Below are 256,282 nucleotides of genomic sequence, written 5' to 3'. Positions count from 1 at the left end.
TCTGCATCCTCAGCCTAAAAGGGAGTTGCGGTTTCAACAGCCAATAAAACAGGACACAGTTAAGTCTACAGGTCTTTAAATGCTTTTGGACAGAAAGGACTGTATAAGATAATATATATCTTCTATATCTTAAGAGCTGCAACAAAATGTTTCTGCTTTTGCTGTGTGAATATGACTGTGATTGGCACTGCAGTAGACAGAGTAACTGCCACCAGAATAGGATAGCAGAATAACAGTAACTATTTAGTGTAATAAATCACATTAATTAAATTATTGGTTGTCCTAAAGGGGATAGTACACCCATGTAGAAGGGTATACATTGGGTTGTATATTATTTAATATATAGTTTCCATTCCAGCTACTTCTTCCTCTGCCAAAAAGGGACATCCATGGTTTAGGGAAGCACAGCCTATGACCGAAAAGCCACATTTTTTTAGTTTCCTTCCTACACAGTATTGCAGGGAAGCAAAGTGCCCGGGGAGGACAGGCTGGCCCCTGGCATCCTTCCCGCCTTGCTGTGGCTTCGTGCCTGCCAATGTCCTCATAGAGGATTAGCCCAAATTCTCCTTTTAATTCCACAGCACACAGTACTCCTGGTCAAGAAACTCCAAATATTATGACTGGCCAGCTAAAGCTTTAGCTGCCTGGCAAGGACAGTACAGATGTAAGAGCAGGAACTCGAGAGGAAGGATTATATAGTCAGGAGACTGCAAGAGAAAAATACCTTTCACAGCCCTTAGAACAAGTCCTGGCACTGGATTAAAGTTAGGTATCAAGTGCCCTTGTAATCATATCCCTTGCAGGAATGGGAAGACTGCGTTAGCACAAGACAAATAGCCATTGCAGTCGACGCTGGGGGCTGCTCTGCGAGAGAGCTTTTTTTTCCAAGAAGATGAAAGATGGCTCAGCTGCGAAGGAGTATTCCTCAGAGGGCTCAGATCCTCGTTTCGGAGGAGCAGGCCATGCCACGCTGCTGAGAAAGTCTGTCGCCACATCTGCTCGAGCCTCTGCAGAAACCAGCTCTTTAGAGTTACTGCAATCCGCGCTCTGCAGCCAAGATTTCCACTCAAAGCGCTGGCTGGGCGCTCTCCCTTCCAGGCTATTTGAATTTATAGAACTGCATAGAAAAGGGATTTATTCCTAAAGAAATTTTATCTAGAGCTGGTGATGAGCACGGCTGGGACCTGCCGGTCACCTTGTGCAGGACAACGTTAACCCTTCGGCTAAGGCCAGGTATGCCGTGCCCCCGGGGAGCTCGGGAGCCTCGCGGAGTCGGGCAGCCAACGCTAACGCCCTAACTGCATTCAGAGCGCAAAGATTCAGTACAGTTTAAATGTTTCATGTCAACAGCTTTTCTGTTTATAATGTATAAAATTAAAATGATAAAGCCTGAACAAAGCCCAACAGTATTTTCTCCCCAAGAAGTCAATAAAACCGGTGCTTTCCCATGAAGCTTTTCAGTCCAGCCAGCTCAGCCTTTCCTGATGGGAAACCATCTTACCCCAGCTCCCATCCCCTTTTTACCAGCTAGCTGTGTTGATTCCCGGCTGCAGCTCTGTTTGCCCCCTTTTTCTTTTCTTTTCTTTTCTTAATTCCCAACGTACAGAGACGTTAGCACCCACATGCAATACCGTACGCCGTCCTTACAGGGATGATCGGGGGTAACTCAAGCCCTGAAGCCTGCAGCCAAGTTTTCCGGTTTGTTGTTTATGTAAAAATGAAGGCAACCGCTGAGTGAGAAGGTGGTGCACATTTATTGCATGTGTCACTCGGTGCCACGGGTCACTTACTGTGGGAGCAGAGGCGGGTCGCGACGTGCTCGGCAGATGCCCTGGTTGAGGCAGCCGGAGGCTGACTGCAAGTCAGACCCTTGGACCACTGCTGCACCGTCGGCAAAACTTCCACCCACTCACTCAGAAACAGGTGAGAAAATGGTTCAGAGGCATCAGTGCACTAAGCTGAGCTCAGGGGCAGTTTTTTCACTGATCCAATGGGTTTTGGAGCAGACGTTACCTCCTGAGCCGAAGCCGAAGTATTACCTGGTGTCTGGCACTTCTGCCGAAGCTGAGAGCAGCCCTCCGTCCCCGGGGATGCCAACCTCTATAGCTCTGCAGGGATCTGTTTTCCTCTCTGCATCCAGCCTGGATTAAATCCAGCAAGAAGAGCACTAATAACGGCTTGCAGAGCATCCTGTAAGGACGTGGGTTTCCTCTTTTGGAAGAAATACTGCCCTTTGACGTGCTCCACCTCAGGGAAGGAAAAACCGATTTTCGTCTCAGCTCTGAGAAAGATCAATTGCAGCGTGGAAATACAGTCACATTATTGTAAGAGACTCAGTACATACACGGCACCCGAAGAAGAGGTGGGACAATCTTTGATGGTTTTGCCACTGTGTGTTCACACTGTGCTGCTTCAAGTAGTTTGAGAGCCTTCAGAAAGTCCTGAATTGCTTCCTCTGACTAGGAGCATAAAAAGGGAACAAGAAGCCTAAACAGGGCAAATTCCAAATACCAAAAAGCACATAGCAGAGCATAAAATGTTTTCCTGCAAAAATACTGAAAGGAAATAAGGCAGAAATCAAAAAACCTCACTAAATGCAGACTACACACACACACACACACACACATGTACATTAAGCTCTTTATTTCATGGATAATAATTAGTGCTACCACTGTCTATTCTCTTTTGATCATCAAAGTGTTTTATGTCTCTGTCCAAAAGCATCTTTTTGATCTTTGGTCTTAAACTTTGATTGAAAGCTTTAGTGAGAGTTGTTCGCTACTTCAGCACTTGGCACGCTCAGCCCTGAAAAATGCACCTAATAAAAAGAATAATACCTCTTAGTGGAAGTGACAAAAATCCCATTAATCAGTAGATGTTAGCACTGGCCCATGTGCACCTTCGAGTACGCTTCACATTTGGTTTCAGGCACAGACCTGAAGCCGTAACTCAGATGCATATCATCATCTCCAGTGACGGGGGGACAAGAAGTCCCAGCTGCTTAGGGCCACGTGGTGGGACAGGGGCAGGTCCCTGCTGCCGTGCCCAGCATAGACCATTACACCAGTGTTACACTGCATTTCATAACAACTCAGAAGTCCTGGCTTTAACCCAAAGGCCCAGAATAATTCACACCCATTTAAATCTTAATCTTCCTAAAAGGTGATAGGTACTAGTGGGTGAGTGCTGACAGGCCTGATTTCCACGAGTGAAGAGGGAAAAGCAGGTCCTAAGGAGCGGTGTGCTGGTGGAAGGGGAGGTCTCTGGCATGTCCCACCGTTGCTGGCAGTGCCTCCGACTGCACTTAGCTCCGCGGGCCCCCAGCTTGGGCCGTGCAAGCAATGAAGCAGGCAGCTCTGGTCTCCATGAGCCAGGCACTAGGATGCAATCCCCCGTTTAATTGCATTGCAGGTAAGAAGAAAAAAGAAAAAAATCTTCCAAAACTGAGATTCCTTCCTCTTTCAAACACTTTCTGACACTGGAAGTGTTTGTATGATTCAAATTAATGCCAATGACTGGCCATATTTTGGAACTGAAGCTAACATAAAGCTGTTGGAAATGTAGCGGATACAAGATGATCCAACCAAGAAGGATTTATCAGCTTTGCCTGTAACATAGGTGTAGTGGCAAAAAGATTCTGATTACTAGTATTTTTGCAGAAAGTTATTATACAAAGGCAGAATTAGTAAGATATGCTAAATACCATCTTTGAAAAGATCAAGTATTTGTTTCACTTACTGTATGGTATTTCTTGGGCTTGTATTTAGTGCCTGTGAAGGACGGCAGAGTAATAGCTGCAGCCTGGTCCCTCCTTGCAACAGAACTGCAGGAACAGAAATGCGGCAGGACCACGCTGGTGAGCAATATGCTATTTTATAGGACTATAACGCAGATCAGACAAGCTGTGCTCAACCTGCTGCCAGAAGCAGTCATGAAAGTACATAAAATAATGTTGACGGGCTAAGCCTTAATGCTTGCCTTGGCCTGCACTAGCCTGACAACAGCTCACACGTGCCATCTAGTGAGTTAGTCCCTCACGTAGCGTGAGCTCCAGGAGCAGGACCAAAAGCCCTCCGAAACCTCTGAGAGGGCACGAGCAGAGGCTCTGGCCCATGGCCCGGCGCTGCAGAGCCGTGCGGGAGGCTCCCGGGGAGGCAGCGCGGGTCCTGCCGACACCCTGAACGCGAGAGGTGCTGAGAAAAAACGTTGGTTGGTCTCAGTTTTGCTAAGCGCCCTACAAGCACTCGAGGCAATGCCTCCGCCACAAGGACCGGCTGCCTGGCACAGCAGCTTCCAGCACTGGCAAACCCCTTAGCCAGCTCTTCCCTGTAAAGGAGGACTGTGAACGTACATGCAGGCTTCGTTATTGCATCTCTAGAGTCTGAAAGCTCTGCATGTGTCGGCAAGGTTACATCCCGATCCCATCCGAAACAGGAAAGTACTGTTATTCCTGAACTGGGTAGCAGCAAAGAAGAGAAGTGTCTACGCTTATGCTACACCAGAATCTCACCTGTCTTCTGTCTCTACCACTTTCTCATCCATATCTCTGATTCTTCACCTCCATCTTTCTTTTTTGTTCCTTCCTTTTCTCCCATTCTTAAGTATTGCAGATGTGCAGAGACGAAGTTAGTCCTCCCCCACTGTGAAGGATTTTGCTAGAGAAATTCATGGGGGTTAATATTTTTCCTAATATTTTCAACTCTGTGCAACCGTAGCCTGATCCAGAGCATAACGAGCTCTTCCCTCACTGTTCTCATTGACTCCGGAATAGATCTCAAACAGTTTGGTTCAGTTCACGTAACCAAGAAATAAAAATCAGAGTGAAGGGAGAGGTTCTGCTGGAATAACTGATGTTCTGCTGGACTGAACTAGCTCTACCTGTTTAAAAAACGAAATCAGAGTGAAACCTCTCAGAGCAGGGAAGGTGGGTGCTCCATCTCGAGCACTGAAATTAGGGACCCTCTGTGCCAGGATCACATTCCCTTTGGTGCCCTGGGATGTCTCCTGAAATGTCTCCCCTCGACAGATAAGTAAGCTCTCTCCAGTTTCTGCATGTCCACGCTCCCTCATCAAGGAAAACCAGCCCCAGTTGGGGTTCTTCCCCTTCACCTACGCAGCATTTCTAGTTTCATTTGTCCTTCAAACTGGAGTCCCTTCCCAGCTCTTCTCCTCTTTCTGTCTCTGAGAAGAACAGGCTCATTAGGAGCAGAAGCAGGGCCCAGCTTTTCATGCTATTTCAGCCCTTGATGTCACCCCGGATCAAAGCCTCCATCCGCTAGCGAGTCTTGCACACATATCCCGTACGTCCCTCCGGCCTGGTGCTGCTCGGACGCCCTTCGGGGAGGCTGCCCAAGGGCAGGTCCCACCTCGCACGGTGCTTTCCCTAAGCAACTGGCCCTATCCAACTGCCGAACGACCCCAAGCTGCACTTGGACATAGAAATGATACGAATCTAGACCAAGAAAGACAAAATTCAATTCACAAATATAGTACGAGGCTTGCGTTCAAACCCGTACACTTTTTCATGCACACGTATGAAAAATACGTCTGGGAAAACTAGAGAGAAATAGCACGGAGGGCACCATTTCTCAAATCTGAGGAAAAAACAATATTTAAAATACATGTTAATCAAATGCGTTCTGGGACCATCATCCAGGGTAGAGCATACGTGCAGATCAAAGCCTTGGGGTTGTACAGGACTTATAAGGGCAAAGTAACAAAGAATGCAGACTAATGACAGGCACTCTGATTACCATTTTAATTACTGGAAGTTGGTTCTAAGGGCACAGAATAGAGGCAATCCCCGGGCGCAGATTGAAGGAGGATGAGTTAATAATCATTAAAGAAAAATGGAAATGCCTTGTGCCAATATTATTATTGCTGTATTTGTCATTTAGATGTAGAACAAGTTAAGCAGAATTTCCCATCTGGGCTCTGCAGGGAGACGGGCAGGGAGACTGTACGGAGCCGGCGAGCTTTCCTATGCAGATGTTCTCAGGACAATTTTATGCCACTGTGGTGAGGGAAGGAGAACCACTGAACTCGTTGCTAGGCACTGGCAAAGAAGTGCTTCCTCAAGAGCTTATTAAAAATCAGTGGGGTGAGAAGCATGCTCCAGCCCAGCCAGCAACGTAAAAACCGAGCCAGGAAGGTCAGGGAGGAGAGAGACCGAACGACTCTGTCCCGCGAGGCTGCCGGGAGTTTTCCCGTGCAAGGCAACGGGAGCAGGCTCAAGCTCATTTCGGGGCAGATATCAGAGGGAAGCGAATCTGCACCATCGATGCAGCTGCCAGGAAACGCCGGCTCTCGGGAAGCTCGGACCGACCGGGATTCACAGCCAGGTTGCGGCCAGGGCGGTGAAGCTGAAGGGATGGAGACAAGGCTCCAGCCCAGGGCTCCTCTAATCCCTGACATTAATTAAAGGTGTGACACAATTGCTTTGTGTGTGTGTGTCCAATGTGTCTAAGCAAGTTTATGTATTTACTTATAACCGCTCTGTGTTTCATGCTCCCATTTACCTTCCTTTATTGCAGGATATTTTCAACCTTAGTCGAGGCAATTATGTGTCATGCTTAATTGCTGTAGCTGACCTATTATTCCAAGAAATACGTTTTTCAACGCACAAGGCAAGGGGAGAATAATGGATCAACATTTACCTTCCGAAATACATTTTCAAAGACTTTCATTACAAGCAGTACTCAATTTTTGCCTTTCAAGGAGGAAAGCTACTTTCTCACACATGTCTTCAGCCACCCTGACTCTTCACATGGGCTTATTCCATCCTCATTCACCATGTAATCAGTTCAGGAAAAAAAAGCTTCATTCATTATTTTCTATTGACACAGTTTCTCTCTGACACAAGGAGGAAGAAAACTCCATTTTTCTATCAGGAATGGGACACCCCATAGTTACCCTATAGCCTTATTGAAATTTGGTGGTTTCAGGAATCCCTCTGGACCCATCATGCATAAAAGAAATTCTCTTTGGCCAGTGCTTGGCTCCGGGGGCCTCTGTGTAGCAGGACATGTGCTGCCCCAGCCTCTCCCTAGACCTCCTCACTTTGGCATTAACCCTGTACTGTTCCCAGTATCTTCCTTTTACAAATAGAAGAGGAGGAGAAAACTGTTAACGTGGGATCTTTCATTTGGCTTGACCTTTATTTTTTGGTGTTTAAGACAAGCCTAGCTAAGTTTTTCAAGACTGGTAGTCATCTGAGGCCAGAACTAAATGCAAAGATTATCTAGTCCTTCTTTATTTTCTATTCCTTAATGATCTGGACCAGCCTTTCGCAGGCTCGTGTCATCTGCAGGACGGGAGAGGGGAGGGGAAGCTCTACATTCCTCGGAGCCCCACCAGAAGGAGTGCGGGTATCGGGGTGGGAGGTATGTCCCCTGCGGGAGAGGGAGCTAAGCCCTGCCTGGAACCTCCTAGTCCCGACCCTAGGAGGGTAGGAGAGGGGAACTGCTTCCCACAGGTGTTGGGGTCATGCTGCTGCATTGGGTGGAAGCCATGTCACCACCTGGGAATTATGAGCAGCTTCCAGACTCAGTGGGAAAGTGCATCCCAGCATCCACGCTTCCCACTGCATTCCTAAAGCGCTGGCTGGAGCCCATGCAGCAGCCTGCGAGAGCGAGGCAGCCCTGGGCCAGCACGGACACCAGACCCTACAAGTGGCAGGAGCAGGGCAGACCCTCCCCAGGCCAGCCCAGACTGCTCCTTCGTCCTCCTGCAGTAGTGGGTGTGGGCAATTGGTCACTCCTGTCCAACCCGGCCCCAAGGCCACCAGCTGCTCCGAACGATGCAGATCTGTTGTATTTTCTAGTGAAATACCTTCAGGAGCCAAGCACGGTCCAACTAGCAGTTGAACAAAGGCAAATGCAAGCTCTGTTTTAGAAAGAGCACTTGTCATCCTCCTGATGACCTGCACAACTGAGAGACTTTGGTCATATCCTGCAAAATTTCCTCTTATAAGCAGTGGAAAATATTCCCTTGCGTATAAGCCCCAAATTATTAAACATTTTAAAAGGGAAACAAGTCCCTGTTTTCCTCCCACACACACATATTCCACTTGTTCTTCTCACTCTGGGAGTCAGGAATTTGCCCGTTCAAGTGCTCTTTCAGGCTGCCTTAGCACCAGGACTAGGGCCTTCCTGAGAAGCACCTTGGGGATGTGGTCTGACTTCGCTCTTGGCTGGTTCAGATGCTGTAGTTTGTTGAGAACTTCCCCACAACATGGGAGACACCTCCAGATTCTTCCTCAACTGTTTAATCTCCTGCTTCTTCAGAAGTAAGATTAATAGTTTGACTCACTTTTAAACCCCAAATGATTGCCTTTTTCTCTGAAACTACTGAAGATTTTATCACTTATTTCCCCGTACCTCTACGCTCACATTTCTTTAAGTTTACCCCTGAAAGGCCTGAATTCTTCTTGCTTATTTCTCACAGCCTGAAGCTTTTCTTTTAACATTAAAGAGCATTGTTTCTGGCAAGACATTAAGGTGTTTGGCTGTTGCCAACCTAAAAGCCAAAAATATCCCAGTTGTTTTCATACTTTGATAGGCCATCCATCTCTGCTGCAGTGGTGTGTCTTCCTCTCTGAAAAACCTGGCTCTGCCGTCATCCTGTTGGTCTATGCTCTGTTGCTTTGCTGGAGGCCTGGACCATACCTTTTCCCTTTCCATCAGATATTGTTCTGACTGTGATAGTCACCCAGCCAGTGCAGCAACAGATGACATTGCTGCTTGACTTAGACTTTGGGACCTTGCTCTGTTCTGCCTCAGGTTTCTCCTCTGGCAGAAATCTTGTCTCTTAGTGGAGAGCTTTGGGTTCCCATAAAACTGCAAGTTTGGCCCTTCCATCACAGGCTAGTCACAAACTCAGAAAAAATTCCTCTTCCACTTTGTGCACTCTGAGGAAAAACATCCTGCTTGTTTTCTGATGGTAGCTGGTATTCCTCAAATATTGGTACTACAGGTTTACGTTCAACATCACTCTCTGAGTTCATTTTTAAACACATATAATGCATTTGAACCGGACATGGTGTGACTGGATTCATTTCCACAAACAGCCATCATTTGTGGAGTGAAGTATTGTTTAAACCTCTTCCAACTGCAGTCCACACTTCTAGAGATTTAGCTCCAGTGGAGCTGTTACCTGTTTTTTCATTTATTCAGAGACCAGTGCCCTCTGCAGCTCTAGCAATTCCCTTCCTGATTTTCAGCACCACATGTGCTGGAGCCTAAAATTTGTCACAGAATAGATTAAATCTGTTAGTCTAGGTTCCTACCTTCATTAGTGGGTTATAGAAAATGCTTCGAAGAGGGCAAAGCAAGACCTTCGTGGGAGTGCGAAGGGGTGTGAAGCAAGAATGACTCCCAGAACTTCTGACTTCCAGCCAATATTTTTATGTCACCAGATTTTATTAGGTCTTGTCCCCTTTTAAATCAATTTCAAGACTTCAGCAAGAAGATTTCTCTCTTGAACTATGAAATGCAAGAATGGGGTAAGACAAACTGTAAAAATGAGCCAGGCCTTGAAAACTGTGGCCAGAGCCATATATCCTGCCAGTTAACAACCACTCATGCTCTGGGGAAAAACACGTCACTTTGCTCTTAGCTTTCCTACTTCCCTTCGAGGGATTAACTCTCATAGCTCTCCTTCATTAAGTTCCGAATAGATGGAGACACAAGGGTAAAAAATGAATTCATTCCCATTTTAGGCCCAGACTAGGTTTTGCACTGCCAGCTCCCCACATTTGCTAGGTATCTCTGTGTCTGCTTTGAGTTTAAACAGAAGCCCTCATAATTCAGAGCTGTCAAGTTAGAAATTCCCCAAAGAGTAAAACTGACATTCGCCACTTGCAGAGCCGTGGATGGTATTTCCCAGGAGGTACAAACTCCTCCTTGTTTCAGTTTACAGTGTGCATGGGAGAAGAAAGACTAAACTAACTTGTCCCACCACCAAGATTACTGTGCAAAAGGCACCTTCTGAGACAAATTTCAGAGACGGACACCAACATCAGACTTCATGCCCCAGCCTTCCTGGAAGGTATCCTGTTTACAGGCTCTCACAGATCACCTGTAGTAGCAGCTCGGCAGTGAACACGTGCTCTGCATATAGGTTACTATTTCAACCCAAGAGTGGAAACAGCTTGTGAACTTTCCCAGCACAGATCACACACAAGGCGTTAGCATCTGGCTCTTCTTTGAAGGCAAGTTTGACCTAGTTTAGGTCTTCCTTTCTCTTTCTTTCTTTTTCTCTTTCTGTTGCTCCCATCCTACTGCCCTTTCCTTCCATCCCAAAGCCTCAAACCGTTGGGCTGGCTCTGCAGCATCTCCCTCTGTGCCAGCCTCCGCTCTAGATTTGACTCTTCGCACCTCTTCCTCAAACTCGGCTAGCACACAGCTATATCACCCGCCTTGCACAACGTGTTAACTTAGCTGTTCACCCAACTTCCCTCATGTCCACTTCATCTGCTGCTGATCTTTCACCCCGCTGCGCTGGACTTCCAAGCTAGAAGCTACGATGCGCACAGCCAGCAGTCAAAAGGCTTCCAAGAGCCACCCAAAAATGCCCCAGAAACTCTGCAAGCCGTAAAACTTGCGTAACATCAAAGTGAACCTGCAGAGCACTGCTCTAAACAGAGCCTCTAAAGCTCAAGTAGGTCACAAGAAAAAGAAGGCAAGGTTTTTCTCTTCTCGAAAGAAGAATTGTGCGCTCTTCATGTGGGCAAGGAACAAAGAGTGGCAGCAGCTCTTTCAGCATGGTACGTCATACGACAGGCTTGCGAGGCAAAACTTACGTTTGCAACCATTTTCAGAGGAAGTGCCATATTAAAAGGAAGAGGACAGAAGCTTTAGCTTTATAGTGAGAGGGTGGTTTTTTTAAAGTCAAACTAAGGAAAATCAATTCATTTTAATGATGGTTATTCAGTGGGTTTCCTCATTAAAAGAAATAAACAAACAAAGCAAAAGAACAGCAATGTCTGTGCAGAGTTCCCATATAAACAGCAGGTCTCTCCAGCCACTAAGTAAAATTATTCCGTTTGTGAAGCTTTCCATAGGCTGAGGTTGTCACCTCGTGGAGGCAAAGCTGAAGTCCTGCTTGCCAGTGCCCTTGCCATTAGAGCCGAGATGGGTTCTCCTGTGACCTCGACTCCGACTGTCCCACAAGGTTTAAAGGCATTTTGTTCAGCCTTTTAGAAAAAGGATTAAGGAGCAGATTTTGTCCAGCGTTCCAAGTATCCCCCATCACGCAGAGGCTTGCAAACCTCCTCTAATACCTCTGAAATTAGGGAAATCAGTCGTACAGTTTTACTCCTTCACAGTACTTGTAAGGAGGAGAAAGCAATTGTTCCTGCCAACTGCTGGTCTCAGCTATTGAAGCTTTTACAAGTAGGAACTACAATCTGTCAAGTCGGGTTGTGACCAAGACAGTCGAGAAGAACAACCGTGCTGGTGGCATATCCAGGGTTAGGTGTGTGACACCTTACGGAGTGGGGGACTTGCGTGAGGGTCGCTGGGCAGAAGAGGAGCTGTTTGCATCGAGGTTTTAAACGTGGGTCTGTTTCAGCTTGAGATGAATAGCAGCTACACTTGTTTCCATCTATGAGCTTTGTCCTGAGCTAGAGAAAGCCCTGCAGGGCTACGCTGCAAGATGTCCTCACCTGTGGGTTCTCCTGAACAGGGAGGCCAGCTGCAGCGAGAACTGAATAACCCTGCGCTGACTCGAGGTTTCTCGGTCTCAGGGCCGGGCTTGCTGGGCCTACACGCGATGTGCAATGTGTCCCAGAGGAATTGAGTTCATTATTTACTATTATTTATTATCCCCCCCCCCCCAATTTCCTCTAATGGGAGCAAAATTCCATAGAAACAGTTGAAGTGCATGAAGTTACTTTTGACATGAGTGGAGACCAACCTTGCAGTTGTTTGAACATTCACCTGGCATCTTCCTGAAGCATTTGACCTACATCTTCCTCCCACTCTTCCTCTTGCTTCTGAATATTCAAATTAAGTACTTAAAGGAGTGATCTGTTTTTCTGTGCTTAACAGTAATAGAGACTAGCTCTAGTGCTATGGAGAAAAGCACAGAGATCAATCTTGTTTTCAGTCTGAAATCTACCACGTGTCTTATGTAGCAAATCCAGCTTCTCCCTTTACACTAGCTAGTGAAGAACTGTCGAGACCCTTATATATATGCACTACCTTCGTGAGCAGGAGAAGTAATTGCAAGTTAAGTGGTACATGGTCTTTGCAGGCTTTTATGAGCTAATGAGTAGTTTCCATTCAATTTGGTCAAGAAAAAGGGCCTGTCTGTACGTCAGCAGGTCTGGGTGCAACTGTAGTCTTTGCGGAGGAGTGGCTGTGCATCAGGCTGCTTCACCTGACTCAAAACACATGTGCTAGTAGGAAGACAAGAGCTCTTTCTGGCTGCCTTTCACCCCCCTCATCTCTTGCCAGTCTGCATCAGTATCTTTTATTGGTCAGAGTATTCCTAGGTGCAGGTACTTGGATTTGAACCAAAACCAAGCCTTCCAACCCATAGCAAATAACAGGCTGTTACAAGAAGTTTCCACAGTGGTTGCTTGGAGGCCAGCACTGCCGATGTCTATCTGAGGTACTCAGCACACATTTACCAGTCACGACTTAGTCATTGGGTCACCTGGATCCAGGAGTAGTAGGTCGCACTGCCCTTCTCAGCTGTGTCGTGCCACTTAGTAATGAACGTCAGGAGCCATTAGCTTGTAGTGTGGCTTCTGGTAAGCCATTTATCTCTTCGTGCTTCCTTCCTGAACAACTGCTGCTATAAATGGACTTGCTTTGTTCTGGTCTTTGCAGCATCCATCTATCGGAGACGAATCCTACTGCATTAGGTCCTCTCCCTGGACAACAGCCAGGGCTCCACGGTACGTCTCCAAGCGAAGCGCAGGAAGCCACCAGCACTGCCTTCTGGGGCTGCCCCGTCGGGAGGGACCGTCCAGGAACAAGGCGTTTCAGACCCAAGTGACAGATGTAGGTGCCTGATGCCCCTCCAAGTGGCACGAGACTCCTGCTACGCTCTGTTACGCAGGATGTTGTCTGTTGTTATGACCTACCATTGCTCTTTTTGTCAACCACTGGACAGCAGTAAAATGTGCAGTTTCACCATTTCAAAATGTAATTACAACATGCACTGGACACAGTGACCAGTCTTTTAAAGTTCCTGGAATCAGCAGTCTCCTGGTATCAATACTGTGATCTATGCAATGGTGCTCACTTCGTTACAAGTAGTTTGTATTAACAGTACATATGTTAGGCCTTAAATATCCATGCATGTTAAAGAAGCATTTGAATTAATCAACAAAATCCACGTATAAAAAAGTGCAAGTTCCTGCCACCCCTCCCACTTTATTACGAAAATAAAGTTAAGAGGTTAGAGACCAGCCTTTCAAATGTGACCAGCACTTAAGCAACTTTGCAGCGTAGCCCTGAGCAGTGCACAGCATCTGTGTCAGAGCTGGGACCCTCCTCCGGGAGGACACAGTTTATGGTGTCTCTTCCTTGCCAGGCTTTGATAATCCTGGGTTTGTACCCTTCAAAATGCTCTTTGAAAGAAAGGTGGTATTAGACTTTGGGTGGGCTGGCTTGCTGTTCCCCCCAGGTAGAAGAACACCTATAGTCTCAGTAAAGATGTGGAGCTGCCTTCTTTACAGGAAAGCTCTTGGAAAGACCTCGGTCGCAACCACCGGTTATGCTCTTATAGACATAGCCCCCCTATGCCTTTGCCCTTGGCAGCCCTGTTTGCTGATACATGGAGAGGTAACCTTAGCAGGGAGCGAATCGAAGTCACAGAGTCTAAGAAACTCAGAAAGTCAAATCTGCTTTATATCCGCGAAGTACAACCCGTTTTCCACTGCTCTAGCAGTCTAACTTAAAGCTCCGCCAGTGCAAGACGAGGAGATCTGGAACAAGAAGGCTATGATCTTTGTAGAGGTTCCTAGCTAGGTACTGCCACGAGACCAAAGCAAGCGATACCACAAAAGCCAGAAAGTACCCTTATTTATGATGAAAGAACTATTTTCGTTAGGACACGGTAGGCATACATATTCCTCAGCCCTGGCACATCTTCCAGGTCAATCGTTGGGCATGGTTTCCTGCTCGTTATAGCTATCCTGCTTCTAAAGATAACCTGTATGTCTACTGGCCTTTGACCATGTGCTTTGCTATTCTACCTACCCCAACAGCTGACACTATCTACAAAGAAAAGGTGAAGCTTTATCAGGGCAGATCATGCACAGTGCATGCTACAGAGTAAAGAAAAATTGGTAAGGGGATAGAAGAAAAAGGATACTTTTAGACCCCACTTTCATATACAGAGCTGGCAGAGGAGAATTTGTGCAGCTCTGTATGCTGTAGCACATAAAACTGGGAGTCTTGATTTAGCAAGCAAGCACTTCATTACAGCAAGAATATTTCCACTTTATGTTGGTCATGCAAATTTAGATCAAAACACAGTGCAAGTGATGTGTTATGTTGGCATAACGATGATCAAGATCCTGAATACCAAACAATCTGGGAAGCAGATGGGAGAAAAACTATCCACTCTTTTCTGGAAAAAATAAAATAAAATAAAATAAAGGACTCATACTTAATGTAAAGGGGTCATATTCAATGTCCCTGATGCAATTTGGAGGTTTTAAAACATGCTCTTTTTTAAATTGCTAGCTTACTGACGAAACACACCCAAAATAATGAATGCACACAGCCAAAACATCTCTCAGTGCACCAGTTCCATTACTGAGTCCGGAGTTTTGCCTCATTAAATCAAATCAATGATTTCAGTAGAGGAAAGAACCTTTTCCCAACACCAGCAACAATCACGGGACCATCTGTGTGGAACAGACACTGCTGCAAAACCCAAAAACGTGACTTTTTCAGAAGAGGCAAGGTAGAAGCGACCGCCAAGGCAAACTGCTGCATCAGCTGGCCACGCATTCAGCCAGCTTTACCCTAAAAACGAGCAGCAGGGGCCAGACACCACGGTCACTGCCTGCCCACGAACCACCCGCAGAGCTGCCCTATGCATGGTGTGCACGTGGCTTCAGCGGAGATGCACTTGGAAATACAAACTCCTACAGTATTGCTTTTAAACTGCACAGCTTACTGCATCTGTGGAGGACTTCAGGGCTCGTTGCTCAGCAAGTGACAGATTAGCCCTTTTCTGTGTCTTGATCAGCTTGACGGAGCCTGGGAGCTTCTGCGGACACCAGTGCCAAAAGAGCATCCTCTGGTGAAGCCTTCCAGAGACCCTCACATTTCCGTGGTGACTATGTGCACAGCGGCCATGCAGCCAGTTTGATTCCCATCTCTATGTTCTTTAAAGCATAGAAGTACAGCTGAACACTGGATAAAACACAGGAGTAGAAATTACTGCAGTTTCAAGTCATTTTCCTTACGGAAGATTCTTTCACAGGTATCTTTAAAAGTCACATTTAGGTAATTCTTAATAAGACTTCTATAAATTCCCTGCTACTTGTTCTTTGCTGGCTTTCTCACTGCCGATAATTGTTGTGGTTTGCCTGTCTCCCAGCAGAACCTTCCTGACTTTCCTAATTAAAATTCCTTTGTGGCCATCATCTAAGAACTTGCAATCCAAAAAACTCAAGCCATTGCACAAACCAGATCCAGCTCATACCTAATGCAAGCCCATTGCAATGGAGTCAACAGTTATACCCAAAACAAGAGAACCAAAGCCTGTAAAGGGCTTATGGCTTTATCCAGCCTACCCTTCCACCGCTGTGGGACTGCTCTCTACCAAACCTCCCATGGACTTGCAGCAATGTAGTTTTCCAAGATCCGAATGACAGAGCTTTCCTCTAGCCCCCCTTGCTGCCGTGCCCAAGCTCAACCCCACCCCATCAGCAGAAGCCAGGCCACCCATCTGGGCTGGAGCCCTTCCAGCCGCCGTGCTCGGGCACCTGGGGCACCAGGACGCTTTCTCCATCTCCGTGTTCCCCACACTGGCTCCTGCTGCTGCCCTGAAGCCAACTTCCAGCCTGTAACACCGAAAAAAAATGTAGTCCATTGGACTAACCTGGGCCTTAAAGATCTCAGTTTCAAGTCCATGTCCTGCTATTTCACCTACGTTTTGCTTTTCCCAGCTTGGCACCTCCACCCGTAACTGCAGCTCTGCACACTGCCCTGAGGAACGGCAGCGTTTCTGATTCTTAGCTCCTTCAGCATCAGAGGCCGTGACCACCTTCGGTATCGCCTGGCTAAGCTTGTCATATTCTCCCGGTTTAACCTTTCCTCTCCAACACCCAAAATATTTTTTCCTTTCTCACAACTCTTAATTAGCTAACCCCAAACCCCGATGATGCCCACACCTGAACACAGCCACTGATGAGGAATATGTTACATCACATGGTAGTGGGTAATGCCATGAAAATGCCCATTTGTCTGGATAACTGAGATTCGTTCCAAAATCATGCCTAACATGGAAACTAACACACCACCCTAATACCAATTACTAGCTTCAAAGGCAGTAGCCCAGACTAATGCCATAGACAGATAATATCATACATCCCTACATTAAAGCAAACACAAGTGATTCAATTCCATTCCAGATTCACCTGGAAAATTCTGGCTCTGCCATTTATCCCCGGTCCCTGTGTGTCACGGGAATGGCATCAGCTGAGGTCACCCACGCTACCTCCCGCCTGGCTGTCCTGCTGCCTGTCCCTAACCACAGCCTGTTCTGGTGGGACCGTGCCTTGGCGAGCGGCCAAGGAAGTCCCCACAACACTTTCTAACAGAAGTTGCTAGTTACATTAAAGTGAAAATAAGACTCTTAGGGAAGCGTTAATGGTTAACTCCAGGTATTAAGAAAAAAAAAAATCCCTTGCTCAAGTTACGAAGGTATTCTCATACAGCTGGCGTTATTAAAATGAATATCAAAGAAGTTTTAAATGATTTGGGTTGCACAGTAAAATATCTCCGGTGCTAAAATGTATTCTCACAGCTTACTCATCAGTCTAGGCTAATTACAAGATATCTTCTGATTCAATCCATTTTTAACAAGGCATTTTATTTTTCAGTTTGGCAATGTTTCCGTAGCTCATATGAAGTTTTAACTAGCTTGTTTCATGGAATAACATATGTTTCAACATGTGCTGGTTTCATGGAGCATGACGTTCATATCTGCTAACTAACCCATGTAGGTGCTGTTGGAAGAACTACTCAGGTCAGTGGGAAGTGCTCAGATGGGCTGGCTGTGCAAACCTCTATATTGGCCCGTTTCATTCCAAAAATTAGCTGATATTTCTTCTTGCTAGTGTCTGAAGATCACTGCTTTCCACAGCTACCTCTATAGTGTCTGGGGTTTCTAGATCTTTCTGTTCCGTGACAAAAACCTCCTGGGGACTGTCCCACAGCCCTGTTTCTGGCTCATTTCCCACTCTGTTAAGCAGGATGAAAGCAGGACGATGAAGAACGGACAGACTGTGCTGGCATCCTACACCACGCACATTGCGTGCAAATGCAAGGAATGGGCACGGTGTAGTTAAGAGTATTTGCGTAATGAATATTTACCTTTAATTGCCAAGAACAAACTCCGTGAATGCTTTTATGTGCCTTTTCCAAGGTTTCTGGCTAGAGTTCTTTACAAAGTGACCATAGGTCTTTCAGCGCAATCTTGCGCATCTGACTCCATCCATTAAAAGTTTTTTTCCTCATATGATAAAAACAAACCTGGCAGTTGACAGATGTGTCTAGGACAAAAGTGGTACCAAGCCATAGTCAAAGCTAGTGCAGTTTTAAACTGGATCTGCACCTGCCAAAATATCCCACAAGCTTTTCTCTGCTTTCCGAGGTCAGACTTCATCACTCTGTGCAACAGCAGCCACGATGTGGCCTCCGGCATTTGCGATCCGAGAGGACAGTGAGGATGCATGGGTGGCTGGAGCAGGAGGCAGACTGAGTGGTGCTGCACCAGCTACTGCATCAGGCCCTTGGCTCCTCCCGGCCTGCACGCCGCTTATGAAAAATCCTTATGCAAGGAGAGTAAAAACAACGCAGAGCTACAAAACCACTATAAGGCTTTGTATCAAGTAGGGTAAAAACATAAGGGGCTATTTATATTCTCTCCTGAAGTGTCCTATAGAATTCTGTAGTAAAACTGATTAATCTTTATTCATTTTTACATGATAGTTAAAAGTCCTGCAGAAACTTTATGGTCTTCTATTAGATTCTACAATTCCCTCCAATATTTGCATCTCAGAGGGGCAATCTGGGGCTTTGAACTGTACATTAGCAGTGGCTGAAGTCCCTGGATGCCTCTCTTCGCACGATATAAATCTTTAACCGTAAGGGCTCTCTAGTAATTCCCTCTGCTCACTCAGAGTGAAATTCGCTGTTGTACGGAGTCAGTGCAAGGTCTGCATTTCACTTAAATCCCCCTTAAACTGTCAAAAGAAAAGGGTATTGCTCAGGACTTTGGCAAAGTGGCAAACTTCACTTTGACAAAATAATGCCAATTGCTAAGGCTGCTTAATCAATCTGTGGAGTAGCCGGTGGCTATTTCCCCTCACCCCCCACTCCCCAAGTTGTGAACTGCTATTTGCATCTCTAACCTGATTTCCTTCCGTCAGCTTTGCAGCCATCTCACACTTGCTTTACCCAAATATTCTAGCTGGAGTTTTTAAAGGACCCTGAAGGAATTAGTTGGCCATATCCATTGGACTTCTTAAAGGAGTCAGGGAACTCACTCCGTTACGTCCCCATGAAATGCCAGGCCTAAACGTACAAACCCACCATCAGAAATAGTCCCCAAGACAGGAAGTTTTGGTTGCATTTTTCAGGATAAGAGTGAAAAGCACATTTTCCTCCCATCAGAGCGAGCTTTATACCAGGCACTGAGTCCTGGTACTAGGGACTAGAAACGTGTCATGCAACATGTGCAGTGGGCAACGACTTGACTTTACACTCCAAACACACCCCTGCATAGCTTACAAGAGCACAGAAATAAATCATTCACAGAACTGATTTACCAAAGCAGCTGGAATAAGGAGTACCTTGCAGAAAATTGCTAGGACCCGGACTATGCTCCTGACCATGCCCCTCCTGGAGATAGGGATCAGAGCATACCGCAGGTCCGCGAGCCAAGGGCACGAGTCCTCCAAGCCGTGGTGCCACGCACAGAGCACACGTTGGCCCACGCGTAGCTGCAGCAGAGCTTACCCCGTTCTTGAAAAACAAGAAGCAGAGAGGAGGTGAAACTCCTCTCCCCTAGCTTTTGGGGGGCTACAGGACGATGGAGTCTTTTTACCTCCACATGGCACTACATGGTCCTCACCAAAGCTAAACGATGACCAAACTCACAGTCTGCATGTGGAAGAACGAGGAAGAGTAAAAGCAATCGAAATTCACTGCATAAATCATTCATGACAAATTATTAGCGCAGGTCTAATCAAAACCTTTGACCAGCTCTGATTTAATCAAGATTGCCTGAAGTACCGGTGGATACATCTTCACTTCAATGGTTTTCCTACTTCATAAATAATTCGTTTGTGCAGCAAGTGGTTTTGTGAGGGGCTGTGGGAAACGCTGAAGAACCGTTCAGGGAGGGATTCGCATGGTTTTGTCGCACCAGCAGACCTCTCCTGCTCTGTGCCATTCTCGGAAGAAAGGATTATAGAGAACCGCTGACCAGTATTTTTAGAATTTCAAGTGACCCATTTACAAGTGACTCACTAGGTGAGCCGTGTTGCAAGAAAGCTCTCTAAAATACAACAAGGTGGAAGTTCTGATGGATTTTCTTTAGCTTATGAGCAAAGATTAAGGGGTTTTGCAGGAGGGAGCTGTTTTCTTGCTCCATCGAGCTGATCTGTAGGACGTCCTTATGCACGTTGCTTTACATGATCCAAGACTTACGAGCTAGATTTCTGTCACTTAGTCACAGGAAGCAGCAGCTCATGCTCCAAACTGCCAGCTGAAAACAGGTCACGACAAAAACGTATCTCTTGGTGCATCTTCTGCTAGAAAGGTTTGTTACACAAACTCCAAAGCACATTAAAATGTTTTGTCTTCACAGATCTCAGCAGCAGTTGCCTGATTTTTTGTTCTCCCAATATTCAAATTCCGCCAATTATTTTCAAACGTGAAAACAAGCACAATTAGGAGGTGGAGAAAGGAGGCAACCCAAAGGCTGACGAATACGAGTTTGGCCTGCACTGTCAGAACTTGTGTTTAATAGGTGTGCATCCATTACACACACATGCAAGTTGTAACGGAGCGCGTTGTGCTTCAGCTTTCAGGGAAACGTACCACCGTTCTGCGGTAATAATATGTCAACTGAAACCCAGCCAAACCCCCAAACTTCCTTTCATAAAGGATATAAAAACAGATTCTGCAGAACACCTGTGTAAAGTCGTATTACACCCCCTACCCCCCACCCCACTTTGGTACATTTTACTGCTTTTACTTTCTCATGGGGAGAGGAGGGAAGGTGAAATTTAATTTGTTTCCTTATAGATGAATTCAAAACGCACCAGTGAGAAGGATCAGAAACTTGGAAGCAGGTATCAGAGTAGGTGTCCAATTAACCTTTTAGGAAAAGTCAGCAGAAAAGGTAAGTGGATTTTTCCCCTTGCATTAAATATGGTTTATTATACTAAGAAAAGGTAAGTGGATTTTTCCCCTTGCATTAAATATGGTTTATTATACTAGGCGTAAAAGATGGCTACAGAAGGAGATGAAAGCCTGGGCACATTATACAGAGACATTAACTGGAGGTTTACTATGTGTGCCATGAGATGTAAAACCAAGTTCCTGTGGTTAGTGAAGACCTCATGACCTCTCACAAGAGGTGACCACAGCATCCTGGTCAGATACCAATAAGTTAATCACATTTTGCCTTTCAGTGGCCTCTGCTGCGTTAAGAGAATAAGGCGGCTTCCGGGCCAGGGACGCACGTGTTGGTGGGAGCAGAGCCAGGTGCTGGGGGTTTTAGCTGATGGGGGGTTATTTTGGTGTTTCAGGGCAACCCGAGGGTAGAGCTGGACCCTACGGGAAAGGGGCTCCGGCCGCAGACGGACGCTGCCCGTGCTGCGGGGACACGAGCGCTCCTTCGCGCCCCGACACCACGGCTGCAGGCCCTCACGCGAGCCAGCTCCCCTGTGCTGCTGCTCCATCAGGACCGAGCTTGCTAAACATCTTAATTGCCGATACGCTGCATGTATCTTTGTTGAATACAGTCACTTTCTCTTTTTAAAGCACGTCAATAAAAGGAAAATGAAAGGTGAGTTCTTCCTTTGAAGCTGAGGCTTTGAGGGGAATAAATATGAACGCGCTATCGCTGTTGTTAAGGCACATATTCCTCTCGAACACCACGGCAACGTGATGAAAAGCCGCCCCAGTTCTCAAGGTCCACGTGCACTGCCCCACCGCCAGCAGCAGCCACCCCCCGGTCCTCCCCCTGTGCCCTGCAATGCCACGTAACGGGCGACAAAACCTCACTTAGCCCGTGCCACGCGAAGTTAACTGGGGCCAAAACTCTTACTCTATAGGCACACGTCCCACTGGTGCGGAAGAGAAACTCTGCATATCCGGGGGAAAGAGCTGCCTTTTAGTGCTTTGGGCCATTTTTAAGGCCAAGCCCTAAGTCCTTACCCAGTGCTGGCCCCAGGGAGGCACCAGTAAAGCTCCCCTCTGAGACACTTTTGTAGAATCATTTACCCTTCTTGGTAATATTTTTTTTTTCCCCATTTAAAGTATGCTAACACTAGAAATGCATAGCTACTCTATATAGGCATGTATGATACTATTATCAGTTATAAGAAAAAATCCACAGGTTCCAGCTCTCTGCCATAGGCATCTGCCCCATAAATCGTATTATGAATTTCATGCAAAACTGTCTCAGCCCTCATAGCTGAAGTCAAATTTTAAGCTAACACTCATGCAGTTCTACCTTTCAGTGACTTATATTGAAGTATCACAGAAGGAGCCCAGAAGGCTAGCAAATAATAATAATAATCATCTGATAGGCCTTGGGGGCCAGGGAATGGAGAAGAAAATTCTGGAGAACACAGGAATTACAGATTATCTTTATTTCAATTTCTAATAAAGCAAAAACAAGGTGAGAAAATAAAATATCCTCCCCTAAAAGCCATGAGAATTGTTAGGACTTGAAGATACGACTTAAAATAACCATGCATGTGTTTGTATAGATGTACACACTTTTAAGCTCATGCAGAAAGAGAAATACACTTTCAAAGACATTCATGAAGGCAGAAGACTGCATAAAAGATAACAAAATGAGTTCTTCTTGTCCAAAGGGAAAGTTAGAGAGAGAATTTGTCAGGTATGTCCCTAATTAATCAGCAGTGTGATCTACAGGAAAGACAAAATACCTGCTGACTCATTTCTCGCTCACTAAGCCTTCAGCACACATACCAAAAATCAGATTAGTTGGCGCACTGCTTGTCCCAACCCTATTTCTCTGGCGACCGTTCACCCAGTGCAGAATAAAGACTTGTCTCAAGGAAGCCGTTTGTTCTCCGTTTCACTAATCCTCATCAGTTCTGAGCTCCGGCCAGGATTAATAATCAAAAAAAAAAAAAAAAATCAATTAGCTTAATTGATATAAAAGCAGTCGTTTTCATTTTCTGTTCTTTGTAAGGGTTACGCTCTTGCTTTCTCAGATGTGGTTACCTGCGTTTTTCTTAGCATGGCTCCCCGTTTGCTCTCTCCCCCTGTTCGCAGAGCGCTCGCTTACTGCCGAGGCAGCGGGATGGGGTATGGCCATGGCATCTTGAAGCTTGAAAGTAGGAAACTGAGAAACCACACAAAATTTTCATGGCTGTGGATGAGACATGAGCAGTCTCGTCATGTGAGGTTGCCAGCTGGTTTTGGGCAGGACGGAGGAGCAGAGAGGCTCTTGCTAGCCGGATTGCACCCTACGGAGGTGACCTCTCGAGGACAAGGAGGCCGCGGGTGGCCCCACGGGAGCTGCCACCAGCAACCCGGTGCGGGGCAGAGCCCTCTTGGGAGCCAGGGCTGTCAGGACACACCAACTGCGTGCCAGAGAGTCCAACTTTGCCTTTCTTCTTACTAATTATGAGACTTCTTCCTCCCTTCTTGCCAGGGTGTCAGAGCACCTTGCAAGCTACTCAGCTACCTGCTCTGCACCCAGTGTTTGTGGGAAACACAGAAAGAGCTAAACTGAGCTGATGAGGTTGTGCATTTGCAAGATAAGTGATGTTCCTATTCCTTGGCGATGCACACGCTGTAGGTCACCAGTGACTCACAACCAAAGAAAATGCAAACCAAAGCTGCACATGGGGAAGAAATGCCTAAAAGTTACCTTATTATGCAAAACGAGTGGGACCCGTAGCAATGAGAATCATTTCTGAGAAACCCACAATGCCAGGCACACTGCCACGAACCTTGTCCTACCTGTTGTCCCTCCACAGCCTTGCCGAAGGGAACTCATTGCTTTCATTTACAAGCCCATTACTTGCTTTCCCGTGTGGAAATAAACCCTTTAAAGAACTGAGGCAGCAGCACATGGCAGGTGGTGTGTCACCTCCAGGTCCTGCCAGGAGCACGTGCGAATGCGTCAGGGGGGATCACGCAAAACCATTAGGGACTGTCAGGGGCACGGCAAGGGGGAAGAGATCTGGGATAAACACGCTGGATTTGCTCATCTCAAATTTTCAAGCATTAGACAGAAAAATGAGCGCTGGGCTTTGACCATGAGAGGTGAACGCTTCATGCCAGAGGGGATGGCAGAGAGACCTGAGCAGCAAGCAGGGGTGTCTTTGCTGTGTGTTTCCTCCATGAACTGAAACAAACCACTAAATAACATAATCATTAACACACACACCCATCCCCACTGTGTTATTGCCACAGATTATTTTGGTCGGTCACGACTCACTGCATTTCCACTTACATTAGCCCAAGCTCTTGAGAGCATAAAACTCTCCCACAAGCCTTTCCTCCCACGCCGAAACACCCAAAGCTGGAGGTTTAAACACAACCTTCTCATCTTCCAAAGAGAACCATCTTACCATGGAAATCGTCCTCTCTTGATCCAGCAGAGATGCTCCCCAACAGCAACAGCAGAAAAACGCGTTAGGCAAAGCTGCAGCCCCACTTGCAGACTTTTTAACTTGCAGCCTGGTAAAGCCGGTGCTGATAAGTGGGAGAAAGGAGGGTTCATGGGCCAAACCCCGCGGGAGCACAGGGCAACAGCTGCCCCTGCAAACCAACAGCGAGATGCCACTAGATGGGGACAGTGCCCACAGAAACGCAGCTGTCCAGGCGAGAGCCCTGTCTGCACCCCCGTGAACCTGAAGCATCCCTTGGAAAGAAATGTTTTAGCATTTCTTGTTTGTAAAGAATGAGCTTTCACTTAACCAGTGCCAAGGTCCTGAGCACCAGGAGGTGGTGGTTTAGCAATTAGTAAAGAGGTGAGTGAACCCACCTGCTTGGAGCACAGGGAGGCAGCTCCGTACGGCCCTCGCTGGGGGTGGATAAACTCCATTTACTCCTTTGCAAGGCCCTGCTCCATGGGGCAGGTTATGCTGCCTGCTCTTCCCCCGGCGCCCGGCACAAGCACGAGTCCGGGAGCTGCTGCTGCTGAGCTGCCTGAGGACCCCCCTTGCGACGCCTTCACGGCACACGGGCACGTGTCAAGCTCCTGGTTTGCAACGACTTCGTAGAAACACTTCAGCAGCCCTGACAGTCCATTAAGTAATGCTGAATTCAGTAATTCGGTAGAAAAGCATGGCTACAGATAATGCACAAACCCTGCAAGCACCCGTGCTGATAAGCAGCAACCGGACTGCAGCTGGCTACCGTGGTTTGTTGCCTGTGCAAATATTTGTAATAAATGGCAATTTCTGCCTGAGAAAGGCTCCCCAGCCCTGGCCCTGCACTTGGGGCTGTGTGAGAAGGAAAGGTATACCTCCCTACTCCATCTATAAAAGCGGTGAATCATAACAGTGGATTTGTCTGTCGTTTTATATTAATCACCTAAACGATGCATTTGAGAGAATGCAAGTTTTTCAGGAAATCGGTAGCAGAGGAGAAACTTTCTCTTGGCATTTAATCATCATCATGTCTGATCAAATAATGACAGATAAAAATAAGGGCTCATTTACATTTGCTGTCTTTGGTTGTCTTGTTACCCTAGTTCTCTCATCCAGAACACCAGCTAACACATGAGACAGAGCCTAACGTGAAAGAAAACTACAATATCCAGAGTCTCTAAAAATCCCTAGGCCTGTTGTGACCTGCTGTGACGGAGCAAAAAAGGAGGAAGGCAAGTGCTCCCATAGCAATGGAGTATTTCCGCAGTCCCATAAGGGGCTTGAATGCAAAGGAAAAAAAATTACAAAAATCCAGTTTAGAGTCTTTAGAAGGAAAAGTCTTTCTTCTCTGACTTTGAAAACAGCTGGGAAGCGTATTTGTGAAGCATCTTCACGATTCCTTTTTAGGTGATTTTGCAAATACCATTGCGTAGCTTTGGTTTTCTCCTTTCTCGAGCTCACAAAATGAAGTTTTCACTTAGAGACGTGTACAAACATGTCATTGCACAAACTGAGATATTCCCATTGCAAATCCCCTTTGCTTAATGATGGGACAAATTTTACTCATTTCTAAACAGAGCCTCATCTCTTTATTTGAGAATAACTCATTTCTGAATGGAAAAAAAATCAGTGAATTTTTCCAAAAAAAAAAAACCAAACAAGTTTCGGTTTTACAGTGAGTGTGAAATATCCAGTGCTGACAGTTGTCACTCTCATTATACACTGCATTTATTTGCACAGCTCTAGCCTTACCCAAGCAAATAAGACCTCTGACTGGAAAGTCAAGGTTTCATCTCTTCCAAGATCATATATCCCCGGAGAACAAAAGCTGCTAAAACCCCTGTTTAACACTTGCTCTCACTAGTGTTTCCCACCTGGCTTAAGCCAAGGGACACAGAAATCTTCATGGAAATCATGGGAATCTTCAACTTCGCTTCTCCTGGCATAGCTCAGTGGCAGGGGTGGGAAGCGATGGGGGACTTGCAAGAGAAATAAAGACGCAAAAAAACGTGCATTTTAGATGGACACAAGAATGTCATTCCCTGGTAGAAGTTTTGTTCTGCCTCTGGAGCTTTTCTGGTGTCAGATCTCCTGGAAAAGGCTTTGAAGTGGCCCCAGGGTCTTCACGGGTCGCCAGGACCACGGGGCTCCGGGGCGCGGGCAGGGTGCCAGGAGCACCCATGGGTGCTGCCCGGGGGCATCCTCGGCGGGGAGCTCCGGGCGCTCTTGGCTAGCGGAGACGTGGTGGTGGAAAAAGCCAGCACGGCTAGGAAAAAAGTGCCGCGCTAGACAGCCCAAATGAAAAACAACCCCTCTGCAACGATGCTCTGCCTGCTGCCTGGCTTCGTTTGTATGCAGTAAAAACGGGGGACCAAAGGCCACCTGTACATGCAACCACCCACTCTCGTCTTACAAACAAAAGCAGCAAAGAAATTCAGAAAGAGAAGAAAATCAGCCTAGGTGCTTTGTGTTTTAACCATGAGGGTTTGGGGTTTTTTTCTGTTATAATATTTCTTTGGTGTTCTCCACTCGGTTTCAACCAAAGGCACACCACAACGGTGTCAGTGTGAGGAGCCAGAGGCAACCTAAGAGCATGGATCCCCAAAACGTGGTTTTTCTGGGCAGATTTCTCTGAATTCCCCCCCACTCTGGCACTCGTGAAGCAATTCTGTAGTCGATAGGCCTCCAAAGAGTTGTCTCGCTGTTCAAAGAAACCCTGGAGCTTGTAACCATCTCCACTCCCTACTACCTGCAGCCTGAAAAACTCACGGCAGCTTTAAAATCGTGTTTTACCTACCCAAAAAAACTAAAGAGAAAATATAGCAATTTATAGATAGGTAAACTGAGGCACACGTGGCCACTGCACTGAATCCTCGCTGAAGCTGGTGGAGTGACTAGTCTCAGCACGACAAGCAGCATTAGACGAGGTGCTTAAGAGATGGAGAAGACGCGGGTGCAGGGGGGTGGCACCGCTCCAAGCTGGCAGCAACCCCGCGGCCATCACAGCCGCGTGCCGAGCCCTGGAAGTGCCACCTCCTCCCTCCGCTCGCTGCTCCAGGCCTCGCGCGAGGACGTGCTCCAGCAGGCTGGTGGACCTCCCCCGTCCACGTGCCACCAACGAAAAGGCGTCCTCAGCCACGGCAGCCAAGCAGGAGCCTTGCAGGAGGAGAGGCGACCAGAGACGCAGGGAAAGCACCTAAGGACTAAAGCCAGAGTCTCAGGAGGAGAAAACAGGCTGTCTTTGCATCTCACTGGGGACTTTGCACCACGGGGACAAAACGGGCCGCCAGCAAGGGCAGAGCTCCCAGCGTTGCAGCCTCTCGGCGTTTTGAGGTCTAAAACAGGGAAGCTGGTAGAAGAGGCACCCGGCTACGCAGCCTATTCCCTACCACAGAGCAGTAACTGAAGCGCTTGAAAACAAACGGCCTGTGGTTAGTTAGATGGAAAATATGCAAGACGGTGCTCTTCACCAGCGCGGCGCTCGCCCGGCCCTGGCGCTGGAAGGAAGCGAGCGCGGGCGCGTCGCGCACGCCGGGGCCCTCGGCAGGACGGGAGAGGGCTCCTCGGCCTTTCGCCGCGAATATCCCAGGCGGATGTACGGTTGAAGCCCTCTTGCACTTTTATTACTGGTCATAACCACCGTTTGCACTATGGTAGATTCCCAGATTCCATTGAGGACCACCTCGATGCTGAGCAGCCGTATCAAAAGGTCCCTATGTCACGGCAAACTGAGTGCAAAACGATCGCTGTTTTGGGGGAAACCATTTCCCATGGTGACCCAAGCTGGTCTGCAAGGAAAGGAGGGCTTTGCTGCTGTAACCGGGGCTACCAAGGTGATGATTACCTGTCCAGACATAAAGAAAACCAAAAATCATTTAAATATTGCATCATGTAAACAACCTGATTCTCCAACATGGCTCATTTATTCTGTCCCAAAACAGAAGTGGAAGGTGACAAAGCAAAGGAAAGGGACCACCAGACAAATGTTTCCCACAAGCTGGCATTTGTCTGGTTTCATTAAAATACTCTGCTGTAGCCCGGCAGCGACTGCTGCATGCCGTCAGTGCTTTCCATGCTTTCCCAACTTTCTGCCATGCATGTGAAAATATGTTGTTATAAAATATAAGCAAAAATTTCAGATTAAAGGGATTTTATCCGGTTAAAATCGTATTTCATTTTTTAAAAAACAGACATTTCCTTGCGTGTTTCCAATAGCACCTTCGATTATTAAAGCAGAAGCCTTAAAAAGCTCATCTGCATGACACTGCTTCTTGCCTGTTGTTTATTTTTGCGCGTCTCGCAGCGGAGTCTCGTCGCTGCGCCCTTGCTTTAGCAGCACTTTCTAAACCATGGCGTTTGCAGACTCTGCGCCTGCAAGCAAGAGCCGGGACGGTTGGGTGGCCGGGGCAGCAGGCAGACGCGCACCTCCCTGCTGCCAGCATCCCGCGGGATCCCCGGCAAGCCGCTTCCCGGCTCTTGGTCTCAGTTGCCCATCTGCAAAAGGCACCGTTGCCCTGATCTCCTCGTTTTGGCCTCGCCAACGCAACCCCCAACGGAGCAGAGCCAGAGCATCACCACCACCGCGCGGGACCACCACCACCGCGCGGGACCACCACCACGCGGCCGGGGGCCCATTTACACCTGGAATGACCCAGGAGAAAGCGTGACGCGTAGTTACAACCCAGGAGTGTCTCTAACACCTGTTCGGCTTCTCAGAGCTTTGCCCACCGCGGTGGGAAATTGAGTCTGGTGAAGGTCAACGTCTACAGTCACATCCATTGACGATCCCTGGGGTTGGCAAGCTGTCCCGCTCGACGGGGTGTGAGGGTGTCTCTTCCATAGGCCTGTGCGATCAGTTAAACACCTGCCATAAATCCAAATCCATATGCTCATCACAACCGCTATACATGCTGTGTAAGAGGAGCACGTGTCCCCAACGCGTGTGCTGATCTCCACCAAGGTGAACTCATTTGTTTTTTGAATATTACAGAGGAAGCCATACTTTTATTTATACAACTTAGAATCCATAAAAAAGCAAAAATGTATCTGTTGCCCCCTGAAATAAGGGTTAGTGGCAACAATATATAATTCAATTACTAGTAAGCCTTCATAACTAGAAAAATACATACCACTGCATGCAGTTATTACTACATACTGGAAACAATAATACCCACAATTACTGGGTGAAGCTCAGTTTGCCCTTAACAGTAGTTGTCTGTAGTTACTTATACATATCTAATTGCAGCTTAGCACATTCCTGAAGAGGATCAGTAGCACTTTCCCGAAGCACTTTACTAAAGATGCTGCCAAACGCGGTGGCATCCACGGAGCATCAGATGCCTTTTGAAAAGGGAACATCCAAGAAGTGACCCATTTAATTAGCATCCACATCATGCCAGCCAGTGCTCTGTCTCTTGCCAGACTGTGTAAAGTCACCCTGAAGTGAAGGAAAACAGACATATTTTCAGAAGTAGTATTGGCACTCCAGACTCCTCCAATTTAGCCCCAGGCCTAGGCGAATTGCGTTCAGTGGGTTCAGTTCCTAGGGATAATGTGGGTTATCAGCTGAGTGGAGGCATACAGATATGTTGTAAAGCAGGATGCAAACAATAAAAAGCTTATAAGTGCTTTAATAGTCATTTCTAATATTAAATAGTCACTCAAACCACAGGTACTTATTCAGCAGAACGTTAAAGCACGTGCTTGACTTTAGCCATGTACCCTGTGTGTTTAGGTGCTTCGCTGAACCAGGGTTATAAGTAACTGAGCCATATCTGGAATTATTTTTTTCACTGAGGACTCATGGAATATTAAGAGTTAGAAGGAAAATTAGAAAGATTTCTTTTACCAAATGCAAATAATTCCTTTGTACAGCCACTGATCCCCCTTTTCTTGCCACCTGTCTATGGGCTGAGCAGTGGGAGCACCGCAAATACTGTCACCAAGCCACGCAAACAGCACACCAGTGCAATTTTCTGGTAGCTTTTACGTGTCAGGTTTTAAACAAAGCATTTGGATCCTGAAATGGGTACTGGAAAAACTGCAATAGAATCAAACTAAACTAATCATTTGGGTAGAAACCCTACTGGAAACTTAAAAATAAAGAGCAAACGAGAGCATGTCACTGGGCTGTGTAATCTCTAGGGTGGCTGTGGGCTCATGAAGGCTGTTTTGCCCGAAGCTTTGCCGAGCAGCTCAGAGGTGCCTACGAGGGCACGCACTTCTGCACCAGCCAGCAAACAAGAAACTCTCTGACCCCTTTGTGAAACAGCCAAGCTGTGGGTCTTGCCAGCCTGTTACCATCATTTCAGCACGTCTCACTCACAGTAAGTATTGTTACTAGTCATAATATTATCCAGCTGTTTGCTATTGTTAAAAAAAAAAAAAGACAACTACAATATTTTACTTTACAGACCTTTTGCTGTAACAAGACTTCACCAGATGTTCTGCCCCTCGATTATGCATGCCACAGAAGCATGTTTTATAATGACATAAATACAGGCCGAGATGAAAGTCATGGAAACGCCTGTGTTTGCTTTTCACAATGCAGCTGCATGTCAGATATTTTTCGCATCTGTCAAGCATAAATCATACACAAAAAAAATCATCCTCAAACTTCATAGGTTTCTTGATAGAGTCAACATCCTCCGTCACAAGCGTTAGTTGATATGGGGAATTATTGGCTGTTCTCTATTTCTTCACTTCCCACGTTCATAGGGAGGTGAAGCTAAATGTCACTAAAGCATTTCAAGTCCTGGAATGAAAAGTGCTGAGAGTTTCAAATTTAGCTACATTTATTAATTAGCATTATGAAAGGTAACATGTACTGCTTAGCGGGGATATCTGTTAGCTACGATTCCTGACTTCTGTTCCCAACAGTGCCAAAAAATCCATGCGTGGCTATGGCCAAATCCCTGACCTGGATATCAGGCTACTGGCATGCTGTATGGGGACATATTGATTAATTCATAGCTGAGGTGCTCAGATGAAACGTCCTTACTGGTAAATGCAAATACTTATTCTATTTAAACTTTTCGTGTTACATCAATGAAGCGCTGGAAAGCAGGACAGCAGATAAATGACAAACACGCTGAAGTGATGAAAAGTGCTACCAAGTAAGCACACAAAAAACAGCACCGCCAAAAGAAAGAGCACTCACGTTTTTCTGACCTTTCCTAAGCGAAGCACTATCTGAAGCGAGTCCTTCGCTAAGCGGTACCTATATCCTGTATGAATGAATTCCTTTTTTGTGTGATTGTTCAAAGCCAGTATGTCCGTTTCTATAGAAGCACCCACAGGATCACCGAAAACCACATATTCAGCTCTTGTTAATGTCACCAATGACGTACCAGAGCAAGCTCTTGTTTGTCCTGAAGAAACACAGGACTTCCACCGCTCGAGCGTGCGCCTGCTGCCGAACGCCTGTTCAGAAAAAAGAGTTGTTGACATTAGAGGAAAAACCAGGTTTCCTGTTTGAACTCTGACAGGTACTGGAAGATATGAGTAACATCAAATCTTGGTCTGCTCTAAAGGCAGTCTGTGGTCAGGGGGTTCTCACATTTGTTTGTGTGGAACAGCTTTGAATTGTTTGCAGATACCGCGCAGAAGAAGCTCAGAGATCCTTATCGACGCGCGGGGCCTGTTATGAAATATATGCATTTGTGAACAGGTTACAGGAGATCAAAACGGCTCCAGATGATATGCCTCACATGCTGTAAAATGTGGTAGATGTTCCCAAGATACCTCTGAAAATATCACATGTCACAGCGTTGTCGAGTACAGGCAGTGGCCACCTTTATTTCCATTTCACGCTGCATGGCAGGCAAAAGGAGTTTGGGGGATTTTTTTCCAGATCATTCTTCTTTTGTCTGTTTGACTGTTCAGATTAAAACTTTCCCTCATTATGATTTTCACTATCAAAACTACCCAACGGATCAATTGTGAAAGAAACCAGACGCCGGAGAAAAGGCCTTAAACCGTACTGGTTTCGCTCAAGCCTCACGCCACGCTTTCCGATGCCGGCGGCGACGCTGGGCTGACGAGCGGGCGGCAGGCTGTAAATCCAGGGAAATGCAGTGCTGTTGGGTCACCGGTCCTTCGAAATAAGGATCAGAGCAGGCTGATCCCACCGGGACCCAGCGAGGAGGTGGGACTGACCCCGAAGAAAGCCTGGGAGAGGAGCACGACTCGAAGCCTTGCCTGCCGTCTCCTCCCAGGCTGGAAGCCAGGGCAGTGCCGGCGTCCTTGCTCGTCAGCCCCTCTGAGCTGAAAAGCCTGATAGGGAAAATTCCAGCTAGGAGAGCCAGGAGGGACCAGGAAAGAATTGGCTGTGGGAGGAAAATGCTGGACCTCCATCTATTTGTGGTGGTGGCAAGGAGGGAGAGCTGTGATCCACATTACTTGGGTGAGGAACGGCTTTTAAGGGCTATGTCCATGTTGGGACAAAAAGGATTCGGTGTGAGCATTTAAAGGTGTTTTGCAGTGAGGAAAATGAATAGATTTGGGTGGGAGTGCTACGGAAGCTGAGGGTAGGTCCTTACAGCAGCAGAGAGGACAGGAGCCCTGACGTTTAGCCCAGCCTCAAGACACTGGCAAGAATTGTACCTGTTTGTAACAGACTTTCCAAGCTGCTCTGCCAAAGCTTTTAGCCAAAATTTCTATGGAAATCCTGTCTCCCTTGCAACAGGGCCTCCCAGTCAATGGTGCCTTTTCCACCAGTCTCAGTGCTTGACTCTTACAAACTTATTTTCACTTGCGTCTTTGGACAAAGTCTGACCAGTTGACTGATCGACTGGCGCCGAGTCCAGTCATCTGTGGATCGGTGGCTCATTCTTCAGCCAAGGTTTCTGAAAGTGAAAGGAAGAGCTCATCAAAAGTCCCTGCTTGGCCCCTTCCCTGTGACAAGCAGATCTCAGGCTTCGTCGTGTACGTTTGGTCTCAAATACTTGCATCCCCTACTCCATTCAGCCACCTCTCCTGCCACATTATGGTACTTCTGTGTACACAAAACCCTAAGCCTCAGTTTTCTGTCCATTCTGATGCAAAGTAACTTCTTCCAAAGACTCCACCGAGAAAGAGGCCTTCCAGAGCTCTGCTAAATCAAAGTCCTGTCAGGAAACACAGCTGGCTCATACTTTCATTTTATAATTTAATAAGTGAATAATTTTTCTGCACATTAATAGAGGCAAAAACCTCCTCAAAACCATGGATCACTTATCCATGCCATCATCTCCCTCGTAGCCAAACTGGATCCACGCGGAGAGATCCCCCTGGAAGCAGTGGCGGTTCTGCGTACGTATCCAATGAACATGACCTAGTTCTGCAGGAGGAACGCTGCCCTTGGGCAGCACGAGTACCTCAGTCCCTTACCCCGAGAACGCCATGCCAAGCCGCCCCCAGGAGACCTGCTAAAATTCCTCCTTGGGGTCCGTCCTGCGAAGTGGTGGGTAACCCCAGGTGCTGGGCAGAAGCGCTCAGCACCACACAGGGTCAGACCTGCAAGACTGCGGATGGTAGAAAACCTGCCCGGACCTAACCCCAGCCCCGCGGCCGGTGAGGGAGCGGCGGTGACCTCCTTGCAAAAACCCAGGGCCCCTCGGAGCTAAACGTCTCACTCGGGTCAGGCTGCGACAGAGCTGAAGCCTTCCTGCCTTGCAGACAGGCCCTCAGCAAAGACGATGCCGTGCAAACCTCCTAATGCTTGATTCTGCCTAGTCCCATGGGGGTTTGGGATTTATTTTTTCGGTCGACATCTGTGTGAGCCACTTCCACTAGAGCGAATGCTTGCAGAAAGCAAATTTTCATCTCCCATGCTGTAATACACATGGGAGTAAATTTAAAATTACATTTGTGCAGTCAAGGAAAAGAACAATTCCCTAACACAGGGCTACCCAGTTCCAGGTAAATAACAACTGGGATTTCAGACCTGGACCAGCCATAAATTACCTTATGCTTGCAAAAGTCTTTCTTAAGCTCCTTCAGGTAAACAAAAAGTTGGAGACCAAAAAAAAAGCTCCAGGTCCCTTCAATACCTGATACCTGGGTCCACCCCTCCTGGAGCACAAGGGTAGAGGAACAGAAGCTCCTCAAATAATTATCCCTTTAAAAGACTGGGAATTGTGTTTATCTTCAGTTCTGAGCTGGAACCCTTTAAGATAAATTCATAATTTTCTATATTAACTTTTGTAAATTTAGTGAAGATTTTTTTTTCACAAAACTGGATGAATTTTGACAGCTGGATTCTACTTATTATTCTGGTGCCTCTGACAGAAATGAGTCAATAACAACACAGAAAAATATTGCCAATGGTCTGATCTTGAAATTCCTCTGAAGTCACTGGGACTGAAGTGGGTGGTTAACTTAATGTCTGTGCTTAAAAGTTTTCCTGAATCAGGGCTATAAATTACAAAAGAAAGCAGGAATGATCCTCCTTTCACTGAAACCACTGCCCCATCATTTATTCAAAGATACCAGGATTAAGCCATTAACTTTCTTGTAGCAATTCATACCAATATCATTAGTAATGGCCTTTTATAATTAAAATATGCATAAGATAAAACTTCGCCGTATCAAGAATAAGAAACTGCAGTGGATTCATAACTAGAAATAACATTGAATTATTGCAATATTACATGGCAGCAGTGAAAAAAATGGAACGGTGATCGCTCATACGCAGCACTGCAGCATCATAAAGTGAGGGATACGAAGGGCTGCTTTTAACCGAATACGAATTTGGGGACAGTTTTTGAACAGCTTTCAAAGTGAAATCATTTAAAACAACACATTGCAGGTCTTTGTTCCTTTGAATCGTCAAGTACTGATATGAGCCGCCCGTCGCATTCAGAACGCTACCCCTCGCGATTCGTGCTCATTGCCAGAGTGTTTTAGCAAATAGTCAGGCCAGGTGTGCTTGTGCTCTGCGCAGCTCCTCAATATTAATGGCCAATCCGCAAAAGAATCAAATTTAACCAGGGGATAACAAAGCCAAATTAATTTCAGGCTTTAAGCACTTTAAACCCATTCCTACACAGGACTCAGTTATTAAATATGATTTGTGCTTATTATGTTCATTGGGTATGATTTCATTAAGGACATTTCCCTTTTCTTTATTAATCTATTATGTTAAAGCGCTGCTTCGCAAAGTTTTGATTTTTATTTGAATTAAGAAAAAATGAGGAATAGCCCTCTTAAACCTAATAATGGTTTTCTTTTCATCTTTCCAATGGTTTTCTTTTCATCTTTCCCTCTCAGTTTGTTTTACATTTTGGATTTTGAGACAGTTGATAAGATGCAGGTCACTGTGTGCTCTGAGCAAAATCTTCATCTATCCTAGCCAGACTTTTGGGGAACACACACGCAGTCTGGCTCTGCTCCATAAAACCCACCACTCTGCTCTCAACTTCTAGCCGTTGAGTGCCACAAACTGAACATGGCTCCAACCCAGCCACGAACCCTTCAAAACCGGACTGAATCTTTGGCAGCAATTTTGCCTGATTTCACCGTAGCCAGTACAAGCAGAGGCTGAGAATCAAAATAATGTCCCGACTTATTAAAAAAGCATTTTTTTAGTCAACCAACTAATTTTCAAAGTGTCAAAATCTTCTCTCTTTTTGTCTCTTTTTTTTTTCTGTAATTCTCTGCTTTCAGAATATCTAACCACAAGCATTTGAGCAAACTAGAGAAAAGAAACTGTTGGTAATTTTCTGTAACTTTCAAAAGGCAGCAGGATATACAAGCCGTTTTATGTTGCTATGTATAGAGACCGGCTGGCAAACGTACAGTGGAACAAAGATAGACATCTCGATATATTTGTACCTGCCGTACAAGTGTCTATATGGAGATAGATTCTTAATTAGATAAGTAAACAATGGAAACTTTTAAAATTTGTAGCTTGAGTGTACTTACCTCTATATTTAGCTCTCTTATTTCTTTAGTAAGAAATTGGTATACACCTCTCATTAGTTACAGCTGATCGCAGTGCATCTAGCTAATCACTTTAAGAGTGCTCTTAGTATATGGCACAGCAGGCTGTGTGCCTTTGGACCTTGCTTTGGACCTGCACTGAAGTGTAATCAAACATATAAAAAGAAAAGTGAAATAAGTATCTTAGATTCAATTTTTTTTTTTTTTTTTTTTTTTGCATTGAGCACACGAACGTTTAGCAGAAAAATGATTTCTGCATTAGCAAGTGAGGCAACTGCAAAGCGGGAAATCTTAAGCAGAACTAAAACAGCAAGCTAAATTTTTCAAAATAGGGGTTTATAGTTGCAGTAGCGACAGGGGTGCCCCCCGAGCACGGGACCCCCGGGATCCCAGACGCACGGTCCCGAGCAGCACTGCTTCCCACCGCCCTTCCTCCCCGCTCAGCACTAACCGGCAATACTCAGCCCCGTCAAGATCATCCTAGACTGGACAAGTAGAGTCAAGTATCTTCCAAACTGAGGAAAATAGATGCCTACTAGATTACAAACCAAACACATCCAAGCATCTTTTATTTATTTTTTGCTTCCCTCTGTCTTTTATCAGCGTGCTGCTGCTGCAGTCTAGCCCCGGGCTCACTGCCAGCAAGGAACGGTCGTCGGTGCTGCTGCAAAACGCCCTGAGCCAGCACCCAGCTCCTGAGCCAGCACCACGGTCGCCTTAGACATTGCAACCCCTTGCTTCACCCGGAGGTTGCCCTGGACAGAGCTGGTGGAAGCAACCACGCGGCAGCAGCGGCGTCAAGCGAGGGCGGATGGCAGGGACGGAAGCACGAGCCGGCCAGAGCCCCAGCAGCCGGGACCCACCCCGGCCACCACCAGCCTCGGCCTCCGAGCCTTGCAGACTTGCCGCGCGGCTCACTTCAGCCCCAAAAGCCGGGTCAGCTCACTCGAGTCCCACAGCAAAGCCGCCCCGCGTTTCCCTGCCTTCGCCGTTCCTCCGCGCGGGTCTGGGGGCTGTGCCCCTTCCCGCACGGAGACAAGGCGGGATTTCTAGTCCTGGCTTATAACAAATGAACACCCATTTGAGGGGAAAGAAGATTAGATCATCAGCCCGTCTAAATACTGAAGCTATGGTGATTTCAGCTGGATTATGACAATTTGCACGAGATTGAATTTCAGACCATGGAGCCCAATTCGGAAACTCATGAAACCCGTGCCCTGGTTTCCCAGCCCTGCTGAAAGAGCCATTCAGCTGTCCAGAGAAATCAATCATTTCTTCTAGCAAACTGAAAAGCGATTTGCTTATTTGTATTAAGCTTTCTTTTCCCCTATACTGGCAAGGCTTTAAGGCAGCAAAGATATAAAACAGAAATATTTAAGAGAACATTCATTAATTTGTAACAGCTACAACATTGTGTTTCAAAACCCAGTCTCTCTGGGAATCATGTGTTAAATATTCATTCCAATAGTTACGCAGTTCCAAAGACGATATATATTTCTTTGCAACCAAACCTTAAAAATTAATGAAGTGAAATAAATAAATCCCAAAAAATCCAGATGATGACTCTGACCAACTTTGCTTTCTTAAAGAAATTTGATAGCTTAAAGGGCCTTCTGCTTCCCTCATGGTCAATGGTTCAATTTAACTATAGTTGATGGCTTCTTGTTCTTCGTAACAAATTACATAAAGCAAAGCTTTGAAAATAAAACTGTCTGTAAAAACAGAATGCAAATCAGACATCAATTCATAGACTGAAGACCTTTTCTAGACATATGCAACTGGAGCAAGTTCAGAGACCACTCCATCCCCCAGTAAACCTCTATCAAGCCATGTGGAGTATGTCAGGAGCCCAGGTAGAAGAGGCTGCATGACACTGGGTTTGGGAAAGAAGAAAAAGGGAGATTCCTGGAGGACAACACCAGGACAACATCAGAAAATGCACATGATCCAAAACATTAAAACCTTTAGGTAAAAATAAGTGATATTTTATATACATAGTGATAAGCAAGGTTGAAGGACAATGCTAAAATCCTCTGTATAAAGAGATTACTCTGCTACAGAGAGCAGAGATTTTATAACCTGTTTGCCCAGTGTTCCTGAAGGTCTGAAACACTGCTCTGAAACCTCAGTATTTCTTGAGCACCTTGAACATTTAAAGTATCCTCTCACTGTAGGCCCAAATCAAATATACGATCAGGTATACAAGTAACAAGATCAGATCTTTTAATCAAAAAACATTGCTGTGTTTCATCTTATGTAAAATATAAATCCTGTGTATTCATTAGAAATGAAATTCTCCCAGAGATGAGACCAGCTCAGGACCTGTTATCTGCGTTCTACTTCAAACTTCATGTGAGCTGTAAGTGCTGCACAAATTTTGTGATAATCTTTTGCTTCATTTTGTTCCAGACTGGAGTAGCAATATAAAGCAAAAAGCAGTGAAATAAAGCAAGAAGAATTAAGAAAAAATCCTTGCTCTTGTAAGCAAAAATTTCCTCCTAGGTTGCAAATGCCACTTCCAGTTCATGAATTTCTTATTCCTATCAAATATTTCTCTGATTTTTGCTTTCAAAGCCTGTATTGTGTAAATATTTTATTTTTGGCCACTGTAGAGACTGTTCACAACCTCTTGACATGTTTCTGGGGCTCCTGCTGATGCCATTTCAGAATTCTTGATAAATTATTGCTAATTTTAACACTTTATCCATTTTATCCAACCTATTGTATGGCTGGTAAACTGCAAAGCACCTCATGAAATCCCACACTGCAGCAAATGACCATGGAATTTCTCATCCAGATTTCAACACTAACTTTTCGGTAGCTGGAAATCCAGACTAAAAGCAATAATTCTGTCCCTGCAAAATGATCAAAAATATTTCGGTGGTTGTAACTACCAGCTATTTTTAGCCAGTATAGAGCTGCCACTTCCCCAAACTAAAAAAAGGCAGAGATGAATGAGAATCATCTAAAAAATGTGAATATCTAGAGTCCTGTGTGCTTGTTCCAGTGTTTTCTGAAAGTCAGGATGTTTCCAGTTCACCGGTTAAAATCCGGAACAGCTCCATACATCAGGGTGGCGCAACATCGCTTTGTGACTTCTTGGCCATGACCCAGCTCTCAGCCACCTTATTTTCGTGGGTCACCTGGTTCCTGGCTCACCTGGACTTTCTGGTTCCAGTCCCACCCAGCCGCGACCACTGGACCAAAATGCCCAAATCCAGATCATGCCTTACCCATAAGTCGCTACCTACAGTGCAGCATTTCCCAGACAATATTGTGCAAACACATCTGTGTATTGTAAAAAACTGCTCTGAACACAAACTTTCCTAAACCCTTTGATGACAGCAATAGAAAGTGGGACTGCAAGGGCTGATGTGATGCCTGCTTACTTGCATTTCTCATTATTGCAACAAGCAGTCAATCTACAATATTAGAAACCAAATAGGAGCCAAGGACTAATTCTCCTCCGACTGCTATCTTGCTGCCGATAAAAGGTGACATCACGGACAGATTCTGCCCTCAGACAGACTCTCATACGCGCACGCGAGGCCCCACAAAAGGTACTCAGCAGCCCTGTTTTTAATAGCAAGGAAGAATAAACGTCAGGACAAGACAGGAGGAACAGTATTTGTCTGCTGGAGGAAAACAGAGGAAATTGCACCAAACCAGCAGTGTTAGGGCGCCTTTATTTTCACGAGAGCAAATGCACAAGGAAAGGGCAGAACAGAGCCACAGATGCATCCACCCCACCCTCAGCGCTCTGCTGCGGACGGAGCTGCTGCTTCTGGGCTGGGGGCAGCTGTGCAGCCCCCCCGTGCCCACCACCCGGGCGGGAGAAAGCAAACTTGCAAAACAAAACCTTAAAACGTGGAAAGGCTGGCCCACACAGCCTGGAGTTTCAGAAAGCTAGCAGCTCGTTTGGTTTGATCTTTCTACATTTGTTGTATTTTCATTTGTTTTTATTGATCTTCTGTTCTACCTCCTCCCTCACTCTTTGGCCCTCTGTTATTGTTATTACTTTACAGGAAAAGGCTTGCTCTAAATAGCTCCAATTAGCCTTTGGAAGGATATTTTTCCACAGCCCTTGAGGTTTCTGCAGAAATATATTTTTCCCCTCCTATCTTACCAATCTTTTTTGCTTCAACAGTATGCGCTTTCTCTCTGCTCTGCTTTTTTAACAGGCCTCCACATGGCCACGAGCCACCAGGCAGAGAGTTTCCATTGACTTCAATGAGCTTTGCTTCACACTTCGGGTTCAAAAGTTTTCTGCCCCTTCTCATCTTCAGATCCCTTTACCGCAATGCTTCCTACCCACACAGAACTAGCTTGTACGAGCTGGAAATCTCATGAGACAGCGGCTCTCGGGTTGTTTCCAATTCCCAAAGAAGGCAGTGTTTTTGCCCTCAGGGGATTTCAGTAACTCCCATTCTGAACTGGCAGTAAACAATTTTTCAGGCATAAATGAGCCTCAGATTTGGTCAGATTTAGGTAGAACAGTCAGGGTACTTGGCCACTTTTAACTCCATAGACTAGAGAGGCTTTGACTAATTCTTCAGGGTAGGTGCCAAACAAAGTGGATACCTAGTCCCCGGTATCTGGGTGTCCAGCAGTACCCAGAGGACAAACATCAACTCATTATCAAGTGTATGAATGAAAAAGATCTGCAGGAACATTTTTAGACTTGCAGATGATGTGAATGTGGTAGCCAATGCAAATACATCAAAGATTGAAATTCAACATGATCTCTGCAACAGAAATAAGAATGGATGAAGTTCAGTATGGACGGGTGGTATGTTTTACAACACAAGAAGAACTAAGCACCAATACATGTCTGCAGATGCACCCCGTGAATTGGTTATAGTGATACAGGTCACTAATCCCGGGTTTTTCCAAGAACATCATACTGGAGTGTATACAGAGTTTTCCCTGTAGGACATATGATGATGCTTCAGTTCTATTCACCATCAGTATGGTCTCAGCTATGCTACCAAGGCCACTTCGGGGCCTGAACTTCAAGAAAAATATGGGTCAGTTGGAGAGAGTGCAAAGGCCAAAGATGGAAATGATCAGACAACTAGAACATGTGGCCTGTGGGAGAAGACTGAGAAAATCGGGTTGCTTAGCCCAGTGAATTGATGACCAGCAGGGAAAGAACCTGATCACAGTCCCTAAAAGGCATTCAAACAAGAAAATATTTTACTGGCCACATCCACCGTTGAGTCAATGAGGAGGACTCCCAGGAAAGACGCAATGAGGACTTAAACTTTGGCAAGAAATATTTAGGCTAGACTTCAAGAAAACTTTTAGTGATAGGTAAGCACTGGAATGGGTTGATTGGAGAAGCTGTGGAGCTTCCATCACTGAAACTGTTTAAGAACAGGATAAAAAACTTTCCATTAAAACGGCAAAGGTAGTCATTCCTGTAGTGGTTGAGGGGATGGGTCAGCAGACTTCTCAGACTCCTTTCCTTGCTCATTAAATAGCTGACTATGGTTAGGTTCTCTGGGAAGATCAAAGCAAACATCTAACCAAGCACAATGCAACTGTACATTCATGGATGTTGTAATGACAGAATTTTCTGGATTTATAAAACCCTCCGCAGCAGTTAGTGGCCAACCTTGCCTGGAAGCTCCACAGAGATGATGCAACTCCGCTCTGCTGACAGAGATCGATGGTGGGAGCAGGGAAGAGTCCACCTGCATTGCTTTTCACTTCCAGACCCACAGACTTCTCCAGAAACTGATTGTAAGCGAGAAGGACAAAGCTCCGGTGACCAAGGACTCTTGCACAGCATACTTGCGTGCCCATTTTCCTAGTCTTTGTCTGACCAAAGAAAAAAATACACTGACAAATCTCAGACAGCAGAACGGCTCCCTTCCACAGGGCACCCATTTCATCGAGAAGGTCATCGTTGAGAGCAGCCACATCTACCTTCAGAAGCAGTTGGAGAACAGAAGAAATTACGTAGCCAAAAGATTAATAACAGCAACTGGCAAACAGGCAGTAGAATCACACACCCTTTGGGCCATTTTCCACTAGCAACTCATCAGTTAAGTGAACAATATCCCAGGAGCTCTTCTCTTCCACACATGAGCATCTCTGATTCTTCTCAAATTTGGTCAAGGTAAGAGCAAACACCCAACAGCATATTCTGCACTTCGACCTGCAAGGAGCAAGACATTGTAATCATAAACCCCGGGCCAAACCCTCATTTATGGCAATGATTTACCCCAATGGAGAGCCTAGCCACCCATTTTAGTCACAGTCTGTCTTATTGTTCTTAAAACACTGCTCTGCATGTGAGGTTCATTCAAGTTTTGCTCCCTCCTTAACTAGCTTGGTATTTACTCACATAATTATTTCATGTAGACTTATTGTTCAAGCCTTTTCTTTTGTTCTTTTAAAGATTAACTTTTCAGAAACATGCTCAGTCTGCAAAACATTTTGAAATATAATTCTCTGGTGGTCTATTTTCAGAAACGAAATGCTTCGTGGTCACTATATTTTACTGCTAGTACTTAGTGGTTTTAAAAGTTGTTTTCTGTTCTATGTATTAACATAATTTGTTTGCTATAAAAAGACTCCTAAACATACATTTCTCCAGTCTTCCTTGCCCATTACAGAATGAAACCTGAATGTTATAGCAAAGAGACAACAGGCAAAGTTTTATGTATCAAAATGTTCTTACCCAAAAAGCATTTTACTAGCAGACTTTCTAACTATTTATCTTCCAGACAAGCTTACAAGTCCTTAAAACAACAACAACAGAGGCACAAACCATACCCCCTCAGGAATACATCACATTTCTTCACTGCCGTAAAAAACACTGTAAAAGCAAGAACCCCAGAGTGCACGAGACCAACATGTTGAAAGCACAGACCGTATCCTTCTAAACTAAGCAGACGGTATTGATGGAAAATAAACAGTGATTTAAAGAGTAAGTTACATGACTTATAGCTGTGTCTCAGCAACTGCAGCCCCTGTTACTGGCTGCAAAAGATCCAGATAAGCAAAGATCTCAGACATCAGAAGAGGATTTTCAAACGATGGGGGAAAACAGTGCTCTTCCCTCCTCTGTCATGCTTGCCCCTAACGTCTTACTGCAGGTGAATCTTTAACCGTGAGCAGTACCCGATGCGCAGTGGTCCCATCTGAGGAGCAGACCATCACAAGGCAGGACGGGGTATTCCCGCGTTTGTCCCTTGCGAGAGCTTCCTTCGTTAAGGCAATAGGATCAACCAGGTCCATACACACAATGCAACTGCAGTGGGATTTATGCACGTGGACAGCACATAGGATAATGCCAGTAAGGCATGTGCAGTTCAGAAATCATTATAAAATAATATTGATAAATGATAAGCAGTTCAGAGCAGGGCTAGCAAAATAATGAAGAGCCTGAGGGAACGGATGGCAGTGGGAAGATTAGAGGAATTGCATATGTATGTCCACAACCAAACGAAGTAGTCCATGGATATCTGACAGGTACCAGCTTCACGGGGGGGAGGGAAGTGTTGAGGGTGGGATAGGATGGATAACTGGGAGCAATTATAGGAAACTGAATAGAAGGAAATTTAGGCTCAACATGAGGAAAGAAAATTAAAGTAGAAAATTAGAATATGAAATAGTTCGGGGGCAGAAGGGTCATTTGTAGCAACTCCTCCGCTGCAGAATTCAAAAGCAAGCACGGTAAAGCCCTAATAAATATGCGGCCAGAAGAATCACCCTTTGTGATGCAGGGAAATTGTCTAGGTGACCTACTAACGCTCCGCCAGCTCCGAGATCCAGCAGCCTATTTATACCCCGCCACATCACGGGACACGACGCAGCAGAGTCTCACACATTCACCCGTGGGAGCCTTTTCTTGATCTCTCTCCTTCCATGCCGCCAGTCTGGCACGACTCCAGACTCGAGCTTTTGTGGTGCTCCGGGACATTTGACCACTACTACTGGCGACAGCAGAAGCCAAGTAAACGTAAGCAGTTTTACTCTGAACAGCAACCAGCGCAGAGCAGGGAGAGCGCTGCCGGATGCTGCCCTCCCCTAGAGGAGTAAAGCGCTGGAGCGGTGCATGGCACCAGGTTATTTGCCTTTTGCCAGAGTTTGTATCTATGGCACAAACACCACAATAGTCTTGTACTGACATTTACTTCAGTAAACACTGGGAGAGCTTCCAAAGACCAATTGCAGACAGTTATAAAAACTAACCAAGCCATTGAACTGTTATATAAACAATCCTCCAATCTTCATTATTACAGTTACTCTTGGACCATAACAAGACCTTTGAGGGGCTCCCATAACAGCGAAGTCTTGTTTCTTATTCCAGAGGCTTCTGGCTCAGCCTCGTCTATTGAACCACACCAGAAGCAGCAGAGCTCTGCCTGAATTGCAAGACACTCCAGGGTTAAAACCAAGCATTGCATCAAGATTAAATACATTAATACATTAAATACATAACATTAATACATGTTAGGAAAACCTGCTGTGTTTTGCATATATGATTCAATAAAGAGTATTAGCAGGATAATTGTTTTGCTCAGGTTATTAACCAGGATTTTCTTTACTTTTTTTTATTACTCCTCAGAATAATGTCTAAGGTAAACAACTTATAATTGTGCAAGAATTGCATTAAGACGAATGCTCTATCCTGAATGCCCATTCCTGGATGTTATTACCAAAAGTCATCCTGGTGTTGGGAAGTGACTTTCACATTTCAAGAAGCTAAAGCAGGCAGTACCTATATGTAAAACACTAGAGGCGCGCGCGGCTCCCACGACCCCGCGCAGGGCCCGAGGCGGGCGGGCCCGCGGCACCCGCGCCGGCCACCAGGGAGCGCCGCAGTGCGGCCCGCGGCGCTGCGCGGCGCCGCTGCCCGGGGCGAGACCCCAGCCGGGAGCGCGCCCTGCTCCCGGGGGGAGCTCGAGTGACGCCCCCGAGCTAAAGCATCGCGGAGCTCCTGCAAAAGCGCTTCCAGAGCAGGCTCCTGAGCACGTCCCATAGCGGGTTGTGTCACACATGGTGCACCCAGCCCTCGCACTGACACTCACCTCGGTCTCTTATAGCCAGCCACACCATGGCTTAAGCTTTCAAACTCCTTTGCTGCAGTTAAGCAGCAGCATATTTAGGCCCTTAAAGCAGTGGTCTTATTTTGAGAAGACAACACCGGCAGTTCAGAGTGAGCGGGGTGGAAAAATATTTCAGAACACTAAAGCAGATGAACTTGGGTGCTCATGTTGCCAGGTGATACAAAGGGTATAAAAACCTTAAGAGAAAAAGCAAAGCTTAAAAGTTTTCAAACAAGGAATGAGGTACATAAAGGGGGCTAACGTGGACTTCAAAGCCCAATACCCAAAAGAGTGATGCTCAGAATTCAGTTTCTCCATCTGCATCGAGTAAATTTTTAATACGCACCCAGCATCCCACTGTCTAGACAGACCTAAGGATCACAGAAGCTAGCTCAGGTTTAAGCCCTCTCCAGAGCCATACTGCACTGATTGGTACTATTTTTCCTGCAAGGCTTGATCCAGGAGAGGCTTTGGAGTACACTTGCCAGCTCAGGGCCCGGCTGCTTTCCTCCCTTCCCATGGGGCAATGCAGAGGTTTGGAGCCGGTGCAGGATGCTGGGAACACAGGCCTCCCACCACACCCCACCTCACCTCCGCAGGCAGTGCTCTGCCTACCAAACCGCAGCCCTGCGTACGACAGGAGACTGTGCAGAAATCCTCCCCTTGATGCTTTTCCCTACCTAGTGGGCTACGCCTCCAGATCCACTGGAGAAAGGGAACAGGACTGTGTAGCCCTGGGATAAGACTTATATCCCTGTTTGCAGGACAGTTTGCTCATCTTAGACCTTCAAAAGAGAGCATTCCTTCCAGGAGAGAATAGCTACAACGTGATTTAACCTCTACACCTCCCTGTGAGTGGAAGGGCTCCAACACCCGTTCCTGTGTTCAGAGAAAACTCATTTTGCAACAACCCCAATCTATCCAGTGTCGTCAGAGAAGTCCTACTAGGTTCAGCCCTTCCGCACAGACAAGCCAAACTTTGCCTACTTGGCAAATCCCGGCAGGGCAGAGGTGTTAAATAACTACCTCCAACGCCAGTGTCGCAACACTCTGCATCCTTGCTCAACTGTCACCTGACCTTAGACTTCTGGAGCCTGTTGATGCCTTTCTTGTCAAGTTTAGCTTGCCCCACAGCTCGAAGGACAGAAGAAGCTGTCCTGCACCGCTCCGAAGGGACCCACTCCGGGCAGAGGGGCTGGCTGCATCACCCTAAGCACATTAAGCCACCCAGCCAGGGTTGTCACTGAACTCACTGTCATGTAAAACCAAATTCTAACAGTTTTATTGCACATGGACAAGAAGTACCTTCCACACAGTATTTTAAGGGCAGTTAGCTGAGTACCTATAAAGGACGAGATAAATAACCGCGAATGCCGTAGCCGAAGCCGGCAGTGATCACCAGTCAGCATTCCAGCCTTCGACAGAAGACACATTGTCTTCTGCTATGTGGACAAACAGGTTGGACTAATTACCACATATAATCATTATTATTTATGCTTTACAGACAGAGTTTTGTCTTTAAATGAATTTATAGAGGAAAAAAATAAAAGCTGAATAATCCCTTTAATTATATGCTTTAAATCCTGAATGGAAGAAATTAGGAGACACAAAGGAACAAACATAAACTAATTACTCCTTGTTTTGCAGCTAACGTATTTCTGTGGTAACCACGATGGTCTTCGAAGAAATTAAATGATTTTTTTTTTTAAATCAGCTCATCAGGAAAGTCACCCAGGAAAGCCACAGAACAAAAATCTTTCAAATACCTCTAGAAATGATGGAGAAAAGCATGCATTTTTCCAGCTGTTGATCATTACAGCCATGAAGCTGCATTTTCATTAAAACCACTAAGTAGATTCTCTTATGTGCTCTGCGGGGAGCTTGGTGTGTATGGGCACACACATGCGCATGCGCACACACATGCATCTAGAAGAAAGGAAGAGAGACTTTACTACTTCTATACACCATGCAACATTATGGCAAAGTGAACAGAAGACAGGAATGTATGTCTTGTTTTATCACATAATAGTGGCACTTTCTGCTCACGTACGTTTTCTTGCAATTGAAAGCTTCCAACCTAATTCTCAAAGTTGCACAGGAAAACTGAGGTTGTGTAAGGAGATTATGATGTATTATGATTTAAATGTGGAATGTCCCCACATCTCTCTCCAGTATGTGGAGAAACATGAGGCAGGCAAGAAAAGGTATGCACTGCCAGGAGAAGGCCAACAAAATGTGGAAAGTGGTGTAGAACTGGGTAAAGACCAAGCTTACCCATTTTTGCCCTTGAAATGTAGGAAATTAATCAAAACCATGCCCTTATAACCTAAACCAGCCTTCCACCAGCTTTATGTTATTAAGCTCTAGCTGAAGGGGTGCATTGCCAGAGGAATAATTCGAGCAGAATGGCCCGTGGAGCGAGCCGAGTCGGGCTCCGTGGGAGGTTTGCTTCTTCAGGCTGCGCAGAGCTTGTAGCCAAAAGGCAGTTCATGCAAACATGCCTCGCTCTTCCTCTGACCACACCACCAAAACCCATGGTTTCCCCTGCCACATCTGTGGCCACGTTGGCAGCTACAGATAAAGAAAGGAACTCGATAGCCTGTAGGAAGGGACCCTCATTTTTCAGTTAGGAGGAAACTCCCTGCAGTTGTGGCTGAGAACAGGGTTCCAGACTCTTCCCAAAGTTTTTCCTCCCTTCAGACTCTGCATGGCACCTTCACCGTCCTACTCCCATGTCCACCTTCCTCCCTGTGATTCAAATGGGAGCGTTTCTGCAGAAATTGCAGAAATTAATGTTGCACACAGCCTCTCTGTGCTGGGATGAGCTGTCACAAACCAGAAGGGATACCAACACTTCTGCAGCACATTGGGTAGGCAGCAACTAAAGGGCTGCCTGGCCCCATAGAGCTCACTGCTGCACGGCTTTCTACCTAACAGCCAGTTAGTAGGGCACTAAACTTTCATCTTCTTCCCATTTCTTAGATGGTTTTTGCCAACTTTGTAAGGACGTAAAGGCCTGTCACAAATCCCAAGCACAGCCAGCAGATTTCACTCCTGCATTTGTTAACAAAGGACTATTAATGTTCTTAACTCCTATTTACATATCCTGCTGGCTTTAGAGAACAGATTTCTATTTTCCTCAAAGGTTCTAATTTTAAAGCTTCTGGAGACTATGTAAACTTGTTGTGAATGAACAAGAGAATATAGATTATTCATTGAAATCACGGCATGAGTGATGAGGTCCAAGTATCCTGCTGTACAGAATTTATAGATCTGGACTTTCATGGATCTGCAGAGGAGGTTAAGTTCAGCCAAAGAGTATCACATGCCCAGCTGGGCTGCCATGGAAAGCAGGAGCTTTCCCATCTACTTCACTGGGAGAGGGCAAAAAAATTCCACATATGCTGAGAGTAACCAGCACTGAGCAAACATTCAGGATTTCAGAAGGGAAAGGAGGATGCATGGACGGCTGTGTGGGATTGGAAAGGTCCTCATCGCAGCAGAAGACACTTGCTCCCATTCAACGGGAGCCTCCTCAGCCCTCTGGCTGTGATACTTCTGCTGCTGTCCTGCATCCTGCTCTGCCAGATCTGCATGTCCACTGCTGTGTTTACAAAAAACAGTCATGGTGAAATGCTCGTTTTGCATTTGTGGCAAGTTTTCTTCAAAGGATAAAGCAGCTTTTCACACACAAACATATCCCTAAAGTCAAGTCCATCCATATACCTTTCTTCTTTCTCATTAATTCAATAAAAATATCAAAAGCTACAGGACAGTCTGCATCACACTAACAGACAAAAGTAGTGAAAAATCTTTGAGATTATTTGGTTCTTGATTCTGCAAAGCACTTAAGCAGAAGCTGAGCTGACTGTAGGTAAGTACTATGTGGCTTCAGTGGGACTACATTTCTGATTAAAGAATAAATGTAATTGTCTTTATAGATCAATGCCATAATTCATTCCCCTTCACATAGCAGATGGATCCTTACAGTCTTTGACAGTGTTATATGCTGTGTGAGCTTAAGTGATCCAACCTATCAAGTCCCCACCACACACTTCTACTGGAAATCTATGCCCAGATGCATAATAACCTCACTGTTTGATTACTTCCTGTTTTTATTATATTCCCTATTTAAATAAACTCCTTGCTCTTAGCAGAACTCTATATAAAGAGCTCATAAAAGCAAGCCTTCACCTTTCCCAATTTCTAGAGCAATTCCACATGAAAAACATTTGATTATATCAGGTTCAATGGGGACAAATTTTCAAGATGCTGGAAACATAACTCGGTCTTTAAAAGACAGAATTAGACACATAGCTACACAGCATAAAATCAGGTATGAGACTTGCTTTTGTTGTTGATAGCTGATGCTCTGTATACATAGCCGATGACTCGTGTCCGTGTTTCTTTATCTGCACTTCAGGGACCTTTATTCACCAGACTCCGAAAGCCGGCGCATCCATCGGGGTATGATTTAATGGCCTTCTCAGCAAACAGTGAGCCTACAGGAAGAATAGATGAGTGTGTGTTGTTAGCTGAAGGCGAAGGCATGTTTTGCACACATGATGTCACCCTTGCAACTCAGGAAGAACTAATTGCTCAGCTTGTTGTAAAGTCTCATTCTAGCTGGGTTCACTTGCAAATTATAGTTGTCTGGAGAGCTACAGTATGTCATCAGCACACAGCAATGTTGTCTGAGGCGTAATTAACGTCTGTCTTTCTTTTCAAGTTCCTTATTTACCCTCTTTCCCCCATGACAAATATGTTAATGACCTCTCCAAAAGCCACAAGTTGTCATTTTCAAAGAGCCCCTGTCTTTCTGCCTTGAGCTGAACCCTGTAGACTAAATCACGGGGAGCCTGTTCTTGCCCCCATTAAAGCTATTGAGGGTTTTGCCAGTGACTTCAGCGTAAGCAAACTCTCCCAGGCTGTAATGGGAGCGGGACCACAGACCTATTTTACTCTGCACCTTCAGCCAGAGGAGGAAAAAACGAAACACCAATAGGCAGGGATTGCCTGACCAGTTTGCAGGATTTTGAATTGAATCAGGAGCCTGAAGCAACATGAGGATCAGCAACCATGCAGTCTCACAGATTGCAAAGTTTGCATTGAATTGCAGGGTCCCCAAAAGCTACTTGCTTTGCCTGCATTAACTTGCTTTAGGAATGGGGTTTTCTGTCTTTGGGTTTTCCCCCCCAACAGAATCAGGTAAGCAGATAGTACTTTAAGGACCTATCAAAGGGTAACATACTCCCCAGAGGTGAAGAGGAAGATACTTGCATGTGAAAATAAATACACAGAGCATGTAAATCAGTGAGAGCAATAACTGTGCTGGTAGCAGAGACCATTACTACAGAACGCTGACACTGGCTCACAAGGCACTGCTCACACTCATACAAGAACTTGAGAAATTCTCTATGCATGACCATATCTTTATTTGTAAACCTGACTCATTTGTAAAGATACAAAAAATGCATTCACACTAAAAACAGAAATAGGATCTCCTATATTTAATTACCCACATCTATATTCTACTTTTCCTTTTTTATTAAAAGAAATCCCCCAATTAAATCATCTGCCACGCAGCAGAAACCCCTGCACAAAGCCATACTATTTCTACTACAACATAGCTGCTAGTTTCATGTGAATAAAGCAATTCCCTTTCCAAGATTTAAACACATGGCAAGTCCCCATGCCATATTTATCAAGTTTTTACATGCTTTATCCTTCCACAATTAGCAAGGTGGATCTTTTGGAATTCTTACCATATTACTAATATGAATGTACTTGCAGGTAAGGCACTATAAGGTATTTAAAGTTCTCCTTTTGTAGGTACTGCTGTAAAATAGAGGCTCAGCCACCCATTTTTTTCTAAATTACTCTCTTCTTCCTTCTTTGTATAACCTCATTCCCCTTTCCTTCGCTTCTAAACATGCTTTATACCTGGCCTTATCCCGATTTCAGTATTAGCTGATAGTTAGAGCACCACTGACCAAAGAGTAGGAGGAAGCCCGTGGTCCAGCAGCTATGACATACAGTATTCTACAAGCCTGCTGCCATTTACATTTTTAAAAGGCTTTTAAGTTATGTAGCAGCATAAATATAAACACTGCTGAATGACAGGAAAATCAGTTCTAGTAGGATTTTTTTTTAAAATGACCTATATTGATTCTTATTCCATCACGGTTTAGATGCATTTCTTCAGTGTTATGTTAAAACCCTCCTACATTCATCATTTAATAAAAATAACACCCCTCTGCATTTAAAAGTATTTGTAAATTCCTAATGTCTGCCAGACTTCGTAGCAAGCCCGATGGATTTTAATGATCATCTTTTCTATTTTACTAGGAAAGAGGCAATTTTTAGAACAAGCTATCATTCAGGATTCTCAGGTTCTGGTCTGCATTTTGCAATACCATCTTTACAGGCTACATTTGACACTTCTGTGCCTCAGCCTGCATAGTTCATAAATGGCCCCAGCAACACCTTGGTCACATGGTGTTAAAAGGCTTAGTTAATTGCTGCTCATAAATCATATTGAGAGCCTTGGAAAAGAGAAATATATATATGCAAAGTACTTTTGATGTTGTAAGAGTTGCATTACTTTAAGATAGTGTTTAAAATTAAATTGTTAGGAGAGTCATATTTCTTATATCACTTTGCTATCCATTAGCATTAGGGATTACTTTGAGAATATTAAAATCCCAGTTACAATATTTGTGCAATTCAAGAACACAACACACGACACTCACTGGGGAAGACACTGGAATATGAAGTGGGAGTTTCACATTCATTTCAAGGGCTGCAGGACCTTGGTCTCTTCACTATTCCTGATCCTTGAAAAGCAACACTACCACTTCATAAAATACACATCTTACACTGAATAGCTCAGTTACTAACACACACTTTTCTTCTCCCCTCTTAACTAGCTCAAGGGTGGCTGAGGGGGTTACTCAGGCACCTTCACCTTGTGAAGCGTTTTGAGATCTGCAGAGTACAAAGTATGTTAAGATTACCATTTTCACTTTGATTTTTTTTCCACCATGAACTACTTGCTGTCAACTACAGCTCCTCTGCGTACAAGTAGACATTGGATTTAAAAATGAACACCTTACCCTACCTTTCAGGATCTCACACACAAATGTAGTTTGAAATAGAAGAAATTTGACCAAGCTATGACATTTGGATTAGATGAGCAACTCCCCAACTGGATTTAAGAGATTTTCAAAGCCTAAATTTCCCTTCAGCCAAATAGAAAGGCAATGGAGCATTACAAAAAACTTTGTATCTATATTTGCAGAATCTGGCAGAATTTTTTCTAGTTGGGTTTTTTTGTTTGATTCCAGCTCTAGGATGCAAGTGAAGTAGGCATTTGCTGTGCTTCTTCCATTTTGTACTGAAGTGACATGAGAAGAGGTGGATTGGTTTCTTCCCCCCTCCCCAATGCAGGTGCCTAAAATGCTTCTCCACTTCCTACACATTTCTATCTGGCAAAAGAGTATATAACTGCTCCTGCACTCATAAGTTGAATACTCCCTGTTTTGGGCATATATGATTTCTGACTGCACAACTAAGACAAAATCCCAGACAATAAGTTCCAGAATCACCCACCAACCCCACCCTGGGCACCAGGGAACATGAGCTGCAGGAAAGATGAAGTGGTGGCTGTGGGGATGGAGCTCATGCAGGACACAGAAAAGACTGGTGTGCTATTTAACCATTTCAAGTTTTAACTATTTCTGGTTCTTTTCACCACTTAGTGCTTAGACAGAGAAACCTGGCTTGCCATGGTGATTTTTTTTTTTTCTTAAATCTTATCTGCAAGGAAGTAAGAAGCAACTAGCAAGCTGGAAATGTTTAGTACACTTCAAAATGAACCTGACATCTTGCAGATAGCGTGGTAATTTCCCTTGGTGCTAAATTTCAGTTTAATAGAAAGAAACATCAGGCTTAACATTTAGTTGCCACCTACCACCAAACAGATCAAATTACAAGGATAGACTATTTTATCTCTTGCTTGAAATCAAGGTGAGCTGCAAGTACTCTGCCCAAAATGTGGTTTGAAACTGATCTGAAGAAGCCAGATTTTAAAAGGGGCCATCACTGTGCTGGAAAATGTAAATAGAGAGCCAGGTAATGTAAATAATATGACTGCAGGATCTGGCCCTCATTTTGGGGGCAGAACGCTGAACCTATAATTGCTCTTGCAATGAATGGCTGATGAATGAAAACAATTAGTCACTTGAAGCTGTTGTTAGTTCTGCCAACACAAGTTTACAAAAGTCATTAGGCTGACTGTACAGAGAAAAGATTAATTTTTAAAAAATCATGAAGTTAAAATCCCTGGAACAAGCAGGAAGGGATGTTCAGACTTTCTTTTCCCTTTCTGGTTAAGACATCAGGGTCCTTTTTTCCCAAGCTTCTCTCTGGAGAGATAAGAACTAGATTTATTATTAAGAGAAAGTCAAGCCTTATGATTCCTGGAGCAAGAGCTTTATAAAGTCTCACAAGACTCAGGATAAAATTTTAAAGGAGCTTTGTGATATCTTCTCAAAGAACTACATAGCCCGGGCATAGGCTGCTGCAGAATTACACGTGGTGCTTACCGAGGCACTGCCCAAGCTGCTGTCAGGTATTGCAGCCCTCCTTTAAACAGTAAGGCTAGCAGAACCGCAGAGCTGGGAGCACACTGAGATTTAATAGCCCTCAAAAGTCAGATATGGCTGGACTGGGAAAGAGGCCAAGCACAGGGCAGAGATCTGGCTTTAGGTCAAAGAATCCCTACAAATCCCATGAATATGAAGAGCAAAACCCCAGGCTCCTGGCTCCTGAAGATCCCTAGAAAACAAGGAAGGATGTTCTTGCTGTTTTTTCATTACTATCTTTGCTTCTTCTCATCTGAGAAAAGGAAAACTACCAGTTTCCCGCTCTGAAGTTTTCAGGTCTTTTATGATAGATGCAGCATTATAGAAATCAGACCATAAAGTAAAGATTGCTGTGTTAGTGTTGGCTCTGTGTGATAAACAGAGGTGGTAAAAGTAGCAGTTTTAGCTATCTAAAGACATGATTTGAGAGTGACACAAGTACCATGGCAGGGGGAAGGGGGAAAGGAGGGAGAAACAGCATAGCCCAAAGATAAATTTCAGCCCTCTAAATTGTTAAGTAGTAATAGAGCATTCTCAATCAAGCCTTTTGCCAGCTCGGGGTGCAACGTGCCACGGGACGCATCCCCAGGCTTAGCCAACGGCGGGGAGCTCCCTGCATGTTACTGACCCCCAGGAAAAGTCCCCGAACATGGTGAGGGGCAACCAGCAAAACACTGGGAGAGGAAAGGTTGGCCAGGTCCTGCCACAGCACCTATGGGTGCTTCACCCAAGATCAGGCAAAGGGCACAGCTACCCATCGCTCCTCTTCCTCCTCCCAAAGCTGCTGCTCAGAGGAAGCCCCGTGGGGCCAGATGGCTCCTCGGCCAGCCCGGGCTTCCCCGCGGAGAAAGCCACAGCCCTGCCAGCCCCGCGTGGCAGCCGAGCCGCAGCCAGCGCTGCAGAACACCAGCTGGGCAGCTTAGAAAACACCAAGAAATACTGCAGTGTCGTGGATTTGCCTTCTCCATTTCAAAGGTTTATAACCATGAAAATCTCTGTTAACTTAAATGGTGAAATTATGTTTTACTTGCATTTGCTCTGTTTTATTGTATGAGATTAGGACTGTGTTTGTATTTAGCAGCTCCAGTCATGGACCAAGAGACACAGACAACACCAACTGCAAAGAGCAAATGGATATTTTATGCCCCAAACACTAATTATCTAAGGATAAGACAGGAGGGAGCAGAGCAGGGAGTACAGGGAACAAGATGGCAATACCAGTTCAAACAGCGAGCAGTGGTCTTGGTGTCCTGACCACCTCACCGTTGCCAAGAGGTTTTTCAGCATCACAGAGAAAAGCCGGCTGTAAACATTGCACTTTGACACTTTAAAATGAAAGAGTTTACAAGACTTCTCCCCTACCCTTGGAGCCTCAGGCAGCAGTTCCAGGTTTGCCTTGCAGCTGCTCAGGGCATCACAGCCCATAACATCAGGCTCCCAAGCTCATACTGAGCTACAGAGTAAAGTCAGCTAAATAAGAGCGTATGCTTCTTTGTTATTGCTTCAAAAAACAGCAAATGCACCAGTCCAAGCATTTGAGATCGCTGAAGTGTCACTGGAGAAAGACTGGGACTAGGGTGCCTGACCACACTCTGGAGGAGGTTGAGGGACCACATCCCAAACACCACATGGCTACAGGCATGTGGTTTTTTGACCATGAGGAAGGGAAAACACTTCACGGGAGGTTTTCCTATCGTAACAGACAAGACAGTAGTCTACAAAAGGTAGAAACTCCTGATGTAGTTTCTCAACTGTGAGGTCTACATGTTATCTACCACCTACATTGCCCTGGATGCTCCAGTCTCCTTTCATCCCACCTCCTTATATAGTACGCAAGAGCCATGCAGTCATTTTTTCCTAGGAAATACGATAGGATGGTATATTTTGTAGCAAGCTGACTGAACAGTTGCTGGCAGCCCCAGCAAGACCTGATCCGAACACAAGGTCTCCTCTTGCTCCTCTAAGCAGCAGGCAGACAGGGGACACAGGCTTACAGCTGCTGCTGGAGCTACTGTAGCTTCTTAGGCTAAACGGGAGGTTCATGCCTCAGGGGGAACAGCCAGCGCTTTTACAAGGGATAAGTTTACATGTACAAAAGTCTCTGACAAATCCTTTTGTAATTTATCCCAGACTGATCCCACCTCTGCTCCTTCTTGGCTTGCAACAGTTCTTAAGAAAACTGCCATGGTGCATGGTCATATTGCACACAAAATCCACCAAACTCTTCCTGCTGTTTTATTCCCATGGAGATCACCACAAAATCTAGAGAAACAGGCAAACAGGGACAGAGCAAAATTGCATAGCTCTTACATTAACACCTGTGAGCATTTGAGCTCTTCCTATAGCAAATAGATATTTGAATGCAATAGAAAAAAACAGAAATGAGACTGCCTGATTTAACACATTATGAATTTGACCAATAAGGAACAGATACAGGTCAATAAACTGAAAAGAAAATGGCCCTATGAAGAGAATTTAGCCCAAATTTAGCCCTGTCTTGCTTCAGTTCACAAATGAGAGTTTTATTATGCTTTAAGTTCTATTTCATAGGAACAAAAACACCTTTGCACACGGAGAGAATCACCTAATTTATTAGAAGAGAAAAAACTGGAATCCAATTTGGTATTCAGCTGTTGAAGCTGCTGCCAAGCAAGAGGTATTTCTCCATGCCCATTAAGAACTGCAGCGTGGATGCAGTTTGTATTCAGCATATTGCAAGATATTCCTGGTCTCTCCTGCCATGCACACATGCTTTGTGCTTTTACTCAAAGTGTCTAGACCCCTCACAATCTAGATTTTTAAGCAAAGGTTACAGTTAGGCATACATAATGGAGTAGAAAGCTTAAGTTGTTTAAGGGTCATAAAGAGTGTTAGAGCCTAAGCAAGAGTAATTAATAGGTAAATATGGGTAACGATTCTGTTTCAACTAGACTCAGATATCACAACAAACATCTTTAAAGATGCTTCAGATTATTCTCACCACTTTCAAAACAATATTCACCGCTCAAGAAAGCCATTCTACCACTTATTCCCTGGACAATTTCCATATGCCGCATGCTCAGAAGCAGAAAGGAGCCTTCCTGGGATTCTTCTGTTTGAGTGAATCCCTGTGATTCTGTCTGCTTGGCTCTCCGCTTCAGCAATGTTTTAATTGGCACCATGAGAACATGCTGTCATTGCTCCCCTTCATTTTCTAATGCATCTTTCCAAAATCACATTGCCTATTTTTCTAATTATTTTAGTTGGCAACCTGGAAATAAGGGTAATTGCAGTGTTTGCTATTAGCTTGTAAGGAGGACAGAGGAGCAGATCTGGAGGGGGAAAAAAAACACACAGTAGATCCTGGTTATACTCAGATAGGAGCCACCAGAGGAAAATACAAGATCATCCATGAAATATTGCTGGCAACTTTGAAAGTCCTTTTCCTTCAGACCAATATTGAACCAAGTACATCCAGTATGACAAGAGGTGCGGTAACTCTGGATACATTACATTCCCAAACGAGATGTTAAACAAATGTCTATACCACATGCAGTCATTAAAGATTTGATGTCGAGATGAAAGGTGCTAACCTTGGAAACCTGGCCAGGCTCCAGCCTGGGTAATCGCATGCTGCCTCCCCAAGCAGCCCTCTGTAGAGTTTCAGCTGGACATTTCAGATCTTAAACCGTTATGTAGGCTTGCTGTGAGTGGCTTAAGAAAAGTATTTTGTTTGATCACAGTGACAACTCACTGATATTCTGCATGAAATACTCATATTACAGAGTTGCAAAACTTAGAGCAGTGACAAATCACATCAGGGAAAAACTGCTCCAGTTACTCTGCATTGCTGCAGCCCTTTTACACGTGAATAGCCCTAGGAATGTGTTGAAACCTACTGCGCAGATAGCTTGTGGGATGAACCTTTTGAAAAGGGGAAAGAAAAAGCTGGTAATTTCACTCACAATGACTGCCTCGGAAGAAAAATCAGATACAAGCAAGGGTTGCTGTTTCACTGTAGTTAATTGATGTTTGCGTTCTGTAGCTGTTTCTCACAGAGCAGCCCTGTTTGGATCTGTGACTTACGGGAAGATTTTGCAGTCTTGTAATACCATCACCAAGCACAAGCATCCCACTTGCAGCCTGGCCACCGGATGCTGCTGGCACACTAAGCACCGCAGCATCGCGACCTGCTCTGCAAGCAGAGCACTTGCAACGCCAGACACCCTCCCAGAGGCATCTCCAGGCAGATGCTCTGTGCAACGCACCCTCACCCCGTGCCGACACGGCTCGGGGGGGGGATCTGCATGCACAGCCTTCCCCCCTGCACCAGCTTCCTCGCAGGGGAGCCAGGCCCTGCGTGGGGATGGGAGCTGGGCCACACGCTGAGCAGTCCCCAGGCAGCACGATCTGAGGACCAGGGCAGCAGACAGTAATGAGCTACAGCTGCTCATACTGCACTCAGAGGTCAAGCAGAAAGCAGCACTGAAAATACTTTGCACCAGTTTCCCAAGTGTTGACAAGACTGTTGCTATTACCATCTTTGTTATTACCATATGCATCTTTTCTTCCAAAGGGAAATTGTATTTTAGCTAAAGCAGATATGATTCCTTTAAGTTCCTTATTGAATGACATTGTCCCATACACAATCCTTATGCAGAGATTCATTAAAGTCTATCACACCACTGATCTAAATTCAAGTGACTTGAAGGACTGCAAACTGGGGCACAGCATAAGAACATGCTGTAAAAAACATTGATGTTCTTATGGATATAAGATAAGAAACAGCTCCTCCAAAAATTCATTACTGATGCAAATACTGACATGAGTAAGAACCCACCTGATCTTACATTGATTGCCATGCTATGTTAGATATATTCCTTTTGGCAAGCATTTAACACTACTATGCAATAAACAGAACCAGCGATGATCCCTTTTTAATGTTAAGTTTCTGACACCACAAAGAACAACACAGATCATTTTCAGAAATTTTCCCAGTGCTCAACGTGCAATTTTTCAGGTTCCCTTCAAGCATTCATCACACCCATGCAAATAATTTATTCTTCCCCGCAGAAGCTTTGTGTTTGATCACAATGACAACTTACTGCTGCTCCTCTCTATCAAGTACATCACGGAGTTCCAAACCTCAGAGCAATTGCTAAATCACCGCAAGGAAACGTGTTTGAACGAAGGTCCATTCCTGCAGCCCCTGTACCCAATCACCCCCCCAAACTCGGGAAGGGTTACTCATGTCAGCAAGGTCTGCAGAACCACAGCCACACTTTTGAGAAATGAGTTGTTAATCCCAAAAGGGATTAGCACCTTGGGAGATAAGCAAATATCTAGCTCAGGATTATTGTTACAAGCAATCAACTTTGATTACAAACTACTTTTTTATCATTTAGGAGTCACCTGTCCTGCAAATAGACATGGACTAATTTGTCTACAAAATCCCTGGAAAACCACAAACAGGTTTCTGAATTTGCTGATCAGCGTAAGTAGCCCATCAGAATAGCTTTAGCAAATTGAAAAAGCAAGATACAGAAACATACCTCGAGGACACAGTCTCCTGGCTGAGTAGCATTGCAGGCTGAGCCCCACGGAGCTGATAGTTTGGGGCTGAACTACTCCTACAAATCAATCAGTACAGAAAGCCAACATCACACAACTTGTACATTTAACAGTCAGGGTTTGACAGCAAGAAACAAGCCACAGCATAGAAAAATCTCTGCTTATTTTAAGCCTCCATCCCAAACTTACTCCTCGTACAATTCATGTGCAGGCTGTAATTTACTAAATCCATCTGTTGTTCCTGCAGCTTGCTTTCTGGAAATGCTGCATTTCAAGGGTCTGCTTGTTAGGGGAGGTCAAAGAGTAAAGCAGGCCCTTTCATTTTAAAGTGACTTGAAAGAAAAGGAAAGGAAATTTATATTTAGAAATAGCAATGATTAACTAGGGGGAAATATATTAGAGTATTAAAATAAATGACATAGAATAGCCCTTACTTCCAATTAGGCCAACTTGACTTCAAGAAAAATATTTATACACAAATATAAAAATCAGAGGAATGCTAACCTATACCAAGATGAAAGCATCTCATAACATAATTCATGTTTAGCCATTAAAATGGGTGACTGCATTTTTATGTACTTCTTCTTGTCCTCCTAAAGTCTCTGCTTCTGTGCTTTCTTCTCCAGTCACTGAAGCCTTTTAGCAGCTCCTGTTTGCCTGTAACCGAGCTGCCCACTGCCACCGCACACTTCTTAACCCTCCAGCAACGCACCATCTGGTGCCACAGCATAGCCCATCCCCGTGCACGGTATGCACAGACAACTAACAGACTCACGACAGAGTTAAGGACACAAACTGTCACATACCTCAGCCCAAAAACCAAAGGTCTCAAGAGCTGGAGTCTGGACCAGGATCCCCCAAGACTCCTGACCGCATTTTGGACTTGTTACCGGCCAGGTAACTCCCAGGCTTCCCCAGGTCCAGCAAAGGGCTGGTGGCAAGCTGCAGAGCCGCCCCAAGAAGCCCAGGATGAGCCTACAGCCCCCACGGACATGCCCAGCACGTTTCACCCGCGCTTACTCGCACCCCACCAGCCCAGCCATCACCAGGGGCTGCAGCACCAACACCCCGGCTTAAATACCCAGCAGCTGAAGCTACCACGCAGGTGTGAGCTTCCGGGCTCGTTAGTTAAAGGTGTGCCACAACCAGCTACAGTCATACCTTAGGACTGTGGCAGGACCACGGTGGTAGCCTTAAAGGGGGCAGTAAGTGACACCATGTGCAAAGCCCTTGTTGAGGGAAGCGCCATGGTGACAGCTGGGCTGCAGCGGGGACACTGGGCTCACCGTCTGCACCGGTACACACGTCTCCCAGGACGCTTACTGGCATGAGCAGTCGGGCCTTCAGTCTAAAAAACGTCCCGAGCTTGGGCGTGCTAACGCCGTGCCTGAACGTGGGTTCAGCCCTGACTCAGAAGGACCCATGTCACCTCCTGAGTCACCCAAACCACCCCTTGCGGCACGGGGTTTCCTTGGAGTCCCCTTTGCAAGCCCTGCTCCGGCCTGGCGCTGCTCTGCCCGTAAGATGCGACATGATGAGGGTGCAAAGCCGCGTGATGCAGCGAGCTGCCCGGTGCGTCTGTCTCCTTAGGGGCTCTCCCCCCCTCCGACCGCAGCCCCACCGAAAAGTCTCTGTCTGCGGGGCAGGACGAGGAGCACAACAGGGTGGTTGCATCTCCTTGGGGACGAGCTATTGGAGCAACTGCTCGCGAGTCTCTGAAGTCAGCTTCAGCACAGTTATCTGGCCTAAGTTCATCTAAACTAAATGGGCTAGCTTGGTCCAAATGCATTGCACAACCGAATGATAAAATTGTCGGGGGGGGAAGACTAGCGATGACACATGTATTTAACACCGCGTGTCTCCTCTTTCCAGATTAGGAGGAGCTGGCAAGCTGCAGTCTGTACACATGCCAACAGCGGATGTCGGCACATATACAACACTTTTCAGAACAACATACTGTTGAAACATGTAGTTCAACTCAAAGGCACCCCTTCTGTTCAACCAGCCCAAAACAGCTACAGGAACTGCCTTGCTTAATATGGGAGGATTTGCAGCTCAGCTTTTAATGCTCCTTTAATCTGGCTTCTTTTTAGCCTCTTTGTAAGTTCAGAAAAGCAGACAAGAGCAGCCGTACAAATGAGTGTGAGGGGACAGCAAAGTCGCCGACGTACGTTTGGACAAGGGGGAGCGATGAAGCTGCTGGCAAGAGGGACGTGGCGAGGATGAGGGGGGTGGCGTAAATGATGCAGGGCTACAAGCCTCCTTTAGCATTTACCTTTCCTCACTTCTCTTTCATTTTGCAGTATAACGTACAGAGAGCTATGGAGCTGACAGGCTCACCCGGGCGTCGTGTCAGCACGTCTCGAGAAAGCAGTAAAGAGCTGAAAGGAAGAACATTTCCAAAATAAATAAAAATGTTCTGCAACTAGTAAAGAAAGTGTTCTGCGTCCATTAGCAGAAAGCTCTACCTGGCTGAATTCAGATCTGTAAATACGTTGGGCTCTTTCCTCCTCCTTCGTTTAATAATTTTGTTGTGGAAGTTTATAAATTTAATGTTCCCCCTCTAGAAATCCCGCCCCATGTTCTTTCCCCTGCTTCCTTTTTTCCAAGCTCTTCACTTATTTGCTCTTCTTTCCCACAGCAGGCAACAATCATAAGCTAAAAATTATGCAAAAAAAAAACCACAACAAAATTGCACAGAAAGACACCTTTCGCTATGGGTCTGGAGAAGTGCCGGGAGAAGTGTATCAGAAGTGGTCTGCTATGCCCCAGATGATATGGGTGGCTTTTAGATATTGGACTCCTTTTCCTGGGGCTTCCGAACTGGCCGGCCTGTCCCACCACCGCTATCCTGACGATTTCCTTTCCGTCTCGCTTGCTGCCAGCTGTTTCCCTTTCTCCCCCCTTTTCTTTCTGCCCAGCCCCGAAGCGCAGCCCGCCGGGGAGGGCTTCCCGCCGAGTGACTCAAGCGAGCGTTCGGGCAAGGCCGGAGACTGCCAAAGCCTCCAGCTCCGCTCGGCAGGGGTTTGATGTGCTAATGTGGGGATCACAGGGCGAGCTGCAGCCAAGGTTGTCATAATAACCCAAACCCTGCTCGCTTTTCCCCAGCAACGCCGGTCCCCGCAGGTACCTCTCGGCGAGGCGCGAGTCTGTGCCTTGCTCCTTCCACCGCTCTCTTGAGCATCCAAAAAACAGTAGTCGTCCGTTTGGATGTCTCGGTGCAGGACAACTAAAACCAAACTGGGAAATCACTGCCCGTCGCTCCGTTCAGCAGCTCATTGCTGCCCTGCTCTCAGCGATGATCCGCAGTCAGAGCTATCCAGCCCCTTTTATTTGAAATTACTCCAGTTAATGCCCTCTTAACAATAGGACTTTCCTTTAAAAGTGGGACCATTCTGTCCGAGGCAGGATAGGGAATGGCTGTATGTGAAATTTTGCCGGCCCACGTGATGGAGCGCAGTCCCCCCGGCTGGAAGACGTGCAAGAGGGCAAGAAGCAGTCGGAGGCTGACTCTGAATAACGACCTCGCGACCAGGCTCAGCTGCAGACCGGAGAGCAAGTGCGACCAGAGCCTGAGCGTAAAGAACAATATTTGGATTTCTCTTGTACTTTGTTCCATCCAGTGTACAAACAGGAACCCCAGGACAAAGTGTACTTTATGCGAATTGAAGCAGGCCAGTAATGTACAGCAAGGGGCTATTCCCACGGGCTCATAGGGGTTTCGTTAAATCTCAAGGACTGTGCCAGGCACAAAAAGGGATCCAGTAGTTTGGTTGGTAAAAATAGGGTTTTATAGATCAAAAAAATCAACTGACTTTTCCCTATGGTTTAAGAAAAAAGGGTTGTGGAAGCGATGAGTGTGATTCTGCAAATCCTTCTTCATGAGTCCTTTTAATTTGGAGGGGTGACTCATCGGCGCAGGGACTACTCGGAGGATTGCATGACCACAGGATGCGGCGCTGGAGAAGTGTTTTTGTAAACAAATAAACATGCTCCTTCCTGCTGGAAACACATCTCTCAGCAGCGGCCGAGCACCTGAGAACCTGCTAGTGAAAGTAGTAAGAAATACTAAACGCGGTGCCAGTGGGTTGGTCGAGCTCCAAAACCAAGAGGTGAGCAAAACACAGAGCGAAAAATGGGTGAGTCTTTCAAAATCCTTCCATAATCCGAAGTGCTGTTTGTATCAGGAACACAGGAACGACTTTTTAAGTGAAAACTGCCTGAAGAGACAGTGCTACAACCTGACAACGTCTAAGCGGAGGGACTCTCCCGGCACAGGTAAAGCCTAAAACTGCAGCAGGGAGCTCTGAGAATAGCTCCTGCCAGGTTGTGCAATAGGTGCAGGGAGTTATCCAAAGACCGCAGTCTCCAAAATGGATTTCGCATTATGGCTTTTAACATCTGATAATGACTTCTGAGAGCGATTATCCTCTTTCACTAGAGTTTCCTGGCGAAAGCACGATTCGGGCCCCAGCTGCCAGGCTGCGGTGCCTTTGCTACTTGCCTCCCGAGAGGGAAAAAAGGAATCTCCAGTCGTAACAGCTGGGAACACTTCCAGAAAAGCATGTCGACATTAGAAAGCAACTGAAATATTGCAATGTCAGGGAGTTGATTCTCTGTTCGTATTTTTAAAAGCAACCTTCTGGCTTCTGCCAGTGAATCTTTTAAGTACGTTTAGATCAATGCACGTCGTAGAGCTCGTCACGGAAGTCAAATAAATACTTAAAATAGTGCAGGATTCGGGCAGGCAGAGAGAAACACGTGGGGAAATGGCTGAGTGACTGCTTGACCCTTTTTCCTATTGCAGACCAGCAGCTGGAAACCGGAGGAGGCTCCAAACCAGCCCAGGGCCCTGCTGTGCCCGGGCAGACGCGAGCCAAGGGGAGACGCTGCGGAGAGAAGACCACGCAGCATCGCGGGGCAGAGCTTGCCGTAGCCGGGTCGAGATGTTTCAGTTGCAAACGATAGGTCTATTTTACCTATTAGAGCTTGTCTAGACTAAGGAAATGTTCCTGCTATGACTACGCTGAGGTAATTACACCAGCCTAAACCCCTTTGGGCAAAACAGAGCTCTCCGTGGCCTGATTTACTCTGGGCACTTGCCAGGATTCGTTCGGCTGGTACCAGCCTGTCCTGCCCGAGCGGCAACGCCGCGCGGGAGCCTCGGCCCCCGGTTCGCGGGTCTGCGAAACATCTGCTCTGCGAGTCCGTCCATCGGCCCGTCGTTGGGGAAGAGCTGCGCAAAGGTGCCTCCAAAAAACGGCAACTGTTCAGAAGGCTCCTCAGAAATGCAGTGCAGAACCGATTAATCTGCCGTGAAAAGCATGCTAAATAAGCCTGGTTTTAAATTAAAGCACACTTCGATTTGTGTACGCAGATCGGAGAAACGCATCTGCGTCGAATGCGATGAAATAGGAAGGCAGATGTAGGACATTCAACCTGCTAAATGGGCTATATGGACTAAACGGACCTATACGAGGTGTAAAATGTGTCCACGGAGAGCAAAACGAAAGCTCATCCAAACTGGTCCTACTACATGAACAAAAACGTAAGAAAACAAAAGCGACGTGTAAATTCAAGTGCTTCTGCTGGAAGCCCCTTTCAGTGGAAGTGAGGGTGAAATTTTAGCCTAAGAGAAGCCAGCGGCAACTTTTACATCGACTTTAAAGGAGAGGCTTCACTTAATGCAACGCGTATGGCGAAGACACACAGCGCCAGTCCGCATACTGTGATTCAAATATATATGTGCTGGGCTTCACATACAGCTTCAGACAACATGTTGATAAATGCAGGATAATGAATGGATAGACTGACAGACAGATTTAGTTATCGTTTAATCTGGCTTACTATTATCTGCAGCTGTTACAGTTAAAATGTTCTAAAAAGTTACTGCACGGCTTTAATTCCAAACAGTTGCTGGAAGGACAGTTAGAAACCGTGAAAACAAATACGCTCCTTTTCTTTAAATGTCTCATTAAAAAAGGGGGGGGGGGGAAAGCATGTCTGCAGCACAGAGATGACATCAGAAAAGTTCCACGATTCACAGATGGCTGCACCTTTCAAAAAAAATTAAAATAGGAACCCTAGATTGATTTAATCACCCATACAAGCGAAAAAACGTAATGAAGATACTTAGTGCCAAATTGGTTTCTTGAGACCTTTTCCATGTAAATAATACAAATCAAACCTTGAAGTTCAGCGCAGATATGATCTGACAAGTAAGCCAGGCTTTTTGTTTCACTTTGATCCAGCTCCAGAAATATTTTCTCCGAGGTAAAGTTGTTTTTAAGTGTTTTCCATTTCAATTTTTAATTTCGGGTATTCATCATATAGGAAACTTGCCTATAACGCTTCAAACATTAGTCTGGCTAAACTGGCTCACAGCCCTAAGCGTAAAGATTCCCTCGTATTCGCTCCTAAGGGTGGAAACATGAGGAGCTCACAGCGTGACAGGGGATCAGTTTTAACTCCCTGTTGGTTTTAAGGGTACGCTGAACGTGGGCACCCGGAGCGGCGTCTTTCCAGACATCAGGTCCACCCGACTCCCGTATTTCTAGCACTGCCCCACTTCCCATAGGTGCCTTTGGGACTAATCCTTTTGAAAACGGGAGGATGGATAGGCCGCTGTTTTCTAAGTGCTTCCCCAAATTCCCCAAGCTCACAAATTGCGGTGCCGAACGCCTAAACACAGATTTGGGCACCTTGCTGTACGCAGCCAGGTTTTAAAAACTCAGCTCTCGCGAAAAATGTAAAATCCTCTGGATTCTCTTACTTCCACACATTCATATGTAGCATATTTAGAATTAACAGGGCCCCTTTTCGCTTTTCACTTGAATGTGTGGTGTACGGTTAATGAAAATAAGATGGATCTTTTATTTTGGGTCTTAAATATAATATTATTAAATGTGCCCACCAGAAATGTAGGATAAAATATTTGCTCTGCTTGAAGATTATGTGATATTTGTATTCTAAGCCTCACCACAGTGGGTTTCTTTAAATAGAAGCTATACTTTACTCCTAAATTGCTTAAGGCAAAGGAAGCAGAGATGATGTTTTTATGAATGTTTAAATGCAAATGGCACTGAGAGTGAATGCTATGCTAGCTAACATCAAAGGCTCACCAAAGTCTCTGCATTAATGAGGCTCTTTGTTTCCTGGATCACAGATTACAACAGGTTTCCAACTCATTGCCAAGGCTTTATCTCCATTTGGGAGGGCTGTAAATCTCAGACGATTTTTTTCACATGCAAAACAAGGGGATCATCTGAAAGAGAAAAAAAAAACCTTAAAGTAGCAAATATTTCATTCAAATGATGATTACTCAAAGTGGCTGCAGCTTATTTTATTTCTGCGATGTTTAAAAGAATGGGAATTTGCGGACGGAGTTTCCTATGGGGTAGCCTGCTCATTCGTTCGGCCGCAGGAGCCGAGCAGGAAAACAGTAAGCAGCACCCTTCACGGCCCCCCATCTCCCCCGGCGCAGCGCAAACCGTGCCCCCCAAATAAGAACAATAATTCTGTGTCATGCAAAATCAGCAATTAGCAGAAAGACGGATTTTGCTTCATTTAAATACATTCAGTACTTTTCAAAGTGGCTCCAACTAGTTCTCCTCCTCCCCAAAAAGTAATGAGATTATATCCATAGTAATAATACCCTAATTAACAAGAAATATAGGCACCGAGAGTTTTAGCTTCCTATTCAAGGGCTGAATGTGACAATATGTAGTATATTGGGTCATAAAAAACAATTTACATGGCGTCATTACAGTCTGTAGAAAAGTCTCCAGGACCCAGGGCTATCTTATGCAATCTTAATTAAGGAAAATAAATATCGGTGTGTTTTTTTAAGCTACCGGAGACATGCACAGGACCTGCCGTATGTGATCAGAAGAGACGGGGAGTTTCCCTTTCCATGGGAACTGCTCACAGAGAAAAACCTGACGCCGACACAGAAGTGTCTAGTGTCTTCGAAACCGGCTGCGAAGATGGTAATTTCGTGTTTCCTGACCCTCGGGGCCACTCAGGAAAACTAATAATTTTCTGCAATCCGACATCACGTCTGTGCTTCCAAAGGGGCTGGGGTCGGGGAGCGCGGCGCGGCTCTGTGTGCACACGCGTGTGCGGGCGTGTGTGCACACGTGTGTCCCGGCGTGGGGCCACGCGCCTGTGCGCTGCCCTGTGCCTGTACATGGGCGTGCAAAGGCCTCTGCGCAAGTCATGTAGAGGTGCGTGTGCAGATGTGTGCAGATGTGTGCTGATGTGTTTGTGGTGTGTGTTTGGATGCCTGTGCATGTTCGTGTGCGTGCACACGTGTGTAGAGACGACGCTGTAGAGCCGCACGCGTGTAGACGCGTGTAGGAGGTGTGCAGATGGGGAGGCGTGCTCATGGATGTGTGCAGGCTGGCTGGGCGCAGGTGTCCGCACGCAGACGTGTGCCTATGCGTGCGTGCACATCTGCATGCACAGGCGTGTGCGCAGAGGCACGCATGCACCGATGCCTGCTTGCAGAGATGCATGTAGGTGGGTGTGCAGGTGTCTGCACACAGGCCTGAGTGTGGACGTGTGCGCGGATGCCTGCATGCAGCTGCATTTGCAGATTTGGGTGTGCAGAACACTGCAGGGAGACGTGTACAGCTGTCTGCACGTGTGCCTGTACACGGATGTCTGCAGGCAGGCGTGTTTGCGGGTGTGTGTGTGCAGAACACTGCATGGAGACGTGTGTGCACGGCTGTACGCATGCATGTACACAGATGTCTGCAGGCAGGCGTGTTTGCAGGCGTGCGCAGACGTGTGCACGCACACGCGTGTGCAGCCGCCTGCCTGCAGATGAGCCCGGACACACACCAAGCAGCGCACGTGCAGATGCGTGTGCACGGCCGCGTGTGCACGGCCGCATACACAGGCGGGTGTCCGTGCGGATGCATGCAGCACACCAGCAGCGTGCGTGTGCCCAGCTGCGCCTACCTCCCCGGGTTGGGGGGGGGGTGCGCGGTATAGCGGGGTGCGGCCACCTCGCTATACCGCGCTATGGGGGGGCGGGGGGGGGAGCTGAGGCGCGCTCGCTGCTCCTTTAAGGCAGGCCCTCGTGTGTGTGAGTGTGTGAGTGTGTGTGTGTGTGAGTGTGTGTGTGAGTGTGCGCACCGCCCCCGGCCCCTCCCCGGCGCTGTCACTCAGGCGGCGGCGCTTTGATGTCGGCAGCGCCCGGCCGCCGCGCCGCCGCGCTCGCACAGAGGCGCCCGGGCGCTCCGTGCCGCTGCCTGCCGCCGGCGCCCGCTGCGCCCGGGGGAGCTCGCGGAGGGGGGGGGCGGCGGGGGGGCGGCACGGAGCCCGCTGCGCGCAGTCACCGGGCGAGGAGGGAGAGAGAGAGAGGCCGGGGGGGGGGGGGGAGAGGGAAAAAAAAATCAGAAAGAAAAAAAAAAGTGTTTTTTTTTTTATTTTTAGGGAGAATTTAATCTGTGAAGGAATTTGAAGCGGTTGAAAAGGAGGGGGGGGGAAAAAAGTTGAAAAGGGGGGAAACTTGGGAAAGGAGGCTCTTCGGGGGGAGTTTCGCGGAAGGGAAGCCCTCGCGGAGCGGCGGGCTCGGCCGCTCGGCGCAGAACAATACTCGCCGCCAAAGTTGCGGCGCGGCGGCGGGCGGGGGGCGGCGGCAGGATGCCGCAGCTCGGGGGCGGCGGCGGCGGCGGCGACGACCTGGGGGCCACGGACGAGATGCTGGCGTTCAAGGACGAGGGCGAGCAGGAGGAGAAGATCCCCGAGAACGCCTTCACCGAGCGCGACCTGGCCGACCTCAAGTCCTCGCTGGTCAACGAGTCGGAGGGCAGCGGCAGCCCCGCCGCCGCCGAGGCCGAGGTGAGCGGGGCCGGCGGGCGCGGCCCCCCCCCCCTCCGTCCCCCGTCCCCCCCCCCGGCCACCCCCGGCTCCGCTTCTCTCTCCCCCCGCACAGGCCATCCGCCGCGCGCAGGATCCGCAGAGGGTCTATCAGGAGAAGCTGCCGGACCACATGGAAGATGGTTAGTCGGAGCGACCCCCCCCCTCCACCCCCCCGCGCGGTGCCCCGCTGCCGCCCGCCCCGTCGAGGGCTCCCGGCGCGGCCGCGCTGCGGGCGCAGCCTGACGCGGCTCTCGCTGCCGGCAGGTCTCAAGCACCAGGACGCGGGGATGTACAAGGGCTCGGCGTACTCCGGCTACCCCTTCCTCATGCTCTCCGACCCCTACCTGCCCAACGGAGCCATGTCGCCCCTGGTGAGTCCGGCCGCCCCTCGCGGGCAGGCCCGGCGGCCTCTCGCCGCCCCGGCGCGTCGCGGGCACCGGCGTGTGCTCCTCCGCACCGACTGCGTTTCCGAAACGCCCGGACGAGGGTCCGTCCCGGCCGGAGCGAGGAGGAGCGGGAAGGACGCGCGATGCTCGGGAGCGCGATGCTCGGGAGCGCGCGTCCGTCCCCCCCAAACTCGCCGTGGGACCCTCTCTTCACATCTCCTTATCCTCCACCTTCCCTTCTCCAGCACATCCCGCCCGAGACGCCCCTCGCTGTATTCGTGTCCCGGGATTCGGGGCCGAGCGGCTTTCGGTGTTGGCGTTCAGGGATGCGTTTAATTCCCGCGGTTCAGCTCTCGTTCGACGCGTCTGCGTGCAAACGGCCCGGTTTGGGCCTCCCGTCGGCCAGGGCTCCGTGTGGTCAGTCCCCCAAAAGCTGGATCTTCGGCTTTTTAAATTGCGATAGAGGTTTTTAGGAAAATGCTTGACGCTGCTGGAGGCAGCACCGGGCTATTCCCGTCTTGCTCCCACCGAGTTTTACCCTCTCGGGTCGAATCTAGTGAGTCTGTAGGTTTTAATGTTTACAACAAATTTGGTGATACGGATGAGGGTTTCGCGCCTCGGGGGAGCCAGCGGCGCTGCGTCCCCCCCCCCCAAACGCTGCTCTGCCTTTGCAGCTGCCTGCGTGAGAGCATCGCTCACTGTATTTCGCTTTTAGCTTTTAACCTTTAAGGTTAAAAACTTTTAAAAAGTACGTATGATGGCCTCCTTGCTATCACCGTTTCAATCGTTTGTGCTTTGGAGGGGGAGGATGTCGAGCTGGTGTTGTGAAAAATGGATAGATTGAGGGGTTTGAAACAGTCTTTGAGTTAAAGCGTGGTGAAATGCTGTTCCCTGGGATCACTGCCGTCCCGTCCCGCTCACCGGCACGGCGCGGGGGCACGGATGGTCCCGGGGGGGGGTTTTGCACCCACCGCGCTGCTGCACCGCGGAGCGGGTCTGGTGCTGCTGCAGCCTGTCGCAGCCCCGCCGAAGGCAGAGCGCAGATATTTAGGACCTGTCCTTCAATTTTTCCCCTTCAGTTTGCAGAAAGAAAAGATGTGTTTGCGCTGGCAGGGCCGATGTGCAGTGTTTTAACCAAAATAAGTGTTTCTGCTGCTGCTCCCCGCCTCGGGGCCCCTCCTTCGGGTAGCAGGTATCCCCCTCGCCTCTCCAAAACACGAGGATGCTCTCTGCCTGTTTTAAAGTTTAAATCAAGATATTAAATCCGTTTTATTTAAAAGCATTTAGCTTGCTGCCTGGTAGAGAATTTGGATAAGTCCTGAGTTACGCTGGCCCAACGGGTATTCACTGCAGTGGAGTGTTTCTTTTAATCCTAAACCCTCATGTGTGGGACAACGAAGTGGGATAACCTGTCTGTTAGCAATTAGGCTGAAAAGTAGATTTGGGTTCTGAATTAGATTTGGGGTGATGGTTAGAAACACACAGGCCATGCAGAGCTCAAAGGTGGGAAAAGTCGGTATGGAGAAGGAGCGATTCCCGTCCCGTCGAGTCCACGGAAACCGCTCCCCGCCGCGGGGGCTTTGCTGCAGGCCCGTTCGCGTTGTGTCGCATTTCATGGCTCAAAACGCTGATTTAACGTCTTCAGCTAAAATTCTGTTACCTGTCCAACACGGGCAGATTTCTTCCTCGGATGCAGGCTGGTCTTTCTTTCGTTTTTAGAGATGATGCAGTAGCTATTCCAGTATACCGGGGGGACGGTTTTGTTCCATGTTTGTGTTGGCGATGTCAAGGTTGTCGCAGTAGGTCCCGTGTTGCTCTCGTGCAGATTTACTGCTGCTGCGGGTGGGATTTAAAATGTGAATCTGGTGGCTGCTCACGGTAATTGAAGAGGTCAAATCTGCAGCCAGAAGTTTTGGATACTTAACCATCCGTAAAAGTGTGTTTTATTAGCGTTTTTAGCACAAAACGAGGGGGAGGACGGCGGGGTTGCGTATCGCAGGCACGCACGCGCTCGATGGTGAACGCTGTCTTCGGTCTGACTGGAGCTTCCTGTAAACACTTGCGTGCAGCTAGGAAAAACCTCATAATCATTAAAAAATAGGTATCGAAAAATCAGCCCGGCGCTGCTTTTTCCAAACTGCCGGGCCTTTGCATGGGGGTGACGGAGAAACGCGGTGCAGCTCCCCGTCGGCGCGAGCCCCCGCCCCGCCGCGCGCCGCAGACCCCCGTTTTTTCCGACGGCTCCTGTCGCGCCCGGGCAGGGATCCGCAGCGGGCACCGGAGCCGGCCCGGAGCGCGCGCCGTGGGTGTGTCGCCGCCGGCATCGCCCCGGCCGTGCTTCCTTTTTTTGTTTTTATTTTCTCGGCGGCGTCGCTTTGGCTTTATCTCCCCCGCGTCGCTCCGAGGCGCCCGCCGGGGTCCCGGGGGCCGCGCGCTTTACCAAAACGCACCCCCCCGCGCTACTCGCACGTCCGGGTGCCGCCGGTGAGCGGTGGGTGGAAAACGCCTCGGCGCCCGACGTCGGCGGCAGCCCGGCCCCCGGCTCGCGGCAGGATGTGGCGAGAGCCGCCCTGCCGCGCGCGGGCACGCGGCACCTGGTGCCATCGGTGGCAAACGCCGTTTTCGGGCTAGACCGGCGCTGGTTGGGGCACGCGTAGCGCGGAGGTGCGCTTTTAGCTAGCAAGCGCCCCGGAGCAGCGGCAGAGCCACCCGAGCAGGGTTGCAGCTCTCAGGCGCTGCACGTGGGTCTGCTCCGGCTCTCCCTGCCCTTGGAGACTCCAGCTGTTCCCAGAGCGGAGAATATAGGATTCATTGCTTAAAAACCTGCAAGAAACTTCCCAAGAATATTAAGAAGCCGAGGAACCGTTTTTCTAAACGAAATATAAAATCGCAGAACTACATCCTTTTTTTTAAAATAGTACACATAACTTTAAATCAAATTAAGGTACATCCTTGGTGAGAACATCTGCCTTTTAGGTGGTTACAAACATTAGAGGTCAGACATGGTCAAACATGTCAACACTTTGATCAGATTAAAATATTTTTCTTGCTACAGTTGTGTAATTGCGTTGAGACCTGAGGGGTTTTTCTGAACGTTGTTATATCATGTACCGTGGTGGAGGGAGCACTTAGGAGCTGCTTCGGGTTGCTTTTGTACGTGGTGCTGGAAAACGGGGGCCTGGGCAGCGCTGCGCTGTCTGCGGGCACGGAGGGGCGAGCGGGCTCCCCGGTCGCGGGCGGCGAGACGGGGCTGGTCGAGGCGTCCTTCGGTTCACGCCTCTTGCGCGGCTCCCCTGCGTGTCGTGCGCACGAGGGGCGGCAGAGCAGGCGCCAGATGTTTGGCATGTTTGGATGCACTGGGTTTTCTGTCCCGCTCTTGCGTGAGGAAGCGGAGGTCCGGGAGCCTCTCCTCCTCCCGAAAGCAAAGCCTCTGCGTGATTTTCTTAGGGATTAAGTTCTCAAGGTAGAGCACCGCAAAAGCGTGGTGGGACCTTCCCAAGCGCTGCTCATTTAAAGTACCAAAGCGGGGCGGCAGGCTTGGGAAATGGTGCCAGAAGTTCAAAACTCGATCCCTGGGGTCCGCTGGGCTCCTTGAGCTTGGTGCTTTTTTTATTTTTTCAGTGAGTTTGAGCGATCCCCTTGAGCGGGGCGAGATTAAAGTGCAGTTACTGCTGGTCTGGGGCCACAGGTCCCAGAAACGTCTCGTGAGGTGGAAACGCATGGAGCAGAGTCTCCATCAGTGGTGGCAGCGGAGGGTCCGCGCGTGGGGCCAGCGCTGCAGTTCCCGTCCAGCGACGGGCAGAGCTGGAGCACCAGCAGCTGCGCGGGTTTTTCCGTCCTCGCTTGCGCTCTCAGGGCAACGTTTCCGTCTTGCTTTCTTCTGTGTCGAGTTCTGATCCTGCCGAAACGGGTGGCCAGACTCCCCGGGGTCGGCGCGGCGGGGATCCGTCGCTGCGAGGGAGTTGCTGCGTGTCCTGCCAGATGCTGGAGGAGCCTCTTGAACAGGCAGGGGCTGGTGGCCACGAGGGACGGCAGCTCTGGGCTTTACCGGTGGTCCCTGCTGCTGCGCGAAAGCCACAGAGCCTGTTGGATCCCAGCCAGCCCCCAAAGGCAGGATCTGTGCCGTTAGACCCCATAATTCTTATATTCAAGGAAGAAAAGTGTGAGGAGCGTGGTGTCCTTAGATGGACATCCTGGCAGGCAGACGGATGACTAACTTGTTCCCTCCTGACCAAAGTGCATCCACTTCCTCCAGCTCTCCTACCTAGCTTGAAACGGGATCACGGTGAAAGTAATTTTTTACATGAAAGCCTAAAGTTGGGTAGGTGGATGTACCGAGGCACAGGGCTTCCGAGGTCACTTATTGCATGTCTGGTTCAGCCTCGGTTCCCCCCAAGGAAAATTCTTGTGTTAATTTTGGAGTTCGTATCACACCCTCAATTTTGAAGCAGAACTTCCCTTTGAAATAAATTGGAGCGTTCTGCCGCAGAAGCAGCGACATGATGCAGCGCTGCCTGTGTGTGGTCCAGCTTCAGCTTGCTTCTGAAACTCTTTGGAACGAGAAAAAGAGAAAGAAAAACGTCGCAGGGAAACAAAGGCGAGTTGTGTGTGGACCCGTGCGTGTCAATAGCCGTGTGCACGTGGTCTGGACGGTGCGGCACTGCCTGCCGTCGCGCCGCGGTTCCTCCGTGGGCTTGCGCTTGCTCCGAGCTCACGTGGGTTGGAGACCCCGAGCGCTCGACTGCTTGGGGATTTGGAGAGGAAGAGCAGAACCCAAACCCGAACTCCCAGAGCTCATCCACGTTAATGATTGATGTTTTTGAGGTTTCCACTGTGAAGAGCAGAGGGGCGCGGGGTTGGTCGGGCAGGCGGCGTGTCCGAGATGAAAGAGGCTGCTCAGCCTCCAAAGCCCGGGAAGGGAGGGAGGCTTGGGGGGGCGCGGGGGGTGCGAACTGCACGCCTAAGGCCGGAGCCGCGGCCGAGCCCCGCGACGTGTCGGCAGTCTGGAGGAAAAGTCTATGGCTTGCCGTTAATTAATCGTTGCGCGCAGCTTGGCGTTCGAGCCCCCCCCGCGACCTGGGTGAAGGAGGTACACGGCCTCCGCGGCCTGCCTGCCTCTGTGGGAAATGCGCTTTTTTGAGAGATGCTGCGCTGAACAGAGCAGTTTTGGGTAAACTGTAGTCAAGCACGTGGTTACTGAACTCCTCCAAGTCACACATTCCTCCCAAAGTCCTCAGGGCTTATCTCATGCTCTCTGCTCTTCGAAGAGGGACCATCTCGGCCCCGGTGGCAGACCCCCCCGCGCCGTCCCTGGAGAAGGTGGTGTCACCGTGGGAGGCACAGCTTCTCCCTCCTCCCTCCCCTCCCACCCTTTGCACGCCAGCGGGGCCGTCTGCGACGTGCCTTTCCCACTCCCCTCGCTGCCAGGAGATGGCTTGCGTCGGCACGTGAGGATGAGGTCCTTCCTCCTCGTTCGCCCGTGGCGGGTGCGGGAAGAGCAGAGCGGGTACCAGTTTTTGCTAAACTCGCCACAGAGTCGTGGTAGCAGGGAGATGTTCTCGGCCTGACAAAACCCCGCGTTGCTGCCCAACGGGGATTTGTGAGCCCCCCGTGCAGGCTTTCTCGCGCGCTGTTCTTTCACGTATCTCCTTAAAAAATAGGCTATAACACAGTTGCTCATTACTCTCCGTGTCTGGAGGATGAAACAAGGGTTTGGTAGGAGGACCGGGTGACTCAGAGCTGGTAACAGGATACGGGGCTGCTCATTTCCTAGTTTCCAGGCTTAACCCAGCTGAATCAGTAAAGACCTAACGCGTATTGCTGTCTGCTGGCTTGCCCAGGGGTCTGCCGGAGAGGACAGGTCTCTGCCCAGCTCCACGCGGGCGAGTATTTCACGGTGTGAGCAACCAGGTGTCCTCCGAGCCCCGCCGGGAGCCTGCAGAGTCTCTGCCAAACCCTTTTCTGACGTTTCCCGAGGTCTCCGTGCTCGCCGTAGCATTGCCGCTTCAGCACATGCCGTTAGCGCCTAAACCCACCTACTTTGTGGCTCAGAGGAAATGGCTGCGACAGCATGTGCCCCTGAGGCTTGACTGCAGCAGGATCCTGTTCTTGGTCTCCTCCGAATGATCTCGGACCAGTAGCTCTGACCTCCATACGTCCGCCACCGCTGCCCGTGGCCCTTTTCTCTGGTTTGGCGTTGGGGTGTTTATAAGTTATGAGCGTCGTCAGAGTTAAAGGAGTGTATTCTGCCACCGCTGCCTCTGTAAAGTGATTTCGTGGAGAAAGCGGGATGTCCAACCAGGACCGAGCACGAGGAAGGTCGGCAGAGCTGGTGGTGCCTGTCCGGCCCATCACGCTGGCTGGCAGCTCCGGGCTGGGAGGTCACTCGAGTGGCTTTAAACCACCGTTCCTCTCCCGTCCGCTGGTTCTGCGCTAAACGCAGCTCAGCTGCAACGGAGAATCAGGTTCATTGTGCTTCACGGGGTCCCAAAATTAGTATTTTGTCAAACGAAACGATAAACTCAACAGTGCTGTGGTGGGTTTTCGAAACCGAAGTAAAGCTGGATACTAGAATCTAGAGTACTTTTCCCCTCCGGTTACGACGACTTTACGTTTGATTAAATGATAGGCAAAAAAAAAATCTCAACAGTGTCTCCTTTGTTCCACTGAGAATTTGGAACTATAATATACAAAACGCACATCTGTCTTGAAGGGCTATGCAGTAATCATGGACTGACCAAAAAAAGAGTTTTACAGTGATTCAACCTTGTGTGCTATATGTTGAATTTGTTTTCTGCTGTGGTTTGCTCTTAGGAATAGCGTGTACCAGCATAAACAGAGGTTCCTCTCTGATGTGACTTACACAAAAGGCAAATGTGAAAGCCCGGGATCGTAAAGTGTGCTTGACTCAGCACGAGGGGGATAAAATTATAAACACACTTGTGGAATAGTTGTTTAGGAGATATTCTTCCCAGTAAAATGCTCAGAACGGGTCAGAAATGCGGAACGTGGTTCCTAACAGTGAAAAGATGGCACTGTGGATGTTGCTTTTATGTTTAGGAAATAAACCATCCTTAGATCTACCACATGAAAATGTGCCGTTCCTCTCATGGACGGGCTGACGATTTGGTTCTCATTACATATTGCTTCCCCGCAATTACTAGTGCACACTGTTAGATCACCGAAGCCAAGACAGAGCCAGGAGGAGTCTTTTTCTTCTACGAATCTGGCCTTTCGTGACTTTGCCCCTAAAGAAAAAGGGCCAGATCTGAACGTGGGAGACCCTGCACAACCTCTGGCATCAGTAGAACCGAGATAGAAATTTAGCCTTTGAACTTTGACTTCCTGCTATAACTTACAGCATGCGGCGTTGAGATCTTTGAAATCAGACCATCTGAAGTGGCACAAAGGTTCAGAAATCCAGGTAGCGCTTTGTGGAATCGCATCACGTTGTGCGGGGAGCTGTTGCGGTGCGATGCTGCGACAGCCAGTTCTGTCGCGTACGATAAATTAAAAATATGCGTGTTTACCCTAAATCCAAAACAGAAGCAATGTATAAAATAGGAAAGGAAAAAACTCAAACCTTTTTGTTTAACTTTCTCTGATACAAAGCAATTTCTCCAGGACTGTACACCATATGAAACACATTATAAATGCTCTTGTAAAATCCACATCATTATGCCACATGAAAGGCTGGGTCCTAAAAATAGCCATTCGGAGAGGATGCAGGCTAGTAGCAATTTCGGTGATCATGAAATAGTTGTGTTGACATCTCTATGCATGCACACCCACAGAAAGCTTTGACTTTTGAATATTCTTAGCAACATTTGGGCTTTATGGAATTTTCCATGTTCTGATCCCGTGAATAGTCTCTTATCCATTGGTCTTCCTTTCTGATCTTATCCCCTTATTTCTGACTCTGATATTATTGAGAAAACAGGTAAATATTTTTCTTTTTCTTTTTCTTTTTTTTTTTTTTTGACGTTAAACTCTTTCCTTGCCATCCATTTGACAGCCTCGGAGGTTGGCAAAATCAGTTACATTCCCCTTTCTCCTGACAGTGGAAATATTTTCTTTCTTTTTGCTTCAGTAGACACGCACATCCCTAAAATATGAAGGCTAGCAGTGAAAATGAAAACCTAGGGCATTCGATAAGGACATGAAGAACTGCCACATCTACTTAGCTTTTGTATCTGCTGTAGCATTCAAAAGAACGTAAATGAAATTGCAGCGGGTAATTACACAGTAACGTATCCACAACAAAAATTTCTTCTTCCCCCCAGCAGTCAGAACTTGGCTTTTGTTTGGAAATAGGGAAAGGCAGAGCGTCCTCGTTTTGGTGCGTTTGCAGCAGAGCCCTGGCTGGTGCCAACTGCCGTAGCTCTGGGATGGCAACAGCGTCGCACCAAGTGGTATCGCTCAGGGTCTTTTCGAAGAGTTCATCGGATTTTATTTTATTGCTGTCATGTTTTGTTTTTAGCTTGTTATTCGTTTGGAATCATTAGTATAGGGATAGCTTTTTAAAAAACGTTTGAATCTTCAGTGCTGATTCCTGCTTGCATTTTTCTTTTATAAGTAGAGATTGGGCTGCTGGAGCCAAACACCTCCGAACACTGGGGTGTCCAAATGCTGCGATTTCAGCCTGTCCAGGTTTTTAAGTGCATTGCCCCTCTAAAGGCAACTGGAAACACTTTATTTCCTTAAAGCGAGTTTGCTTTTGGAATGGGAGAAAAATCTTTGGAGATATCAAACAAAATAACAGGGTGTTCAAGAAAATTGCATTCCTTCTTAAGTAGCTGGCACGCACATCGTGACGTCTGCGTTTCATTCAGATCAGATGTAGCTGTGGTTCCAGCGCTGCCGTGCACAAACCCCTCGAGAAATGGGACTCCGAGTGATTCGCTGTGGGAGCTTCAGCCATCCTCCAAGCGGGTTTAACTTAAAGGGCAGCTCTTGTCCCTCGTCCAGCTCCGGAGCCCTCTTCCAATGGCAACATCCAGCTGGCTAAATCAGGCTGTGGAGTTCCTGCAGGCTGTTAGGAACTTCGAAGAATCAACTATTGTAAAAGGACATCACAGAAACGTGTGAGCTGCTGCTGATTTAGCTCCCTAAAAGAGCTGGTATGGGGGCTTGGGAACGCCCCGACACAACGATCAATAATTTATCTAAAGCTCGGAGAGTAAATGCATTCATCTCTGAGCACAATCAGCAGTAATTTAAGGATGTATTTCCAGCTCACTTCTAAGAAATTTTGGCTCACGTGTCGGCAGATTTGGTCTGTACAATGCAGCAGATTCTTATATTTAGAAACAGCCAGTAAAAGTTTTTGAACACTTCTGGCTTGAAGTTAACATCATGCCTAAGCCCTTTTTTGTTTTCTGTAATTAATTTGATGGCTGAAACTAGGGTTATATCTGGCAGCGTTGGTTTTCTGCTATTCTGTTGGACTCCGTGCTTTTCCTGCTAGGAGCAGACTTCAGTTAAAAGCAATAGTTTTATCCTGGTAGGCTGGAGGTCTGTGACTTCTTAACCTCACGTGAACAGGAGAGTTGTAGAGAAAATTTCACTCCTTCACCCAGGAGGACAGAAAGTTGCCTGCTGTTATCAGTGCCAGTTGCTTGGGCATTGGCATTAACTGAAAGTGTTATATGGCTAGGTGCATGCACTTAAACTGTGCAAAATAAAAATAGTTTTAAACTCTCATATACTATCCTTACTAATCTAGTACCCAGATCTGCAAATGCATATAAATACAGGCCGAGGGACGGAGGCAGGCTGCAGCGCTAAGCGTGAGTCTATGAAAGATGAGCAGCCATTTCCAAAAGCATTGCTGTTTGTGCAAATTAATTAAAAAAAAAAAAAAAGGCCATGGTAAATGTGTGACTGCTCTGCCGGTGCTTCCCGGGATGGGGGTGGGAGCCGGCCCCGTCCCACCACGGAGCCCAGCGACCCTGTTCCCGGGAGCACCGGGGCCGTGTCAGCCGCCTGGGAACAGCCGAATAAACAGGCATTAGTAACGCCGCTTGTTTGTGTGTTAACACAGGATGTTCTCAAAATCAGGTACAGAGCGAGGCACGTTAGCGAGTTTTATAGCAGAGGAACCGGCTCGGCTTGTAGCCGCGGCGCAGGGCTGCGGCGGAGGGAGCCGCTGCTTCATCCCGGCTCCTGGGCCGGGTCCCCGGCAGCGTGTTTCCCGTGACTCAGTTTCCCCAGGAGAGCTGTGGAGCTTTATGGTGTTGTGTGTGAGTGATGCTGGGAGCGTGCTGCGAGGAAAGCCGTGCCGATGCTGGAAAAAAGGAAGGGCCCGAGCGCAGGATCCTGCCATGGGGGGTGTTTCAGAGACGATCGCAGAGGGGGCTAGCCAAAAAAGTAAGCTGTGCTGCTTTTTTGGACCATTTACTCCAAGATATTAAACAAATTGCACTTTCATGATCTTTTAGCAAGTCGCAGGTGGCCCTGAAACCACAACTCCTTCGAGGCGATTGGCATGTGTTCTCCCTCTAAAAACAAATCGTTTTTTCAGCCTCGAACAGTAATTTCGTAGAGCGGCAATGGGAACGTTGACTGGATGGTCCAAAATGTCTTCTAAAATCACGGGTTGTACCAACCCCTGGTAGCGAACCGAGGACAAAAATGGCATTTTGTGTTTACCAGCATGTACCGTGCTGATGAGTGCAACACCAGGGATTGCGCTGCCTGGTTTTTGGACACACGTACCAAACCCCTGGATGCATAACTCACATTCCTTGTCATGAGGAGCGAGTATTTATCTTGGAACCTTTTTCACTTAAACGGTAATCTCTAGGAAATCATTTGTTAACAGCAGTTCGCTGCCAGTTTGTCAGTTAATGGCTCGAGGCGAAGTCAGCAGCGAGTGGAAGCTCTTCGAGGGAGAGGTTGCTGTCGCATGTGGTGCGGAAAGGTTTATAACGAAAGGCATTAGAGGAGCCCCTCGGATGAATGCGGTCCAACTTTCGGAAGCGGGAGGAAAGCGGGAACGCCGGGACAGACGCAGGCATCGCTCGCGCATCCGTTCGTAGAGTATTAAAGCCATCGGTCGTGCGCGCCTTTTCCTTGCTGGAGGCTCCGGCTGCGAGCGTGTCCAAGCCCAAGCCCCCCGGGGCAGCAGCGGCTGGCGTGTCCCCTCGCGGGGTCCCCGGTGCCCGCGGGGGGGTCCCCGGTGGCCGTGGGACCTGGCGTGCCCGCGTGGGAGAGCGCTGCAGGGGCGCCGGCCCAGCTCGCAGGCGTTGCCGTTTCTGAATAAAAGTCTAGTTTCAGTTAGGTAATCAGGGTTATCTGATTTCTTTTTAATCTGAGAAGCATCACCAAACGTCTCAGAGCCGTGACCTCAAGTTGCTGTTTGTGCTGAGCGAGGTGCTGCGTGGAGGGGAATAAACCGGCAAAAAACGGCTCAAAGTCCCCCGAGAAGGGCGCCGCGAAGAGCCGCCGTCGCCCGCACCGGGTCCTTCCTTCGCGCGGTAGGATGGGGTGGGAGGTGGCTGCCCTGGGCAGGAGCTCTCCCGGGAAGCCACCACCCCGTCCGGCTGGAAGGAGCGCCCCTTCCCCGCAGCCCTGCCCGCCCCTCCGCCGTCGGCCCGCGCGGAGCAACCGGCAGGGGATGAGCGGGGTTAATTCGTGGAGAACGCTGCTGCCGGGAGGACGTGGGACCCAGACAGAAGCGAAGAGGGGCCGGTTCTCCGCGCAGATGCCCCCAAGTGCTGTTTGTCTGAGAGCAGATTTTCCCACAGATCCCTGGCCCTGGCGTTATTTGAAGAACCCCTCTGCAGCTGCAATCCTTCCCTCCCCCGAGGGGAAAACAGGGTGGTAGCTTTGTGAGCTGGATGGTGTGGAGGTTTAGGAGAACTGCCATGGGAGGGGAAGATTTGGCTCATTAGTGTGGAACATTGTGCTGCCAGGAACAGGGTTTTGGGGCAGAACTAATAACATGGAAGCAGATGCAGTCAGCTTTTATTAAACTGGTTTGTAGATGACTTTAAATAGGCAACGTTTGCGTGTGGGTCTCTCCGTGTGCAAGGCTAGAGTATCGGACCCCAGCTGCAGAACCTGGTGGAGATGCTTGCTGAAAGGTGCAGAGCAACCCACCAAACCTGTGGAAATAAGAGAAGACTTCTCCCAAAAGTATTTGAAAAACATAGCAAATTTGTAGTTGTGTCGCATTTTTTAAACTCTCATACTCCCTATATCTGACTTGGAACAAGGAGCAACTGTAGAGTCAGAGCTTATGGTCGGATGGAACCAGCGTTGTAACATCTCTTCTTTATCATGGGGTATCATCTCCTCTAGGTCAGGGACCACTGAATCTCACCTAGTTACTCCCATAGCTGGACATACCATTAATTGCTTGACAGTGTACTATAAGGATGGATAAATTCATCTCCAAGCCAAGTTTTGAAGCACTTCTCCTTTGGATCACGCTTTATGTAGCTCTAATTAACTCCGTAACGCTTATCTGCTCAGGGTGATGGTTGGATTCTGTTCCCTGATACACACCGCTCCATGACCACCAGTAATGACGGCTTAAGCTCCTGCAGTGATTGCACTGCACGAGTACCCAGGTTGGAATGACCATTGGCCAAATACAAATTGCCCGTCTCAGCTGGTGACCAGACTCAGGCAAAGCCACTGATACCTCAGAAAGTTCACTGCAGACATCATCCCTCTGCCAGACGCAGCAGTGACCTGAATATTGCTGCTTGTCCTTGCAAGATGCTTTTGGTTTTTCGTCACCTCCGTACACTTTGGGCTTAACTGTCCTGCTCTTGGGAGAGTGTCGGGAATGATCGGCCCCTGTAGATGCAGCTGAATTCTGCAAATCTCTTTAAACATGTTGGCAGCATTTCTGACTTCTCTGTAGACTTCCAGTAGCTGCTGCCTCCTTCCACTCCAACTCCAGCTGCCATCTCGCAGACCATAGAGCACCTACAGAAATCCTTCCTCTGCTCCACGCGTCCAAGAGCGGGCTGGCATAGGCGCGAGGCTTTCATTCGTGTCCTCCTCGCTGCCTCGTCGTCCCCGGCTTGCGGAATAAGGCGCAGAGCATCCCATTGGACTGCCGTGCTCCATCATACCTCGGTTGTGTAACACTTTTTTCTCAGGCAGTTTCTAATCTAGAGATTTTCTGGGATCTGTGCATGTCATGAAGGGAAGTCTCATCATCACCTCGGGTTCTGTCTTTCACTACCAAGTGTTTAAGACATAATTCTGGGCGTCCAGGGCTTGCTTTCTCTTTGTGTCTCCTTTACGGTTGCTTTCATTTACTAACATGTTGAACTTCAAAGTCTGTTCTTTCTCCTTCCTAATTTTTATGGAAAAAATGGTCTGAACCCCATTTGCATTTCCTCCCTGAGGATATTGGCAGTCCTTAATCCTACATATTAAAGAATCTGTTTTCCCAGCAGCCTTTTATTCTGGGGCTGCTCTTCCATTCCATTTTCTCCTTGAAATTTTCTCCTCTGGCTCAAAATTGTTCTTCGCGGTGCCCCTTACCTCCGTTATGAGCTGTTGGCGCTGGCGTTTGATCCCTTGGCATCTTTTCCCTTTCCTGCCCATCCTCTGCTTTGCAGGCAGTGTGCAAGGCTTTGTGCTCGTGGCAGTACGAGTATTTTTGCCCTGGGTAGTTGCAGCGTGCAGAACAACGCCGTGTGCGGTGTAACCCGCTGATCTGCAGGGACCAGGGGGAATAACTATTTTTAGAGCCTAGAGGTAGCAGGACGAAGGATGCTACAGTGAATAACTGGGTGCTGATTTATTCAGGATGATACACGTTTCGCGTGTATAGGTTCCATATTCCCATCGAGGATGGGGCGATGATATTCTCAGTGAATATCGTTGTAGTTTATGTGCTGGGGAAGCGGTTTCAGCCCTGCTGCCGCAGTGGACGTGGGGTGGTGAGGGTGAGGGAGATACTCAGCCCGATCCCAGCGGGCTCCTCCCTGGGCTCTGCCTCGTTGTCCCATTCCTCGTGCTCCGGCGAGGCTGGAGTGCTCCTTCCACTCAAGCGCGTGCGAGGAGAGTCCTGGACACGGCGTTTCTCCCCGCGCTTTGCAGCTCTCGCAGCGAGCTGGCGGGAGGGCGCAGACCGGGCTGGCCGTGCGGATGCAGGGATGTGGAGCACGCAACCCGGTACTCTGCTGCAATTCGTTCTCAGCTATGCGCTCTGGTAATTAGCATGTGCATAAACACTTTGTAATCTTGTGATCATGGCTTGCAGATTAGCTCTTTTGCCAGCTTTGCGATTTCTTTGCCAGTTTTAGTTTTAATTGCAAATCCATTACTGCCAGCTCCCTTGCATATTGTAGCAATAGGCAAATTAAAACACTTGGACACAGTTGGGCGGGTTTCAGTTAAGAAATTAATTGTTACTGCCAGCCAATGCTTTTTCATGTGAGGGTGGCATTTGAGTTTGTTTTTGAGGGCATAATCTCCGAGACTTTCTTCTTTGCCTCCTCCTCCCCCCAGCTCCAGCCTGCTCTGCCCCGTCGAGCAGCTCCGCAGATGGCACGGAGCAAATTCCTGCCTCTTTGATCTCCTAGTCAAGAAATTTGGAAGCGGTTCTGAATTTCTGAGAGTTCTGTCTGAAATAAATCCGTCTGCGCAGGGCCACCCCGAGTCGGCGCGGAGCCGCGGGCTGGGCTGGGCTCGCCGGGGTCTCCCTCGCCCTGTGGGTGCAATCCCGCGGGAGCAGCGGGCGATGCTCCGGCGATAAGGACGAACTTCGTGCCTGTCGTTGGACGTGACGAAGTCTAGACGATCTGCGAGCTACCAGGCAGGGTAACTGGCTGAAGGATTAATCCGCCCTGGTAATCCCGTAATGGTGGTGTTGGCGGGATGCTGGTGGAAGCCATCGCTCAGCGAAACCGGCAGCCGCGTGTCTCCCGGGAGCGCTGCCGTTCTTCGCTCCCTCCCCGCAGTCACTGCGGCAGGCCAGGAATTTTTAAATTTCTGCAAACTATTTTTTTGGCATTTTTCAAAACCTGCTTGTGCTGGTTTTTTTTCTTAGCATCGCTTTTTCCAGCCTCCTGACGTTGCAGTCAGGCAGCCTCCCGTCAGCTTCACGCGTAAGTGGCAGCTTGTTTTGCAGCGGATCTGTGCGGACATTGGGAGCTCCCCTCCAAACTTGGGTCTCCCACGCATGGAGGATTTTGTTTCTCATGTGCTGCCTTCGGTGGCTGGGAGTTTGAAGGCAGTGTGCAAACGCTTTGCGATTTGTTTCCAGAAAAATTGGCCCGTTGCAGTATTAAAGTGTGGCTCAGCTTTGAAAGCAGCCTGTCTAAAATTATTGTCTAATTGTGCATGAAGCCAGTTGATATAATCACCCCTCCTGTTCCCGCTACATTTTTCTCCTTCATTCATTCCCTCTATTTACCTTAATAAAACGGGTTGCATTTCAGCTAAGTTTGCAGCCTTTCCAGACCTGAAGGTCTCTGGTCCTGCGTGTCCGTACAGCACCAAGCGCAAACGGACCCTGCTGAGTATTGCTGGGGGAATAGACTGGATTTTTATTATACAGTCGTATTTGTTTGCTAACTGGCCGCTTGCTTGTTTCTGATTGCTGGCCTTGCCCATCTAGTCCAGGGACTAAGAGCCAAGTTAGGCTTTTCTTTGGGTGCATCATCACCGCATTACGCCCTGAGCGTTGTCTGTAAAACGCCGCTGCCTTCGGTGAGTTTGCAGATTCGCCATTGACTGGAACTTAGTCAACGCTTCCAGTGATGACAGAAGTAGAAGCGGCCTGGAAATTACTCTTCTGCAGTGGGCTGGCTTTACTGCTAGTAGGAGCGTAAAAAAAAATATGTAATAATATATAGAAACTTATTTTGGTCATTGCAACCAGCCAAAGTGGCTGGAAATCCTTGCGTGAACCTGCACCGTTTTCAAGCCCGCCCGTAGTGTTGTATTTGACGTTGTTTCTTTTCTTTTTGCTCCTAAAACAATGGAAGAAGCCCGGTTCCGCTGCAAACAAAACCCGAGCACGCTCTCGCTTACACGCTGACTATCAAAGAGCGTTTATTGAGTACACATTACCACCCTTCCGCTTCACAGCAAACACCTCGTCACAGCTGAGAGGCTTCGGGAAAACTATATATAGTGCCTTCGGCCGAGCGTCCCCCGCGCAGCTATCCCGCAGCTCCGGCCCCGTGGGGTTGTGGCCAGCAAATCCTGCTTTAACCGTTCCCGCTCTCCATCGGAGCCGGCGGCGGTCTGAGTTCGGCCGGTGCACAGTCGGGAGGAGTAAACACGCAGCTACAGTAAGATCAAAGCAGCACCGAGGTGCGCATGTGCTAATAATAATAGCATATGAAAGCTCATATTTTCCTTCAACAACATCCTGTCATTTGTGTATTAGCTTTGAAAAGGGTAAAAAAAAAAAAAAAAATTCAGTGTAATTTACTTCAGCAAGAAAAAAAAAAAAGAGATAAGGCAGATACTTGATTGCAGCAGCTCGTGTGTGGTTTGCTGCGAGGGTTGTACGTGAACCACGTCCTCCAGCGCCTGCGTGAGCCCGGTGTGCAGAGGCTGAGCGGGCTGTGGCCCCAGTACCATTGTTATCTGATTTTTTTACGTACAGTCGGTGACAATGTGATGCAGAAGGGAGGATGAGGTAAACAGTCGCGAGGCTGGTAACCGCATCCACACCTGGCGCACCTCGGCGAAGTGCCTGTAAACAGCTGGCGGAGCGAGCGAGGGTACGGCGAGGCCGGGGACGCGTAACGGCTCCCAGCTGCCCGGGGCGCGGGGGGCTCGGGGGGCGGCGTTTCCCTCGCGAGGTTTTTGGGGCGGTTACGGCAGAATTTAGGCGTAGATGGCTCCGCGGGTCAGCTGGACGGGTGGTACCTAGGATGTCCGGGTGACCGCATCCCCCCTGGGGACGGCTGGGCCCCCGCCGGGGCGCAGGGGACCGTGATTTACCGCCGCAGGATGTGACCTACTTAGGCAGCGCTGATCTGCCTGCAAACCCGGGCACGGCGGTGACCGTTTCCGCCGTCCTCCCGGGGCTGAAACGTCCGCTATCAGCCCCGTGCATCTCGCGCGCAGGCGGAGACCTCGCCGGAGCGTGTCCTCCCCGTCGCGGGGGTCCGGGCCCGGCCGGCGCGGCGTCACCCGCCCCGGGGCCTCCAGCCGCCTGTTGCCTCCGCGCGCCGCGGTTGTTGGCGTTGGCTGGCGCCCGTGTCAGCCGGAAAGGGCTTGGGGGTTGCTTTTTCTGGGGGGGAGGACGGCTGGCGATGAGCGGTGACAAGGTGGCCCCGCAACCGGTGAAGGTGGTGAGGAGGGGGGGCTGGTGTGGACCTCACACCCAGGGGACGGGGATGGCGGCTGCGAGGTGCAGCCGATGCCCTGCGTCTGCAAAGACGACCACGCTGCAAATGCATTTGAAGTTTTGTGAGATTCTGCCCGATTTCTGCAGTGGCTGAACCGCTGCAAACAGGGACTCGTTAAGAAAGCGGAGCAAACAGTAATGACCCGTCTGTTTAACGCAGCTGCAAAGCTCGCTTCAAAGACCGCGTTATCCGAAAAGAGCCCGAGCGTAGAGGGGGAAACACTCCGTCACAGCTCCCAACTTTTGATGGTAGCGCTCTAAGTAGGTCAGCGAACGGTAATATTTCAATTAGCGCCTCTTCCTGGCAGCCGGATGGGAATGTAGGTCTGGAAACATGTGGCCATGGATCTCCTTCCCGGCTCCGCCGCCCGGCAAGTCGCTTCTCCCCCGGTGCCGTGGGGAGGCTGCGCCTCGGGCTCTGCCCGGGCCTCGTCGGCCGGGTGCTTCCCCCCTATCCGAAGGGTTTGGGAAGACGTGATTGAGAAGCGCAGAGGGTTATTAACGTTGAATGAATGCCCGCGTCGCACCGTACCGGTGTGCACGACCCTGCGTCGCTGGCTGTCCTATCGTCATGCCATGGGCAGATATTCCACTCCTTGTCCCAAGCGCCTCAGCACGCGGCGTGGGTTGCTGTCTAGACTGCATCGCTTTCACAAAATGCATCTGCTAACATAACTCGTTTTTAGCGCTCGGTAAAGGTAACAAAGTGCGTTTCTTCGTCCGCTCCTTAATCGTTCGTTCATTAGCTTGCTTGCTGATTCATAAAATATGAAAGCCTTCCAATGGGGTATCTAGTCACTGGTGCAAATTAGCAAGTTTCTAAAGCACGTAAATAAGTTATAGGCCTGCATTTGCAGTTTGCCTTTAAAGCAAACGCCGCACGGCAGTGCTTTACCTCGTCGGGAGGAACCGGGCCAAGCGAAGGCAGATGCTGGGAGCGCCGTGCCGAGCGTGTCCTGCACTTGCAAACCACGCTAGTGGCAAAAATGACCCCTTTGCTGGTGGGGGATCTGTTTTCTTCAGTTTTGAAGCTGGAATGCGACATCCTTGCATACGCACCTCTGTAGGCAGGGCTGGCGTGCACTGTCACGGGTCGGATCTACATGCTGTCATCAGCTGGGAAAGCCCTGCGGCTTTCGTTGTCCTGGGGCTCTGTGTTTTCCCCCGATTCGTGTGATCCGGTTTTGCTCTTTCCCCGCAGCGGCAGCTCTTCCTGCTTTTTGGCCATTCCTGTCACTTATGGCATTATTCACGGAGAAGAGCCGTGTCCTCAGCTTGCACGCGCCCTTGCGTGAGAATCCCAGAGAATCGGAGATAATCTTTTTACAGTGCTTTTTCTTCTTTATACTGGCCTACAGATTACTTTGGCAGGGAGTGTAATTCTTGAATGTAACTCAGAGATATCATTCTTCACCCTTTTCCAGACCACAGTTAACATGCTCAGGACAGCGGGTATCATTCTCTAAAAATACTATATTTTTTAGATAAACTTCTGAAGAGGGGTACTTAACATCTGTGTAGTTTGTTGGTTTAATCCCTACTGGGTTGTACAACTCTCTTAAATGGTGGATGCAGCTCTCTGGAGCAGGGGTTTCGGTACAGGCTGTGGCTTTCACTGCACAGTGTCTACAGCAGAGGTTTTCACTAGTAGTTTAACTTTATCATCGGTGGCAAAGGGTCCCACATAGACCCTTCTGCTAAGTTTCAAGCAGCTCAACCTATATATTAGTTACTAAAAACTCAGATTGTGGGGACACTAAATATTTATGGTAGAGATTGGAGCATGATGCCCTTTGTTCCTAAATTGGTGGTTACTGCCTGTTCCATGGGCAACGTAATTCCCGAGATCATCGCTGTGCATAAAGCTCGGTCCTGCAAATGCTCTTTAAGAAAACTATTAAACATGTGTGGATTGTCTTGTGGAAATCAGCCTGACAATTTGTGCATAAAATTATTTGTATATGTAAGTGTTTGCAAGATCAAGGACTTTTACTCTGTAAAATTTTTCGTTTGGATACGTGAAAGCGCTGTCGATTGGGTGTTCAGGGCTCCCTGCTGCATGGGCCCCGCTGAACTTCAGTGGGAACCACTCGTATGCCTCTCGTGCACATCCAGGTATTTGTTAAATTTAAAACTTTATGATAAACTGGGGGACACTGCAGGAGGTAAGCTTCCTGGGGGATGCAACAGTTTCTAGACCCCTCAAATGCCTGTTCTGTACAGAAAGAAGTTTACGCTTTTTTCTCAGCCTCTTTCAATGAAATCAGTTGAGCAGAGATTAGAATGATGTGGGATTTGTGTCTAGATTATTTTAACCCATTACTATACTATTATTTTAACTGACGTGACCTCAAAGCCTGTCAAATTTCCTTTTCTTTGTAAAATTAGCTCATGGATTTGTCAGTTCTTCGTATATCCAGCAGGTCTACCTTTGATACACGTGGACACACTGAGCAGAGTGGCCCAGGTGTTTCCTCTGTCATTACTGGACCTGAAACGTTCCCGGGTGATAATTCTGGGAAGCTGCCTGGCAGCGGGGAAGGTCTCATAGGAAGAGACCTCATCCACAGGCAGTCTAGTGAAAGCTGAATTCCAGTCCTGAAGACATTTTAGGAGCTCCATGGTATCAAAGGGGATAATTTTTCTTGACTGTTTTGAATTTGAACATTTGAATTTGAATTTTTGAAAAGCATGATGCAGTGGTCTGGGAACTGGCAGCGCTTGCGTCGTGTTCTCCGGACTCACCAGGCACCAGCAATGCACTGGAGCTCAAAATGTAGGCCATACCATCAAACCAGACAACATTTTTTTCTGCAAAGTCAGAGGTTCCCTTGCCCCAGTTTGACTCTGTGCAAATCCCAAATGCTTTTTTCTTGCTTGATCGATGACTGAGTTCTGTCGTCTTGTCCGTACTCTGCTTCTAGAAGAAGAGCGCATTAGCTCCAGTCACACTAGATATCTATAATCTCTAGTTTATGGAGGAAAAATACAGAACTGGTAACATCTCACATCCCGCTCTTGGTGCTAACCAACACACGATGCTGTTAAGGACTACAGCAAGAGTCCAGAAGGCGCCGTTCAGAAATTCTTTCATCTCGATCTAATTCAGCTTGAATTTCTTCGTTTCGTTGTTCAGATCCTAGGCTGTGCTTGAGCTCTCGTATTCTGCTTTTGCAGCGCGTGTGATGCTAACCAGCTCTATTCGTAGGTGACCAGATTAGGTGGAAGAAAATGAATTAAGCTTGCTTCTGTGCTGTGGGTTTTATGTGTACTGCCCCGTGCAAACAGGGAATATGATTCTTTAATGTTTTTGTTAGACCATAACTCTAATTCGGCCTCCCCAGCTCCACCTGCCTTATATGTTGATATAGTTTTGTTTGGGGGCAAAGGTTATTGCTAAAGATACAGAAAGCTCTAGATTAACCCCCTTTATTTTAGGTTGCAGACAGCTACTTTTTATGTCCATTCGGTTCTCTGCCTCCCTGTTTATATCAGGGACAAATGTGATGCTGAGATTTTCCGAAAGCTGAGTTTTTGTCCCTATTGGAATTTGATTTCAAAGCCACTACATGGCCCTTCGGTGAAGACAGCTTTCCTTCACTACTGGTCCTCTCCAGATTCAGGACCACAACTGTGAGACAAAATATTTTGCTGCAGATACCAGGAGTTTTAAGTAGGCTCGGATTTAAAAAGGAAGAGCTGCTAAATTTGGCATACATAATTGACATATAATTTGAAATGATAGCTTTACAGGAGTGACTTCATAAAATTTGACCTTAGAATTGATGATCATGTGGAGGAAAGAGAGATCCTGACCCAGCTTGACATTCAGATCTCAGGGGAAGGTTGCATGACTAACATTGAAAAAGCAGCCATTTAATTTTAGTCTTGAAATTGCGTCATGAAATCGTAAGCTGACAACCGTGGAATCTTCTACGGGCATTTTTTGGAACTATGATTCCAATGCTCATTCATCTGAATTAAAAAAAAAATTAACTACTTTCTTTTGGAAACCAACTGTAAATTTACCTTTTTTAACCTTTTCAGTGTGTTATGAGCACCTCTTCTGCAGCTGAAGAGGATTTCAGATATACCTTTCACTCACCGCTGATGGTGGTGAGCCAACTTTTTCAAACACCTCTATGAGAAGGGATCACGCTGCCCCAAACGATCCCGTGCCGTGACATGGATGTTCCAGTGGCAGGGAGGCCTCTGAGCTTTGGGGACGCGAGCAGGGGCAGGTGCCTTTCGCTCCTCCGCCTTTCCCAGACAGCCCGGTGACGCTGTGGGATTTTCGCCGTCCTCGCGAATTCGCCCCGTGGGGGGGGACCCTGTTTAGGGGGGCAGTGGAAGTTTATGGACCTCTTTGGTGCTTCCAGCTCTTCCTGGGGTGGAGGGCTCTCTCCCCCGCATGGCCGTCTCCCGCATCCCGGTGCTCCCGGGGCTGAGCCCACCTTCCCGGGGAGCATCCCAGGTCTCCTCCGTCCTGCCCAGCCGCTCCACGCTCCCGTTCCCGGGCGCTTGTGAAACAGGGAATTAAACAAGTGATGCCAGTGTCCCGGGTACCACATCCCAGAGGAGCACCTAGAGCTGGGGCGGGAGAACAGCATCATCCCGGGGTACCGCGTACATTTAGGGATCTGCTGCTTCCGTTGCATTTCCTCGCCTTGTAGCATAGCGCAGGTATTCCTTCTCGGATCAACTTTGTGGAAAGGGCAGTTTTATATCAACTGTCTAAATGCTGATGTTTCGGGCGTGGGGAATGTCGCAACTTCCACACGCAGCAGAAGTAACTGTCGGATTCATAACTTCGGTTGTACAACCTGGCGCGCCATTTAGGGTGATTCATCTGCTGCCAGCGCTCTGCCCATCGGTGTGTTTGGTTGAGACATAGCACGTTCCCTGAGCATCAGATAAGGAAACAGCAGAAGAGTAGCAAAACGTTGCTGCTGTGATGTGTTTTTAAAAACTGCTTCTTAAATGATGAGCAGGGCGTGCTGAGAGCTGTCGGATATTGGTCTTTGCTCCCTTAGACAAGCTGTTCACAGATCTTTGGATTTTCCCATGCAAGGAAGGTTGGGTAGAAGCAGTTGGAAACAAGGGAAACCAGCTCTGCTCTCCCATGGAGAGAGCATGGGTAAAGTGTTCTCCTCAAGCACTGGGGCCACCAGCAGTTCTGGTGATCCAGGCCACTGCTGGTCACCCAAAAATGTCTCAGGAGGAGAGGGAGGAGAAGCTCAGGCTGCTGTGATCACGGGTGGGAGTGGACATGTCTGGAAACAGTCTAACAGCTCCTTGGAAGTGCTGGGAATAACCCTGCCACAGTTGGGGACCCTCTTGGCTAGTGTGTGCAAACGTGGACTTGCACAGCACTTCCCTTTTCGGTCTAGCTCGTAGTCTCAGCAGGAAGTTTAAATAGATATTTGTATAAAATCTCTTTTCATTTTTCGTTTCCAAGCCGGCACTCAGGGATGCGCTCGTGAGCGACGCGTGAGTCGGCAGGGCATGACGCACGTTGCTCACGGGGATGCGCGGGGAGGTGCTCGGAGCCTCAGCGAGGCCCGGCGTGTTGTGAAGAAGTATATCCTGCCCCAGATCGCTGGGTGCCTCTGTCGGCAGCTCCCGGCAGCGCTGGTGCTCGGAGAGCTGGGACAGGGAATTCAGGTGATCTGGCCCCATTTTAGTTCACTTCCGTCGTGGCACACACAGCCTCTGTCGTGTCCCGCAGCACAAGGTGACAGTAAGGTCTGATTTCTGCATCTGCTGCCTTCCACTGCTTTTGGTAGTAAGTGGCTGTTTGTGGGAGGGAGGTAACCAGTGACGTTGAATAGCCACAAACGCTCTTTTAAACGAGGATGACGTTACCTGCGAAGAATGCAGGCAAGCCAGCTTGGGGGTGCAGCCTCCGAGGAAGAGGCTGGCAACCAGGGCCAACGCCAGCACCTGGCCACTCGCAAACGGATTAACCTTCTTTTCCCGCAGTCAAATGTTTCTGTTTAAGGCACCTGCTAAAAAGGGAGCAATATGATGAAGTGTCGGGTGGTAGAAAAGTGTTTTTCGAGCCCTGCTTCCCATTCTTTAGTCAGTGTGCAGAGCAAAGAAGAGATTCCCATGCTACGGAAACGCAAGAGCAGAGATGGGCAATTAGGACCTGGGCCCTCGCGTCTGAAATACCCAGCCTGCAAAAGCTCCTGCTGTGGGTTGGGTGGAAACCAAGAGTGATAAATGAAGGGGAGAGACTGAATTTAGGAGCAGAGCAGAGCAAATTAACGCGTGGTCCTGGCGGGTGGTTATTCCTGCTCTGGTGCCGGCGTGCTCTTGGGCTCGTTGCGCGTCGCGGAGGTGGGCAGGGAAAGGGAGGTGAGGAATTAGCTGGTGCTGTTCAGAATACAGTCTAGACCAGCCCCGGACAGACCAGAAAGACAACCCGGCATGGAAATCAGAACCCGGGCTCCTCTCTGGCTAATGGTGCACAGGATACAGTGGGGCCAGTGTGAGGTTTTTTGCTTGTGGTCGAGAAGTTAACTTTTCTTCTTCTGAAAGCGTTTTAACTTAAGACAGTTTGGGGGCAAGGGTTTCAAATGAAACAGGATTCTGTGCATGCAGAAGTTGCTTGTTTGCAAATACAGTGATGTGAATTTAAACCCCTTGTGGTTTACCGTGGAAAATACAGACATGGTGTTTTTCACCTGAACTTGGCTACACACACTCCGAAACAGAAGAGACCATGTAGATAGAGCAGTGAGGAGTCTGAGATACGAAACTAAAATTAACTTCCTCAGCGTGCACGCAGACTGCAGATAAGCGCGCGCACACCCGCAGGCACACACACGTGCTCCTCTCGGGTCGTCTCCTAGTCCCATTTTTGTTTGCAGAGCGGTCGCGTTTGGTGGCGAGGTCTGCGGCCGCTTCGGAGCAGCGCGAGCCCGGGGTCTGCTCGGGGCGAGCGGAGCAGCGGCCGCGGCCGGGCGCGGGGCTGGGCTGCGGGGTGCCGTGCTCCGAGCCCCCGGCGGGGAATAAACACTGGACACGGCACGAGCAAGCTCTGCCCATGCAAACACATTCAGGTGGAAATTATTTCATCCGTAGTCTGTATAAACCTAAATAGATGGCTGTGCTCTACGAATCTTTGTAGATGAGTTCAAGTCTTTATAAATCTTTATGAGCACTTTCCCAGAAATCAGGCATAAAAATCTCCCTTGCTTTCCCTCGCATGAGACCTCCCGCTTGGAGAGCAGCGTATTCCCAGCTTGGAAGTGGCAGGGAGGAGAGAGGCTGTGGACCTTCTACCGGAGCTAACTGAGTTGGAAAGAAGCTGCTTTCCCCTCTGGAGAGTTGCGTGTTCACAGGGCATCTGCTCTAATCGGCCTCTGCTCTGCCTTCAAATACTCTGAGGATCAAGATCTAGGCAGTAAATCCCAAAAATGCAAGGAGTGTGGGAAGTCCTTTAGTGTCTCATCCCTAAATCCAATTACAGCTGTTTCCCAATTTCCAGTGACTCGTGCCAGCGAAAGGAAGGGCAGAATGTGAATCTCAGTGTTATTATTATATGTAAAATATTTGTTACTCAAAGAACCAGGGAGAAGATAATGTTGGGCCGGTTCTATGCTGAAACATTTGAAATGGCAAGTTTCCAATCTGGTACTGAAAAAAGAAAGTCTCCTGGTAGAGACTCTGTGCAGAGAAGGCTTGGATGTATTTATTGTTGTGTATTAATGATATGGGCGAGAGAATTTCCATTTTTCATCATTTCAGAGTTGCTTTTACTTTTGATTCGCTCCCCAGCGTTGAAGGCTTACAGTCGGTAGTATAACGTGTGTGGGTTTCGCAGGTCAGTAGACTTACCCTAGAGGAAATGCATTTCATGTGTAGTTTTTCATTCTCATTTACTCTTTACAGTCTTCATTAGCGCAAAGACCCTCAATGAACCAAATACAGAAGATTAGCAGCAATTGAAAGAGCCATGACCTAGTTATTTTGCTCATGGCAACAATTTTGTGACGTTTTTGCTTGAATGCACAGTTTAGCAAAAGGAAAAAAAAAGATCTGTTTTTGAGATGGATGCAGCACGTTAGGGTTAAAGGTTGGGCTGGTGGAGACATAAGAACTACATGAGGACAAGTGACAGCTGAAGGTGAGCCTGGGCACCAGGACAGAGCATCCGCTTGCCCCAGGGCTGGGGGCTGCTGGGGGACACCGGAGAGGAGGGAGATGGTTTAGGATTAGGATTTAGCTGGGAAAAGCCATGAGACAGAGTAGCTAGTGTCCACCGCCTCTGAATTCCCATGATAAGCTGTTTAATTGGTACTTTCCCTCTGAGCTTTGCCTACTACCTTGAGCGTTGTTCAGCCGTGCCTTGCGGGCTGTAGGTCCAAGCGTGGTCCAGGTGCATCAGCAGCTCTCAGGTTGGTCTGGTGCTCTCTTCAGAAACCCTCTCGTGTGCTAACTCTTCCGTTTCTCCTGATGCAAGCCCTAATCCTACACTCAGTGTTAGCCCAGCCCTAGGAACTTCTCCCTGTCCCAGACTAAATATACTTTGAGGCTAATAATGGTTCCAGATGTGGCAGCACGTTCAGAGGCTGCCAATCATCTGCTGGACTCAAACTCTACCCTAACCTCAGCCTCAGCCCTTTCACTAGTCCAGTGACTCCTGATCACCTCAGACTTCAAAGGAGTCACAGATTCGCTCAACGTGAGTTTTTGATTTGGTACCATCTCCCCCAAATCTCTTTATTATCCTAGCCCAGCAGTTTCTTCTGATAAAACTGTGATTCTGGCCCTTCACAAACTCACGGCCCCATGACCAGTCCTGGAAGAAGATGAGCTCAGAGAGCAATATGTCCTCTCCCCTTACTTCACTCATCAGCCTCCACTGAACCCCGTCATTGCCCAATTTCATCTGTTCATCATGGCCTGGATTATAATCCTGACCCCTACTCCAACCTCACCATCATCCCCGTGTTAAACTCTAGCCCTAACCAGAACTCTAGCCTAAGTCATAAAGACACAAGCTGCTTTCAAGCTGCCTTGGCGGGTTTGGGGAGAGCCGGGGCAGCGCTGCTGCGAGAGGGACGGGCCGTCCCGGTTCCCTGCGGAGGCTTTCAGCTGGATTTAGGGCTGGGGCTGTTTTGAGCTGGGAAAGGTAGGTGGAGAAAGAGGAGGGCCCGGGTTTAGCAGGGCCACAAGGCTACGTTTTGATATAATATCAAAGGGTGCCAGTTGGCTGCGTTTAGGTCTGAGGTTAATATCATCCTCCAGAGCAAGTTTAGGGTTTAGTTTGGGCTTGTGTTTTGCTGCCCTAGGGACCTCTGAGGTAGGAAGAAGCGGTTGAGCGTTGACAGCGTGGCCGGCTGATGCCTTCGGGAATTGGCGGGTGGGAAATCCTGCTGTCCCCGGTTCCTTTGCCTGCTCTCATATGGATAAAATAAAAAAGGCTACTGTAGCTGCGCGATCTGACAAAAGTCTCCCTTGGAGAAAGGTTTCAAGGAAGAATATCTGATGTCATCACCGTAAGATGACGTCACTTGGCTAGAATATTGTCCTTTGTAAATAAGGCGTTTTGGAGGACTGTAGCATAGCGGTGGAGCAAAGATGCATTTCCCAGGAAATCCTTTCAACTTACAGAAGAGGTAAAGAGGTTTTGACTAAGGAGACACTGTATCCAATAATAGGTCTGAAGTTCACAAATAACTCTTTTGATCTTCAGTGTCTCATGACTACATGGTGTCTGAAAGAGAGCTGAATCTCCAGCCCCCACAGCGGAATTCGGCTTCTTTTTCTTACCCTGCTTGCAACGAAGCCGAGCAGGTGCCGGGGTCTGCTCGTGCGATGGGTGCAATGCAGTGACCTTAACCTAGCAGCTTGGTGACGTAATATCATGTAATATATTCACATCCATCCCTGTCGTGCCTGCGGCCGCTTGGACAATAAAGCCGGGTATCAAGAAGTCGGTTAAGAGCGGCAGTCGTTGATTTTCCATTTTCCATTGATTTCCATCCAGACTTCCAAATGTCCTTTTTCTTTCTGCGTGCTTTATAAAGTGCTGTATACACCTACTTTCAGCTATAAATAAAAAGTAATCATGTGCATTTAACACTTATTAAAATTCTTTTTAAATTTATATGCAAACGAGGAGCAGCCACAGGCTCCTGGCAGGTTGCCTGCGAAGTGCTTTGTTCCGCGAGGATCGTACACCGCTGATGAGGCCGATAAATTTGTCTCCAGCGCCATCGTCTTGTCTGCGCTCCGAATCTTTTTTGTAACTATGGAAGGTGCAGGTTGAGAAATGCTGGTTTGATTAGCTGGGCTTGTGGTTGGTCCCTTTTCATGCCAAGATCGTTTAGGTGTTCCAGACGTGGCATCCACCCATGGCATCTGCAAACGTATCTCTCCCCGGTGCGTCATAGTTCCTAGGGTAGTAAGTGATGAATCATCAGGATCTAACGTGCAGATAGGCTGATGAGCATTAATCAGAGCTCCTGCCCGAGGTGGGAAAATGCTGGGCGAGCAGTCTGCTGGCTGCCATTTAAATTATTTCATTATTTTATTTTTATTTCTTTCAGTTTTAAGAGCATGATTCTTCAAAGCTCGCTGGCAGCCGGGCTTTCTCGGTGCCAGCGCCATGCAAAGCTCGTGCAAAGCCCCTCCGGCGCCCCGGGGTCTCCGTCCCGCCCTGGTCTCACCCGGCATCTTGCTCCCTGGCAGACGGTGGCTTTGTCTCAGGAGGCAGCAGAGCAGCTTTTGCATTTCAGAGTTTCTCCCTGCAGCCCCCCCCTCCCGTTTAACACCTAAGGGAGCTAGTTCCAGAATTTAAGTTTCTCCAACTTCTTGCAATATTGCAAAAGGGAGGGTCTGCCGCGTTCAATGGGTGGCAGTGGGAGGTGTTTCACAGCTGAACCCGACGCCAAGCTGCATCCCCATCTTTCTGCTGTAGCCACTGGCTTTTAGCCAGAATTTGTAAAATTATATTGCAGTGCTTTTTCTTCGAGTAACGCCCCTTGTAGCAAAAGTCCCGTGCTGCCCGTGCCGGCGCGGCGGCGTGTCGCAATCGGCGTCCCCGGCGCTGCGGCAGGAGCAGCAGGAATTCGGTCTCAGCGAAACGGCCGCCGGCCCGCTCCGGGGTTGTTTATGGAAGCGCTGCTCCGTGTCGGCATCGGCAGCATTCCTCCGGCTTTGCAAACCGGTTGGCCCTGGCCGTGTCTCCTCCTCCGCGTTGGCCGCACGCGTGGCGTTTGGTGGCTGGAGTCGTGGCGCGGGGGGGGTTGGAGCTCATCCTTTGCCATTAGCATAAGGATCAGTGGGGTTCGGCGAGATCCGAGCCCCCCGAGGACGTTTTTTGGGGGTGCAATGGGCAGCGTGGTGCCCTAGAGGCTTCTCCCACCCCATTGCCCACGGGAGACTTCTCGCGGGTTGGGCGAGAGGGGAGGCAGTGCGGGTATCCACATAATAACCGATGGAAAAGTAAAATAGAAAAACAAATCGTGCAATCTCTGATTGCCGGGGAGCTCCGTCTTCGCTCACCGGTAGCTCCTTTATAGCAGACAGAGTAGATATGAGGGATTAGATTCCCCGCTGCAATTGGTTTCCCAGTGAATAATCATGATTTATTAGTCCCCGGTGCAAATTGTAGCAATTTAAAATATTAATACTTGCAAACAGGCGGAAGGGGAGCGTTCCCGCGTGCGCCGGCTGACGTCGCCGGGGCTGTTTGCCGCGGGGGCCGGTGCCATTCACGCCTCGTGGCCCCCGGGGTCGCCGTGCCCGCTTGGCCGGGGCCGGCGAGCGCCGTGATTTACTGCCGGTTTCGCACCGGTTGGGAATAATTTCACGCTTCCCTGGCGGCACCGACCTGCGGATAAGCTGCGCCCGGCGGAGGCCCCCCCGGTGCGCGGGCGGCTCTGGGGTCCCGGGCGCGGGAGAAGAGGCAGCGTTTTCCGTGCCTACGAGTATCTAGAAATCTGGATGGATGTCTACCAGCGTGGCCGTAGCTATCTGCCCTTGGAAGTGGCCTCTTCTAAGGTGATGTTTCCTTCTAAAACCCATCGAGGTCTCGGCTGTATCTGAGGGTTTATTTATTCAGGAAGCCCCAAGCGCTTTTATGTTCTGGAGCAGTGGAGAAAGCTAGCCAACAAATCGAGGGGACCTATTATATTAGTCGTATCTTTTAAAAATAAATTACTTTCCCTGTGTAGCTCCTCCGCTAAAACCAAAAGTGTAAAAATGTGTAATCCTTTACCACCTGTATGGGTTTTACATTTTGCATTCTAGGTAGCTTAGATGGTGCCCGTAAGATAGAAGATCTTATTTTTGAATTGCAAAAGGGAAAAATGGAAATGTAAACCAAATGAAATAGTTTTAATTGTGTTTTTTAACATATGCACAATCCTTTTGTTAGGAAGAGGACTTTTATTAGAAAAAAATACTAGTGTAGGGCTTGATGATGTGTTGGTGTCCTGCTGAAGGGGGGATTTTCTGCTCTTGGGTCACTGTCCAGATGGAAGGAGAAGTTTGTCCTTCTCAGACTTTATAACGCGGATGTGAACACCCCGGCTGCCAGCTCGGACCCTAAATACGACAAAGTTTAGAAAATCGCGGTGTGGGCACGTGGGAGCGGAGTGCGGTAGGTGTGGTGGAGGCATTTCTTATGGTAAGCGATGCTCTGCGTAAGCTCAGTTTCATCGTGCAGCGGATGCTCCTATCGGTTACGGTAACAAATCAGAGGAATTTCCAAGTCAGTTGAAAAAATAGTATCTGTGACCCAACGTGGCCTGCAGTTAAACAGCTGAGCCCTGGGAGTGGTGTAAATTAGTTAACCACCTGGTCGGGAAAAAATCTAGAGTGCCACGAATCTGGAAATGTTGATGGTGCCCTGGGCTGCAATCTCTCCTTCCTTCTTCTTGGCTTCTTTTTCTCCTTCCTTTCTTCTGGACGAACCCCAGCGCTGCAGCAGCTGTAGTGAATCGGTTTGTATTTCGTGGCAAGAGCAGCCACGGGGTAGGACCCGAATCGCTAAGCGCGGTAGGTGCCCCAAGGAAACCCCTCGGGGTCTGCCGCGAGCTCCCATGCCCGGAAAGAGGGGAGCTCCTAGATGCGCAGTGGGCGGTTTGGGCTTAATCTGAGCGAGTTTGGGTGTCCGGATGCGCGCGGTCACCTCCGGCATGGCAGCACCCAGCGAACGGGGCTGGGGTCAGCGTTTCTGCAGAGCGCTTTTCCCGGATCGCCGTGTCCCGACGGGACGTGACGGAGAACTGTTTGGGCAGCAAGACGCTGACTTGAAGCTGGGTCTGGTGCCTCCTGAAAGCACCGTTTCCATGTCTTGTGTTTTCTTGCAAAAATAAAAACCCTTAAAATTGCTGACCCCGTGCAGTCCCCCGTTGTAAGAGCCTGGTCATTAAAACTGTACCAAGCTCCGTGATTTCGTTCCTTGCGGGTTTGCACCCATTGGTTTTCATACTCACATGAACCCCAAACTCAAAGCAAAACCAAGTTGAAAGAGTAAAGTCTCATCAATTATTTTTCTCATCAAAACCATATGAAATTGCGAGTTTCTCATTTTTTCAGTGGGAAACCTTTGATCAGTCCTGGCTCGTGAACTTTCAGTCTGCCTGGCTTAAAATGAAATTCAAGGCCGGGTGCATTTTGTGCGGTCTCCAGTTTCGACGGGGAGGTTTTTCACGTCTGTCCTAACTGTGCTGTTCCCGGGCTGCTGTTCGGGGTCACTTTCATAAAGCTGTAGGCAAAAACTTACTGGAGCTTTTGGAAAAAGTTATGCCGAGAAGCTGTCCTAGCTGTAGCACTAGTCGTTTACTATTTGTTATTTAGCAGAAAGCAAAGAGAAGTTGCGCTTTGCTATGTTTCAGGACTCATCCAAGTTAAAACCCCCCTTCACAGCCGGCATCACCTGGCATCATGTTTAGCTGCAGTATCATAGACAGAAAATTAAACTTTTCAGACAAGGTCTGAAGTTTAGGAACAACCAGCTCCCTAAAATCTGGCTGCCATGCTGAAGACCCACGAGTGAAAATAGTCATATTACCTTCCACTCACGTAGTGAAATAGTATACAATTAAATCTATGGATCTGAATACCCGAAGAGCAGGATTTAATGACACATGCCAAGAGCTGAGTTAAAATATGTATGGCTTAATACCAGTGCAATAGGCTACCTTTACCATCATGGATTTACAGGAGATGAAACCGAGCACAGGACAGGAATAGAGCTTAAGTTTCCTGATTTATTCTTTCCTTTACCACCATAAAAAGGTGCCCAGTAAGTATTTCTAAATTGGCTGCATGGACAATACTGAATAAAACATGATAAAAGATCTAAAAAGATCACTATTTGTAGAGTCAGCCGTCGCCGTGGTGCTTGATGCTTGATGTGTCCCTTGGTTCGCTGTCTGGTTGCCTGGTCCATCGTGGGGAACGGAGCAGCAGGACGGCGTCGGGTGCATCAGGGTTTCCCCCCGCTCCTGGCCCGGGATTAGCCCCTGAGCCTGAAGCTGCTCCTTGTGTTACGTTTCATTGCAGGCAACGTTTAAGGAACTTTTAGAAGTCAAGTGGCAGGACAAGATTAATTAGGATTCTTTTCTAATCCCAATTACAACGCTGTTTGCTTCCCATGATAGGAGGTGTTCATTTTTATGTATAAGTTTGTTTCCTTACCCCTCCCATTTGCTTCCCTCCCCCCCAGACAAAAAAGGTTAAATAACATTTAATACATTTTTACAATAATTAAAAAAATCAACTCTTCTGGTTTTAATCTGGTAAAGACATCAGATGGGCAGAGGAGGAAACCATCCAATTCCCTATTAATTTCCCTTGCCGTCTAATTATATGCAAATCCACCAAGCCCAGGTTTTAATTCAGCCGTTCGCATTAAGAGATCAGAGGAAGATGCAGAATGGGAGAGCGGAGCCTGACATATCGTTGGGGGCTCTCAAGGATTCAGCGGCGAGATAAATTCTACATTTTAATTAAAATGTTTATTTCGTTCTGCGCACCATAACGCTCGCTTGCTTTCAGTGGGAAAAAAGGTATTAAGCATTAAAGGAACTAATTCCTCGTGTGGAGAAAACGAGGGTTTCTCGCAGGCGGACGCGCGGCATCATCCGGGATTAGTGGCTGCGGCTCTTTGTAAACGTGTCACCCCGCGGCGCGGGAAGCTGCTATCGCTTTACAGCTGCAGGGCGTCCGCAAAAGCCGCGTTCGACTCCGGAGGGGACCAGCTCCCCCCGGCCTCCCCCAGCGAGGAGCTCGGCACCGCCACGGCGGTCCCGCTGCAGCTGCAGGCGAAGCTCCTCCCGGCCGAGTCCTCGCCGCGTGGTCCCCAGCCGGCGCGCTGCGGACGTGCGGCATCCCGGGATGCTCCTGGGGCCAATGCGGCGTCCGGCCTCGGACCCCTGCTCACCGGCTCCGGAAGGGTCTGGGAAGGCTTTGGGGAAGATCTTGGTCATCGTCATTCGTTCACTCGTGGTCATCTGTGTTGGGAGTGCTTCTGACGTCCATATCCATATCAAAGGCTTTCACCGCAGCAATGGAAGGGATGGCGAAGAAAGATGGTGACTATTATAAACCATCATCCTCTGTCGGACCTGCTTATCTGTTATTTAGGTGGTTGCACACACCTGGGCTTGACCGTATCTGACGTACTGAGACCTTCTCTTGGTGTCACCCGGCGCTGTGCAAGCGCTCGGCCTTGGGAGCCGCGCGTGCTGGGAGGAAGCGCCCTGGAAAGCCGGCAGGGCCAGGACACCGTTACCGCTGTTGTTATTATTGCTGTTATTGCTGTCGCTTTTTCACGGCGCAGTCGCCGAGCTGGGGATTTCCTTTCGGGCCGGCTTAGACGCTTGTTTTGTTGTGCGTTTCTCCAGATCAGCGGCGTTCCCACGCACCGAGGTCTCCCCGCCCAAGCGGGGCTTCGGGAATAGCAGACGGGGCGGGAGAAAATCCCGCAGGAAGCGGCGGCCGGGGGGGCCGGCGGGAGCTCCCCGGCCCTGCCGCTGGCACCGAGGGGCAGGTTTCGCCTTCTCTGATGTTCGGAGAATCGAAACGCCTTCGATCACCTCGGAATTTTTTTGTTGTTTGTGTTTTTTTTTTTAATTCCCTTGTGCTCTTTCAAGTCAACGGGCTGTTTTTTGTTTTTGTTTTTGTTGTAAATGAAAAAAAAAAAAAGAGAGAAAACCCGGCCGAGCAGCTGCGAGGCCTCCTGCGAGAGCCCAGATGACATGTAAGCAAACTTTTGTCACCTGAAAATGTGCCTTGCCGACACCTCGAGGTTTCCTGTTGGGTTTAGCTGCCAGCAGATGCACTGAGAAGTCTCGCAGACCTTTTCGCCGGCCGTGGGCTCAAAAACCAGTGCCGAGGCCAGGAGCGCCTTTGGCTTCGTCTGAGGTCCAAGCCCTCCTCCAGAGGCAGGTTTTGTCCCCAAATCCTCCCGGGTGCATGGGGCCGGGATGCAGGTCTGGCGTGGGAACCCATTTTCTGCATTTCGCTGGGTCTTTGTGCCGTTACGTGTTGTGGGTCTCGTGCCAGACGAGCAAAAACCCCTTTCTCTAACGCTCCTGGAACCGGTAGCTCAGAACTTCTTGCAATGAGCGCGGCGGTTGGCTCTGTTGCACGCTCTTATTTTTGCTTTCCTCCCTCTTGGGCATTTTCCTGATCAATTCTGGGTATTTCAGCACCTGCTGCAGCAGAGCAAAGGAGGTCAGACACTATCAGCCGCCGGGGGCCAAGTGGGGGCTTCTCCTCTGCTCGCAGCCCGGGGCTGGCCGAGGCCGCGCGTCCCTTGGCGTGCCGGGCCGCGCGCGTCCCCTGGACCCCGGACAATCTCCCGGAGCCGATTTGAACATCGCAGCAGCCGCGTTTCGTGAGCAAAGCGGCTGCGGAGCAGCGGGACTTTCTGCACCGCTGAGGAGCCTTCTTGAAGCGAGGTGGCCCGGCCTCTACATGGGACTGTCAGTATTGGGCAGGGGTGTCACAAGTTGGCTTTTCCGGGGGTTTCTCTCCTCTGGGAAGGGCCATAATTATCTCAGCGCTTGTCCTCGGTCACCGTCAGCGAGGCAGCCTCTGGGGGGACTTTTGGGCTTTATTTTTCCATGCTTTTTTTTTTTTTTTTTTTGGTGAAGAACCACCTACATCTTTCTCTTAGAAGATAAATACTTGAGAAGCGAAACAGCTCTTCCTGTGCCCGTAAACGGTGAAAAGCTCAGCTATTTCCCCTGCACAGTTTAACTTAAAAATAATAACCATCCTCGCTTAAAAACAGAAACCAGCAGCAGCAGCAGCAGCCGCCCGGGGAGCCGCGCTGCTGAGCAAGGCGCTGCCCCGCGCTGGAGCCGGTGCGGCGAGGCCGGGACGGGGTCTGACGGCCTCCGAGCTGGGCCGGGGATTAGGTAACGGTGCCAGACCGGGAAAGCTCGGAGGGAACTGCAAAAAGTTGTGAAAACTTGTAAAAGCTCCGTGTGGCGTTTGGACATGGAGGCGAGTGCGGCGCCGTGGACATGTCCCGGGAGCAGAAACGTTCCCGAGAAACATGTTCCTTAGCACGGACAGCAAACGAAACGCAGAGGCTCATGGAAAGCTTTTGGAAACCGAAGCGGAGCCGGATTTTAAAGAAGCTGGAAGAAAACCACGGGAAAATGCGGAGCTGCATTAACAGCCCTCCGTCTGCCGCCAAGTGCAACGCACAGGGGTGGAAAGCCGAGCCGGGCCGCTGCTTGCCCCTACGTGGGATGTGTATTTAAGCACAGCAGCTCCAAGTTGTCGGTTGTATTCAGGCTTAATCGTGCTCGTTAACACTTTGCCCTTCGTTTGGCCACTGCCTGCAAATACTGGCGGTGCAGCCCGTGCGGAGGCAGTGATGGGGATGGGACGACTGGTCCTTCCTCGCCCTGCGCCGCGCCGGGGCACGTTGCACCCGCGCAGCCCCTCCAGCCGCGTCCGTCTTTGTGCACGCAATGCCGAAAGGCAGCGCGGAGGCATCCCGCGGGGCTCCCCGGCGTTCCTCCTCCTCCTCCTCCTCCTCGGAGCAGCGGTGCCGCGGGAGCGGAGGGCGACGGCGGCGGCGGGGCCGCTCCGGCGGGCTCCGGCCGGGCTGGCGGGACGCGGGGCTGGGGACGAGCCGGGGCAGCGCCCGAGCGTGGGCGGCGGTAACTTTCCCTGCTTCCTCTCTGCCGCGGCGGCGGCGGGCGGGAGAGAAGCGCCTGCAGCAAAAGTGAGAACAGCGAAAGAGCGTGCTGACGTGAGAAATGACTAGGCGCCGCTGGCTGCCGGCGCCTGGGGACGTCTCCCGCGTGCCCCGTGCAGTGCCGCCGAAAGCGGGGTGCAATGGGTGCTTGGGATGAGCTTCTCTCACCGCGTCTCCCGGTGCAATACCGCAGGGAAACAACTGCCGAAAGCATCCGTGCGCGCGATCTGGTTGGGTTTTATTCCAACGGGGGGCCCCAAACTGGGCGGAATTGGCCACATTTGAGGTGCCCTGAAGCTTTGCAGGCCCGGGTTTGAGTCGTGCGCTCCAGGGCCGCATCCGTGAGCGACCGGCATCGCGCTCTGAGCCGCCTGGCACACATCCCCGGGCCGCAGGACGGATCCAGCCCGCCTAAGTTGCTGACTTGGTGGTTGCAGAAGGAGCAGTGCAGCTCGCCGCTGGTGCCTGCTGCAGCGGCCGTGCATGCTCGGTGCAGCCTGACCTTCTGCCTCGCTTTCTGTGGCACGATGACTAATTTTGCAGAGAAAAGGAATGAATTCCTTATTGAATCAGCGACAGCAAATTTCATAGGTTTTGTTTTTCATAGCCGACGCGTAGACTCATCTCTGAGAAGTGACGTGGAGCGAGCATGTTTAGGATGACTTCTCCGGGCCATGCTGGCCTTGCCCTGCCGCGGGCGGTTTCGGGGGCCGGGAACCGCTGTCCCACCGCTCGGCCGCCTGCGGAGAGCCGCCGGCTCCCACGGCACCGGGGCCCACGCTGCCCGGTCCGGCCGCGGTCCCCGGCAGGGCTCCGCTCGCCCCAGCGCTGGTGCCGCCAGGCTGGCCCGCGGCCTTCTCGTTTCGCTATTTCTGGGGCCGGCGATGTGGGAAAATTTGAAAGTGACATGACTAATCTCGCCTCACCGCTGCCGAGGCTCCCCGGCGGGAGCTGGAAACCACAGCGAGCGCTCGCCAAGCGGCACGGCGAGCCCGTGTGCAGCGGGCGGTTAGTGATAGTGGGGACTACTCATCTACAGACCAGGGAGGTGTTTCCAGCTTTGCCTCGCTGGTCAGCAGAGATCGGCATCGGCGAGCACGCGGGGCCATGCACAGGCGCGCTCGGGGGGGCCGTGGAAACGCCAGCTGGGGCGGGCGGCGATGCTCCCCGGGATGTAATGATGCTCCGCGGGATGCGACGATGCTCTGCGGCATGCGACGATGCTCTGCGGCATGCGACGATGCGCCACGGGATGCAGCGATGCGCCACGGGATGTGATGATGCTCTGTGGGATGCGACGATGCTCCACGGCATGCGATGATGCTCCGCAGCATGCGACGATGCGCCACGGGATGCAGCGATGCACCGCGGGATGTGATGATGCTCTATGGGGTGTGACGATGCTCCATGGGATGTGACAATGGTCCATGGGATGCAACAATGCGCCATGGGATGCAGCGATGCACTGCGGGATGTGATGATGCGCCACGGGATGCAGTGATGTTCCACGGGATGTGGCCATGTGCCACAGGATGCGGCGATGCTCTGCACAATGCAGCAGTGATCCATGGGATGCAGCAGTGGTCCGTGGGATGCAGCGATGCTCTGCGGGAAGCAGCAATGGTCCACAGGATGCAACGATGCTCCACAAGATGCGGCAGTGCTCCACGGGATGCGGCAGTGCTCTGCAGGATGTGGCAATGCTCCACGGGATGCAGCAATGCTCTGCAAGATGCAGTACTGATCCAAAGGATGCAGCAGTGACCCATGGGATGCAGCAATGACCCACGGGATGCAGCAGTGGTCCGCAGGATGCAGCCATGCTCTGCGGGATGCGGCGATGCTCTGCGGGATGTGGTGGTGCTCTGCGGGATGTGGCGATGCTCTGCGGGATGTGGTGGTGCTGCGTGGGACGCGGCAATGCTCCATGGGATGCGGCGATGCTCCACGGGATGTGCCTCTCCCAGGCCGCTCCAGGCATGACGGCGGCTCCCTTGGCAGGGGCTTTTCTGCCGTCCGGCCCTCATTTGGTTTCCTCTGGGGCTGGCGACTGCAGGAACTTCATCTGTCCCAGGCATTTCCCAGCCCTTCCCCACATCTGGGGCTTGGGCTTTCGGAGGCCAGCAGCCTCATTCCCTATGTACGTAGGATCCCCTACGTGCACGGGATCCCTGTGCGTGTGGGGTGCCCTGCACGCGCGGGATCCCTGCCTGCGGGCGGTTGCAGCTTTCCCCGCCGTGCCCGGCTCCCTCGCCGCTCCGGCTTCTCCTCCGTCTCCGGGCTGGGCTGGCACCCCGCCGTCGGGGTCCTGAGTGCTGCTGTGCCCTGTGGCACGCCGCGGCCACGTGCCCCATAGTCAGCCTGCAAGGCTTTCACCTTTCTTTTTTGTTCAAAATGTGTGGAAAACCTAAAAACTCTTGAAAGAAGAAATTCCTTGGGAGGCGGGGAAAAAATCTCTGGTATTTGCACAGAACTAAAACCCCAGGGAACACTGGAGTCCAGGGAAATTTGGGGGTTTGATCATTTCATTCTGATTTTGGCCCTCGGCTTCCTGTGTTACAGGGCAATGGGTAGGTGAAGCTTTTAAACAAAAAAACATCTTTTGAGCCGGCAGAGTAAAACTGAGTCAGCAAAGTAAAACTAGTCATTTTTAGCAAGTCGAGACTAGATATATCAGTCTTAAAAAAAAAAAAAGAGTCAAAATACCTGTTAACACCAGGTGTTTTCCGGAAAGGTTTTGGCGCCAATGTATCACCATTTTCTGTTGAAAATCCACATTTTGTCAGAAAACAAACAGAAATCCGGAGTGGTTCTGTCCAGCCCGCAGCCCTGCGTGGGTCACCCCAAAGCCGCGGGGTCCCCGCGGGGCCCCGACCCCTGCGGAGGGACATGGGGGGTCCTCCCGGTCCCGTACCGGGCAATCCCACAGCATGTTCTTCCAGGGGAAATATCTAAAGTGCTTAAAAAAAGCACGAAGCAGAGCAATTCAGCGTCCTTTAGCACAAGTTCAGCTTCCCCTTTTGCTCCCTCAACAGGTTTCTTCTCAAGGCACCTGTAGGTTGAAAGTTAAATAAAGGTCGAGTTGGAGAAATCCTTTAAAAGACGATAAATGCCCTTATGTTAAATCCCGCCCGGTCAGCAGGAAACGTTTCTGAGCGGGTGAATTTTGCAGCACGAGACAGCATCAGCCGGCAATTTCTGGCTTTGGAAACTCTCTTCGAGGTTCATGTGCTGCAGCTGGTTTGCAGAAACTAAACCTGGACCTTATAAAAAAATGGGAAACGATGCCTTCCCTCCGGCGCACAGATTTTGGCAGCGGGAGGGCTGACGCCGGGCCGAGGCGAGCGCGGCCAATTGAACGTCTTTCCCGGTCTGATTTTTATGGCTTTAAAGGGCAGCAGAAGCACGTTTGAGAGCATTGCAAGTGTGGAAGGGAGGTGATGGGCAGGCCAGCTTTTCTGGCTGCTGCCGAATCTTGTTTCCCATCGGACCCGCTGGAAGATCGGAAGAGGGGACCTGCAGCCCGAGGTTTGCAGTCACTCCCCAGCGCCTGCCTCCCGCTTTCATCTGCACGAGCAAAGCCGCGTGGGAGAGGCGCTCGTAGAGCAGCGTCTCCATCGCCCTGCCCAGCAAAATCATTACCGAAGTGAGAGGCAGCCGTGAATCGAGCGCGGAGGGCTCAAATGACTTGTCAGAAGCCGGGCGGCGAGGGCTTCGCGGATGCCCCGGCGCGACGGTGCAGGTCGGGGCGGCGATTCCCGGCTCCCCGCGCCGGGCGGCTTTCTCCTGCGGCCGCTCTGGTTTTCTCCCAGTTTTGCGGTGCAATCGGTCCCGTTTCTCCTTCTGGCTTTAGCTGGGCTGGATCCGGCTGTATGCAGCAGCGCGCTTTGCAAAGGTCCCAGGCCCCGGCCGCCTCCGTGGAAGGAGCTAGGAGTAACTGCAAAGAGGGAAACTGGGTAGTTTTTGTTGTTTTTCTTTTCTGAACATGCCTGTTAAGTGCTGACCCTCCTAGCACCACTGTGGAGGAGCGCCCCGGGGTCGGAGAGCGGCTCTCCGCTGCCTTCGGAGCAGCGTGCACCACGTGCAGATCGTGCACGCGTGTGCGTGGGCCCCGGCGCTGCCTGCACCGGCGCAGAGCAGAAAACAAGGGCACTGCATTTGATAACACACTTGTAGCGTTCGTCCGGGAATAAAAGATACTGGAAATGCATAAAAAAACCAGTTCTTCCAGATTTTGGAAGTTTTGGGCTGATCTATGCTTAGCCGTGCCCTTCCATCGTTGGCCAAATTGACGGTGGTTATTCATCTGGGCGAGGGCACGGTCTGCCTCGTGCTCGGAGGCGCTGGGGGCTCCTGCTCCCTGCCAGGCTCGCGTGCAAGGACGGGGCTGGCGGGGGCTGCCGCGGCGCCCCTGCCCTCCGCAGCCCCCCCTCAGCCCGCTCCTCCCTCCCCTTGTGTCTTGCAGTCCAACAAGGTGCCCGTGGTGCAGCCGTCGCACGGAGTCCACCCGCTCACCCCGCTCATTCCCTACAGCAACGACCACTTCAGCCACGGCTCCCACTCGCCCCACCTGCCCGCCGACCTCAACCAGAAGCAAGGTAACGGCGGGGGGGGGGGGCTGAGCCCGGGGCCCTCACGGGTGCCACCGCCCTGGTCCCAGGCCAGCGGGAAGGGGTGAGAACCACCAGCACCTGGGGCATCGCTTCGTGACAGCAGTTCATCTGGGGTTTAGCTTCTCTGCAAATCTTTATAATCTCGGCCAGTACGAGTTTGATATCAAAAGCATCAAGCTTGCTGATCGAATGTGCTCAGCTGCCTGTGCAAGCTGCGTCTGCAGCCCAAGATCAGACCTGAGAGACGGTGCAGAAGAGTCAACCAGAAAATGGAAAGTAGTTTTTCCTTTGACTCATACCCAAACTGTTGTCAGGCTGTCATTTTGAGAAAATAAATGTTTGAAACAGGAAATATTCTGACTAAATAGGATCGGTGTCTGATAGCTAACTGGATTTTTGTATCTGTGTGTCGGTCCATGGCCACACGCTGTGCGGTTGCTGCACTCTCTGGGTTCCTGCGTTAGGCCAGTGCACATCAGTTATTTCGTGAGGCTACGGAGGAAAGTACGGTACCGAGAGGTTCAACCCTGAGCTGTAAAATATAGGTACATATACAAGAGATCACCACAGAGCATCTTTCTTTGGGGCTTGGAGGCAAGATGATTGTAAAGTCAAGCTTTTCTCAAGCTTCTGGCTGATGCAACACAATCTTAAAACATCTATTCAGACCACCCAGACTTTTGCACGAACCTAGTCTTGGTTTCATGTCAAGTGAGCAAATTCAGAGCTCTGTGTCAAGCTACCTTGTGGGAGGGATCCGGGGTTCATCCGAGCGAAGAAATCAGTGCAAAACCCGAGGCACAAAACAAGCTGTTGCGATTTGGGCAAGTCCTTCATCAGAGATCTCCGTAGTTGCTCACTTTTCCAAACTGTCCAGCGGATGTCAACTTTGCCAAGTTACCTGCTTTTCTGAAAGCCCCGGGGCATCACGGCTGCTCTGGAAGTAGTGCTGGACTGTCTTTGGTTTGAGCTCTGGAGGCCACGTCTGGGGCCTGTCAGCGATGCCGAGGGGAAGGATTTATGTCCCAGGTAATAGATACCCAGGCGCATCCTGGTTTTCTTCCAACCAGCAAATTGCTTGTCAGCCACCAGAGTATAATGAACTCAGTAAAAATTATGAAGAGTTAACAAATTAAAAGCTGAAGCAGTGGCAGGTTTCCAGATGTCAGGAGGAAGCGTGCACATTTCCCTGCGTCTCCCTTGGATCTTGAGGGAAGGCCACGCCGTGCACCTTGCCCACACCGCCTCTGGGAACGGCTTGCAGAGCCGTCCGTGAGCCATCGCGGCAATGCGCCTGCCTGCGTCTTTGGTGTCCCCCCGGACTCCCGTTTCCCACGCAATGCCCACGTTCGGGCACGTCGGAGGCACCGGGATCCCGCAGATCCCTCTGCTGAGAGGTTCAGACCAGCATCCTCAGCTGGGACCTGCCTCCACGGCACGGTCACCTTCGCATCCCTCCTCCCTGTGCTCACAGTCGAAGGCGGGGGCTTCCTTCCCCCTTATCTGGATGTGACCCATCTCTATTTTTGTCATGGGAACGTCTCCCATTATCATACAGGCTTCCCTTTAAAGTGGAGAGCTGACGGAGAGCAGTCCCTGTCTTTTATTTCTTGTTTTCTCACCCCGATGCTTAAGAAAGGAGTTAAACACTCATTTCAGTTCGTTTTCCTATCCTTAGAGGAATAACTTAAACAGAATTTGAATACGCAGAAAGCAAACAAACGAACAAAAAAAGCTTCATCCCACTCTAGCAAGTACTTTATTAATATGGAGAAGCTCACTTTGAATTTATTTGGAATCCACAAGTCACAGTCACTAGTAAAATGACCCAGAGAGCCTACAGCGATAACTCCCGTGCATTTCAACACAGAAGAAAACCTTCCACAGTGTACAGTGAGAGCAAAACTTTTGGCTGAATATCATCATTTTCCAGTTTGCTTCAGCTGCTGCTTTAAGTGATGCTGTTGCCGATGTCTGTCCCACCGACGAGGATAACCTCGGGGCCATCGAGAATAACGCGTGCTCTGACTTACGCAGCTTTTGTTACTGGCGATCTAAATCTCAGGAAATCCTGGTAGCTGCCTAATGCAGATGCGGGGTTTAGCCTGAGCTGGAGCTGGCCCCTGTGTCATCTAGACCAGGGTGCCGTGTCCCCTTCAGCACAGCCCCAGGCACTTAGGTTTTATCTTCTAATAAGGTGCTTGGGATCCACTGGTGTCATTGCTAAGTAATAACTTATCATTAACACATCTGGGTGAATAATCCAGACTTTTCCTGAGTTTGCAAACTGCTTGCAGTTAATCACAAATTCAGTAAGCGCATTTGTTGTCCAGGACAGGTGCTGAATCTCAGGGCGCGATTCTTTGCGTGAGGCTCGTTTGCAGGCGGTTGATAGCTACTGCTTTACACCGTAAATTCACGCTGTTTCAGCTGGATGCAGCGACTGTGCAGTGTGTATGTGTTTCCTCTCCGGATGAGCTGTGATGCTGAGGTCCAGCCAGCAGCGTGAATATTGCATAGCTGGAATCAGAATTCGTTTTCAGTGAGAATTCTGCAAAATTCGTCGACGCTACCCCAAGATGTGTGAAGGACACATCCACTGAGCTGGCCTCGGAGACGGGAGCAGAGAGCCGCCAGGGGAACTGTAAAAAATTCCAGTGTTTGGGAAAACCTTGTTTTGCAGAGTTCAGCCAGCTAGCACGTATCCCGGGACGCAGTTGAAATCCCGCCTAGACAAAACTGAGCTTAAGGGACCGTAGGATCCCATTTCACGTGTCTCAGCACGGCATGACATTTCTCCCTGGCACGATACCCCAGTGTGCAGCTCCTCGGCTCCCGCGGAGCAGCGGGAAAGGACTGTTTTTAACAGAGGCTCAGATCCTCCAAAATCCAGGTGGAAGCAATGCTCCCGCCGGGGCGTTCCCGCTGGGCGAGTCACGCCGGGGGACCGTGGGGACAAGCAGTGGCATGCTCAGCTGCAGACCATGGATGATGCTTGTGCAGGAGCAAGCCGGCTTCCCTGAATGATTGCAAGAGCGGTTTTGTTCCTGCAGCAATGTGCAGCATCCACCACAACTCCCCATGCTTTACCAAGAGAACCGGAGCAACAAAAGGAGTGATTATAACGTCCTGCGTTTGCAGGACGTGTAACAGCAAGGCATCTTGTGCATGGTCCTTGCTGTCCTCAAGCCTGCTGCTTGCTCCAATGCCTTTCCCTCTGCTTCTCCTAGGAGTGCACCGTCCTTCCCAGACGTCCGACATCCCGGGCTTCTACCCGCTCCCTCCCGGCGGAGTCGGACAGATCACGCCGTCCATGGGCTGGTGAGTGGGGGCCCCTGGGCTGCAGCCGGGCGCCGCGCGTCCCCCACCCCGCTCCCCGGGCTCCCGCCGACGGCGGGGGCTCACGCTGGCTTTCCGCGCCGGCACGGGGTATTTACCCGCGGGGCATGGGCAGGAGGAGGAGGAGGAGGAGGAGGGAGCGCGACTGGCTGCCTTCCTCCGGCTCTCGCCGCCTGGCCCGGGCGCAGGGCATCGCGGCACCCTGCAACCCGCCGCCCCGGGGACGGGAGCCGAAGGCACCGGTGCGGTGACCCGGCGCGATTCGTGAATTTGTGGTTTGTGAATTTTGCGTTCCAGATATTTAACCGCAAAGAAACAGAGGCTGAGGCCTCCGATACAGAGCTGGGCTTCAAAGAGATTGCGTTTTGCTTTCTGTGCTAGATCTGCTACTCTTGGGCGATGGTTTTACCTCCTCATACGATGTGATTCATCCTCAGGAAAAACAAGTACTGGAGTGACTGTGCTGTAGCACGAGAGCAGTTGTTGGGGGTGAGAAAGGGGCCTGTTGGCCAAACGCAGGGTCATCTCTGGGGGACGGGAGCGGTTAAAGACGGCCTTGGCTGCGTGGGGAAAAAAAAGCTTCTGTTTTTCGAAGCGTCTTTGCTTGTTGGCTGGTGGCGGAGGAAGCCGGTGCTGCCGAGGGCCGCTCCAGCGTCGGGCAGGGCTTGGCATCGCCGCCGGGCCAGTCCGACCCGTCACGGGTGACTAATAGGGCAGAGGTGGTAGAGCAGCGAGTGGAAAAGCAGCCGGCGGAGCGGCGAGCGGGCGCTGCGGCAGCAGGCGTTTGCAGCGCAGCCTTGCTCGGTGCTTCGGCTGCCCGAGTTCACAGAAAGAGCCACAAAACCGCTTCCAGGGTGCCCAGAGTAAGTGCAGCGCTTGCTTTTGGGTGGACTCTTCTGCAGAGATGCGTTAAGGCCCGGGTGCGTCTTGATGGTTTTTGCAAAAAGCCTGGGCTAAAAACGCTGATTTGCGTTTTTGCGAAGCTTTGGCTGCTCCCGCAGCGTTGATGCAAAGGGCGAAGGGTGACAGATGCCGGGCCCCGCAGCGTGCCGAGGCCGCGGCAGCCCGGGATGCTCGCCGCCGTGCCGCGCAGCAGCTTCTCGCCCATCCCAGGGCCGTCCCGGGGCCGTGCGAGCCTTAATTGCACCTTCCCAGCGATCAGGGCTTGATTCTGCAATCGCATTAATTTGCGTGTCAGAATCGCTTTGGCTAAAGCCGCGAGTGCCACGATCCTTTTATGCTCTAACATCTCGGCCCGCCGGAGGAATGAATGTCACTTCTGGATTAACGCTGGATGTTTTCTCAGCCCTGGGGCAGGAACACGAGGCTTCAGAGGCTGCTTAGGTTTCCCCGCCGGCCGCGGCGCCCGGCTGTTTGTCGGTGTGTCTATAGGCGCCGGCTTCGGGGGGGTGTTAGGAGCCGGCGGCGCGGCCGTGGGTACTTCACAGCCTCTTTCTTCCCGATCCCAGGCAGAGCCAGTCTGTCTATCCGCTCCCGTCATGTGGATTTAGGCAGCCGTACTCGTCCGCGCTTTCCGCCGGGGCCTCGTTCTCCAGGTGAGTAGGAGCCGCGCGGGCCGGCCTCGCCGCTTGCCGCCCGTGCCGCAGCCGCTTGCCGCGGGCAGAGCAGGAGCACAGCCGGAAAACGCTGCCTTCGGCCAAAAGGGGGTGAAACCCGCTGCTCGGGCACGATCCGCCGACCTGGACCACGGACCTGGACCACGGACGGGCTCCCGAGCGGAGCAGAGCCCTTCCTCGGCGGAGCCCGGCCAGCGCCTGCAAGCCGCCGGCTTTCGCTTCCGCTTCGCCTTGCCCCGGCGCGGGGCCGGTTCCCCACGGGCTTCGTCCTTGCGGGAGGAGAGCAGCCCCCTCTCCTCCGAGGCGGCTCCCGTCCCGGCCTCGGAGGCGGCGGTAGGATAACGGTGCCGCGGCCTCGGCGGCGCGCGGGGCCCCTGGGGCCGACGAGCATCGGGCTGCACACCGTGGACCGAATCCAGCAGCTTCGCTTTCGGCGCCGGCGCATCCAACGAGCAGCTCGTCTCCCGTGGGCAGTCGGGAAACGGCGAGCTCGGCAAAGCTGGCGGCTCTGGCTTTTCCCCCAAAACGCTGCAGAGAGCCGGTGGAGACCCGACGTGCAGCCGGGGTCGCGTTCAGACTTTGGCTTTTCTCCGTTAAAAGGAAGATTGGCTTGGGTTTGTTGTTTCTGTCTGCAGCGCTAACGAGATATTGCAACAGAGATCTGAGTAGCTGGAAGCGCTTTTTAGGAGGGTCCTGGATCTCTGCGAGGCCGGCGCGGGTCGCAGACCGGGTTTTATGGCCGCTTTCGGGAAGGCGACGGCCTTGCCGGACCTGCCGCGTGCTCGGTCCGGCCGGCGAGGGCCGCGCGGCCGCTCTCGGGGTGCCACCGCCGCGCCGAGGGACGGAGCCGGTCGCCGTGTCGGGAAAGGGAGGGCTGGGCTTGCCAGATGCTGGGCTTGCCAGATGTGCCAGGCGTGCCCCGCGCGCGCCTCCGCCCGCCGCTTGGCTCGCCCGCGCCGGCAGCACCCGCCGTCGGCAGCACCCGCCGTCGGCAGCACCCGCCGCGGTGCTGGCCGCCGCCTCCCGCTTGCCGCCGCGTCTCTGCCAAGCCCCGAGTGCCACCTAGCGAAAGCCGAGCCGCCGGCGCGGCCGGGTGGCCCCGGACGGCGGCGTGACCCCCCCCCGCTCTCCCGCAGGTTCACCCACCCGCTGATGCTGGGCTCCGGCGTGCACACCACCGGCATCCCGCACCCGGCCATCGTGCCCCACTCCGGCAAGCAGGAGATGGAGCACTACGACCGGAACATGTGAGTCCGAAGCCGCGGCGGGCAGAGCCGGGGTCTCCCGGCGGCGTTAACGCGTTGGCGGGCACCCGAGTTATCCCCGCTAACGCTTGCGATCGAGGGGGGTTAGCGCCCGCCGCGCGTTTCCCGCGGCCGCCCCGGCCGGCGCTGCTAACTGCTTCTCTTTCGTTTGCACCAAGGAAACCTCAGCCTGAACCAAAGAGAGAGAAGGAAGCCAAGAAGCCCACTATCAAGAAGCCCCTCAACGCTTTCATGTTGTATATGAAAGAGATGCGGGCGAAAGTCATCGCCGAGTGCACCCTGAAGGAGAGCGCGGCCATCAACCAGATCCTGGGGAGGAGGGTGAGAGCAGCAGGCGGGGCTCGGGGCCGACATCTCCGGGCAGAGCCACCTTCCCCTCCGCCGTCCCCGAGGAGCCGAGCAGCTCTGTCACACCAGGCCTCTCCTCCCGAAGGCCCTGAGCAGTCGGTGGCCTTGCCCCACGCGTGGCCACAGACCGCCGGGGTGGCCGAGGACCAGCCGAGCCCGTGGTGGGTCAGTCCCTGGTGTGGGGTTTGGGTGACGCTGGTGTGTTCAGAGACGTCCCTCCGGGTGTGCGGGCCGGGCGAGGGAAGGGTTTCCGCTGTTGGCGACAGAAAGCCGCTCTGAGGGAGCTCGTAGTTTTAAGAGTAGCACATGTGTCACCACCTTGGTCCCATGGGTACGTCCTCCGTCCTCCTCGGTCAGCGTGAGACCCGGGGGCTGGCGAGGGAGGACACCCGTCCCCAGCAAGAGCCACCAGCGCCGCTCCGCCTGCTGCAAGCTACCCCTGCTGTTCTTAAGCACCTCCCAAGCAGCGGCCCGGGTGGTCAGATGGCCCCCGCCGTGGCCGGGGCATCGCGGGGCAATAGCACCCATGGCCGGGGCGGGGGCGGGGGGAGAAGGGCCTGCCTGGGCCCGAGCAGCGCCGGTCCCCCGCGTCTCACCGCGCGCTTCTCGTTGCAGTGGCACGCGCTGTCGCGGGAGGAGCAGGCCAAGTACTACGAGCTGGCGCGGAAGGAGCGGCAACTCCACATGCAGCTCTACCCCGGCTGGTCCGCCAGGGATAACTACGTGAGTGGCTAACGCGCCCGCGGCCGCGGCCCACCCACAGCACCCTGGGAGTGATCCGGTGAATGGGACAACTGTCCTCTGCCAGATTTACTGTCTTCTCCTGGTGCTGTGATTCCTGAGGCTGCCTCTCAGCGCTCGCTCTAGTGCCGTATATCATTTGGGCAATCACATGTGCAGAGATACCCATCTCAGCAGCATTTTGAGCATCCCTTTGGCTGTTAATCATTACATAGCTGTAGCAAGGACATTATACTTTACTACAGATTATACACCCAGTTTGCTTATGGTCCGTGTAAATACGAGTAGCATTTGCATTGAATCAAGATGAACCGTTAAGTGACGTGAATGACCTGCGGAGGCAGGCGGTCGGGCCGCGGTTCAGAAAAGAAGCACGGGGAGAAGCTGGCATTCGGGGGAGAAGGCAGGAGAGGCTTAAAAAGGCCGTTGGAGTTTACTGAACTCTTCAGTTTGTGCTGGTGCCTCCTCCGTGAGCTCCGAATTACCTGGTGGGCACCGCTAGCTCCATCATCGTGGTAGCGCGGCGCTAAGCCCCAGCCCGCACTCCGGTTTCGGGGGGGATTTGCTGGATCCTGCACTGCCCTGGCGGCTCTGCAGGTTTCACGCTAGCTCAGGGGTGTCTGCTGGACCATGCTCCCAGGTGCTCAGCAAGGCGGCAAAACTGCTAAACCTTAGCAAGCTTCGTGGTGGGGAATCCCACCGCTTTGCCAGGCTGAGGGTGCCTCGGATGGCCGGGAAGCTCCCCTCGCTAGTTAAGCTTCTTCTCCAGCCCGGTTCGTTTGCAATTTGTGTCCTAGGGAAGCCCCCACAGCAGCGGGAAGTAATGTAAAAAAGGCAAAATAGGAAAGCGAAAGCTGCTTTGCGTGGGCTGCATCCAGGCGCGTCGCAGGCCGTGGAGTTCGGCCGCAGGCCTCTTGGTGGGGTTGCTTCACCAGCAGCCGTCCCCGTGCTGCGCGGCGGGGACCGCCGGGACGGCAGCCGCCGGCTCCGTGCTCCTTCTGCTGCCGCGGTCCCACCCGGACCTGCCGTTAGGAGACGGTCCCAAGCAGTTCGGGCACGCTGTGCTCAAAGCGTTCGAATGCAGTCTGAGCAAGCAGAGAATAGTGCTTGCGCTGGCGGCTTGCGAGCTAGACCCAGTTCTTTGGTGAGTCTCTTCTCCAAGGTTGCTGGAGAAAAAAGCCCTTTCCAGATCAAAAAAGAAGCAGCAAGCCCCAAACCGGGCAGTGGCTGCTGAGCAGAGCAGCTCGTCAGACAGCAGTGGTTCTCAGCGGTGGGATTCAGCCGGTGGGGACGGCCCTAAAACCTGCCGAGCACGGGGACGGCGAGCACCCGCGGCCGAGGCGCTCCGGCGGGGTGACCCGCTGCGTCACCCGCCGTGTCCCCCCGCATGGTCCCTCCTCTGCAGGAGCTGGCTGCATCCCCCGGAAAGGCTTTCTCCCCGGGGGCCTCCGCGCGGGAGGGGGAATGTAGGTCAGCGCGGCGGCACGCGGCGCCGAGAGCGGGCAGGAAGCTCGGCTGCTCCCCCACGGCAGAAGAGCTCGCCGCGGTTAGGAGCTTTCCACCTTCACTCAAACCACAAGGAGTCATATAAAAAGTCACGGGTCGGGGCCGGCGCTGCCAGCTGCCTTCTTCACGCGCGCCAGATTTGCTCCCGCTCTCCCGTGCCCTCGTTAATGAAGTCCGTAGGATGTAACGAGCGTTGTGTGTTCTGGCGTGGAGAGGCAATTTGGGGAAAACATTGTGTTTTCCTGTTAATGCATGAAGGAAACAGAAGAATGATAGGGGGGTCCTGAGCTGTGGAAGGGCAGAGAGGGGTTTCCCAAAAAACGGTCTCTGGGACTTTCTGAAGACCGTCTTTCCCACTGGAATGAGGAATGCTCCTCCCGGGAAGAAGCCACGCGGCGCTTTGTGTTCAGCGGTAAAGCCCCGGCGTGCACGCGGAGCAGGCGCTGGAGATGGGGACGGCGGAAGGCACCGGGATGTGCCAAGGGCTTTTTAGCAGCAGCGAGACCTTAGAGTAGCAAGATCGTATTGCCTCAGCTGCATGCAGAAAATCTTGTTTAATTCTATTAATTAGAGCAAAAAAGGTTCCGATTCCCATGTTACACACATCGGGGTAGGCCAGTGTTTATAGTTTTGTTATATTTTTGCCTAAAAGCTCTAGCACACTTGCATGGGCGATTCCCAGTCCAGGGGGAGGTGACTCCGGAGGACGCGTTGCACCGGGGCGTCTCGGTGGTCGCTCCTGCTTGCTTGAGCCTGGGAGGACCCAGACGCTGGAGGTTTCTGTTGCAATCCTGGAGGTTAACGGAAACCTGCCGTGTTTTTGAAACGAAAGTCACGTTTCTCACACAGCAGCGCGAGCCTCAGTAAGAAAAGCTCCCATCTCTAGAATTTCAGTAAAAATCACGAGCTGACAGCGCTGCGCACCTTTTAGGTGTATTTCTGAAGAGCTGAGCTGCGGTTTGTACGCCGTAACGCGCTCCCCGGCCCCCGCAGCCCGTGGGCATCCGCCGGCGTGCTCGGGGCCGCTGCAGCCCCGCAGCGCGTCGGGGCTGTTCCTGCCCGGGTACCCTTCGCTCAGCCTCCTGCCGCGCAGCGCCGGCGAAACCTCGCTGTGATTTACTCCGCTGCTTCTTCGAATTCGGCAACGGAGATGGATTATCATGCAAAATAACGCCCTGCAAAGATGACCCATTTTTTTTATTGCTTTCGGTTGCAGAAATTGTCTCTTTGCAGACTGCAGTGCAAATCAGGGCACAGCTGTGGTGTCAGCAGAGCTGCGACCGTGGAGGCACCTATCGCTCTCTGACCTTGCCCAAACTCGTTGGGGAGCAGCACGCTGGGGAGAAGTGCAGTGGTTTTGGCATGCTGGGGATTAGTCAAAACCCCTCTGGCTTGGGGCTCAGGGATGCTGGAAATTAGGGGGTTTTTTTTGCTGTACATGCCCAGAATAAATCTGTGCAATTTAAATGACAGCCGTAATCATTTGTGCAAACACTTGATTGTGGTAGTTGCTTTGAAAGTTCCCACCGGATTTCTTTTCGGGGGTATTGAACTGGGTTGTTTGGGGAAAAAAAGGAGTGTCTGCATGAGCAAAACTGGGTGCTCAGGGTCCGGGAGCCACGGACCTCCGTGCCGGGGCCCCCGCGGCGGTTGCCCTCGGGAGCATCCTCGCTCTTCTGGGAGCACAGACTAATGGTCTTCTCCTTTCGTGTCCTAGGGGAAAAAGAAAAGACGAACACGGGAAAAGCAGCAGGATTCCACCTCAGGTAAATGGCTTGGTGCTGAGTCGAGCGCGTTCCTCCGTAGTCGTCACTTTGGTTTTGCTCGGAGTGGATTATCCAAGGGAAAAGCAGTTGTCATGTCTTACCATGTTTTATTTTATTCTGCTGATCTTAACTAAAGAAATACACTTTTTTTTTTTAAGGCACAGTAAATTAACATTTCTGTGACTTACTCATAAGCACATGTTTGAATTAGAGCATGGGTAGTTCATGAAAACTGAAAAGATCAGGTTTCGGCAAGTGCGTAACTTCATCTAAGCTGTCACTAAAGCTAATCTGCTCAAACCAATGCCCCCGTTGGCCCGTAGATACAGTTAGTTGAAGAAAACTCCTTTCAAATGCATCAATATTTTGGGGGGGACTAAACGCAGGGAAAGACATGAGGATTACCTATGGGCCTGCCCAGAAAAATCGGTTTTCTTCTCAAAGTGACCTCGAGTTCAAGTCAAGTCATGCTAAAAACCCATGCAGCAGCATGAGAGGTTTCTTCACTGGGCAAAATTCTGCTTATTAGAAACTTTTTGGCAGATTTCAGGTGTTTCCCCGCACATTTCCCCATGCCTCATCCAAGGCTATTCCCACGTTGCGTTTGGAAGCATTTCTGCCATACCAGGGAAAAAAAGTCTCTGCCCCAGGGTCCCCATCGGCCCGGGAGCGCGGCACCCCTCGCCTGGTCCTCGCAGCCTGCCCGAGAGCTCTTCCCACCCCTCAGCTGCTGGTTAATCCCCGCTTGGTACTTTCTGATGAAATTACTTAGCCAGACAACAGGCTCTGGGCTGCCTCCAAAACAGCTTGCTGCGGCGGACGCCCGGGTAGGTTCTGGTTTCGTAGCCGTTGGGGCTGCTGCACGAGGTGCAAGGAGGTGGCTGCATGCCTTGGGATGGCTCGCCGGTTGGTTTTTACGTGGGAGTCCAGCTCTGGCTGACTAACCTTGCAGCCGTGGATTGCATTTCCATGCAAGCAGCATCCTGCAACCGGCATTAATTCATACAGCTCAGCTTATGTCAATGATTTCATTAATCGCTTCCGGGTGAGCTCTTTGCTTGGAGTTGTCCGTGCAGCTCCGTAAAGGCGCCCCAGGAATATCTTCAGGTTAGTTCACGCTGCTGTTCTCTTTCAGTGCCTAGACTGATAAGGGAAATATAAGCTTTTAGGCTTATATTATATATGTTGTATGTGTGGTATAAAAATAATAATTTCACCCATTATGGACTGGAAAACGATTGCTGATGGTACAGCAGGAAACACTGGTGGTATCTGAAAGAGGAGGTCGGAAGCTAGCGCAGAAATATGCTGTTTGGATCCCACTTACAGCACTAGAAGGGGAAAAAAAACATGATGTACCTAAAAGAAAACAGGGCCTCACCCCGATCAGTCCCGTATTTGTACAGCAGCACCGCAGCGTTTTGGGAAAGGCCGCGGAGAACAGCTTTTCCATGAGCGCTGAAGGGGAATTTGGGGAGGCAGCGTAGCGTTGCCCAGGCTGAGAGCTCCTTGGTGCTACCTCTGCTTTCCACCTGCTTCTGCAACGTTTCCTCCTCTTTTTTCCCCATGACGGCTCTGGCCTCGCGGGGGGCGGCGCGGGGGGGGACGCACGTGCAGGAGGCCCTCGCCGGCCGCTTGGTTTGGCAGCTCCTCCCAAAGGAAGGGATTTGCTGTGCCGCAGGGAGCGGCAGCTTTCCCGGTGGTTGCCCATGCTGGGGTTGAGTTCTGCGGCTTTGGGAAGGAGATGGCTGAGCTAGGGAAACGCAAGCGAGCAAGAACAAAATCCACCAAATTTCGAGCTGGAGGCCGCTTCCCAAACCTCCTCCTTCTCCCGCCTGCTAGACGAGATCCTTGATATTTGCCTAACGATCACTTTTTTGCAGGAGAGGTGGTGCCGGCGTAGGTGCGTTGCAGCCAAACTGGATTGTAGTGTGTTAGTTATGTGCTAAGTGGCTAAAATGACGTTGCATCTTTTCTTCCTCCTGCCGCTCCTCCTCTCTGTGCCTCTGCCTTGCCCACTCTCCGCCACGCATGCTTCTGTGTTCAGATCCTGCCTCTCCTAAGAAATGCCGAGCTCGCTTTGGCCTCAACCAACAAACGGACTGGTGCGGCCCGTGCAGGTGTGTATCGGGAACCGGCCGGGTGTCTCCCGCGGGTGCGGTTTCGTCTCTGTGCATGCTTCCCGGCGCGCCGCGCTCCCGGCGGGGGTCTCTCCGGGCTCCCTGCCCTCCGGCTGCTGCTTCCCGGGGCGCGAGAGCGGAAGCGGCATCGCTTGTCCGAGCTGCTGGGTCCAAACTTCGCCCTGTGTTTCTCACCCTGGCAGGCAACATCATGTTTTACGTGCTTTTGGGTCACTTACTTCCCTGGTGTTGAAGTTTCTCTTTTTTGGTGTTGAGACATTTCTCATCCCTGCCCTTTTTCAAGAAGAGCCCTGCTGCGTGCGGGGTCTCCATTCCCCTTTCAACGATTCCCTATCACAAAAAGACCATTCCAGGGCCAGCAGTGGGTAGTTGAGGTGTTTCTTTTTCCTGTTTACACCTGGGACTAACCATGTATTTTTGATCCACCTCTTGCTGGCTCAGCAAGTGGCCCTGAGCTTTTACTGTGCCCACATTCGTTAGGGGCACGATAACCTCAAGCAACGCGACGCTTTGCAAGCAGTCCCTGCCTTGAGCTCCTGAGCAATGGACACAGAAAGGCAATAGCAAATCTTAAAGCATGAACCGAATAAATATGACCTGGTTCAGTGTCTCCAGATGGATCCAGGTAGAGAAAGCTCGTGCCCCCCCCGGGCCTGGGCACCCAAGCAAGGAGAGGGGCAGCCTCAGCAGAGGTTTGCCGTCCCTAGCACAGTGCAACATGCCAGCACGTTAAGGAGTCTGTCTAGCAAAATCTGGAAGGTGTTGGCGTTACATAAAAGGGCAAGTGTTGTACAGTGTGCTTATCACAGCTAGCGCTGCCTAAAATCATTTAATCTCTCTGAATCTCATTGCCCGAAATGTAGCCACCCCGAGTCCTGACCCTGCTTGGTCACTGACCTCAGCGGCAGCCCAAGTGATACCCAACAGCTTGGGACTGATCCAAACTGTCCGAGACTAGCCGCCCTCCACAAACCTGATTTTTCTCAGCTGATGATGTCCCGAAGGAGCTTTGCCGCTGCTGGCCATGAGCTCAGTGTCGCCGGGCAGGAAGGAGGAGGCTGAACAAAGTCCTTCATGTACTTCTGGGTGCTGTGAAACAGCAAGCACCTCATCTTCCTCTCTGGGCATTTTTTACTACTTAATAGTAGCTTAGAAGCAGCCCACGCTTGCATTTTGTACAGTGGCTGATGTCACTCCAGCACCATTTTTTCCTACTTAAGAAACTGGTCAGAACTCCCTTAATGCCTCACTAATACTTTCCCTGAAAGTATTGATGTATTACAGGTGAAGCATTTCAGGCGTTACACGGAGACCAACACTGAGCTGACACCTCCCGTACCGTAGTGCAGGGCACGATGCAGCTCTTCGGGCAGCTCTTGCCGCTTCGCTCCTACTTCATTTGACCGCTCTTAATCCAGCTCCAGCGCTAACACTTTGCATTGCTTCCCAATTAACACGGATGCTGAGCTGCTCTTACACCTTGGCATGCTTGCTCAATGTTGTTTTTAACCTTTGCCACTCAAATACCATTTAGTAACAGCCGGTCTGCAATTTCCAGTACTAATGTGCTACTGCCAGCTCAAGGGCTTCTGCCCTGTGTGTTCGGGTGCTGACACCTGCCAGGAGAAACTTCCACCAGAGAATTTCCCTTCCAGGCCAGCAGACGTTTAACTGGTTCAAACAGCATGTTCTGCTTCGGAGGTTTCACCTTCCTCTCCCTCCCTGGGGCAAACGGGTCCAGGTTGCTGAAGGGGCAGGGAGATAGATAGATAGATATATACATAGATAGATATAGATATGCCTTTAGCTGAATAATAAACATGTTAACTATAGGCCACTAAAGAGTTCATTTAATCAGTAGTCTGTAACATCAGCTCTGCTTTTTGTCTGTATTTTTAAATAGAATCAGATCAGTGAATTGATGGATATGTGCCTGTCATCTTATAAATAGGTTTTTGAAACTCTTCTTCCCGCAGCTACTTCTGAAATGTCTGGGGAAAATACGACTTCTCCCAGGGTTTGCCTATGCTGTAAAATTACAGCCAATGCAGAATAAGCTCAGTGTTAGATAGTCAGCGTAGCAGGGCTGTTGTGTTTCACATCACAGTAATTGGGTCACTGTGGCTGACTATGGCACTAGTAATACTGCAGCTCTTGTTCACATCCAGTGCAAAGTCGTATTTAGTGCTGGACTAGCTAATGCACATGCTGACACGGTCTGGTTTTTCACTAGTAAGCTCCACGGCAGGCGTGTGCCTGCTTTTGCAAGCTCTCCATTTGATCGGTTTTCCTCAAATGAGACGGCTGAGGCAGGGAGCTGAACGTAGGAAGATGGTTTTCCTGGCTGCTTTAGCTGGATGGCTGTGAAGTCCTCAGGGTCACCTCCAGCAGAGGAATCGTTGCCCTCAGTGTTAGTGAGGTGACATCTAGGGAACTCGATGGCTTAACTCCATACTAAGATGCTCTAGAGGCTTCGAAGCAGGTGATGTAAAAGATCTGTCACACGAAGAGCAGGAAACCCAGAATGCTCAATACAGAATCCTTTAAGACAACATACAAGGTGCTAACTAAATACCCAGGGAGAGTAAAAGTGATCTCAGTGTACGAGGGGACACCTGGCACTCGGGTAAACATAGGCTAAATATTGCCGCTTTCAGGGATCCCGAAAAGTGGAGTTGCCAAGGGATGTGGTGGAATCATTCCCAAATCCTGTTATAGAAAGGTTGACGTAGGACTTGTATTTTTGAAGCACCACGATCGTGAGGTATGGACAGATGGGGAATGTGAACGTGCTGCTTCCATGGAGCACGTTTGGGGAAGCAGCCACGGCTCCAGCCGCCCACCTGGCCGCGTCGGCTCTGCGGGTGCTGGTGTCACCAAGACACCAGCGTAGGTGCCACTATTTGGGTACTTATCTATGCAGTCTTTATTGTGGATAAATCTCCCCCCAGCTCTATCTGTTATGCTCCGTTAAAAGACAGCGTGGAAGTGAGGCTTTTGAAGCACCGGTCTGGTCATAGGTTCATTCGGATACTTCTTGTTCTGTCTGATCGCTCTCTCTAGTATCCGTCTACATTGCATTTTGTACTTGTAGCTCTGCTTCCCAAGAGACGATTCACAGCAATCTCTCCTTGCCCAGGAAAGCCATGGGCACTATGATTATCTTTTATTCTTAGCTTAGTCAACAGAGGAGCAGTTTAAAAGGTGATTTACCCTCCAAATAGCAATGAGTTATAAAGAAACTACAAGCCACGTACGGCTTCTCAGGCTCACCCCTAGGCTAACATCCCAGAAAAGGGACCTCACAGCCTCAGCCCATGTCTTCTTCCAGCCAGGCCCATGCCATGTTCTTCCCTTTTTCCGGAAAGGAGTTTCTGCTCCTGCTCAGCCCAGAGCAGTTGAGCACTTTGCAATCAGCCGTGTCACTGGACCATCATTAGAGGTCCTGTGGGAATGAATGTAGAGTATCTTGCAATTCAGAGATGTTAAGTCTAGCCTGAGACCAAAAACTTGCTGCAGAAAAAGTGAGTAGATGCAATCTGCAGGAGTCCAGGAAAGCGGTACAAAATGGACCACAAAAACGTTCTTTCCGTAAGAGTTTGGGTGGACTCGCTTTGTTGTAGAAGGAAAGCCAAAAATGAACTAGCGAGAGGTGTCCGGCCAGCGTACTGCATCCTGCCGCCTCTCTCCCAGGTGTTCCTCGGAGAGGGCAGGAGACGTCCTGGCAGGGCATCACCCAGCCCCTTTCCCCGAGAGGGGCTGGGTGGGCACACCGTGTCCGACTGAGCGCACGTCCCCGGTGCAGCTTGGGCCATGCAGCAGACGCTCACGTGCGTGGTGGGCCACGTGCTTTGACGTGTTCTGACACCTAGTCCCGCGCCCGGATGGCACCCACGTACCTGGCCACGTGCAGGGGCTCATTTTGCTCGTGCGGCAGGCAGAAGTGTGCTCACGCCACGTTTTATGGTCTTTAAGCACCCCCACAAGAGCCCCTTTACCCCATTCAGCACCCCAGGAGTAGAGACGCTTGGCTGGGTGCCATTAGTGCTGGGGTGGTGAGAAATGACCTCCTTTTCCGTATTTAGTGGGTTGAGGCCTGTTCATTTGGATTCAGCTCCCGTAACAGTGTGCTCTTCCAGCAGCAAAACCAGCGTACCAGTCACAAGGTGCAGGGACGGTGGGGGCACGGCAAGGGCCACTTTCTGCAAGAAAAAAGTGGGGATTGTTCTTTCACAGCTAATAAGGGTACTGCAAGGCCAAACATTCGTGCAGCATGCCCCGGGTTTTCGGAAGCGTGCCCCACCAGCAGGTCCCCCAGCCCATGCCGGTCCCTCGCACGGGGCAGGGGGACCAGCAACCGGGCTCTGCACTGGAGCAGCCCGTAGGATGGGGGAGGACTCGTGGGAGCTGGTGCCACCAGTCCTCGGAGTCTCGTGGCCTCGGCCCATATTTATGCCAGCCATGAACATAGCTGCTCCTTTTGCATCAGAAATACAGTGCCTAGATTGTAGGTGAGTGAAGCATCTTCTGTAAGGAGCAGCACTTTGCTCTTCCTGAGAGGTAACGTAGTGGAGGAGGTTACGGAGCAGCAGCTTTGACGTTGGCACTTGGTTGGCGCGAGGACTGAATAGTGACGCTGGGGCACTTGCTTGAGCCGTGAATGCTCCTGGCTCCTCTGGGGGCAAACTAAACAGGAAAATTAATCTGAATGCTCGCGGTCGCTGTGTTAGTTAACTTGCATTAAATCATTCAAGTAGAACAAACTAAGCCAATATTGTGATGTTTTACATTTTATATATGACTATAAATTCACCCTTTGTTTACAGATAACTCTCTTCACTGTTCTTAGGAGGAAAAAGAAGTGCATTCGGTACTTACAAGGAGAAGGACGCTGTGCCAGCCCAGTTTCTTCCGATGGAAGTGCTATAGACTCCCCTCCCTCTCCTCCGGACACCCTCCAACGCGTATCCTCCGCTTTTCCTCCAGACAAGCTTGCCGCCCCCGCCGCCCCCGCGCACCGACAGCAAAGCGAGCCCTTCCCCATCTCCGTTCATGGCAAAACCGCCGCCTGCTCCTCCAGACTGCCCACGAGGTGCCCGTCTACACCCCGCGCATCGGCAGCGGCCGCCGCGTCCTCGGCGCGCAGCGTGGCTCCCGCGGGGACATAGTCCCGCCGGGCGCCCGCGCTGGCGTAGACCCCGGGCGCTTCACCCTCCCGCCTGGTTTTGCTGCCCGCTGCGATGGACCAGAGGCCCTGCCAAATTTCCCGTCTCACTGTAAAGCTGCCATTGGCAAAAAGTTAGGCACCGACCTGATTTAAGGATGCTGGGAAATTTGTTTGGTTTTGGGGGGGGGAGGGTGGGGGTTAAAGACAGAAAGCTGATAAAAAAGGTAAAAGTAAGTACTTGCCAAAATTGAAAGCGCTGATGAGTAAACAAGCCTTTTGTCCCTGCCCTGTGCTGCTTTTTTGTTTTTTTGTTTTTTACTGCATCACCTATGGATATGGCAGAAAGCAAAGATAAAGGCCCAGCTTGCTGCAGTAGATGGTAGGTGCTCTGAATCTAACCACTGGCTTCCACCTCCTGCATTTGAGCTGCTTTAAGTTGTAGTCAGTCACAGATCTCTTGTAGCTGTTACACCGCGAAGCTGGAAAAGCTGGAATAGGTGCATTTTTTTAAAGCCCTTACGTCTGAAGACTAAATGTAGCGATGCTGGATTTCTGATCTGACCGGATGACGGAAAGACAAAATACTGAAACAAATGAGGTGAATTTTTTTAAACTTCTTGTCTGAGAACAGGAAAATATTGTTTACAGGTAACAGGTCTCTGTGCAGACATGCCAAATCCCGCTAGCGCACAGCACGGCAGAGGAAAACCAAGAGCACTAACTGGCCCGTAGAAGCAGCTTGGAGCGGCCGCTGCAGGTCTGCCTGGTCCTTGCTCGCTGCCCCAGGCAGGTGCAGGCTTCTCCCTGCTGTGAGTTTTTCACCGTAGATTCAGATAGCCAGAATTCTTCTAAAACCGCCTGTGCAAAGACTCAAAAATCAATTTGCGATTAAGCCTCAGCCTAACTCTCTGCAACAACCTATGCGCCAGCACGCACGAGGAGCACTTAGGGCAAGCGCGCCTGGCGCCTACCTGACGCCTGACCCGTTTACTCCCCACAGAGTGCCACGCTCCATCTCTAAAAGCGTTTTTACTTAGCTAATCCGGGGTGGAGGACAGGCTGTAGTAGGAACTTTGCCGTGACTCTCAGCTCTCCCCTTCCTTAGGGGTAGTTTGGAAGCAGAACAGCACACTACCCTGCTCTTCCCTTCGAGCATCCGTCTGTACTTCTCCCGAGCAAGATCAAAACAGTTTTAATGATTTGGTGTGTAACCTAAAAAAAAAAAAAAAAAAATCTACCTTTTTCTAAAAGATCCTCCTTCCACCCCGTGATGATGCCAAATGTTCATATATTCTCTCCAGCTTGAAAACATTTACCAATTTCTGGTATTTTATTTATATTTTGAGCTTGATAAACAAAAAACACTGTGGACAGATCCTGATCTCCATAACCTGATGTAAATCCTAAATTAATCCAAAACTATTGGATTTATTCCAGATTTACACACCTGCCACAGGGATCACACTCTAGTCCTCTGCATGTTTTTTCCTGCTTAAAAGAAGTACGTTCTAGACTGCTGAAGAGAAAAATAACACACGGAAGGAGAGAGGGGTCTATTTTTTTCTACTTTACAGAATAGGATTTAGAGTACTGAATACAAATAGTGTAGTAATATTATTGTAGAACTGCAAGAAATTTAAGATGACCTTTATAATGTACAAAATATTTTTATATTTTTTTCTTAATGCAAAAACACCCTAATTTTTTATATTGGACTAAACATAACTTTTTAAACAAGTTTATGCATCAAAGACTAAATTTTTTTAAAAGAAAACAACAAACCCTAATTAGTCTGTGGAGCAGCTTTGGGTTTATTCCCTTTATTTAGGTATTTTTGCTTATAGTAGCGTAGATTTTTTAATTCTAGTTTTAGTTTAGAAGATCTAAACCTATTGCTTTCTTCCTCTCCTGTGCAAATGTAACTTCAGAAGCACTGAATGAAAGCTATGTGCACAAATCTGAAAGAGTCAATTTAATCCTTAGAGCAGTAGCATTATCTGCGCGGACTGCTAACTGTCCGCTTAAAGTCATACACTTACTGCACTTGGAGGGTTAATTATGTAGCACTAGATCAATACACAATCTGCTAGTATTTAAATTATTTTAGCAAGTTTAGACAACAGCATGGTCTAGTGCCAAAGAGAGGAATTCAGCAGACTTCCCAGATCTGACAGACTCTTTCTATGACTTGATCAAAAAAATTTTGCTTTTAAAAAAAAAAAAAAAAAAGGTCTCAGCTCACTATTTGTCACTTTGAGACCCTCTGAGGTAAGGTGCTGTGTAAGTGTCAACTACTGTAAAAACCACAGATTACAAAGCAGCAGCAGTGTCCATTAGTGGTCTAGCATAACTCAAAAACTGTGTTTAAAACTGGAATAACTTACACCTTCTTGGTATTTTGTGGTTGTGTGAAACAAATACAGCTTAGCAGCAAAGCCAAGGTGGCTATAAAAGAAAAAGCAGATGTGTTTAAATAACATCACAGGAAGCTTTGGGGAAAGTCCTGCACAGTATAAACTGCACCCCTTGACCAAGGACCAAGTAGCACTAGCAAAAACAGAGCAGCCGTCACTCATTTCAGTTCCCTGGGACTTCCATCCATTTATTTCAAGGCTGTTCGCAGCCCCTCTGCAGCGTTCAGGTGCCTGCCTCGACTCGGGGCACGCCGGCCTGGAAAAGGCCCATCTGTACTGCAGCCTCCTCTCATCATTTTTATTCCATCCAATTGTTGCAAAATTTCGTTAGTAAAACCTGCTTCCCCTGCCCTGTTCCCCAGGAGCCCTGCCTTGTACGCACTCACGCTGCCGCAGAGTTGGGGCTGATGCTGCTCCCAGATGGGGCTCACACTGGCCCAGCAACATCGTTCTCACCTTACGCTCTGCTTTACACATACAGGTTTATAGCCAGACTTCATCCTGTGCTTTCAGCTACCACAGTATAAACTCGGAAGCCCACTTGGTAGAGAACAGCATGTTCCGTTTATACTGGTGCATCTAAGAAAGTTGAATCTTTTTTTTCCAAAACATGCAAGAAAGAGACCTTTAAGCTGACCATTTCCAAGACAGAGTGAGCAAGACCAATTTTTGTTACATGCCTTTGGTTAATAACCAATGCCAAAACAGAGAAAGTTACTCTTACTAATACCAAAAAAGTGTCTTTAGAAATGCTATATGAAGTGTTACTATTTTGTGTTAATACCTTTTTTTTTTTAATAGAAGGAAAACTTTGCCCTTAAGTTTTTATCGCAACAAGACTTTTTTTTTTTTTAAAGTTCTTTTACAGCATTTTCAACTCTTTAGAATTACACATTTGAATTCCTGAAACCAGTTTGAATGTAGAAGTCATGGAAATACCACTTCATTAAACCAAGTAAAACCACTGTATGTATGTAGCAGGGATAAATGTTTTGCAGCTGTACTTTCATTTGTCCAATGACTATCCATCGTTTGTTGTAATTTTTTTTTTTACTTCATTGAGTTTGTATTTTTTGGCTTTTATGTTCAAAATATGTTTATAGCTTTATAAATAAAGTAATTGCCAGACTGGCTATTCAAAATAGGCCACTGGAAGTTATAATCCTATAACACTGTCAAATAATTATTTCATAGAATTGAAGATTCCTGCATTTTTTCAGTTCTATATGTATAAATACTTTTTAGAATAATTGCCTATAGTCTCCAGTAGGCAAAACTGAAATAGTAAACCAAGACTAAGGAAAATATCTTCTACGTACAGTCATCGTTATTGACAGTCCACTCCCCCAACCCTATCTAATCAGTTTTGCCTTAATTATGCCATGATTTGAAAAAAGTTAAGGCAGCACCACACAAGTTAAATTGTGACATAAAACTTTTAACAGAAAGGGAGACTGGGCCGTCTCTCACCTCTCGAAGAATTTCCAAGTACACAGCTAGCACCAACCGCAGAAGCAGACAACTACCAAGCTCAGCTAGAAGAGAAGGAGAACGCATGCAGCAGCAGCGCTGTACAGCCCAGCTATCCCACTGCACCTTCGTGAAGAGGGTTGTTCTCTAGAGCCTGGGGCTGACACTGCTACAACAGGAGGTAACGGAAGGCCCAGCTTATCCAGCATCTTCTGAGATAGAAAAGGTTTTTTTTCTTTTTTTTTCCTCCTCTTTTTAAACCCACATATATTTCATGCAGCCACAGGATTTGAATCTGGTAGTCTGTCTCAGACAGCATCTGCTGGGGAATTTTCATTAGAGGAAGTATGTTGTATGCAGTCATAATTGCTAGGACAACTAAGAATATTAAGATTTGTCACAGCTATGTAATCCTCTAACTATTTTAAAATCCTTTCTTCAGTTTACTAAGTGCAAAGACCAGCCATTTCTTTTGCATAGTACTATGCTATACTACCAGTGTTACATCAGTTCAGCTTGAAGGACTAACATCATCAGGCAGGCAGCATGATTCTGGAGCTTAAGCAGAACCCATTAGCACCACCATTAAGGCAAGCAATTACAGCCAGCCATTTTTTAGGCAAGCTGTTCTAGTAACAAATATTGCCAGAGTTACAAGGTCATGGATGTGTTTGATCCACATACAGGAAACAAAGTAGAAGCAAGGTAATGAGAGAAGTATTCACCTATGTGTCTCTCTCTCCTCCTACAGTATAGCACTTAGGTGAGGCAGCAGATGCTAACAGACACACAGATACTAGTTCAATGATTAGCATATAAAGGAATTATATGTAGACTTCTATGACTGAGCAAATTACAATATATTCTTCTGTGTTAGGAGCATGGCATATCCTGAAACATTAACCTTACATGCAGTTAAATGAACATACTTCTCACCTACCCACGAATAAATATTCAGTGTACCCTGAATTCTATGTACAACAAATATAACTACAGAAAGAGAGTGGTCATCATAAATTTTTCTCTACTGGTACTTCTAAAGTGAGTATTGTTTTTACATAAGAGACTTCATCATCTAGCCACATCTGTAACACTGGAGTGTTTTAGGTCCACTGACAATACTAACAGCAGCACAAATGCAAGTCCAGCAACCTCCTGAATAAGCAGATGTAACAGGCAGCTACGTCCAACACGTGGTTCCGAGTGTTGCTTCAGAAGAGTTAGGAATGCTTTCACTAAGGGTTACAATCAAAACAAGCCGATCACCTAAGAGCTGGAAAGCCAGCAAAGAATAACATCCATCTAGATTGCTTGTTACTTGGCTCCAGACTTAGTTTGAGAAGTTGCCCCCTGTGGCCAAGTAGTGGCTTGCAAGATAGTTATTTAATAAAATCTTTATATCCATTTTATTTCAATTAACTGCTGCCTCAGTGCTATTATCTTTACCATCAGTAACAAATGACAGTAAGGTTGTCTAGTTTCAAATAACTAGAACCATTTGCAAACAAAAGTTTAAAAGCCCTTTATTAATTCCAAAGTGAAACACTGATATTTAAAGTGAGATAAGTATGTTTATTAAGGTTCATTCTACTCTAAGGTTTATACAGAGAATGGAATGCAATACAAGCTAGGAGCACACCTCAAAGATCTACCACACAACCATCCCCTACTCCCTATAAGGGAACTGTAAAAAAAAATAAAATAAAAATAATAATCAGAAAACCAGTTACTATTTAACTAGTTGCAAGTGGCTTTGTCCAAAGAAGTCAAGCTCAATATTGCATTAGCTTTGTATGCAATAATTAAGTCTCTACAAGCTGAAGTATCACATACAGAGGCAAAAGATTTCCTGTGGACACATGAAACCATGTTTTAAAGAGCTACATCACAAGGGTTGTTTAAAATTGCCTAAAAACAGCCACTAATGGCATGCACAGGTCAATAATATTAACTTTGGTAATGTCAGTCATATTTTTGGTCAAGCCTGGATTCCACTGTTAACACTAAAGAGTGTAAAGAACAAGCCTGTCCTGTGCACAAAGCAATGCACTTTTCACCTGCTACCAGCTAGAGGCAGGTCTTCAAGACATGGTTGAAATATTCCAATTTAACTGTCAGGAGCTTGCTCAGTTCTAGATCATATTTTTTGCTAGTCTAGATCATATTTTTTGCTAGTCTATCAGGCAAGACTAACAGGACAAGAAAGTGGTCAAAGATTTCCCTCCCCCCCACCCCACCCCCTTTTTTTTTTTTTTTATTAAATGCAGAACAAGAACCATCTTGAGCGCTATATAGCTTTAAGTAATACTATTTTTCTTACATAATATTTTTGGAAGAAATCCAGCAACTTTTCTACTTCGACTAGTTCCCCGAGACACCTTCTAGTTTTGCTTTGCCTTTTTTTTAAACTATCAATACCCTGTGAATAAAAATGTTTTGTTCTGTTTGAGGAAAAAAAATTGCAGGTGGTTTTATTTACAATGGTAGGGTCTGAATGCTTAACATTGTAACTAGACTGGAACAGTTAAAAAGTGTAATGAAAATGACAACCTTAAGTGCTACTTTCCATACAGAATCCACACTTAATTCAGTTTTATTCATTGCAGAGTAAAGTAAAAAGACATCCAATTACACTAGTAAAAACTCAGAGGATTTAAATTTGTACTCAAAAAACACTACACATGCAAAGGGAACAAGATCCTGCTAACACAACTTCATTTGCTGCTGCATTTGTCTAATATTAACAATTATGAACAGAGCAGTGCAACTAGTATTTGGAACAATCCTTACAGTGTTCGAGTGTCAGGCACAATACTTCACTTCTCTTCACACCACTGGTTCTCTTTACGTACCTGAAACATATTACATTTTAACTGTTAATATGCTGCAGTAAAATTTAAAAGTTAGCTGTAAAATCCCATAAGCATTCAGGATTACTTATTGCAAGAAGGCACTAACTTAGAAGCAGGTTCCATTTTTCATTCAGGATTTGTAATTAAAAACCAGCAATCAAAGCAGACTTCCAAACTGACCTGTTTATCAATATAAATCAAATTTATGCCTCATGCCTACATTTGATAACTTAATTGTTACTCTGAGTAAAGCAAATAGACCAGCTTAAAAATTGTTCATTCCATGACATATCATTTGAGACACACTAAAGCCTGCAATTCACTGCCTTTTCAAACCAGGCATCTTGTTCTGACCTTTCCCCAACTTGGCCATTTTGCATTTGTTTCCTTGTTCAAGCTCTAGGACCAATGAGTTCATGACTCAAAGAAGAGAATCTGAGCACCTCACCTTTGCAGCCACATGCAACAGTATATCCTTAGCATTGTTACTAGGGCTCCAAAAACAGCAGCCTAAGGCTTCCACGAGCAATCCTGTATTTCTTCTTGTAAAATACACATCCAAGCTAAGAAATCCATGTGCTTGCTTTGACTTTCCTCAGGTAATGGGCTGCAAGCACAGTAGGCACTGTAAGATCTTCCACTAACTACAACTGAGTTATGAGTTAATACATTACTCTACTTATATTGCTAACAGCATGTTGGTTGCATCACATCCGTATTGTGAAGCATGACATTACTTCAGCATGAAAATTAAGACCCTAGTTCTATCTGGAAAGAATGATACATGTTTCACTATTGAATGCTGGAACTATATCTTCACTATGTAAATCAGCTAAATTATAATTAAATACAGATCATCAAGTACCTGTGCCTCTTCCTCTTCAGTAAAGTCATTCTTAATATTGAATGTCTTGCGAATTTCCTCTGGAGTCTTTCCCTTGATCATGTTTGCAACTGTCTTGCATGTGACATCAAGCAAACCTTTGATGTCCAAGTAATTTGCAGCCTGAAAAAAAAATTAAATTAAAAAAAATTTTTAAAGCCTTCATATCAATGCTGGATATATTACCAAAAGTTATGCTTACACTGAAACTGTAGAATGCTGTAAACTGTGAACAGACTATCTCCACTTTGATAAACTTCTTACTAGAACTTTGAAATAAAAGGTACCTAAAGCTTCTTGCCAAACACAAAATGAGAGTTATTTGTATCATGAAAGACCCCCCTTCTAGAAAAGGTTTTCAGAGTCCTGCAAACACCCAAGATCTTAAGTGCTGTCACCTAGCTAAGTAATATGGAGTCACAGTACTACAGAAGGTGCACATTTTAAAATCAAAGCTAGATTTTTTTGAATTTATATTCAGATCTCCCTTAAAGAACTCAATTTCAAGTAAAAGAAGTGCTCAGCTAAGACTTAAAAGCTAGAAGGGGTGTGGGGGGGGGGGGGGGAAGACAGCTGTAGGGTCCCAGGTTCAGAAAAGTATGAGAATTGGTTGGTAAACAAGTATAGATTAACGCTTAGCATTAAGTCAACAGGCATTATAACATCTTCAACAATTTCACTCCGAACTGTCAAACAGAAGTTGTCAAAACTACTTGCCCCCTACATCCTCCCAATAAGACGCTGTTCAAAAAGCATTAATGATTAAAGTGCACTAGTAGAAGACAGATATAGTCTTTATGCTTCTTGAACATACTTACCAGGATAAGTTCAAAAAGCGTTCCTTGGTCTACTTTCAGAAATTCTTGATCCCACACAGGGATGTCATCTGTTCTTTTTTCTTTGTTCTCATCATCCTCAGGAGGAGGCGGATCATCTTTGTGATGGGTGCACCACTGAATCACCTAATTGTGATTTGGATATTTTAATATTAAAGTTTCACCCAAGAGATTCTACCATTAACACCCAAACACAACTTCAGTTTTAGAAGAACTACACCTTTTTCTCTAGATTAATATCACAGAAGTGAAGTACTAGCATGCTCCATTATCTTTATTTTTTTGGTCTTAGGAGAGTCAAGCCCCAATACTGGAATGCAACAGCCTTGAAGAATCCCATTTGAGATAGCAGCTAGTTAATTAAATACTTAGGACCATAAAAGCAGCTGCTGGTGTTAAGGTCCTATGCTAGCGCACACAGGACCATACAAATGAAGCTTGCACATAGGACCATACAAATGAAGCTTAAACCTCATTTTGAAGTATTTAAACTGTTTGCAGAACAAAAACCAAATAATTCTTGTTGAGCAGAATACTACATATGGGAAGAGCACAGAGTGAGTGGTACTAGTCCTCAGCAGGACACGTTCACCCCAGCACAAAGCTCGCCTGACAAAACTTTGTATGTTTCCAAGTTACTTGAATTGTATTTATTTTTACACTGTCTCATCATCCTGATAATTAAAAGGAGAAAGGATCAGCTCCAAATAAAATCCTGTTTATTCTGCCAAACCAAGCCATGACTTTAGGAGTTATTTATGCACATTTTCACTAGGAAATAATTCCTAACCCTATACTTACCCCAATTCATTTCAGCATTTACCTTGGCTCAAAGCTTTCTACTACAGAGCAAAAGGCATCTCAGAAGAGAACAATATACTTGTGTTTACTTTTCTCATTTGACCAAACAGTCATGGTCTATTATTAAATTTAACACAACCAAGCATGTGCTGTCTCTTAAGCACTGTAACCTGCAGCACAGGCATGGCACCTGCATAGTATACTTAGTGCCAGTGACCTTCACCACTGTCTGTCCCTTAATCTTTTCTCCTAATATTCAGATCTCAAACGGCCATCCAAGTAAAATTGGTGCTTTAATACCATGAAATACTAACGTGCCTTAACAGAGATGTCCAGTATCACTTCAATACATTAGGAAGCCTGCCTGGCCTCCAGCTGCTGCTCCAGAAGGCCACCCCAAAGGTCTTCCACCACCACCAGCCAGCCTTGCTTTGATTCTCAGATATCGTAGATGCCTGTGTTCACGCACCTCAAATTGGTTGAGCTTGTAGCTAGCATGTGGAAAATATTTTTCAATACAATAGTACATAATATCTAACTGTAACATTAGTTCCACATTTCCATTATTGCCATACAAAGCTACCACTTTCAACATCTTACCTTTTTTAAAATAGCGGCATTAACATTTGGAAGAGGGACCGGGTCATCATCACCTTCATCATCCATTCCCAAATCTGAAAGCGGAAAGACAACTAAGCACCTGACAGGCTAAAGCATTTGCTTTCTCCAAGCTGGGTTGCTTCACTAACGCTACACTACAGCGAGTGACTATGCTGAGACTGAATGGATTAGTAGCAAAGGATCTCTGACTACTAAATTCAAAATCTTTAAGAAAGCCTACATGAGTGTAGTGCCATGGCTGCATTACACATACTAGGTTATACCAAGTTTAGACTAAATAGCTAATAACGCTACCCAATTAAGTAAGATGCTGATATACCTTGAGTATCAATTATCTGTTAAGCAGTAAGTTGCTTGTTAAAACAGAACTTGCTAGCTTCGTGTTCTGGGAATGGAATATGCTGAAGAATTAGAAGGCAAATATCTATATATTTTTACCACTTTCAAGAGTTCAAGCCACAAGTTAAAACTAAGTGTTCCAATTGAGACCTCCCATTCAATTTATTATTAAATAAGCACTTAGAGCCACTGTGTTAAGCACAAAGTACTGCAGCCGTAAAGATGCCAATTATCTGGCCTCTAAAGCATCTGCATTGAATCTTACCAGACAAATAGGTTTGCATGCTAAGGCAGCAAAACAAATCCTTCAGTAAAAAAAAAAAAGCACTTAGAAAGCAAAGCTTTGATAACTTCAATTTTAAAAGCCTGTCAGCATGCTCAAGACAAAACTGAATAAACTGTCAGTTTGCCCTCTTGACATGATTGAGAAGTCAGAGTCAAAATCTGAACAGAGAAACAAACTTAAAAACTAAGACTCAGATTCAAAACACAGAATAAATAGCACATTAGCTATCTTGGATAGGAACACACAATTTTTTTTCTTTTTTTTTCTTTTTTTAAACACGAGTGCTAGTCATTGGATAACATCCTAACTGTCCTAGATTAGCATGCTGTATGTGTTATGAAACTGAATAACTGCACAGACCTGCACTCATTCTGTGCAGAGATGAGCCAGTCTTACACCACCAGGGAACTTAATTCTTAAGAACTGTCACATGATCGTGACCAATGATATTTGTGCATAACCATTAAAAGGGCATCGACTTGCCTAAATACAGAAGTACACTACTGTTGTCATTAGGGCAATATTAATTAGTATTACTTTTTGTTTGGAACAACTGATTTCAAAGGCTGAGAGATTAAAAGGCTGACATTAAAGGGTACTGCATACATCACACTGCATTATCTTTTATCAGAAAACTGATAGTTTATTGGTGATACCATGATGCTTGACACAAACCCATCTTTCAACTCTGCCCCTTTTGGCTGTTGCACCCAATATAAAAAAACCCATTTATTTGTTAACTGTTGATGCATAACCAGCCGTACCCCAAAGTACTTGTTATCTGTAGCAGTACATTGGCCAGTCGAGACATAGGTCACGCTGCTCTTTTGGTGCCTAGCTTACAACATTTTACCATGTACAACTTCCCTTTCATGGGCACCTGTGTGCCACTAAACACTGCCAGTGCCACAGCTTCTCCAAGAGAAAACTAGAAGGAGCTATATGCTGTAATGTATTCCAGCCGATTGCTACGCTTCCTGTTCACGTTACCTATATTTTACTGGTTATGTTCAACAGCATCTTATTAATCAAGGTCTTAAGTGCTAGTACAGAATAAAAATATTAGATGGTTGGAGTACTTCAACCTCATTTTTATTATCGTTCTAATGTATCAGGTCTCCCAACCAGCCTCAAACATTCACACTCAAGATTTTTTTTTTTTAAGTTAATGCATGAATACACACAGAAACTGAAAGAAAATAGTAAACAATGAGGATTTGCACTAGACAGATTAGACACACAGTTTGCTCTGTATCCCAGCCATCTGGCGGATTTCCCCTCCCCCACCACAAGTTCTTTTGTCTCAAATTTATGTCAGTGAGAGATCAGCACTAAGTATTTACCCCAAATAATTTAACTGTTTCCATAAGTTCACAATACTGGTTTCACTTCAGGTTTTTATTCATTGCATTAGTTTATGACCCCCCATTCCAGTTAAGATATTTAAACAATAAGATTGGTTTGTATTTTTAAATAAGTGTTAATAAATACTAGATGCTTGGTTTGTAGGTTTTGTTTTGTAGGCTATAGGCAAAGCAATAGGGATTTACATTTTACTAACCTCCCTATGATTGCGCTTATCAAAGCAGATGAACTTTAAGCTTTTTATGAGAGCACATTCACTCAAAACGTAGTTTAAGCTACAACAGCAATTGTTCCAGCTGTTTCGACATGAGATAGTAAGCTATTTCATAAGCCTCAGAATTCAATGCAGCACAGTACTAGTCTGTCGTCTTTTGTCAGAATTACTGCTGGAGAGGCCTCCCAGATACCCTGCTACCTCCACGTGAGCTGGTGACCCTCACGGCTTCACACTCTTACCTTCCAGCATGGTCTTTATAGTTACAGACTGCTTTGCAATTTCAACATCAACTTCAAAAATTTCTCCGTCTGAACTCTGCAGCTTAATCGAAGGCATCTACAAGAGAAGCACAGTTATTTTCACACCATAGGCACATTACAATGCAAAGTTGAGCTGCCTCAAAGTTGTAAGTTACCTTCATTATTTATATTGCTTCTTACTTACAGCAAATAGTCCACTGTCACTCATGCATGCTCAGACTATTCACTGTTTGGATCAACAGGGCTAAATTCACTAATCCTGATATTTAAGAAATTAATAGAAAGCAAAAAAATTATCCCAAATTTAAAAGCATGAGAGCCATAACTGATCAGCATCAATAATGCTTATATTTTTGCAGTCCAGCACTAGAGCTATCTTTCTCTTGAATTAAGATGACACAAACACTTCCAAAACACTGCTTGTTTTCAAGTCCAAACACTTGGTACTCATCATAACTACTCAGCTGCAGTCAGATCCAAAAGCAGTTTTCAAATTCTAGTTCCCGGAACCAAACCACAGAATACTTGATGGTGGAAGGGACCTCTAGAGGTGGACTAGACCCCCCCATGCCCCCACTCAAAGCAAGGTCAACTGGCCAGTTATTCAGGATCGAACAATACTCCTTCAGAAAAACGTTTGGCTTTCTGCGGAGATTAAAAAACAACAAAAAACCTCACACAATATATCACTATGAGGAAGGCTTTCAGCACTTAACACTACTCTTATGAAGTAGGATGTTACATCAGCACCTTGTTAGCATTAAGAAATATTAAGATGAGCAAGTATTTTTACAAAGTTTTTGGAACAAATTGTGATAAGAGCTACAATACAAACAGCAGCAGACTATAAAGATTATGCCATCAGTAAAACAGTAATCAAGTTTTACTGAAGTGCATCTTTCCAGACATTCAAAAACTCAAAAACAGAACTAATGAACTTGATACAGTAGTCACTAGGTTACAGCTTCTGCCTGAAGCTACACACACAAGTCTAATTGGGTATCACTGTACTTCAATCAACTGACTTGAAGGATGTATGATGAACACAACTGTCTGGCTGCAAAAAATTTTTATAAGTCAGATCTAGACAGACTACCAGGATGCATGTTACAATGCATTTTTTTTACCACTCAAAATAGTTCTTAGCAGCAAACCATTACAATAGTTTGGTTTTTTACAAGATACTTGTTTAAAAATCTCTAAAACATACTTTTATAGATACAGCCTGCAAGTCACTTTTAAAGAAAAATTGTAGGGACAAAGAATTATCATTTTCACATGTTCTTCCCCCTGCCAAGCTGAAAATCTATATATGCTAGTTCCTTAAAGCGGTAACCTGAACTACTGAAACTGAAGTAAGCTGCATCACTTCCAGCTAACTCACTCTATCCCCTTTTGAGCGCCTTCTGTAGCTCCTCAGTACTGCTGAGCCGGACAGTACTGCAACAAACCCAGGCCAATGGAGGCCGGCCAACCTACGTTATTAAGCAGCTCACACCAGCTTGAAGTTCTCACTGCTTTAATTTCCATTTGGCACAGCCAGTAGCTAGTTAATGTTTATACAGTAATGCAACCTTATATGACAGCAGTACTTCTAATTAAGATGTGCGTTTTGGAGGAACACAGTCACAATTGTTCCAGATATATACGCATATATATACATATATGTATATATATATACACACAAAAATAAAATTAGGATTAAAACACTTCTGAGTTCGCAGCTTGAAGGATGCTCTGAAAAAGAAATTTAGGTTTGAGGTGCACATTTCAGTTTTAACATATCTGTTTTTGCAGTGATAGACTGAGCACACTCAAGAACAAATCTAGCTTGATATACCAGCTTTCTTGTGCTTGTGGCGTCTAGGATTACATAATGCTGCACAACTGAGCCAGGAAGACAGGGATGCTGCCTGGGCAAGTTTAACCTCTACAAGAATATTTGCATTAAGATTCTTGTTAGTAACGCGAATCAGGTAGAATGAAGCCAATATACTGCTTTTTCATGGACGACAAGTAGGACTATATCTAAATTTTATTATTTCTTACCACAGAGCACAGTCTCCTGGAAGAAAACAGCCCTCTGCAGGGAACTGCAATACAACTCTGGAAACAGACCGACCACGGATAGCAACACAATAGGGTGACTAAGCAGACCGGTCCCAAAAGCTGTATCTGACAACACCAGAGCACGTTGGGAGTTGGTCAAAAGACCAACCCGAAGCACAACGGTAATTTGCATGCACAAGCCCGAAACACCGAGCTCAGCCGTCCACAACAGCGCTACCGGCCAACTTTATACCTCGCAAAGCTATCGGGGGCGCGAGCCCGGTCCTTCCCCCTCCGCCCCTTCGTGCCAGGGGGTGAAACGCCGCATCTATTTACTAAAGCCGCCTCCGAGACGCTCTGCTCGCGCTTTAGCGGCGAAAACACCCCCCTCTCGCCACGAGGTCGGGCTCGGGCGCCCGGAGACGCGCGGCCGAGGTGCCCGGGAGGCCCCAGGTGGGGCCGGGGGCACCTGCGCGGCCGGGGAGGGGGAAGGCCCAGAGGCGCCGCTGCCCCACACAACCCCCCGTCCCTGAGGGCCCTGCGGGGGCCCCAAACCTGGGGGGGAGTGGGGGGCCTCACGCCGCGGCCCTGCCCCGCAGCGGCCCTCGGGAGCACCACGGCCTCGCCAGGCCAGGCCGGACCGGGCCCAGGCGGCTCCCCTCAGGGCGGGGGGAGCCCTACCGCCACCCCGAGTCGCCGCCGCAGCCCCTCCCCAGCGGGCCGGCCGCCCCCCGCGCCCGCAGGCCTCACCGTGAGGCAGCGGCGTCCGGCTCCGCGCTGCGCGAGACCTGGCGGCGGCGGCGGCGCTCCGGGCCCGACTGCGGCGGCCGCTTTATATGGTGGGGGAGGGGTGCGGAGGGAGGGGGCGAAGGACCCGTCTCCCGCTGCCTCGCAACCGCCGGGCTGCCCGCGCCGACCGCCTGAGCAGAAATCCCCCGCTCCTGCCCCCGTACCGGGAAGAGAGGGGTTATAAATAAAAACGGGCCCGCGCCGCTTCGCTCGGAGCAGGGAAGGCCCAGCCGGAGCAGAAAGCAGGCGGCGGGGAGCGAGTGCAGGCGGGCGGGTCCTTCAGGCGGGCGGGCGGCGCGCCGGCAGCCTCACAATAGGCCGCGGGGGCCTCGCGCGGGCCCAACGGCCGCGGCGCCCCTCCCCCCGGCGGGGGCCGCCCCCGCGCCCCTGAGCGGCCCCCACCCGGTTCCGGGAGCCCCGGAGCGGCCGAGCCGGGACAGCGGGGCGGAGCGGCCTTTCGTCTGCGCCATGCCCGGGCCGCGAACGCCTGCGTCGCTCCACGGCGGCGTAAAACACGCCGCCACGGACGCTTGAGCGGGGGGGCGCTCCGTGGCAGCACCCCGTCGCTAAAAATTGGCCCTCCCCGGCCGACACCCACCGCAGCGCCCTTGGGCACCACAGTCACTCGGAGTAACCCTGAATCATCGTTACCCCCCCCCCCCCCGTCTTTGTGTATTTTCGTTCTGCTGGAGCTCCGTAAAGAGAAGGTTGAAAAAACACAGCATAAATAGCACAGCAAGGGCGAGCTGAAGTCATGAGTTACGTAAGGGTAGCTCTGGTACTCGTGATAGCATTGCACCTGAAAAGCCAAGAAATACCATCAGCAGCAGCTGCTTACTCCATGAAGCAGCCCAAGGCCTTTGAACTAAAAAAAATTGTACAGAAAGCCACGGAGCCCCTTAAAGGATCTGCAGACAGCAAAGCTGAGCAAAGAGCCCAACGAGCAGAAAGAGGGCTGGGACCCACGCAAAAGCAGCAAGGCCAGGGCTACAGCCCGAGCTGCGCTCTGCTGCCCAGGTACGATTTTCTAAAAGGGCAAGGGAGGAGTCACAGACACGAGGTTGTGAGGAAAAGAGAGGTCTAAAGTTGTCACACACCATAGTTATGTCACACCATGCTTCAGCTGTCCACAACAAAGTGGCTTTTAAGTAATCAAGATATTTACACAGTCACAAGCTATGTTTGTGACAACTTGTTTTACTCAACATCTTTATTGACTTTTTAGAGTACAAGTATGCTTTCGCAGCACTGCAGTGTATACGTATCCAGTCTGCTTGTAAGCAGATTGGTGTCTCTAGTGCAGTGTTGCACTGCAAAAACACAAATACACCATAAGTCACAGCTTGCCCTTTTCTCAGGGTCCTAGGTTATGTGCCACACTTTATTAAACTAAAAACAGTAATAGCCACCAGACAACACCTTCTAACCTAATAAACTAAAGAATTTCCCAGGAATTCAGAAACCAAGTCTGAGAGCTTGCTTTGTTCATTTTGGAGTGCGGACTTGAGTCCATAGCCCAGGGTAGTAGCTCAGCCACTAAGATACCGAGTCTTTTTTCCTTTCTTCAAGGTGTGCAGCTTTCTATAAATTAACCAGGGACTTAACCTTTGGTCTTCTGCTTTCACCAGAGTGACAGAACCAGTGAGAATGCAAGTATTAGAAGTATTTAATGCAAAACGAGGAGCAGGTTCACCTTACACAACGAAGCCTGCTGGCCAGGGCTGCCTCACCAGAGAGGGGAGACTCAGGAGTAAGGATTCTCAACCAGGAAGAGGCTCTTGGAGCTCCGATGACAATGGGGCTATTCTACATTGTGTCATATCATTTAAAGAGGCTTTTATATAAATTCCAAAGAACTATTAGGACTGCCTATTTTAGAATCTTCCATTACAGGCTTTAGGATGCTGAGCAGCTCATGAGTTATGGGGCACTTGAAGATCACTCTGAGAAACCTGTTAACCCTGCTTTGAGACAGAGCTTGGTCCAGAGGACCCCCAGAAGGTCAGAAGGGACCACTATGGTTCTGTGAAAGCTGCTTCCTACCAGCTGGCTGGGAATCTTAAAATGTCAGGTGATACTCATGTAGGAGACTTGATACTAACAGAGGCTCCTTGAAGATCTTGGTGTTAGTAACTAGACAAACTGTTAACAATTCATTAGGACCTAATTATCAAAAAAAAAAAAAAAAAAAAAAAAAAAAAAAAAAAAAAAAAAAAAAAAAAAGGAAGCCTCCAATCTAAATCTTATGTGACCTTTTGATTATACCAAATTTACCTCTTTCCCCCCCTCAGTCACTCCATCTTGTACAGCAATGCTGAGATCTACATTCACTGCATTAAAAAAATTACCTTTATTTCCCTTGCATGTTCTTTTTTATTTATACTAAAACTACTTGGCTAAGAGGATCAGATGATGACAGGAGGTAGTCTGTGGGCAACATATCTGCAAAAGCAATAACCCTAATAGCTTTTACTGATGCTGCCAAAGATCAAGGTTTCTAATTTGGCTTCTGATCAGTAACTACAAGCTCACTCTCAGACTGGGAATCAGACTCACTAGAGAATGGTTTTTGTTCTCTACATAACAAAAATCTAAATAAATCTAGGAGCAGGCAGAAAACTGAATCCCATGCTTAATTACAATCTATGAATGAGTTACAAATTTGAGTGATACTGCTGACAAGCTTTATATTTGATACAGTTCTAAAGATGTAACAGAATTTTGTACACAGTGGACTTAACTTTCCCAGACTTTAATTCAACAGTGAAATTCAAACAGTGGCATAAAATTGTCATAGATATATTATAATCACACTGACTGCTACCTCCCACTGTGCCTTACATATCTCATAATGAACCTCCCAAGCTAGTCCAGATGCTTGTTATCTTTGCCATGAAAAAGAAGCTGCTGCAGAGCTGATAGCCAAAGTCCTGTGAGTAAGTCAGTATTAATAACACAAAGGCCCATCCTTCACTAAAGCTGCAAGGCAAAGAACAAGATTTTTTTCAGAAGATGGGTATACCAATTTCAATTGTTATATGCATAGGTAATCTTTCAATGCAAATAATCCTGAACCTAATATTTGCCATTCTGAGCCATATAGATAATCTTACTCCTTATCAGTCATGGATAGATTAAAATTAAGGCCTTTTACCACGGGGTCCAGAGGAGGAAGGGGGATGAGGGAAGCTTAACTCTAATGCAAATAGCTGAAAAGACTGGAGCAACCAAGATGAGTGTAAGCTTGATTTAACATTTATCAGATCCAGAAGAGCACTGACCTACATACTTGCAGCATCACTGGGCTGTGGGCAGAAGCCAGCTGAATAGCTGCACAGCTGTAGGGGGAAGGGACTTTTCACCAACACACTGAACATGGCATTAGAGACTGAGTGCAGCCTCATGGATAGAGCACTGGATTTGCTCCCAAAACCTGGCTTCTACTCCTGGCTATTTCTCTTGCCTCTTAGGTAAAAAAGAGACTGTGCCCCCAACTCCATTTTTACAGGCAGAGAAACTGCTTTTTGTTGGCAATTCACAGTCTATGGGGATCATGCATTGTAAAAAGATTGAGTATTTTTTAATGTTGAAAATGTGCCACAGGACTGTCAAAGCCTGAGAACCAGGCTTGAAACATTTCAGCTTTATTCCACTGATAACAAGTTCATCAAATCCTGAAGATAAGGCAGGCCTGCAAGGACTGAGCTCAAGGGTCCAGAGAGCACAGTTGTTCTAGCATAGCCAGCTAGGTGTAATTTGCTAGAAAGCAAGGGAGAAGGTGTGACTGTTGAAGCTAAACATGAACCTAAGCTACATACACAGGAGATGAGACTTGTAGCAAAAGTGCTCCTTTTTCAAGAAAAGGGGAATGTTTTTGAAAACAAGCAGGCATATCAACAAGGCAAGAAACATTAGAACCGACTGGTTCACTGTAAGAACAGAAAACATCACAATTATCTATTATCTGAGATATGTGGTAGAAAGAGATTGCTGAGGCTCAAAGATGCATGCCACTGTTTAAAGCAACCTTGCAACAACATAGCAAAACAAGAAAAAAATCTTGCCCCCACTGCAACTCTAGAACACTCTAGAAGTGTTTCCACTTCATCACAACCTGTATTACAGTACATCTTAAGAAGATTGCAATGCTTTTCATCCAAATTGTACCAGAGCAGTGCAAGATGTTGGATATGGAGGGAGATGGAGTCCACTTTTTAGATGAGTCTGATCTGACAATGATAGACTGACAAAATTCAAAATAACTAAATCATGTCAAGCAGACATCAACTGTTTTTTTTAAATCAACTTCTGTTTCTCCAACATCACTTATATTCTCCCCCCTTGTATACTACAGGGATCCAAGATGTAGAAGACTATAAGGTATAGAAGAATAAAGATAGAAAACCAGTGAAATATAGAAACAAACCTATATTAAAAAGATACCTATAATATCTTTCTAACCTCATACTCAGTGCATCTTCAGATACATAAACATACTGATTTTTGTTCCATTTATTGCCCTAGCATCCATTGAAATAATCTGGACTGCACAGAAGTCAAACTCAGTTCCCGTAGTTGTTATGGCTGCAGTAAGTACTGAGGAAGATACTACTGTGTTCGAGTTATCCGCTGCAAGTGTACATTTAGCAATAGGGTGCTGGAACTAGAGTAGCACAGAAATGTAGCAGTTATGCATCTATTCATCTGTACCTAAGCCCAGCTCGCCCCAGAGCAACTCCCCAGTTCTTTTAAGTCATAGCATACTTCTGATGGAGGGGGCAAATGCAGCATTTGTGACTTTGCCAGGCTCAACCTGTGTTAACAGACCTTCCCACTACCTCTCACCTAGCTTTTCTGCAGAGAGGAAACATTATGAACTTCCTCCTCAATACCCCTGAGAAGGGGAGGGAGAAGGAGAACCGTATCAGGCAGCTGCTCTTCTGCCTTGAAGTTCAGCCACGAGATGGTGCCAGGCCTCATTCCCGATGGAGGAGGATTTGGCAGAGGTGCTGGAGGGAGCATTAGAAACCCCGGCAGCTCCAGCCACCCTGCTCTCCCCGCCTTGCCTGTAGCACTGATGGAAGCACCTTTGTCAGCACCCAGACTGCAGTCACCCCTCTACAGTGCTCTGGCGGGCATCTGGAGTGTCTCTTCAAAGGGGGTACACTTCATTTCAGAGGAACTTCCACTACTAAAATTCAGGCCTTGTTTCTGGGTTTTCATTTCCGATGCAGTGATTTTTGAGTCACCTTTGAGATGGAATAGCACATGAACATAAGGAGCTGTCAATAAAAAAACCTGCACGCACAGGGGAGTCTTCCACGAAGAAATGCTAGAATATTGCCCCTGTTTAGTCTATGAATAGACTAAAAATACAAATAGACTTCCTTTAAATGAACTTGAGAATTGCTCTAACTGGCAATTTATAAAATTCTGATTATTCTTGATAACCCTAGAAAGCCAACCTAATTTCATTAATATCGCAATAGGTTACATGACACTGTTGTTCAGCGGGGGAACTGCTCAAAGTTTGAAAAGCAAGATTCTGGGCTGGTACTGATGCCATGGACAATAGATAGCAGATACTTTGGTATTTCAAAGTCAGCAGGAATAAATACGCTGTAATTCAGAAGTCAGGCTAACTCGCATCATTTTTAAAAGGGACTCCAGTGAAAGAGTGTCAGTCCAGAACCCAAAGCTGAAATTTGGAGATGAGGCAGCTAAAGGTAGAAAAGTAAATACAGAAACTTGTGAACAGCCACAGCACAGAATCCACTCTCAGCCTTTGTTCAAATGGGGAAGTAACAAGGGCAGAATCCAACGCGAGAGGCAGCTCCTTTACTGCTTTAAAAGCGGCAGGCTGCATTCCCATTCCCTGAGGGCAAACATAGCGCAGGAAAGCGATGAAGCTACCTGCAAACTGGGTCAAGCAGAGATTGGATACCACAGCAGCCCTTCACACAGCACTATTCCAAGCCCCCCACCCGTCACCACTGCTTGCAGCCAGTAGCAGCTCCAGGCTACGCACCTTCGTGAAGGACCTCATGAACCACAGTCTGGAAGCCTTTTGTTTCTCCTATAGGGGAACACGCTATCACTTGAGTAACCAGGTTCCAAGTTTTTGAGAATTTATGCTATTCCCTGAGTATTATATATGGGAGCACAGAATGCAGTGGGCACACTGGCTGTTTCAAGGCAACTCCCTTGGAGCAAAACTACTTACCTTCCTTCCCAGACCAGAGACATCACAGGTACTTTTGAGCGCTTAGAAAATGCTAACAGCATTCAAATTACAGTGATGAGACTCCCTCTTGGCAAAAAACAAACAAACAAAACCCACTTAGTGTATACTTTTGGTATTATTTTTGAAGAGATGGAAAATTGTAGTGTCTGGAGTTGTTCCTTCCACTATCAGACTTCCTTTAAAGTTAACATAGAATTTTTAAAAAGTAAATGAAATAGTAAATAAAAATCTACAAGACCTCTTAAGAAAATACAAGGTCTCTAAAGAAATAAAAAGAAACTGAAGGACTTGAGCTTCCTTAGCAAAGATGCTGTTCTTTCCTTTAGACAGGGAATTCAAAAGGGCCCATGTACAATGTGCAAACAACTTCCAAGAAACTGATATGAACACACACAGAGAACTTCAACTGTCAAATGAACATCAAAAGTACAAAGCATACTAAAAGAACAAAAGCAAACAGAAGAGATGTCAGTGTCCATTCTTACATTGACAGCTACAGTAAAGAATGTCTTTTGTTGGAAAACTTTATGATAAAATTTTATTTTCTCCCCCCAAAACTGCCTGAAAAATAAAGGCAGTTGGGAGCCATGCCAATGCCTTTCAGCCCAATTGATCATGAGATTACCAGTTTAAACAGTACATTCCCATTTGACAGTTCAGCACTTTGTTTTTAAATGCATAATCCAGAAGACACTTTATATAAAAACAACAGTTCAGTTCGAGAAAAGTCAGATGAGGAAGACATAGGCAAAAGTGACAGGACCAAATAGCAAAGGTTTAATTTGATTTATACAACCTTATGCAATGACACAGATATCTGCAAGAATCTGTACCTACCTCATCAAAAGCACTCGCCCGCAAGTTTTTGTCAGGGATACTCACCTCTAATTGTGCTGCTGCTCCTTTCTCACAAGTCCCAAAGCAGCATAAATTGTCATGATGCAGTCGCTAGCAAGATCAGCAAAAATGGACTGAAATTATGTGAAGTTACTGGAACTTTTTTCCCTTATTTTCAATGTTTTGAAAAACAAAACCAGAAAAAAGCCCTGACAGCTTCACAGTTTGATTAGCAAGCTAACAGAATACAGCTGCATGTTAATTCAAGTGTACTATAACCCAGTATGATTTTTTTTATCACAGAAATGTTGGATGGAAGAGACCTCAGGAGGTCATTTAGCCCAATCTCTCACCTGAAACAGCACCAGTACTAGCTCGGCTGTGGCTTTGTCTAGCCCAGTTTTGACGACTTCAAGGACAGATGTGCCATAGCCTCTCTAGTTAACCTGTTGCAGTGCTACAGTACCCCTCCTATTCTAAAAACTAACTAAAATCCAATTCTTTTTATTTAAGTATTTTCCCCTATGTTGGCTAATTATGTATATATAACATTCAGGTACTACGTGAGGAATGCTTTATACATGATACGCCATCAGTTTAATCTTCATCCAAAAGCAGTTCCATTTACTATACAATAATTACAAGATCAGGAGCTGTAGTTCAACCCATCTGAAATGATGCTTTTAAGCTATAGTACAGATTTCAAGAGGCTGAAACATGAAGCACTGCTTAGTTTAAAACCAGAAGTGTTGTTTCAGCCTTTTCTTCCTGAATATATGCCAAAGAACTCTGCTCCCTTGCTCAAGAGAGCAACTTGCCTTCATCCTCATCCAAAAGGAGTACAGCCCAAATGAATTAGAGCACCAAAATAACATTTTTAAAAAACCACAGTAGGCCAAGTCATGAACTGCTTACTCTGCAGGGCTTTTTTAGCATATTCACATGTACTGAAAGATACTTCTCCACAGTCCACTGTAATTTTTACTTAACACTTAATCTGCTTCCAAACAATTTTCTCCTGAAACTTGCAGAGAACCAATATTCTATGTAATGACAAGTTTAGCAAACAGCCCACACACTGCACAAAACTTTATAATTCATTGCTTGCAAGCTTTTTGCTTCAAAAATCTAAGCTAATGTAAGCCAGGCATATGGTTGCAAGATACATGGAATGCTAAAAGGACATTTCTGTGATGTAGGTTTGCTTCTGCCTATGCAGGCCTGACATACAAGTCTAATTACATAGCTGTACAGTCATGGTAAAAACAAGTATGTCAACAAGTTACACAGACTGTAGGTCTGTGCAAGACACCTGCAATATTTTATAGAGAATGGTAATTTAAGATTTCCAATCCATATTTGTACAGACTGGAAAAAGCAAACTAACACATATCTTGAGCTTCCATGAGTACTTAGCATATAGATTAAGCAATTAAAGAGTAAATGGTAAGAGTGTGACAGGTGTATAAGGAACTAGTTAGCGAGAGTGGAATCATACCTTCAATTAATTGAACTTGGAGCAGCAGTTGATCTGAAATTTTAAAAATTATCTGATCACACTTGCCTCTTCTTACAGATCATTTTCCAGAATGAGCAAGTACATTTATCCTGCAGCTTTGTCCTGCTCCTTACATTTCTGTTTCCCCTCCACCACCATTTAAGTCTTTTATTTCCTGACCATTAACACTCAAAACACATTACTGTTACAGGAAGAGCTGTGGCCTATTTACTGAACTATGATGAAAATGCCAAAAATAAAACACTTGCATATTAGTTTTGTTTTTGTATTTTGCATGAGGAAACCCTTTGCTTTTACGATTGAGGCTGATTTTCTAATTGCCAGAGGAATTAGTCCCAGGGTCTTACCACACAATTACTTTATGAAACTAGTTTTCAGTGTTTCAAAATTTAGTACTATTTTTAAAAAGTCATGTGAAACTGGGAAGCATAGACTAGCAGATATCAGTAACTGTCAGAAGTCATATATACCTGCTAACATTTTCAGACAGACTTTGACAGTAACCAGACTGAAATATAGTCAGATGAAATGTGAAAGCTTTCATCAGCAATATGTACACTCATCACCTTCTTCCCAAGGCAGAATTTATCCTGTTCTCATCCAGACATGGAGTAACAAGTTAACTAGCTCTGTTCATTTTCACCTGCCTGCATGTCAAGAATCCTTCCACAAGTATTGTTAGCAGACCTAGAATAGGTAATGCTGCCAAAACATTCACAGCAATGACACTCAACTTGTGTGCAAATGTCAGCAGCTGGAAACAATCTGATATTGGCATGAACTCACACACACATGCATTGATTTACCTTGGAGAAAATGTATATCTACATACACAGCACTCCTTGTCAATCACTGATAGAACATGTGCTGTTGCAACAGCCAACCCAGTTCTCACGAGCTCTGCAGAACAGGTTATACTAAGGCAGCTGGCTTCAATTCGATGGCAGCCAAGCAATTCAAGGCTGCTGGCCAGAACACAATGAGAAGACAGGAGGCAGGTGAAGGAGGCAACAGCTCATAGTCTCACAACAGACAGAGGAAAAAAGGTGTAGAAAGAATGCAAAGAAGAAAAAAAAGGGCAAATGAATACATCTCAAATCCTTTCCAATAATCTTTCCAAGACTGGAAATCCCCCCCCCCCCCAATAGAGGGGGTGTATGTACTAGTATTTTGTTATTTCTAACTTAAATGACCCCTTAAATTCAGAAGGGCTGGCCTCCACAAATAAAGGGCATTTACTTCAATCTGACATGCAGATTTAGGTACATGTCCAAATCACAGGACATCAAGCGTGATTAAGTAAAATGCAATATGGAAGGCTCAAAAACCTCCCCTGCCTACCCAATGACAACAAAATCTATTGATTATATCCAAATTCTAACAAAGAAACTGGAAATGTTTACAGCGGTTTGTAGAAAAGCACCCAGTTTCATTGAAAGCTGCTTTCTGACAAGTTAAATCCAAATGTTAGCCCTCCTCATTCAAAACTGGAATTACTTCTCCTACTTTTCATTTTCTTTGTTTAAAACAAAAGAACAAAAAAAACCTATTCAACTACCAAAATACTGGCTTTCTAGCTACTCCTATTCACCTTTCATAGAATTTACTATTCTTTGTCATGAAGAAAACTAATCAAAACAACAAAGGATCTCTAGGAGAGAAATACAAACCCTACACATGCTGGTTTCTCTGCAGTGGATGACATCAGGTTAAAGGGGATAAAACTTTGCTGATGAGTACTTGTAATCTGTTACCAAGAAACAAGACAGTGATTATTTCTACTTGAAGGACTATATTACTATCCAAATTCTCTTTCTACTCTTGAATAAGAAGAAACCTGTTCTCCTTCAGCATTTTCTAAACATGCTTTTAGATGGTTAGGACTGCTGGTTGCCAATCTCCATCCAAGTGAAAATTTCTTGTTCACAGTGTAGCATCCTCCATGAAATCTTAAGGCAGCCAATCAGACCATGATTATGTGAAAAAGTGCAAAAATTGGCTCGACTTTCAACACAGTTTCCACTGACTTCACTAACAATTGCTTGCATTGAGCACAGAAATGTAACAAATTAACTGTCTGTTTACATGTTTAGATGCTGACCCACTGGAAGAGATGAGTCAGACCTACTGAAGTAACAAGGAAAACAGAAAATAGGGCAAAGTCACTACTCTTGAAGGAGTGGTGTCAATTAAGGCACAAAGTTCTATCCACAAAAATATTCACGCATACAGAGACTGGCAAGCAAAAGCAATTTAGAGTGAACTATTCTCTACAGCAATTTTTTTTGACAGTGATCAAAGCAAGGTTCCTGATATACTAAAAAAAGACATCTCAAATGCACCTATTTTTAGTATGCACTTCTTCCTGTAAGAGATCAAGCTTTAGAAGACTGAAGTGCTCTGCAGAAATAATTTGGAACCCAACCTACAGGACAAGTCAGAGTTCTGCTGAAGAGAAAAGTAACCACCCTAGAATTAAACGCTGTAAGCAAAACAAAAAACACACCTCCAGTTTTTTTGCAAAGTCTACAGAGTGCCCGAGGTAGTTAATGAAGTCTTGAAAGGAAAGCAATATGAATATCAAGAGTCTTCCATCAAAACAACAACCAGTGAAGTCTCTTGAACATATTCCCAATAAAATAAAAGTTTAAAGTGCAAACCTTATAAATGCATACTTTTTGAATTTCTACACCATTTTAAGTAAAATAATCAAATCAGGATTCAAATCATAAAACAAGTAAGTAGAAAGGAAAGATTTTAAACAGAAATTAACATAAAACATGCCATTTTTTTCAAAATGGAAGCTTGGGCAATATATGTACTATTGAGTTTCAAGTTATTTCTTTAATATTTAGAAAACTGGTTTTATTCTTAGTTGTTCAGAAAATGATTTTAAGTATTAGCACCTACATTGGAAATAACTCAAACTAGTTTTACACTTGCAAAAACACCTCAATAATCAATGAAGTTATCCTATATTCTTCCATTTTTGAATATTCCAGTAGAGCACCAAGAGGGAAAACAAAGCAACATTTCAGTAATAAACAAACTCTCTCCTTACTCACATCAAACAACCAGATAGCTCCCTGGGATAGAATTCAGAAAGTCAGAGGTTTTCAGCATACTTCAATCACCGTATTTTTAGTTATTTAAGGTAGAAATTGATGGGTTTATAAAACTCATCAAGAGAAGTGCTAGTTTATTAAACCAGAGCTGACCTAACATGCAATTAGAATTTGACATTTTTCCATACTTAGTTCACAAGTTTATTATGAAAAACACTGCAGCTCTCTCCTGCAGTAACATTGTTTTACAGAAAAAAAACAGTTCTGTTCAAAGTAATTCACTATGCTTGGACAATTACAAAGGACAATATGGTAGGGCAGAGAGTGGGAAAGGGAACTGAGTGCAGACAAAAAAAAATCAGTACAATTAAATTAAACAGTATTCCCTGAAAATAAAACAAACAAACAGTTTCAGAACAAATATGAGGCCTTGGTACTTATTTTAAAAATGTTCTTTAAGCTTCAATGATTGTTTGCTGCTATCCTTATCTACAGTCATGCTGAATAAAGCTATAGCTAAATGGAAAGTTAAATGTATTCACGAGGTGTTAATGTCTACATCTTATTATTTGCAGTCTCTCAGAGAAAGCAAAAGTAACTACAAATAGCGCTATGCCAGAAACTGGTTTCTTGACCAACAATGTTGCTTCAGCATGCAATGAACTGGTTCATTCTAAAGTGGTCACAGTTGTTGACGACAAGAGGCTTTGTATTTGAATATGGCACGTCTTTTGGTCCATGTGAAAACAAGTTTGAATGTTAAATATTTTCTGACACTTTGGAGTTACTGTTGCTCTTCCCATTTTCTTTAGGTCAACATATGGTTCATGGCAATACTGTACAGGTCTAAAATCTCTTTACAGGAAGTAGTCTGGGGTGCGACGAGTAACATGCGGTTCACCTCTACGTGGTGCTGGATCAAACTGCAAACTGAAAAAAGTGTATGCATTAGTGAAACTAACAGTTCTGTTTACTTTCAGATATATTTTATATGTGAATCATAGCAGCAGCAATCTTAAAATGTGTACCAACCAAACACCAAGAAACCAAAGAGTTTTCTAGAACAAGTGTTCAGCTTCTTCCACTTCTCCTGCTAGCAGGTATTTATGATCCCCATATTTTAAACTGGTTTTATGATTGCTACCAAAGAACTACGGACTGGAAAGAAATTCTGGCTTTAAGACTCAGATGAAGTGGACAGACATTACTATCCATTTAGAAAGTTAAAGTCTCCAGTAGTTGTCAAAGGGGGCAATTTACAGTGCCCTCGTTTATTACCGAGTCGCTAAAACTCCTGTTTAAGTCATTAACTAGAAGCCCTACCTTCAAAAACAGACAAAAAACACACACACAAAAACATCTAAACAACCACCACCACCCCCATTATCCTAACTTATCTGAGGAATTCCAAGAGTCTCTCACCCTAGACTAGCATTATCTCAGATATGACAGGGTACTCCTACTTACAAATTAATATTCAGACATCTGCAGAATTTCACTGAACTCCAGTTATAAAGAACAACATAAGGAGTCTCAGCTTAATTCAACAGACAAGAGATTTCAACAACAGTTCCACATATTTGATGTCTGCAACATTTTAGATGTGACTAACCTGACAATTCTATACTTATTTCACCTCCAGAAAGTATATAGGAAAAAAACACACCTCAACACAATAATTATATGGTATCTTGCTAAAACAACTGTCTTAATCATATGCAGTATGAATCTAATCTTTAAACATACTTACAAGGAGTATTTTAGAGTATCATCAAGTTCCATAATCGCAGCCTGATTGCCGCAACGGTAACAATAGTTTGGAGCACTGAAAATTGTTACTACATTCCGATCATGGCACCAGTTGTACCCCTGGAGAGAGGGAGAGAGCGCGTGCAGGAAAAAAAAAAGATATTTACGATAGCCAAACTGTTATATCCTATGTAATAACCTGACTACTTTTTTTTTTTTTTTTTTTTTTTTTAAATGTGCAAAACCCTTAGTGGCATTTTTAGTACCATTTTTACAAACAAGATCAAAGATAAGTCTTCATTTATTGAAATGAAAAAGGGGAAAAAAAAAGAATTTTGGCCTGTGCATGTTTCTTCTTACTAGTAAGCATAAGCTAAACACATTCAAAAAGACAAATTTTTTTTGGTGCACTGGTGTTAAAAAAAAGCAACTCTCAAGTACACAAGCCATTCTGAATCTTAAGCTGTTATCAAAACCAGAACCAAGATATACATTTAAAAACATTAACTGCCAGAGGTAACTGGACCCTAAGGGCAAAAAGCACATATCTAAAAGTAAAAAGGATAAACGTGTTTAAGGCAGACATGCGTGTATTTTCCTAACAAGAGACTCAACATTTATGCTTAAGAACCCTTTTATCTACACAAAAATGTAATACCAGATCTGCTAATAAAGTCTGTTTTGTGATGTCACTGTAACTTTTCAAAAGGCAGCCAAAAAAAAACAAAAACAAAAAAACCCCACAAAAAAACCCCACAAAAAAAAAATTGCTTCACTGCCCAATTGAGGAGCTCCTACAGTAGCACATCAATAGTTTCAAAATAGAGGTTTTGGAAGATTCTCAGCTGTACCATCAGATGTTGTCACAGAAGCCTATACGAAGATCTCAGACATACCAAATATGTTATTAGTGCACCAACTATACAACCAAGAGTTTGACAGAGAGCTATACTGCTTACCTCCATTACCAACTGATGAGCTCTTGAAACCAACGTAAGGCCATTAGCATGGTTAAAGGTTTCTGAAATATCCTGTCCAAACGTATAACCTGCACCTCGAGGAGAAATTCCCCAGCCACCACGATCATCTGGATCTGACCATAGCAAGTCACACATTGGACCCTGTAAGGATTTAAGTTCTTTCAGAAATTGCACGTGAAAATAATCAAATACCACACCCCCACACCAAAAGAAAAAAAAAAGACTATCAACTACAACAGCTATTTGCATATAATTCCTGAAATACTATCAAGAAGTTAATCTAAATGAAGAATCTGCATAGAAGCAGTTCTCATCTCCAAGACTCTCAAGTGATACTTGTTGAGATTTTAGGTATATTAATGAGTTGTTTCTTACTTTAGGCAAGAACATGCCCCTTAAATTTCCTTCAGAAAACTAACACAGGAAGAGAGGCACTTTCATACTGCTAAGTTGTTTTGAATTTCATTTTCAACCTGCGTGTACATTAAGATACACACTAAGATATATGCTGAATCACGAGTCCTACCGCAAGTTTAGATAATGTATTTTTCAGTACCTCATGGGGAACTTCCTGCAAGCGATCAAGTGCTCTGATGTGATCCAGTGTATCTATCGATGGGGAGAGACCACCGTGTAGACAGAAAATCTGAAAGAGTTAGATACATATGAAATTTATCCCATTTGTTTACCCTATTTATTTTAGCTCACGAACAATTAGGAGAAAAACTGCAAGAGGTTACTTCAAAGCAGAGAGCTGATAGAATACAGTATTAATAGCTCCCTTTACAACTAGTAACATTTAACTTGCAAAATTCAACATACCTGGCCATCCACCAAGGCAGTTAGAGGAAGGTAATCAAAAAGGTCTGTAAAGTATTTCCAGACATTTGCATTTCCATATTTCCTTAAACATTCATCATAGAAGCCATATACTTGTGTGATTTGCCTGCTTTCATGGTTCCCTCGAAGAATTGTGATGCGTTCACGGTAACGGACCTAAATGTAACAATTTATTTTAGAGGCATCAAAATAGGCATGCCTTCCTCCCCACAAAAAAAAAAAAAAAAAAAAAAAAAAAAAAAAAAAAAAAAAAACACACATTTGCTTTTTCTCCCCTTTGTTAAAGCAGTGAAAAAAAATTTTAAATATGAAGATTCAACTAGTGTTTGAGAAAAACAGGGTAATACATTTAAACCTTAAATTGCCATATACTTTGAGATGGACTATACACACATGCACATGTATACGTAGTGTGTGCATACAGTATAAAGCTGATTTTTAGAAGTCTAACAATTCCCTACCCTTATTAATATTTCAGCTCTTTTAACCCACATGCCTTATGCTTGTCTTTCCAAGTATAAGATCTCCACCCACGACAATCACCCAGTATTCTTTGCTCAGTAATGCAAGATCCTTAAGCTTGAAAAAGCTGTTATCTCTAAATAATTTCTTAAACACAAAGATTGCTACTTAGGCTAGAATAAGTACAGAAATGTACACGCACATACACACAGAGCGCTTGTTTCAGAAAGTTATATACACTTGCACCTGAAAGTTAGGTTTTTCAGAAAGATCTTAGGAAAGTAACACAGCTAGCATTTCATTTTTTTTTAATACCTATAAAACAAGAATAGTACATTCTTAACAGAGATTAAGCATAGTTAGTGTAGTAGTTATAAATATCATTTAGAATTGTACAGTTGAGAAAAAGAGTTACCTTAAGAGCTACAAGCAATGTGACTGTTTCAACTGAATAATAGCCTCTGTCAACATAGTCCCCCATAAACAAATAGTTTGTGTCTGGTGATTTGCCTCCAATTCTGAAAAGTTCCATGAGGTCGTGAAATTGTCCATGGACATCTCCACAGACTGTGACTGGACATCGCACTTCTTGTACATTAGATTCTTTTGTCAAAATTTCTTTAGCCTAAAAAGCAAAAAAACAAGAACAGTTCTAAATGAAGCACGAGCTAGAACGTAACTAACATTCAGTGGTATCAGCAATTGCAGAACATGTGGATTATTGGTGAAAGCCTTTTGGAACAAATTTTGAGTTTAAGTACGTGTGATAAACTGGACTGTGCCTTTATAAGCTAAAAGGATACCTGCTGGAGATTAAAAAGACAATCTGTAACTGCCTGCATAAAAGTTGCAAACAAAGGCAATTTGATGAAGAAGCACAAGCTAAATATAGCATCAAAAAGGTAATTTTAAAATAATGCAAGAACCCGTTAATCATATCACACTGCCAGTTGTTAGTGTGTTCTCAGAACAGACACCAAATGCATACCAAAGTAAATTTCTAAATCAAGAGTGTATCAGAAATATAAATAGAAACAAGTTTAGAAGTTACTCTCTATGCAGATTTCCAGGTCTTTTAATCACCAAGTTCCCTGCCCAAAAAGAATCTTTTCTTTTTTTGAACCTTATTGCCAGAATGACAACAGAACACACAAAACTACAATCTGTTTTATAACCTAAGATGTCTACAAGGCTCCCAGAAACAGCACCAAATACCACCTATGCATAAGCCACGCTGAATCCAAAATATTCTAAAGTATACACCAGTATTATGGACTGACAGAAGAGCCATGTGAATAAGCCACATTCATTTTAGGGTGAATTTTCTTGACACTTTCTCAAACCTAACCTGGCAACTAAAGCAGCATACTACACCTTGTGGCTTTGTTTGGCTAAGCCAAGCACAAAGTATTCTGAAAGCACTGCAGAATAAATTCACAATCATTTAAAGAGCATTAGATTTTAAAGTTTAGGAAAGAAACATTTGAAGTTAAAACCTAAACAGGAGATTAAATACTGGGTATTGGTATGAACCATGCTAACAAACATGCTGCATGTCCAAGTTTCCATTCTTTCCACAAAGCCATCAGCTGGACAGTGACTGACACCCCCCCCCCCCCCAAGTCTCACTGTTCCTAGCTATTATCCAGGCTAACAACCACAGTAACCACTTCAAACAAGAAAAGTGCCAGCAACACATGCTTTACTGATGGAGATCCATGAAATTCAACAAGATTCATTCAACAGTTGGGGGGGGGGGGGGGGGGAAGAGGGGGAAGTAATCATGGTAAGTACCCTGTACAGCACAGAGCTTTACATATTAAAGCATGAGTAACAGTGTCATTTTGCAGACATATTTACATGAAAAGTCAATCTCAGATGACAGTTTCCACTCACGCTGTGCCTAGTACTAAAGATAGGTCACTGCTGGCTTGTGGTAGACGCTAAAAACGTAGATTTATTTTAAGATAGTCTGACTTAAGTTCATTTTAATGCAGTGACACTCACCGGATGTTTTGAAGGTGTTATAACATCCTCAGCATTATTAACACTTCTCTAACACACATTCAGAAGTATTAGCCATCTGAATCCATGAAAGCTTTTATAATGGTCCTTTTGACAGAGAAAGTTAGATACCTATAGCACTTCAATAGGGAAAAACTGTCTTCTTTAATTAGAATGCTTTCTCCTCCCATATTCTCTTGTCACACTGGAAGCACTGCACAAAGAATACGGCATTTGTTTTTCTTCGAAGGTATGCAACTTTCATGTTGACAGAGACTAAAATAGCATCATTTTCAGCATTAGAGTTGTCACTTCCTCAGCTTTTGAGATACTAAATCACTTGGATCTCTTATACATATGGTCATATGCTTAAGTCAGACAACTACTCTGATGGAAAAAGACTGTTCCAGGTCAACTTGCAAATATCAATCTATTTAAAACCTACAACATAAGAATGCTAGCGCAGCAATTTAAATATTTTCATGTTCTGAAACAAGTTTCATGAAATAATGTCTTATGAACTGCTTAGCCTGTTTGCACTAACAATGGCTTACACTGAATTGCTTAAGCAGTATACTTGCCTCTTCGAAACAACGTTACAACATCTGAAAGTGGAAAAAAATAACATCCCTGAAAACAAGGCACCAAGTGGTCCAAAACCCATAGCCCAAGTTTCTGCACTAAATCAATTCCTGTGAAAGGGTAAAGCAGTAAGCCTGTGTTAATACACTGTTTAGCTGCTAGTAATATAACAAAAAGTTCTTAAGACAATAGTACAGGTAATACCATAATTCCCCAACTCTAAATCTACACAATACCAATATTAAGCTAATGCTAGTATTATTGAATTACCTGACATTGACCTTGTAGTGGATCATACACCACCCTGCGCAACCTTACCTGGTTCTACTCCCTCTCTACCCATCCTTTTCCTGAGACACAGGATGATGTTACCTGCATAGCCACTTCACCCAGCTCCTTTCCTGTCAGTTCCCCTTCCAAAACAGACAGGCCTCCCTGCCAGCAGCTCCCCTACACTACCCTATGGAAAGGGAGAAGTATAACATTTCAGCAGCTCTCAGTAGGAGAGCTCCCTGATCAAATCATCCAAAGAGGGAGAATTAGGGAGAAGACACAAACACCCGATTCCCCGTACCTCAAAAACAGTCACCTATTGCCAAGAAGGATAACAGCGCAATACTCTGCAAAATTTTGACATCAACATGTTGAAACACTCAAGTTGCATTGCCTATCCCTAGATAAACAATTACACAATTCTGAAACATTTTTTCTGAACACTTACCACTGCTTTCATTTCTCAGTCACTTTTCACTTCTTAACATTTCTGAATATTAAGATGGCACTGAATTTCTATACTGGTTAATACCTTCTAATCTTGGTAAGTGACCTGCACCAAAGTTTAATTTATCACGGTATTCTACAAATATAAAAAGTTGAATGAACCTAAGCGAGAACTTGACATCAACAGCACACACCTTACATTACAACTACAAAACTCTATCTCCAAAGCAGCATAACTATTTTTTCAGCACTACCTAGTCCCCAATTTCAAAACCAAGCAATTAACCAAGCAATTTGTGAAAAGAACCCATTATTTCATATTTTGAATTATACAGAAAAAACATGCACCTAGAAGATGCTTACAGTTTCACAAGAGAAGAGCATCAGAACCAAGTAAAATGTTATTGCCAAGGTGGAAAGCCTTGCATTTTACTCAAAGCAATCTGAAAGTTCAAACACTAAGCACATATCAAATACAATTCAGCATAGCCATAGTGACTCAAGTTCATTCACACTTCGTATCTGAGACATCTGCTTACTCAGCCATTTTTCTGGAAAAACGCAACTTCATACAATCCCAAACCAACCCAAGACACAACAAGAATAAAACAAACAGTTTAAACAGACAAAAAAAAAGTCTTCACCTTACTATAATCCAAGTATTATTGAATGAAAATACAATCTAGGATTAAAACGTTCCTGGACTGCTGCATATTTTATAAATGGTAGGATGAACAGTGAAGCACTGTTTTGTTGACTGTTTGCCAAGAACATTTTCTATGCAAAAACCCTATTCTTAAAATACAAAGATTAGCTTAATTATTTTAAGGCTATGCAAGATCCAAGACCAACTAAACTCTTTTATTATAAACAGGTATGTAGAAGTTTGTGTTTTTTAAAGTATTATGACTATTAACACTGTTACCATACGATTCTCATCTCTGCAGTTTTATTTAATAAAAGGCAAGAGTTGCATGCATGCAGAGGTATCTCTTATTTCCCTTGTTCTCGGCCTTGATTTTTACCTAATATGCCACAGTTTTTAAGGCTTACAGCTGAGTGCCTTAAGGGCTGCAATCCAGCCACGACACTGTCATTCTCAGCTCACTGCATGTTGAGGACAAGCAAGTTTGCCTCATAAGCAGAGTACATCAACCCTGCATCAAAGAATTCATTTGCACTGACTATTTCTGAGAAAAACTCCCTAAATTCACCTATGCCCCAATTCCTTGGTATTGCCAGAACATAACAGATATTTCTTATTCCTTCTTGTAAACATTATTTTGGCTTTGCAGAGATGTAAAACAGTGCTTGAAGCTGCTGCATAACACTAAATCAATGCTATAAGACACAATGTGGAGTTACCAACAATTCAGGAAAGAAAATGTAATTATTTTAATTAGACAACATGACTCCAAATTCAGAGTTAGTCTGTAACGTGTTGTTCTAAGAAGACTAGAACTTACACCTGCAAATTGCCATGCTATCTAATAAAGTATGTTGTGAGAGACATCATACTGCAACTAAGAAAAAAATTAGGTATTTGTAGTTACCATATTTTGATCAGATCCAAGACTTCAACCACACCCATAATTTCCGGTCATTGAGGTGCACAGGATATGACTAAAGCCATAATGATCAGCTAATTGGGATGAAGATTGGTTTTAGCAGGTCAAAAATCATGGCCTGCAAGAGATTCCAGTTCCAAGCAAAAGGTCATCCCATTACACTCAGCAAGTCTTCTGTAAAGTGAATGCATTTATGTTTGCTTCAATTTAAAAGTTTTGTCTTCTCACTTGTGAGGGAAGGAAAATGTTTAGACCAAAGATGGTCTCACTGCTTTTAAAGCAAAAGGTATTTTCCTTGACCTTATGACTTTTAATTAAAAAAAACGGAGAAATCAGGCCTCCCATATTATAACCCTTCTGAGAAGATTTTAAGACAGAGGTCAGATCACATGTGGCATAAAAAACGAAACCGATTTATACTGAACATCAGAATCTAGTAAGGAGTTAGAGGTGAATGAGAATGCGTATGCAGGAATAAAATTAACATTCAAAAAGCTCCACATTGGCATTTAACTACTTACTATTCTAAAGTAAGTAAAAACAGGATTTCCACCTAAACAGAAGGAGCAAGAGCAGCAATAAGCTTTTACAAGGGCTGAACTAGAAGATATCCTAATCTGCTTTCTCTCTGGTTTCGTAAGTGATGATACCTCCATTTCTAAAAATGTTCTCTACTAGCAATACCGAAAATTTAGAACTCGGTGAAGCAAAACAAAGCACGTCTGACCAATGCATCACAATACAGCTGCTGAAAATGCATGTGTCAATGTGGTCACTATGTTTCTGTAGCCCTTAATTTTCTTAAATGGCATTGGTAAGGATATAACGATTGATTGAAATGCACGGTGCATATGATAAAGAGAAGAGAGAAGTCAAGATTGGAATAAGACAGAATACCAAAGCAATAAAGTGAACTAACAAAAGTCAAAGTTTTATTTCGACTCAAAATGAAAATACAATAGCCTACAAATACATCGATGAATATTTGTCAGTGCAACAAAGACAACTCCCAAAAATGCATACCATCCAATCAGATTCCTATATCCTAACACACAACTAAGTACCTTCTGCAGTGCTCCACAACTTAGCGACAGTATTAACTGCTATCTTAAAGTAATTTCTATTTTTGTAAGAGGAGAGATCAGTTAAGCACAAGATATTGCCAAACCAAAAGATCAATCCTAGCACCAGTGCTGCATGTAAGATTAGATGACAACTGCCTTTTTTTTTTTCTCCCGTGAATTCTAGAGGCTGTACAAGAAAATAAACAGGCAGTGAACTTTACTTGCAAATACAAAAGTATTTCAAGACAGACTTGGGAGAAGAAGAGGAAATAGCTATTTAAGTATCAATAGCTGATCAGACCAGATGGAAAAAGAGGGATAGAAGTGGGCTCCTCTGAAAGAACTCCATATCATTATTTTGAACCATACAAGAAATCCTAGTGCCTTCAGCTTTGAGTTAAAATAATAAGGAAAAAAAAGCAGTATAGAAAATCTTTTTAAATTGGGGATGTGCAAAATAGCACAGGAAAGAGAAATGCCTTTCTCTCTACATGGGAGTTCCAAGAATCATAGCAACAGTGACAACACACAAAGCCAACCCTTTATACAGAGATGGTCTTCACTCCTGTCTGTACCAGCAAGCTGAATTTGCTTCATGTCATCAAGTTCTTTACTTTAAAAAAATAAAAATAAATAGGCTAAAGCTATTCCAAAACCAGTGGTGCCCTAGCCCTTTGTTACCTTTCCCTGTTGAAGGTAACCACCACAGGTTTAAGGCTAATGGATCAAAAAAATAAACTGTGGTAACTACTAGAGATGGTCAGCTACTTACTGTAGGGGCTTTATACTCATCAAACACAGCATTAGCAGTAACAAGAGTTTTATGGCTCAGCTTCATGAAGTTGTACTTGTAGGATAGTAAGTTCAAAAGGTCTGCTTTTGCTCAAAGCTCAAATAACTCAAAACACAGCTAAGCACATTTATGTCATACGCACGACCAGGATACTGGCTGGAAAGCTGGAGGGTAGGCATGTGTGCCAAAAACAGAAGTGTACTTCAAAACCAAATAGCAAGCATGTAATGCAGTATACTGGGATTTTATATATTGGTAAATATATTGATATTCTATATATACACACAACTGAAATACTGGAGATCTGATTACTGAGCAGTTGAGCTCCAGTATTTCTCTCTGGTCAGGAATACACTATCTGTTTTTCCACCTTAACATACTGCCAAAAAAAAGAAACATAGCAACAACTGTGTTATTGAATATAGGTGCAGTGGTTAAGAGTCCCTAAGTGAGGACAAAAATTCAATCATTGCTCCTTCAATTTTTCGCACAGCTGCTTTACAAGACCTCCTTAACTCTTGCCAGTCAAAGGCAGACCAGTTATGTTATTACACTGTTTAAGGTAACATAGATGACTAATCAAAAATGGCAGGGAGCAAGCACAGAAGCAGCTCTGCCACCAAATCTGAGGAGGCAATAGCCTCACCACAGGCAGACCTGGAAGAGGACACCCGTCTACAGGCTCATCCATGTTTTTAGACTTAAACTGCTAGAAACCCAAACAAGTGGGAATTTGCCCTGACTTAAGAATGCTTATTTGTGTCATCTTAAACTACACCTGAAATTACTTTTAGAACAAAACCAAAAGATCTGCATCTTTCACTTCCATTTTATCACAACCGATGTGATAATAATGAAAAAAATCCAATCCTACTAATACTAGCACAACTCAGTTTTATAGAATTTTACAAAATGAAAACAACAGAAAGCTGCTGAAGCTACCAGAGTTGGCACACACAAGAGTAAATGCTCATGCCCAAATCCAAGAGTTAAAGGCATAACCAGGACTAGGTGAAAAGGCTTGCAAAGTTGACACTTTCGATGCCTTTTGTATACAGAGACTATTTCAGTTTTATGTTGCCAATCATCACAAGAAATGGAACACAGTGGGTGAAAGGATTTTTTTTGTGTAGAAGTGTTCCACAATGACCCAATATATACAGTTATTAAAATGACACAAAGCTTTTCACAAGACACCAACAACTCTTTAGAGATGCAAGGCGTAACCACATGCATCACCGACAGCTTAATCTCCACATATATTCAATGAGGCAGTTGCAAAGGAGCCCTAGACCATTTTCTGATTTCCCATAATCCTTGGGCCAGCTAAAGAGGGCCCTCCTGCCATTGGCAGTAGTTCAAGGTTCCCTTTGTAGTGAACCCACAAGCCAATCCAATAGTAAAGATGAGCTATATGTATCTGTATAACTATCTACAGAGTCCACTGCAAAGGAAGCACTGCTGGGGCAGATTTTCTAACTGATTTACAGCAAGTTCAGACAGGGACATCCATTTTTACAACTATCTTGGACAGTAAGAAACAGTTATATGTTAAAAAAAAAAAATCAAGATATGTAAATGCAAAGACTACAGGAAAAGCTCTTGGTAACTGAACTGGGGGCAGTTTAACACATTCACTTGTAGCCAAAAGTAAACAGCTAAGAAAGATAACTCCCTCAACAGCAGAGTAGACAGAAGGGAACATGTGCCTCTGTGTGAAAAAGAGGTGGGGCAGGGATTCAGAGCAGTAATATATTAAAACAGGGAGCGAGATTAACAGAACTTGTCAGTCCAATGTATTAGAGGAACTGAATCTTTGATCACAGATTTTTCTTTTGACCCCCCAAAAAAGTTTCATCAGGAACATACTGTCCTCCTAGAACTAAAGCACTTAACATAAGCTGAAAGAGTTCAAGCAATTCACAGAGCTGTCGTAGATACATGTATGTTTCATTTGTTCTCGTCTACAATTAGTCTCAAAATCTAACTTAAAAGATCTGGTGTTGAGAAACAAAGGCGAAGGCCCTGCAACAGGGAAAAATATAATAAAATAAATTGGAAAAAATCCACCATTAACAAGGCATGTGCTAGAGATCAGTATAGCCCAGAAACACTTTAATACTATGAAAATCAGCACTGGTGACAAATACAATGGCAAATGTAACCAAGAACATTGTTACTGATCAAAAGCTACAGGAGGCAAGGTCCAAATCCATTTTTCTGGAAGTGTTTAACAGTATCAGTCCTTCACTCACAGTTTAACCTTTTTAGATAGCAATAGTGTCTATTCAGAAGGGGGTTTCTGCTAGTGATTCAAGTACACCGGGCGGGGGGGGGGGGGGGGGGAGGGGGGAGGGGGGCACCAAGATTTATACACAGCATACACAGCCAGCTTGTCTTTTTCTTTTTTAGTTCCAAAAACTGTTATATTCAGACCACTTAATTACAGACTAATATTCCAAGGGCAGAGACTCTGACACCTCTCCCTCCACCTGCACTAGACAGCTTCTGAAATAACCAGTGGATATTCCATCCACAAATTCAACTCATTCCTTTGTGCATCTTTAGAGTGCCATCCCACCTTCCTCAGCAATGCAACACACCCGCCTCTTCTGTGATAAAGGGCACTTATAAATATTAGAGAGGAGACAAGATCATTTCCCTCAACCCTTACAAAGTAAAAGAGAAAGAAGAGAACAGTACTCCAAAACAACATTCTTTCCACTTCTCTAAATGACCAATGGAAAAAAATCTCACCTGGCAATAAAGATTTCCTTTCTCTTCTGTACACAGCAGCCATTAAAGAATTCAGCAATAAGCATTAGCAGAACCAACACTACTGTCATACTATTACTTATCAGCAGACTATATGGTGTAAATCTGGAATACTTATTCCTCAGAACTTACACTATCCAAGTAATTAAAGCACACACAATTTGTCACTGAGGTAACATAAAATATACAGCACATATTAAGCTTAGAATAACTTAATACAGACCTCTGTGTGGCAGTTAAATCTTTTATGAAATTAGATAGTATTTATGGTTACAAATTATTGCTAGGTTTAGAAGACATTTCTGCCAAGTTAACAACATTGCCACTGTTACCTAGGTAACCAAGCAAAACATGAGATATATTAGGAAAGTAACTGGGATGCATAAGTGGCCACACTTAGTTATTATGCTACATTATATGGCATTTGTAAATAGCTGTTAAGTTCTTTAGATATCAACACTGAAATACAACAGAGCCCTTAGGCTTATTCTTATTAGATAGACACCAGTCTGCATGCATAAAGTCCCAGCAGATCCTGAAATACCAGTCTCAGAAAGATAATCCAACAAAACAGTGTTACCTCACACAAGGATTTTTAACTAGTCCAAGCTACAGTTTAATGCAATGAAAATGACAATTTATAGCTAGTAGGGTTTTTATCTGTCCCTTGGAATAGTAACAATACTTGACGTTATCCTTAACACATCAAGCTATTTATAGAAAAACATAACCTTTGGGTGCAATTCATCCAGCTACTTCAGACAATCAAAACATGAACCATAATTCAGCAGTTGCTGAGACTCAGTGCTGGAAGAGTGGAAACGTGTTTAAATAAAAGCTGTCCCCCAGCAGAAACGCAAAGAATTCAGCTAGTGCCTCACTTTCAAGAATATAGATTCCCACTTTAAGCAGACAGAGAAGACCTAATGGAAACCATGTACTTCTGGAGCCTCCTTTCTATTCCTTGTGTCTTCAATCATTTAGGAACTCAGCTACTCTTAGGTAGGAAGTCCCAGTAGAGCTACCTGTAGTTATCAAAACCCAATCTTCTTTCCTTAACATAGAAAGTCATGTGGCCATACCCTGCAAAGTACTAACTGCAAGGAGTAGGAGACTGGAAATTTCAGCTCAAGCCTAGTGTCATGGTACCCAAATAGTACTCTTGGTTTGGAGCTGGCTCAAATCCAACCACCTCAAGGTAAAGCAAGCTTGCTTCTACCTGAAAAATATAATTTAGATATACCTCATACACCCTTGTGATTTCTCATCTTAGAAGACAGCAGCTGGACAGAACTTTCTGTAACCTTTCCTTTTATCCACATATATAATTCCTAAAAATCTAGTCACTTTAACATTTGTTCCTTTTTTTCAGCCTAACCAAAGATATTGCTGATTCTTCACAGTCTAAGCATCTGTCTTGTGATCCCCTATCTCAAGTCTATCAGAAATACTTCAGATTGGACCCTTTTTCCCTACCTGGTGTCAAGAATTTATTTTTGTGATGAGCATTATGTATTTTCCAGAAATATGCTTCACTTCCATTCTTCGCTGGGGGGGAAAAAAAAAGCCTCAGCCTGTTGTCTTTGCATGACAATGATGAATAGGACTATAGTATCTTTTGTTGGGAATTTCAAATAGTATGCCTTTCCTCATCTTCCCAAAGCCCACAGTAAACTGAAAGCTTTTTGCAGATGCCTCATGCTTTTGCAAGTTATCGTACAACCTTACAAAAAATACCCACTAAATCAATGCTCAGGAACCTGCATCAGCATCTGTTTATAACTGATGGTAAACGGAATACTTACCTCTTGAAAAAACAATATGAGGAAGAAACTGGACCACTATCATCAAGAGCAAAGTGAAAAATAAATAGGCGTGTATACTGCTACTTACTTGTAATGCAATTTAAAATACACAAACTGTTTCTAAGGGTTACAATTTTAAGTAGTTGGGGTATTAGCCAGCCAAGATTTGGACTCAAGTAAGAACCTGCCTGCTCAAAAACACCAAGTTTCTTAATGCATTTATAGATTGTTTTCTGAAATTAATTTGCTTCTAAAACAGCAGGCTACAGTATTTGAAGATGCAATGTCACATTTTAAATATTTTCATTACTTCTCATAATTGGTACACAGGCTTCTTTAGAACTGAGTACATTGATGACTTCCCATGCTCCTTAATTTCTAGTTCCCAAACAGTCCACAAATATTCCTTCCTTCCGTCTAGAAATATACAAACACATAAAGCCTCCAGTAACTGAAAACAGTCTTCAGCTATTAATTTTTAATTACATTAAAGATTAAAATTCAATTGGAAAATGCAGTTTGATGCTACTAGAACAGACTTTCCCTTTAAATTCCATTCCTAGAATGAAACCTATTTTTACTCAAAGCTGCATTAAGTGTTTCCACATATTCAAAAGACCTACTTATTCACACAGGTCCAAGAATGTGGCCTGGCAGTAATCAGAAAAGCAGTGTTGGAAGAGATAGGTAATGTCTTTTATTAGAGCAGAGGGTGTTACTGGAAAAACAAACAGACTTTCATACATGGGAATCCCTCCTTCAGGTCCACAGTCAAATTTATCAGGTACAACAATACAAAAACTATTTTAAAGAAACATCAAAATAAATAACAGTTGTCAACACCTGATGTTAACTTCTAAGTTTTCAGTAATTAGAAAAAGCAATTAAAAGGGCATCTACCACAGCAGTTTAACCAATTTATAAAAGTTTATGCAAGCAAATATTTAATTTACTCACTTTGTCACAAGATGATTTATCCTGGGCTGATTTTAAGACCTTTCTAAATTATAAGCACACCAGTGAACACAGTAGTCTAACATCCAAATCTCAGTGTTTTTATCAGTGACCACAAAAATAAATAGCTACATGTGATCTGAACGGTATGTTCTGTGTATTTCACACAACCCAGAATTTTCTCCAAAAAAGATGCGTCCCAAAGCTAACCTACCCTTTGACTAGCTATAAATAAGCCTGTGCTTATTTATACCAAAAATCAAAGCCTTGTGTTCCAGCTCCAGCTTCCTATCCCCTGTAATTTTAAGCCATAAGCTTTATTCTCACCGTAATAACCTACGCTTTGGGGACCGCCTGGAAACGTTAAACCGTGTCACGGGAGCCGGCCGCGCCGATTCGCCTTCCCGCATTACGGAGCTGCGGAGGCGAAGCCGCGTCCCAGCGCCGGCAGCCCGCGCTGCCCCGGCCGGCCCCGGCGCCGGCTCTTCACGGGGCCGGTCCGCGCCGGTTTCCCGCCCGGGTGGCGGGAAGGTGCCGGCCCGGCCCCGGGATGGCGGCGGCGCTCGGGGGTCTCTCACCCAGAATCCCGGCGGCGGCGCCATTTTAGGAGGCGATGAATAGGCGGGAGGCGGAGCCAGCGGCCGAGCGCAGCGAGAGGGGGCGCACAGCCGCCCGCCGAGCGCCCCGGCCCGCTACCTCCGCCGGAGGGCCGCGCGCCGGCCGGCCGGGCGCACGGAGCCGCCCCGTTGACCTGCTCCCCGTCCCCGTTGGGCGAGCCGCCTCCGCCCGCGGCCCCCCCCGCCTACCCGCCGGAGGAGCGCCACCCCCGCGCGGCAGCCCCCACCGCGGCCCCCGGCCGGCCCTGCCCGCCCGGACGCCCCCCCTCAGCGCGGAGGCTCGCCCCCTTCCCCCGCCGCCCTCCGCCTCTCACCTTCTCGCAGAGGCTCTTCACCTGCCCCTCGGAGAGCTGCTTGCACTCGTTGAGCTGCTCCACCCACTGGTCGAGCTCCTTGGTGAAGACCTTCTCCTCCATCCCGCACGCCCGCTCGCTCGCCCCCTCCTCGCCGCCTCCTGCCGCACCGCCCCGGAGGCCCCCGCGACCCGCTCCGAACAGCAGCGGCGGCGGCTACGACCCGGCGGGACGCGCAGAGGGTGCGGAGCGGCCCGAAGCGCTGCGAGTCCCGCGGCCGGAGCGCGGCTCTCCGCAGCAGCAGCTCTGCCGCTCGCTCCCTCGCACCAGACCGTGTAATGGCCGCCGCTCCTGACGTCACCGCCTCGGCTTCCACTCCGGGGAGGGGGGAGGGAGACGCCAGGGGAGGCAACGGCCCATGCGCAGCACCCGGGCGGGATCGCGCATGCGCGCTGCCGGCGGCCGGTCGGGACCCGACAGACGGGCAGGACGGCGACGGCGCCGAGGCGCGTCTGCGCCTGCGCAGCTCCGCGCGGCACAAAGCAACGGGGTGGGGGAGGTGCGAGTGTTCTGGGGGGGGGGGTTGTTGGCGCATGCGCGGGAGGTGGCGGCGGGGTCGGGTGTTTCCCGCCCGTTGTGTGAGGTGCGGCAGTGGCTCGCGCCTCCTGCGGTGGCTGCGCTCGGAGCCGTCTGGGCCGGTGGCGGAACGGGAGAGACCTGCGCTGCCTGCCCGTGCCCGGCTCTCCGAGGGGCCGCTGCGCGCCTCGCCGCCTCAGCGAGGCTCCACCGGGTCGGAGGGAGGGCGGTTGGGGGCTCGTCCCGGCGGAGAGGCGTTACGTGTCTGTGACCGATGCTTCTCTCTTCACAGAGTTTCTCCGCGCTTCCCCGGTGAAGCCCTGGGCACAAGTGCCGTGTCGCTCCCGGAGCGAAAAGTAGAGAGCGCTTGCTGGTACTAGGTACTTAGAGATAGCTCTTCTCAGTTTAAAAATAAACATTAAATAGTAGGTCGTATTTGCCACCCTGCAGTGCTTTGATAGAGAAGGTGTAGCCGCGGCTGTGTTGCATTTCTTTCCTTTAGAACAGCTCTTGCTCAAGAGCTCTGGGAAAATTAATGACCACTTCTTAGAGAGTCATAAGCGAGGCATAACATAAGTTTTCAGCAAAATGCAGGAAACTAGTGTTGGACCTTATGGCTAGTTTTCTTAGTGTACGTGGACACTTTATGTAAAGGAAAAAATAGCAGTAAGATAAATCAGAGACAAGTAAAATGCATTTAAAAAGGAATGAAAGAAGTACTGTAATCAGTGATAAATTACACATTGTGCTGTCATTTACATCTTTAATATCAGCAGTACCCATTATTACAAGGTTTTTCCAAAATAACTCCCATAAGGAATAAAAAGGTCAGTACACAAATCTGGTCTTCACCTAATTGAATGGGTCAAAGTTTGGACAAAATGTACCCTGATGAAATTGTCAGACTGACAAGGCCTGTTTGCAGTTAATAAGTGTTAAGTGTCTCAGTCAGAGATTGCCTAATACAGAGCCTAAACTCTTAAATTCTTAGCCTGCTATTGAAGCAAATTAACAATTAAATAGTGAGCAAGGGGGAAAGAATGTTTGTTTCCATATGTCAGCCTCAGTTTCTTCTTGTCAGAATTTCCTCACAGACAGGGTTCTCAAACAAGTCAAAGTCAAACTCAGGTGTTGTGTTTACTAATGCTGGCAAAAACATTTTACAAGATATTCTGGCATTTTTACATAGGTTTGCATCTTCAAATGTTCTAGTTGTGTACTTGGATTAAGTTGTAGAATGAAAGGTGGTGTTCACTGAAAAAATGATAAGTTGCCAGAATTTACTTTGTAGCACGTCTTTTGTTAATATAAAAAAAAATTGAACAAATAAATGCAAAGAAAATAAGTCAGTAATGCCATTTCCCGTGTAACTTGCCAAGTTACAATTTATTTTCTCTAATAACTGTTGGCCTTCTGGAATGGTAAAATGTCTTAACACTATATTTTGCTTGTATATTTAGCTCTACATTTTCCACTGAGATCAGTGAAATTCTTGGCGAAACTTCAGTAGCATGTATCTCTGTATTCCTCTTGGTGACCATCTTGCAATTAGTTATGCTTTTGCCTACAAAATTCTTCTAGCTACTGTTTAAAAATAATATTTAGAAATATAAAACAATATTTACTTTAAACTGCATCCACAATATTCTAGGATTTTTCTGAAGGAAAAGAAAAAACATTCCCTCTGAACAAATTCATAAGCCAAAGGCAAGAAGAAAATGAGAGAATATATATGGTGTATCGGTAGTGTGATTGAAGTGCTTGTGAACTAGCTGCAGCAAGGTCTTAGAAAGCAGTAAAGTATCTGTTAACCTCAATTGCTCTTTAACTCATTATCAAACAATTGCTTACCTACAGACATTGTAGCAGAAATGAAGCCAATAAATTCTCAGATAAATTCTGTGATGGTTTTGCATAGTTCAAGGACATCTGGTAGGAAGCTCTCAAACCAGAACAATAAGACTTAGGATCGTAGTGAAGTAGAAAGGCAGTGTGAAATGAGAGTATATGAGTAAGTGAAAAACAGTGGAGAATCCTCTTGAGAAATTAGTGCTTTAAATCTGTGAGAATCATTTGGGTGTACTGTTTATAAAACTTGTACTGACACTGGTTGTTTTAGCATGCTTCCATTTTGCTATATCTGCATTTACACATTCCCAAAATGTTATAGTAAAGAGCAACTTTAAGATACTGTTATGCAGTGCTAGCTAGCCATATTCTGCTATTGAAAGCTTTTTAATTTCCCTCTGCAGTTATGCAGGTTAGTATGGTTATGCCATTGCTGCATAAGCATGACTGTGTATACATGCAGGCCTCCAACACTTAAACATTTTCTTTTTCCTCTTTCTTTTGTTCAAGATAAGTACTTACAATGTTTCGTTCTGCATCAATTCATGTAGTTTAGTGTTTGTTGAGTACCCTCCAGCTGTGTGCTAGCCAGCATGGCTGACATACCTTACCTGAGGCTGGTGTGCTCTTAGCTTCTAAGTAGGAATATTCTTTTTCTACCCATTTCCTGTGGGGAAAATCAAGGCATATAGAGTCAAAGGCTCTAAAACATACCTCCTCAAGGCAGGTGGAGAAAGGAAACAAGTATCCCTGTCTAGGAGATATTTAAACTGTCTTTCCTTTTTAAGTAGGCACCCTAGCCTACTCAGTCACTTTAAGCTGACAGAGGATGGCTCTGATACTAAAGGTGGCAGTCGTGCGTCTATGCTATCCTGTCTTATTACTGTCCCAGTCTGTTGCCAGCAAAAACAACAGTGATCAAAAACCTAATCTAGTTGAAAACTGCATCTTTACCCCTATCTGCTTCATTATGTAGCCACATAAATGTTTGAGGTGGTACAAGGAAGTGATGCACAGACCACTGGAGATTATCTAGTCCAGCGTTCAGCTGGAAGCAGGGCCTTAGTTTAGGTTAGCCGGGGATCTGCCAACTGAGTCTTACACATCTCTAGTGAAGGAGATTCTGCAGCTGGTGTGGGCTTGTCAAACCACAGCCTCAGATTTGCAAAAATGGAAAGATCCTTTCCCTGCAGCTTTTTGTGCCAACTAGAGCTCTTGGACTGTCTGTGAATGTGATTGATCAATGTGGTGGATAGTTGATCTAGCCTAAAAAGAGGGTGTACTCAGTACCAGTTTTAGCACTGAAAAAGAAAAAGGTGTGGGGGGGTAGGGCTGCATTGCCAGGAGCAGGCTCTCTTTCTGGAATAGGAAAGATGGGTGAGAGAGGAGAAATGAAACCTCAGCAGCAGGAAACTGTTAACCTGGCTTGTTCGCTTATGAAACTACAACTGAAGTCCTGTGAGGTTTTATCTGATAAGTGTGGGGAAAGCACAGCTAATGTGTAGATCAGGCAGGGCTCCTTACCAATTGCAGTAATGGTCACTGTTGTCCTTTTAAAGCAAATGTGATGGTTCCCACACCTACCTTCATTTAACAGTGCCCTAGTATTAGTGTGTTACCTAAGAAATGAACTTTTTTGGTTTGAAAAGATTCAAAAGTCACAGCTCTTAACTACTTGAATAAATGCTGCTTTAGGAGGGGTGGGGGATCATCATCACTCCCTGCTTGCAGCTGAAACCATGCCTTTGACTAGAAGAGAATTCAAGACTCCGCAGAGGAACAGTCAGCATTCAGTAACTTGGTTATTTGGACACTCACACAAGAGGGGGAAATTTTGGTTCTCATCTCCATCCCAAACAGTTACCTCTGTATTTTATCCTCATGCAGTTTATAGATTTTATTTGAAACAGTACTTTGATCAGAAGTCAGATCTCATAACTTCCCCCTACTTGAGAGCCATAATCAATAGTTTAGAGAATCATGGTTCCTTTTCTTTCTCAGATGGTTATCTGAACCTTCAAAGGAAGGTGAAAGAATAATGATAAAAGAATACTTGTTGTGTTGCATAAGTTAGGGATTTGTCAGTATGTCAGATATGCAATAGGATTAAAACATAAATTGTGAGATGACAATAACAATAGTTAGTACTTAGTATGTGAATAAATGCCAGGCTTTTGTGAGAGTGGTAGGTAACTAAGGAGACCTGGGTGTGGTTGCCATGATGAGTCAAGTATAGTCCTTACTGCTGTACACAATCCTAACACTTGAGTCAGTGACAGGTGTTTCATATTTATGGCATTCTTTGAAAAGGTTAATTATTCAAGCTGAATACACTTACGTTTACAGGCATCAAGTTACTAGGTTATTCAGCTTCTTTGCAAAACCGTCCTTAATGCTAACTAACTCTGTAGTGTTCTGAAATGAATCTGAAACTCATTGACTGTGTATTAGCACTTGCAATAATTTTATCAGTTATGGCAGTAATGCTAACATTTCCTGTGTAGTGAAAGACAGTTAGCATTTAAACTATGCAGATTTATATTTTCAGGCATCGTACGGCTAAGTAAACGCAGTGTTGAATAACCTCTGTAGAGTAAGGAACGCTTAAATTGGTTTTCTTTTATTTAAGTCTGTAAATATCTTTCTAGTTCTAAATTATCTATCAATGCATGTCTGAAGTGCCTGTTGCTATGGCACTTCCATGCTAAATACGGAATTAAAAAGCTATACTATATGACTGTAATTCTGAGTTGCCTCCTTTTGATGTAGGACTACCTTTTTTAATTAATACATTTTTCTGTAAGCAAAGAATATAAATATTTGTGCTTCGGTGTAGAAATCAGCTACCTCTGTGGGAAAAGGGACTTTTCCTGGTTGGGTTAAGCCAGAATTATCCATTATGTGATTTCTTGCATGTTCTGGTACTGGCCACTGATGGAGACAAGATACTGTGTATTTTGTGTCTCAGTCCCATTCAGATAGGGAAATATTGTGGTCTTTAGCAGATCTTTAGCAGAACTACTGCAAAAGATGGGAACTAGATGAGAAGCTATTTACATCAGGTATTTGTCAGCATGGACAAATATTATTTCTGTATATTTGACACTTTCCAGCAGAGTCCAGATAGTGCGTGACAGAATTTGACTATCAGTAATATCAGCAGACGCCTACTTAGTTTAAAAGTTGCATTAAGCAGCGTCTGTGAAGGGCCGAATCCCATCATTAATTACCTCACCTACCACAAAACATATAATTTGAAACTTGCTGGCTCATAGTAAGATATACCTATTCACTATGGTTTTGTAGGGAAAGTAGAAAGTCAACAGTCTTATCAAAAGAAGATGTTGTTGTAAAGTAACTGAAAATTACATTTTCAGACTGACAGGTACAAATACTTTATGGTCAAGAATCTTAAAAGAGTAGGAAAAGAGCGCTTATTCACCAATGTTAAGTTTTTAATATTTTGAAAAGCTGGAGAAATTCCAGAGGATTGGCAGACTAGCAGTGTATTTCCAATACGAAAAAGGATAAAAGCAATGGATAAAGGAATGCTACTTTCACATCAACAGCAAATAAATAAATGAAGTTGGTAGTTATTTTGGAATAATTTTTTTAAAAACCTGGCTTGGTTTCTGTTTAACCTCAATTTCTGTTAACCTCAGTTATTCTAACTTACTATCAAACAATTGCTTGCCTATAGGCATTGTAGCAGAAATGAAGCCAATAAATTCACAGATAGATTCTGTGATTGTGTTGCGTAGTTGGAGGACATCTGGTAGGCAGCTCTCAAACCAGAAGGATAAGACTAGGATCATGGTGTAGTATGATGGTGTAGTAGAAAGACAGTGTGAAATGAGAGCATGTGAGTAAGTGAGAAGCAGCAGAGATTCCTCTTGAGAAATTAGTGCTTTATATCCGTGAGAATCATTTGGGCATACTGTTTATATAATTTGCACTATCACTGATTGTTTTAGCGTATTTCCTTTTTGCTACATTTACACATGGATTAAATATCTAGTGGTCTCCTAGAATATTGGTCTTATCAAACATACCACCATATCTTGGTGCGTATATGGCATATCTGGATATTTTCGAGGCATTTCACCACATGATACTGACTCTTAAAACAATTGTATGGAATTATTAGAAGATGCATGCTGGATGAAAAATTGCTTCACTGACTTATTTCAGGGTGCTTAATAAGGAAATATCAATGAGAATTTTCTCTAGCAAGTTCTCTGAGAGATTACTTACTGGTTCAATGGTATTTAGTATTTTTAGTGACCTAAATAATGATTGAAAATCTTTACTAGTAAAAGACTACAGATAACACAAAAGTGGTGAGATTGTAAAAATTAAGGAGAAGCAGTCTGAGTGATCAGAAGTATCTGACTAAATTGCTTGGCTTTCAAACAAAACACACTTCAGTATAGTTACATTCCAGACAATACATCTGGGAATCAAAGTCCTTAGCTGATACTTGCAGGATGATAGAGACTACTTTAGAAAACAGGGAGTCAGAGGAGGAGATAGAATTCATCACACAGATCGCATTGAGATGATTATCTGGGCAGTGCTGTGGCAAAGACCTAATGTGTTTCTTGGCAGAGGAATACCAGGTAGGAGTAAGGATCTGATTCGGTCTTTGCACACAGTGTGGGTAATACACCTGCCCAGTAATGATATTCCCACTTTAAAAGAATGTTGGAATACTTAAAAAAACAAAACACAAACCCCAAAACAAAACAAAAAAAACCCCAAGGGTCTGCAAAAATAACCTAAAGGCTGAAAAACAAATCATAAAGTCTTCAATTTAATCCGAAATTCACCTTGTTTTGTTTATCAATGAGAAGATTGAGAAATGGCTTGATCACCTATGTGTGCTTACATATGGACATGGTTCTCTGATAGGGCTTTCATAGCCTGCCATCAAAGCCATAGCAAGAATCCAGCACCTGAAGTTGAAGTCAAAGGAAATTCAGCTGTCAAGTCATATCTATAAGGAAATTAAAACTGGAATTGGCTATTTGAGGTAGTAGATGCCATGTTTTTGTCTGTCTGTGACCCTGTGAATCTCCATTTCCTTTTTTTTCTCTCCCTTCCCCCTGCCCCCCCCCCCCCCAATTCTTTTGTGGATTTTGTGAGGAAAGGGTCACAGAATCACAGAATGGTTGAGGTTGGCAGGGACCCCTAGAGATCATCCAGTCCAACCCCCCTGCTCAAGCAGGGTCACCTAGAGCATGTTGCACAGGCTCACGTCCAGGTGGGTTTTGAATATCTCCAGAGGGAGAGTGCTTTCATCATCCTGAATATGTTCATTAACAATGATTGAAACCAAGTCTTCTGTTTCAGGGCTTTGCTTACGGAATCAGGAAGAAAATTGTCCTTCATGCACAACTGACTGTATTCTGTTGTGGGTACTTCTTCAGTTCCTTTGTGTTGGTCACATGAAGGGAAAAAATACAGCTTTGATGTGTGCTCTCGGGTGCTTTCTTAGGTACCTCATGAGTACTTTCATCACTTGCTGGTGATTACTGTAATCATATTTGGAGGACATATAAACAAGCACTTTGGGGTTCATCTGGTGCTTTGTGCCTTCAGCTCTAGCAGAGTATTCCTCCTTTTCCTGTGTAGTAAGGGACTTGCTTTTTATGGGACTTGCCTCCAGAACACCTCAATTCCTTGCAGTTTCAGGAGCATTCAGACACAGCTATCATATTTGTATTTCCTGTTTTCTTCCTTTGACACAGTGCTTAGTCTCCTGAGAACTGAAATCAGTTCTCAGAAGTCTTCAGTTAAGACTTTTGGCTTAGCATAGAAATACCTGCAGGTAATTTCCTGATCCATAATATGGAGGAAGTCAACTAGATGATCTAAAGATCTTTTCTGTGTTTGTATTTTGTGAAGCTACTGATAATCATAATAAACAGAAATGTCATGTGGAGCCCCAGTTATAAATTCTATACTTTATTTTTTTTCCTTTGGAGTAACTCTGTGGACTGTGCTAGAAAATAATTTATTCCACAACTATGGACTTGATGGCTAAAAGCAGTGAATTGACAAAAATGTTCTAGCCACAGTAAAGAAAAACACAGGCCTGCTAAGGTAGTGAGAACTACCAACCTGTAGGGAAAAAAAAAAAAGACTGCATGCATCAAGCAGGGAGTATTAAAACAGGATTTTGCTTTACTTAGAGGTATCAGAGAGAGATGATTGAAGGAAGCAAACCAATGTGCCATTACTTACACAAACCACTTAGTAGGGAGCTGAACAAACCTTACAAAATGTGCTGCTGTGGAAATGTCAGGGTTATTTTTTCAGCGTATTGATGGTGTTGGATTAAAATTTAAGATGACCAGGAATTTAGAAGGTAATTGTATTTATTTCTGACAATATGGCCCTTATTATCCATGACAGTACAGATATAATTCAAAGCTATGTAAAACCAAAGCCAAAAAGATGCAGTCCTATGAGGATGCCAAATATAAAATAACTGATTCTCTGAATAAATATTAGGAGCAAAATCTTGAACATAAATGTTGTGTCTTCCTAGTGGAAGGAAGCCTTGCTTTTAGACTTGCTGAGAACCCATGTTTTCTTTCAAATCTTTTAAGTTTTTCAGCAGAAAATATTTCATATCACATACTTCTGTTGTTTTGTACTCTTTGCCCGTGTTTTCCTCATTGTATAGAAGTGACATGTTACCTGCAACACGTGCTCCTGGGTTGTTTGGTATCAGCCGTGTGTTACACAGTCAGATGCAGACAGTTACATGCCAACGTTTGCATTAGCATGGCACTTGGTGCTGCTTTAAGCTTGTGCATCCAGCTTGGTGCTGTCTCTTGTCTGGTTGGTAGGAGCACAGATGAAATGTATATCACTGCGCAGCTGAGCCTGTGTGAGAAACCTGTGCTAGAAAACTTGAGGCTTGCTGATTGTTGGTATCATGCTCAAATCAGCATACATTACACATTGCAAGTACTATCTTCAGAAAAGCTTTCGTATTGTTCAGTCTTTCATTTTCCAGAAATTACTTTTAAGCACTCAGGCACAAAATAAATCCTTAATAGATACAAACAGTTGTCATGGAAATAATATGCTACAGGATTTTTTTATTATAAGTAGCACACACTTGGCACGTCCCACATGCCTCATACAGACAATTCCAACATAACATTCCCTGCATTAGGCTTGGGATCTATCTTTGCTTTTCCTGCCCGTACTCTGGGGAGACACCACTGTTTCTGGCTTTCAAGTGGCTGGCTTTAGGAATCCCAAAAATGCAGTGCTTCTAAGAGGTGTTTTTTCAAGATGTAAGATCTTAGCAAGGGGCTGCACTGCTCACTGCTGCTCAATCTCAAACAAAATGTGGTGGCTGAATTATGGCTAAAACCTCTCTACAGGGTGTATTTTCTTTCCTCATCTTGGTGGGTGCATAGACTTACGGCAAAATGCAGTAAGTGATCAAAAAGAATGCAGCTGGCTAATATACCCAGGGAGGTTTTATGGTTGTAAGGAGGATTGTTTTCTTTAGAACAAGACCACAATCCTATTAAATGCCTATAAATCCAGGAGGACCAAGTACTGCACCTGCAGACTTCAGGATATTATGCTTGAGCTCTCCGTGACATTGCCCATACTTCTCACAGCATTTCTACTCTGTAACTGCACCCTTGCAAAGTACTGTGGATAATGGAAAAACACACAATGCAGTTCAGCCAATAAATAGGATCATTTTATTCCATGTCTCTTTTTTTCTTCTCTGTCCCCTGGAGTTCCTGTTATGCATAAGTTAGGCAACATCTGACTGATGTAGCCAATTTGGCTACCTATTTATTTATGAGTGAATGAATGAGATTCTCTGATTATTATAGCCACTGCATTTTTTTCCAGATTTTTACCCTTCGGTTAATACTGCATCACGGTTGCTGTCATAATGACCTTCATCTGGGCAAAGCAGCTGGAGAGTCAAATTATAGTGAGACTGCACAAAAAGATCGGAGCAAGAAAATGCCAAGTATTCCTCCCTCACTTTCTTGCCAGGTAAATGTACGTTTCCGTCAAAGCACTGCCAGTACCTTGCAGGGAAGGAAACCTGGACCCAGCTGGGGTGAACTGCACCCATGACTTCTAGAAGCATGTTGATATCCATGTTGTTCAGGAGATGTTACGGTTGGGTTTTGCATGACAAAACAGATGCACACAAGCTCAGCTAAAAATGCCTTGGCTAACCTACTGCTTTGCCATCCAGCTCAGCATCAGTTCGCAAGCCTGGTTCCACGTAGTGCTGAAATGCTTTCTCTGAATAGAGAGACTGGGGAGGGAAAACTTCTGTTGAAAGCTATTTGTGTATGTGATAAAGGACAAAGGAGAACCTTGATATATTGACTGCACGGGAACACTTATTCTTAGATTATGATTTCATTTCACTGTGGTTAACAAATGTATTACTAGTAATAGCTAGTTACAAATAATAACCTGACCTTATTTTTAACCCAATATTGAATCAGATTTCAGTGTAATGGGCAGATTCACTGCTATGTTTAGTACTTGGAATATTATCATTCTGAATTTCAGTGCCTTTCATCTTAGATGTTAAAAATAGGTGGTAAGTTGGATAATTATTATTGTTCCAAGTCTTGTTTGCATCATTACATAACAGAATGTTCTCACCAAAAGCCTTATTTTAAGGGTGGGGTGGAAGAACTGCTGTAGCAACCTGAAATTATTTGCACTACAATTTCTGGGCTATGCAGGGCCTAAATAGAATTGTCTCTTCTTTTTTGAGGAAAATGTGAGAGACAGTTTAAGGTTCATGAAAACAAATATGTAAAGACTGACTCAGGTTTGACGTCGTAAAATCATGTGTTGTCAGCATACCTCAGTCGTAGGCATAAGGATCTTTGGTAATGCTGTATTGCCCAAGCAGAAACTACTAGTCATGCCAACTCACTGCCAGTCAAAATATTTGTGAGTGTAATAATAAATATTCAAAATTAAACAACAACGGTAAATTACCAGGAAGCAGAGTATCTCCAGGTGGTTGGAGCTACACTGGATAAACCTGAGCTTCTTCATTGGTAACATTGTGTTCATAGGCAAAGTACTGTCTCTGTTTCTCCTGGGTAACGCTATATACCCTTTCAGCCCTGAGCTGGGTCATCTTCCCCTCTTTTCTTTGTCATCTCCATCAAACTCACATGACTTGGGAAGGATGAAAAATACCCAGGAAGGGGCAGTGGTTGATCCTGGGGATTTAAGAAATCTTCCGTAAGCCAAAACAAACTCCCCAGCTCCCTAGATGATCACAGTAACAACAAACTGTGATATCTTATATTTGAACTATAGATGTATCCAAACACAGAAGTTAATACTAACCTTGCTTGCTACCATGGTAGGCAGAGGGGTACTCTTAGGAGTACATATCTAGCACAAGCATAATGTTAATTTGTATACTTCACCAGTGCGGTTTTCCTCCCCACTTACAAACTGAAAAGATCAATGAAATTATAGGACTGTTATTTTTGTTGGGTGAATAATCATTCCATAATTAAATAACGCACTATCAGAGAGAACTGGTTTCAGATAACTCTCATTAGCTTGGGCAATTAGAATTCTCGGTCAAATTTTTCCATTCCATAATTACTGTATATTTATTAGAATGAATGAATGAGTGGAGAGGTGATGCAGGAACTGTTTCAGCAGTATTTGAACTCTGTTGTCCTTTGCACAGCGTGAGAGAGAGAATTTTGCCAACTTGATAGAGGTGTCTTTCCTTCACAGGAGCATTGGCCCAGTGCTTTGCGACACTGCACAGAAAGTTTAACTTCGTGATTCTCATTGTACTACCAAAAATAGTCATATGAAAATCTGACAGAACTTCCTAAGAAGAATGCATTTGTTTCCTTTAGAGATGGCATCTTCCAGGGCACCAGAGCTATAATACAAATTAAAGTCTTAACAGCGTAATGGTGTTAAATCTACTTGTCTTGTGTTGCAACTCTTTTCTAGATAAAGTCACTCAGTGTACCTTCCCATATTTTGCCCTTTCTCTACTGAATACAGTTACACTTCCATTAAAAATTGGTATCTATTTTAGTGGAAAATCATTCATCTTTTTAGTAGTTCCAAAAAACATTATTGGTATAGACACTAATGTTCTTATTTTTTTGATGGTGTCCAATTGGAGAAAGAGTCAGGCAGATATAGCCAAATCTGGCAGGAATTACTCACGGGTACATAATATACCCAGTGAAAGAATTTCAACAGTAAAGGTGTGTACATTACAGTAGCCTTGAGATAGGGCTGACTTCTTCCAAAACAAGTTCTTCTGGTTTTATGTGACTATTTAATACACTTTTGTGTTCAAGAAAATAACTCCTGCTCTTACTGTATACTGTGAAACCAGTATAGCAGGAGGCAGCATGGGATGGTGAACAAATCAGAGGACAGATGTCTCTTGTGCCTGTTTAATGATCTTCAGAGCCATTTCAACTTGCATTTCCCCTTCTGTGAAGTGTTACAGCTACTGTTGCAGATTTTGCTAGTTACATTCATGGATTTTTTGACTGAAATACACTTGCTTCAAAGTAACTTTAATGGAAAACAAAGCCATGATCATAACTATTAGGTGAACAAACTAATTATTTTCTTATGTCTATGATAAAAGTGAACAAGCTTCTGGGGCAGTTGCCTTTTGTTCATTTGCTTTAAATGTAAATGCTTTCCATGTATCATCCAGAAGAAAAAAATACATACTCCTTTTTAAAGAGGGTAGCCTGTGATATGAAAAAGCACTAACAAAGTGCATCTATAATGTGGCTTTTCATCTACTACATTTCTGTACGCTCTTGTTCAGAAGCATTCTGCAGTGTTCAATGGCTTGCAGGCACAAAGGTCATTTCACTTATCCTGAAAAGCAGCTACATCTAAGATGACAACAGAACCACTTATTCGACAATAAGGTTTCTAGGTAAGGGAATGACTAACCATTTATCCACTTGAAACTACCAATATATATTTTTAAAGTAGGAATGCTACCAGTAAAGTATAGCTTACTGTCAAGTGAAACCATATATGTAATAGAGATCAGCAGTCTGGGTATAATACATACTTAGGTATCCAAATCATTCTAGTCTTCTTTTTCTGATGAGTTTATGAATTGTAATTTTTTGTTTTTGTAATTAAAGGATGGAACAGATGGTGAAGACTTAGAGCTTCATCCATTAAATTAACCTAGAGTATGTTTCCACTTTATAGTTTAATATAATAGGATTTTACTTCAGTGAAATAAAACTATAGTGTCTAGTGTTTGGGAATGTTTACTATACGAGAAGCTTCACTGTTAAAAGATTTCACTGAGTCATGCTCTGAGTCTCTGCCAAATACCGATCATATGACCAGCCCAGTTAAAAGGTGTTTCTTCATGCCAATGTATTTCATATGCCACTCTAAAGTGAACCTTTCTTCAACTATACACCTGTGGATTTTATGTAACACCAAAGGAAGACAATGATATCTGACTGCGTATATTTGAAAAGTAAAGAGAGTAGATATTAAAAAGCACGAGCCAGCTGGTCTAGTATTAAGAAGAGTTTAACAAAAGGAGCTGGGTTTGACATGATTTCAAAAGTAGAGTTAAAGGAGACAATCCAAACCAAACACTGATACTGATAAAAATCAACATTTTGCCAGTTCCAATAATCAAGATGCTACTCTTCAGATGCCAGACAGTTTCCAAAGTTCAGTGAACAAGCTTTCTATCTTGCAAATATTTCAACTGAGACAGGGTTTTCGATTTCTATGGTTAACACAGGAAAAGAAACTCTGAAAGTAGAAGCATAAATTTTGTAAGCAGTAATTGAACACTGCTAGGATTTTTCTGTATGTCAGAAAATATTTTATACTTAAATATTTGAGTGAAACTTGTCTGAGCTGCATTTTGGGAATCCTGTATTTTCTGAAATGTTTTGATCCATGGCAAGTTGCAGCAAACTTTTTGTACTACTGATTCTTTAACTCTAGCAAGCTCCAGCTATAGATTCATAATACTCCTCTCCCATGCAGCTCCACCATGGTTAGCAATCAACCATTGTCTTCTGCATACAGAGGCTATTCCTCTAGTAATCAGACACTGAGACATGGATGAAATCATTATGGAAAATAGTACTAGAAAGAACGCAAAGACTCACAATGGGCCAAAGTGTCTCTGCTGCAACCCTTACTCCAACTAAAATACACTACAGATTAACTTGTCTCAATGACTCCTGAAGAAGGAAATTACAGGGACAAGCAGACATACCATGCAAAGTTTAAATTACACTTCCCTTCAATGTAATCTGAAATCACTGTTATGCTGTGTGGGAATAATTGAGAGGTCACAGAGGATTATGTGGGCATTTATGTTTCATTCTGGCTTAAGTGTGTTCAGCTCCAGTGATATCAACAAAATTTTTTCCATCTTCAGTAATGCTTCATTTGCTTGTAGGACTCGTGAAAGAATGATAAATTTATTAGCTACACGTATTTATCATGTCCTATCGAAATCTCAATTTTTCAAAGTTTCCAGCATTCAAACACTGCTACATTATTTTAGACATAATGAAGCTTCTCTACATGCTGTATGGAAATGAAAAATAGGATGGTTAATAGTTTCAGAACGTAACACATTCCACCTGTGTCAGGACAAAGTAGGACATTGCTTTAATGGCAATGGGTTGTCAGGAGACATGATATTCTGTGCCTAAGTCTACATCTACCACTATGTGAAACTAAGAAAATCTCTCCCTTTCCCCTGTTTTCCTTTGTCAGGAAAGGAAAACTTTATCTATGCTTCACCTATAATCTCTCAATGGAGGAGTGTCTCCTACGCTTGTTGTTCCTCACTTCTGTACTTTATCTACTAGCCTACACTTCCTCCCCTTAGAAAGACAGGGGCTTCCTTTTTGGAGAAGCAGCCACACAGTTAAAATGAAGACTATGGTATTACTAAATAGAGTTTCTCCTTTGACATCAGATGCTCTTCAAACTGCAATAAAAAGCATTCTATGAGATAATGAGCAGCTGTATACAAGTGACTCAAGGGAAAATTCCAGTTCTGAATTTTGAGAGGATGTTTCTGTATCTGATGTAATTTTGTCTCATCACAGTCTGCATAAGCTGTCTATGCAACAGAACAAAGAGGAGAATTAACCAATGAGTCCAAAATACTTACGCTAGGAAAATAACTATTTTGTTTCAACAGCTATTCCAACTTACTCTTTCTGCATTTAAATTTAAAAGAATGCTGTTGAACAGAGGTTTAAGAAATACAACTTTTATTATCATAAATTCATCCTCCCACAACCAACCTGAAACAAAATCTGTTTGCAACACTTCAGAGTAATGCTTGATAGAAGGTATACTTTGTCTAACACAAACAGTGTCTTACACATAAAATCATGTTTTTTATTTGGAAAATACTTTTCTGTAGTTGAGCAACTCTATTTAAAAATATATATCTACATATTCATATATGCAATAAAACACTTAACAGTTCCTCAGCAGAAAGACCTGTGAAGCAGATAGCAAAGAGCAAAAATGTTAGAGCTGCATGACTGGTCTGAATTTGCTGGATACTATTGTTAAGCCCATGGCTGATGTGCTGTGTTCACAGTGCTGTGATCTGTAACATGCCCCTACAGCTGCAATAATAAGTGTAATAGATATTTCTGAATAGGGTAGTTATTTCCATATTACTCAGGCATTATTTTTTCCGTTGTCCTCCTGCAGGAGGTTCCTGCTTGTGTTGTCATTTCTAATTTCAGTGGTGTTGTATTTGTTAGCTCTGCAGAGCGGAGGGAGGCATACAGCATACAGACAAAAAACTACTACTTTTCTGGGGGCAAAGTTTTTTAACAGCAGAGATTAGTTGATGATTAGGTTTTCTCTGACTATCCTTTTAAAACCTTGCAGATGAACAAACTTAGCACATTTCTAAAAGAGTTCAAGGACAAAAAACAAAAGATACAAAGAGTTCCCTTTATGAGAAAGGCGTCAAATCTTAATACCAACTCTGGCATAGTGTTTTCCATCAGTAGGTCTCAGTGGGCTTTGCAAAAGCCAATACCACTTCATAGATGGGGAATCTGAAGTGTTCAGCAATAAGATTATTTACCCAAATCACCTTGGCCAGCAGCACAGCAAGAAAGGAACACAGTCCAGATGTCTCCCAGGCTAGTGCCAGATCAAACCACTTTAAATAGAAAATATTTTACTATTTATTCTTGGAGCATTTGCTTTCTCCCTTTCACGCCATTTTTTGAGCCCTGTAGATAGCGTTTTTCTGAGATCTTCAAGGTATACACCTCTGTCTTCTGAGTTGGGATGCAGTGAATGAAACCTGCTTTTCTTGGTTGTAACTAAAATCCTTAGCCCATGCACGGTTTTTCTGAATTCGATGAAATTTAGCCCTCAGCTCCCTACTTACTTCCAGCCCTCAAAATAACTATTTTAAATAAGATTGTATGGAAAAAGGCATTGGGAGAGGTAGAGGAAGAGATTTGAAAAATAGTCTAGCATCCAAATCTCAGTGTAATCTCTTACGATTGTCTTGCCCTTTGAGCACAGGACATGGAAATGTACTAGTTCAGCGCTGGTAAGGAAGAGCCATGTGTAGAATACACTGTCTAACACACAGATTTATGGAGTATTGGGGTTGGTTGGTAACCATTGGTTACACCCTGGTGATGTCATTACAGGTTTATCTATAGCAAATCTGCTTTGTTCAGAGGGCCAGTGTTCCTTTTTCACACCTACATGTGTGCGCTATGTATAATGCAGTTTAGAAAACCCATTAAAACATCTGATACAGTTAGTATAAGTCAGTCAACACTTTATTAAACCTCCAACAGCACGAGCATAACGTGTTGGCAGCAAATCACAGGCCAGACAGCAAAACTGAATGATCCCCAATATTCTTATGTTTAGGTTTAATAAACCCTGCAAGATTAAATAAAAAGAAATCAAGCCACGTACAGATCATCCTAATTTTGATGGTATGACTTTTTATTGCTATGAAATGTGTTATCTAAAACTCTGTTTATATTTCAAGACTTTAAGTAGCCACCTTGCTATAAAGCTATAAAGAGAAATTTATTTGAACTTAGACACTAATACAGTTTTTTTCTTTTTCTTTTACTTTCTAGACTTTTCATAGCTTTCCACCACCTCCTAATAGCTAGCTTGGGTGGTTTGTAACTTTTCCTAACTGACAGGAATGAAGATGAGGGATTCATCCATAGATGCAGAATAGTTTTTTCCTCTCCAGACCATGGAAGAGGATAAACTAAAGACATTTATCATGATAAAACACTTGTTATAATACTTAACAGATTTCAAGCTGTGAACTTACCAATTTGTATGGACAGGGTGGGAGGAAGCAAAGAAAATCCTCCTATATATTGTCATCAATCTATTGCGAAAAGAGATAAAACCATAAAGCATATAAACAGGGGGAAAAAAAAAGAAACAGAAAAAATTTAAACCTGAATTCATCTACAAAGTGGTGTTTTACCAACTTCCTAACAATCCCAGTGACCACCTGGAAAATGCATTAGAACGAAGCTAATGACAAATTTTAAATATGCGACAGTAAATAGGAAAAGTTAGGGCAGTAAGAACAGGAATGTGTTTCCTAATTTCCAGGATAAAGAAAGGCCTCTGACTTTACTGTTCACGACCTTGTCCAGTTAGCTTACTGTATTAGCTTTGCTGCTCAGCTCAGTTCTTCAGTTTACAGACACCTAGTAATACCATATGATGTAATGATTAGGCAGAAACTACTCTGAAAAAAATACAGTATTGTGACGGACAAGACAGCCCAAATAACACAGTTTCCATATAATCAAAACTCCTGTAGATTTCAGTTAAGCATGTTGGACCAGCTTGCCTCTGCTAGGTATTCTAGCTTCTTGCCCCTCCTCTGCAGGTAACTTATCCTCACTGTTTGCACCCACTGAATACCAATAATCAAGGATATTGTTTAACCTCTTGAATTATATTGCTTCTCTACCCGTTAACGTGATGAGTAACTGTTTATGTTGCTGCAGGCCCATTATCTATCAATGCTGGTAACCGAAAACAGCAAGATAACTATAAAATACCTGTTAATTTTGCAAGGGTTTTTTGGTTTATGTTCTCCAACTAGATTTTTCCTTCTACAAATGCACATTTGCATGTCTTTCCTAATCTTACACTGTTATGCAGATTTCTTATATGTTATCAATATATATACACCAATCACTGTAGTATGTTGTTAATTCATAGTTTATTCTGTTAATTTAGTCATGGATATTGTAGAAACAGAGTTGAAATTACTACAGTATCATACGCCTGGAACTTCTTTTTCTTTGCTTCAGATACTGAACAGACCAAAGTCATTGCACAGGGTTTTTGCAGCCAAGGCTGCAGGTTTATGGACATGCCTTTTGGCAGCAGTCCTGGAGTGAGCAGCCCCTATTTTCCCTCTGCCACTATAGCTCTTCCCTTCCCAGGGTGCTGTCTCAGTTGTGCTACCACCTCTTTGTAAGGCTGGTGTGCAGGGAAGTGATCCAAGTTTAAAATAACCATTTTTGGTCAGGTTATTTTAGTCAAGATCGCGTCCTTGACTGGGCTCACTGTGGAACCTCACATGCAATTATGCCATCACAGCCAAGGGAAAGATGTGGGACTGGAAACAAACAACATGGCTCTGGGCTGCTTAAGCCACCGCTGTTGCCAAAGCAAACATTAATCAAGCTGCACCAAATACTTGTTTTGAAAAAATTTTGAAATAACATTTCAGAACACTTGTAGATGAAACATGTTTAGTAGTTAGGATAAAAGGCTATCACCAAAGCTAAAAATGGCTTCTAATTATACAGAATAAAGAGATATAAAATTAGACCTTCTGAAGTCTAAATGTAAAGTTGCACAGTGAATATATAAATACTAATTATTTAATATTAAGTAAATAATACTAAATAAATATTTTGTAATCCTTCATGCCTGAGATCCCATTTGTCAAGCTACAGTCTACAATCACTGTTTAGGAGTAAAGGAGTTTCATGGGTAATGGTGGACCACGACCTCCATCATTTCCTTACATCACCGTAAGAGTACACTGAAAGTGGTATTTGGCTAAAAAATCCCTTCTGACTTTTTCACATTAGCTTTCTTTTTTATTAATGGAGCTGTAAAACTTAGGAAACAGAGGTAGTTGTAAAATTATGCCCTGTAAAAATCTGTTGCTTAAAGTTGCATATATAAGAAAATGTCTTTTGTTCAAACTGCATTTATGGATTATGTTCTCTACCTGGCAACTGGTTTCCCTTAAAATGATAAAATATTAAGACCTGAACAGAAAATAATCTTCTTGGCTGTTTCAATTCAAGAAATCTCCATGAGCCATTTTTTTTTTAACTGAGTGTTACTCCAAGTGTAAATCAGCTTAACAACTGCTGACTCCATAATCACAAATAGTTTCTGAACAATCTTCATTCACTTTATTTTCAGAAACTATGACAAAATGTTGGTTAGAACACTCAATCCAGCATTACCTTAACATATTCATAACACAGTGGGTGATCATCTGCAAGAGAAATAAATAACAGAACATTTGGAAAGGCTGAGCTAATTAATTTTTACTCACATCGTTTTGGATGAGTTGAACATGCAGTATGTTAATACTATGCATAACTGCAGGAAAAAGCCAGACATCCTGATCTTGCTTTTTAATGTGCAAGTATAAATTTTGTCTGTATTGATACATACCTTTAATGTAAATTTCTTCCTCCAGAGAATATATTTGTCTAAGGATTAAAAGAACGTTTAGATATTATTGTAAAAGGTGTAAGAGCAGCCAGCTAGAAGTGGCCACTACAAAAGAAACACCTATAAAAAATCAGATGCTTAAGAGGTAATATAAATATGCATTTTTAAGTAAACATCAGTTGTTTCATGATCAACACATTGAAATTATTCCTGTGGAGTGCACACAAACCACAGCAAACTTATGAAATCCCACACATCATTAAACAGCCATATTAGCTTCTCAAAGATTAAGAAAAGAACAAAGATTTTACTCTACAAAGACTCTACAGTCTCACATGCTGGTACATTGCTTATTCCAGGAAAGACTGCTTGAGTTTATTTTGTGTTTTTTCCACAGTCTGAAAATGAATTTGAGAAAAGAAAGTTAGGTGTTTGAATGTTACATCTTCTAACAATTGTATAAACCATCATATATTTTTCACTAATGTATTCATTTACCTCATTTTTCTTGACATTGATCAACATTGAGTAAAGAAGGTATTTTAGATACTTCAGAATTGTTTCCCTCTTCAGCATTTTTACCTGTTTAGCTTTCACAAAGAGATACATAATTATTTCTAGACTTTGTCTTTTTTCCTATATTCTCCACTTACCTTCAAATTCTGTGCCTAAATGGATTGATTTGGAAACAGTACTGAACTATTTTAGAGATTTTTCAGTTAAAAAATAATAATTTTTCAAATTTCATCCTGACTTTCATGTGCATACAAGAAATATTCCTGAAGCCTAAAAATGCATGAGTGGTTTTTATCCTGTCTAATCTGATGCATTTTTTTTCCTAAGAATTTTCCACCAAAGCTACTTATTGGTAATTTAGGTATTAGTTCAGATTAATACTTCTCTGCTAGAACTAGCTTCTGATTTGTGCACCTGCAAAGCCAATTTGAATTTCTTACCTTCCACTGCTTTCAGCTCCTTTTGTTGTGGTGTTATTAGCAGCTCCAGGAAGCGGATGTCTTTTTTCTCAGATTTTGAAATACCACATTTCTTTTGGTTTACACTGACTGTTTGATCAATTTGAGCAGTTTGTTCATATGCTGCAACCTTTTCCGACCTGATCTAAATGAAAAAATCATAATATATCTGAAGGTGCGTGTGGTGTGCCTGTTACTTACTGCTTTCCCACTGTACTTTCTAAAGATTCCTGCCAGCTAAGCATAGTAAAATATATTAAAAATTCAGGTTTCAGTGGGGGCCCTAGACCCACAGTTCTGTAGTAGAAGACGGACAGCTCTCTTACCCCATAAATTAACCCCATTGAGAGAACCTCCAGAATGTTAAATATTTTGCAAATCTTAAGTTCTGTCATAACTCTGGTTCCTCAGCGTGCAGATGGCTATACAAGGATGGAGGTACTACTTACCATGCATTGTTCTTCTTAGTTTTAGAAATGCAAAACAGTAAAAAGCAGGGAGGGGAGGTCTTCAGAGAAAGACTTGAGAGTACACTCATGCCAAAAAGCAAAGCTGCAGCTAAGATTGTACTGTCACTCCAGGAAAACACCAGTGAGGAAAGATTTGTTCTATATCTAATTCCAGTAAAGTCCAGGGTGAAAAATCCAACAGCTTTATCGGGCTACAGTTTCATTCTTTGTGGACCTAACATGGTACAATTGTCACCACCAACAGAAAAGCTCCAAGGATCATTATGCCTCTCCTTAAATAAGTCAGTCTGATACATTTCAAAACTTGCAAATGTATGTTAATCAAAGTAAGAAAACAAAGAAAATACACATACCTGAAGCACAGACTCTTCCTCCTGTTTGGTGCTGGTTCCCATCTGTCCCACTGATTGCCAAGGACTTATTTCCTTTGTTTTTTCAGATGCCCTGTGATAAACAAATGCAACTATGATATGCATAGCTGGGCCATTCAAGAGCTGAGCAGTAGGGTTACAGAAGCCCCCTCACAATAATAAATGTTGTTGGAGGCATATATTTGGAATTTGAAGACAGATGCGTGCTTCAAATAATGCTCTTTAATGGTAACAGTTTGCATTTAAAATAGTATGTATCATGTTGAGATGTAGTGAATTAATGTTGTAGCTTTTTGAACAACATGCCAGTGAGCATTGTAGAAAAAAAAAAAAAAAGAACCATATTTATGTGTGAGAAACAGAATTTAAAAGGACTGTAATAATGTCAGGAAAGACAGTATCATAATGATCAGGGTTCATAATGCTGCTTTTGCCTACAAATCTGCCTGAGTTCAGAAAAATATAACTTTCTGCAAAAACAGTATTTTAGAAGCAAAATGTAGCCTAACATGGTTTTTGTTTCTACTCTTAATTTATTCAATGAGACTAAAATAACTCAGTTATGCCAAGACTAGCCATCACAGTCAGGAGCATGTCTACATTAAAAAGGAGGCAGCATGGACTGCATCAGATTTTTTTTTGCCAAAGTTAGCATACAGCCAACCCTAACAACGGATAAAATCCTAGCAAAATGAAAACAGCATTAATTTAGTGAAATAAAGTTGGTAAGTCCACATTTCTTTTAATTTGTTTTTAAGTTAAAACAACTACCAGCTGTCTCATTTAGAGTAAGCCCAAAAGACACTAACCTTGTATTAGAAATTTGAAAGTGTGAACTGAAGTTTGCAGCAGTAAGGTTCCCGCTGGCTGGATTGATGGGTGGCATTGCTGAACAAATTGCCGTCGACAGAGGATTCTCCGTCATGGTCAGGAGCTCACTGCTAGCCATTACGGAGGCAGTCACGTCAGGGAGGTTAGGGTTTGCCTCTTCAGGAAAACCAAGCCGTGAGAAAACAGCCCGCTGAATAACTGTGTCTTCCTGATTAATTTTTTCCATCTCTGGGATCGCTTTTTTCCTACCTTTCACTTGGGCAACTTCTACTTTTAGATTCCTTGATTTTTTGTCCTTTCTGAGATCCTAGAACAAACACTATGTCAAAATAGATATACACTCTAAATTAGACATTGTTTTGTATTTTCATGCTTTCATTCATACAAGAGGCCAAGTATTCCTCCAAGAAAAACACTGAGATCAGTAGAAGTTCAGTTTAGTGTCTCAAAATTGGACATTACCATCATTTGTTTTTATTATTATTATTTTTATACTTTCCTGCCACCACAGAACATTTCTTAGAAATGTAAGTGAGCTTTTTTGTCTTTTATTTTTTAAATTCCACCCTCATGTAATAACATCAAATACAGAGACAACAAAAGTACATTAACATATCTTCATATTATTGTGCCAATACAGGAAAATGAACTAGAAAATCTGGCTGCAATGTGTCAACAGAGAACTCCACTTGCATCTCGGAATTAAGAACAAAAATATACATGTCTGTCAAATGAGTGGTTTAATAAGAAACATTGATTTCCTTTTCCCAGACCTTTTCCCTTTGGGAGCTGGGGTTACTAGGCAATGGTGTACCAGTGCAGACTGGGTACTATCCTGGGACACTGCACACAAGTGATACTCCCACATCTCTTAACCCAAGGTCTGGCATTCTGTTAGGACTTTATTTACACTAACATCCTCTTTGTCTTCAGTCTTGTTTTTTGCCATTAGGGGTATAGCAGTCAATGGCTGGACTGAAGAATAGAGGCCAAATGAACCATATATACATAGGACAGGGGATTGCTGACAAGAGAGCTGCCCTTCCACATGGAAAAAGAACTCTTATTTCTTGTAACTCACAAAACACTGTATCTATTCCATTCATCAACAAATTTCATGTTCCCCAAACAAGCTTCCTTCAGGTGGAGAAACTGGTTAGGAAAATATGCTACTCCTGCCATCACCAGAAAGGCAGAAGGAACAATTCAGGAATAAAAGCCAGTTCCCACCCCTGATGTTTTTCAAAAGAGAAACTTTCACATGGCCTACTGGTGGCTTCCACCCTACTGAGAGGGGCTTCCACCCCTCTAAATGTTTGCTTTTTTTCCTTCTCCAGGCCCTAGGATTATTTTCCTCTCTGTTAACCCTTGCTAGGCCCTAGAGAAGGGAAGGACAGGGGGGAAAAAAAAAACCTCTCCTTTGCTGCAGTGTCCAAAAGAAAGTGGGACATTAACTTCTGGTCAAAATGTAAAGAAAAGCAAGCTCAGAAAATGCTTGTGTCCACCAAGAAGCATATGGGGACCTGGGAAAGATGAAATAACAACTCGTCATGCACTGCTGATTTGAACATTGTCTTCTAACATTGCTCTTGGAGTCTGAAATGAAAGGATCTATCCGTATTCAGAAAGCACAGTTAAAATAGATCTAAAAACTCTTTAAAGGGGCATCTTATTAGCTTAAAAACTGCAGTACTGTTTGAGTACAGTTTCCTGTGATAATTAAGATGTCCACAGTCAAAAGCAACTAGAGAAAAATAATAATCTTGAGTCTCTAACAGCACCTGCTGTACAATCGACTCTTTAGTTGGTTGTTTTGCAGAATACATAAAGAATAGAAGAAAATTTTTGCAGATAGTATGATTAAAAAACAAACAAACAAACTCCAAATGTGTTATAGCATTCACAGTTAATGTCTGGAAACTGAGCAGATTTCTACTAGGGGTTTGAGATAGTAATTTTTTTCCTGAAAATTTTAGTATGATGCTCTATTACTTTTCCACAGTGGAGACTGGAATTATCCAGAATTATTGTGATTGGAATTATGAAATACATAACCATCTGCACCATCACAGCACTGATTGCTTTGTTCTCAAGCTCTTCCAGAACATGGCCAGCTTCTCCATATAACATCAGTGCTGCCACTTGCTCATTTGTGGTATTTCTGAGCACTACACATCATCGATTTCTCAGTTAATTGGGCCTCAAACTTTCCAGAAACAGGTGAAAATATAGAACTTGTATCATTGAGAAAGTGCCACAGTTCTGGTGCTATGACAACACACTAAATAATAATGTGCAGATCACCAAAAAACATTCCATATCCCTAGGAGGAGGATTCTTTTACTAATAAAAAGGTTTTTGGTGCTGGTATTTAAAACCACCTATAAAACACAAGCAGCATGAAATGGCGTATGTGGGCTAGCAATCAGGAAAAGTAGGAAAGTAGCAATATAACAAACAAGTCTTTGAAGTTTGCTCCTTCATGCATTTTTCCCCACTGTATTTATTCTAACTACAGATATATTGTCTCTTGTTCAGCAGAGTGTTTAAACATATAATCCATCATCTTACTATAAAAAAAAAAATGTATAAGCATGTGCTTGAATCCAGTGCACTTTTGTTAACTTCGTTCTGTTTGATTTTGGAAATACCCATCTCCCAAAATAGATCAAGCAACACGCAGTTTTACACTGCAGTGACACTGATTTGATTGAACTGCATGAAGATGTATAGTTAATCTAATAACACTGTGTTGTAATTAAGATAAAAATTTTATGCAGCAATAAACATTTTAAGAAAACGAATTCTCACCTTCCTAAATACTGGGCCATTCAGACAGGCATTAATATGAGCACTTCTCTTTTCACCTTTTAGTGGTCCTACATCTTTGTTATTCCCTCTGAGTTTTAAAAGAGAATTTAATTTTGCTTCTTGTAAGAATTTGGCTTTCAGTTCTGGTAAGAATCTGATAAGAAAAAGGGAAACAATCTTTTAAGTTATGTCAAAAAACAATTTCTATTAAAATAATCTGTCAGCATCTAAACTAAATCCATTATTTAACAACTCAGAGTGCCAAATACCTCATGAGTAGTTCCAAGTATAATGGCAAGCACACATGGTAAAAATAGAGCTTGTCAATAAACAACATGTCTAGCACAGAACTGATGCTTGGCCATTAAAACAGATTTTTAAAAAAATTGTTTTTAATCTTATAAGTACTCTGTTCCTTACAAAAAAGTGATTTAATAATGCAAATTTTATTCAGAGGAAATGTTTCAGTTTTGATGTTGACAAATTATGGACTGTTTCATTTATCTCTAAAGAGCAAGGAAGCTTTCTGATATAAACAAAATGCCTTTGAAGTCTGATCAATTCTCTGAATGACTAGCCACCCTCTAATGTTTTTATGCTTCAGTTCTCTTTTACTAAATATTTGACACTACAGTGTCAAATGAAGCCTGAAAAGGGGAATTTCACAAAAAAACTAGTCTCTGCACAGTGATTTTGTATTGCATTTAATATAGTCATTGTCCTAATTAGTACTTTAATATTTCTAACTATAAAATATCACATTGTGCTAAGGATACACTTGATTTTTATAGTTTGAATTTTGAGTGCTAGAAGACAGTTTTGAAAAGTGTGGTTATCAGAATAAAAAAAAAAAAAAAGAGAGAGAGAAGCTACAAGCCACACTTTCCCTGACAGATGAAAAATTAGGAAAAAGGAACATGTAACCTGCAAAAGCTTCCATGTCCTTTGCAGTAAAAAAATACCTACACTATGTCTGTACAAAAGACACCTACACATACTAAAACACACTTGTGTTTGCAATTACAGCTTCTGAACATGGCCTGGGATTTCTGAGGATGAAAGCAAGTATAGAATATCATATCCTTGTTAGAAATGGTTGCTGTATAGAGGGATGAAAGAAATCCCATGTGTTTCAGGGTGCACAAGACCAGGCTCTATAGCCACACCTACTGGCTAGCCAGCTGAACACAAGACAGTGAGGTTCAGACGAAGCCATTAGTAATTTTTAGACAAATCACTCCAAAACCATGCTTAATACTGTATCACACTATGATGCCCTAAATATGTTAAGAAGAATAATGTTAAATAAATATTTTTAAAGTATTTTACAAAGTGCTATATGGAGGGGTTTTTAATCTTTTAAACTTTTTTGTGGTAAAGTCAACAATACAACAAATTAAATACCAGAAATATTTTCTAAGCAACCACAATCTGTTGTCTTCTCTCTATGCATTATAAGATGATTGCATAATATATGCAATTTTGACTAATGAGTTTGTTTTATTCAGAGCATGGGACAGCCTACATCTCGGTGGCAGCACGCGGTTTTATCTTCATTAGTCGGAGCATGATCCAATGCCTTAGTTTTCCCCTCACTCTGCAAATTGTAACTTTGCAAACAGTTATTGCTAAGCGATACTTATCAACGGAGTGCACAAATTCTTCACAAACATTAATGAATATATCATTAATGAATGTAGCAGCTTGTGAAGCAGCGAGTGCAATTATTATCATTTTTACAGAAAGAAACGAAGCACACAGTGTTGCTGTAAACAGGGTTCGTTAATGCCATGTGCCCACTTGACACATCTAGGACATGAGCTTCTCAAGTACTTAGCAGTGTACAGGATTTTGGTTTTTAATTGACTGTCTTATTGACTCCGGTTGAATTTCTGAGTTCTCAGCACTTGTGAAAGTCTGCTCAATAATCTCAATTCCAGAAAGCAGAAAAATAAGACTGACCATGCAAGAAATTTTTCACTTAAGTAACCTGTTCAGTTTTTGCAGAAACTGTGAATAAGGGTTAGATTCCTTGTTCTTCAGGATAATACACACAAATCAAAAGTTACTAGCAAATTTTAATCTGGGTAACATATTTTTCTCTAGCCTTTTGCTTTGAAAAGGCTGTATTGACTGGATGGAATCCTTCAGGAAATATACAGTTTGAGAAAGATATTTTGAGTTTAAAGTTTCATACCAAGCATTTATAAAGTATGGCACAAACTGGAAGCAGGAGAATTATAAAAAGTAGTGCACGGCAACCTTAATCAGAGGTGGGGCTGAAAGCTCTCTGTAATTTTATGATGCCAACGTTCTAGCTGAATGCATAGCTAAATATATACTTCTATATGAAACATGTTTCTAGATTTTCTGTTTTTTTCTTTTTAAAAACAGCTGTGCTGTAATAAGAACAGTTGCATATAACAATTATTGTATTTAAGCTAATATTTTTACAAGTTTATATGTGATACTTTACCAGAAATATCTAAAACTGTTACCAAAAAGAACCTAAACAAAATCCCACATTTTCATTGTATCTAAGACTCTGTTGGCAATTATAGATCATATGACCTAAACAACATTTGCAGAGATAATATTAGAAGCAAAGGACCAGAACCAGTGCTGTTCCGCTATGAAATTTATGTCCCTTGAGGATCAGGCTCAACACGGTGAAGATTTGGCCAGTGTCTCTGAATCTACTCTTGTATGCACAAGAGAACATATAATGAACATTTTGTAGGTGGTCTTAGAGATTTTTTTCTAAGACCTCTTTTGGGAACCTTTTGGGACATACAGGTTCCTATGAATACCTCTGCTTTGCTGTTTGTTGTTGACAGAATAGCAGGAGTCAAATCCTTCATGATTCTACACGTTACATCTGAGGAATTTGAACAGTCTTACTGCACAGGTACTTAATAAAACACTTTTTTTTTCCATGAACTGGAGTATCTTGGATTTTTTATGACAGTGAGGATCAAAAAAGAAACCATTTGTTTTAAAGATTCAAAAAATTCTTAAGAAAACCCACACATATACCTGCGTATCACACATTTCCTTATTACAGCTCCTTCAAAAATGTCTAAATTCTGATATTACAGCTTCTTATATTCTAGTGACTAATAAAATGCTTACTTTTCAATAAATCCATTCCTAGTAAAATAGTCATGCCTCAGCAAATCTGAGCAAGAGATCCTATCATCAGGCTTTATTTGTAAACAAGCCTGTAAAATATCAGGAAGATTATTTGAGAAGAAAGTATCTCATAATGACAGATAGTACTCTACAATGTAAGCAATATTATGTATTACCAAACATAGTAATAAACCAACATCAGTTTGTATTTTACAGGGGATACTAGTACATTAGTGTGTGCATAGTTGCAAGTTCATATGTATTCATTTTGAAACTTCATATCATTACATTATAAAGAATTTTTCCATCTGGTGGTCACAGTTTCTGTCCTCAAATTATCTCTTAATTTTTTTGTCATTGCACCTATTTCAGTAACATCTAGGATGTCTGGATCCTATTCTATTGCTATGTAACCTAGTTCACTTTTTTTTTTTTTTGGCTCATCTTACTGAATTTGAGGGTGGGTAGAAGGTGAATTATTATTTTAGCTCCCAATTCTAGGGTAGGTAAGGGCCCTAGAGTTTTCTCTAAATTATGCTGGAGAGAATATTCCCCATAGGAGGACTCTGCTGGCTGAGGACTGTCCCAAAATATTCTTCTAATTTGTTAGATAGGGGTTATGAATGGAATATCAGAGTAGCTGTGGCAACTATACAGGATCCTTTGAACTCCCATGCTGCCCCTTTTTCTCAGTGGCCAACAATCTGTCCCTACATCTTTATTTCTAGATTGCATTTAACTCCCCTCATTTGGATATGTTTCTTTTCCGGGACTTACGCATGCTACCCTGTCCCATAAACTTCAGGCTCTATTTGTGCATATGAATAATATGAAGTTCCTACAGTCTTGCAATTTTTGAGCATGGAATAGGAAACACAAGAGAAAGCTACCACAAAGTTATCAACTTGTATCTTTTGCTATTTAGGAACACATGGCATCTATGACTACAGACTCTCCTTCCAACACATGAAGGCTTCTCTGAGTGTATTAGAAGATAAAACAGTTTTGCAACTAGCAGACAAGTCAGCTAACAGTTCACATGGACTTAGATACCCTGCCATCAGTATTTCTAGATCTTATGTTACTATATCCACTCTATATCACATTCAGAAATTCTTTCTTTCCATAACTGATGCTGCCTAACTTTAAGGCTGCCTATCTTTAGCTTCTTAACTTAAAGGTCCAGCTGAAAAAGGTAGGATCCCTATACCCATAGAAACAGAGGTTCTTCCATAAGCAATTTAGAACATCTGATTTAAGAGTTTAATTATTGCCTGATTAGGGTGATCTGAAGCATTTTCTGAGAGTCCCTAGCTTCTCTCCATTGATTCTTCAGATGAACAGTCTAACTTAAACAAATAAATCAATGTCTGAAATAGATGGGTTAACACCCTTCTAAAAGCATAGGAAGTGATCAACTTCCTTTATCAAAAAACATGTCCTAATTCTGAAAGAACATCCTCCATCCCTCCGTTTCCATTCTTTGTTCCAGCTACCACAGCTGGATGACGATGATGGCCAGTTCTGAGGCGGGCCATTTTATAATGTTCCTTAATGCATTCTCTGTGCCATTTCTCTTAAGCACAGGAAATGTAAAAGAAATCCAAACAAACCCAGTAAGACAAACTAGTTTATAAAATAAATCCTCCTGAAACCGAAGTAATATCAGGGATAAATTATTTTCCCTTTCTTCTCTCATACACTTCAGTTCAAAGCTACATTTCATCTTAAGTAATAAACCTAGCTGTCATAACTTAACACCTTTATCACAAAGTCAACCCATCATCAGCAAAATCAATGACTTCCTGAGAGAGGTTTAGAGAGATTTATCACTACAAGCATAAGAGATTTAGAAAGACGTAAGAGAGCTAGAGAGAAAAGGAAGGAATAAAACTGTAACACTGTCCACTTCAACTTGTGCAGTCATCCCTTTTGTTAATGTTGCAATTCAGCCACTGAAGGAAATCTTGGCTGCTAGTCCTTCATTTTCCCAGTCCCCAATGAATGAATGAGATCCTTCATTTCTCTGAAAGCAACAGTATTTTCTATTGCCAAAGAAGGAATTATTAGCTAGAAACCCTGCTAAGTGAAAGCTTCACTGGTCTTTATTAAACAAAGTACTTCACAGCTTTTGTTCAAATTTTCATGATCTTAACAGAATAATAGAAATGCCTGGTATCACCACTAGCATTATGGATTTGTAAAGAGTTTTCCACTTGTCATTTATTTTAAGGGTTAATGAACAAGCTCTCTATATGGAAGAGCACATTTTAGCTATGCTGTCAAAGAGAGACAGAATAAGCTAGGGAGAAAGAAAATACATCACAATTAGATTATTCCTCCTCCATCTGCTCTCTCTCAAATCTTTATATGACAGGAAATTGACTGGCTATTCAATTTTTGAGTTTTCTTAATGGAAATGATAAAGCCTAAGTCCATTCCTGTTCTCACTGACTTCAGGAAACAAGATTCAATGTCTGAACAGAACACAAACTTTTTTTTTTTTAATCACTGCTGTCTGCAACTGCATTTCAGTGAATATAGTAATTATAAAATTAATGAATTAAATTAGCTTAAATGCTTACGAAAAATGGGACTGACACTTGTTCTCCAGAATCTCCTTGGCACTTCTGAAAATCCTAACTTCTCTAATTAGCCATCTCTGATGGTCCACATTCTTGATGTGTGGACATTCCCAATTAAACTGAGTGAACTACTCATATGAGTTAAGGATAAAGACCGCAATTGAATGGAAATTTCAATAGGAAATACCATAGAGCAGATTAATTAGCATAACGCACAAAGAGGAATTCACATATTCAGCTGTACTGATAGGAAAAAAACATTTAATTTTGACAAGTTAAACTGTTTTTTTCATACTTAGTACACATACTGAAATATTAACTCATCTTAAATCAAGTGCTTTTGGATGTATATATTTCTCGTATCCTAAACCTTGCTGCCCGTTGAAGCACCAGCCTAACAGAATGAAATTCACTCTACAAAGCAGAAAGGACTCCTGCAAATCCTAGGATAACGCTTCTCTGGAGTGATGTTCAGGAACAGCAGCTGGGTAGAGAAGCTGCACACCCCAGAGCAGATTTCTGCTCCAGATTTAGACAGGCTAACATGGATTGCAAGGACTACATGTTAGATAGAGGGTTCTTCATCTTGTCAGTGAGGTTACCAATTATACACAATGGCAAGTAATAATTATTATCAACTTTGATACTCAGGCCTCCTCTAACGTACATGAACCATATCCGCCACAGCAAGGCAGTGAGCTGGGGATACTTTTTCCTTGCATTTTTAGGATGCTGGACTTCAGGAAGTACCATCCCTGAAAAAACTGGACTTCTTATAAAAATACTCTGAAGATGAGGTGTCAAACTACCTGGAAAAAAAAGTACATTATGAACAGATAATAAATTAGCTGGTTAAAACAGATATAAAGATTATACACCATAATCTTATTCTATTATTCACATGGAGATGGCTAAAATACATTTAAAAAAAAAAACACTCATCAAAAAGCCTGCAGTTTTCAAAGCTGAAATATATTCAACCATGAAACATGGCTGTATTTCTCTCTGTAACTTCCTCTTTCAAAGAAAAAGGCTATATAAAAGCGGTCCTTCTAGCTGACTCATACTGCACTATAAACTATATTTGAGGTTTGAGAAAAAGAAGTAATTCCAGCTTACGAAAAACATATTTACTTCTATGTTTGTAGGTCACATTACCAAAATAACTACTTTAATGTACTATTATTAGTCAATATATAACAACATGACGGAGAACATACAGAACAGAATTATCACTTTCTTTACAATCCCAAACCTCCTCCACAGAATTCCTTAACACTAGATGGACAAAATCAAAATTTTTGCTGCTGCAAGTTTAGATCTCTGTGCAAGAGATAAAAAGAAATGCTACATGCTCTCTTTGAAGCCTCAGCCAACATAGTAATTATTACAAATTTCTTGTAGATTTTTTCATTAAAAAAAGAAAAATGTTGTTCATACAGTACAATTTGTAAATTGGGATACTTAAAAGTAACATGTCACAGGCAATGCAAAGTAATTTGTCTTAAAAGCAACTTCAGTCAGTCTCTACTACACTACTTTCAATGACTGATTTTGTTATCAGATATCTTGTTGTCTAAGAAACATTTAGAATAGTGCTATGGTGTCACTAATTGTGCAAAGAACCTGCGTTAGTATAGCTTCAGTGTCACACTGAGACTCATCCATGCAGTTACAGGCCAACAGCTAATAATTGCCTGTCTACATTTCCAATTTAATTGTTATTATAAGTAGCTAGTATAAGCATTTGGATAAAGTATACAAATAAGAAACTTGTCTGCATATCTGTACATCTTCAGTATTTCTTAAGGTAATTCACCAAGTTATTTAGATAACAGCAGTCAGTTTGGGAGATATCAAGGTGCTCAATAACCCACAGGTTAAGTTTACATACAGACAAATGAAGCTAACTTTTAAATGGTGGCAACAAAATTGAACAGATGGTTTGGTATGAATAGTAACATCTTGCTAGCTCCAGACTACCCTTTGTCCACATATTCTTTATCACTCAAATACAGCACACGTGCTAGAAAGTCTGCATGGAAAATGACAGGTTTCCTAAGTGAAGAGTTTTTTTCATAAAAGTGATTATCTGTCCTACCAGCAGGACTATATTAGAAAAAAAATGTAATTGCTTTCTTAATAATCCTGACCCTTCAATAAGCTACACAGAAATTTACATTCACAGATTATGCAACAATCAAATCAGTATTATGTATAAAAGCTTTTCCTTAAATACTGTCTGATTTACACAATAGTAATACTCACCTACTTTAGTTACAATTTTATGAAGTAAATCTAGGTCAGAACTGCTGCGTAAATAGGGATTTCCAGTCGCCATCTCAATCATTATGCAACCTAGAGCCCAGATGTCAACAGGTCTATGATCAGAAAAGGAATAAGGTTCACAGCAACAAGGAGATTTAAAATGAAGAGAAATGATATTTAAAAGAAATATTTAGAAAAAAAATCAGTATTTCTAAAACAATAAATATTATAAAATACAAAATAAAATACTTAGCGAGAATTACACACTTAAAAAAAAAAAAAACCCTAACACTTCCAAGTTACCATACTGTCAGCCATGTATGCTACATCTCAGAAAGTGCAAGCTTTCTATAAGTTTTATAGTATCTTCTATTGTACGGTTCTTTATAGCTTTCAGATAACCATTAGTAGCTGAGAATCACAGGGGTTCAGCAACAACGGCCACTTATTATATAGCTACTATGTAAAATCATTTGCAGGGCAAGCAGGCACAGGTTAACTAGGAATAGTGTATACCAGTCCTCATTTTCTCTTTCCCAGGAATGAAGCTGCCCAGAGACAGCAGACTGTCCCCACACAGATACAGCTTTACAGAACATATGTACTCTGATAGTTCCCTGACAACCCGAAAAGGACTGCAGCCAGTAAAAAGGAGACAGGGCTAATCCAATGTATTCCTTGGAAAAATCTGCATCCCTCTGCCCCACTGGTTGCTCTACCTATTACCTGCATACAAGCATATTCCATCCTCTTTTTAATTTGATAATTTTTTGTTTCAACCACAAGATAAACAAGTATGGTAATTATGAACTTGAATTATGAACTTATATTATTATTATGAATCATTATTACAAATTATATGTATTATAATGAATTATTATTATGAACATGAATTATGAATATTGCTAGGATAAAGTGTATTATCAGTGCAGCCTTAGTAAAACAAACAAGACTGCTATGAAAACATGACTGATTCATATAACTGTAATGGAATATATTATGAATTAAATGTTCCCTTAATTAGGATGCAATATTAAATTTAAAAATATTCTTGTGTCTTAGTTCATATGGTTATCCTAAGTTAGAGGGGAAAAAGAAAAAAGAAAAGAAGAAAAAGCCTGAGCTGATGAAAGCTGATGACAATTTTGGTAGAATAATACTTCAAAGCAGGGCTACTCAGTTAACTTTTGCCGAAATCCATGTGGCAGCCTTTGCCTAACAGGTGCTGCCTTTGGCTCTGCCCCTACAAAATCTACTTGCAACTCAGTTCCGATCAGTTTGCTATTTGACTAGCTTTAATAAATTACCATCTTCTAGAGACTTAGGAAAATTATGAATAATCTGTTTGATCTATACAATGCAGCATTGTGTTTATAAACTTTTAATTGATTTCACTATCTGGATCCAGAGTGTAACGGTATCCATCTTAGACCTTATATGTAGACACTTTGCAGACACCATCTTCTATTTAGAGTTTTTATGATTATTTTCCTTTTTTTAATGTTATATTATATGCAAAAGTCCACGTGATAAGAATGCTTCTCTTATACCAAATGAATAACAGGCACTGAAAAGAAAAAACAAAACCCTGCATACTTTCCATATGTCCGGTCTTTTAAAACCAGTTCAGGGGCCCTGTACCATCGCATAGCCACATAATCTGTATAAACATCACCAGGGGTAGATAACATCTGAGCAAAACCAAAATCACAGAGTTTAGTAATTCCACTTTGTGATACCAAAATATTCTCAGGTTTGATATCACGATGTATGACCTGAAGAAAAACAAAACCAAAAAACAATTTAATAAGAAATAAGTTCTGTTTCTTATTATTCTGTACACACACACAAAAAAAGCTGAAAAACTCCCCACCCTCCTGCTACTTCAGAATTGATCCTGGAAGACACAGAGTGCCCTAATTTTCCAAAGTCATCCATGTGCTGATACTACTGCAAATAGCAACTGCTTAATGTAGGTGATGAGAGAAGGTGAATAGGATTTCTGCACAATACCCTACCTCTCCACAGCAGGATAAAACAAAAGTGGTTAAGAGAAATGAGACAGTACAAAGAAAAAGGACAAGGTGGGAGTAGGGAAGGATAAGGAAGCCTCTGCGAAGCACTACAACACCAGGGAAGACAGCTGAAAAGGTAGTTGATTAACTGAGAATAACAAAATAGACTGGATCAAAAATTAAAGTACTAAGCTTATTTAGCTTTTCAGAATTTCAGAGATGGGTCCAAACATGGAGCCCAAACACTATGCTGATCATCTAGTCAGTTGTCTCTTTACTATGTTGTTGCAATTCTGCAGATCATTTCAAGCCAACTAGAAGTACTTAAACTATTATAAAGAAACAAAACCTTTTTTTCTCAACAAAGAATTAATACTGTCAATATCTGTATGATAAAGCACTACAAAAATAAGAAGTGTGATCTGAAAGTTTTAACACTGTTTTATGTTCAATCTTTCAAGTAAGTACTTACATTAATGTTGTGGAGATACTCAATTGCTCATAGTATCTGGAAGAGGTATTTTTTAAGCTTTTTGTTATCCAATCCAGGGCAATAATGCTGGAGCTCATCTAAAATTGTATGATCAACAAATTCAAACACCAAGTGAATTCTTTTTTTCTGCCTAAATACGTCAGTCAGGTTGACCATATTCTCATGATGAAATTGCTGTTGGTAAAAGAGGAAAAGCACTTTCTACCATGGCTTTTTATTTCAATTTGGACAGGCTTTCTCTTTAGAACTGCATAACAAGAACTATCGTTTACTTAAAGATGTACATTATTTTGAAAATATGCTACAAATCTTTGTTTCTTTTTCTTCAGCCTTCCTCCAATATTTCAACGTACTTGCCTATTCATTTTTGACAATACATCTCCTCCATGCTCTGAACTAGTACCTTCTAGTGACTGAGAAAAATGTGTTGCTATGACTGGCTATATTTTAGGAAAAGAATCACATCAGACAGAAATTAAAAAACACAAACACTGTTTCTTTAATGGTACAATATCCAGAAAGCTTTTTCTTCACTTTTGTGCAAGACTATTAATGCTGAGCCAAAACCTGCTATCACCTGCAAGGATGTAAAACAGAAATACAGCACTGAAATGAGCAGCTGTTCTCATCAGCTTAAAAAATACCCTCTTGTGTGCACTTTATTTATATTACTAAATCAAGAAGTAACGTATTAGAAGAATCACATTGAAAACATGTAGCACTTCAGAACCAGCTCCATCTACTACTTGTTTTTACATTACCATCTGTTGATATTTTGAAGCAGTTTTATTAACTCAATACAAAGTATCTGTCTTTAATTAACATTATTTAAAAAAAAAAAGAGAAGCTTACATCATCAGTGGTATCAAGTCTCATTAATGCCACTGAGGTCTATGAAATTAGATCACATTTAGAGCCAGGGCCTCTACTTACACTGACTTGAAGAGAAGCTGAAGCACCATTATGGCAAAATGTGCCATTATGCCTAATTAAAAATTGATAAGAACTAAATTTTTAAAAAGTGTCCCATTACCACAAAGAGCAGAAGTGGGGCTGAATACATATTATAAAACTCAGAATCAAAATTTGTAACCCTGTAATTTGACTATAAATTATCATTCCTGGTTCCATACTTTGCAGAAGCTCAATACAACCAGGACAGGCTAATGTTAGAGTTAAGTACCTCTGGCTAGGAGAAAGTCCAACATGATCTATGTCTATACTAAAATTCTTGCAGAACCTTCATGGACATAGGTCTAGACACTGATATTACCACTGAGCTTTGAAGGGAAGTCTCCCCACTGCAGTACAGCAGTGCTGTAATATCTTTGTAAGGGAGTATTTGTAGATAATCCCTCTTCTGTTTACGGATAACACAGAACTGGTATAATAAATACACCATCCCTTTTGTGGCCAATGTACATTGAGTATCCTGGGAAGAGAGCCAAAGCAAAGTGATGTAATCCACAGCTGAAAAAAAGGCCACCTGGGGAAGCTAGAGCAGTATGCAATTTAAACAGCAAAATTGACCTTTAAATTATAGAAACACAAATAGTAGCTCCTCAGCCTTTTCTGCTCTCTCTCTCTCAAGTGGCCTGATGTAGCTGAGGATCCATCTCACAGAGAACATGCACATCTTACTTAAGGTCACACCATAAGTCAGTGACCATCGAGTGCCACAAGCAACCAGATATTAAACAAGTTACAAATTTTGTATTGAGCATGGAGATCATTTACAAATATAGACTAGTAGGAAAGGTCAACATGTTTCATGCTTTGTTTAAATTTGGGTGTCCTCAGTTAAACTGCCATGGATTACCAGGGACAGAAGAGCACAGACAAATTTCTCCAATATTCATATAAACCACATTAAAAGGCTGATATACCAGACTTTCCACTTTTCTAAAGAAGTACTCACAGTAATAACACCACACAAAGTCAAAACAGTTAAATATCCTCTGCAAGTCACATTTATTCTTCCACTATTTAATTTAAACACAGACTATTTTTCTTATCAACATCTCAGAACTTTGTCTTCAAATTTGGTATTTAGATACTCATTTTAATTTGGCAGCAAAGTATTTCAGAAACAAAAAAACCCCACAAATTTTCATGCTATTTTGTGCATGAAGCAACCTACAAGCAACCACATACTCTGCTAATGATGCAGCTCTGATTTTCAAGCCATTCCCCATTTGCTTTACATATTTAAAGAAACAAAACTGTAGAAACTTCACTTCTCTCATTGCAGTTTTGTTAACACCTTTTCCTGATTTCTCATATATTTTAATGGCCACTGTCTGCCCCGTGTCCTTGTGTCTGCGCTTCACTACTGTTCCATAACTTCCCTCTCCCACTTTGTCAAGGATCTCATACATCTCCATCTTCACCGGTTCCTATTTCTTCATAGAAAAAGAAAAGTTTGAATTAGTTAGAGGTACAGACAATTCCTTAAATATGTATGTATAGACAGTGTTTCAAGAGGAGTAACTCCTGGAGACAGCAATAATTCCCTTTCCTAAACATTTCTGCAAGCCCTTGAAGTCTCCCAAGCCTTTAGCTGTTTTTTTTTTAATACATATGACAGTCAAGAGCTCACCTTGACTCTCACGCACGCTCCTAGAGGTGTCTACAGACCCCGGCTCTAAGTAAAGGCGGGTTAAAGCAGCGGAATACAAGCTAACTAACCCAACCCCGCATCCTCTAGAGCACACGGGCACGACGAAGGACGGGGTGCTGGCGTTACTACACGGCTGCAGCGATCTTGGGAGGCAGAGCAAGACGCAGAGGCTTGAAAACGCCCGCGGGCGCCGACCGGCGCGCGGGGAAGCCGCCGGGGGCCCCCGGCCCGCTCCGCGCGCCCAACGGCCGCAACGGCCGCAACGGCTCCCCGCGGGCCCTGCTAAGCCGCTACAGAAAGGAGGCGAGGCGGGAGCTCGGCCCCGGTGCCGCTCTTCCCCCGCCGGTGCTGCGGGGGCCGCCTCGCAGGGGCGAGGAGCGGCCTGACCCGGTCCAGGGGCGCGAGGGCCGCGCGGAGCCCCGCCCCCGCCTGCGGGCACCCCCCAACCGCCGCCCGCCCGCGACCTGCCGCCGCCGGGCCCCGCTGCCATGGCAACGCCCGCCCGCCCCGCCCTGTGACGTCAGCACGCTCCGCGTGGCGCGGCTGGGCGGCGCTGAGGGGCCGTTGGCGCTGAGGGGCCGTTGGCGCTGAGGGGCCGTTGGCGCTGAGGGGCCGTTGGCGCTGAGGGGCCGGGAGGGCAGCGGCCGCGGCCTCTCTCCTCATAACCGGGTTTGACGGGGCCGGGCGGGGCTCCCGGGCTGCGCAGGTGCCGTCGGGGGGAAACAGCTGCCTTCTCCTCCCCAGAAGCTGTTCCCTAATTACATATTAATCAGGAGGACGCGGTGGCCTTTGCGTTAGCGGGTAGCGACATCAGGGGACTGAGTGTGTTTAACAAAGCTGTAGCGGGCAAGAGGAGTAATCGCTGTTCCCCCAAGCGGCAAAAAATGCCATCCCTCTGTTTCAGTTTTTACAAAATAAGATTAAAAGTTGAGTAAACTGCTTTAGGTCTCTGGGGAAGCGCTGGCGTGAGTGGTGACACTGAGCCGTGGAGACCGAGCAGGGGGAGCAAGCTGGAGCGGAGTCACTGAGAGCAAGTATTAAATACACTCTCCTTGGTCATGCAGTTGGTTCAGTGGATAGATGGAGGCAGGTGTGGTATTTCTTGATTTCTAGATTTTTTTTGTCATACTTCTTGCTCTTCTAGGTGGTATGCGCTGAAGTAAATGATTGCTTTTGTATTTAAACGATATTAAAATAACTATTGTTTTTAAGAAGGGTACACACCTAATTAAAATATGTTTGGAAAATAGTTATCAATAGTTTACTGTCAAAATAGGGGGATGTGTTAAGTAGGGCCACAAAAGGATTTATCCTGAATCTAGTATTTTTCCTGAAAACTTGAATAATGAAGTAGGATTAGAGTAACAGCAAGAGGCAAGCCGAGGTTCAGAAACCCTGAGAGGCAGGGTTGGTAATCAGGATATGATGGAGTAACACCCTTCAGTCAGTCGGTTACAGGGGTTCAGAGACTGGGGGTTGTTTCTACCTCTGCTGCTTTGTGGATTAAATAAGCCACTTGATTTTTTCTTTTTCTTTGATGCTACTTTCTCATTCCTGTATTGGGGCTAAGGGTGAGCAAGTTGGTTACTACTTTGCCACCGGCCCTGCTGGGTTATCTTTGTTAGGGAATGCTTTGGAAACAAGAATAGTCTCTCCTGAAGAGTGTGTTTGGCACCTCTGCAGGTAGCCCCTGAGCTTCTAGTGTAATGAGTAAGAACAAAAGCAGATGCTAACAGACGGTTTGGCTTGTTCATTTCCCTAATTTTAGATTCTAGGGTTTGGCCAATGTTAATAATAAATCTTCCCAGAGGAGTGCTGCAGCATCAGAGAGAGAGAGAGTGACCTGAAAAAAAGAATAATTAAGTTACTAGGAAGATGGGCTGTCTTAAATATAAAGGCAAGTAGTCTTCTTTCACTCTTATTTTCCAAGCTTCTCAGCTTATAAAGGGACAAAGATATCTTAGAAATGCTTTAGTTTCACAAAATACTATACAAATGTAATGTCTACTCAAGATTAAAATAGAATGACTGTGCTGCAAAATGCTACCTTTCTATTTAATGTAATTCCTATTAAAATATTATAGATTTTCAGGGAGGAAAGAAAGGAATAAAAAATGAGCTAAAATCATCTTAGTAATCAGTTGTTTTTATCTGTATCAGTAGTATTCAAGAAAAATTTTATTAGATAGTGTCAATACATGTGAGACCATCCTATTCTGTATGATTTGTGCCCAACCCATCTGTTTTGACAGTGCAGAACTGGAAAGCTTATCAGTGCCCTCTGCTGCGTGAATTCAGTGCGCTCAGACGCGCTTCAGGCTGCACGCTGCCGACCCGACCCAAACGGTGGCTGAGCTTCCCTGTGCTGCCGTGCAAGGGCCTGGAGTTGGTCGGATGCATATGTCTTTTAAGAGAAGGAGTATGGGCTTGGCAAGGGCCGGGTGGTAAAGGCTTGGCTGATTCCTACATTCAGTACAGGAGTGAAAGAGAAGAGTTTCAAGGAAGCTGTTGTGACCTTTTGTTTCTTGCACTATTCAGCAAGGCTGTCAGAGGAGAAGAAATACTTTGCTGTTGAGGAGATTTTGGTGAAAAATTTTCTGAGCCAGGTGAAAACGTTTTAGGCTTTCAGGATTAACATTTCTGTTTGTCTGGTATGGGGTTTTCTGTGCAGTTAGTGAATGTTGCCCTGAAGTGGAAGTGTGAATGCATGTTGGGGGTGGCTGTGTGTTGAGGGTGGCTTGGGCTTCAAAGAGTAGTGAACTGCCCTTTGGGCAGGGGATGCTTTTACTGCCATGTCTGGGCAGTTGTGGTGGAGAGCACGTTAACAGTGAAATAATGAATGTTGTTAAACCCGTGTTAATGATTTATACAGGTCCAAGCTTGTACTTGTTTTTTACAGTCTGCCATCTCCCTTATGCTTGTGCTAAATATAAGCTGCTTGAAGATAAAGGACCAGCAGTGGAATGCGTGTGATGGGCAAGGGAGGAAAGTCTAGAAAAGGAGACTGCTTGTTGTGAACCATTTCTCACTAGTGCCAGGAATAATACTGTTTTAGTGAGTGGGAAATGATGAACTAACCAGCCCAACAGAAGTTTCTTATTACTGGCCCTCTTTCAAACTTGTTCGCTCGCTCCCTTGTAATATCAGGCCTTTGCTTTGTGAATTCTTATACATATATCTCACTTCTTAAGCATCTTAATGTTTTCACTGAGGTGGGACAATGGGTAAAAACACGTTCAAAGGTTAAGTCTTTGCAGGATAAAACCTCGGCCCGAACCATACGAGATACAGATTCAGCAGAGCGCTGCAGTCAGTCTGTAATCTGTGGCAGGGAGGTTGCTGAAGCACTGGTTTAGCATGTGCTCAAGTAAAAGCCGTTACTAGCTTCTGTGCTATATTAAACCTAAGGTCAATGCTCGTCAAGCACATGGATAGCCGAAGGCAAAACAAATGGGTAAAAGGATGAAGACAGCATTTATTTCTGTCACTTCATTATGAGTCTCAAGATGTTTATGGTCTCCCTAAATACCTCTGAAAGAAAAGCAAGGAGGCACATGTAATCACACAGATCCAAGCTCTGCGGCTAACTTCCAAGACTCCAAATAAGAACAGGGTCATGGTTTCAGAGAGATCTACTGGAGACTGTTGGAGTAATGTGGTTTAAAAACAAAAAAAGTGTGTGTGTTTGTGGGAGGGAGGAAACATATCTTCCCTAGTTCTCCACTAGCCTGTTTCAGAAGGTAAGTAATATGAGTAGAAGTATCTTCTTAAAATGATTTCTGACCAACTTCATGCCCATTTGTTCTTAGGCCAGTATTGTAATTTAGTTTAAATTAGCTCCTCTCTCCCTCAGCCTCTGTGATGTATTTATAGAAGGCATTTGGGCCTGTTTTTAGCTTAGGAAAATAAGGCTAAGGAAGCAAAGCCTTCTAGCTGCCTAAGATAGGGTTTTCATTTCCTAGTCAGCCTTTCTGTGCCACTTCAAATTTCTTGAGCCTATTTGCATTACAGGAATCAAATTATAAAGCAGAACTTGCTATTCCACTCCTGATAAATTTATTTGTTTTGCCCAAGCCTGAAACTGTTTTTGTTCGCTTAGGAAAAAGCTTTATAGATGGAAGAAGTCTTCCACGGGGGTGAGGCAGTTCTAGCGATGCATTTTGGGGGCCGCACGCCACCGTTGTCTAACCGTGCAGATTTTCCCAGGCGGCTCTTCCGAAACGCGTTTGTTTGAACGCAGCGATTGCGCACGTCGGCGCGGAGCTCCGCGGCCGCGCAAGGCGCGGCTCCCTGGGCAGGCTCCTCCCGCCCCCGCGGCGGCGCAGTGGTACGCGCTGAAGGGGCGCTCTCTCGCTTACTCTCCCCCCCACCCCGGGCGCGGTGGAACGCGCCGCCCCCCCCCCGGCGACGTCGGCGGCGCGGCCCGCCCCCCGCGGAGGGAGACGCCATTGCGGGGTTGTTTGTGCAGCGGCGGCGGAGGCGGCGCCGCGGCTCGGGCACGGCCGGCTCCTCTCGGCGCGGCGATCATGTCCACTCCGGCGCGGCGCAGGCTGATGCGCGACTTCAAGAGGTGAGCGGGGAGCGGGAGCGCGGCCGGTCCCGGCCGGGCAGGGCCCCGCCAAGGCGGCGGGGGGGGCCTCGCTCCCCGGGCGGCCGTTGCGCCCTGCCGCGGTGGCGCCCCGGGGGGAGTGGGGGGGGGGCGGCTGTGCGGGCCCGGCCCGTTAGGGCGCCGGGAGGGAGCCGTGTGTCCGTCCCCCCCCCCCGCGGCCGCAGGGGGTGCGTGGGGCGCGTTGCTCCGCGGCAGAGCCGCGTTTGTTTTTGTTTAGCGGCGCTTCCTCCGCAGCCGTCTGCGTCCCGCTGCTGGCAGGCGTCTGGGGGCGTCTGAGGATAAAAGTTGCAGCCGATGCCCTCACACAATGGCCGCGCTCCTCTCCGCCTCGGCGGCGCCCGCCGGGGGGGCCCTTCCCCGCCGCCCCGCCGCTGCCGGCAGCCGCTGGCGTTCCCGGCGCTGCCCTTTGGGACCAGACGCCGAGGATCCGTTCAGGCGCTCGCGCGTCGCACGGCTAAACCCCTTCACGGCAGTGACGTGGAAGTTTGACTCGGAGTCCTGCTGAATAGGAAGCCTGTGGCCTGCAAACGCTTAGGAAAGGCTCAAACACGCTGGTCACCCCGGGTCGTAGCTGAGGGGTGACTGAGCACCGAGCTGTGGTCGGACATTAGATGTGAATATCTTCTAAATACTTTTTTTCCTAGAAGGGCCCGGTGGTGAAGAGCTTACGGAGGCTAAGCATCTCTGAGGTGCTTCCCCCACACCCCCTTTCTTTTCCTCGCACAGGTTTTTCAATACGAAAGGTATTTGGCCCAGTTTTCTGAAGGGAACAGGCAGAATTCAGAAGCAGCGGAGGCTTTTTGGGCTGTCAGTCTCTCTGACAATCTCCCAGTCAGGGTGGACATCTAAAAATGAAGTATAGAAAACTGCTGAACACTGTATATGATTAAAAACAAACCAAAAAAATGGTTTTGTGTGTTCCTCAATAATGAGGAATCTGTAATATGAACAAACACTGCAACTAATGATTACTTCTTTAGCTCTTTTAAATGCTTATGGCTGAGCCACAGACTCTAGAATAATTTATTTCCAGTCTGTCATGTAAATATGTTCATAGTTGAGAGTGTGGAAAAAGTTATTTTTGTGAGCTTCATGGTATGTGTTATGATTTCTCTGGACTGGAATCACTCATAAGTTGTTGGAGGTGAGTCAGCTTTGATACTGTCTCTTTTTTTAGCGTAGCTATGTTATACCAGTACCTGAAAATACATCAGTAAACAGTTGACACATGCATATTCTATGTAGTTCTTTTATGTGACTGCATATAAAGCTGCAGTGTTAAAAGTGGCTTTTTGGTTTGTTGTTTTTCTTTTTCTTTTTTTTCTTTTTTTTTTTTTTGAATCTGCCAAGTTACAAAGTTGGACATTTTTGGGAAGTGGACCCTACCTTACTGTTATGTTTTATTTGGGTGTTAGTGTTCTGTGAACAGAAGCTCACTTGAATTCTGCTTAAACTAAAATGGGGTGTTCAGACTTTTTTTCCCTTGTCATTTGTGTAACCTCATATGAAAGTAGTTATTTTTTCAGGGTGAAGGGCGAAGTGATTTTTCAGGATTGCAATCAGACATGTTTTCTATGATTTTGTAATCAGTAGTAGAAAGGGATCATAGGAGGAGTGATTTGATAACTTTGAAATTTGAGGTGGAGAGAAGACTTTAAATTGACGGAAAAGTATAACCAAATAAATACAGCGAAACATGGAACAAGTTCATTTATACATGTATAAGAACTTCCATGCCTCAAAATTTATGTAACATTTTCATATCTTTTTTTTAATTTTCTCCCTCCTACCCTTAAGTTATATTTTTGTTTAGCCTTATGTTCATCTTACCTCATACTGAAAGAAGCAGACGATGTGCGCTGTGAACTCTGATTCAGTTTGTTAAATATAAACTCCTTTTGCGTGTTGTGATTGTCAGCAGTGGTGGTGAAAGAACAGTTCAACAGATATTTTTTTTTCCCCTCTCTTCCTTTTAATTTTTTTTGACTAAAGCAAAAAAAAAATAAGCTGACTAGGTTTGTTTTTGCTTTTGGAAAAGGAGCTATAAATACTACATTATCCCTATTTCTAAAATATTTCCAGGCTGTATTCAGACAAGTCTAGTTTCCCTTCCCTGCCACAAACTTTTTGTACTCTTTGACAGTGGAGTGCACAAGAGCTTTTTAAGGGATCTAAGAACTAAAGCCATCTTTCGGATGCATTATTAGGCTTAATTCTTAGGCGTTTAGGCGTTATTATTGGCATGCAGTCTGGCTATCACGTAGGGAGAAGTCACATTCCTGCTCTCACTGACCAAAATAGCAGGCAGTTTATGCTGTTGATATTAAGCTGTCTGAACTGTGTGTGCTCAGAGAACAAGGATGTAAACACAGAGTTCAGAGGGGATCTGAACTGCAAACAGGCAGAACCCTGCTTCTACCCTCTTTCTGTAGGGTAACATCACTTCTTATTGCCCATGTGCAGACACAATTTTAGCTTATTTTGTATCATAGACTTAGGAAAAGCAAGTACACGAAAACTTACAGGGCATAACTTATGACTGTAGACCAGTGTCAGCTCTGAATAAATCTGCACTTGTACACACAAATCTAGTTAGAATTTGTCCCTTGGTCTGCAGACCTCTCAGTGAAGACTTGCACATAATAGTATACTGTTATGTGGTTAGACCTCATGTTAATACTTAAGAGTTGCTTTTGAAGCAAGGGCAGTTGCTTCATTTTCTTTATTCTTTCGTGATTATGAAGCTAAATATGTGACATTGATAGGAGCTGTTGCCAGAGGGGTTTGATGTGGCAGAATCTTACCATGTGATTGGGACTTGCTGTTTTACACTGTTCCAGGAATTTATGAAATCCTTAAATAGAAACATTGGTAGACAAAAGGATGGGCAGAATGAGAGTATTTGGATCCTATCCTTGAGTTGTGATGTATATTCCTGTTCGGCCCAAGTTTGTGACTTTCAGTAAGTAATGCATTTTTCCCTAGTCCTAGGATTAAGGGACTAAAAAGAATTTAAAACATTTCCATGATTACTTTAGAGATAAATATTTACATTTGTTGAACTGGTAACAGGGAGCAGTACAGAGGTTTTTCCCTTTCTCCTCCTTCCCTTTCAAAGCAATTAGCTTACCAGCCAGAATGGGTTGATACCAAGTTTAGCCACATCTCACATGCAAAACTGGAAGTGCAGGGAAAGCTCCATTGACAGTCCTTTGCACTTAGTTTCAATAAGCATGTCATATTAGTATCCAAAAATGAGCCAGTGATACTTATAGCTAATGCTTCCCTTTGTGATTGTGATCTGTTTACTTCTTCATTGTAGCAACTGGCAGGAATTGCTCTTTCTGCTCTTTCATAATTCACTACTGTCAGTCCCAGTGTATGTGGTGCTTTAAATTATTCTTACAGTTGATGCTTTGCTCCTTGCGCACCTATCTAACCTGTTCGGCCATCAGTGTAACACTTGGGGAAAAGCTTGATGTGCATCTTCTAGGTTTTTGTCTTTTGTAATGTTATTAATCTGCATGTAACACTAGCGTGTATTCTGTAATTTGCAATGAGAAGATTTACAAACTCTGTATATTACTGTTAAATTTTACCTGTAGGAGTAGGTATTTTATTTATATAAAGGTTGTCATTCTATATTTGTAATTCTTAGATTGCAAGAAGACCCTCCTGTGGGTGTCAGTGGTGCACCGTCTGAGAATAATATAATGCAGTGGAATGCAGTTATATTTGGGTAAGAGTTTTTGCTCACTCTGAGGGCCTATGTTGAAGGGCTAAATACAATAATATGTGTGTGTATAAACATATATTACAGTATTCCTTTTGTTTTGTTTACATGGAGTCAGGAAACTGGCAAAAAAGACCAAGTGTGTTACAGGAAAATCTTTTTCAAGGTTACTACAGAATATCTAGGAAAGGAATTAAATTTTATGTCTTTTGTTCAAAATTTGTATATGGCTTAATAAACAGGATAGACTGGATTATGAAAAAACAGTGTTGTTCTTAAAAGGAGGTAAGAACAGTATGTCCTTGGTTGTTAAGTCCAGATGCATTAGCACTGATTGGTTTGATTCCCAGTAGAACTAGGTGTAGGTTTTGTCTAGGAAGTGTTGTGTATCCTGCAGAACAGGAACTAGCTTAGTATTTTTTTTTTTTATAAAATTGAAGTAGGCTTACTAATAGTTTTCCTACTAGTTCCAATCAGTCTATGTATAATACAACATATGCATTGTTTGGGATGATGATAACATAGATTTCTTGACTGAAAGCTTAGCTAGGGGAAAGCGTATTAAATATGACAAAGTTCCCAGAGATTACATCTGTATACTTTTCTAAATACTTACATCTTTGCTTCTATTTCTGTCTTGGGGGGGGGGGAGTTATATATTTACTGAACATGTTTAGAAGTAGGTATTTATCACTTTTTAACTGGAGTTTTCTGAAACCTTTCAGGCCAGAAGGGACCCCTTTTGAAGATGGTAAGCAGCTAACTTATTTGTTCTGTCACTTTTGTAAATGTTGCCAGTATTAACACTGTTCTACTTTGGTGGAAAAAAAAGCTGTTATAAAATTGGAACAAGCAAAACAAGCAGAAAGAGTGAATGAGTATGGTCTTGTTGAGTATGAAAATGCAGTATTTTGACCTAAGCATTCTCTTGTCAAGGTGGTTGATGGTTAGTTATAAAGCTATGAAGCAAGGATTATATTTAGATTTGTTTATACATGGAACGTTAGAGCTCTTAGTGGAGGAAGTTGGTCTAATGCTACCAGATGTTTTCGTATCTCCTATGGTTAATTTTAACAAAATAGTATGTTTTTTCTGTTTTCATCTTTGGAGCATGTTTTTCTTACTAAGAGCAGGTGAAGAATTGTGAATTGTTCTGAATATAGAACTCAGTGAGGAGGGGAGGAACATGAAAGTTAATGTGTGTAATTGATCCTCCCTTAGGCAGATGAGGAATAAATTACTTTAATAAGTATAGTAGTATTGCAGTAATCTGCAGCAGATGCATTTCTCTCTGTTTTGGGATGGAGGAGTTACAGTAAATTATTCACTGATCCATAATAAAGGTTTTCAGTGATCAGTCATGAGCTGCAAAGACTGAGGTAGTTGCTTATGAAAGTTCAGTTTTTATTTACTGACACCACAGTGCCTTCTTTATGAAATGCTTTAAAGTCACTGAAGTCTATGGAACTGACATACTGGGCCCCTGAGGAAGGGGGAAGGCAGTGGGATGATTGATACTGGATCTATCTGCTCTTCTGTGTATTCACTGAGTCTCCAAACTTTTGCCTAGATGCTGCTGCTTTTATTACTAGCAGTAAGCAGTAGTTCCATTATCACTTGGAATATATGAAAAGAAACCAGACACAATGTTGTTTGTCTATATATTGGTGGGAAGAAATATTGATTGTGGAGCACATGAATTAACTTATCTTGTATATTCCTAGAGGCATTTTTATCACTGTTAGTTATCTGATTGTATTTATGTTTGTTTGGACAGGTACTTTTAAACTAGTAATAGAATTTTCAGAAGAATATCCAAATAAACCTCCAACTGTTAGGTTTTTATCAAAAATGTTCCATCCAAATGGTGAGTATTTCATTTTTATTTAGTCATAATACCTACGAAATACTGTGGTGTGGTCATGTAACTTGTGGAGCTGCAGAATGCATAACAGCTCTCCACCTCTCTCCCTTGCCACCTCCTAAGTAGATGCCCAAGACATTAGCTGCTTGATCAAAACTTAAGAAATACTATGCTATTAAGAAGCAGCTATCCGTCTTTTCCTGGTCGATATATGTAGCCTCAGTAGCAAAGCCTGTGGTTCCATGAGCAATTCCAGCAGCAGCTGTACTCGGCTTAGAAGGGCAGTTCTGCTTGCAGATTACTGTCCTCTTCCATGTGCAGACACACCAGGCACTGCAGTAGGAAACTGATCAAGCTAAACATTCTTTACTTTTGTCAGGTGAGTCTTCAACCAAATCAATGCTTTCATTTGGTTCGCTGTACCAACTAGCACCAGCTCAAAGAAGAGGGTGAGAATGTGTGATCATAGCTGGGGGGAGGCACAGAGGTGGTGACTCTAACTTGGTGTAGAAGGCAGCCCTGTGAGGGAGAAAGCTTTGATTTCTATTCCACTGGATAAAACTTCTGAAGTGCTGATTTATGATACAAAGTTATAAACCATGTCTTTTGCTTTTCCAAGCCCCTCTGTTGCAACGGGGTACAGATTCAATTTGAGGGTCGAGGCATAAACCCATTCCAGCATTTCCTGTAGCTTGGTACCCAAGGATTTTCTTGCAAGGTACAGATTTGAGCCCTCTTTAAACAGAGACTGACCTTGACTTCAGTTCAGTGACTTTTTAGACATGCTGTCGAACCATTCATCTGTCATATAATGTACAGGCCAATATGCCTCTGACTGTGTGTGGTGAGGGGGAGGTGTTGTTGTTGTTGTTATTATTATTATTATTGTCATTGACAAGTTAGAAGAACAGGGTGTGGGAGTTTGAGTTGTGAATCCCAGTTTTGTATAGGCTTTTATGTGAAGACTACTGATGGCAATTTAGAAAGAAGTAGGATTTCAGGTGCACTTTTCAGCATTTTCCACTGCTTGACTTAGTGACTCTCCTATTCATCTTGTTGAGTGTAGAGCAAGTGAAAACAGGATACTGAGCTCTCCCCATTCAGTGCGTAGTGAATGCGAGATCCTTAGCTGGTGCTGTGCATTCCGTTCCTGCAGTAAATGTCTCACTGCTCCCTAGGAGACATTAAACCTGCTTGTGAATCTGCACCAGTTGCACAAGAGAAGTAAGAAACTGAGTCTAGGTCAGCCAATTCCTGTGCTGGTGCCATGATCTGTGGACCATCCTTTTCCTCTAAAGAGTTTTGTTACTTTTAGTAACGTATCCCTTTCAAAATACAAGGTGTCAAACCACATAAAATTGTGGGACATAACTAAATGTTTTCAGTGACTGCTATCCTTTTTCATAAAGCATTAATTTAAACACAGACTGAATTGGAATAGTAACTCTTCCTTGAGCAGTATTTAATGAACAAAATGTAAAATGAATCTGACAGTTTTTAAATGATACCTATGCTGTATTCACAGTTTATGCGGACGGTAGCATATGTTTAGATATCCTTCAGAATCGCTGGAGCCCAACATATGATGTCTCATCTATTTTAACTTCAATTCAGGTAACTTTAAATTTATTTTTAGCAAATGGAATATGTTGTGATTAGTCTCTATCTCAGATTATACACAGCTCAGTGATGTGGCTAGCAGTTATCTATACGAGGGAGCTTCAAATAATTGTGAACTAAGCAGTAGCTTTTTAGTTCTTTTAAGGACTTTGGTGTTGAACTGTGAAATTACTGTTTTTAAGATAGAAAATTGCCATTAGAGAATTTGTGTAGGAAGATAGTTTTTGATTTGGATTCCTTTTTAACTGCTTTTAGTCAATATATGGTATCAGATGTTTAAAAAAAAAAAAAAGCCTAGTGTAATATTTGAAACATTGTAACTTTTTCCTGAAGGCTTGACCAATGAAATCCTCAAGGAGACAGATAGTATTTACTTGAAATAAGTGAAAAATGGACATTTGTTTTCTCTTACGTCATGGGCTTTATTTTCCTATAATGAAGTCTTATAGGAGGCATATCAGGCCTCTCAATACTTGTGAGTGACAATATTAGTGCAACTGCCACACATCAATCAACATCATACTGCTAACTGGCACTGACCATGCATCTGTTAGGTTTGTGAAGGATGTAAGGAACCTGGAAATGTACTCAGTGCTAATGCTTAAGCAATGTGTATTTGAGGTTCAGTAGTTTAATTATGGGAGCCTAACGAAGAGTTTAACCTGTTTTTTCAAGCGGGCTCTCTTGAGTCATGTGTGCTTTCTGAAACTCACTCCATTTGAAAATTTTGTGTTTAACTACTTTTTCCCCCCCTTTATCCAAAATGTATTGTTTTGTGTCTCACTTCTTGTTTTCCACTTCTTACAGTCTCTGCTTGATGAACCTAATCCAAACAGTCCAGCAAACAGTCAGGCAGCACAACTTTATCAGGAGAACAAACGTGAATATGAGAAAAGAGTTTCAGCTATTGTTGAACAAAGTTGGAATGATTCGTAACAGCTGCTTTGTTCCTCTTCACCCTCATAATCATTATGTACAATATAACTCTCAATAGAAAGGCTACCAGAAATTTCAAGTGCCACAGTTCTAAGAATTTGCATAAAAACTCATTTGCAAACAAAATTAAGCCCTCCAGTTTAGAGAACTTAAAAGCTTGTGTATCTTGATTAACGTACTTTTTATTGCATGGTATGAACTAAGTTATTGCTACATAAATTTGTAATATATCCTGTTTGTATTTTTTTTCCAAGTGTATAATGTTGGTGTGGAGTTTTCATGACAGAATATACACATTTTGTAAATCTGTACTTTTTCAAATACTGAATGCCTTATTTTTGAATTCTTTAGATTTTTAAATTGGAGAAGAGCACTTAAAGTTTTTATATATAAATATTTCATGTAAAACTGTTCAATACATAACCTCAGTGCAAGACATTCTTCTCTCATTCTGTATCTCTTTCAAAGGACTCATTTTTAGTCTGTTTTTCCTTTTTCGATACATGCTAATTATACCATGCACTTTACAAACAGAAAAGTTAATCTTATGGTGTAACCATCTTCACTGGATTTCTCTGCATCTGCACCAGAGCTTAACTTGATTATGCGTCCTCAGTTGTATGAGGAGGAGAAGTATTAGTGGCTGCCACCTTGCAAATGGGGAAACAGATGTAAATGTTTTGCTGAAAAAAATGCCACTGTAAATCAGTGGCATAGTTGCAAACGGGATGCGGATCACCAGACTTGATAATAATGTATTCTTATAACTTTTACTTTTCAGGGAGATTGTATTTTACAAAGTTGTAAAATGTTGTCATCTAAACTTGTCCTGATATTGTAATATGGTTTTGAATATTTTTCTAATAATTAAAGAGGTCTCCCTTCAGTCTCCCCTTGGGGTAGGGCACAAATTAATCATCAACAGAAGAAAAAATGCCTGCAGATTGAAATTGAGTTATTCTTTGGAATTAACTGTGTACCACAGGTGGTCAGGTTTCATGTCTGTTTCACAGAGGTTCCAACTGTTCTTTAAGCTGCTAGTTTTAAAGAAGTTTGGTTTTGTTCTTGTAAATGTTGGTTTGGTGACTTGTTCCTGTATTCTGAAAGCCAGGGTGGATGGCTATAGTAAAAAATCAGGCCTTTTTCTCTCCCAACAACAAAATTGTCATCCTTTGGTCTTCACTCCAACCAGCATTACACATGTAGGAACCCCAAAACAGCATGTATAGTTTTTAGGAGCAGCACTATTAGGCTTAAAAACTGTAATTGGAATTCTAGTCAAACATTTCTGTGTTATTAATAGCTGGTGGAACAAAACTACTGTACTGTAGATGAGGATTTTTAGAAAACTAGTTTGCAAAGACTTTACAATCAATACTAAACAAAAATCTCTTCACAAAATTGAAAAGTCAATTTTCTTAAGACTCAGTGAATTTGTATTTAAAAAAAATCTTAAGTCTACTTGTGGTTATTAACAGAAACACTAAAGGATCTAATTTGCCTTTTTACTATGGTGAAATTATAGAAAACTGTAATCCAGAGAAGTAGTGTTACCAAGTGTAAATTGGTATACACACAATGGGTTTTGTTTACAAATGCATTTCTGAAAAGCTTTCTCTTTCTAAGATGTGGTCTAAATTCTGAAGGTTTTTTCACTTTATCACCTACATTAAGATTTATTTTGTTCCACTTACATGTGTGTGAGATGAGATTTGCCATTCATTAGAGTTCACATTGATTTGATTATTCTTGAACAATCCCTTTAGCCTAGTTATAGATGCATTAAACTCAGAAAATGTTTTTTGTTTATCTGGGATGGAGGTAGTGCATGTCTGAGAAATTTAATTGGAGCAGAGGAAGGTTTAATTAATTAGTGATCAGCACTGCAAACTCAAAACCTCTGCCTAGGTAGGCACCCACAGTATATAGGCACATACGTGTGTGTCTGAATGTGTAAGAACATTCTGTTGTAGGCAGTATTTGGGGCCCAGAGCTAGTATTTAAAGTCTTAATGAAAAATGTCATGCCTTCTTGTGGGCAAAGATAATTCTTGCTGTGGACAAAGATGATTATTATATTCATGGTGTATGATGGAGAAGAAAGTTGCCTTGTCTGACCAAATCTCATACGGTGACTAATATACTATACGGTGACTAATATACTATACGGTGACTATAGAATCAAGGCCTTAATGGTGTCAGGATGGTGAGAATCCAGCTTTTGATGATCATCTAGGGGTAGATGCTGGGCTGTGTAGAAAAAACAGCATTGCTTGAGGTGTGATTTCTTGAGTGCATAGGAAACTGCACAGCATCCCCTATGAGAGCTGTGAGGTGGAATGAGAGCTTGGAGCCTTCTGCAGCCCCTCCCAAAGTACACATCGTAAATAAGCTTGAAGAGTATGTATTAAAACAGCTAAAACTTGATAGAGAAACAATTTGATTAATCAGGAAAAATGAAGCCCTTTGATTATGGTATAAGGGAATGTAATTTACTGCTAAGTCTGATTAATACAATGTGCCATCTCTTTGCTTACTGATTACTCATTCATTTGGCTGGTCAGGAAAGCCATCTCACTAACCTTATGTTCAGATTCATTCTTAAGTTTTCAGTGTGATCCCTATTTGAAAACTCACCAGTTATTAACCAGCTGGTTTGTTTGTACTGTTGATTGTTCAGAGTAGTGTTATTTCATTGTTACTTTGCATTCCTTGGTCCATGGCATCCTTCTTTTCTCTGTTCTTATATTTAAATTGTAAGCTCTTTAGGCAGTGGTATGCTACTAACAAAAATAAAGTGAGTAACCTTATTTTAACATAGACAAGTGAGTGCATGCTATTGCCAAAATCAAAAATGGATCAGCAGTTTGCCCCCATTAACCATTAATTACACTGTTGTCTTTATTCTTATAATGCCAGGCAGGATGTAGTGCATGCAGGAGGAAAAAGTAGTGCTAAAGAATGCATCTTTGAAGGGCCAGTCTGTGGGTTTTGGATCTCTATAGTGCAGCTAGTCAAGTGGGAGATGGTAGAGCTGTTGGATAACCAGAAGGTTATCTGTAGGAAGGGGGAGCTGGCTGGAACAGCCGTGGCTAACAGCGTTCTCAGCCTGGGACTCGGCTGAAGGCAACAGCATCTCCTAATGCAGAAACAGGACTGCCTTGGGGGCCAGGCCTGCCCTGGCTGTGAGCTGCTCCCAGAGTTTCCTTCCCTTGTATGTGATACAGGTTGCTGCCCTTAGTCCTCTGGAAAGCTCGGTTCTGGGGATCAGAAAGGTTAGCCATTTGAGGGTATCTAGATCTGTGCTGGGGTTGAGAGTTTCATGCTGAAAAAATAACACTTTACCAGTCATATAACTGTTTTATCATTATGTTAGATGTTGTACAGTGAGCACTTGTGGAAAGATGTGAATTGACTTTTTCTATTTAATTTCTGAAAAAAAAAGGATGTGATAATCCTCTATAAAATTGTTTCCAGAGAATTTGGCAGAGATGCGTGTTTTAGAAGCTATGCTTCTCAGCAGTCTTGAAAGAGGTTTCCATTATATTACTCTTAAGAGATATTAGTAATTTATGAGAGCTATTTTCCTCTGCAGATAAAAGTTTAGACTTGATCTAGCTAGCAATATCTGTAATTTGATACATGTATGCATGCTTTTAAGTTAAAAGTACTGAGAAGCTTTGAAGGACAGAAATGTTTTGTATTTGTCATAGCTAGTAGTTCTCAATGCATCTGCTGCTTAAATGGGTTGTTTACTGCCTTCATAATGCAGGTAGTTGATTTAAGAGATAGTACCCCCCCCCAAAAAAAAACCCATATAGAAACTAGATGTTGTGATAGGCCATCAGAGTTTTCTGAAAACTGTGGCTTTATTTTCTCTGACTACTTAACAGTAATGATGTTTATGTTTAAGGTTTTATTGTTTCTGTGAATAGTACTGCTGGCTGTGAGGGTGTGTCACTGTTGCAGCTGTAATGGTAGCAGTACCAGAGCCTTGGCTCACTGCCTGCATCAGGAAGGTGTCCTCAGTCTTTAGGACACTGCAGTTTCCAGCTGGGTGTAGTTTCTGCAGTAGGTGGTTCGAGTGTCTCGGAGGCCCTTGGCTAGAGGCAGCTTCTGACCCGTTTCTGATGGAAGGAAGCACTGCACAAAGTCTAGAGCTTGCACGAACTCCTGCTTTGCCTCCTGGTGGTCACTAAGAGAAGGTGGCGTCAGCCACTGGTGAGGGCTGATGTAGGATGTGAACACATCTCCACAGCCTGGGCAGAGGTATGGGACAACTCCTGAGAGCGGAGGCACATCTTTGACATTTGGGCCGTTCTCATGTTTAAGCGTGGATTCTAGGCCAGGACTTTTAAGAGCGATAAGTGATTGCGTGCCCATCTTAAACCATTTGTGTTTCAGGGGGTCAATGCTCAACAAAACGTCTCAAGCTGTTACTCTTAGAAGTAACATTTTTAGGCTTGGCTTGTCTGTGTTGAAATGTAGTTATTTTTAACCTTTAAAATGTTTCAGGCCTCTAAGTGTTTTACAAATAGTACTGCTATTGATGACCTTTTTTTTTTTAATACGTGAGGCTCATGATGCCCTGTATTCATGGTCTAAAGCCTCTTTGTTAGGTCTCAGTAATTCAGTATGCTTTACATATTCCTATTACCAAACCTCTTAGCCATATTCAGACAGTCAGTTGTCCCTGACTAACAGACAGCCATTTGTGCTGGTGAAACTCTGTGTAGCTACTGCTGCACCTTGTGGATGGAACAGTTTTTGTCAGGCTCCACAGCCATAAAGTGATGTCATTTATGTACAGCCTTGGCAATTAAACTTCCTTGTATTTCCCTCTTCCTTGTATTTCCAGAGCAGGAATAACTGCTACATGCTGTTTAATCTGAGCTCCCTGCTCGTTCTGGAAGATGGTACAGCATACATACAAGTCTGGACATACAAAGATGCTCACTCTGACACAGGCTTGATTTTTATTTATTTATTTATTGTTTGTTTGGGGAAACCAGCCCTGTTCCTGGAGACTACTACCAGCAAAGCAGAGCTGAGGAGCTAAAAATTACCTCTACCTGGCTGGTACAGAAGCTTCCGTAAGTGAACCAGTTTCAGAGGAGGGGAAAAAAGGAGGAGTCTACATTGTTTCACGATGCAGTTTTCCCCTTCACTTTAAGCATGTTTTACAGCTTACTGTTTCATCCAAGAGTGGTTAACGGTTGGTCAGAGCAGCAATTCTCTGCTATATATTTTTCAGATTTTCCTTTTATTGTTCCTGTGGTCTGCTTGCATGAGCAGACATTGTTAGTTCAAATTATTCAAAATGTTTTTATAAGTCTAGTAAACCGTAATAAACCAAACCTATTATTTATTGCTGCACTCAGCTGAGCACAGCAGTATTTGACACAGACAAAGCAGATACAGTGGCCTAGGAAGATTTATTGAAGAAATAATGAAAGAGCTGGTCTCGCTTCCATTTGCTTTAAATACAGAAACATTTTATTGTAACTAGAATGTTTTTTTTCCTGTTCAGTTTTGTCTTTATCCTTTAACTTCAGCTAGCCACGTCCACATGTTGATAGCCTTAAAAGTAATTTTTAAGTTACTCAGTGTCAACATCTTGCCCTCCCTTTTTGAGGGAGGATTGCTACTTGCCAAAAGTTTGTAAAATTCAAGGCTTCCTAGCTTAGTAACATTATAGTTATTGTGTGATATGGTGTTATATGTGGTTTCATATGATACTGCGCGGAGTTTAAAATACAGAATTTGGAATCAGGTACTTGAGAAATATAGAGAGGTGAATCCGGAAAACCCCTGGCAGTTTTCACTGGAGAAGGTACTTAAAACAGTGTGGAGCTCGGGTTGCAGGAGGCTCTGACAGGACAGCAGTGGATTTTCCTAACTCTGCAGGGGAAGGAGTTCACTTCATGTAAAACCTGTCATTTTATCGGAAAAACTCCTACGTGGGACTACGCTGCACCTCCCGCCAGAACCCAGCTCAAAACTACAGCACAAAAAGCTTCGTAAAGAAAAAGCGGCGCCACTTTCAGCGTTGAGACCTTCCCGTTGCGAAAACAGCGCCGGAAAGAGGGGAAAAGGCGTTTCCCGGGGAGCCGGGGCCAGCCCAGCGCCTTCCCCCGCGGTCGGGAGGGGACGGGACGGCCACCAGGCTCCCGCCGGCTCCGGGAGACGACGCGCCCCGGCCCGGCCCAGCCCCGCTAAGCCGCCCGGGGCCCCGCGCCCGCCGGAAGCGGGCCGCGCGCAGACAGGAAGGGCGCCGCCACTTCCTCCCTCCGCTCTGCCCCGCAGCCTCGTCTGCTCCGGAGGAGCCGGGGGGCGCGCAGGCGCGCTGCGCGCGGCCTCGCCCGGGCTGAGGCGGCCGGGCCCGACGCCGCCGCCATCGGCTGCCCCCAGCGGCTCCGCCGGCGCGGCCCCGGGCGGTCCGGAGGGGCTGGCCGTGCCCCCCGGGGAGCGCCTCTCGGCCCCGCACGGGCGCGTTAGGGCGCCTTCGCGGCGGGCCCAGGCCGGGCGTTGCGGCCGCGCCGCCCCTCGCGCGGAGCAGAGAGCGAAAATGCCCCAGACAAGCGCAGTGGCTGGGTGCGGTAAGAGCTCTCTGTGGGGGAAGCACCAGACCAGCGAACAGGGAGTGTAAAAGCACGGTGTAAAGCCAGAGCTTCCCATTCCCTCCCTTTTTACTCCGGAGAGCTGGAGTCTGGCGACGGACGAGGCGCCTGGGCAGCCGCAAGGCACGGCAGGCTGCCCAGTACAGTTAATCCCTAAGGCACCGCACTGGCACGCTTGCCTTCTTAATTAATTAATTAGGAAGCGTAACAGTCTCGGATGGACGCTCGCTAGGACGTGGGGGTTCACTAAGGAAGCCCCAGTGGGTGGTGGGGACGGGCAGCGCTTGGCAGGGAGGCGTTTCTCTGCTGCGGAGCTCCCTGTGGAGGCCCGGAGTCTCTCTGGAGGCGATTTTAGTTCCTCGCCGGAGGGCTGCTGTGGTGCGCATGTGTGTCCATCGCCTGGCTTTGCGGGTGGACAAACTGGCACTGAGTTGCAGTGGTTTTGGGAAGGTCCAGGGGAAGCCTGGCAGATCCATAGGCACAAACCAATTCCCCAGCCTGAGCTTCAGCTCTGGGAACACTTTTGCCTTCGAGTACTAACTTCATAGTACTAACTTTAGTCATAAATATCAAATATTGAACTGCTAATGCTGCGTTCTCCACATCCTGGTTCCCTGAAGATCTCTCATCCCAACACAAACCTGAGCCAAGCCACCAGGCTCAGCTCCTTACAGATGTGATTAACGTCGCGAGTGTGGGGAGTCCCGCTGGCAGTCCTCGTAGCGGTACGGGTAACTGTGTGTAACTGCAGCATCGAGGCCGCCCTAGGCTGTGAGAAGTGAAGAAATCACAGCTTGTGGTGGTATATCTGTAGCTTGTGTGTGGGAGGTTTTGTGTTAATAGTCAATGAATTCAATGTGTCAAACAAACAAACCTTTAAATATTTAGAGATTAGGAGCTCCCTAATAAAAAATTTACAAGAAAAAAAAAAAAGATTGTGTGATGGTTACAGTACCATTTAGATACTCTAGCAAAATAGACCGGATAATATGGACAGAGAGTAAAATGTTTTTGTGTTTAGCCTGTCAAGATTCCACAAGGGTAGCCACTGATAAGTATCAAAATGTAGAGGAGAGGAAGAGTCTTACCATCTGGCCAGACTTCCCTACTTAGTGTTTTTATTTGGGTATTTTACTGTTTGTGGAAACTGTCCTAGGCAAATACTGTGCTTTATTTGTTTAGGGCTGTTTTTGGAAGAGGAAAGATGTAATCAACAATCTGCTGTAATGTGTGAGTTGGCCAGGAAGCATTCGCCACCTCTCCTTTTCATGGTGCTCCACAGTGCAGAAAAGGACGAAAGGCTCCCTGGTCTCGAGATGGGAAACAGTGACCACGAGACTCCAGCTTAGCAGCTCAGGCATTCATTTGCGAGGAGCCTCAGTTCCTGTCTCCACTGCAGCATGCTGTTTTGTTTTTTATTTAAGTCTCTGGATAAAACAATTATCTGGCCTTCTCTCTCTGATTTCATTACTCTTTATAATGGAAGAGCTTCAACAGAGTGTACAGTATATTTATCTAACCTGTAGCATTAGAGTATTTTCCTGGGCAGTAAGAGCTATGGGTTTGAAATTCCTCGGGAAGAGGCAAGAAATGAACTCAGGCCCCAGGCTGCTATACAGGAGTATGGAAGTAGGATGGTACCTTCTCTTGCTGTATTTTAAGTGCACTGACCTTGGTCTGTGTAGGCCAGAGGAGGATGTAAGGCACTCTCCTGTACCCAGTATTCCTTCTGACCCACTCTAGACAGCTGCCTACCAAGCCTTCTGGGGCGCTCACGGTGTGGTTCAAAGCCCCTAGCTTCTCTGCAGGGTGTAAACCAAGACGTTGCACTACTCCGTGTTGTAAAACCTGGTTTGGATCTAGCCCTTGGCCTGTATGAAAGGAAAGTAACCAGAGTGGTGAGTGATTTAGGATGCATTCTCATTATTTCATAAAAAGTTTGGGGATAAAAACAGTCAAAACCTAGGAGCCCAAAGAAGAAGCATATGTTATACAAGGGTGGACAGTTTATCTATAGATGCTCATTTTTTTTCGCTATCTTCCTTTGTTCAAACAAGTAAGCAAATACAAAAATCTGTTTTCTTCATATTGAAAAAAGAATGGTATAAGAGGCAAAGGCCAAAGGAGCTAAACCTAAAAAAGAAAAGGATAAGAACCAAAGAAGAGAACCCGTTACAAGACTTTATGCTTCTCAGATTGCCGTGAATTCAAAGGACAAAAGATGTCATTTTCAAATAGAATATACCTGACATAATGGATATATAGAACATTTCTCCAGTATCCCATTGAGAGTATATACAACGGGCAAGAAAAAGGCTTACTGGGCTGATTATTATAGAATCATAAAAAGTTTAGGTAGCAATATTGAAAATAAATTTCAAATTGTGGGTTTGGGTGGGTTTTTTTGCTTAACATTCTCACTGCACCTTGAGTTTGTCTCATATCACAGCAGAGAACAAAAAATACATAGAACTTTTTAGACTCTAGTAATGACTGTAATTACCATCACAAGGCTATGGAAATTGCAGTATTCCCTAAGGATTTCTTGTCATTCCCCGGTGTTGCTGCACTGATAATAAAGATTTTTAAACAGGATGTGTTCAGTGTTTGGAGCTGTCCTGCCAATGACAGTATTCCTGCTCTCCATGGCTGTGTGAATCTGTTCTTAATACTTGTGCTAGAATCGTGTCTCTGAGCTAGTCTGGCTGAAAACGGCATCTTGTCATAAAGTAAACATGTTACTTTTAAACGGTGCATGTTGCTCAGTGTCCAGAGTGAAGCCTTTCTTCTTACCATGTGGTCAAAGCACGCAGCATGGGATTTTTTGAGCTAGTGAAAATGTTAGTAAAAGAAAGTGTGTTTTAAAATCCCAGTATGAGAATGTTTTAACCAGGAATTCAGTGATGTCATAAAATAAATTATTTTTGCCCTTAAACATGCGCCAGGGCCAGATCGAACTGGGGTATAAAGGCAGTATTATGGTATTACGGTGCTGACTGATTTATTAGAGGCCTTGCAGTGGAGGAGGCCGTTAGCATTGAAGTGTACAGCCTTAGCCTAAGGGAGCCTCCACCTGTAGTATGGAGTAGTCAGTCCCCAACTAGCATGACTGTAAAGATCTCGTATTTCTGTGCTCGTTTTTAAATTTTGGTCATTAACTGCCATGTCTGATTAATTTCTAAGCTGAATAATTTTGACAGCTGCCAATCTAGTTCACATACCACAGACTGAGCAGGGGAGCTGCAGAGCTGGAAAGGATGCTACAGCCTGAGCTAAGGCGCTGTACCTGGCACAGTGACACATCCTGACCCTCTAGATTGGGAACAAAGTAGAGCCTAACGTATGTATCGATCAGGGAACTATTTGTCAGAGTAAGGTCTTCCCAGCATCTGAGGACCCACATTAGTTTTTGTCCTAGAGAAGCCCTTACTTACAAATCAGTGAACATGTCCACGTTATTTTCAAAGTTCAGATTTGAATTTAGTAGTGTCCGGTTTCACTGTCAGAGCATTAATAGCATTATTTATTATCATTATTTATTTCTTATGTATATTTCTGTTTATTTAGGTCTGACTGGATGTGAAGAGTTTCAGAGTTTTGTCCAGTATTCTGCCACACAAGTGCAATGTCTGGTAAATGTAAATATTGTTATTTTTATTACTTAATGTTATTGCTGTTATGGTGGGAGTAGAAGGAGTTTAGCTCTGAAATATGGTACTTTACACAGATTGGGAGGCGGATTGTCTTCAATGACTGACCAAAACTGGGAGTAAGAGAGAAATACCATCTCTTTTGAATTAATTATGAACCACACAGCTCTTGCTATTATCTGTTTACACATTATTGGCCTTGTGAGGTACTGGTGAGAGATTGCCTTTCACTGTCTGGTCCAAATGTACTTTAAGTCCAATTTCGCTAAAAAGACTGCTCGCTTTACTTGTTGAAAGGGTCATTGTGTTAGTTATTACAGTGTTTTCTTTGTGCTCGCTTTCCCCGAATTCCAGTAACTACTTTGTAGAAAAGTTTGAAAGTGAACTTTTGATGCCTGTGAAAGCTGCTTCATTGACTTTATTGACTCCAGAGGCTGAAGTTCTTTATCCACAGAGATCTTTAAAAGGATACTAAAAAGTTTCAGCCAGAGCTTATAGAATTTGGTACTTATGGTTAAGTATTATGGGCCCAATGCTGTTCCCATGGAGACCGAAAGGAATTTTTCCATTGAATTAAGTGGTAGCAAAGCATATCCTTTATTAAGTGGGAAAAGGAGTAGACTGGAGAACTCAGTTCGTTGTTACTGGGTTTGTTTGCTTGCCGGCTTTTCTGTATAAAGAAATAAACCAGAAGAAATTATAGATATTTACATTGTGATTCGTCTGCTTCATACTTCCTGTGTTTGTAGGTGAAACTGTGTTTGTAGCTACAATGGGAATACCCCAAGAGGCAACAGTAGAGACATCTTTGTTTTACTTATTGCTAATGTCTTTCCTTGAAAGTCTGGATGTGTGGAGGGGGTTTTAGTTCACCCCAAGTCTCCTGGTTGGGAGAGGTCAGCAGCGGTACAACTGGTTTCTGTTGGCAGATATTATTAGCACCTCTTTAACTGAAGGTTGTGTGCCAGCTGTAAGGGCACAGTTTAATGTAAATTTTTAAAACACTCCAACTTGTTAACAGTAAAATTCTGATGATTTACTAAAAGACAAATCACAACTATACCCACATTTAGAAAAAGGTCTTCCATTTTGGATGTTTGTGAGACAGCTCAAGTAAGTAGTTGTCAAAAGTCTACGGTGAGCAGACTCTTTCGTCCAAAGTGAATTCACTGCTTGAGTGAGGTCTCTACCTGTATTCTGCAATAGATAAATAACCAGATCCTGCCAGTCTTACATATGAAAATCCACACTAATTTACACAAAAAGAGAAAATCAAGGCCTAAAATTGTACAATATAGTGCTGAAAATTGTTTTTCTGGTCGGAACTCTATCACGAAATCCTGGACTACTGAAGTCAACAGATTTATGATTGATTTAAATGGAGCGAGGATTTTGTCTATAATGAAGTCCTTTCATTTTGGATCACTGTGAGATTTCTCTTGTTCCTTCTTAGTGCCTTATGACACATTCTCTCTGTCCTTGCCTCAGACAAAGGGAAATTATACTATCATAGTCTCCCTTTAAATATTTTCTATTTGAGGGCTCACTGAAAAGACTCCAGAGGCAAATTCTTGGTTTAGAAGTTGCTATTTATGTCTAGACACATCTGAATGTCGTTATGCTTTGAATGTTCTGGATTGCTTGCCACTTTCTTTGTAAAGATGTATGAGTCTAGAGAGAGAGTGCATTATTTTAAATTAACTTGAAATATGCTTTAACCATGTCAAGGTTCAACTTGTTGCAACTGGCTCCCGTGATAAAAATATATAACAGTATATAAAGCAAGACCACAAGTAAAATTATTATTATTTGTACTTTAAAGCAGAGCAGAAACACATTCTCAATATGTGGCACTGTATTCCTTTAACATATTACTTTTAGTATTTGAATTATCATATTGTCTCAGACTTCTGGTCATGGCCAGGAGCCTACATACTAGGCATTCTACACAAACAAAACCATTATGTTGTTTTTACCTTAAAGGGTTTCAGTCTAAGTGTGAGGCAGGTGATGACAGGGAATACAGTCAGGCAGGGAAGTACCAGAAAATAATGAAAAGATAATAACTGCCAAGAAAGATGGTGGTCTCGCTATTGCTAATCAACTATCAAAGCTCTCAATAAATAGATATGTTTGGCAATTTATATATTTCATAGGAAAAAAAGTAGCTACAGAGTTATGCACACCTGGAGTAAGGAGCCAGATTGTCTTCAATACATGCCTTCAGTTCCAAAAATAGGTTACATGACACAGTTTTCTTTTAAAAGGTCAAAGAATTAATGTTTCGTTTGCTTTTGTCAAAGCTATGAATCAGTCAGGTGGCTCCAAAACTTTGAACAAGAGACAATACTAAATATGCCTCTTCCTAAGTAAATTGTACATTGTAACTGTAATATTGTATGTAACAGATTTTTACTGAGCATTCTTGTATTGGCTTGGAATTGAACTTCTAACTTCAGCTGAAGTATATTTTTGCAAGTACTGGCCCTTGCACTTCAAGACACGGACAAGTGGGTGAGAATCTAGAGTAAAGCAACAAAAATGATCAAACGTCTAGAAATCGTCGCTTTGCTTACTTGTCTGGACAAAGATTGAAAGAATGGAGATTATGTGATGTGAAAGAGAGAAGACAGATTTCAAGCAGACGCTGGAAGTATCTGTTCCTTGGAATTGATTGCTTAGGGAGACTGCAGCAGGTGTTGGAACAGGCTGGGAAGACATCTGGCAGGAGCGGTGTGCACGCGGTTGATCCTATCTTCAGGCAGGAAGTCAGGTGATCACTTGAACTCACTTGCACCTCCATTTTTCTGCAGTTCCGTAATTCTAGAAGGATTCTTTGAAGTATTCTAAAGTACTAAATTGCTGCTTGTTTTTATTCATTTCTAAATCTTGTGTTTGCTTATCAAGCAGGTAAGTCAGGAGAGGGGCAGGAGAGACAAAATGAAAAGCAACCATAACCATCTGTAGCTCTAACAAGGCTTGCACATCCACTTGAAGAAGGATGGACTTACAACTCCTATAATTATTTTCTGCCTTGCTGTTGTGTAGGTATTAATGTCACGGCGTTTCTGTATGAGCTAGATTAAGAAATACAGAATTTTGTAGTGTTTTTCTTTAATGAGAAACAGAGCCTCTGTGTCAATCACAATACTTTCTCTCACTGAATTTGGTGAGAGCATGGTAGGACTCACAGTGATGTTAGTACAGTGCTGGGCATGTCCAAGTACAAATCTTCAAATTTGTTTTGGATATCAAGGATGGGAATGCACAAAAATAAATTATATGGTGTATGCCAGTTAGTTATGGTATCAAAACTAACTGTGAACAGTCGACACAAATGGAGAGCTTGGACAGTATTTTCAGGGACATTTCATCCCTAAACCTGGCAAAACAGAGGTCACATATAGACATGAAAAGAGTGAGACTCCATGGTTTTACATCATTGTAAAGCATGCAGAATATTATTACGTATCTGTATATCAGTTTATCTAACTGAATTGTGTTACTGCTGATTGCATGCTGTTTTACATTCTTTTTTTGAAGTCTGGAGAAAATATTTCAAATGAACAATCAAAAGAATATTTTACTCTTTTCACATTCAGGGTGTGGATTCTATGAAACATTTATTCAGAAAACAGAATATTAGGGCCTGACAGATATCTCTAACGTCACTGAGTAAGCGGGTTATATGGAGATTTCTAGTACAAACAATCCAGTATTTTGATGAATACGTGAGTAATATCAGTATAGGAGTTGGAAAGCTAGATTAGATTGGTGATGAAGTTACTGTCATTTCAGTGATTATAATAAAGCTTGAAAATTAACAATCTATTAAAATGAGTGCTGGCAGAGAAATTTACGTCTTTCTTTATCATTTTGTTTCTTTAAACAAAGAACAACAGAGCACTGCTTTACAGTGTTAATATCTTTGTTGCACAGGGCTAGACATAGTAGAAACAGATTGCTGCATGATATAGTATCTTAGATAGTGAATTTTGCAAGAAGGTCAGGGAAATGTTGTATTCCCACATGGAGCTTTTTGGTCATGGCTTTATGTTTGTTGTTGTTTTTGTGTGTGACATTTGTCTGGGATTCTGACACTTTATTTTCACTCAGTGTTGTCATCAAAATGAGATGGACCCTCTCTGTTAACTGAAGTGGCTAGGAGCTCTGAGACCTTAGATTGTAATTACATTGCTTCAAATGTCAAGTTCTTCAAAAGCATATCACTTTTGGTGATATAAACCTAAGCAGCTTAGGTGATAGAAAACTTAAGTAGCTTAATAGCTTCACGATGCCTTATAATGTATTGGGAATCTCCCTGCATAGAGAATCTGATAGGGGAAATCTGAGTCATGGTGACAGCTTTAACAAACAGGAAGACAGTGAAGCGAAGTGAGTATGTGATGAGCTCAGAATAGGTGAGGTGATGATTTTCTATTTATAGATGCAGTAAGAGGCTCAGAGACAGGAACTCCAGGCAGGGACAGTATTTGGTACTATATGAAAATTATTCCTTTTTAGAGTTGCAAGTGGAACAGAATTTGTAGCTGGCATAGTCTCAGAGTTCCCTGGTTCTATAAACACCTTTCTATAGAAACACAGCTTTTGATGAGAGACTGAAAGATAGTACATTTTAGCAATACAGACATTGCTGAATTTTATCTTTCTGTTCTTTAGCAAGTGTATTTTGTTTTAACAGAGGAAGAATGAAATGATGCTGTGTATCTTTTCAACTGTACCTGAGCTTTTATGTTAACAGCAGTCTCGTCTCATTATTTTAGGGTATAATTCAGGAATGAATTTGGTCCAGTTTATTTACTGGAAGATTCTCCCTGTTGTTAAGCAATTCTGGAAAGTAGAGTTAAAGAACTCAAATACAGTAATATGTTTTCTTCATGAGAGACATTAATTATTACAGAATCCGGTTGCATCTAACTAATCTCCATCAGCTCAAATTAATAACAAAGAGATTGTGTTTGTGTCAGTTATTTGATAAAGGGTGTCATGTTGTAGCTACCTTCTGAAAAAAAGAGGGGACTCCAGAGCTCAGACTGCCAGTTAGAAACCTTACAGTTCTTACTTGGAGACTGACATAAAATGAGTGCCTTTGAAAAGATGGCTGTACAGTAAACCTGTCTACTGCAGCTGGCACAGACCTGGCACTCTTGATGGGAGTCTTAACATAGGGATCAAAGATTACATTAACAATTGCAAATGTATTACTTCTCTGAATCCTAGAAGTTGTCCCTCTAAGGCAATGTAGAGCTGTAGTGCTAGGTAGTGCTGAGAAGTGGCTGGGAAGGTGCTAGTTCTTCCAGGAGGCTGATCCAGTGCTGCTCTGTGCTAGAACATGAAATAGTGCCAGGGACTGCTCCCGAGCCCTGGGACACAATCATCCGTGCTTGCTGTTGTTAGGCTGGGCCCTAGCATGGTTTTGGCTTGTGTCAGCACTTTCCCAGACAATTCCTAGACATGTCTTAAGAGTTAGCTTGGGCCATTTCCAATACACGGTTTGAACATGCCACTCTGTTTTGAAGAGTAGAAAGCTTTAATAACAACGATGACGGCCATCCTGTGCTACTTGGCCCCAGTGCCAGAGAATGGTCCCAGCATGTTCAGTTTAGTAGGAGAGATGTACCCTTTTTTCAGGATAGTACCACAGAAGAAAAAAAAAAAACAAAAGAAACCATAAAACATCAGACATTATAATCCTACAAACAAGTTAAAAGTTTTATCGTGAAATACCTTGTCATAAAATATTTTCTGTCTTTCTTTAAGTCACAAGTAACACATTTGTATCTATAAAGTCAATGAATCTGTCTCTGCCTCTGGCTAGACCCCTGTCTTGCATCCATCAGAGTCAAGGATCAATGTTATGCTTGTTTCATGGATGCTGAATTGAGTATTTAGTGCCCAGCTCTGTATGTCTGCATACTCTTAAATCCTGATGAGTTCAATGAGCACTGAAAGAGCTCATCGCCTCAGAGGATCAGACAGATATTGAAGTCAGTGAAGCCTCACTGAAGTCCATGTCACAAGCTTAAAAAGGTCAGTTATATATTTACAAAAGCCCATGAGAGTTGAATTGTGCCCTGATTGAGACTCTACTGGAAGTAATACATGTGATTGTGTTGATGTTTACATTATTTCCTGGCAGGGAGAAATTCAGACTTGTTCTTGATGTTTTTAGGCAACACAAAGCTAGCAGGCTGATTTGTATTCAACTGCTGCATATTGAGACTGGTCATCGCTCTTGTAAATGGTAGATAGGAGGAACTGCTATAGCAGAGAAATATTTCTTCTGTTTTAGGATAGATTTTAACCATAGTCCTCCAGCTCCTAATAACCAAAGCAAGAGTTATGTGTCTAGCATTCTGTGCCCCACACTTACAGTTATTTATTCCGCGATGTGCAGGAAGGAAGGAGACGTGTGCAATCTCCATTCTTCTTAACAGGAACTGTGCACCTAATTCTCTGTGCATTGTACTGAAAATGAACTAGGAAGATGTGTTCTGCATCAGCAAAAAGGCTCCCTTATTCAGCTGGAATGAGAACATGCACACTATAACTTGGGAGTAAAGAAAATCACTGTAAACGATTTCTTTAAACAGGGTCTGTTGGGTTTTTCCCTAAATTTTTGCTGAGAGTGAAGATTCTGCAGTATTTTTTCTCCCTTCTCCCACCCAATTGCTAACCTTTCAGTTGCATGCATTTCTGCTGCTTCTAGCACTTTTAGTCTAATGAGTTTTTCATCTCTTCACTAGCTTATGGCTAAAACAGTCCTTGTAACAGTAATTTTAGTTACTTACTTTCCTGTATAATTATTTCCATTTGTTCCCAGTCTCTCTCTTCCTCGGGAAAGGGCTTCCTGGTGTCTCACCTTGATAGACCTGTCCTCAGAATTTCTCTGCTTAGTGCAAACGGCCTCACTGCAGGTGTCAAAATCAGCTGTCAGCACCTTTGTGAGACATATTTTCAGGTTGTGGTGATACCTTATTCTTAGCTTGTATGTTGCTTAAATCAAGACTGAAATTTTACTGTTTGGCTGCTCAATTAATAAAAAGTGCATTGGCTTACACATGCATAATTATGGTGATATGTATAACTGTGACTTATTCTGTCTGAAAACTTGCAAAATGCTTCACAGAAGTGTCATGAAGTACTATTAACCACATTTCAGAGACTCAAAACTAGTGCAAGGAACAGAGTAAGTTTGTCTGCCACTATTACTCAACAAGTCAATAAAATAAACAGAAATGCAAATTCAAATTCAGATCTCCTCACTCACCATTCTTTGTGTTAACCACTCCCTAGATCCTAGATCTTTTTCTATAGCAAAAGATATAATATAAAATCATGACTCAGACTTTTTCATTGAAGCAAATTCATTTGTATGCCATCTGATTTCATAAAAGCATAATTATCAGGCCTTTTGCTGTACCTTGAGCTTTTAAAATGACTTTTATCTATGAATCTGAAGGATTCTCAATCTGATAAATGTTAATTATAAATCACTGAAATTAGAGAGGAGGAAGAAGTAGCTACTTATCTGCTCCGTTCATGTAACAGCTCCAAATTGTCCTGGACCTTCTTTTTCGTACACTTTGCCCAAGAATCCTGTCTCCCTTTGCAACAGACAGCCTACCAGTGCTATTTCCTATCAGAAGTCAAAGTGAGGTCTATAAGGTGAGGGCAAAATGGTTGCTGTTTTGTAAAGACATATGTTAGCATATGGCATGAGCACATTCGCACTGATTGTGCAGCCATATGCCTGCGAGAAGACCAGTGTCTCTGAGCACAACACGAGGAGCTGCAGAGACTGCCCTGAAGTGCTCTGCAACCAGAGACAGCTCTACAGTGCTGCTGCAGAGCCCTCGGTGACCCGATGTTTTGGCATGCTGTGATCTACCAACACTTCTGAGAGCTCATCTACAAGAGAAAGCTGTCTCCCTTCAACTAAAATTAAATTCAAATCAATACAAGTAATATCGATTTTGCGTATTTTGATTGGGAACACATTTAACTAAACCATAATAAACTACTTTGTATGGGAATAAGTGTCCACACAGTCTTCACTCCAGTCTAACTGTATTGGTTTATAGATGCATTTAAAGTTATGCAGCAGTACAACTTTATTCTGTAGCAAAGCCCTTAGAGAGTCCTCAGAATCCTATGGCATCAAGTCATAGAAATATAATATGAAGGTTTAGGACATTTGACTGTGTGAAACTTATGAATTCTGTCTGAATTCATGGAACTGTTGTATTATTTAATGCTGTGCTGTCTAATGACTCAGACGTTTGCTACAAAATTTATGTTGCCTACTTCAGGCCTGAGCTTGAAGAGTTGTGAGAGCAGCAACTGAGTGTCATTTATTGTAATAATCTTCCATCCTCCTGGAAGCAGTTGAGAATACTGATCTGCTTGAGAGGCAGGGGAAGTCTCTTCTCTGTGAGTGACTGACAGCAGCGGAAAATCTTCAGCAGAAAACGAAGAGGGAAGACAAATGTGTATGTAAGTGCTATTAGAGGGGGACATATCTGGTGTTGTAAGTGGTCGTGACTGGCAGCTGTGGACGAGTTTTAAGGGAAGCTCACTGCAGGAACTGGGACAACCTGTGACCAGGGAGGAGACCGGGCGCCCTGGAGGGCTGACGGGAGCCGAGTGACGGTATGGATTCTGAAGGGCTTGGAATTGCCTGGAGATGTTTAATACTCTTCCCAAATCTGTGTACGTGCTTAGCATAGCTAAGAGTAAGGGCTTTGCGATTATTTCAGACATTCCTCCGAATGTCTAAGTGTTAATTAAACACCAAGTAACCTTTCTCTTCCTAGTGTAGGAGGCCAGGGAAGCAAGGTACAGCTGTGGTTGTGATTTCTGTTAGGCCCTTCAGACATCAATAAGGTATCAATACCTTATAGAGGTATTATAATAACCCTAAAGAGGTATAGGGTAATAACCCTATAGAGGTAGCTATAAAAGCTGGAATTCAGGTTATATTCAGTTAACGGATGGTTTTCACCAATATATCTACATAGATAGACCAATTCTCTTTATTTATTTTTAGCCTTCTTGTGGCTTTTTTATCTTTGATCTGGCAACTCTATAATGCAAAGGAAGTATATTTGTTGAAGTATCTATATAGTTGCAGTCCTCTCATTATGTTTACTTTCCCTTGTACAGGATCCTCAACTGTTGTTGCTGGGATGATTCTACAGTTGCTATTCATTGCTAATTATTAAACAGCCAATATAAATAAAATATTTTCTTCTTTGTAACCCTGGGGATAAAGTCTAGAATATCAGATTTACTTTATTTGTTCTAACTAGAGTAGAGCTAAACTTTCTGTGTTGCCTCCAGGTTTTCATACGACAGACTCAGTCAGTCAAGCATGTAAAATCTGGTGAAATAAACCCCAGAGACCAGGTTTGAAGTGTATCTATCTGATACAGTCCAGAATTGTGTTCCATTCAGAGCGGTTGCCCAAACTCAGCATGCAAGGCTTAATAATAATTGATTACTCTGAGGCAGCTAATGAAAAAAGTGGTATGGACAGACTTCATGTAAGCATACCATTAACAGCATTAAATTTATGTTCTTGTGGTGCAAACAGTCAGTAATTAAATTTCCATTACTTTGTGAGGGGTGTGAACAGACAAGAAAACTACTGAGTCAACAGACTACCAATTAGAGATCTGCAAGTATCCTGTTTTAAATATAGCAAAGAAGTAAGGAGATTTTTTCCCAAGAGGCTGGTCTTCTAGTGGGTAAGCATAACTCTAAGTCTTTTCCTCTTTTTTTTTTTTTCCTCCTGAGAAACACCCTCTACTTCTGGGTGTGCCATTAGATGAACCAAAGGGAAGGGATCTGTACAGAGCCTGTAGCAAGAATTTGGCATGTACAAAATAGTGAAACAAACCCTTAAGTGTCTTTTAAAGACAGGAGGTAAAGCGATTTGCAATATAAATTAGTCTAGTCAATCAAAATTGCTCTAGAAATCATGCAGAAGCTTAAAAGTGTGATGGGACTGTCTACTATAAGTGATTCTTAGTGCTAGATTTATGGTATGTTACTGTTTCCTCTATTTTTTTCTATTTTAGATGCACTGCTCGGTTATATGTGGTTATTAGTGCCAGGTGATTGTGAGAAGCTATGCAACCTTAACCATTCATTGTGAAAACATGAGAACAGCAGACATCCTAGCTGCTGGGGAGGAGGCAGTTTTACGTGTGATCCGGAAGACTAGGAATCAAGAGGGTGCAATACTTTTTCTGACTTCATTGGAACATTTATGTCTTTTGCCATCACATAACTTTTCTGGCTTTTGCCCTGAAACAGTATGCCTTAGCTATGTCACACATGTGTTGTGAGACTTTAATTAATATTAATAAAGCCCATTATAGAAAATTAGCCATAGATGGGAGAATCTGCAAAAGGTGAAATCATAATAATAATGATCAGAGTATCTGTGTTGCTTGGATACTGAGACCTGTCCTGGTTTGTTCCTCAATATTTGCCTTTCATTACAATTATTTCCCCCCCCCCAACTTGTGGAAAAGGAGTTTTACAAGAGCTAAATGATTCCATTGAGAGTGATGACTACAAAGAAAATTCTTTTCCTGAGTTTCATTTTTTTGCAGTTTGGCCCTTGGTCTGCCAGCTGAAGGCTTCACCAAGGTCTGTTAGCAGCAGCACACCACAAGAGTCAGAAGTGACAGACAGTAGTACATGCTGGTTTAGAGCACATTGTCTGTTTGCTTGCTTGCTTGGTTTGTTTGCAGAGTATCTTTCGAGCAGTCCTTATTACTCATCTTTCCAGTCCGTCTTCAGGACTTTTGGGACTGGTTCCTAACCAGATGATATACCTGCCAATATATCCATTTCCCAGCATAGACTTTGGCCATTTATCTGCAAACACATGCTTCATCCAAAGGGATGTACAGAGAAACAGCTGTATGTATTCCACCAGGTTTTGGGTACAATCTTGAAATAAAGCAACTACATGCTCCACTGTTGAAAAATCTGCAAAAAAAATACACAGGCTTAAAAATAAACACACAAGTGGCATATTCAGCTAATCAAGGCTTCTGATTGTGTAGATATTTCTGTGAACAAATCAGTTGTACGTAGTAGAATAAAGTAGGTAGTCACCACTGGAGCCTGATTAAACTAACAAAAAGTGCTGCCTGATTAGATTCAACCTTATGCCATTAATAGCTGATCTTTGAGTAAGTGGGAAAAATCAGAGAGATGAGATCCAGACACATAGGCTGATCCAAATTTTGAGAAAGAAAAGCTCAAGGTTCAAAATCAGTTTGAGATCCGAGTTTTATCCTGAGGCCCCTGTCTTCAGAATGTCCTGAAACTAAATCCTGGAAGTAAAGGCTCCATGTCGTTCCTCTGTAGGAAACTTGTATTTGCTATCAGACTTTATGTAGAAATAACTGACTTAATTCTTAAGGACTTTTGAAGACACGCGTCCTCGGTAGTGAGTTCACTTTAACTAAAGATAAAGCGCTAAAACACTGAGTGGTTTAGATATACACAGAAGTATGCATAAGAAGATGCTTCATCAGTTCCTATAGTTTGCAATCCAACATCTTTGCAGGTTAGCACATGTATTTTGTTTAAGTCTTTTGATTAATTACATAGTACCAAAAACATACATGTGTATAGCTTGCAGAATTAGATAAATTCTCCAGATGTGGCTTTAAGTTAAGAGGAGATGAATGGAGATCAAAGCCTTTGATCTCTAGCCTGACTAAAACTTGCTGCTGACATAAGCCTCTAGAAAATTATGAGCAAGGGGAACTGGCCATTGTGAACTTTGATATAGAAGCATCTAAACAAAACCAGTGGGAAAAGACTTGTGGAGAATATACACCACTGAGTCTCTAGTAGCAAAAGTAAAAGGCAGTTTTCAGTGAACCCTTTACTCTTAAACAACATATTTAAACAGCTTGATTTTATGTTCCAGCTCCAAGATGATTTAAGACTTTTCAGTGCATGCATATCCTCCATGATACACAGAACTGGCAGAAATTGTCATCATGAGCTAGTTTATAGCCTCTATTAAGGCTATTTCCATTGCTCCAGATGTGTAAAGGAGACTTACAGCTGAATTCCTGGTATAGTGAAATCCCTGGCGTGTCCTAGGATCAGCATTGCCAAGTCAAAGATATCTTCTTCATGACCCTTGGAAGAAATGATGAATAGCCAGGGAGCTGCAAATTCAAAATGAATTCTGGCTATATGAAAACTTTATAGAAGTCTTAGCAAGTTAGACAAATAGCACAGTCTTGAAACTCTTGTCTTGTAACTTAGGCTATCCTAGCCATCATAGGTGCAAAGCAATGCAAAATGGTGTGTGGCCACTTCTGTTTATCACTGTAGCTCCATGTGCTACGCAGCACAGCCGCAGAACCGCGTGGCTATGTGGGCGACATTGCCAAGGGAGCTTTGCCTTCCGTGGCTATAGATTGTTTCGTGAACTGTTTTGTATGAATGAAGCTGATAGTTTAGGTTCAGACTTAAAAACACCAGAAGAAAAAATTTAATCAAGAGCACCACAGTACAGGTGGCCCACAGCAACCTGGACAAGGGTCTGAAATCTAGGCAGAAAAGGGTTATTAGTAATGCAGTGAAGGAACAAGGAGAATGGGCTGCTAATCCATTGAATAACTTTAGACACCTGTATGCTAATGCACAAAAAGGGAATAAACGAGATGTGGGGAGTCTCAGTGTATGATCAGCATTGAGTCTGGTGGGATAACCCATGTGGTTAGAATAGTCATAACAAAAGAATATATACCTTGCTCGGGAAGGATAGGTTAGGCAAGATTACCAAGAACATAGGACTCTGAAGTCTGTAGTGAGGAAGAGAGTTAGACTTGCTGGAAGTCAGTGGGTAATACTGAAAGGAGAGAAGAATTTGAGTCACCGTGGTGGAGTCTGCTACAGGCTTTGACCCAAGAAGAGCAGATGGTTGATGCTTTTTGTCACTGACTAAAGAAGTCATCCAAAGACAAAAGCAGGCAGTAACAGGAGATGTAAGCTGTTAACAAGAATGCCACCAACTATTCTAAAACCTTCTCTAGGACTTTCAGAAAAATTTGGGGTATGGAAGATGAACAAAAGAACTAGAGGAAAGGCTCTTATCCTTGTGAGAAGAAAGGAGCTGAAAATATGAATGTGGAAACCAACTTGGTGACACTGTCAATGAAACAGAGCATTCATGGTCCATAGAAAGGGAAAGAGGAAGAACAACAAAACCAGTGGCCTTCAAAATGGCTAACTTCAATAACTCAGAGAACTGATGGAGTCTCATTGGAGAGAAAAGGCAAAAATGTGAACTACTCAAATGCAGAGAAAGTATAGGTTGTTAATTTACTAAATCATAAATTCTTTATTGACATCGGGATAAAGAACTATATAAACTAGATAATGTATAAGATTACTGAGGGTGATCGTAAAAGAATAGCTCAAATAAATAAGGGAAAAGTCAGAATGGAAAAGGTAGAAAACTAAATGCAGCTAGCAAGAGAGATCAAGGTAACAAGAAATAATTCTTAAGCCCATTAATAATAGGAGGAATAGCAACTGAAAAATTTGTCCAGTGCTTGCTAGAAGAAAAACTCCTGATTAATGAAAATAAGAAGACTTACTGCCTTTTTTCCACTAGTCTTCAGCAAAAAGCAATCTGTGAGTAAGTGCCTACCACAAATAATACTAAAGAAACAGTAATCTTTCAACCTATATTGGGAAAGAGACAAGTTAAAAAATATTTAGTTAAGTTAGAGGTTTCTAGATTGGCTGGGGCTGACTTAATCCTACAGTATTTGAACAACTGGCTTTAGTAATCTCAGAACTATTAGTGGTATCTCTCTGAATTCATGGAAGGGCTAGTGTGATACCAGAAGACTGTAAAAGACAGATGTATTGCTTATCTTTAAAAGGTGGGAGAGGTGAGCGGAAAAGGAGCTGGAGAACTGTACAACAGCCAGCCCAATAGCCAGAAAAATGATGGGACAAATACTCACATACTTGGAAAAAAATAATAAGATGAGCAACAGCCAATACAGATTTGTCAAGAACGAATCATGTCAAACTAATCTAATTTCATTCTAGAGAGTAACAGACCATGTGGCTGGAGGTAAAAGAGTAGATGTCAAATATATTGATTTCAGTAAGGCTTTTGACACTGATGATATTTCACTTTTTGTCCCCGTATAACATTTTCCTTTCTTTTACAATTTCATTAAAAAATAGTCTAGAGAAAAATTAAAATTGAATATTACCCATCTGAAACATCTTTCTAAGCTTAATGGTCCAATGTAACATATAAAACACAGGACAAACATTAGTATCTGTGAAGGGTGCCATTCACAACTGCAAGCTTTTTCATACTGCTCCAGAACTAATATTGGGGGGCTTGGATCACCTCGTAGGTGACATTTGCATCTTTACCGTCAGTGCGTATGAGGAAAGGTGGAAGTAATAAGACATCTTCCCATTACAAACTCCCCAGGGAAGAGCTATGTTTGATCATCAAGGCACTAGTTGAAATCCAAAGCAATATCCTGGAAGTGGCAAGCTGTCTTCTTCCTTACCAGTACCCTGTGCTGTCTCCTCCTGTGAACTTCTGAGATTGATTTCTGCAACGACACAGGCGCATAACCCCCGATGGCAAAAGTTTTACTCCATTTTGCAATGCTGTTAAGGTTTTATTTGTCTTTCCAACTAAGCCTTGCAGATATACTGACCTGAACACCTGCAATCAAAGCGTACTCTCCAGAGGTTTCTGCTGTTCCTGAACCTTTGCTTCGTAGTGGTCTTGTAGGCAGCTGCTCAGTGCTAAATCAGCACATTTCCCTGCAAAAACAGCCTTGCTCCGCAGCCTCTTTCCTACCCAGTACTGCCAACTGCATTACAAGGCCTTGTTGCAGGTGGCTGCTGATGCTGTGTCCTTTCCCCGAGAGACTTGCTGCAGCTCCGTCCCGTTAGCAGGGTTGCGACAGCAGAACGGATCAGATGCTTTGCATTTAATAAACTTTCCTGGAGAGCAAAGCCCAGTCGTTCCCACACTAGCATACTAAAAGAGTAGACCACCCTCAGAGATCACCATCTCTGTGTTTAACAATTCATTTATCTGCAATAAAGGAGTTATTGAAAGAAATGTAGATAGTATCTTACATACATAATAACATCTCACAGTTGTATAGTAATTTTCATCCCAATGTGTTCAAAAAAGCACCACTGAGGTACTGTGACCTCTGCTGTGAAGGGCAGCAGCCAGCAGATTAGCAACATGCTACAAAGCAGATGGAGAAATCCTTTGCTTGAAGGAAAGACATCACAGGAGCCTTTTTTCTTAAGGTGTTCTGAAAAAATTCCCAGTCGGAGGTGATCTCATGTGGTGATGTGGGTTCTGGCGTAGGCCCATCCAGAAGACACTTCATCCCCTCTCGGGATGAGTGTCTCAGATCAGGGAGGTGAATCACACCATGGAATTGCCTGTCTCTCTCCAGGGACCGTTGAGGGATCCTAAACCACAAGCTGACTAACTTTGAGACAGATAACGTTGAGTGGGATGAATCCCATTCTAATTCCCTTTCAGGGAACTCAGTTTGTCTCCACTGGTGAGATCACCGCTGAGGAGTTAAGATAGCTGATTTCGCTGAAAACAGCAGCTATGTCAAAAGAGATGGTTCGCCCAGTAATTCCTTCCTGTCTAGCTTAGCTCAGTTTTAATTAGTTAATTTGTTTCACAAGGCTGATAATATGATATTAATTTATGGAGATAATGCATTCGAGTCAAAACCCTGCACATGGATCCACCGCATGCACATCGTCTCTCTGTAGTACGCTGGAAGCGAATATACAAATTTTGGCAGTTTGGATACTGGATTTTAAACCTAGCCAATTTGTAGTATATGGCCATTTTCTTTTTAAAGAGTCAGGTTTATTTGTCTCCATTATGGAACTTTATTCTGTTGCCAAAATAATGGAGACTGTAGGATGATATATTACCAAAGTGTGCTATTCACTATAGTTCTACCTTATACTTCCTCAAATATTTACAGTACAGGCTTTCTTATGTCTAACTTTTTGTCAAATGTACTGGAGTGGTAGTTTCAGTATAACACATGATTTAAACATTCACTCTAACTCAGTAAGGCTTGTAGAGCTCGTGAAGATTGAAGTAAAGATTTCCACTATGCTCATTGGAAAATGCCAATGCAAAGTGCAAAATGCAGCAGAAGACTGAAATTTAGAGATAATTTTTATTTGCTTCTATTGCTCCTCCAACAAACCAAGGGTCTGATATTTTGACCAAAGTATTCTATGTAATGTATTACCTTTATATTTGGATGATATATATGCACTTTTACTGGTGAGAGCTAAGATGTCAGACTGCTGGATTACACACCTTTACAGACACAAAACTTGAAATGTCTAAGTCTGCCTTTTTATATATGCATGTCAGCAGTGTTGTAACACTCACAATGGATAATTTTTTTTCTTATCAAAACAGCAAGCCACTGATCATGTTCAATTACAGCTATCACTTTTTGTTCTGCTTAATGATCATTTGATATCATAACATTTCTCCAAAGTTAGGCCTTGTAGTTTCTGGTGAAAATATGAACATTTTTTTCCAGTGAAGAAATATTCTTTCTCTAATTCTAGGTACAATGAAAGCTGCAGAATTCTGGCTTCCTCTGTCTTCTCGAGAAGTTTCTCGGTGCTAATGGTTTCATTCTGCTGGTGCTTCACACCTCGGTTCTGCGTCAAGCCAACATTTCCCCTTTCAAACCTCCCTTTACGCTTTCCCTCAGATTCCTCAGCTAAGCTACCCGGACTCCCTGAACGCTGCCAGCTTAGGTCAGACGAGGATATAACCATTTTGGGGGGGAAGTCTTTGGTTCTCGACTGCCCTATTACCAACGTACCCAAATGGGGACCACCAAAAATAGCAGGTCTGAATGGAAAATGAATGGGGTGTGGAGAATGAATAATCATCCTGTTTTTAACACAGGGTTGGTGTGAGAATACGGGGGAACGAAGATGGGCACTGTGGAAACATCAGAGATAAACAGAGAGATATGACCAATACGCGGTGTACAAGTGAAAAATGGCCCTGTGGAGCGAGACCTCCAACCTGTCCAGGCTGAACTAAAAACAAGAGCAGAAGCAGTCAATAGTATTTTATACAGTTCAGATATTGCCCTCAGTTTTATATGCAGCTGACAATATGCCCCTCAATAGGGCAGACTTTGCCCTTAGCCTCTACTATGATATCCCTGACGCTGCTGTTATGTCAGACACAGCAAGGCATAACGATAGCTTTCTGCAACTTAATCAGCCTGTATTTTCTAATGCCATCGCTCCCTGTGTGACTCCACCCATGTAACGTCAAACCCCCTGGTTTGCAGCTCCTGAGCACACAGCTGAATCATCAGATGAGCCATTAGCTTTATCTGTAAAGGAAGAAGTTTACAGTTTCAAAAAGTCCTCAACCCATATGGTTTAGCATCTGATTTATTTCAAGTCATTTAAGTCACAAGTTGAAACACCCTCCCTTTCACATATGCTTAGGAATTGGGGTGTGGATTTCTCTACAAAGACTCTTCTGCTTGCCTTTGAAGAAAATGACCTTGCCTTTGATATAGCCGTAAGCAAAAGAAGTGGTCTAGTCTCATGATGGTAATATAGCTCTATTTTCTTCACAGATACCTGAACTGTTAGGCATTATTTATAGTCCATATGGAAAACTAAAAGCAGAGTCTTACAATACATTGCAAATCCTGACCAGGCAGGATTTATTGTAATTTGAAGCAGAGTATATGTACTGTCATATATGCTTTATTCCTGATAAAGGAAAGTGATTTTTTTTTCCACTGTGACAGATTCAAGTGTCAGGGCCCTGAGTGCACTAATAGTCCTTATTGGCTCTGATCAGGGTCACCTGGAGCCTCTCCCACACCCTGCCCATGGGCCCAGGAGCCCATTTAAGCTCAGCCTGGGGGCTTCAGTTCTTCTTCAAGCTGTGTTGGAGGAATGCTAGTCTCCAGCTCAGCTGTGGCCAAGCCTGGCCATGGGCCCTGTTGATCTGGACCCTGACCCATGGACTGACTTCCCTGCTTGGCCTCAGACCTGCCTCAGCACCGTGAGCTTGCCTGATCATCTGGGCTCCTGGCTGAACCTGGCCACCATCTCTGGGGCTGCTCCAGTCACCCCGTTCGGGAGCGGTGGGACGGCACCCTGGCTGGTGAGACCCCCTGCTCTGCCAGCCCCGGCTCCCCATCCCTTAGGGAAGAGCTGGCCCTCTCTGCTCCCTGGCAGTAAGGACTTCTAAACCCTACATGCATTTGCTTTAAATGAAGTTTGGTGAGATGACTCATGGCAAGGATTCAAGAATTTGTTAAATGCAAAAAATCATAGGTGATATGAATGGTTTAAAAATATAGGCATAGTATGTCTGGGTTATCAATGTGGAAGATGCTATCTGAAGCTCTGGCTCCCAAATGAAGAGTGAAACCTGGGAATGCTGCTTGTTAGAAAATGAGACAAAGTTAGCAATGTCTGTAAAGCAACCTTTTAATATCTGAGACCTCTTTACTTTAAGGGAGGCTATGAGCGTTAGCTGCTTTGCAAGCATATCCAGAGTACAAGGGTTGTTAGATGCCGATGCAGCGTACCCTGCTCTAGCCTGTTCCACCTGCTCCAAAAAGAAATAAATACAACTCTGTCAGCATTAAGATGCACTTTGCAGAGACAAAGAGAGCTGAGCCATCTCTCACTGCGTGCATTGTTGGTGAGAATGAGATCTCTTGATTAGAAATATAAAGAGACTTCCTGGACATGCAGGTGTTTACAGGATATGAATATCTTCCTGTGACAGCCGTCATTCATAACTGCCTGCGAGAGGCAGTTAACACCCCAAAGGGACAGAACCAAGGAAGAACAGCACAAAGTGTCAGAAAGGATATGGGTTAATTCTGCCGTAATTGGATGAAGTGCTGAATCTAAACAGCACAGGGTTTATTGCAAATTGAGGTTTAGGTTCAAATTTCAGTAGCCATTGCAATTCACCTCTTGCTCTTACATTTTTCAAACAATTCTGCCTCCTTCACCCTATTAAGGAGTAGAGGAAGCCAGTGTGAGCATCCGCCGAGCCTCCACCATCGCCTCATGTCACGCAACTGTGTGCATCACTCGCCAGTCTTAGCGCAGGTACAAATCCAGCATTTTGTCTGGGGCTGATCACTAGCTGTAAGAAACAGCTTTCTGCATCATGACTTTGGCACGGAGCTCTGTTTGTGGAGGGGGTTGGGAGGTGGAAAGCCTCTCCTGCTACCAAGTTGTCTATTCTAGGTCGAAAACTGTGTTGCAGCTGAAGTGCTGATAAAAGCACTAAATGCAGAGCTGCTAATACAAAGCAATAGCAGCAATTTGGTTTGCTATCACACAGTAAATAAGAGCTACCTGCTGTTCTTTGATCAACCTTTTTTCTGTTATAAACTGAATGTGTTGACAAATTATGTCACCAAAAAGAAATTCAAGTCTTTGATGAAATAAAAGGAAACATGCACATGCTGGAAGTTCAAAAATGTGCTTAAATAGAATGGAATGTGATTTTGCATAGCTGCTGTCTTTCCCGAGGTGCCTGACAAAAGCTGGGTCAGGATCTGGGCAACTCCAGGCCAATGTCCTCCTGCTCCAGGCCAGGAGCAGCCACTGTGCGCTCGAAGCGATCCCCCCGTGGGCTTTGAGACAAGGGTTTTAACCAGAACACGAGTTATAGCCAGATGTTACTGGTTCTGCCATAGACTTCTTAAGAAGAGGTTGGCACAGATCCTATAAATCAGTAGAAATGAATGTTTCTTTAGAAGAAAGGCACCTCTGGAAAAATGCACCATGCAATATTGAATGGTGATAAGGAATTGGGAAGGCCTGAGATTTGGATCCGTGGCTTTTGGATGAGCTGCGTGAAACGTCAATAACATAACAGCAGTGCTTGAAGGGTTTGGCAGAGCTTAGTCTGAATGAAATCCGAGGCTTCTGTGAACTGTTTCCCAAAATGTTATACAGATCAAATACTATGGAAGATCCACTGAACTAGAAACCAAAAGGTTTCCCCACCTCTTCTTTTCATAAAACTTGAAGGTGGTGCCAAGTCCAGTGAGACAGCATAGAGGAGGATGAGGTATAAAATTGGAGTGCGGACTTGGATCTGAATTTTCCCAAAGTCTGGAGCCATTTAGATCCAAACTTTTAATTTGCTCCGTTACGGGATATGAGGCTGCCCCTTGCCTTCTCCCTGCTCCAAGTCTTTCTGAAGTGCAGGGAAGAGTGAAACCGGAGCCCTTACTGAAGCCATTTTTAGTTCTGATGTAAATAAATCTCTCTGCAGTCAAGCCCTCTAAAAGCTGGTTCTTTCCTAGCTATAGGCATGTTGTTGAAAGGTTGTTTTTTGTGAAGTAAATAGGAGTTCTCAAACAGTATCAAAACTGTGGTCCAGCTGGCTCCGTTATCATGTCTGCAGCAGTGGCCAGCTCTAGATAACCGCAGAAGAGGATGTGAGAGATGTTGTGGCAGGCAGATGTGCTAAAGTCAATTCCCCTTGATTATTCCCCAAAGATGCAATTCTAATACTCAGGGACTGGCTTAAATCTTTGTCTCTTAGCATCTTTGCCCAGACCGTAGGGCTCTGGATATGCTTAACCATATAGGACTCTGATTGCTCCTCAGATCTTGCTGATTTATTAGCATCAGTAACATCTTCTAGCAGTGGCTTCTTCAACCTAATAGTATATTTTATCAGTTTCAAATTTGCCACTTTGCCTTAATGAACATTAGTTGACCATTTATTTTTCAGTACTACACTGAAATTGTGATCTTTTATATAATAATATACTCAAATTAACAGGAATTAAACCCAGGGGAATGATATGACAGAAGTCTTTAACACACTTTTCCAGTTGCTCCAGTGCACGACACCTTGGATAAATGCAGTGCCATTAAATCACTGTGCATTGAAGTCCTGAGTGGGAAATTATGGCTGTGGGAGATGCTGCGTTACGGAGCTAGGCCTGCTCATTTTGAGGGAAACTTGAGAGGTCCTGCTGTGAGTGTGAAAGCACTTGGGAACCCAGCTTTTGTTGTTTATACGTTTGGTTGTTAGAATTTGCATTGCAAATGGTACATTTAATGCATACAAGTCAGGCCTGCGCTCGAGCATTGCCCATGAGAGGGACTGCCCGACCAAAGCTACCTGTGCACAAAGTGGGTCCGTGTCGCCTAAGTGTTTTCCTTTCCTGTCATCGCTGTTTGGGGCAAAGTCAGTGGAAAAAAGCAGAGTACATTCCCAGAAAGGCTGATGACATGTCCAAACAAAGAAAGAAGAGACTTGTTGTATGTACCAGAGTGGGAATTGCTGTAGTTCTAGACAATATCAGGTGCAAAACATTAGTCAGGGAACTTGAGAGTTAGTGCTGCTTGACTGCTGAGGCACTTAGGAGAATCCTATGAGGACTTTCATGCATCTTTAATGTGCAAGTATGTTTAAAAGTCTGGCTCTAAATGGTTAATACAAATTGCATTTTTCTGAGTCAATATAAACTACACAGTTGACTCTAGTATTTTCTTTTGTCCATAAATAACTGTCTTAAGACTGCTTGAACTGCTTTATAATTTAGCTTAATAAAAGGTGGGGGGGAACACCCTCAAATGCCCCATCTTGTAACACAAAAACATGGTTATGACAAACCTGTGAGCTCCTGCTGAAGCATGTAGTTTAATCAGATTCTAATGCACTAGATACAGAACCTTTTCCTGGTCATTTGTACAGTCCTCAGTTACAGACTTAGATAATTAAATTTGTTCTCTTTTTCATTGACAAAAGAAAAATTATCACATAGAGGCTTTCCTGGTTTTCCAGGTGCACTATGGCATATACTTTTCCCCTTCTTTGAAGCATATGATTTTCACTAGTCTAAAAGCAGCTGTCCTGTGGTCTGGCTTTTCAGTGCCCTTTTCTGTTTTTTTTCTGTTGGTGGGGGGGGAGGCCTGTTTGAAATGGTAAATAGGAGCAGGACAGCTACTCTGCCAGCCTAGTGTTTCAAATCCTCTTTGTCCATGCATGGAGTAAGTGTTAGGAGCATGCCTGGAGGCCTGGACCTTCCTTTTTATTGAAGTGACACTGCTGACATCTCTTACGTGTCCTGCCTGCTCCCGCCCAGGTGCTGGTGTCTGGGATTAGGCAAGCGAGCGGCACAGGCTGCGTTTTGAAGAGGGGGGGAAAAAACAAACCCAAAGTTCTTGTCTAGATTCTTTTGTCATCTAAACTGAGGAAATCTGGAATAATTTATCTGAAGTCAGTGAAGCTCTGCTGGAAGATGCTGACATGACGGAGAGCAGACTCTGGTCCTCTTTTCCCAGCCCACTTTAACTTCCCGTGGCCGGGAGCCCGGCTGGAGCTGTACCGGGTTCTCCAGCTCCCCGGGCTTGCAATTTGTCTTGCTCCTTCCCTCTCGCACATGGGCTCAAATAAATACATCTGATCATGACTTTGATAAAGCTGCTGCAGCTACAGGGGCTCGAGAAATCCATGTTTAGTCAATTTTTAACCTGTGGAAGTGCCCAGCGAAAGGGCGTGGATGCATTTGTTTGGAAAACAGCTGAATCAGAGAAATGAAACCTCTCGCCAGGAACAAATACTGTTTGACAAGGTCAGGGGGAGCAAAATATCTCTCCTGGTATTTTTTGCCTGAGGCACCTTGCTTTTGCTGCCAATGTAATATACAGGACAGGAATGGTAGTTATAGCAGTAAGATGGGATTATTGACAACTTTCCTCATCTCTTTATTCCTCGCCTCTCATCAGCACAGTTTGGGGAAGCGCTACCTGAAGATCCTTC

The 256,282-nt window shown here is 44.7% G+C and overlaps 5 protein-coding genes and 5 long non-coding RNA genes across 16 annotated transcripts; 5 read left to right on the top strand and 5 right to left on the bottom strand.

Moving 5' to 3' along the window:
* Positions 1-25,642: 25,642 nt before the first annotated feature.
* On the bottom strand, positions 25,643-31,764 carry LOC135330039 (uncharacterized). 2 transcript variants are annotated; one of them, XR_010391778.1, is made up of 4 exons: positions 31,417-31,764; positions 30,483-30,641; positions 28,768-29,504; positions 25,643-27,911 (listed from the first exon to the last, which is right to left on the bottom strand). It is a non-coding gene; the product is annotated as an uncharacterized LOC135330039 (long non-coding RNA). The 2 variants fall into 2 exon arrangements; XR_010391777.1 differs by having other exon boundaries at positions 25,643-29,504.
* A 17,535-nt stretch (positions 31,765-49,299) lies between these two features.
* LOC135329987 (uncharacterized) lies at positions 49,300-62,770 on the bottom strand. The gene is made up of 3 exons (XR_010391699.1): positions 62,377-62,770; positions 61,522-61,627; positions 49,300-49,553 (listed from the first exon to the last, which is right to left on the bottom strand). It is a non-coding gene; the product is annotated as an uncharacterized LOC135329987 (long non-coding RNA).
* Positions 62,771-62,925: 155 nt separating this feature from the next.
* Positions 62,926-66,073, top strand: LOC135329986 (uncharacterized). The gene is made up of 3 exons (XR_010391698.1): positions 62,926-63,358; positions 63,434-63,524; positions 64,054-66,073. It is a non-coding gene; the product is annotated as an uncharacterized LOC135329986 (long non-coding RNA).
* A 2,691-nt stretch (positions 66,074-68,764) lies between these two features.
* On the top strand, positions 68,765-131,074 carry TCF7 (transcription factor 7). 6 transcript variants are annotated; one of them, XM_064521127.1, is made up of 12 exons: positions 68,765-69,095; positions 69,190-69,256; positions 69,381-69,487; positions 109,493-109,625; positions 112,871-112,961; positions 114,449-114,535; positions 115,693-115,803; positions 115,980-116,142; positions 116,785-116,892; positions 120,134-120,182; positions 122,230-122,302; positions 127,173-131,074. In XM_064521127.1, the coding sequence occupies exons 1-12, from the start codon at positions 68,898-68,900 to the stop codon at positions 127,489-127,491; spliced, it is 1,506 nt and encodes a 501-aa protein (XP_064377197.1). In that variant the 5' UTR covers positions 68,765-68,897; the 3' UTR covers positions 127,492-131,074. The 6 variants fall into 6 exon arrangements, with proteins under 6 accessions (XP_064377197.1, XP_064377200.1, XP_064377198.1 ...); XM_064521130.1 differs by having other exon boundaries at positions 68,768-69,095; positions 127,150-127,237; XM_064521128.1 differs by lacking the exon at positions 114,449-114,535 and having other exon boundaries at positions 68,770-69,095.
* Positions 131,075-132,881: 1,807 nt separating this feature from the next.
* SKP1 (S-phase kinase associated protein 1) lies at positions 132,882-142,785 on the bottom strand. Its single transcript, XM_026118167.2, has 6 exons — positions 142,634-142,785; positions 139,814-139,910; positions 137,347-137,420; positions 135,928-136,071; positions 135,092-135,232; positions 132,882-134,226 (listed from the first exon to the last, which is right to left on the bottom strand). The coding sequence occupies exons 2-6, from the start codon at positions 139,908-139,910 to the stop codon at positions 134,191-134,193; spliced, it is 492 nt and encodes a 163-aa protein (XP_025973952.1). The 5' UTR covers positions 142,634-142,785; the 3' UTR covers positions 132,882-134,190.
* An 11,739-nt stretch (positions 142,786-154,524) lies between these two features.
* Positions 154,525-171,933, bottom strand: PPP2CA (protein phosphatase 2 catalytic subunit alpha). Its single transcript, XM_026118254.2, has 7 exons — positions 171,565-171,933; positions 158,784-158,993; positions 157,889-158,062; positions 157,623-157,712; positions 157,046-157,207; positions 156,088-156,206; positions 154,525-155,267 (listed from the first exon to the last, which is right to left on the bottom strand). The coding sequence occupies exons 1-7, from the start codon at positions 171,664-171,666 to the stop codon at positions 155,195-155,197; spliced, it is 930 nt and encodes a 309-aa protein (XP_025974039.1). The 5' UTR covers positions 171,667-171,933; the 3' UTR covers positions 154,525-155,194.
* Positions 171,934-172,308: 375 nt separating this feature from the next.
* LOC135329985 (uncharacterized) lies at positions 172,309-183,946 on the top strand. Its single transcript, XR_010391697.1, has 3 exons — positions 172,309-172,499; positions 181,861-182,010; positions 183,751-183,946. It is a non-coding gene; the product is annotated as an uncharacterized LOC135329985 (long non-coding RNA).
* Positions 183,947-188,813: 4,867 nt separating this feature from the next.
* Positions 188,814-210,817, bottom strand: CDKL3 (cyclin dependent kinase like 3). Its single transcript, XM_064521126.1, has 13 exons — positions 210,307-210,817; positions 207,687-207,881; positions 206,796-206,974; positions 205,200-205,312; positions 203,599-203,740; positions 197,215-197,368; positions 194,382-194,710; positions 193,555-193,645; positions 192,714-192,876; positions 191,758-191,795; positions 191,544-191,575; positions 189,359-189,418; positions 188,814-188,946 (listed from the first exon to the last, which is right to left on the bottom strand). Exons 3-13 carry the CDS (start codon positions 206,888-206,890, stop codon positions 188,937-188,939), a joined length of 1,227 nt encoding a protein of 408 aa, XP_064377196.1. The 5' UTR covers positions 206,891-206,974; positions 207,687-207,881; positions 210,307-210,817; the 3' UTR covers positions 188,814-188,936.
* Positions 210,818-214,716: 3,899 nt separating this feature from the next.
* On the top strand, positions 214,717-223,980 carry UBE2B (ubiquitin conjugating enzyme E2 B). Its single transcript, XM_026118260.2, has 6 exons — positions 214,717-214,897; positions 218,595-218,675; positions 219,395-219,420; positions 220,447-220,536; positions 222,059-222,147; positions 222,961-223,980. Exons 1-6 carry the CDS (start codon positions 214,854-214,856, stop codon positions 223,087-223,089), a joined length of 459 nt encoding a protein of 152 aa, XP_025974045.1. The 5' UTR covers positions 214,717-214,853; the 3' UTR covers positions 223,090-223,980.
* A 5,416-nt stretch (positions 223,981-229,396) lies between these two features.
* Positions 229,397-240,439, top strand: LOC112994119 (uncharacterized). Its single transcript, XR_003261866.2, has 2 exons — positions 229,397-229,687; positions 233,276-240,439. It is a non-coding gene; the product is annotated as an uncharacterized LOC112994119 (long non-coding RNA).
* Positions 240,440-256,282: the final 15,843 nt, after the last annotated feature.

Source organism: Dromaius novaehollandiae, chromosome 15 (genome assembly GCF_036370855.1).
Source record: "Dromaius novaehollandiae isolate bDroNov1 chromosome 15, bDroNov1.hap1, whole genome shotgun sequence".
Classification (NCBI taxonomy): domain Eukaryota; kingdom Metazoa; phylum Chordata; class Aves; order Casuariiformes; family Dromaiidae; genus Dromaius; species Dromaius novaehollandiae.
The sequence above is the reverse complement of the archived record's forward strand: the minus strand, read 5'-3'. Positions and strand labels throughout refer to the sequence as shown.

What these genes read in the sequence shown, in the direction of transcription:
- TCF7 (XM_064521127.1), top strand. Translation starts at nt 68,898, where the DNA reads ATGCCGCAGCTCGGGGGCGGCGGCGGCGGCGGCGACGACCTGGGGGCC. An exon ending in GCCGGGGCCTCGTTCTCCAG is followed by an intron (nt 114,536 to 115,692) that starts GTGAGTAGGAGC and finishes GCTCTCCCGCAG; the next exon opens with GTTCACCCACCCGCTGATGC. An exon ending in GCAGCAGGATTCCACCTCAG is followed by an intron (nt 120,183 to 122,229) that starts GTAAATGGCTTG and finishes TTCTGTGTTCAG; the next exon opens with ATCCTGCCTCTCCTAAGAAA.
- SKP1 (XM_026118167.2), bottom strand. Translation starts at nt 139,910, where the DNA reads ATGCCTTCGATTAAGCTGCAGAGTTCAGACGGAGAAATTTTTGAAGTT. An exon ending in ATGCCGCTATTTTAAAAAAG is followed by an intron (nt 136,072 to 137,346) that starts GTAAGATGTTGA and finishes AATCACAATTAG; the next exon opens with GTGATTCAGTGGTGCACCCA. An exon ending in CTGAAGAGGAAGAGGCACAG is followed by an intron (nt 134,227 to 135,091) that starts GTACTTGATGAT and finishes AATATGTTTCAG; the next exon opens with GTACGTAAAGAGAACCAGTG.
- PPP2CA (XM_026118254.2), bottom strand. Translation starts at nt 171,666, where the DNA reads ATGGAGGAGAAGGTCTTCACCAAGGAGCTCGACCAGTGGGTGGAGCAG. An exon ending in TGCAGGAAGTTCCCCATGAG is followed by an intron (nt 157,208 to 157,622) that starts GTACTGAAAAAT and finishes AAATCCTTACAG; the next exon opens with GGTCCAATGTGTGACTTGCT. An exon ending in GATACTCTAAAATACTCCTT is followed by an intron (nt 155,268 to 156,087) that starts GTAAGTATGTTT and finishes CACTTTTTTCAG; the next exon opens with TTTGCAGTTTGATCCAGCAC.
- CDKL3 (XM_064521126.1), bottom strand. Translation starts at nt 206,890, where the DNA reads ATGTTATCTACCCCTGGTGATGTTTATACAGATTATGTGGCTATGCGA. An exon ending in TAAAATTGTAACTAAAGTAG is followed by an intron (nt 203,741 to 205,199) that starts GTGAGTATTACT and finishes TTTTTTTTCCAG; the next exon opens with GTAGTTTGACACCTCATCTT. An exon ending in CTGTGGCGGATATGGTTCAT is followed by an intron (nt 197,369 to 203,598) that starts GTACGTTAGAGG and finishes TTTTCTTATCAG; the next exon opens with ATTCTTACCAGAACTGAAAG.
- UBE2B (XM_026118260.2), top strand. Translation starts at nt 214,854, where the DNA reads ATGTCCACTCCGGCGCGGCGCAGGCTGATGCGCGACTTCAAGAG. An exon ending in TGGAATGCAGTTATATTTGG is followed by an intron (nt 218,676 to 219,394) that starts GTAAGAGTTTTT and finishes GAAACCTTTCAG; the next exon opens with GCCAGAAGGGACCCCTTTTG. An exon ending in CTATTTTAACTTCAATTCAG is followed by an intron (nt 222,148 to 222,960) that starts GTAACTTTAAAT and finishes CACTTCTTACAG; the next exon opens with TCTCTGCTTGATGAACCTAA.